The sequence below is a fragment of the Anolis carolinensis genome, chromosome 6, assembly GCF_035594765.1.
Source record: "Anolis carolinensis isolate JA03-04 chromosome 6, rAnoCar3.1.pri, whole genome shotgun sequence".
Taxonomy (NCBI): Eukaryota; Metazoa; Chordata; class Lepidosauria; order Squamata; family Dactyloidae; genus Anolis; species Anolis carolinensis.
Genome location: NC_085846.1, coordinates 66,942,921 through 67,231,278, shown reverse-complemented (window position 1 = coordinate 67,231,278; position 288,358 = coordinate 66,942,921). Strand labels below are relative to the sequence as shown.

Here is a 288,358-nt window from a genome sequence, read left to right as displayed (position 1 = left end):
AATCTCTAATTTTCTGTGAGGAAATCGCTTTACTAATCCAGTTAAACCTTTGGCACTGGGGGAGTGGCAATCCATTGCAATATTTGGGTCTGTTCACACACATACACACCATCGGATTATACTCTATTTCCTTCATCTTGGATTCTTCGAAGGCTGTCTGAAAGTGATAACATTAATTTCAAAGCCATTTGGCTTACATCGAAATGGTTCTTTTAATCATTGCTTTGGGGGGGAGGGAATCAAAATTACAAAATTAATACAAACAACATGGGAGAACTCAAACATACTGTAGCTGAAAACAGAAAGAAGGTTGTTTAAAAGGCAACTTGTGCTGAGGAGAGTTGGGGATTAGGGATGCACAGTTCTCTCTGAAGTGGTTGCAAGGACATGATGTTGATAGTATGCCGGACTATTTTGCCTTTCAAGATTTGAATTCTGCAGACAGTCTGATTATATTTTTACTTTAATATATAGTGGACTCTTTGCATGCACTGTGTTTGGTTCCAGAACACACACACACACACACAAACCACCACCACCACGGAACCCAAAATCCATGGATACTCAAGTCCCATTATATACAGTGGCATAGTAAAGTTATATCTCTTAGTAATGGCAAAATCAAGGTTGGCTTTTTGAATTTTTAAAACAACATTTTCAAGCCACGGATCGTTGAATCTGTGACTTTAAAAACTGTAGATATAGGAGTATAACAATGAGAAATAATGATTTTAACAGAAAAATGAATCAAGTTGATCTAGTAATTTCAAGAAAGACTGTTCTGTACTCCATTTATGCTTTCTTTTATCTCTTTTAGCCATCTCTCTACATAGTTATCTGGGAATACAGTGTTCCCTCACTTATCGCTGGGGTTAGGTTCCAGGACCACCCGCAATAAGTGAAAATCCGCGAAGTAGGAACGCTATATTTATTTTAATATTTATGCATTATTTTAGTAGCTATACACTTTATTTATGTATTTATTTATTTATTTATTTATTTACAGTATTTATATTCTGCCCTTCTCACCCCAAAGGGGTCTCAGGGCGGATCACATTACACATATAAGGCAAACATTCAATGCCTTAACATAGAACAAAGACAAAGACAAACACGGGCTCCGAGCTGGCCTCGAACTCATGACCTGTTGGTCAGAGTGATTTGTTGCAGCTGGCTGCAGCCGGCTGCTCAATAGGCTGCACCACAGCCCGGGCCCGGCTTTTTAAGTCTTTATCAACCAATCGTGTGTTGATAAATCGCCTCCTTCTCATCCTGCTGCCGCTTGGGCTCCTTTTATCTCCCTTTGGCTTCTCCTTCCTCCCTTCCATAGGCTGTAAATTGTATTTTTTAATGATTTATAATAGTCTTTTAGAGTTTATTGAAAAACTGCGAAACAGCGAATCCAAGAAAAGTGAACCGCGAAGTAGTGAGGGAACACTGTAAAGATGTTTGTGTATTTTCCAAATTCATTAATACCATCCTACAATAGTGAACCTATTCTTCCATATACATTGTAGCAAGTGATCTCTTTTTTTCAGATTTGGCACTCTTGTGCTCATTTATTTATTTATTTATTTTAATGACCCACTTCACTAAACTATAAATCCCAGGATTCTGTATGATGGAAACATGGCTGTTAACGTAGTAATAAATTTCTAGAGCTGTACAGTGTAAGATAGGCACACTCTAACACTGGGGACAGATGTCATCCCTAGCAAAAGGATATACAGTAGAGTCTCACTTATCCAACATTCGCTTATCCAACGTTCTGGATTATCCAACGCATATTTGTAGTCAATGTTTTCAATACATCATGATATTTTGGTGCTAAATTCGTAAATACAGTAATTACTATGTACCATTACTGCATATTGAACTACTTTTTCTGTCAAATTTGTTGTATAACATGATGTTTTGGTGCTTAATTTGTAAAATCATAACCTAATTTGGTGTTTAATAGGTTTCTCCTTAATCTCGCCTTATTATCCAACATATTTGCTTATCCAATGTTCTGCCGGCCTGTTTATGTTGGATAATTGAGACTCTACTGTACTATGTTCCCTTGCTACTTCGCAGTTCACTTTTCACTCCCTCACTGTTTTGCGGGTTTCCAATAAATATTAATGTAACCATTTATCACAGTATTTTCATTGTTTCACGGGTTTTTGCAGTGTGCAAAGGGTTTTGGAAGGGGGGAAGGGGAGAAATAAAGGGAAGAGGGGGAGGGTAGGGAAGGGTTTAAAATTAAAAAAGGATTATTTAGCTTCCATTCTTCTTCTCTGCCAATGTACTGTATATTGTAACTGCTAAAATACAGACTGTATTGTAGTAAGTGGTCTGTGGTTTGCTCTCCTCCACACGTAGAATAAATATAGTGTCACTACTTTGGGGATTTTCACTTGTTGCGGGTGGTCCTGGAACGTAACCCCTGAAATAAGTGAGAGAACACTGTACGCTTATTTGTGGCTCTTTTCTATCAGAAGCCTAAAGCAATGCCCTGACTAGTTAAATAGGAATATAAATCTTTGACTATCTTGGTCTCACATGTTAGAATGTTATGGCCTTTTTCCCCCTTGCTGCAGGAGGAAACAAGCATTCAACTGCAGTATTTTTCCTGCAGTGAACACTCCAAAGTGTTGCAGAGGAATCATTTTGTTGCACAACCCTCCTGTTTTCTGTGCAGAAAACTTCTGCAGCAACCTTCTTCTTTTTTTTTTACACAAAATTGGAGTGAGGGGGTGTTAGACAAAATGCTTTTCTCTGCAGAATTATTTGCCAACAGTACTTTGGTGTAGTCAAATACTAAGAGAAAATTGCACAAAAATTATTCTTCCCAACAGAGTTTGACAGCTGTTGGGAAACATATTTACAATCTGAGAATGAATATGTGTTGTTGAAGACTTTCATGGCCGGGATCACAGGGTTGTTGTATGTCTTTCGGGCTGTGTGGCCATGTTCCAGAAGTATTCTCTCCTGACGTTTCGCCCACATCTATGGCAGGCATCCTCAGAGGTTGTGAGGCATGGAGAGACTAGGCAAGGAAGGTAAATATATATCTGTGGAGAATCCAGGGTGTGACAAGAGTCCTTTGTCAGTTGGAAGCCAGTTAATGTTGCAGTTAATCACCCTAATTAGCATTGGAAAGGTTTGTCTCTTGCCTGGGGGGCATCCTTTGTTCAGAGTCATTAGCCGTCCCTGGGGCTCCTCTGCCCTCAGAGTGTTGCTTCCAAGCTACTGTTCTGATTTTTGAGTTTTTTAATACTGGTAGCTAGATTTTGTTCATTTTCATGGTTTCCTCCTTTCTGTTGAAATTGTCCACATGCTTGTGGATTTCAATGGCTTCTCTGTGTAGTCTGACATGATAGTTGTTGGAGTGGTCAAGCATTTCTGTGTTCTCAAATAATATACTATGTCCAGGTTGGTTCATCAAGTGCCACTCCAACAACTAACTTTCTTTCCTTATGATTATTTTATGTGAGAACTAAGTACACTATCCATTCTACAGCTATTCCACTGCAAACCTTTTGTTGTATGTCAGGAAGACAAGGCAAATTCTAATGACTGTACTGGGTTAACTTCTCTTCTGTTTAATAGTAGTATTTTGTGTTAAAACAGAAGTCTCAGTTTGCCTAAGTTCAAGCACAAATTAGTAATAAATATGTGGATATGACTGTTGATCCATTAGATACCAAGAAGAAAGCACTAGATGAATCAGATATGTATGATTTAATAGAAGCTATTCATCAAATTAATTGGCCTTTCCCATGAGCATGTTAGAAATAAGGAATGGATCAACATTTCTACAACAAAAATCAAATGCAAATATATACATGGATTTATAAAATACAGACTTTTATAGATGGTAAAGCTTCTATTGTCATCTGAACAGAACCTATTTTTTTTTTAAAAAAACTCAAAATATTTATAGTCTATTTTTTTAAACCAGTACTTTGTTATTTGTGTAACTGGGCTGAATGAAGCAGATACAGACTGCCTTTCTTCACATTTACATGAGGATGCTAAAAAAAATCTCGGTGTGCATCTGTAGGTGAGAGTTTAGGACTTTCCTTATTTCTTTTACTGCTTGAAACTCAGCAGTTTACTTTTATTCTTCCCCAGAGAACATCTTTTTTGAATTTTATTTGATTTCAGTTTGAAGGTAGCAATAAACTGATTTTATATTCCAGTGCCATTTCTTCTGTGCCAGAAACATTTTTATCCCTTGTTGGTTTTAAAAAATGTTTTGGATATCTTTTGGAAAGATAACTAAAGTGTCATGCTCCTACAATGAACTTATTCTCAGTGTCTGCCACAACTCTTTGCAAATTTAAATATCAAGGTAAGCCATAGTTACTGAAAAGTGCCAGTGCCAGGTATGAGATTCTTCATTATTCTGTCTTTGCAGCTTTTCAAAGCAAAAAAGCAACCATAGAGGTAGCTCTGTAATAAAAAAAGGGAAAAGGGGGGAAAAAGGAAGAGGGGTCTTCTGGAATTTGAAATTTGATGTAATGGTGTCGAGACTAGTGACCATCACATAAGGTCCTTAAGCTGTGGATAAAGGTAAAGGTAAAGGTTTCTCCTGATGTTAAGTCCAGTTGTGACTGACTCTGGAGATTGGTGCTCATCTCCATTTCTAAGCCGAAGAGACAGCGTTGTCCATAGACACCTCCAAGGTCATGTGGCCGGCATGACTGCATGGAGCGCCGTTACCTTCCCGCCGGAGCGGTACCTATTGATCTACTCACATTGGCATGTTTTCGAACTGCTAGGTTGGCAGAAGCTGGAGCAGCAGCAGGCGCTCACTCTGCTCCCGGGATTTGAACCTGGGACCTTTCGGTCTGCAAGTTCAGCAGCTCAGTGCTTTAACACACTTTGGCACCGGGGCTCCTTTAAGCTGTGGAACATCTGTTGGGCAGCGAAGCAAATCTGTTGGGCAGCAGGGCAAACCGGCATTAAGTACCCCATATAGCCTACATCACCCCTGCCTGGTTTCCCCAAGCTCTGCCCCTGGCTTAGGTAATGAGAACCTGGGCAGCCACCCATGTTCTCAGGGCTCTGTCCTACGATGTTGCCAGGACAGAGCCATGCCAGAAGTAACCTTGCATCATGTGATGGGCTCCGTTCTGGAATTATCATAGGATGGGACAAAACCCCCATGTTATGAGGTTGTAGGACACTGGAGATCAGGGTTTGAATTTCCTCTTGGCCGTAGAAACTCACTGGTTGACCTTGGGGAAGTCACACATTCTCAGCCTCAGAGAACGGCAATGGCAAACTTCTTCTGAATAAATCTTGCCAAGGAAATCCTATGATGGGTTGGTTTTAGGATTGCCATAGCTCAGGAATTATTTGAAGGTACCCAACAACAATAAAGAGGAAGGGTTGCCCAACATTTCTGCTTTGTGTTGTCGAAGGCTTTCATGGCCAGGATCACAGGGTTGTTGTATGTCTTTTGGGCTGTGTGGCCATGTTCCAGAAGTATTCTCTCCTGACGTTTACCTCACAACCTCTGAGGATGCTTGCCATAGATGTGGGCGAAACGTCAGGGGAGAATACTTCTGGAACATGGCCACACAGCCCGAAAGACATACAACAACCCTATTTCTGCTTTGGTTTTTCACAATAACTGTTTCAGCTTAAACTGTTAGAAGAAAAACATCACAATTGTTCTTGTGTCCTCACACTACTGTTATCACTGCTGGCCTTTCATCTATCTCAAACATCTGAGAGTGAGATGGGGAGAAGGACATGGAATTACATATAACAAAGTGCTATAAAATGGAAAGACTAATGACTTGGGTTGGTGGAAGGTGCAGTCTGAAGAGATACACATTTTTCGCAATGTTTCCCCATGGATCATGTGTCACATGGCATGTGAGCCCTAGCTGGAATTTGAAAAATTGTTGTAGCTCTTAGGTGTATTTTGCCAACCACAAAACACTGTCCTGTTTGCTCTCCTGTGTCTGGGTTGCCATAGTATATGGTTGTGTGGGCTCGGGCTGTGGTGCAGGCTGGAGAGCAGCTGCAATGAATCACTGCAATGAATCACTCTGACCAGGCGGTCATGAGTTCGAGGCCCACTCGGAGCCTATGTTTGTTTGTCTTTGTTCTATGTTAAAAAGGCATTGAATGTTTGCCTATATGTGTAATGTGATCCGCCCTGAGTCCCCTTCGGGGTGAGAAGGGCGGAATATAAATGCTGTAAATAAATAAATAAATAAATTTCATCTAGATCATTTAATGCCGTTCTCACAATCGGCTGGCCTCTAAACAATCTGAAGTCTCTCTCAATCATTACCTGCATGGCCTTCAAACTATAGGAAAGAAGGTTCCACCTGAACATCAGGAAGAACTTCCTCACTGTGAGAGCTGTTCAGCAGTGGAACTCGCTCCCCCAGACTGTGGTGGAGGCTCCTTCTTTGGAGGCTTTTAAACAGAGGCTGGATGGCCATCTGTCGGGGGTGCTTTGAATGCAATTTCCTGCTTCTTGGCAGGGGGTTGGACTGGATGGCCCATGAGGTCTCTTCAAACTCTACTATTCTATGATTCTATGATTTTATTTCTAGAAAGAAAATAAATTCCTAAAAATCTGGGGATGACCCAAACATTATGAAACTTGGTGCACCAACTGTGATAGATGTGTCCTCCAAGCATGGCCATTTTCATCCCAATAGCCCTAAAAATAACGGGAAGGGGAGCCTGGGAAGCCCCCCTCATTGCCAATGGGCTGGATCTTCAGTTTCTTGCCACTATGGACCAAAAACGGCTATTCACATGACTGCCCTTTTTAGGAGGCATGCAAAAATGGATCCGCAAGTCCCTCAAAATTTGGATAGCAGAAACAGATTGAGGTTCAGCTGAAATTCACAAACCTAGTATGTTATCAAAAATTAGACCCCAAACTATGAATTATGATCTGCACTTTTATTGGGACATACAGCAAGCCCATATTGCCTTCTCCACTGGTCCTGTAGTAACCTTTCATGAATTTCCCCACAAATCTTGCCCCATCACACTTCAGAACTCAGAGAGTAATCTCATAATTATATAATAATCCTCTCACAATGCCACGAGAAGACTCAGGAAAGACACAATGGATTTACACAAGAGCCTCTGGGTCTTTTCCTGTTTCTCCCTGATCGGATCGGATCTATTCCTGGGAACACTTCCTCACCTCGTCACCAAAATGAACTCTTCGCCAGGGCTCCCATTAAAATGGCCAACATCCAAAGCATCCTTATGTTTCCCTGGACTGGTACCCATTTTATTATCCAAAGCTGAGATATCAAAATCCATTTCAGCTCATTATTGCTTGCCCCACCACATTCCTTTCCGATCGTGCTCCTCTCAGGGATGAAGCAAAATACCGACACAATCTTCAAAATAATCCAATGATGATGACAGTTTATTTAACTTTTCTGCCACAGCAGGTACCAACCAGCAATGATGTCAAACAATGCCCTAGACCAGGGATCCTCAAACTTTTAACGCAGAGGGCCAGTCCACAATCCTTCAGACTGTGGAGGGGCCAAATTATCATTTGGAGGAAAAAAACGAACAAATTCCTATGTACACTGCACATGTTTTATTTGTAGTGCAAAACAACAACAATGAAAGAACAATTCAATATTTAAAGATGAAAACAATTGTAACCAGCATAAACCTATCAGGATTTCAATGGGAAGTATGGGCCTGCTTCTGGCCAATGAGACAGTCAAGTGAATTAGGATTGTTGTCCTTGTTTGCCTTCAAGTCATTTCAGACTTTGGGCGAGCCTAAGTCTAAAATTATTTATTTATTAATTTACTACATTTATTTATTACATTTATATCCCGCCCTTCTCACCCTGAAGGGGACTCAGCGCAGCTGTATATACATACAATATATTATATTATTAGCATAGCACAACATTAGCATTATTTATTTATTTTATTTATTTACAGCATTTATATTCCGCCCTTCTCACCCTGAAGGGGACTCAGGGCGGATCACATTACACATATAGGCAAACATTCAATGCCTTTTAACATAGAACAAAGACAAGACAAACATAGGCTCTGAGCGGGCCTTGAACTCATGACCTCCTGGTCAGAGTGATTCATTGCAGCTGGTTGCAGCTGGCTTGTTCTCCAACCTGCGCCACAGCCCCGGGCCTAATATATATTATATATTACTATATTGAATTGAACTATACCACTATACTGTAATATTATATGCAATATATAACATATTATTATCAATATTATATGTATATCTATATATATAAAAGGGCAATGAAATTTCGGCCTAGGACAAAACAACAAAACTACACATCCCAGAAACACTAAACTTGGCAGCACAACCCCTCATCCATGCCTCTATGTGCATACAAAAAGAAAACAAAAATAAAGTCCTAATTAGAGGAAGAGGAATAATTGTTTTTATCCAATGCTGCCAGTTAGAAGGCTAAGCTCCGCCCACTTGGTCTCCTAGCAAGCCACTCAGCACAGGGGACAGGCAGAGTTAGGCCTCACTTAGGCCTCTTCCACACTGCCTATAAAATACAGATGATCTGATTTTAACTGGATTATATGGCAGTGTAGATTCAAGGCCCTTCCACACAGCTATATAACCCATTTATAATGGACTTAATGTCAGGAGAAAACCTTTACCCTTTACCTTAACTACCACCAATTCCTCAATACTTTATTTCCCATACCACCATACTTCGCCACAGCAATGTATGGCCAGGCACAGCTAGTCCAATATATTATATTATTAAAAATGATATAAAATTATTATATTATAAAACTGAGGGCGGGGGCCAGGTAAATGACCTTGGAGGGCCGCATCTGGCCCCCGGGCCTTAGTTTGGGGACCCCTGCCCTAGACCAACCAGAGAGCAGATCCTAGCTGGACACTTTTTAGACAAATATGGAGCCAGCGCAGCAGCCTTGAATTACTGTCAAAGTGCTACAAATGAAATGTATGTTCACAATTGCAGCATGTCAGTTCTTTGGAGTGCTGTCTCCGCTGACATCTGCTCTATCCATTGAGAATAAAGCCTCTGATTTTGCCTCCAACCCATTTGTATCTCATCTGGCCTTTTGGGAAGCTTGACACGCCAGACTCTGAACCCACAGTTCTTATGGAAGCTGAAATCACATATCATAGATACACCTTTAAGCCCCATTGCTCTAATTCAGTCCATTCTAACTAGGACAAGGCCATTTATTCATGCATTTGTTATCAAAAGAGATGGTCCCTTTGCTAGCTTTGAACTTCTTTCTCATTCTCTCCAAATCATATAGAAAAGTCAGTAAAGGTCACACATATAAAAATGTGACATTTATAAAATCAGACAAGTTAAAAGGGATTTGCCATTTAAACAAACCCAATTAATATTGCCCCTAGTCCATACAATTTTCTGGGCTTCATCAGAAGAGACAGGAAAGAGGATAGTATTACTTTGATTTAAAAAACCTGAACAATTATGTTTTTATCACAGCCTTTAATAAAAAAGAGCCCAAGGCAGTTGCTCTACTAACTTTGCAGTTGTTTCCAATGCAACGTATGGCAGTAATCATATGGCACCATTGTGTGTGTACAACTTCACAGATTTTGTTCTGCAAGCAGAGAAGTACTTCTATTAGGAATAACAGTGCACCAGAGATTAGTCTGCTTCGCAAATCAAAACAGGAGAGGTCCATTTGTCTTAAACTGTGTTCAGTACATTTGTGAGTTGCACTGTGGTCTAGAACTGAGAAGAGAGGGTTGAAATTGCAGGGACTTGTGTACATCTATGAGGGTTGAATGAAAAGTAATGCCTCCACCTTCGTTACTTCGGTTTGGATGGGAATATTTTAATAAATCAAACACAGAAATAATTTTTAGAATGTGCTCTTTAACTACCACTATTCACTTTTCCACATAATTACCAGACAATTGGATACATTTCTGCCAACGATGAACAAGTTTTCTGAAGCTGTCACAAAAGAAGTCGACACTCTGTTTCCACAACCAGTATCTCACAGTTCGCTCTACATCTTCATCAGAAGCATAATGATGTCCCTGCAGATCTTCTTTCATTATCGGGAACAGATGGAAGTCAGATGATCATCCTGAATCAATCTATCTACCTTTTGCTTGTGAATCTCGGTGGTTGCTGTCATAGGATGTCCAACTCTTTCTTTGTCACGCAAGTCAGATGTTCCCACCTCAACAGTTTTAAACTTACTCGCCCAATGACGCACAGTACTCACATCAACACAATCACCATAAATAGCTTGCATTCTCTGATGAATTTCCTTTGGGGTGACACCTTCTGCTGTCAAGAATTCAGTGACTGCATGTTGCTTAAGTCACATTGACCGACTGTCTGCGCAACTGCCATCTGTTGAGGAGTTACGAAGGTGGAGGCATTACTTTTCATTCAACCCTCGTATACTTACCCCTTAGGTCTATGTGGAAAGTGATCAGCCCCATGGTGGCTAAATAGTAATACTACAGTAGAGTCTCACTTATCCAAGCTAAACGGGCCGCCAGAAGCTTGGATAAGCGAATATCTTGGATAATAAGGAGGGTTTAAGGAAAAGCCTATTAAACATCAAATTAGGTTATGATTTTACAAATTAAGCACCAAAACTTCATGTTATACAACAAATTTAACAGAAAAAGTAGTTCAATACACAGTAATGTTATGCTGTAATTACTGTATTTATGAATTTAGCACCAAAATATCACAATATATTGAAAACATTGACTACAAAAACGGCTTGGATTATCCAGAGGCTTGGATAAGCGAGACTTGGATAAGTGAGACTCTACTGTATATGGAGAAGATTCACATTAACCCAGGACAAAACCACTTAATTTAGCTTTTCCCCAGGAGAAACTCTGACTCTTGAAGCAAAAGTCAGATTTTCCCCGGAGTTGGGAGCAGTCCAGATGGCTGCATCTGGATCCTAAGCAGAACCTCAAATATCCCAGATATCAGTGAAGGAAGTAGGGAGAAGGGAGAAAGGGACTTTCCCCCTTCCCTCCTCCCAGTCTCCTTTTTCACGTCACCCAGTCGAAGGAAGGAAGTCCTTTAAGGATAATGTATGTGGTCATGTTACAACACAGGATGAGAGGAGGTGGCAGTTGGGCAGTAGGGACTTCCTGCTGCTACCAAGGAGTCCCTTTCGCATCTGAGATGCCAGTTTGAGTTTGCTTGAGTTGTCAGTGTAAAACCACCCTTAGTTGTCTGGAAGTAGGCCTGAGGCCTGACTATGTTGTATCTGTTATTGTCTTTCAATTGGTTTTGACAATACATTGCAAAACTGATGAATTTGAAATGAAATTACTGTATGATATAATTTTTAAAAAATCTAAGTCTGAAATCTCCCAAGGATCTTAAATGACTAAAATGAAGCTAATACTTTGGACATATTACGAGTCCACATGACTCACTAGGAAAGCCAAAACAGGTTTCTCTCACTTTTTGAAACCTTACTTTTTGACATCTTGCTTTTTTAACACTTGCAAATTACATACAAATTCCATTAATTTGATGATGAGTCTGCCCTTTAATCAGTTCATTTGCTTATGAATCTCATCAGATAAGGGGGCTTACTGTGATTCTATATAAAGTGGAGGATGGAAGAAAGGAGAATCTCCACAGTAAAGATGGCTAGATTTAAATCAAGGAAGCCACAGCCCTGAATTTTTAGGACCTTAGTAGATTTGTTGATGTAGAAAATCCCCTAGTGGCTGTGTCGTCGCGCCTGGGGCTATAACTCTTAACGAAAGAGGCAGGGACGTGACATCTTTCCCCAGGGGATCGCTTCTTGCCCTCCTTTAGGGAAACTGGAACTCCCAAGGACCAAAACACTGTAGATAACTCAAAAACCGGTTTTATTGTTCACAAAGGGTTATCCCAATAAGCTGGAAGTTTCAAAGGGGTAAAGGAAAATATACATTGCAGTCTTTGGTTGTTTTAAGTCCAAGGAGCTCTGTAGCTGAGAAGCTTTTCCAGGTCCCTCTTTCTCAATGGCTGTGAATGCCGGAGCAAATCTCAGCCTCAGTCCAAACGGCCTATGTTTGAAGACACAGTCTTCCTCTGTTGCCAAAGGACTGATTTGAAGGTGCTTGAGACTCCTCAATGTCGTTCAGGTTGGCCCTGAACATGAAGCGTAAGTCTCAAGGGTAAGAACCTTAGAATTGGTGCTGAAAGGTAACTTAACCAAGGGCTTTTAGAGCCAAGTCTCTCTCTCACGTCCATCTGGTACAAAGCTTGATGGTGGAATGAAAAAGGAAACACTGTCCTATTCCAGGAAGAGGTGGAGCCAAACAATTGAGCTGAGGGAGCAAATAACTGGTGCAAACAACATTGATTGACAGCTATAAATAACCAATCAGTCCAACTACATTCAAAGGGTAAAAAGGCAAAATCAGGCATGATACAACAATTCAAATCTTGCAACTTACAGTTCCACATATAGATGACGGCACTTACGCTGTCACAGTGGTGCAGTGGGTCAAACCGCTGAGCTGCTGAACTTGCTGACCAAAAGGCTGGCGGTTCAAATCTGGGGAGTGGGGTGAGCTCCCGTTGTTAGGGCCAGCTTCTGCCAACCTGGCAGTTCAAAAACATACAAATGTGAGTAGATCAATAGGTGTCATTCCAGCAAGAAAGTAACGGCGCTCCATGCAGTCATACCAGCCACATGACCTTGGAGGCTTCTACAGACAACACTGGCTCTTCTGCTTAGAAATGGAGATGAGCACCAACCCCCATAGTTGGACATGACTAGACTTAATGTCAGGGGAAACCTTTGCCTTTTTAGATCTGTTGATGGCAGGGTATCCTGGAGGTCTCTTATTCATGGGGTTACTATAAGCAACTTGATTGCAGTTAGAAACATGAAAACATTGCTTTTGAGTATTCTTCAATCAAAGATGGGAATCAATCTGTGAATCAGCAACATGTTTTGGGAAATGGGGAGAGGCACATGGTTGACTGGCAGCTATCATATTGTTTGCAGGATGTCTAGGATACATTAAAAACTGGCATTATAGGCTGAAATTACATGCTGCTTGTGAAAAACAGCTTTTCAATTCTACTCCTCTGCAGAAGAGCACCCCAATGGAATTGTACTTTTTGCTGATTAATTTGCCCTTGCTTGTTCTTTTACATGAATGCTGGCTCAGACACATTATCCCCTTTGACAGTTTGGATGAAGGCTGGGGTGTTGGTGTCTGGCTCTGTAAGATTTATACTTCTGGTAGAACCAGAGTAGCAGAACACTTCATTAAATATTTATCCCATTGTCTGCTTCTGAGGCTTCATTGGAGTCCAAAATGTTGCTGTGACTTTGGAATATTCTTCTACAGAAGGTCATTTTTTCCAGTTGTTCTTTATGGGGTGCTGCTTACATTTTGTCTATTATGTATAAAAGGAGTCTCTTGAGTTTTTCTCTTGTCTGTAGGTACCGTCAGAACATCTTATTGTGAAGACAGTACATTAGCCTTGTCAAGATGGGCCAAACCAGACACAACTGCTGGTATTTTCTTTGCAGGTCTGTTCTGTTCATATAGAGGGGAGGTCTCCTCTTTTTATGCAAAAGAGAGTGTTTGGGGAAGGATCTGCAAGCCCTCTGGAATTCCTCTATAGCTGGAATTGTGCTTCATTGCTTCAAGCATTTCCCCCCTGCTTCTTGTATAAGAGCTGGATTGGGTGACAGTTGCTTGAAGCAAAAAAGCACAGCGAGATGAGGATGATGTGGCATCCCATCAACAGATATCTTCTGGGAAGCCAAGATAAACACAAGTCAAGATAAACACAATAAAATGTCGGTTTATGTGGGTGTATGTATATGGCAAACATTTCTTTTGTTGCTAGTCGTTTTTATTGATAGAAAAGAAAAACCATAATACAGCACATTCTAAAGTTAGACTTTTTTTAAAAAAAATCACCCTATTTATTTATTTTCTGATTAGTACAAAAAGATCTACATATGACAACACGAAAAATATAAACAGAAAACATAAAACACACCAACACACAAACATACACACTTAACATACTAAAACAAGACTAACTAATAAACCTAGGGCCCATCCAGACAGACCCATAATGCAAGATCTGTCTCACATTTAGCAGAGGCTTCCAGACAATGGTTCCAGTAAAACCAAATTAATTCAGAACAAAGCAGGGTTTCTCTGGTTTTTTCCGAATTAACTAAACACCTGGTAAAATCCAGATCTTACCAGGTTTGGCCCTGTGTGGCTTGGGCCCAGGGACCAAATTGCACAATTCGGGGGCCAATCCACACAGCCATCTCGGTTTTTTTGGGTTTCAGGAGCCCAAGAACTGAGAGAACACTCAGAATAGCCCAGTCATGAATTTGCTGTCTTACAAAATTATCCCTCACTTTTCTATGCACATTTTTCTCTTTGCCCTCAAGACCAACCTGTTGATAAATCTTGTTGAACTCCTAGCTGAAGACTTTATTTAAAGCTTCCAGAAGAGTTTTCTCCAATATTGCTGTGGCAGCAATATTGGAGAAAACTCTTCTGGAAGCTTTAAATGCTGCCTGTTTCTGAATTCTGGTTTCACCAAGAACTGGCTTGCCTGAATTGGCTTCCCAGTCAGCTTTGCCAAAGAGCTGTGGGCCGTATTTCATTGCATAATAGTCACATTTTTCCCCTTCAAAAAAGGAGTGGTGAAAAATTGGCAGCTTATGGGGCCTCCCCTGGCTGTTGCACCCCAAGACAACGTGAACCAATAATCATATAATATCTTTATTAAAGCAAATATAAATTCAGAAATGCATAAGCAGAAGGGATTAGTGGGAAATAGTCCTTTGTGAAAAGGTATGAATAAATCCAGAAAGATGAAGGAAAATGTCCAATATTATTGTCCAAAGTCCAAAACTGAAACATGCTCAAACTGTTGGGAAGTTTGAGCGGGGAACAATAAGGAAGCAAGGCTGAATAACAAGGTCCCCAGTCACTAAGAGATTGTGGATATCAAAGCAGGAACAAGACGAAGCGAAGATCAAACTTGATTCAGGAACAAGGCAAGAAAGTGATTTTACTCCGGTTTAAATCGGGAGTCACGGCTCAGCTTGGCCGCCAGAAACAGGAGGCTTGGCTTGGTGAAATCAGGGAACTGGAGTCGGTGAAGTGTTCTCAGGAAAACTCTACGTTGACACCGCAAATTGTCTGCAGTGCAAGGCACTTTTATGGAACGAAGATCAGATCCCAACGAAGGGAGACCAAACTCCCCAAAGGTTCCCAAGGGAATCTTCTTATCCACAATCCCCTCGAGATGCCAAGTGGTTACTCCTTCTAAACCAGGGGTCTCCAAACTAAGGCCCGGGGGCCGGATGCGGCCCTCCAAAGTCATTTACCTGGCCCCCGCCCTCATTTATAATATAATATTTTAATATCAGTTTTAATAATATAATATATTGTATATACATATGATATTGATAATAATATTATCATTTTATACAATATAATACTAATAATAATACCATATAATAATATTAATTATATGTTATATATTACATATAATATTACAGTATAGTGGTATAGTTCAATATAGTAATATATAATGCTAATATTGTGCTATGCTAATAATATAATATATTGTATGTACCTACAGCTGCTCTGAGTTCCCTTTGGGGTGAGAAGGGTGGGATATAAATGTAGTAAATAAATGTAGTAAATGAATAAATAAATAATTTTGGACTTAGGCTTGCCCAAAGTCTGAAATGACTTGAAGACACACAACAACAATCCTAATTAGCCTGACTATCTCATTGGCCAGAAGCAGGCTCACACTTCCTATTGAAATCCTGATAGGTTTGGGTTGGTTAAAATTATTTTCATTTTTAAATATTGTATTGGTCTTTCATTGTTATTGTTGTTGTTTTGCACTACAAATAAGATATGTGCAGTGTGCATAGGAATTTGTTCGGGTTTTTTTTTCAAATGATAATTCGGCCCCTCAACAGTCTGAAGGATTGTGGACCGGCCCTCTGCTTTAAAAGTTTGAGGACCCCTGTTCTAAACCCTTGTTTTTCTGATCTCTGGTGATGCAAAAACTCCTTTCGGTTTAAGGGCACGTTCTCTGGGGAACTCTGGACATCTGGTTCAGCCATGGGAGTAACATCTCCAGTATCTCTCCCGATTAAGGAAGCATCTGAACTATCAACAGCCGACAGCTGTAACTGAAAGGAGCTGGGATAACTGGGCAAAAGGTCAGAATATGCTTCATCCTGGTCAAAGTTCATTCCTGGATCAGGTTCAGAAGTCAAAGGTGGCTGGGGTATGACACTGGCTGACAGTTGACCCCATAAGCCTCCTCTGCTGGCATGCATAGGTGAGTGAGACTTATGTGGTCTGCTTCAGCTTCCAGAAGTCAAAGGAGGCCATGTAGGCCTCCCTCACCCACATGTGGTGGCAGGCCAGAGCTACAGAGACTCATTTGGATGCCAGCAGGTGAGGGAGGCATCTTAGCTCTCAAGCCTTTACCCACTCGCACACCTACCCCTCAGAGCTATGGGGGCCGCTCCAAGGGTCAGGCACATGGGCAGGGTGTGAGACTATTATACAAAGAATTCTTAAATTCCCATTTCGGGACCCCCAAAAGGGGGTGTGACTGTTGTAATGTAATGGCAACAGTTATGCAAAGAAATATAGTATTTCTTTCATTTTCATTGTTAATTCTTTTCTCAGCAATTTCAATTCACCCAAAATTTGGGTTAATCCAATTGCATCCAATTTTGGCAAGTCCATGATTGTTATTTATTTATTTATTTATTTATTTACAGTATTTATATTCCGCCCATCTCACCCCGAAGGGGACTCAGGGCGGATTACAATGAACACATATATGGCAAACATTCAATGCCAACAGACGAACAACATACAGTATAGACACACACAGAGGCATTTTAACATTTTTCCAGCTTCACGATTCCGGCCACAGGGGGAGCTGTTGCTTCACCATCCACTAGTGGCTGTACTTCCTCATTCCTTTCCTCGTGTTTTGCTGGCAGTTTTATGGTGTTATAAATTAGTTAAATTAGCCTCCCGCATAAAGCGTACCTAAATTTCCCTACTTGACAGGTGCAACTGTCTTTCGGGGCTGCATAGGTCAACAGCAAGCTGGGCTATTTAATGGTCAGGGGCTTAACCCGACCCGGGCTTCGAACTCATGACCTCTCGGTCAGTTTTCAGATTGGTCTCATTTTTAATTGTTAAATTATTATAGCTAAACACAAGGTGGCAGTAAAATTCACATTCTTTCTTCAGCTGTTTTTTGTTCTTGCTAAGTTATTAATTTCTCCTAGAAAGGAGTGACATTCTCCAAGATGTTTAAATATTTAATTCTGGTATCTGTCCTGGGAACTTTCTTTTGTTTTGGTTCTTCCTCCCACCCTGGACATTCCATATTCCACACACTCTACTTGCTTCACTGCCAACAGAACCTCTGAAGATGCCAACTGCAGATGCAGGTGAAACATCCGGAGAAAATGCTACTGGAACATGGCCATACAGCCCAAAAAACTCACAGCAACTAAACTTTAAGCATTTGATGGGCATGTATACTATTAGCTATTACAACACAAAATATATTACTTTCTTAACAGTCTTTCTTTAAAATCTGTCAGCATTATAGGGAAGTTAGCACTGTCTGTATCTAGTTGCATTCCGGTTTCTTTTTTGCTGTGGGTTTAATATAGCAGCCATGCTGTGATTGGTATTATTTCTTGGCAGATATCTCCTCTCACTCTTGAGGCAAAAACAAATGCCTTGGCAAGCTATCACAGGCAGAGACTGGGTTTTCATGAAAAACCTCCACTTCTTCCTTGCTTGGAAGAATGCCACCACCAGATCAAAATATCTCGGAACTGGTGATAACTTACTTACTTACTTAATACAGTATTTATATTCCGCCCTTCTCACCCCGAAGGGGACTCAGGGCGGATCACATTATATACATATAGGGCAAACATTCAATGCCCATATACACATAGAACCGAGACAGACACAAACACAGAGGTAATTTAACCTTCTCCTGAGGGGATATTCGATTCTGGCCACAGGGGGAGCAGCTGCTTCATCATCCACTGTGACGGTACTTCCTCATTCCATGTCGTAAATTAGTTAAATTTGCCTCCCCACTTTATAAGTGGTACCTTATTTCCTACTTGATAGATGCAACTATCTTTCAGGTTGCTAGGTCAGCAACGAGCAGGGGCCATTTTTTTTTAATTGATGGGTGCTCACGGGCTGGCCTCGAACTCATGACCTCATGGTCAGAGTGATTTATTGCAGCAGGCTGCTCACCAGCCTGCGCCACAGCCCGGCCCCAATAATCCAGTGGTGGTGAGTTCTCTCCAAGGAGGTTATCAGGGAAGAAGTCTGCAATCTGCCAGCTTTGCCTAGTCTACATGACTTGCCATCCCTGAGTATTTCTTAGATACACAAACACTAGGAAATTCATATGGGTGTCATAGGTTGACAGGTAATTAGAAGCACATACTTTTCTCTTTGGCTAAATTCAGCATAAAAGCTAATAAAGAGACAGTATAAAACAATGAGCAGTTCATAATTTTATTTCTCATATCAGGAGCGACTCAAGAAACTGCTGATCGCTTCTGGCGTGAGAGAATTGGCCATCTGTAAGGGACGCTCGGATGTTTTGCCATCCTTGTGGGAGGCTTCTCTCATTTCCCTGCATGGGAGCTGGAGCTGACAGAGGGAGCTCATCTGCACTCTCCCCAGATTTGAAGTGGCAACCTTCAAGTCAGCAACCCAACCTTCTATATTGTCTATTGTGTTTGCTACTGTCTCTGTATGTTGTGTGCTCTATTTGTAAATGTATATCACTGTTTTTCCTTTCTTTTAACTAATAATTTTTTAAAAAATTAAAAGAAAAAAATCTCAAAAACCTCTTTCTTCATAGCTTCCCATGGAAACAGAATATTTGAAAAGGATTTTAGGATTCGTTTCAATACTATATAAGAGGAAGAAGGGGGATGCTCCATTTGCTGCTCTTTTCATTTGGTGAAAAGATTAAACCATCACACTGTGTTTGATATGCAAAAAACGTGAATAAGTACACGTGTTTGCCTTGTCAAATCTATATTGGTCCTAATTCCATAAAGATTACTACCCCTTCCATACAGTTGAATAAAATCCCATATTTTCTGCTTTTAACTGGAATATATGGCAGTGTGGACTCAGACAACGGCGCTCCATGCAGTCATGCCGGCCACATGACCTTGGAGGTGTCTACGGACAACGCCGGCTCTTCAGCTTAGAAATGGAGATGAGCACCAACCCCCAGAGTCGGTCACGACTGGACTTAACGTCAGGGGGAAACCTTTACTTTTACCTGGACTCAGATAACACAGTTCAAAGCTGATATTGTGGGATTTTCTGCTTTGATATTCTGGGTTATATGGCTGTGTGGAAGGGCCCTGAGTCTACACTGCCAGATAATCTGGGATAAACAGATAATCTGGGATCAGATCCTGGGATATAGGGCTGTGTAGATCTAGCCTCAGTCTCATCGCACATAGCTATAATTTTGGGTGAGAGTTTCATCCAGCTTGCTTTTGATCATAATTGATCAAAATTTCTGTATTATATTTGTGATATCAAGAACTGGAGGTTGAAAATTTTGAATACAAGAAAAATCAATATGGATTTCCCACACAGCTAGTGTGTTTGGAGGATAGAGCCATTAAAGTCTGAGTTTGAGTCCCCGTATAAACAAACATCTGCTGAATTAGAATTAACTTTCCTCTATTGGTCCCCCATTTTTAACAGCTACTTGGCAGGCCAGTACAACGTGATCATTTCCATACTGAAAAGAACTGTGCCTACAGAATTTGCTTTAATAAGGATTATGTTCTGTTCTTTATTACAAGAACTGCTGGTTAACCGGTAAGGTGTAATTTGTAAACATTACAATTGTCTTCATAAACGGAATGGGGAGAGCTTGAGATCTAACAAGTTCAAAAGAAGAATAAAGGAATACTGAGAAATCCAGCCATTCCTGTGAGAGTCATTTGTTAAATGCTGATAATTATTCCCCCTTTTAACCAATTAATGCTACTTGACTGTCTCTTGAGTATGTAACTGTTGTTGAATATAATTTTACATGTCTCATGCTGACGTGTTTCATGTTTCTCCAGATATCTTCTGCTTTATGGATCATGTGTTTGCCCAGAAGGCACAATGTTTCAAAATAACTCAAGAGATTCATTTCTAACAATTAAGTACTGCTAGACTGCAACGGAAGGAGGAAAGACCTGGTGGTCCACATCTCTCCCACCTGCTCTTCGATGATTTCTAGTTCATTGGAACAAGAATGTCTTTTCTGCAGGGAGACAAATTGCATGTCTCCTACGTCAACCCTCATTTAGGGTTAGGTCATTAAAATGTAACAGATTGTTTGACAGGCGAGACACATTGATCTCAAATTTGTGTATCCTAGTAGTGAAGCAACAGCATGTGCAGATTACTGGGAATTTTGCCAAAATATTATTAGCAATATTGGTCTGGGAAATTAAAGTTAATAGGCTGTGATGATGGGTGCAAAAATAAGCCAAAGTGTGATAAACGAGAATTATGTCACCAAAATTGTGTTACTCTAACATATTTCTCTGACTGAAGTTGTGCTTTATTGATAACTAAGCATGGAGAATGTACACATATAAAGCCCATTTCAGAAATATGCAGCAGCTGAAAAGTGAAGTCAGGCAACTTCCTTACAAGGAGGCTAATTCATAAGAACCTGCCATTTTGTTTGAAGTGGAAGTGGGCATCCTGTCATACATTAATAGGACTTTCACATGTCAGCCTAGCACAGCAGAATAAGGCTTTCATTGTTCCCAGGCTGCTGATACAGTACCGGGAATGGCTAATTGCCATAGCCAATCGGGATGCTCCCCATTCTCCACCATAGATGAGGGATATTATTATGGGTTAAATGTATTTTCCCGGGATCAACTTTGATGCAAAACATTTTGGAGCCTTAGATAGACTTGCTCTAACCTTAAGATTTGCATCCCATTCAAATAAATGCCTGCAATGATGATGTGAGGAAGCTTTAGAGAGGGCAGTGGGTTTCCCTCTCCAGTCTCCATCACATCAGTACTATTGATAAGACAAGAAAACAGACAGACTTCAAGAACAATAAGGAGGCTTTCAATATGGTTTTTTTTGGGGGGGGGGAGACAGGGAGGGTACTAACCCGGTGACGGCACGGCTGAGCTGTACGGCCACTCCACTGACAGTAAGGCAGGATTTTCAACAGGTGTGGCCAAAATGCAGTGCCAAACTGGTATTTTTAATGACAGTTTATCCTGCATTTTGTGCCAGTATGGAAGAGCCCTCAGAAACTGTTTATTACCCAGGTAATTGGTGGTTTGTTCGGGGAGATGGAGACATGATACAAAAATAAAGTTCTTCTTCTTCTTCATCTCTAAGGTGCAACATACATCCCTTTGTATGTTCACAAGTGTATGCAGAGTAGTTATAGAAGCAATACTGAGTTAGGTCCAGATATAATCAGGTAATTTAGTTTTGTAAGCGAACCTAGTGGCCGTGTCCCCCACCCTGAAATTGCGCCCCCCACCCCCAAGGCCCCGCACATAACTCCTTCGGTGGCAGCAGCTTCGGCAGCGGCGGCGGCTTTGGTGGCGGCTTCAGCGGTGGCGGCAGGGAGGACCATCACCTCCCAGGCGAAGACCTTCTGCGTCCGCTGAGGAGGGAGGCAATGGTCCCTGCTGCCTCCTTCCTTAGCAAACAGGGAAGGCCTACTGCGGCCTAGCTATTCTCACGAGTCCTCGCGAGACCTCACAAGAATAGCGAGGCTGCAGTAAGCCTTTCCCGTTCACTGAGGGCGGAGGCGACGGCGGGACTATTGCCTCCCTCCTAGGCAAAAGTTGAGGCCTTCACTGAGGAGGGAGGCGATGGTCCTCACCGCCGCCTCCGCCCTCGGTAAACAGGGAAGGCCTATCTGAGGCCTAGCTTTTCTCGCAAGGTCTCATTAGTCCTCGCGATAATAGCTAGGCCCCAGATAGGCCTTCCGCGTTCGCCGAGGAGTGAAGCGGCGGCGGCAGCGGGGACCATCGCCTCTCTCCTCTGCGATGGCCTCATCTGAGGCCGAGCTCTTCGCCGAGGAGGGAGGCAATGGTCCCCGCTGCCGCCTCCGCCTCCTTCCTCAGTAAATTTACACGGGGCACTGTCAAGGCCTCGACAGCGCCCCCCTTGACGTGCGCCTGACGTGGCCGCTTCAACGGCCTCCACGTTGGACCGGGCCTGTATATAATCATACTTATAGCATCCCCATTGACATGATTTCTGTTGTTAATCATAATTAGATATATTGATTGAATCAAGAGTCAATATGTAGATAATACCTGTCTTCATTTTTTCTTCCTATTATGCCATACATGGAGGCAAAAGCAGATCTAACTCATCTAATGATCACTTAGCTTTAGAAATGCTCTGTTTTATTATTACTACTAGCTATGTTGGCTGAGACAAGATTCAGAGAATTCCGATCCTTCCAAACCAGAAAAGTAAGTGTTCCAAGGTCTAGTCAAAAATTTCTGACTTCAAGGCATTCTAATTTAAGCACAAAATGGCTTTGTATTATGTGTTTTGAGAATCATTAAAATATAAGCAGCTGATGTAGGAAATGAATTGTTCTGTAAAGTGACATAGGTTGAAACCATATAAATATGTCCCGGTAGCGAAGTGCATTAAAGCGCTGAGCTGCTGAACTTGCAGACCGAAAGGTCCCAGGTTCAAGTCCTGGGAGCGGCTTGAGCGCCCGCTGTTAGCTCCAGCTCCTGCCAACCTAGCAGTTCAAAAACATGCAAATGTGAGTAGATCAATAACAGCGCTCCATGCAGTCATGCCGGCCACATGACCTTGGAGGTGTCTATGGACAACGCTGGCTCTTCGGCTTAGAAATGGAGATGAGCACCAACCCCCAGAGTCAGACATGACTGGACTTAACATCAGGGGAAACCTTTACCTTTGTATCTCAGTGACTAATGTAAACTGCAAACAGCATTGTGCCGAAAGCATAGGGAGCTGTTGTAAAGGAAACATAATCCAAGTAGTAAAAGAATTTGCACATTGAAAGTATTACACAAAAAACACCACTACCACTAGATATTCTTTTATTACATTGCTTTCCTTTGGAAGAAACTTGCTTTTCAATATAAATAGTGTTGTCCTCTTCCCACATACTTTCATCCCTGACCTCATTTCAGACTTGTAGATTTCTTGGCTCAGATGAAGGAATACTGTAGTAGCAGTTTTAAATGACAGGTGTGTGTATATGTTTGAATATGACACATGCTGGGAATAGAGCTGGAAGAGACAATAAAAGCACTACTCAAAGATAAATCCTAGCCTTTGATGCAAACCATCCTTGATAATGTTTTTGGCTTCCATATTTATCGAAGGTACTTGAAGTGATAGTGTACACAGCTGGAATCAGAGGGTTCCTGCTGCAAGAAAACAAAACACCAGTGTCACCACACAGTACTGAGCCAGGCTGCAGATGGAGTCATCCACCTGGGTCTCATGTATAGCAGCAATATGTAGTGTAGAATATTGAAAGGAAGAAACCAATCCATGGAGTGATTTCTTTCAATCAATAGCTTCTGCTTCTGCTTCAGAAACATTTTTTTACATGCTCATTAAGATACCAAAAGAAAAATAACGTTAGAAAAAATACCCAACTGCTTGCTTTGATGATCTATGGTGATGGTAAAACTCTTCTGAAGACTAGCTTCTGGTATATTTATATGCTGGTGAACATGTGTGTATGTGCCCTTAAGAGATCCCACAGGGTTTTCTTAGGCAAGAAAGTAGGTACAGTAGAGTCTCACTTATCCAACATAAACGGGCCGGCAAAATGTTGGATAAGTGAATATGTTGGATAATAAGGAGGCATTAAGGAAAAGCCTATTAAACATCAAATTAGGTTATGATTTTACAAATTAAGCACCAAAACATCGTGTTATACAACAAATTTGACAGAAAAAGTAGTTCAATACGCAGTAATGCTGTGTAGTAATTACTGTATTTACGAATTTAGCACCAAAATATCATGATGTATTGAAAACATTGACTACAAAAATGTGTTGGATAATCCAGAATGTTGGATAAGCGAGTGTTGGATAAGTGAGACTCTACTGTATGTGCAAAATCTCATTTTTAATTCATTTTTTGGATCAAATTTGTTAGATTTGTGCATACAAATTGATATTAGAAACATGCAGGAAAGATGTGTGTGTGTGTGGGGGGGGGGATTAAAGAACCAAAATACTCACCAATCATTTTTGTTTAGATTCTGTAACATTCATATGCCTCCCAATGTTAGTTTAATTTTCAGTATAAGCATTCAGCAACTTTGCTAAAGCCAAGAGAACATAAAGTGTTTTAAAAACCAATCCTGTTTTTCTTTGGTCCAGTCGCCATAAGGAAAGCACTGTGGGTGGGACTAGCAAAGTTAATGGGTGGAAAATTGAGAACACAGCATTCTTAGAAATGTAATTTGGGAAGGCAAGGCCCTTTGTGGCAGAGAATACAAAAGGCCCTGCCCTAAACTACATTTTCCAGAATGCAGTGCTCAGCATCAGAAGCCCCAATCACACTATCCATTTAGAGTTGGTCTAATAGTAATAAATAACATTATTGAATCTGCAAAGAGGACTAAAGTAAGTAAATAATAGTATAAATCTGCACTAAATTGAAGTTATGCGGTTGTATGTCATAAAGACAGACAGACATTCAAGGGAATTGCTGCTGTTGCTTTCGGAGATGGGATAAATTGTTTTTGTCTACACTTTTAAAAATCCCCAAATATCTGTAGATGTTTCTGTAACTAATGGGGATTTATGTCCTGGTTATCTTGTGCATTGCATATAAAATTCAAGTAGATTGCTCTTGTAGTTTTTAAAATGTTATTTATAAAAACTTTAAAAGTTCCCTAAAAATTAGTTGATACGTGAAATGTTCTAAAATTTGGTGGGCTAACAGTGGTCAATGTGTTCTACCATTGTAGCAAGTTTCATTCCAATAGCTTTAAAAATGAGGGAGAAAAGAGGCCCTGAAGTTTCCCATATTATAGTACAGTAGAGTCTCACTAATCCAAGCTAAACGGGCCGGCAGAAGCTTGGATAAGCGAATATCTTGGATTATAAGGACTGATCAAGGAAAAGCCTATTAAACATCAAATTAGGTTATGATTTTACAAATTAAGCACCAAAACTTCATGTTCTACAACAAATTTGACAGAAAAAGTAGTTCAATACGCAGTAATGTTATGTTGTAATTACTGTATTTATGAATTTAGCACCAAAATATCACAATATATTGGAAACATTGACTACAAAAATGGCTTGGATTATCCAGAGGCTTGGATAAGCGAGGCTTGGATTAGTGAGACTCTACTGTAATTATGTGCACCTACTGTATATACTCAAGTATAAGCCTAGTTTTTCAGCCCTTTTTTTAAGACTGAAAAGCCCCCCTCGGCTTATACTCGGGTGAGGGTCCTGGTTGGCTTATATTTGGGTCAGCTTATACTCGAGAATATATGGTACATTTATTATTTTTCTCTATTATTATTGGTATTATTACATTTATTATTTTTCTCTATTATTGTTGCTACTACTGTATTACATTTATTTTACTCTATTTTTATTATTATTATTAATCCATTTATTATTTCACTCTGATCTTATTATTATTACATTTATTATTTTACTCTATTTATGATTACATGTATTATTTTCCTGTATTTATTATTATTATTATTATTACATGTATTATTTTACTCTATTATTATTAAAAGGATACATAAGCACATTTACATTGAAGAAGATGAGAATAATGATTTGATCAGAGTTGGACAGTCTTATCTTAAATTTGAGGTTTATGTAAATATTCAAAAACATTTAACCTACTGATGCCTCAATTAATGTAATTTTATTAATATCTATTTTTATTTCTGAAATTCACCACCTTCGGCTTATACTGGAGTCAATGTTTTCCCAGTTTTTTTGTGGTAAAATTAGGTGTCTCGGCTTATATTCCGGTCGGCTTATACTCGAGTATATACGGTACTATAATGAAATGGTAATGAAATTTTGTTACTCTCATTATAGTAACAAATTTTTTGCAAACTATTCTTTAGAAACACTTTAGAAATAAAATGCCCTCCAGTTTTGTAATGACTTTTGAACCATTTTTTAAATTGATTGCACATCCCTATAATAAACGCTCATCATTACTTTCTCCGAAATTTGGCATATGGCTAATGTAGCATATGAAATTTAGCATATTCAAGGTATTTCCTAGCTTCCAGCATTAAATGTGTATATGCCTTCAAGTTGCTGTTGACTTATGGCGACACCATGAATTTCATTGGGTTTTCTTAGGCAAGGAATATTCAGAGATGGTCTTGCCAATCCCTTTCGCTGAAAAATAGCCTACACAGCATCTGGTTGACTGATAGTCTCCCATCCAGGTTCAAGTGATGGGGATGCAAGACATGGGTTTTTTTTTTTACAATAGCATCTTGAACATGGAATTCCTTTTAAAAAATACTATACTAACTACAAATTATAGATTGCATGTGGCCTCACAGTTGTTTTGTGGTCTTTGCCCTCTCCAGACATCTTTATGCCTAGCCAAAAAAACCCCATGCAATTTGACTTTTTAGAAATGCTGCAAGGATCTCCTGCATGCTTGAATTTTCAATAGCTTTTATAAAACAGAACTAGCTGTGCCCGGCCGGCCACGCGTTGCTGTGGCGAAGTATGGTGGTATGGGAAATAAAGTATTGAAAAATTGGTGGTAGTTAAGGTAAAGGGTAAAGGTTTTACCTTACATTAAGTCCATTATAAATGGGTTATATAGCTGTGTGGAAGGGCCTTGAGTCTACACTGCCATATAATCCAGTTAAAATCAGATAATCTGTATTTTATAGGCAGTGTGGAAGAGGCCCAACTCTGCCTGTCCCCTGGGCTGAGTGGGTTACTAGGAGACCAAATGGGCGGAGCTTAGCCTTCTAACTGGCAGCAATTGGATATAAACAATTGTTCCTCTCCCTCTAATTAGGACTTTATTTTTGTTTTCTTTTTGTTGTATGAACGTAGAGGCATGGATGACGGGTTGTGCTGCCAAATTTAGTGTTTCTGGGATGTGTAGTTTTGTTGTTTTGTCCTAGGACGAAATTTCATTACCCTTATATATATATAGACTAGCTGTGCCCGGCCACGCGTTGCTGTGGCTTAGTCTGGTGGTGTTGGTCAGTCTACATTAGGTTGTATTTATGCGGTGACCTCCACCCTTCTTTTTACTCACATTAGTAGTAGTATTTGAAGTCTGTTACCTTCTTCAATTTTTGTGTTGATTGATAATTGCTTGAGATCCCTGTCGTCTTTGGTTTGTTGTTAGTTGTAATGTTTGATTCTGCTGAGTGTGGTTTATATTTTTATTGTGGTACAATAGTCTTTTTTTGTTTTGCCTGTGTAGCTGTTTATTATTATTGTTGTTGTAGTGGTCATGAAGGTTGGATAAGTTAGATGCTACTGTATTGTTTTTTGGAGGCCCAGTGTAGCACTGACTGGCCTCTCAGCCTCAGTGCCTGGCTGTTTCTTGCCTGTGATGGTGTTGATTCTTACTGTTGTTGTTGTTGTCATTGTTATTATTGTAATTGTTTTTTGGAGGCCAAGTGTGAATGTAGGATTGGGGAGGTGGATGAGTTGTGTTGTCAAATTTTGTATTTGTTATAGTCACAATGCGTTGTTGTGAGTTTTGTGGGTCCGGATTGTGGTTTTGTGGTGTGGTTGTGTTGTTACAACTGAGAGGCAAGGCTTTTGTGTTGTGTTGCCAAGTTTTGTATTTCTGGGGCGTTTAGTTGTATGCCAAGTTTTGTATTTCTGGGGCGTTTAGTTGTGTTGTTATAGTCACCAGGCCTGTAGCGAGGGGGGGGGGGGGGGGTTAGGGGTTCAAACCCCCCCCCCCCGAAATTTTTCAGGTTATAAAAAAACCTGGTTTACTCATGAATTTTAACTGGTTAACCAAATCCCCATGCTAAGTCTATGAGACGCAAAACATGAAGAGTCCCTCCAGGCACTATTTCAAGCAGATATTGACAGGTTTGTAGCGGGGAGGGGTGTGTGCTAGGGGTTAACCCCCCCCCCCCCCGAAATTTTCAAAACCCCTCCTGAAATTTTTTTCTGGCTACGGCCCTGATAGTCACGATGCACTGTTGTGAGTTTTGTGGGTCCAGATTGTGGTTTTGTGGTGTGATTGTGTTGTTACAATCGGGAGGGAATGCTTTTGTGTTGTGTTGCCAAGTTTCGTATTTCTGGGGCGTTTAGTTGTGTTGTTATAGTCACGATGCACTGTTGTGAGTTTTGTGGGTCCAGTGTGGTTTTGTGGTGTGGTTATGTTGTTACAATTGGGAGGCAAGGCTTTTGCATTGTTTTGCCAAGTTTTGTATTTCTGGGGCGTTTAGTTGTGTTGTTATAGTCATGATGCGTTGTTGTGAGTTTTGTGGGTCCGGATTGTGGTTTTGTGTTGTGGTTGTGTTCTTACAACTGGGAGGCAAGGCTTTTGCATTGTGTTGTCAAATTTTGTATTTCTGGGGCGTTTAGTTGTGTTATAGTCACGATGCGTTGTTGCGAATTTTGTGGGTCCGGATTGTGGTTTTGTGGTGTAGTTGTGTTGTTACAACAGGGAGAAAGGGCTTTTGTGTTGTGTTGTCAAGTTTTGTATTTCTGGGGCGTTTAGTTGTGTGCCAAGTTTCGTATTTCTGGGGCGTTTAGTTGTGTTGTTATAGTCACGATGCATTGTTGTGAGTTTTGTGGGTCCAGATTGTGGTTTTGTGGTGTGGTTGTATTGTTACAACTGGGAGGCAAGGCTTTTGCGTTGTGTTGTCAAGTTTTATATTTCTGGGGCGTTTAGTTGTGTGCCAAGTTTCGTATTTCTGGGGCATTTAGTTATGTTGTTATAGTCACGATGTGTTGTTGTGAGTTTTATGGGTCCGGATTGTGGTTTTGTGGTGTGGTTGTGTTGTTACAACCTGGAGTGAAGGCTTTTGCGTTGTGTTGCCAAGTTTCGTAATTCTGGGGCGTTTAGTTGTGTTGTTATAGTCACAATGCATTGTTGTGAGTTTTGTGGGTCCTGTGTGGTTTTGTGGTGTGGTTGTGTTGTTACAACTGGGAGGCAAGGCTTTTGCATTGTGTTGCCAAGTTTTGTATTTCTGGGGCGTTTAGTTGTGTTGTTATCACATGATGCGTTGTTGTGAGTTTTGCGGGTCTGGATTGTGGTTTTGTGGTGTGGTTGTGTTGTTGTAACCTGGAGGCAAGCCTTTTGCATTGTGTTGCCAAATTTCGTATTTCTGGGATGTTTATTTTTGTTGTTATAGTCACTGCGCAAACAACTTTATCATTTTATATATATAGAAGATAGGCATTTTTTTTCTACCTATTTGATTTTGAACTTTTTAGTTTGGTTACTCAAGGATGTTTTATTTGCCATTTTATACAAACTGTTTTGGGATATTGTTAGAATGACAATGTGGCATAACAATACGTTTATAAATAAAAATAAATGAAATGAAAATGCTTGGGTGTAACAAAAATGAAACTGCTACTTCATGTGTATAAAACTCTAGCAGATCTACATTGCTTCAGTACCTCCTTATACAATACATGCATGTATCACTAGAAGTCCTCAAACAATTAAGCTTGGATTTGTGATGAGGTCTCTTGCCATCATGTGACTAATTGAGCTAAAACCTTGTAAAATGCCAGCGTATTGAGAAAGATTAATGTGAATATGATTACAGTAACAATCATGTCAACTTGTCTGCGATTTTCCTGTGAATTACTGGGGCATGTGATCCAGAAATCCTGCAAGGTATGTGTCCTTGGCAGTACTGGGCAAACTTGTTTTGTTACAAATAGAAAAAATTAACAGAATATATTTTTGCAGGGAATGTGATGTGGGAATGGGATGCTTTCTCATTTCATTAATAGACCAGTAGAGGGAGAAAGAAATTCCTGAGACCAATAAATTGTAATTTTTCAGGCAACATTAAATTGGTTTTCTCAGAAAACAAATTTTCTTTTACTCTCCTTCAAAAGCATTGCAGTGTTTCCTGCTAATTCATTTTATCTGAGGTCATGTGTAAGAATATTTTTAGGATGCAATTTCTGCCTTGAGCTTTCTGCTGAAAAATATTTGGGGGTTTTTTGTTACAGTTTTCTTAAATTTCTGTAGAACAGTAGTTCCCAACCTATAATCTGGGGCCTCACCATTACTACACCATTGCAATGGGAACAACTGGTCTTGCAAAATCCTTTTATATGGACCGAGGCAACGGGGATGTCAAGAGGGGAGAGGCTGACTACCCACAAAAGGTGCAATGAGCCTCCTGACGGCTGCTTCTCCTCCTCCCTCCTCCCCCTGAGCGGAACCATTCCATGTGGCACCTGGAAGCTGGGGTGTCTTGGTGTCTTCATTTTCAGGCCTGTTCCTAGGGTTATTTGGGGTGCTGATTCAGAAAATTGGATAGACCACTTCAGCTCTAGATTGTTAAATATGGTTTTCTGTGGGCGAGCAGATGGAAACTACTGGGTGGCATATGTTCTGTATCAAAAACTAGAGCTGATGTGGTCTATCCAATGCAGTTTTCTGAATCAGCACCCCAGATAACAAACTAAATCTAAAGTTGACCAAAAACTGATTTGTAACCTTTTTGGTACTGATGTTGGAGAGTGGTCCCTGATCAAAGTGAAACCTGGTCAAGTGGATCCTGGTGAAAGTGGTCCCTGCCCAAAAAAATGTTGGGAACCACTGTTGTAAATCCATGAACTATAAAGGAAGGAAGGAAGAATCTGTGGCTCTCCAGATGTTGTTAGACTCCAACATCATCAGCAAAATGGTGATAATGATGAGAACTGGAGTCAAACAAGATCCAAAATCATCGTGAGGTCATGATAAGTCAGAAATGACTGAGTGAATGAAGAAAAAGAGAGAAAGTCACCTAATGCATTTCATGATTCATTCTGGACTACAGTTATTAGCCCAAGTCCTAATCTGTCATTTTAACTACTATAGCATACTGGCTGTTCAGTAGATTCAACTGCTGTTGCTTTGAGTTCTCTAACATGTCATGTCAGGTTTGCATCTACTGTTTGAAGAAACAGATGCACATGTATGTTTTGAGAGCAAAGAAACATACACCATGGAGATCTTTTGACTAGGAGCCCTTCCACACAGTCATATAACCCAGAATATCAAGGCAGAAAATCCTACAATATCTGCTTTGAACTGGGTTATCTGAGTCCACACTATCACACATCCCAGTTCAAAGCAGAAAATGTGGGATTTTATTCAGCTGTGTATAAGGGGCCTAGGAAAGAAAACAACTTAGGTTTTTATGAGTTCTCACTACTCTGCTTCACTGCCTTGCTGCCATAAACCACAAAAGAAGCTACTGCTTGCCTGAGGCTTTGCTTCTTCTAGAAAATATTGTCTGACGAGTACTCAAACCACCCTTGTGGAAAATTAATAATAGATAAAGAACCCCATGTAAATATTAACACGCAAGACAGTTCTGCAAAATGAGAACAATCCCTGGAGAATCTATGTTTCTTAAACTGACATTTATTTCTGCATCCATCATGAAAAATAATTTTATCAATACCATGCAATGCAGGGTAAGCAATTTGGTTTATTTATTTATTTATTTATTTGCTTGCTTGCTTGCTTGCTTGATCGTTTGTCATTTGTTTGAACAGAGGAGTTGAACTGAGTATAGAAATATCAAGAAAGAATTGAGTGGGTTTGTGGCATCTCTCAGGAATAACCAAAACGTCTTTTGAAATGTTTGCATAGTGCCTAGTACAATGGAGTCCGGATTCTAATTAAAACCTCTGGGAGTTGGTGCACAGACATTTTAAAGAGAATTGCCAGCAAACCTAAAGGCATCTCTTCCCTCTTTCTCTTTCCAGTATTGCGGGATATCTGAGCATTTCTAAAAGACAAGGAAGAGGAAAGATTCCTTTAAGTCACAGGAACAACTATTTTATAGGGACATTCTTCTCCCAACAGAAGCCAGTTAAGCTGATAAAAGATTTGCAATTTGAGTGATCATCTTTTGAAGTCCAATATTAACTGGGAAAATGTGCAATTACTTTTTTTTTTTAGGACAAAGCAGGGGATACTTCCAAATGCCTGAAAAGGGGGTAATCTCAACATGTGTAGTGGACCTCAATGGAAGTAAAAAACCATAAATAAAAAAGCTGTTTCGTTACTTGAGAGAACACCTCTCTAGGAATGACTAGGTCTTGCAGCATGACTTTCAATGGAAACGGACCATAGAAACACATTGAAGGATCTAGCAAGATTCCTAGAGGAGTGTTTTTTTTTTTCAAGAAACCTCCAGGTCCTCCAGCATGCCTGGAGGAAGTTGACCATAGAGTCACACTGGTGGATCTAGAACTTCCTAAATATAATATTTTAATTGAATTCATGAATAATCAAACTCACAAAAGTTTAACAGAGATAAGGTAAAGGTAAAGGTTTACCCTGACGTTAAGTCCAGTCGTGGTCGACTCTGGGGGTTGGTGCTCATCTCTATTTCTAAGCCGAAGAGCCGGTGTTGTCCATAGACATCTCCAGGTCATGTGGCCGGCATGACAGCATGGAGCGCCGTTAACAGAGATAAGACACTATTAAAAGACATACAACACACACAGTTAAAATACAAGTTAAAATCCACAGATAAAATGAAGATTAAAATAGGCTAGAATCCAAAAAACCTTGAATATGGGCAGAAAGCACTTCCACATTTGTAAAGCAGTTTATGGGCAGGAGGCACTTCCATATTTGTAAAGATAGCCATGAAGGTGTGAGATTTAAGAAATGCCGTCCCCAAAAATCCATTAGGTGCATAGGATGAGGTCCACTGGATCCTTAGATAATAATATATTTCATAGATATCTAATAGGTTTGTACACACATTTATTCCAAAGTAAAATTAACTGATCTAATATATAAGTTCCTCTGATGGAGCTCTAGTAATTCTTTCTGAAACAGAATGAGAAGATGTTCGAAAGGGAGGCAAATAATTGATTTTATACTTTGTTTGCAGATTTCCAAGTCTTATTTGTTACTGGGTTAGGTTTCGTGAGAAAATATTGTAGATGGAGGTGACAAAGAAAATTATAAAAACCAGTTGTTATATTTTTGTAACAGGGTTAATAATACATGAAAAATGTCTCCAGATAATAAGAGTTCAACATACCGTACTTATGCCATCTGTCTATAACACACAGATCAACCCATAGTCACTAGTCTTGAAAGAGCAAGCAAAATTCACATGAAAAACTTTCCTCACATCTTACAGCAAGCAGAGAAAATAGCCATTGCAAACTTGGCAATTCATTGTTCCACAAAGATGTCCTTGATAGAGAGAAACTTGGAAAAGATCCTGCAACAGGGCTCCTGAAACATTCTGTGAAGCTCAGTGAATTGTCTGTCCAAGAAACTCTGCTGTCTCAAGTGACAAAGGGAGGAGACATAAGGTCTGTCATGTCAACATCAGACAGGAGAAGACAAAACTTTCAGGGAGAGGAAGGACATGAATTGTCACATTTATGCTGACCATTATGCTTCAGACTAGCCTTTGATTGACCATGATGGTGGCTTCATACACTAAGCCTAATCCTGTGTGATATTGGTGCTGTTACAACCACTTCCTCACCAGGTTAGTAATTTGATTGAAAGCCTGCCTGCTGCGTCATCACTTTTGCTGAGGTCAGAAATGGATGTCTGAAGATGTGATCAGCAAGGAGGCGATCTGTGTAGATCATATGGGGAAGAGAATTGGCATGGCTTCTACCATGTGGATGACTGATCAGACAGTCCAGATGTTCATGTGGCAGTAGAATCCATGCCATACTCTCAAGTTTCTGGGAATCACTGGACTTTCCCCCGACTTTGCTTAGATCAGAGTAAAGTTGAATTAAGGCCAAAAGCAAAGAGAGATCCTTCCTAGAAGTATGCTTCTTTTAAACATAATTTCTTAAAAGGAAAAATATCAAAACAGATTTGGACAATTTGTTTTGTTGTAGATATATCTCTTAAAAATCATAGATTGTTTAGGTAAAGGTAAAGTTTTCCCCTGACGTTAAGTCCAGTCATGTCCGACTTGGGGGGTTGGTGCTCATCTCCATTTCTAAGCTGAAGAGCCGGCGTTGACACTTCCAAGGTCATGTGGCCAGCATGACTGCATGGAGCGCCGTTACCTTCCCGCAGGAGCAGTACCTATTGATCTACTCACATTGGCATGTTTTCGAACTGCTTGGTTGGCAGGAGCTAGGGCTAATAGCGGGCGCTCATTCCTCTCCTGGGATTTGAACCTGGGACCTTTCGGTCTGCAAGTTCAGCAGCTCAGCGCTTTAACACACTGTGCCACCAGAGGCCCAGTAGAAGTAGCCATATATAATTTGGACTGCCAGTACTTTGGGTGAGTCTATCTTCTTCTTCTTCTTCATCATCATCATCTTCTTCTTCTTCTTCTTCTTTGCTGGTGTAGATATGGCTTAAAAGTTATAGAACACAAACAACACCAATTTCCCCCTTTCCACCCATAATTTGCATAGAGGGTGAAGTCATTGGCAAGGACAATAATTTATATTTATTTTATTTACCGCATTTGTAGCTTGCCTTTCTCCACTCTGAAGAGGACTCAAGGCGGCATACACAGGCACTTGTTCAATGTCTACAGAACACATATCCGACATACATTTAAAATATAGCAAAATTAAAATACATACAATAACATTACAACCTGACAATCAATCCGAGGGACATAGCCTAAGCTGTTTCATGGTCATTGCACAAAATATACATGTACTATTGCATTACGTTCTTATCCAAAAGCTTCATCCCAGAGCCAAGACTTCACTTTCCTTCTGAAGGCTAGGAGCCGAGGGACCACCACCAAGAAGGCTCTGTCTCTCGTCCCTGCCAGCCGCGCTTGCGAAACAGGTGGGATCAAGAGCAGGGCCTCCTCAGATGATCTCAATCTTTGTGGTGGTTCATAAGGAAAGATATGTTTAGACAGGTAAGCTGGACCAGAATCGTTTAGGGCTTTATAGGCTAAAGCCAGCACTTTGAATTGTGCTCGGTAGCAGACTGGTAGCCAGGGAGTTATGTGTTTCCTGTACGTCACTCCCATGATTAATCTGGCTGCCACCCGTTTGATCAATTGAAGCTTCTGAACAGTCTTCAAAGGCAACCCCACATAGAATGCATTGCAGTAATCTATACGGGATGTAACCAACCAGAGCATGGACCACTATGGCCAAGTCAGACAATAAGGCAGGTGAGGATGGATGTGGGCATGTTTGCACAGGGTGATACATTGACAATGATTCACTGCAAAGTCAGGGATGTATAACGGCAACATCAACAGAAAGCCATGCTTATCAGACCATGTTAGTAGAAGATTAGTCAAATTGTGATCCTCCTATGAGCCCAAACACATGTTTGGACCAAATTCACCCTACATAAGAATAGAGTAAAGGATTACCATGTAAGGAAGAACATGCACTTTAATGGGAAGTAGGTGAAGCTTTTACTCCCATAGTACAACTTAAGATAATCCAATGAATTCGACCACCAAAGGTTTAAAATAGACAAATGTACTCTTCCACACAGTAATGAGGTTAATTAACTAATCAACAGTTTTAGTTAGCTAATCACCTCGGTAATTCTTTTTCAAAAAGACTTAATTATTTATCATGTCTGCTGTAGGGGGAAAAGGATGCTAGAGAAGATCAGCCAGCATGGCGTGGTGATTTCCTCTGGAAATTATGAAAGCCAGCATGGTATAGTAGTTTAAATATTGGACTGTGGCTCTGGAGACCAAGGTTAAAATTCTTACTCAGCCACAAAAATCTACTGGGTGACCCAGGGCAAGTCATGCTCTCTCAAGGTTTTTGTGTGTTTTCTGGGCTGTATGACCATGTTCCAGCCTCAGAGGAAGGTGAGGGCAAACTTCTCCAAATAAAACTTGCCAAGAAAACCAGGGTTGCCTTAGGGTTGCCATAAGTCAGAAACAACCTAAAGATACACAACAACAACACATAAGATCAAAGCTTGGAATGACTTTTTGGATTATAACTCCCCAAATCTCTCAGCCAGGAACTGTCAGAAACAATATAAAACAACATGACAATTTAGAATAAATAAATAAATAAATGCACAATTCTTTCTGAAAAAAAGTTAAGCTTCTGTAGCAAAATGTAGTCATGATACCTCTCAGGTACAAATTCAGAAATATAGCTTTTTAAATTTACTAGCTATGCCTCAATTTCATTAACTCAGTACACATTATGATAAGTTTTGGCAACCTCTTCCCCAAAGACTGACCACGATGCCCAATTACTCGATGATGTTTAATCATAAGGATACAAATCACATTGCCAGGAATAAATCTGAATAAGCTTCAGTTTGTGCCAGGGAATCTGGGAAATAAAAAACTAGAAATTATGCATGTGTTCAATCTAACAAGAAGAATAACTGTTCTCAATAAACGTACAAAGTTTTTTCACAGTCTTGCCATCATACCATGATCTACACACTCTTGAGTGATCTAGAATGCTTCAAAATTGAAAGGTAAAAAAATGGGAGTTGGACGAGAAACATGGAATTCAAAAAGTTTGTCTAGATGAAGCTTTAACAGTGAAGTCGGCTGTTAAATTATCTCAAAACCAGAGAATGCAGGCTAGACAAGTCACATGAAACATAGAATTGGTTGCTGAGTTGTCCCACACAAAAGAAAATTTAAGAAAACCCAAGGCTGCTTTTAGCTGAATTGCAATATGCTTTCTCTTTCCTACAGAAAACACGCAAGACCCCTGCAGTGAAATACAGCAGAAACATAAGGAAACAATAGAAGTCCTTATAAGGAAAGCTGAAGATTACATTTTACATAGTGTGCTAAGTGAATTCATTACCTACTCATAAGTGCTATTTCTCTGACTCTCACATTTATTGTTTTACATTTAATGTTCATACAACCACATCAATGTAGAATTATATCATCCATGTTCTAGTTCATATAATTACAGTTTTCCAAGCTCTGCCTCCATCTACTCCCAGTGGATGACCCGTTGATGGATCACTTCTTCCTGCATAGACTTCTTGTAAAATCATATCCTCAAATGCACTCTTTCTCAAGTTCCCATAGGTATTATGCTTTTTTTTTATCCATAACTGCTTTGTGTTGTAGATCAGTCACCAGAGGCTGATCGCTTAACTGATGATTTAGAGAGGATTGTGAGCTTTCCTGTGGATGATTCAAAGAGAACTGTGAGCTTTCCTGTGGCACAAAGTGATGGGCCCTCAAGTCTGGGGAATGATGGTTCTCTCTGTGAGAAAACCATCTCAGAATGTGCAGGGTCTCAAGGTGTTGCACCCCAAGGCAGCGCAAACACTGGAAACTAGATAGAGACCAAGAATCATATAATATCTTTATTAAAGCAAATATAAATTCAGGAATGCATAAGCAGAAGGGATTAGTGGGAAATAGTCCTTTGTGAAAAGGTATGAATAAGTTCAAAAAGATGAAGGAAAATGTCCAATATTATAGTCCAAAGTCCAAAACCAAAACACGCTCAAACTGTTGGGAAGTTTGAGCGGGGAACAACAAGGAAGCAAGGCTGAATAACAAGGTCCTCAGTCACTAGGAGATTGTGGATATCAAAGCAGGAACAAGACGAAGCGAAGATCAAACTTGATTCAGGAACAAGGCAAGGAAGTGGATTTACTCCAATTTAAATCGGGAGTCGCGGCTCGGCTTGGTCGCCAGAAACAGGAGGCTTGGCTTGGTGAAACCAGGGAACTGGAGTCGGTGAAGTGTTCTCAGGAAAACGCTACGTTGACACTGCAAATTGTCTGCAGTGCAAGGCACTTTTATGGAACGAAGATCAGATCCCAACGAAGGGAGACCAAACTCCCCAAAGGTTCCCAAGGGAATCTTCTTATCCACAATCCCCTCGAGATGCCAAGTAGTTACTCCTTCTAAGCCCTTGTTTTTCTGATCTCTGGCGATGCAAAAACTCCTTTCGGTTGAAGGGCACGTTCTCTGGGGAACTCTGGACATCTGGTTCAGCCATGGGAGTAACATCTCCAGTATCTCTCCCAATTAAGGAAGCATCTGAACTATCAACAGCCGGCAGGTGTAACTGAAAGGAGCTCGGAGAACTGGGCAACAGGTCAGAATAAGCTTCATGCTGGTCAAAGTTCATTCCTGGATCAGGTTCAGAAGCCAAAGGTGACTGGGGTATGATACAAGGGCATTCAGGGGAGCCAGAAGTAGCAACAGCAGATAAGGAATTGAGCAGATAAGGAAGAGCTGAGTGATAAGGAGGGTTCCCATGGGAGAGCAAGGGGAGCTCCCATCTGTCAGCTCCAGCTTCCCATGCGGGGACATGAGAGAAGCCTCCCACAGGATGGTAACACATCAAACATCCAGGTGTCCCCTGGACAGTGCTCTTGCAGACAGCCAATTCTCTCACACCAGAAGCAACTTGCAGTTTCTCAAGTTTCCCTTTCATGAAAAAAAAATCACATGATTAATTTACAGAATTAGCTACCACAGGATGTGGTGAAAGCCATTGAGTGACATGGTTTAAGAAGGGTTATATGAATTCATGGAGGATAGACTATGGGAAAAACTAAAAGGAACTTCCATGTTCGGAGGTAGAATTCAAGAGGCAATAATCGCTCTTCCTGGATGTTGGGACAATAGGGTTGGGACAAAGTTTGACTTCATGCCCTTCTTGTGGCCTTCCTTTAGGCTTTTGGCTTACCAATGTTGTGGGTGGGATGTCAGATTCACTCTTGGTTTGATTCAGAATGTATAATTCTTATGAGTCCTTTACTACTGAAGAGTTATATCCTGTCCATCCATCAACCATATTATTTACTGCATAATGATCAGAACTGTACAGAAAAAAGGAATTAAGTGGAAATTTGACTTTAGTTCTCCAGAACACAATATACAACCGTAAATAGTGTCTGTATTTTTAGGACAGCACAGTAAATATTTTAAGCCCTTTAAATATTTATAGATATGTCTGTTGTATCACCATGTGCTTAGTGGTGCAGCAAATTAGCTTTGACCTTTGCTGTTTACATCATAGTAATACCACTTGGTACCACCATTTTTTACAGATCTCTTTTATAAATAGCACATATAACTGTGCCTTCTGAGTAAGAAAACCAAAGATTAACTTGAAGAACAATTTTACTTTGAAATCACCATCTAGCCTGTGGAGGTTACAACTGAAAAATATTGCCCCATCTACCCTGGTGGTCATTGTAACTGACAAATATTATGATTGTTGTCATCTCAAGATGGTAGAGAGCTATGCTGACAAACTACAAAAGAATTCTGAGAAGATGGAAAATTCCTATTTAACAAGAACAGCTACTGAAAAGATGTGTAGAAGGCAGGGTTGAGAGAGTTCACACTTATTTGGAAGGATGTCAAAACAAAGACATCTAATACATACAAGGAACAATGGGCTAAAATTACATGAAAGCAGAAGGATCAGCAGCAGGGGAGCAATTTGGAATACATTTTATGGTTGAAAACCACTTGTATTCACACAGAATTGGATACCATAACTGATAACCGAAACCCCGGCTTTTAAATTAATTTAAAAACGCAGCGGAGAGTTCCGTAGATCACTCACCAAAGGAACGAAGCGGGACCGCAGCAGACTATTATTAAAAGACTTTTTTCTTTCTTCATTTTCCCCTTCCCTGATCTATGTAACAAAACCCTCCAATAAAAGTAGCATTCATTTTAACAATAACACTCTCTATCTGGTTATTTTGTGTCTTTCTCTGACTCCTTCCTCCGCATGCAATTTCTCTCTCTCTCTCGTCCCTTTAACTCCGGCTGAGGTTTTCTCCGCCATAGATTAACATGGCGGACGATATAAATTGGCTCATATCTCTATCAAAATTACCCCTAGAACGCTCCTCTTTTAGTCCTAACCCTTTCTAGGGCTCCTGACTCGAAGACAACCAGCGGAACCGGAATCGGTCCAGTTTTCGGCACCTCAACAGCTGACTGTCAAACGGGACCGACGGCTCCTTTCAAGCTAAACTGCTGCCTTATCCCGGACTTTCCTCTCCCCGCAGCCCGCGGAATGGTTTTAAGAGATCCTTAGCCCCTTTTCTGTGAACTGGGGATGGGGGGGGATCGCTCTCTCGCTGGGGAAACATAGTTCTCCAAGAACCCTTACCCTCTCTACAGCTGCCAGGGGGTGCCCGGACGGGTGCCCTCCACATGTCACTCATACTTTCATGATTTTATGAAGGAGAAGAACACTCTTCCCCAGACCTACCCCTGGACTTATGAAATCCTATACTTCCAAAGACTGCAACCCACATGTGCCCCTTTCCCCATGCCATCTCTACGAATTCCTCCCATCACAGATGAACTCTTTTTCCTCATGTATCCATGAATTTTCATATTCTATGTACTTGGACACTCTCATGACTCGCTGTTGTATGAACTTCTAACCATTGGGCTAACTTCATGAATTGTGAAATCATGCTGCCAGAACTCCACTTCTCCCCAGATGTTGTATCAAATGTTTTCTATTGTTTATATCATTCATGATTCCCCTTTATGCAATGTCACCCACCTTTATGGATTCTCCTTTATTTCCTTGAAATCTATCTATCTGCCTATATGTATTTGTACTCTTTGGGATCCCCGGAAAATATGTATTCTTCCCAGCAGGGTTTATGTTCCAACTTTATTTTAATTTTCATTCTATCCCATATAATTGTCAAATCATGAAATCAAATGGGAAATATTATGACCCCAACGTGAACCTTAGCCCCATGTCCCAGACCTCCCTTCCCAAAAACAAAAGGATAATCTGCCACAGTTTAATCCAATCTCATTCCGATCGCATGGACAATATAGGGTTTGAGTCACCAGATTCCTAAAAGTGACTCGCCCCCAAGGCAAACATTGTCATATCCCAGGCCAGGACGCCTCAGGAAGGCACCTCCTGTGGAGCCCGTCAATGACGGCTCATCACCACCCTTCTTCACTTCCCGTCTGACACCCCAAGACATATCTAAAATCTGTGAACGTGACAGGACCCCGGACATCCTTGATGGGTGCCATTAATTCCTTTAGAAATCGGCCGGGCCAGGATTAATCTGATATTTCCTGTCCGGTCACCTCATTGTTTCAATAGCTCCCGCCTCCTCCTCTCTGATTGGCCCGAGTGGGGACAAAAAAACGGCTCCCCATTGGGCCAGCAGAGCAAGGCGGGAAACGAAAGCCCGCCTCGTTCAACCTCTCAGCCTATCCACGATCAGATGGGCGGGGGAGCGGGGCGGGAAATTCAAAGGGCTGTCAGACCGAAACATTGTATAAATATGGCTTTATTTGAAACATATGTTACGCTAGTAGATTGAATGATCGCTACTAGTGTCCATTCAGCTGAATCGCTCAATAAAGACTCCTTGGCGGATTTTCCTTCACCCTTGGCGGACCTTCTTCATTTCAGGCTTCAGGTTGTATTGCGGCTTATATTCTCCTTTTGGCTTCGCCAAGGTCCGTTCCCTCAGGACCGGGTCGGGTCTCTCCTTAAGGGCCCGATCCCCTAAAAGGCACTCGACAACATAACCAAAGACAGATGTAGCTAGCACACCACCCAGTCAAACTATAATGGATATTTTTCATCTTGTTCTAAGGGACCCACCACCTGTTCTCTGGATTTGTGCCCATCATGCTCATTAAAACATGTAAAATGGGATTGAATAATATATTATTCAATATTATTATTTTATTTTATGACACAGCAAACAAGATAGATATGCTGGATTTCGTATCACAAAATCACAAGTCGAACACTTCTCAAGTGTCTAGGACTGTGTGATGTATTTTCGGATGATGCACGCAGATCCCAGCAGGGTGGCCTTTTGCATTTGGCAGATCGTAATTTTGGCTATGCCTATTGTTTCCAAAATGCCGGCTGAGATCTTTTGGCACGGCACCCAATGTGCCGATCACCACCGGGACCACCTGCACTGGTTTCTGCCAGTCTTTGAAGTTCAATCTTGAGGTCCTGCTAGCGGCTGAGTTTTTCCTGTTGTTTTTCATCATTGCGACTGTCCCCTGGGATGGCAACATCTTTTTCACAACTGTGATGTCTGGTATGTTGTGTTCCAGAACTTTGCCAGTCTGGATTCGGAAGTCCCACAGTATCTTTGCATGTTCATTTTCCAATACTTTTGCAGGTTTGTGATCCCACCAGTTCTTTACTGCTGGCAGGTGGTACTTGAGGCATACATTACAATCTTAAATGTCTCTCATTAAGATTGGTTGACTGGGCATCGGGAGCCCCCGATGGCATAGTGGGTTAAAGCCTTGTGACTTGAAGGTTGGGTTGCTGACCCGAAGGCTGCCAGGTTCGAATCCCACCCAGGGAGAGTGCGGATGAGCTCCCTCTATCAGGCTCCAGCTCCATGCGGGGACATGAGAGAAGCCTCCCACAAGGATGGTAAAAACTTCAAAAAACATCCGGGCATCCCCTGGGCAATGTCCTTGCAGACGGCCAATTCTCTCACACCAGAAGCAACTCAGGTTGCTCCTGACACGAAAAAGCCAAAACAAAAACTGGGCATGGATAAAATGCTTTGAGAAAGGTGAGGTCTTCCATGTGTTGTTGAATTCCATATTCCATCATCCCCCAACACTGATTATGCTGGTTGTTTGATCAGTACTGCATATCAATATCTAGAGAGTCACATGTTTATGAACCATTCATGGGCTCTTCTTAATGCGGGGGAGGGAGGACTGGCTTCCTATACATTTGCCTGAACAGGTGTTTAGACAGGATCTGTGAATGCTCTTCTGCAGCTTTGATCTGAAATTATAATTAGCTCTTCCATTTGTGAGCAGCTTCACAGAGTATCCTGTATGTTTTTCCGATATGTTATTTTTCCTCTTTATTTCTTGTCTTTTTGAATAAAAAGGTGAACTGAAGTACTACACAACTACCTACCTATTATACCTACCTCCTGCAACACTGGGCAAAAAAAATGGGGTATGTGTGAAAATAGTAGTGTTGTGCTTTTGTATGTGATTGCTGTTCGTTTTGTGTAGCTTCATTCATTTCCATCTCATTTTCATATTTGTTCCTGCTAACAAAAATGGGGCACCTATATGAACAGAATTTTCTGTCAGGCTTACTTCAAAGGACCAGTCTGAACGCAGATCAAAGACAGCTGCTCTCAAACACAATCTTTATTGAAGAATACATGACTTTGGAAAAGTCGAGAATGACCTAATGTTTACATACATCTAATTTTATCACTTCTGATGCAACGTAATATCACACGCAAATATCATCATCAAACCCCACCTTCTGGATCACATTTCCACCAAGGTTTCTATCCCCCCCACACTACGGCAATTATAATTGTTTATACTTTCACCCCTGAGTTCCCAGGCTCATTTTATCTTCTCCCGCCAGGTGCTCGCATGTTTATGTTATGAAGTCAGATTCAGGGCTTGGAAATTCAGCCCTGGGATCTGGCTGCATGACATGGCGCCCCCGTTTTCTTCGTCCTCCTCTTCGGTTCTTCTTTCACCATAGTCCTGAAACAAATCAAACAATAACTCTATGGGTCCATTTTGTCTAAAGTCCCCATATATTTTTTCAGCAAGCTGCGATGGAAGACTGGGTGTATTTTCCCTAAACTTTTTGGCAACGCCAATTGGAAAGTCACTTCATTGATAACACCCTGTATTCTGAATGGTCCAATATATTTGGGGCCCAGTTTTCTTGAAGGTAACCCCAATTTGATGTTTTGGGTACTTAACCACACTAGATCTCCTTTATCTAATTTATCGCCTTCCACCCTCTTTCTGTCTGCGAACGTTTTATACTTTTTGTGTGCTTCTTTTAACGAAGCAGTCACTTGATTCCAACATTCCATCATTTGCGTTTTCCATTTCCCTGCCTCTGTTCCTTCATTTTCTGTCCACCTCGGCAATTGGGGTAAAGGTTGTATTTCATACCCGTAAACTACTTCAAAGGGGGTTTTGTTTGTTGCTGAATGTATAGTTGAATTAAAGGCTAGTTCCGCAAACGCCAACCACCTAGACCAGTCATTTTGTCTCATGTTAGAGTACATTCGAAGGAACTGCCCAAGCGTTTGCTGAGTACGTTCTACCGCCCCGTTTGTCATGGGGTGAAAAGCAGAACTTAAACTCCTTTCTGCTCCTAGCATTTCCAAGAATTTTTCCCAAAATTTTGCTGTGAATTGTACTCCTCTGTCACTGACTACTCTACTTGGACATCCATGTAATTTGTAAATATGGTTTATGTACAATTCAGCTAGTTTTTCAGCCGATGGTAGCTTCGTCAGTGCTATAAAGTGGGCCTGTTTAGAAAACAGGTCTAATACTGTCCAAATATAACGATGTCCTTTGCTGACTGGCAGTTCTCCCACAAAGTCCATAGCTACACATTCCCAAGGCCTGGTAGGTTCCGCTACTGTCTGTAACAATCCCATAGGCTTCCCTCCTCCCGATTTATTCCTGGCACAATCATCACATTGGACAACATGATTCTTTATGTCCTTCCTCATTCCTGGCCACCAACAATGTTTTGCTATTGCCTTTGTTGTTTTGGTAATTCCTGTATGACCAGCGCTCTGGTTGTTGTGAAAACGATGCAGAATCTTAATCCTTAATATTGCTGGGATATACAGTTTCTTGTTTACAAACCAAAATCCCCCCTTCTGGTCCCCCTTTTCTGCGTTGGACGCGATCCATTGATCTCCTTTATAAGACTGTTTTAGTTCATTTCCCCAGTTATCTTCCCCGCCGAGTTCGACAAAAGCCGTGTCCTCCTTTTGGGTTTGTGCTCTTGTCCTGACAGCTAAGCCCCATTGTTTGTCAGAGAATATTGTCCCCTCCTTTGCTGTGGTTAGGCCTTCGTGTTGAGGCATGCGTGAAAGAGCATCTGCCAAGACATTCTGTTTCCCTTGAAAAAACTTTAATTGGAAATCGAATCTGCTGAAGTATTGCGCCCATCTGATTTGTTTGGGGGACAATTTTCTAGGAGACTTTAAATACTGGAGATTCTTATGGTCAGACCAAATTTCGAATGGGATTCCGCTTCCTTCGAGGAAGTGTCGCCAGCATTCTAAGGCTTTTAATATGGCTAATGCCTCTTTTTCCCATATTGGCCAACTTTTTTCAGTTTCGCTGAACTTCCGTGACAAATATCCACAGGGTTTTAAGTTCCCATTTTGATCCTTTTGCAATAGCACTGCCCCGTACGCACAGTCTGAGGCATCGCAATGGATTATGAAAGGGCTCCTGATATCAGGGTGTTTTAGGATGGGTCCTTCAGTGAAGCATTCTTTTAAGGTCTCGAATGCCTTTTGGCATTCTGGCGTCCAACTCAGTTTGGCGCCGGGAGCTTTCACTTTTGCTGTCTCCCCTTTCCCTTTTGTTTTTAAAAGTTCTGTAAGGGGTGCGGTTATTTGTGCAAAGCCTTTTATGAAGGGTCTGTAAAAATTTGCAAACCCCAGAAACGATTGTAATTGCCTCCTTGTTTGAGGCACTCCCCATTCTTTCACATCTGCTACTTTAGCTGGATCCATAGCTAACCCTTCTGGAGACATCCGATATCCCAGAAAGTCAATTTGAGTTTTATTAAATTCACATTTGGACAGTTTTGCGTACAGCTTTGCTTCTCTTAGTCTCTGCAAAACTTCCCGGACCAATTTTACGTGCTTCTCCTTATCTTCAGAAATGATCAAGATATCATCAAGGAATATGAACACCCCTCTGTACAATAACGGGTGTAGTATTTCATTTATAAGCTGCATAAAGCAGCCGCTTCCATTTTTTAACCCGAAAGGCAAAATTTCGTATTCAAAATGGCCGAATGCGCAGGAAAATGCGGTTTTCCAAGTATCCTCCGGTTTGATCCTTAATTTATGATACGCTTCAATTAAATCCAGTTTAGTAAATATGCTCCCTTTCTTCAAGACGGTAATTAAATCCTTGACTAAGGGCATAGGGTATTTATTGTCCTTGGTAATTGCGTTTAAATTTCGATAATCAATGCACAATCTTAGGGAATTGTCTTTCTTTCTCCTAAATAACACTGGAGCCCCGAGAGGAGAATTAGATGGCTTAATGAAGCCTCGAGCCAGGTTTTTATCAATGTATTTTCTCAATTCCTCCTTCTCTTGCACAGACATGGGATACACTTTTGGTTTTGGTAAGTCTGCTCCTGGGGTTATTTCAATCCCTACTTCTATATTTCTTTTGGGAGGCAATTTACTGGCCTCTTTCTGATTGAAAACATCCGCAAAGTCTCTGTATTCAGGTGGCAATAGCTGTGGGTCTATTTCCCCTGCTTCGTCTTCCTCGTCCTCCTCTTCTGCAATTTTGCTTATCTCCCATTGCATCTGCTGTTCTTTAAATGCTAAGCTTTTTCCTCTCCAATCTACTTCAGGATTTGCTTGTTCGAGCCATGGTATCCCCAATATTACATGGTATGTGGCAATAGGGGCTATCACAAAGGATATTCTTCCTCCCCATTTGCCTATTTTGCATGGAACTCCCCGTAATTCCTTTGTAGATACTTCCCCAGCAGCGACTGATCCATCTAGCTGCGAAAATGCAATTGGGGAGTCAAGTGCCATCTGCTGGCATTTCAGCGCTCCTGCTAATTCTGGGGTTATAATGTTCCTAGAACACCCGCAGTCTACAAACGCCTTGCAGGTGGCCCGATTTTCTAGCCCCGAGAGGCAAATTGGTACTACTATCATGCGTTTGTCCCGACTCACCAATCTTTCCGAAGATTCTGGGGCCTGCACCTCCTCCTCCGCACGCCTCCCGGTTGCTGGCTTGGGCTTTGGGGCTTTTGGCGGCTCCCCCTTCCGGGCCCAGCATTCCGCTGCTCGGTGGCCCGTCTTCCCACATACAAAGCATCCCGGTTTAGGTTTGTTGTCGTCTCCTCTGGAGGGAATCCCCGGCCTCCCTCCGGGTCTTTCTTGCTTCCTCGTTTCTCCTCGACCTCTCGCCACCGGTCTTTGCTGGCCGCTGCTGCTCCTGAAGCGCTTTACTTGTGCCAGGGTAGATTCGACGCGCCCCGCTAGTTGAATCCATCCCTGTAGCGTCTCGGGGTCGTCTCTGTGCGCTGCCCAGCTGAAAATCTCGGGGCGTAGTCCCTCTTTAAATAGTTCCACTTTGGTTACTTCAGACCACTCCGGTACCCTTTCCGCGAGGTGGAGGAATTCCTCTGCGTACTCGGGCACCGTTTTGTCCCTCTGTTTTATTCCTTTCAGCTGGTCTCGAGCCCTCAATTGCTCTAGCCGGTCTCTGAACCGGTTCTCCAGTGCGGCGAGGAAGCGGGGCACTGACCTCAGGCATGGGTCGCGTCTGGCATGCAATTGCACATACCAGCTGGCTGCTCCTCGCTTTAGTGTGTTGCCGATGGCTCGAACCCTGCTTGCTTCGGAGGGAAATGTGTGTGCGTTGTCTTCCATGTATCCTCTAATGCTAATTAGAAAAAAGTTCAGTTCCTCTGATTCCCCTCCGTATTCCAGCTTGAGATCTTCCCTTCTAGGCATCCATTCTGCAGCCCTTTGATATTGTCTGGGCGGCATGGGGAAGGGTTGCATCAGGTTTCCTCGGGTGGCTCCTTGGAACACGCCGCGCCCCACTCCGGTGGTCATTCTGCGCGGCTCCTGGAAGTCTGCCGCCGCTGTTGGCTCTTCCGCCCATCCGCATACTGGCCCAGCTGTAGCCCCCTCATCTCGCCTTTCCTCGTCGTACGGCACATCCTCCTCCTCTTCCTGGACCCCCCGCTCCTCTCCGCCTTCGTCTGCGAATCCACTGGACCCGATCCCTGGCCCCAGTGGCCTTTCCACCCCGACGCCCATTCGGGGGGTTGGGAGCTCTGTTGGAGACGGCGGCCTCAGGGTCCCCAGGGCTCGCTGACGCTCCACTTCTCGCGCCATGCTGTCCCGGAACTGCAGCTCCTGCCAGTATTCCTCATCTCCCTCGTCCCTTGCCGCCACGGGGCTCTGCGTTGACGCCCGCTGGCCCCTCTGGCTCCAATCTCCTTCTTTGCTTGGTTCTCTCTCGGCGCCATATCGGCTGGCCTCCTTCTGGAGATTCTCTTCCAATAATGGCACCAATCTCCCCACGGTTTCCGACAGCCTGGATAAATTAGTTTCCAGGATGGATAACCGCAGGGCCACGGTCTCCGGCATACTTCCTCCAGATCCCCAACTGGTTTCTGCAGCTGCAGAGACGCCTCTTCCGAGCCTGGGAATTCTCTGGGTCACGCCGTTCGGCTTGGGGTACCCCGTAGAGGAAGCTATGGCTTGCAGCGTCTCTTCTCTCTTCGGCTGGGCCCCTTGCAAAGGCCTCTCTGCCTCATTTGGGCTTTGATCTTCTTCCTCGCTCATTATCACTTCACTGCGAATTCCGCAGGAGGGTGAGAAATGGGATTCTCGACTTTAGTGTCAGGCTTACTTCAAAGGACCAGTCTGAACGCAGATCAAAGACAGCTGCTCTCAAACACAATCTTTATTGAAGAATACATGACTTTGGAAAAGTCGAGAATGACCTAATGTTTACATACATCTAATTTTATCACTTCTGATGCAATGTAATATCACACGCAAATATCATCATCAAACCCCACCTTCTGGATCACATTTCCACCAAGGTTTCTATCCCCCCCACACTACGGCAATTATAATTGTTTATACTTTCACCCCTGAGTTCCCAGGCTCATTTTATCTTCTCCCGCCAGGTGCTCGCATGTTTATGTTATGAAGTCAGATTCAGGGCTTGGAAATTCAGCCCTGGGATCTGGCTGCATGACAATTTTCATCTGGCTTATGAAAAAAACAAAAAATTTCGAACCATTGGCTGCAATTGGAGGACTTCCGAAGTTCATTAATATTATTATTAAGACCCATTGGCACACATACAATGTAATGGGGAGGCACTCCTCTTCCAAACTCAGCTTAGGGTCCCAGAATAGCTATCGTTATTTATATTAATATTATTATTAATACCTATTGGTACACATCAGCTGTAATAGGAAAGCAACTCTCTGTCAATACTTGCTTATTGTTTTGGGGCCGAAACGAAAGGAAAACGAAAGCAAACACGATGACTGTGCAGCTTTCATTTTCATGTCGCTTCTCGTCTCCTACGAAAATGTCGTCATTCGTTTTGTGTAGACAAATGGTCGAAACAAAATGATAGCACAAAGGAAATGAAGGAAAAATTTTTGCGCACATCTCTAGAAAATAGCTTTGGGTGGAAGAAGCTTTATTTTGATCATTAATCATTATTTCATATTTTTTGCTATTAAAACAATTAAACTCCAGATAATAGTTATTGTGTTCACATTGTTCACACTGCAGCAGCAAATAAAACATACATGTTTCCTGTCATGTAATCTGTTCACGTGTCAAGGAAATCCAAAAACTGTTAAAAAGAGCCTTCAAAATATTTAACTCCTCTAATGAAAAGAGCAAGATGTTTAGCAAATAGCTAAAAGTTATGTTTCTTTCAGATTTCAGTTACATTCAGAACCTAATGAAGGCAAGCATTTTTGGATTCAAATTGTTTCCTGCATTAAAGAAAGAAAGTGCTAGTTTTCTTGCTCAAATGGTACTTACACATTCATTTATGCATCCCAAAACATATAAGATATAGCTTTTGGAAGCAGCAATCAATTTTCAAGTTTTAAAAAATCCAGTTTCTTTGATCTCTCTTTCATAGAGAGAGAGGTGGCCTAGTGGAGGGAAACTCATTTAGCAAGATCATTTTGAACTCCCACCATGAAATAAAGAGCCAGACACAAGAAAATGGATCTAAAGGGCCATTCTCTGACCTATTTATTGAAAGAACTGGTAATAACCTGTAGAGGGAAAATCTGTAAAAACACACAAAGTGTAAATCAGGGGTCCCCAAACTAAGGCCCGGGGGCCGGATGCGGCCCTCCAAGCTCATTTACCTGGCCCCCGCCCTCAGTTTTATAATATAATATATTGTGTATACATATAATATTGATAATAATATTATAATGTAATACAATATAACACTAATAATAATACCATATAATAATATTAATTATATATTCTATATTACATATAATATGACAGTATAGTGGTATAGTTCAATATAGTAATATATAATGCTAATATTGTGCTAGGCTAATAATATAATATATTGTATGTACATATAATTTGTAAGCCACTCTGAGTCCCATTTGGGGTGAGAAGGGCGGGAAATAAATGTAGTAAATAAATGCAGTAAATAAATAAATAATAAATAGACTTAGGATCGCCGAAAGTCTGAAATGACTTGAAGGCACACAACAACAACAACAACAACAACAATCCTAATTAACTTGACTATCTCATTAGCCAGAAGCAGGACCACACTTCCCATTGAAATCCTGATAAATGTATGTTGGTTAAAATTGTTTTTATTTTTAAATATTGTATTGTTCTTTCATTGGTCTTGTTGTTGTTGTTGTTTTTGCACTACAAATAAGACATGTGCAGTGTGCATCGGAATTTATTTGCATTTTTTTTTCAAATGATAATCTGGCCCCTCAACAGTCTGAAGGATTGTGGACCGGCCCTCGGCTTAAAAAGTTTGAGGACCCCTGGTGTAAATCATGGGTGAATGGCCACCTAGTGAGCCTCGTCCCGGGTCCAGGTGTCACTCCCTCTGACCACCTCCAAGGACATGCGTGCACCAAGGATCCCGAAGGCCGACCAAAAATTCTTAGTCTGCACCCTCGGCCGATCATAGTTGGAAGGCCATCCTGAGGGCGCTCTCTCCCAAACCACAGAGTCTTTCAAGAGTGAGAACCCTCAATCCAGCCCCAAGGGTAGCTCCCATTTTATGAAAACTTATGGGGACTTTTGGGGAATCCACTCTTCACCCCTAAAGGGGGGGGGGTGCCACGGTGCCTACCATACCTATTTAACCTTAAACATGCCACTAAAAGGGTCAGGCGTCTGCCTCATCCCTTTTTCCCACTAGGCTGGCCAACATATCTTTTCTTCCCTCTTTCAAATCGCTCACAAACACAACATTCCCCTCCTCTGAGAGGTGATTTCCATCGGCCCTAACACTGGCCGTTTCTGTGAGTGACTCAATAGCCCCCACTCTGCCCCATGGCAGTTTTCATCTCTCGATTGACCTTCCTCCTGGCCACATCGAGCTTCTTGGGATCACAATCCCTTAGCCACTGCCATCGTGGCAACAGTGCCGACCAGGCAATCAGAACTCCAGGCCACCGTTGCCTGATGAGATTGAAATCTTTTAGGGCTTGAGGAAGAGACCCAAATCATTGCCGCCCAAATGTACAATTACCATATCGAGAGGAGGTCCCCACCTCTCCTCAACCTGGTTACTCAAACCCAACTGGGTCCCAAAGTAACTTAGTCGGGCATTTCTCTCCTCCCAGAACACCAAACTATGGCCACAGATGAGGACACGCCTGCAAAGTGGTCTGCATCTGTAAATAAGAGGGTCAATGACTACTGATTTGTTGTTGTGAACGCCGATATGCGTTTGAGCGCCATCTCCCACTGTGCTGAACATCTTGGTCTTTACATCCCATGACTGCCCTGATTCAAAAGGAATGAGTTCCAAAATTGACATCACCCAAACCCGAAAATTGAAGGGCCTTTGATGTAACCCTCCAAAATTGAGATTTTGCAAGTGGGAGGAAGTTTGCATGCCTAAAAAGAATGCCTGGGTCTCTTCCTCTTACCACTATGTATGGATGCAGGGCTCTCACTGGGCACAAGGTCTCATCTGCACAGGCAAGTAACTGTACTTTAGTCTCCTTACCCTTTTGATCCATTTTGGAATAGCGTATGTGCAAAATTGCCTGTTTTGCCCCTAACTCCAGGTCTTGCCTCATCAGCGCCCGGCCCAAGCCATCTCTGTGTGATCTTACAACTACCGTAGAGTCTCACTCATCCAACAAAAACGGGCCGGCAGAACCCTGGATAAGCGAAAATGTTGGACAATAAGGAGGGATCAAGGAAAAGCTTATCAAACATCAAATTATGTTATGATTTTACAAATTAAGCACCAAAACATCATGCTTTATAACAACTGGACAGAAAAAGCAGTTCAGTACACAATAACATTATGTAATATTTATAAATTTAGCACCAAAATTTTGCAATTTATTGAAAAATTGACTACAAAAACATTGACTACTAAAAGGCAAACTGCCTTGAATAATACAGAACCTTGGATAAGCAGAGCTTGGATAAGCGAGACTCTACCGCAATTCGCTTACCTCTAGGGCCCCAAAGAAAGCTGTCAGAACTGTAGCCTGGAAAAGCAGGGCCTCGAAGTGAGAATGACAAATTCCAGGCCAAACATTTTGCCACACCCCTTAGGGTTGCTGGCCCCCAGTGGTGCCTGAGTATCTTTTACTGTGCCACATTTACGAACCCTGAAGTTCTTGGGTGAGTTTGGGTACTCTTGAGTTTGGGAGGCAAATGCCAATGCAGAAAATTTATTCCCAATTGTGGAATAAATCTTTTATTCCCTCTTTCAAATTGCTCTCATACAAAACATTGCCCTCATCTGAGAGGTGAACTCCATTAGCCCTAAACAACTCTGGCCATTTGAAGAGTTTCTCTGTGTGGGACTAAACAGCCCTCACTCTGCCTCCTAGCAGTTTTCATTTCCCGATTGACCTTCCTTCTGGCCACATCAGGTTTTTTGGGTTCACAATCTCTTAGCCACAGTAATCGCGGCAACAGTGCCAACCAGGCAATCAGAACTTCAGACCAACATTGCCTGATGGCCACATTGTCAAACCAAAAGTGAACTACATTGTTGGCCATAGCCAAACAGCGACCACTATAGGGAGGAACTCCAAACAGTTAAATCAGATAACATTCCTGTGGAGGACCACTGAACTGGCCATTAAAGTAAACTCCAAAACCCACAGATCCGATGCGATCTTCAGCGTCACGCAACTACAAGTCGTGTCTCCAGAAAGAGATACAGTTGTGAGAGTTTAAGAACTCTGCCCAAGTAATAGGTTGTCCCGGATGCCCCGAGATATAGCTATTCTGTGGTGGGGCTTGGTGACACCACACGTAGCCTCACATAAACGAGGCAAAAAGGACCTACCTGGAGCAACTACTCGACAGGCAAAATTAAGATGCCCCATGAGATTTTGAAATATTTGAGTGATGCTTTACGGTGACCTAAAAAACTACTTAACTTACCTTTCAGGTATCCAATGGCAGTTGACAGCTCTGAGCCACTGTATCAATTTCAGTCCCTCAAAATTGCTGGCCCTTCTGTTTACTCGCATGACAGAGGTACGCCAAAGTGATCAGCCAGTTGGTGAAATTGCTACATTAGGTATCTGCACTGTACTGCTCCTGCTTTGCCGATGATAGTGTGCCACCCTTGGCTGGCCAGATTTCTAATAGCCCAATCCAAGAATGAACTGAACTGCTCAAAGGCATTACAGGACACAGAACAACCCATGGGCCGGGCTCTGTCCCTATAGCATGCCTGTTCAAAACAGAAACCAATAACTCAAAATCCTGAGGGTGCACTGGGAGCAGACAGAGAGCTAACTTAATGTCACATTTGCTAGTTCTGCTCCGGGTTCCTGCCTTTTAACTCTCAAGGCAGCATCATCGAATGGTGTGTACCACACTGAGCATAATTCAGCCAGGATGGCATCATTCACAAACTCACCTTTGGGAAATGAGAGGTGATGTATGAGGCGAAACTCTCCAGGGGCCTTCTTTGGGACAATTCCCAATGGCGAGACCCTCAAATTCAGAAGGGGGGGGGGTTCACAAAGGGACTCACTACATGTCCTTCCCAAACCTCTTTTTGATCTTGTGGTGAACTGCATCCCCCATTCCAACAATGGACGGGAGGTTACCTGACCTGAAAGGCCACCTATCCCCATGAAATGGAATTTGAAAAACCTTCAGAAAAAATTCCCATAGCAAATAACTGGCAGGAATACGATCTGGTACTCCATCAACCAACCCATCATGTTTTTCAATTTAATTGGGCTGGGGCCCTTTAGCAGGCAATTGGGGTGTCCCCTGATATCAATGGGCATCACTTTGGTTTCTTGCCTGACTGATCCACACTTGTGCTTTGCTGCGTTCTTTTGAACAGTTACGAAAGGAATGTGGTCTTTTGCACAATGAACACTCGTGCTTAAATCGGCACACCTTAGTATTGCAACTACCTTGAATCTCAAATTTCCAGCAGCATTTATTCTGTTTCCCTTGTTTGAAGCTAGCATTGTTAGGGAAAAAACTAGTGTTTGCCAACAAATGGCCACTGTGTGACATGTCCTTTAGCATGGGCCGTGCCAGGTTCATGATCCTCATCCACATCTCAGAAAATGGTATATCCCATGGCAAAGTAGGAAAGGAGGTTGCCTTCATACGGAAAGCCTCTTCATAGGAGAGCCATGCGGGGCCTTGATAGCCTGTGTAAGCTTTCTGTATAATGTCTAAGTATTTGGTCAGGGTGTAAGCCCGGCATGGCTGAACCCTAACACTGACTCCCATGTAGATAACATAACCTGCTAGCCAGTTATTCCAGGTTCTATCCACTTTTCATTTCTTCACCGTTAGCCTTTCTTAGTCATCCAGTAGTTCCCGATCCTTTTTTATTATTATTATTTCCCTATGAAATAATGAGAATATATTGACACACTCACCCATCAAGATTTTATCAATGGTTCCCTGAGTAAGGTGATCTCCTAGCTCCATAGTCAGGTCATCTGGTGGGATGGCCGAGTAGGCTTGCAAGGTGGGCTATTGTCCCACCAAGCTTTGCCCATAAACAAATTGTCGTGGCTGAGGGACTCCTGGTGGCTTGGTGTGTACAGTGGTGCCACCTAATGAAACTGTTGATGTCGGAGCTGCCAAAGCATTTCTGACAGAAAGTGACTCAGGTCCTACCACTAAGCTTGGTTGCATGCCTATTGCTGTAGAAACCGAGGGCGTAACACCTACGTAAGGAGGGGCCTGGGGCATAGACGATGCCATCTGAGAATATGTAGGGGCCTGGGGAGCTGATAATGCTGCTGCATTGTAACCATGAAGGCAGGCACGTAGGGCACCGCTGGTGCAACCTAAGGCATTGGAGAAACTCCTGCGGGGGCCACTGCTCTAGGAAGGGCAGGTGCCTGAGGCCCCCTTGGTGCTACCTGAGAATAGATAGAAGTCTGGAGCACTGTAGAAGCCATAGTGCTGGAAATGGCAGGAGCCTGGGTCACCAATGGCGCTACCTGAAAATAGGAAGGAGGCTGGTGCGGTGCTGGTAGTACTGTAGGGGAGAAGACAGGAACCTGAGGCACTGCAGGGGCCACCTAAGAATAAGCAGAGCCTGAGGTAACTGTGATAGCACTGAAGGGGCCACAGGGGCCTGCACACATCCCCGAGGCCAAGCCCCTGCTACAGCTCTTGGGGGGGGGAATGCTGAGAGGGCAATGGAAGACTTAATATTGCTGACCCTGCCAGGGACTGTGGCTGAGAAAGTGTGGCTGCACCCATACTCTGCTGAGTGCCAGGCTGGGCCATCTATGCAGACGGCGGGGGTACCGGTACAGCCCCCATTGCAGCCTCCTGCTGAACCTGTGGTGTCCCCTGCTGCCCAGCCATTGCTCGAGAGGCAGTAGTAGCTACTTGCTGTGCAACAGGGCTTCCCTTGGAAGCTGCTCCCATCGCAACGTTGCTCAGCTGCTGGAGCACAGGAGCCTCCTGTCGTTCAGAAACTATTGCAGTTCCTGAGGGGGCCTCTCGCTGGATCAGAGGTTCCCCCTCTAGGTAAAGGAGATAAAGCTGTCAGTTCCTAAATGATGGCCTATGCCCTAATGGCACTGTCTGCCAAATGCAATGGAAAAGGTTAAATTCAATGGTACAAAATGGCTGCCATAAAACCAGACTTAAAAAAATACAACAAAATGGCCACCCTACTATCAAACAGGGTCTCTGCTGACCATGAGGTAGGCCCAAAATCAAAATGGCTGCCTTACCAAACAAAGGTATGGGCAAAATGGCCACTGTATTCCTAGGCAGGCTTCTTGCTGGCCATGTGGTTAGGCCCAAAATCAAAAGGGGCCGCCCTGTTAAAGGTATGAAGGACAAAATGGCCACCACACTCCTAGGCAGGCTTCATGCTGGCCATGTGGTTAGGCCCAAAATCAAAAGGTATGAAGGACAAAATGGCCACCACACTCCTAGGCAGGCTTCATGCTGGCCATGTGGTTAGGCCCAAAATCAAAAGGTATGAAGGACAAAATGGCCACCACACTCCTAGGCAGGCTTCATGCTGGCCATGTGGTTAGGCCCAAAATCAAAAGGTATGAAGGACAAAATGGCTGCCATACTCCTAGTCAGGCTGGCCTGTGCTTAGGCCCAAAATCAAAATGGCCACCCTGCCAAGCAAAGGTAGGGAGGACAAAATGGCCACCATACTCCTAGGCAGGCTTCTTGCTGGCCATGTGGTTAGGCCCAAAATCAAAATTGGCCACCCTGCTAAAGGGGAGGGCACTCCCCAGGGAGTTAGGCTCCTGCCAAGCAAGCCTTCATTCAGGAGGAGTTGGCACTGTGCAAAAAGGCCCTTCTGAGGGGACTCGAGGCCCAGGGAGCCTCCAAAGGGACAAGAGAAAGACCAGGGTTCAAACTGCAGTCCTGCTAGAAAGGTCCCTCCCCTCCCTGAGTATGGGCAGAACAGGCCCCTCCAAGGGGGCAAAGGGCCAAGGGGACCCTCAGTGGCACCACAGGATGCGCACCCAAAGGCCCCTCCCTGCCAGAGGGTGAATGAAGGGATCAAGCAGAGGGGAGGGCTGGCACTGCTGGCTCCACTGCAGGAGAGGGCAGGCCAAAAGGGGGCAACGAGGGGAGGCAAAGAGCCCCTTAAGGGCACCCAAAAGGCTCCTGATGGGGCCAAGGCCAAAGGTGCTGGAGCAAGGGGCAGCCAGAACTGCTGCTTGCCTAGCTCATCCCTCCCCACTCCATAGTTACCAGCCTGGACAGAGGAAGGAAGCTTCATCAGGCCTGAAGGAGGGCAGATCACCAGCTGCCTGCTTCAGGACAACCTCTTCTCACGCCATCAGGAGGAAACTGAAAGAGGGGAACAGTTCCGCTACAGAGCCTCCTCCCACTTGTTGCTCCGCCCCCTCACATGGATGGGCCAGCAAACCAGCCGGCCTTAGCAAGTCTGACTCATTCATGGGGTCTTTCAAACTGCCCTCCCGCGCCTTAAGCTTGCTTGGCCGCGGGTGGGGCTTTTGTCTACACACTGTGTCACTTGTTTTTTCCACCTTCAACAGCAATTTTACTGTTTGCTCCATCAAATCCCTTCTCCTTCTTTTGTCCATCCATGTACTTGGCCTGACCCACACAATTTTCCAACTAGTTATTTATCTTTTAAATTGTGGTTTTTGAAATCTCAAGCAATTGGTAATACACAATAGATTTTCTTCAACCCATTGAAGGACAAATAATGCACTAGCTTTCACATTTTGCCATAGTTTCAGTAGGCACACAGAGATGCTCCTTAAACTAGGGTTTTTGACATTGGGTTGCTGTGAGTTTTTTGGGCTGCATGGCCATGTTCCAGAATCTCTCTCCTGACATTATTCCCACATCTTTGGCAGGCATCCTCAGAGGAGTGAGGTCTGTTGAAAACTAGGCAAGTGGGGTTTATATATCTGTGGAAAGTCCAGGTTGGAAGAAAGAATGCTTGTCTGTTTGAGGCAAGTGTGAATGTTGCAATTGATCACCCTGATTAGCATTTAATGACCTTGCAGATTCAAAGCCTGGCTGCTTCCTGCCTGAGGGAATCCTTTGTTGGGAGGTGCTAACTAGCCCTGATTGTTTCATGTCTGGAATTCCCCTATTTTCAGAGTGTTGTTCTTTATTTACTGTCCTGATTTTAGAATTTTTTTTAAACTGGTAGCCAGATTTTGTTCATATTCATGGTTTCCTCCTTTCTGTTGAAATTATCTGAATGCTTATGGATTTCAGTGGTTTCTTTGCGTAGTCTGACATGGTAGTTGTTAAGAGTGGTTGATCATTTCTGTGTACTCAAATAATATGCTGTGTCCAGGTTGGTTTATCAAGTGCTCTGCTATGGCTGACTTCTCTGGTTGAATTAGTCTGCAGTGCCTTTCATGTTCCTTGATTCGTGCTTGGCTGCTGTGTTTGGTGGTCCCTATGTTTTTGACATTATTTACAAGTTATGTGCATCACACTTGTTCTTGATGCAGCAGGAAGCTGTTAAACAAACCACAGATCTTCCACTCTTGGTTTTGTTAGCAATAATATGCAAACTACAAATTCTAATAAGCCAGACTCATAAAGCAGCAACAGATCGTGCCTTGTGACTTTGGCTTTTCAGAGAAATGATAAACCAAAGTTTCTGGTTCATATACACTGAAAAGCTAACTATGGACTTGTGGTCCATGATTTGTATAAGTATTTGCAAGAGGAGCATAGCAGGAACAAAGGAGCATAGTGTAACACTTTAATAAATGTTGATTTGATCATTCATAATGAATTACTTTTTAAGAATTCTTGATTGTGACATGTGCATGTGGCCAGAGATTATTAAGGTTTGGGGCAGAACAGAAAAATGTGTTCAGCAATGAGACCTGTATAAATTCAAGCAAGCATTCTAGATTAATGAAGCATGGTGGCTGAAACCTAATTTCTGATCAAACTAGATTACCAGTATATCTACGGAATCAATTATCGAACTATAAACTAACATTTATGTAGTTTCCATTGTTTTGATGAGCCTAACTCTAGTTAAGGCTAGTACAGCTTGAGTATCCCTTATCAAAAATGCCTGGGACCAGAAGGTTTTTAGATTTTGAAGTATCTGTATGCACATAATGAGATATCTTGGAGATGGGACCAAAGGCTAAACACAACATGCATTTGTGTTTCATATACAACTTGTACACATAGACAGAAGATAACTTTATATGCAATAGCTGAAATAATTTTGGGCATGAATCAAAGTTTGTGTATACTGGCCCATCAGAAAACAAAGTAGTCATTATCTTAGCCATCCACATGAACAATTTGAGTATTTTGGATTTCAGAATTCCAGATAAGGAATACTCAACTTGTTTTCTGACCAAGGCCTGAGACATTTCCATCTCCAGTCAGCTTATTACGTAGACGTAATAACAAATTTCATAATATGGCATATTTTGATGATGAATCAAATGTTAGTTATACTGTACAGTAAAGTCTTGCTTATCCAACCTTCCCTTATCCAATGTTCTGTATTATCCAACACAGTTTGCCTCCCGCCCAGATCCACAGCTGTTTCTCTAGGCAGCAAGGACTGAACTTTTTACAGATTTAAGTACCGGCAGTATTGTCACTCTAAGTTCATTTTATGCAATTCTACCTTTATTTGTAGTCAATTTTTACTAGTCAATGTTTTCAATACATTACGATGTTTTGGTGCTAAATTCGTAAATACAGTAATTACTAAATAACATTACTGTGTATTGAACTGCTTTTTCTGTTGTAAAACATGATGTTATGGTGCTTAATTTGTAAAATCATAATGTAATTTGATGTTTAATAATCATATATAATATAATAATAACTTAATAATAACTTTAATAGGCTTTCCTTAATATTATCCAACATTTTTGCTTATCCAATGTTCTGCCAGCCCGTTTAGTCGGATAAGCGAGACTCTACTGTGCTTCACTTTGTTCTTTATAATGCTACAGTACTAGAGGGAAAGGTACCGCAAATTGTGGAGTTGTTACAGTAGTGCCATACAATGTCTCAGGTATAAGTATTAGGACTTGTTTAAATTCCATCATGCTAATGTCTTAGATGTGTGTCATATATTACAGGCAAACCTGAGAGTAAGCCCCAATGAGAAGAATTAGAAATGCAGAGCAGACATACATAGGATAATGCTACCAATAGACAATTTGTAAATATTTCTACAAGTGTCAATTCAAATTTTGTTCTATCACTTGTATTTCAGCTGTTAATGGTTTCCCATTTCAAAAATATATTAGAAAGAGCAGAATATATTGGATAAAATATTTTAACAAAAGTTGCAACAATTAAGAAAAATCTGGCTATTTCTGTTTTTTTCCATTTTAGATCATTTGGTCAGATATGATATAGGAGACAAAACTTTTTATCCCTAGAAACATGTTCTCCTTCCAATTCTGTCACAACCTTTTCCGGATAACAAAACACTTGACTTTCTCATAAATCATTCTGTTGCTTTGTCCTGCTTCTGTTCTCCATCCCTGTTCATAATAAAAAGTAAGCATAATAAAGGAGAAGAGGCTCTGGAAAATTTCATAACACTACCTTATCGCTGGCTGTTGTGCAAATGCAAGAAAGAGGGCAGAAGAGTCCTAAGTTACTGTTGGCTTCACTCCACAAAATATTATCTTTTCACTTTCCATTTGGCATCAGCTTTTTGCATGCTCTCTGTCCAGCTATGACTCAGTATTCAATGATACAATAGATAGAGCTTTTGACCAGTTGAAGAATAATTGAAAGTTCTCATTCTAAAAGCTTAATTTAATTAATATGCCTAAAAACATTTATCTGCATATTTCAAAACCCTTAGGTAAACGCATTTGCCATCCCTTTATTCACAAATGTAAGCATCCATCTGAAGCTGCTTCCTGGGAGTGAAGTCTGTGAGTCACCTTCCCTGGCATATAATATCAATATTTTTTCATGAATATATTTTGACTGAAATTTGTAACCCTAAACAAATAAGCAAAACCCTTTACATCCATTATGCTCTCCAGTCTAAGGAGGCTATCAGTGTGCATGTGCCCAGGATCAGACCCATTGTTTTCCTGTCATCCAAAATGAAATCAACACAGGGAAATCTTAAAGAAATACTACAAAATCCAAAATCCACAAAATAGCAATACCTTTATTTAACTTAAAAACACAAATTACATCAAGCAAGCTTTCAAGGCTACACTGGTTTCTTCATCAGGCAAATATTATACACAACATACAGGAGAAGGAAAGTAATGGTCTACATTTTGTCTCAGATTTTCTCAGTTAATATGTTCTTGAAGGACTTCAAAGCAGACACTGCCCTTTTTGGCCATGTGGGGACTTGGGGCAAAAAGCCGTAAATGAATGTCAGGTAATAAAAGGCCAAGTCTATTAGCAGCAGCAAAGTAACTTCCCTTGAGATCCAGGCTATCTCTGTTCTGAGTGAGGCTACTGGTATCTTTCTTAGGAAGAAAACACTCAAAATGCCTCCATACTGTTAGCAACTGAAAACACATTTAGGTGCTATACAGGTAAAACTCACCGATTGTAGTGCAAATGAACATGTACCTTTCCTGGAGGTAGAAACTTCAAAAATTAAGCCCCAACTCCTTGGCTTCCTCTTGTTTAGGATTACTACACTGGCTAAGTTATTCCAACCAAGAGAAGTTGATTTTCAGTGTTTGAGAGCTATGGGTTCTGCCAGCTCCACTGAACAGATGTTTGACCACAATGTGCTATACATTTGGGGAGTGAAGGTAAATGTTAGTGACAAGAAAAGCAGGTTCATCCAGTGCACATAGACAGGAGTTTTTAAATCTAAGGTGGCTTGAGTGCTCCAGTCTACAAAGGATGAGTTTTGTGGCCTTAGACAACTTCTTCTTTCTCCTCTTCATTTGGTTCACATATTTGGTGCGACATCAAACACAAAAATGATCAAACATTTTGGAAATGAGAAGTAGTATATAAATTAGAAAGGGATGCTCACTTGTTTTTCTAATTTACAACCCCCATAATCTATCACTTCAGTTATGGGATATGATAATTTGCAAGCTCAGAAGGTCTGGAAGGCCACATGATCGCTTACTTTGAAATACAACATGAGCCTCCTAGGATATGTTCTTCAAGTTATAGTGGAAACAGGAAATGGTAAATAATAGCGATCCCTATCAAAATGAATGACTCCTGCAGGAAGTTATCAAAGGGAGGGCGTAGGAAATTCTAAGAGAAGACATATATTGTTGGATGCAGGTATAGGGATCACATTGTGCATGACAGTTGGCTCCAGAAAAAAATTCATGCCCAGTTTCTGTAACTACAGTACTTGTACATTATAGAAGAATATCCTTTCAATAATACCACCAGAAATACTCCACCTTTTCTTTTACTTTGCAAAAAGTCTATCTTCTACTTTTTGGAGCTAGCAGTCTTACCAGTTCTTCTGAAGATGGACTTGCCCATAGAATCATAGAATCGTAGAGTTGGAAGAAACCTCATGGGCCATCCAGTCCAACTCCCTGCCAAGAAGCAGGAAATCGCATTCAAAGCACCCCCGACAGATGGCCATCCAGCCTCTGCTTAAAAGCCTCCAAAGAAGGAGCCTCCACCACAGTCCGGGGCAGAGAGTTCCACTGCTGAACAGCTCTCACAGTCAGGAAGTTCTTCCTGATGTTCAGGTGGAATCTCCTTTCCTGTAGTTTGAAGCCATTGTTCTGCGTCCTAGTCTCCAGGGCAGCAGCAAACAAGCTTGCTCCCTCCTCCCTATGACTTCCCCTCACATATTTGTGCATGGCTATCATGTCTCCTCTCAGCCTTCTCTTCTGCAGGCTAAACATACACAGCTCTATAAGCCGCTCCTCATAGGGCTTGTTCTCCAGACCCTTAATCATTTTAGTCGCCCTCCTCTGGACGCTTTCCAGCTTGTCAACATCTCCCTTCAACTGTGGTGCCCAGAATTGGACACAGTATTCCAGGTGTGGCCTGACCAAAACAGAATAGAGGGGTAGCATGACTTCCCTGGATCTAGACGCTATATCCCTATTGATGCAGGCCAGAATCCCATTGGCTTTTTTCACCGCTGCATCACATTGTAGGCTCATGTTTAACTTGTTGTCCACGAGGACTCCAAGGTCTTTTTCACATGTACTGCTATCGAGCCATGCATCGTCCCCCATTCTGTATCTTTACATTCCATTTTTTCTGCCGAAGTGAAGTATCTTGCATTTGTCCCTGTTGAACTTCATTTTGTTAGTTTCGGCCCATCTCTCTAATCTGTTAAGATTGTTTTGGATTCTGCTCCTGTCTTCTGGAGTGTTAACTATCCCTCCCAGTTTGGTGTCATCTGCAAACTTGATGATCGTGCCTTCTAACCCTTTGTCTAAGACGTTAATAAAGATGTTGAACAGAACCGGGCCCAGGACGGAACCCTGCGGCACTCCACTCGTGACTTCTTTCCATGATGAAGACAACACATTGGTGAGCACCCTTTGGGTTCGTTCGCTTAGCCATTTACAGATCCACCTAACCGTAGTTTTGTCTAGCCCACATTTGACTAACTTGTTTGCCAGAAGGTCATGGGGGACTTTGTCGAAGGCCTTACTGAAAACCAGATACACTACAGATGCATTCCCTGCATCTACCCAGCATGTAACTTTATCAAAAAAAGAGATCAGATTAGTCTGGCATGATTTGTTTTTGGTAAATACGTGTTGACTATTAGCAATGACCGCATTTGTTTCTAAGTGTTTGCAGACCACTTCTTTAATTATCTTTTCCAGAATCTTGCCTGGTATCGATGTGAGGCTGACCGGACAGTAATTATTTGGGTCGTCCTTTTTTTCCCTTCTTGAAGATAGGGACCACTAAAGCTGTGCCCTCTGTCCATGCTCTGCAGCACTCTCGCCCTGTGTTGAGCCTTGTGAAGCCTCAGAAGATGATGTTGGGATTTTCTGTCTTGAGCCTGGGGATTCTGTGGGGGAATTGGAGTCAATGTCCAGTGGGGAGATCAACATTGGATTTCCATGTGTCAAGTTTCCTGTCCTGGAGCTCCACATTGGAGTTCTGTTCTTGGGTCTGTATCTTGTTTTCCTGTTTAAGTTCATGTTTGGATTATAAATCTTGTTTCAAGTTCCCAGCCTTTGGGATTATAGTCAAGTTCAAGTATCAAGCCTTGGATTATGGTCATGTTCATGTTTTCAAGCTTTTGGACAGAATTCTAGTTTAAGTATAACAACAATTTCTTCCTTTTGCCTTTGGTGATTTTTGGAGTTCATATGCAGAGTTGGTCATTGCTTTTTGTTAAGCTCCTGAAACTCTAGCTCATGGCTATAACTTGGAAATTGCTTTTGCATGCTGGGTTTTGCTGGTACTTTAGTGAATGCTTAGTCTGCTTATGTTGAACTTTTTTATATTAGATACTCTTTTCTTAATAAACTTATTATTGTTGATCTTTGTGGTGTTTGGGTGAAAAAAGGGATCAAGCAGATGGCTGGGCTGCAACACCCTTGATGCAACCAGGCCCATAGCCAGAAAAAATTCGGGAGGGGTTGAAACTTTTTCCCCCAGAGATGACTTTTCAGGTCAGTGTCTCCTGATTGGGCATGGGATCTCAACAAGGCCCTGAAATCATTATGTATCATTATGCAAAGATTCTTCACAGTAATAGGTCCTGAATTATTGTTCCCTCTTTAAGTCTGTTCCTGTCGGCCACAAAGGACAATAGTTTTCACAATTGGTAGAAGTTTTTTTCTGTTTTCTTTGGCTTTCTTATTTCCTTTATCATGATGACGGATTACATCAAGGCATTTTCCACTGTGAATTAGCAAGAAGTTTTCAGCCAAGCACAAGTTGTTCTGATGATACTCTGTTTTTTTGGTGTTTGTTGAAGACCTCTATTGCATATTCCATCACACAAATGGTTTAGCACCCAATGCACCAAGCTCCGATTACCACCTTTACCCCCAACTTCTCCTCCAAACACCACACCGTACTTACAGAGTACACCTTGTACATGACATGAGTAAGCTAACCAGGGAAATCTGCTGAACTATTTGGATTGGAAACATAGATGCCTCTTCTTATCCACAGGAAATACATATCCTGACAATGGAGTCTTTGAATTTTGCAGTAAATGAGCTTTCACTTGGTCATCAGAAACAGTTTTGTTGGATTGTTGTGAGTTTTCTGGGCTGTATGGCCATGTTCCAGAAGCATTCTCTCCTGATATTTTGCTCACATCTATAACAGGCATCCTCAGAGATTGAGAGGTATATGGGAACTAGGCAAGGGTAGTTTATATATCTGTGGAAGGACCAGGGTGGGAGAAAGAACTCTTGTCTGTTGGAGGCATGTGAATGTTGAAATTAATCACCTTGATTAGCATTGAATAGCCTTGCAACTTCAAGGCCTGGCTGATTCCTGCCTGGGGGAATCCTTTGTTGGGAGGTGTTAGCTGCCCCTGATTGTTCCATCTTGCCCTTGGTTGATCCTTCTTTCTTTTCCCTTCCATTTCCCCCAGCATCACTCTCTTCTCCAAGCTTTACTGTCTTCTCATTATGTGGCTAAAGTACTTTGCCTCTAATATCCTTCCCTACAGTGAGCAGCTGGACATTATTTCCTGGAGGATGGACTGGTTAGATCTTTTTGCGGTCCAAGGTATTGTCAGAATTTTCCTCCAACACCACAGTTCAAAAGTGTCTATCTTCCTTCCTTATGATCCAGCTCTCACATCCATAGGGAATACCAGTGCTTTAACTATGTGGACCTTCGTTGCCAGTGTGATGTCTCTACTCTTCACTATTTTATCGAGGTTGGTCAGTGCTCTCCTCCAAAGATATAAATGATAGTGTAAATCAGGGGTCCTTAAACTTTTTCATTGGAGGGCCAATTCACAGTCCCTCAGATGTTGGAGGGCTGGACTATAATGAAATACAGTAGAGTCTCGCTTATCCGAGTCCCACTTATCCGACACTCCGTATTATCTGAGGCAAATGTCCTCTCCTTTTCACTCTCTCTCTCACTCATTCACCCCGCTGGGTCCCTGTGCTGCCGGGTACCGGCATGGCGAAGGAGTTGAGGGACAGAGGGTGGGCAAGCGAAGGACGGTGGCAAAGGCCCCCCTTGCTCGCTCGTTCCTTCGCCAGGCTGGGCCCTGTGCTGCCAGGCACCTGCATGGCGAAGGAGTTGACGGACAGAGGGTGGGCAAGCGAAGGAGGGTGGCAAAGGCCCTCCCTCGCTCGCTCTCTCACTTACTCACACCACCAGGTCCTGGTGCTGCCGTTGCCACTGCTGGGACCTGGCCTGGTAAGTGAGTGAGGGAGGGAGGGTGGGCGAGCGAGCACCCACCCTATTATCCGTCAGTTTCACTTATCCGTCATTCTGCCTGCCAGTTTATGACGGATAAGCAAGACTATATAAAGGTAAAGGTTCCCCCTGATGTTAAGTCCAGTCATGTCTGACTCTGGGGGTTGGTGCTCATCTCCATTTCTAAGCCGAAGAGCCGGCGTTGTCCGTAGACACCTCCAAGGTCATGTGGCCGGTATGACTGCATGGAGCACCGTTAGCTTCCCCCCGGAGCGGTGCCTATTGATCTACTTACATTTGCATGTTTTCGAACTGCTAGGTTGGCAGGAGCTGGAGCGAACAGCGGGCGCTCAAGCTGCTCCCGTGATTTGAACCTGGGACCTTTCAGTCTGCAAGTTCACCAGCTCAGCGCTTTAACACACTGAGCCACCGGAGGCTCCAAGCGAGGCTATACTGTAGTCCAAAATTAGGATTGTTGTTGTTGTGTGCCTTCAAGTCATTTCAGGCTTAGGTCAACCCTAAGTCTAAAGTTTAGGACAGGGGCCAGGTAAATGACCTTGGAGGGCTGCATTCAGCCCACGGGCCTTAATTTGTTGTAAATAATCCAAATTTGTGCTTGCAGTTCTGGAGGGACTCTAATTTCTGCTTCCCATAGACCTGGCATGGGGATTCGGTTAACCAGTTAAATTCATGAGCAAACTAAGTTTTGTTTTGAACCTGAAAAATTTCGGGGGTGGTTTGAACCTCTAAACTGTCCCCTTAGCTAAGGGCAGGGATGCAACTCCCTACATTCCTGAGCATTCCAATGCGATTTCTAGTCAGCCCTTAGCTCAGTGGTTCTCAATTTAGCGAAACCTCTGGATTAAACGAAGACCCACCCATCCTGCCTGCTTTCCTTCCTTCCCCTTGCTTAAGGACACTGCGTGCCCTTTTCATGCCCAGACCCAGAGGTACAACAGCCAACGCATTTCCCGCTGCTCCTGAACTACGCTTTTCCCCCTCAAGCAACGTCAGGGAGGGAGGGAAGGAGGGGGCGCGCGCGCGAGGGAAGCAAGGAGCGCGTGCCCCCACGGCCTAGCCTTACTAGCGCGCGCGCGAGCAGCTTTCAGCGCGTGGGCCCTGCCTTTATTATTAAGGCGGGCAAAGGAAACGATAATAATAATAAAAAAAGAAGAAGACGAGGAGGAGGAGAACGGAGAGGGCTTGAGGGCTGCGAAGACGGCGCTTTGCTGGAGAGCTCCGGGCCAAGGGCGCGCGCGTGCGTGCGTGCGCGCGGGTGCATTCCGCCGCGTGCCATCCCCCTTTCCCTTCATCTCCTTCATCCCGCGCTTGCCCCCTCCTCCTCCTCCTCCTCCAGGACCCGCTGCTTCGTTCTGATTGGCCGTTTGGGGTCCCGGCCAGGTGTCGGCAGCAGCGAGAAGAGGGCAGAGAGTGCGGAAAAGGGGAGAAGCAGGAGCAGCAGCAGCCTCTTCCAGAGCCAGAAAGCGTTTGGCGACCGCTCCCTCCTACCGAAGGAGAACCCCTTTTTCCTTCAGTCTGGGAAGGCTGCTCGCTTCCTCTGTCCAAGGAGGGAAGCCAGGCGTTGGGACGCTGTTCACCTCCTCGGCTGCAAAGGTGAGAGGTGGCTTCTCCCCTTCTGCGCCTCTCCCTCCCTTTTTCCCTCATGACTTTGGAGGCGCCTGACAGGAACTCCCGACCTCCAGGCGCGAGGTGGGTTTCTGAGGGGCAAGAGAGAGATTTGAAGGACTTGTTGACCCAGCTGCTCCCCACTGAAGGCGGGAGGGAGACCTCCCATTTCGGCCTCCTCCTGAGTCTGACAATTGTCCACCTCTTTTGCCTCTGCTTCCTGTCAGTCTCCTTATTTCTCCCTTCCTTTTTATCGCAGTGCCTGCTGCAGCGGGGGAAGGGGAAATGTGCCTGGAGGGTGGTTTTGATGCAATTTGGTTCCACTGAGTGCTGAGCTAGGAGCCACTCTCCTGCTTCAGGTTTTCCTTCGCAGATCTGCCTGTGCCTCAGGATGGAAAGGAATGCGAGGGGATTATTAACACAATCCATAGCTCCCCAGTGCAAGGCTACTCCCTTTTGCCCCTGGAGTTTGGCTTGGCTCTTCCCTTCCACCCAGTTGCCTTTGCAGGTAAATCCTGTGCTCAATGCTAAGCGCTGGGTTGAGATGATGGGAGATGATCACTTGAAAGGGCAGATGGATGGGATGAAAGTTTTTATTTGGGGTTGAAATTGCTTTAAAGTTCAGCAGCCTATGAATGGGGCCCCTTCTACACAGCCATGTATCCCAGAAGATCGAGGCAGAAAATCCCACATTACAGTAGAGTCTCGCTTATCCAAGCTTATGGATTATCCAAGACATTTTTGTAGTCAATGTTTTCAATATATCGTGATATTTTGGTGCTAAATTCGTAAATACAGTAATTACAACATAACATTACTGCGTATTGAACTACTTTTTCTGTCAAATTTGTTGTATAACATGATGTTTTGGTGCTTAAAAGGTAAAAGGTAAGGTAAAGGTTTCCCCTGACGTTAAGTCCAGTCATGTCTGACTCTGGGGGTTGGTGCTCATCTCCATTTCTAACCCGAAGAGCCGGCGTTGTCCGTAGACACTTCCAAGATCATGTGGCGGACATGACTGCATGGAGCGCTGTTAATTTGTAAAATCATAACCTAATTTGATGTTTAATAGGCTTTTCCTTAATCCCTCCTTATTATCCAAGATATTTGCTTATCCAAGCTTCTGCCGGCCTGTTTAGCTTGGATAAGTGAGACTCTACTGTATCTGAGTGTGGACTCAGATAACCCAGTTCAAAGCAGACATAGTGGGATTTTCTGCCTTGATATTCTGGGATATAGGGCTGTGCCTTGGGTTGCTGTGTGTTTTCCAGTCTGTATGGCCATGTTCCAGAAGCATTCTCTCCTGACATCTTTCCCAGGCATCCTCAGAGGTTGTGAGGTATATTGGAAATTAGTCAAGTTTCTATATCTGTGGAATGTCCAGGGTGGGAGAAAGAACTCTTGACTGTTGGAGGCAGGTGAGAATGTTGCAATTAATCACCTTGATTAGCATTGAAAGGCCTAGCAGCTTCAAGGCCTGGCAGAATCCTGCCTGGGGGAATCCTTTCTCGGGAGGTATTAGCTGGCCCTGATTGTTTCGTGTCTGGAATTCCCCTGTTTTCTGAGTGTTGTTCTTTATTTACTTTCCTAATTTTATAACTTTATTATTATAACCCACCTCCATCTTTTTGAAGGGACTCGGGGCTGCTCACATGGGGACCAAGCCCAGAAAAAACAGAGGATTCAAAATACAAATTAAAACACATAACAATACAATTAAAAACAATTAATCAAAGGAAATAAAAAATATTATACACACACACACACACACACCATTGAGTTTTTTAAAATACTGGTAGCCAGATTTTGTTCATTTTCATGGTTTCCTCCTTTCTGTTGAAATTGTCCACCTGCTTGTGGATTTAAATGGCTTCTCTGTGTAGTTTGACATGGTAGCTCTTAGAGTGGTCCAGCATTTCTATATGCTGTGTCCAGGTTGGTTCATCAATTGCTCTGCTATAGCTGACTTCTCTGGTTGAATTAGTCTGCAGTGCCTTTCATGTTCCTTGATTCATGTTTGGGCAATGCTGTGTTTGGTAGTCCCTATGTAGACTTGTCCACAGCTGCATGGTATAGAGTAGACTCCTGCAGAGGTGAGAGGATCCTTCTTGTCCTTTGCTGAATGTAGCATTTGTTGGACAGTTTATAGTTTATAGGTTGTGTTACTTCATCAGCTTCACTATGCGCACAGTGGTGCACTTGATGTATGGTAAGAACACTTTTCCTCTGGGTGTATCTTTGTCTTTACTCTCGTAGTTTGTTCTTGGTCTTGCAGCTCTTCTGAGATTTGCCAGGGTTTGCTCAGATGGTTAGGAAGGAAAGGAAGGAGAATTGATTGACACAATCCATAGCTCCACAATGCAAGGCTACCCCTTTTGCCTGTGGAATTTGGCTTGGCTCTTCCCTTCCACTCAGCTGCCTTTGCAGGTAAATCCTGTGCTGACACTTTGGTTGGGTTGAGATGAAGGGACATAATCACTTAAAAGGGCAGATGGATGGGATGAAAATTTTTATTTGGAGTTGGAATTTCTTTAAAGTTCTGCAGCCAAATTCTATGAATGTTTGCAGTTCCATTGAGGTTATTCTGTGGCAAGAGGAGCCCTACTAGCTCTACTACTCCAAAGGTCAAGGCAGTGAGCCATTCTTTCAAATTATATTTATGTTGGCTGGCTGTGAGTTTTCCAGGCTGTATGGCCATGTTCCAGAAGCATTCTCCCACATCTATGGTAGACATTAAAAACTATTAAATATGGACAGTAAATAAAGAGAAACACTAAAAAGAAAAAAAGGAGGAATTCCAGACAAGAAACAATCAGGGCCAGCTAACACCTCTCAACAAAGGATCCCCCAGGCAAGAAGGCCAGATTTTGAAGCTGAAAGGCCATTTAATCCTAATCAAGATGGCCAATTTGCAACATTCACACTTGCCTCGGGCAGTCAAGAGTTTTTTCTCTCAACCTAAACATTCTACTGATATATAAATCTCACTTGCCTAGATTCCAACAGACCTCACAACCTCTAAGGATGTCTGCCATAGATGTGGGTGAAATGTCAGGACAGGATGCTTCTTGAACTTGGTCATACAACCCAGAAAACCCACAGCAATCCAGTGATTCCGGCCATGAAAGCCTTCAACAACATATATTTATAGTGTTAGCATCCCCCCTCCCGTTTTTGCCTGTCTCCACACTCATCCAGGGTCCCTTCTACAGAACTGTATAAAATCCAGAATATCCACTATATCTGCTTTGGGCTATCTGAGTCTGCACTGCCATATAATCCAGTTCAATGTGGATTTTATACATCTGTGTATAAGGAGCCTCAGATAATCCCTAATTTCAGTATCACCTACAGCAACAAAAAATATGTGAGATACACCTGCCATTCCAAGATGCACCACATTTTTAGAGATGTTTATATAGGAGGGAAAGTGTGTCTTGGAGTGGAAGAAATGCTGTACTTATGTGTTTGATAATGTGTCAATTTTGTGTTTCATGCATCAAAAGGGTAGTTTTATGACACATGGCAAAAATTGCAATTCTAGAACACTTAAGCTTCGCCCTTTTTAATTATGTAAAAAGCTGCCAGCGAAGTTCCGCTTTTCTGTGTGTAAAAAGAAACCCTAATAAGTGTTAGGGGCTTGGAGTTGCTATCTTTTCCTGATTTATTTGCACGAATGTGTTAATCAGGCTTGAATTAACGGCCAGCTGCTAGAATAGTTTGTCAGATTTATTAAAGCAACGGATCTGAGCACAAACGATTCCATGTATCATTTCTTATTACAAAGCAGACACTATTTTGCTTCATCCAGCGGGTGCTGGTAAATGTAGCGTAAGCACAATATGATGTCCCTGATACTGTGGCACTGCATTGCTAGTGTATACAGCAGCATTCTTCAAAAACACTGGAGGAGTGTGTGTTTCTGTAACATTAGCTTAAGGACAGCACATTTTCATTATGGAAGAAAATACCATCTGGTAGAAGTTAACTTGTCTCAGGCAAATTAATTAAAGAGAATAGTGTCCTTGTGCTGAGGTGTATTTTAAAAATTATAATAAGCAGACTTGAATACAAAATGAAGTAAAATGCTTTAAAATGCAGCTGGGCTCTTCAGTATATCCTAGGGAATAAAGCAGTGCCTAAGAGAATTGTATTGATGAATATGCTGTATATTAATTCACAAACTCATTTATGTTTCCCTTTCTAAACTGGCAGTTGATTTTGCAATGGAGTCACTCAAATTCTTTAGTTTCAACAGAAATAATCATCAAGGCTGCAATCCAACAGAAATATGTTTAAAAGGTTGCAATCCACCGACAGCAATATCAGTGGGAGAGATTTGTGTACCTATCAAATTCTCATTGAAATAATAGTGGCTTCACTGTTGTTGTGTGCCCTCAAGTCTTTTCTGACTTATGGTGACCTTAAGACAAACCTATCACAGGGTTTTCTTGACAAGTTTTATTCAGAAGGGATTTTGCCCTTATCTTTTTCTGAGGCTAAGAGAGCATGATTTGCCCAAGGTCACCGAATGAGTTTACCTGACTAAGCAGGGATTCTGTCCCTGGTCTCCAGGGTCATAGTCCAGTGCTCAAACCTCTGCACCAAGATGGCTCCTAATCATAACTTAAACATAGTTAGTTGGGTTGGAGTGTGCTAATGATTCCATTTAGAGAATCTGCAAAAATTCAGTTGCTGCAGCTGCAGAGGTGTTTGAGAGTCTCTTAGCTGTCAGAAAATAGAATTTGCTCATCATTCATTATTAAGGTATATAGGCAGTCCCCAAGTTACTAACACCTGACTTACAAACTACTCATAGTTAAGAACAGGTGTGAGACAACAGGAAGTGAGATAAATCTACCTCTAGGAAGGGAAATTCTCTCCTGGAAGAGTTACCATCATGCGGAAAAAGTGTCTCCACTGAAGCTTTATCATCAATCTTTGTTTCCACAACAAGCCAATTTTTTCAAAATCCAATTATCACAAGAACAGAAAGTGAGGTGAAATCTTTTGAACTGGGGTAAAGACAGCAGAAAAAAATGCCATAGAGATGTTAACCATTCCCTATGCTATCCAAATGCATGCGTGTGTGTGTACCTCTTATGACTTACATACAAATTCAACTTAAGAACAAACCTGCAGAACTAGATCATTTGCTAGAGTTTCATAGGCCTATGTGCTGCACAAAATGTGAAAACCCAACTGCACTGGTGCAATATGTCACCAGATATGCCAGTGCATTGCCTCAGTTACAGCAGAGACTGCAAGTGTCATAACTATTGATAAAACAAGTTGTGGGCAAGATGGTTGTAAGAAGACCCACCATACTCACACTCTCATTGATCGTACAGCTATCTTTATAGTAGATCCAGAGATGGTACAACTTCCCTTCAGTTGGTGTTCGTAGTAAAGTGAAAATGTAAAAATCATCTTTCTTGCATTGATTACATCCTCACTTGCATTGTTGGGTGAGAGGAGAGGTCATCAAAGAAGGAACCTCTTCATTAATTGAATTCACTTGTCCTTAAAATTGTAGTAATTCACCTCTTAAATAGGTTGCGAGGCTACCTGGACTGTTTAACATGACAAAACATCAATTTTTAAAAGATTTCCCCCCCTGCTCAACCTCTAATCCCTTCTGCTCCTACTTTGTGGTAGTCTGTGTGACTACTAGAAGGTCTTAGCAGGAAATTGGCCCACGAAAACACCACAATTGGCCATGTGGCTTAAAATCACACACTAAAGCAATACATATAAATTAACACCATGAATCACATTATGTTATAAAAAAACAAACACACAATAGATTACATGATGTTTCATAGCTCTCTTCCCTGAAGTCTATTGGTTCTTGATGTGTATTTTATTTGCTGTCAATACAAAAATGTTGTAACTTGGAGCCCATGTGCAGTCTATAGCCACCAATATCACACAATTCACTCTCACAAAAAGAGGATCTTTGTGATTTAGAACAATGAGGAACAGGTATTTTGTACTCAAAGGCTCCTATTTTGCACAAATAGCCTCCTAGGATTTTCTGCCTAGGTTTCTCTGCCTAGAGCCCTAACAGAGATGAGAAACTATGCCCCCCCCCCCCGATATTTTTGACTCTATAATCCAACAAGCATGGGTAATGGTGAGAAATTCTAGGAATTGCAATTAAAAACATCTGAAGAACCAAAGATTCCTCACCCTTAGCCTATCATGGTCTTTTTGGAGTCCAGACATAAACTCTTTACAGTAGCATCTACTTAATAAAAATAAGGGTACAAATATAATGGCCGTATGCATATAAGCAAGGAAAGGAAAATACAGGGTGTTTGAAAAAAGAACTCCCTATTCACCATTTAATTTAAATGGTGAATAGGGAGTTCTTTTTCAAACACCGTGTACTTGCTGCCAAGGGTGACTACTATAAATGTTTCCTCTGCCCCCTACCCCATTTGCCTCCACCACATTTTTATATATAAAATCTGGATCTTGTGTGAGCTACATTACTGGCAGGGACCCTAGAAAAATTTTAGGAGTGAGGTGGGGCTCAAGACTGTGCAACAGTGAAAACATGGAATGCATTGCGTTAGAGTAATAATTCACAACAAAAAATAGTATACAAACAAAAGCAGTTAATCTGTTTATCATAAAAATTGCACACGGTGAATGAAATGTTTTAGAAATTAAAACATAAAAGCAGTATATCAAGCAAAGGGGAAGACTGGGTTCTCTGCCAGGAGAACAGTGGAATGGGATCCTGTTCAGTAATACAAACATCTCTTCCTCTTCAGAAAACTACTTAAGATGTGTTATCATGTGCCAGGGAAAAAATCAGAAGAAAAAGAAAACATGTATATCTCACAAGCTGGAGGTTTAGAGAATCATGATTCAAGACCTGAAACTAGGAGGGGAGAGTTTCGTTATGTCCCTTAATTATTTACAGTGCTGAGAACCAAAATGGACTGTGAAGAGAACAAAAGAAATCTATCCAAACTGCAGGAATGGGCATTAAAATGGCAAATTGAAACTTGTATAGTGAAATAATATCTCCTACAGCTTGCAGTTTCATGTATATATACTGACAGTGACTGACCAAGAAACAGGACTTGATTCTGTAGTAGATAGCTTGATGAAAATGGTGAGCTAGTATATAGCTGTTGGGAAAAGGGGAAGGGGCAGAAAAGTGATCAAATATAAAATTTCCAATAATAAACTGCCTGTATTAAAATCCACGATATGATCACATCTGTAATAGAGAGGTTTATCAAAATGTTGAGCCATTTCTGGTTAGCATCGCTAAAAGGGATTTTGTTTTTAGTAGAGCTGGAAGGGAACAGGAAAGGGCAACTTGCTAATGAGCATAGGTTGTGATGTTAGAGGCTGTTTAGCTTAGGAAAGAAAAGTAATTAAGGAGAAACATAATAGAGATGCATAAAATGATACACTCTTTATAAAACTAAAATGTAGGATTATCCACTGAACATGAATGGTAGAAGATTCATGTAAAAGCAAGTACCATATTTCTTCACATGGCATATTGATGGCCTCAAAATGCAGTGATATTTGCTAGTTTGGGCAGCTTTAAAAACAGAATTAGATCATTTAATGACTCTTATTGCCATTAGTGACTACTAGGGAGGCTAGATTGTGTTTCTTTTATAAGATGTAATATGCTTCTATATATCAGTTGGGGAATGCAAGACTGAGAGTGCAGTTGCAATAATAGTTCTTATGATACACTTTCTATAGCAACATTTTGGCTACTATGTGAATGGAATTTTGGATCTGATAGGTCTGATTTGGCAATGCTTCTTTGTGTTTTTCAATCAACCAAAAGATTTAAGTAGCTAAAAGAAGTTGGCAAGAGACTGGTGGTTCACGAGGAAATATCAAAACTACATCAAACTGTGTGTGTGTGGGGGGGGGGGGATCAAGAACAAGCTGGTCTAGCAAATAACAACAAAAGACGGTGTTCCCTTTTTGCTCTGGGAGAAGTCCATCTCCTAACAACAACAACAACAACAACAGAAACAACGCAAAATAAAATGTGGAAGTGGACCAAAAAAAGGGGAAGAATGCACTGCTAAAGTTGGGTTCCATCTTATTATGAAACCTGTATACAATATGAATGTTGTCTGCAATCCTTTTAAATCTTTGTCATGGTTAGGACTTTATCCAATTAAATACTGTTTTTGCATTCCTTGTGCTGTCACCATGACAAAGCACATCAGCAACAGAAGATTTTTAAAAGCTTATGCTTACTGTATTAATATAAAGATACTGCATTCACATTTCTAAATCTATGGTTTCCATGCTCTCTCCATCATCATCAGGAAGTAAAAAGTTGTGGTGTAAGCACTGGCTGAGCACTTACACAGACCTACTCTTCCACAAGCTCTTCGTCAATTTTAAGGCTCTATGAATGTACTTGGGTGTGATTTTCTCTCCTTATCATTTTTTTCCTTCTATCTTTTTGCTTTCTACATGCCTTTCTCCACACATGTTTTATGTGTGTTTGGAGGGGGACATTATTAACAGCAGTGATTAGGGAGGAGGGAACAAACTTGTGTTCTGCTGCCCTGGAGACTAGGACTTGGAACAATGACTTTAAACTGCAGGAGAGGAGATTCCACCTGAGCATTAGGAAAAACTTCCTAACTGTGAGAGCTGTTCGGCAGTGGAACTCTCTGCCCTGGAGTGTGGTGGAGGCTCCTTCTTTGGAGGCTTTTAAGCAAAGGCTGGATCTGTCAGGGATGTGTTGAATGCGATTGTCCTGCTTCTTGGCAGAAAGTTGAACTGGATGGCCCATGAGGTCTCTTCCAACTCTATGATTCTATGCTCATGTATGTATGTGTGTAAGATTGCAATTGCTAATATCCCTGCTTCAACTCCTGTACACCTGCAGACTCATGATGGATGGTTTTGCAACCAGTGATAGAGTAAATAATGTGGAATTGGTGTCATTGCGGCATTGCACCTAATATCTTGCTGTCTGTAGAAATGTTTGTCAGGGTGCTTTGTGTCTGTAACGGAGACTAACTGAAAATACTATATTTATGTCTTTCCCTTTAAAGTGACTTCCATTCCCATGTACATCCAGTAGAGTCTTTGTCAGAGGTGTTGTTTCTTTCTTGCTCCCCCACCCCCAATCTGAGTAGGTTCTAATTTCCTTTGACTGCAGGGTGGGAATCTTGGGAGCAGAGCAGTTGCATGATCTTGGAGACTTTACATCACCCTGGTTTTCCACTTTGTGAAAGAAGACCTATAAGAATTTAAAGATGGAACTGATGTAGTTTAACAATTTCTGGCAATTGAAGCAGAATTCACAATCCAACAAAGGAAGGGATTGTGAGGTTGTAAATGCTAAGCCTTAAATGATCAGATAAATAGCCAAGTTTTATTTGTGCTAAAAGGAAGCCATTAACAATGCAACAATTCCTTTAAAGGGAAAGCATCCCATAGCCAGGATACCATAGCTTAGAACAGTGGTTCCCAACCCTTTTTTGACCAGGCACCACTTTGACCAGGGACTATTTACTTTGAACAGGGACCACTCTTCAGCATTAGTACCAAAGGGGTTGCAAATCAGTTTTTGGTCAACTTCAGATTCGGGTTGATTATTTGTGGTGCTCATTCAGAAAACTGCATTGGATAGACCACATCAGCTCTAATTTCTGATATAGAACATATGCCATCCAGTAGTCACCATCTGCTTGCCCACAGAAAACCATATTTAATAATCTAGAACTAATGTGGTCTATCCAATGCAATGGTCAGCTCTGTGGAAAGGAGTGGAAATAAAATTAATAAATAAAGAGAAAGGAGGTTTGTGGATCTGATTTTTGTTCTCCTGGGTTGCGGCCCACAAGTTGAGAAACACTGGCTTAGAAAGTTGTCTCCCATGCCTACATATCATCATCATCATCATCATTTAATCACTTATTAATCGCCCTCCATCCACGATGCTCTAGGCGATTTACAAGATAAAGTTGTAAAGGATAAAAATACATACATACAAATATTGATTAAAAAATATTAAAATAGATTAAAAGCTCTAGTAAAGAGCCATGTCTTGAGCGCTAGGGTAAAAGGCCCCAACTCACGCATGGCTCTCATATAGGGCGGTAAGGCATTCCATAAGGCAGGGGCAGAAACAGAAAAAGCTCTGCGCCTGGTCCTATCCAAGTGCACTTCTCTAGGACCCGGTACATAGAGTAAGTCTCGTTGGGATGGTCGTTGCGACCTCCGATGATGGGAGAAGGAGAGACGGTCCCTAAGGTATGATGGGCCTTGGCCGTAAAGAGTTTTAAAAGTCAGGACTAGCATTTTATATAGACCACGGTAATCAGTTGGAAGCCAATGCAGATGCTGCAGCACTGGTGTTATGTGGCATTTCATGGGTGTTCTTGTAAGTACATATAGCATAATGCTTTCCCCAGAATTTCTACTATACTAAATAGTGCTGATTTCCAGTTGAATATGTGAAGGACTGAAACTAAGGTAAAATAAAGCAATTAAGTCTTGTTTTATGTGTGCTGGTCTCAGATTCTGCAGCAAAGATCTTTATAACAGTGATGGGCACAATGGTGGAAATGCTGTTTAAAGGTATCAGCCTGTCATTCTCAGGGCAGTGGTTTCCATTTTATGCTGGATTGCTTGCTAAATCTGTTTGCTAAAATTTGGAGTGGGGAGAATAAAGAAACAGAAGCACTTAATCTACTCTTTGTGTGTGCTTTTCTCTTCTTGATGGTCCAGTAACGCACAAATGGGTATTGATGTGGACTTGTTTTGGCAATAATGTTGAAAGCCCTGTTTTGTAAGGAAATAGATGTAAGGAAAACAGTTTCCAGATCCTGATGAAGTATGAATAAATCAGGACGTTTTAAGGGAACTATTTTCTTTACAAAAGGAAAAAACGAAAAAAGACAGGGCATGTTTAGTAAACTGGGCCAAAAGTATCCAACAAGGTTAGTAATACACATTAACTCTTTGAACTCCTTGTTAGCATCACAGCCAAATATTAACAGTTGTCTAGTGGTGTGAAAGAGTTAATGAGTATCGCTGACCATGTAGGATGCCTTTTGCATTTGCTTTGCAGTTTGCCTCTGGGAAAAACTATGAAGGCTGAGAACTAACAGGCTGAAACAGTTTTTTCTCTTTTGCTAACCAGGTTGCACAGTTCTCATTGCTGTCTCAGGGGGTGAAGGTGGGTGAGTTGTGATTGTAAAGCTTGATTTTCTTTGTTTCTGCACTAGGTAACATTTGGGAATCCATCTTCAATTTGCCTCACCTGGGAGAAAATTCACCCCAAACAAAATGCTTTGAATGTCCAATTATTGGGATTTGATTTGATCTCTGGGTAGAATTTGTGTGGTGGCCCAATTCTAGTATTAGCTGTGGGGAGTGTTGGACTCCATCAGTGAAAGGGATGGAATATTTCTCTGCTGTGTATCATAACCTGCATTTTGCCATCAATAGAACTTATGCTATAGTAGCAGCAATTCTTGTCAGTAATTAGCACTCAAATAACTCTGAAGTGAAATAAAGTTTTACTGGTGTTAGGTGGGTGGTTGAAGTCAAAGGTGGAACATAAGATTTAAAGAAATTATTTGCTTGGACAACCAAATATGTCTTCATATAGTATGTCATGACCTTTTTATGTGAATAAATAACATTTCTTAGTAGCAGCTGTTAATGTATCTTTCAGGGAGAGTCAGACTTCACTAAAAGGGCTCTTTGTAAGGAAAACTTCTGTCCCATTCAAATAGAACCTGAACAGCTGAGTGCAAAAGGGATTTTTTTTGAGGGATTCTCAAACCTTTTCAGCCACTGAGCCCTTTTTGAAGCAAAGGTTTCTTTGTGGAGCCCCAAGAAATATCTGTATCAGGCATGGGCAAACCTTTAGATGCCTTGCGTTTTAAAATTTGAAAGATGGGCTGGGCCAGTGGCAGATGGATAGAGAGTGTTTGTGTGAACTAATATATATAAAAGAAACAAATTCCTATGCATACTGTACATATTTCATTTGTAGTGCAAAAAAAGGAAAAAGAAAAATACAATATTTTAAATGAAGAACCATTTTAACAAACAAATTTAAGAGTATTTCAGTGGAAGATTCCAAGGGCCATCCAGTCCAACCCCCTTTCTGCCATGCAGGAAAAGCACAATCAAAGCACTCCCAAACAGATGGCCATCCAGCATTTTTAATAACAACAACAACAACAACAGACACACCAGGTGCCATCCACTTCAACTCCCTTCTGCTATGCAGGAAAAGCACAATCAAAGCATCCTCTGAGTGGTGGGAAGGAAATAGGGTTTTGGAAGCAAGGAAGGTGAGGGAAGGAGCAGGAAAGAGGAGGGAAAGCTTGGAGGGAGAGGGGGAGGAGGGAACCTCGATGCCTTCCAGTATGCTTCGCAAAGCCCCAAGGGCTCCATGGAGCAGACTTGAGAACCGCTGAGTTAGATAGTTCTCAGTATTTTGACATTTTAGGAAACAGAATTTTCCTTAAGAGATAGATATTCTTTTTTCTTTCTTTTAGTCTAATTTGACTTCTTACAGTTGCTTTTTAAATCCCTGTTTCTGAAATAAGTTAACAGTTTTGGCTTCCAGTTAGAGTAGAAAAATATTTGGTAATACAAGCCAATGCTGTGACTTTGTTATTCAATTAAATGCAAAATTATAGACCTTTTTTTCTTTTGTTGTATGGAAGTATTTGGTTTTTCAGTTGCTTTTATTCAAATTATATTCGCTTCTCCAAAATTATTTGAAAAGCTTCCATACACAAGGAAAAAATAAATATAGGTTTAAGAGTTTAAACTTTAGTTCCAGCCTCTTACTGTTCATTGCACCTGTTCTTTTTTGGTGATTCATAAGAGCTTTTCATTATTATATCATGGCATGCTTTCATTTTTAACAGGCACTGTTCCATTTTGTCTGAGGGTGTTCCCTTAACTATGTACAGGACTGAAATTCTTTAGAAACGTATTATAGTCTGAAAGTGACATCCAGACCCTTTGTAATGGAGCTAGATTATCAGCTTGTGATACCAATGTAATTCTACAGAAATTCTGACATTGGTTTGCTTTTTTGATGCTTACTTGATCTAAAAATGTGAGTGCTTATGCAGAAAGTCCTTTGCCAGAATGTATGAAATATCCATCCTTATGAAGAAAAATAGTTTGCACTTTCTGAAATCATAGGACACATTTTAAAATATGACTTTTGGCCATCTGCTTATATTAGCAGAGCTTCAATAGCTAATCAATTTGGCTTTACAAATATAGCACATTTTCAGCTTTACCTTTTTCTTGCTATTTTATAACTAATAATTGCAAATAATTACTGTTTAGCAACATTATTTTTTACTGATACTAGATATGCAAAATTATCTATATAAAACTTAAATTGTAAAGATAATTTTCGGACACCCCATACATTTATTCACTTTCTGTACCAAGACTCAAGAGCGCAAGAAGTCATTCTGCACTCTCAAGGTATGGTCAGATACTGAATGAAGAATCAGAATTTGTAGAAGTGTAACAGGAAAAGATAGGATTTCCTTGGGTTTTTCCTTAAGTTTCATACCTAACATTCACTAGATTTGGACTGTGGTTATACTTTGAAAACTGCTATTAGCACCATGTGTATAAGATTATTTCCTATGAAGAAGAAATATATATATAAATTTCACTGTAGTATTCGTATGCATGTTTATTTTTGCTTTTGGAATCTGATCACCAGAACCATGTTGACAAGCTGGAATGTGTCCAGAGGAGGGTGACTAAAATGATCAAGGGTCTGGAGAACAAGCCCTATGAGAAGCGACTTAAAGAGGTGGGCATGTTTAGCCTAAAGAAGAGAAGGCTGAGAGGAGACAACAATATGTGAGGGGAAGTCATAGGGAGGAGGGAGGAATCTTGTTTTCTGCTGCCCTGGAGGCTAGGACGCAGAACAATGGCTTCAAAGTACAGGAAAGGAGATTCCACCTGAACACTAGGAAGAACTTCCTCACCGTGAGAGCTGTTCAGCATTGGAATTCTCTGCTCCGGAGTGTGGTGGAGGCTCCTTCTTTGGAAGCTTTTAAGCAGAGACTGGATGGCCATCTGTTGGAGGTGCTTTGAATGCGATTTTCCTGCTTCTTGGCAGGGGGCTGGACTGGATGGCCTACGAGGTCTCTTTCAACTCTATGATTCTAATAAAATAGCAAATAGATGGTATACAGTACTGGGAAGTTTTAAACGATGATAAATTATTGGGGGGGGGATCCTACAGTACAATATTCGGTTTCATAATTAGCTTGAGTTCCAATTGCTTTTGGGCATAATTGTGTGAACTTTACGGGTGTTTTAAACTCAATTATTACAATTCCAAGTAGATGTTAGATAATATTGTTGTATTTCTTTGGGTAAGACTTTCACTGTGTGGTTTATTTTAATACAGTAGTTGGTCAGAACTTTTAATCTTACAGATCATGTTGTCATCTTATGTATTGCAGCAAAACTGACACAAAAAATCCTGTAGCACTTTGAAGGTTAAGACCCAAACTGTGGAATAGATACATAGAGCCAGTGGAATAAGTGCTGAGAGGAGACATGATAGCCATGTACAAATACGTGAAGGGAAGTCATAGGGAGGAGGGAGCAAGCTTTTTTTCTGCTGCCCTGCAGACTAGGACACGGAACAATGGCTTCAAACTACAGGAAAGGAGATTCCACCTGAACATCAGGAAGAACTTCCTCACAGTGAGGGGTGTTCGACAGTGGAACTCTCTCCCCCGGGCCGTGGTGGAGGCTCCTTCTTTGGAGGCTTTTAAGCAGAGGCTGGATGGCCATCTGTCGGGGGTGCTTTGAATGCGATTTCCTGCTTCTTAGCAGGGGGTTGGATTGGATGGCCCATGAGGTCTCTTCCAACTCTACTATTCTATGAATCTATGAATCTGTGATTTTCTGAGTTACCATCAATTTAATTGATCTGTTCAGGTTGGAAATATCAATTGGATTTCAGCCTCACAAAATTTTAGTTAATCAAACTTCATGGTGTAAAATAATGATATAAATAAAAAGTAACACAGCTTTTGTTTATTGTTTGTTTAAAAATTGAACTTGATTCACCTGTAATATTCAGTTGACAAGTTTCCATTCAAGCTACTGTCTTGATTCTTAGAAGAGTGTTTCTTCTTACTGAGTTATTAGGTAGTACTTTGAATTAAAAAAACGTTCAGAAAAGGTAGGAGTCCATGGAAACTGTAGTTTTAAATTGGGAGTAAGACGGATTGGGAATGATGCAAATTTGGGACTCAGCTGATTTTCAGGCCCCTCATTTATGTTGCTGTGGAATCATTTTGAGATGTGTGTTGCTACCCTCTGGAGATCTGAGTGTCTATTTCGTTACCAAATCACGACTAGAGTAGATCCAATGAATCACATGCTTAATGGTAAGCCAACAGTTATCCAAACTGCAGTGATTCAACAGGTCTATTTAGGTCAGGTGGTGGGCAGTAGAATTCACTGTTGTAATTTTGAAACTATGTATTTTCATCTATTCTTAACCTGCACATTTAATATTACAAAATATATAAAAATAAAATAAATGAAAACCAACCCAAACCAAAAATCTTCCAGTAGCATCATCTTCCACAAGAAGCCAAAATAAGCATTATTTGCCTGGAATATTTCACTGGATTAAGGAAGCAGTCTGCTCATAATGGTACAGGTGTCACTTAATCTTCTTGGATAGACCAAGGGAATTTGTCACAGGTGTCCAAACAGTGGTGGCACCTACACATAGTGAACACATAAATGATTTGACAAATTTGAGTACCTGAAGGTCAATCATGCTTTGGCAGTCCTTAAAAAACCCTAATATAACAAGAGTCTAGTTTAGTGTAAACATGGATATGTGTCAAAGTACAGTACAATTTCTGTTTGTACAAGATCCATATGTATGATTTCACATATCCTCATTTGACAAAATATACCCTCTTTAGGAATTGCATAGGTCTTCCAGGATTCCGAGTCCCTTTGGGTAGAGAAAGCGGGATATAAATAAAGCTTTATTATTATTGTCCCCTGGTGGTGGCACAGTATGTTAAAGCGCTGAAGCTGCTGAATTTGCAGACTGAAAGGTCCCAGGTTCAAATCCCGGGAGCGGAATGAGCGCCCGCTGTTAGCCCCAGCTCCTGCCAACCTAGCAGTTCGAAAACATGCAAAGGTGAATAGAGCAATAGGTACCGTAATGGCGCTCCATGCAGTCATACCGGCCACATGACCTTGGAGGTGTCTACCGACAACACCGGCTCTTCGGCTTAGAAATGGAGAAGAGCACCAACCCCCAGAGTCGGTCACGACTGGACTTAATGTCAGGGGAAAACCTTTACCTTTAACATTATTATTCTGTAGCATGTTACTTCTAGAAGGTGTTATAGTTTTCCTAAATTATATATCCAATTCCTAGATAGGATAACCCAATAAAATGCATCTGGAAGCACCCTAGTCTGTTGCCACCGCTTCTTGCCTTCTTTACTTGTGTTATATCTGGCAAAGTCTTGGCTTTTTACTATTCTTCTAGTCAGTTAACAAATCTAGTTCTTCTGAATAGTTAACAAATCTCATTTTATCTTGTCTTTTCTCCATTGGTCCTTGTGTAATATACATTGCTGAAGACCAAGCTATGCCTATGAAGGACCTTATCTCCTTCCTCTATTTCTTTTATGTCCCTTTCTGTGGAAGAAAGTAGATTGTAATTATTGGTGCTTTACCTTGCCAGAGTGACGGTCTAATTTAAATTTATTTCATCTTAAATGTGATTTGCACCCTGAAGCTTGTATTTAAATTGTATGGAGAAATGAAGCTTTTCAGGTTTGCTTTCGGGGCTTTTTTTTTGCTTCCAAATCTTTTTCCTGATAGGATTGTTCCACTACTTGTCTGTTGTCTTTCATGTCTCTTTCCCCTCCTTTCTCCTACATATTTATGTGGTATTCAAAATATCTGCATTATCAAAAGATCAAGGATAGAATTTGTGGTTTTATTTCTTGCATTCACAACGGTCTCTCTGTGAGTTTTGTTTTGTTTTAATGCTTGTCATTTTCTTTTGTTGCATGGTTTTTGATGTATTGGTGATAGGAAATTCAGGCTCTGAGAAGGGAATGAGAAAATCCAAAGGTAGTAAAGCAATTTTTGTTTTAGAAAGATGCTTGGGAGAGTTGTAGTTTAGATTTTGTTTTCGTGTCAGGAGCGACTTCAGAAACTGTAGTTTAGATGAGATCATATAATTAAGGATATAAGGAGACCCTTTGGGTGGTCTGTATTGTTAAAATGGTGAATACATAGATTTGGGAAAGTGAAAAGCTGCAATTCTACCCCTTTCTTCTCACATCTAATATCTAGAAGATTTATTTATTTATTTCGTGTCAAAAGCATTGTACAACAAATACATATCTAGATGATAAAGACAGCATATGTGGTAGAAAGTGAATTTATAACAAGACGAACTACTCCTGTATTGCTGTCTGACTTTTATTCTTCTGAGATGACTTCTAAACAAAGTTCAGATCTGATGCTAGAAAGGAATTTTCCAATGACATAGAATGCATCAATGCAATATTAGGCAATATGGTGTAATATGGTAGCAAGACTTTGAATGACACAGAGTTTCACTTTTGTTTCTTGGCTGTTTCAGATTCCCCGTCCTTCATAGCATGTGAAAGCAACTGGTCTATATTTGGAATTATTCCAAATCTTAAAGTAGTGGCTCAGAAAATGAAACAGATTAAACTAAGTGTATAGAAGAAAAATTAATATTCAGTTAATCTTAAAATGGCTCCCATTTATCTAGCTTTAACTTCCTTTCCATCTCAACAGTATGGAACAGAGTTGGTTGGTTGGGAAGGAGGTTAAAACTTAGTTCAACTTTGCTCCCAAAGACTTTGACTTTAGCCTCATCCCCATTCCAGCAGTATTGAAAGAAGGGGAATCAGAGTCATAAACTCCGCTTTTAGAAAGGGAGTGGAGAGAAATCGCAAGGGGGCGGGGGGCGGGGAAGAATGAATGGAGAAAACCAGACATTTGCAAGAAAATGGGAAACAGACATAAACAGAGACTGGGAACAAAAATTTGGAATGAAGAAAGGAGAAATTACATGTAGGAAAATTAGCATTTTGAGGAGGGACTCCAGAAGCTCAAGAAATGGATATAACTGGTTGACTTTCTCCACCTTAGACTAGAATAATAGAGATTGATGGAACCTAGTAGGCCCCTATGAGGAGCAGCTTAAAGAACTAGGCATGTTTAGCCTGCAGAAGAGAAGGCTGAGAGGAGACATGATAGCTATGTATAAATATGTGAGGGGAAGCTATAGGGAGGAGGGAGCAAGATTGTTTTCTGGTGCCCTGGAGACTAGGACGCGGAACAATGGCTTCAAACTACAGGAAAGGAGATTCCACCTGAACATCAGGAAGAACTTCCTGACTGTGAGAGCTGTTCGGCAGTGGAACTCTCTGCCTCGGAGTATGGTGGAGGCCCCTTCTTTGGAGGCTTTTAAGCAGAGACTGGATGGCCATCTGTTGGGGGTGCTTTGAATGCGATTTCCTGCTTCTTGGCAGGGGGTTGGACTGGATGGTCCATGAGGTCTCTTCCAACTCTACTATTCTATGATTCTATGAGAGAGAGACTTCTCCACCTCTCTAGGTAACTGGTTCCAGTATTGAACTGCTGTTACTATCAAGAACTTGTTTCTAATGTTCTATCCTCAACATAGCTTAAAACTATTCAACCTTGTCCTACCTACTGGGACAGCAGAAAACAAACCTGCTGCTTCCTCTTCATGGTAACTCTTGAGATATTTAAAATTTCTCTTCACAAAGCTGAACATGCCCAATTCCATCAAGCCTTCCTTATATGTTTTGTTCTATATGCCTCTTATCATCCTTGTTGTGTTTCTCTGAAGCTGCTCTAACATATCTATATCCTCAAAATGAGGTGTCAGAACTAGAGATTAAGCTCTACTTGCATCCCATTAAAAAGACATACATGTGGGGCCAATATCTTCCCCATTACAGCTGTGTTGCCTTTTAATGAACTAGTGTGTGATCTTGGCTTCCCCACTTTCCCTTCCTGTTGCAAAGATCAATTCACTCAGTCCCATCTTTTCTTAAAGGATCCATGCTGCAAAAACAAAACAAGATATTTTTGTAAGGAAACAAGGCAGAAATCTGTTTTTTTTTCCTGGAACAAGCATTGGACTAGGAAGACCTGGATTTCCCATGGCATCCCTGTGAAAAATGAGGTTATTGAAGGGTATGTTTTAAGACGTTTACATCATAGGATGTAAATTCAGTTCACGTGGGATGCTGCTGGTGTTACTGTCTTCTGTGTGTGAACCAATAATGCACCAAGCCTAGAAACATCCTCTGTCTTCTCCTGTGGCTAGACAGGGAAAGAAATCAACAGCATAGAGCAAATGATAGAGAAGAAATTGGCTATCATTAACTGGTGTTGTCACAGAGACCCACAAATAAAATTTCCAAGATCCCTAGGGTTCCATAGATAACAGCCTAAAAAACCCATTCCGTACAAAGACTTGTATGCTATTATTTAAAGAGAACTAATGGTTATGTGAAAATTAGTCCAATGTTGGGGAATGTATTTGGCAATTTAAGGTTCTTATCTGAAGAAACGGAAAGAAAGTGAAAAAAACCAAACTTTTTACATTAAGTAAGATCAAAACAAGGTATTATTTGTTGCTTTCTCACTAAGCACTTCTTAGTGGGAACACTGCCCTATGTTTGGTTCATGTGACCATATCAACAGACAGGCTTTCCGTGGTGTAGCTGGAAAGTTAGATATTGAATCTTCTTTTAAAAATAATGTTTTCTCCTTCTTTTCGGAACCTGCATTTCTAAAGAGGACAACTATTGTATGTTCTGTAGATTGTATGGCTAGATCATACTTGCATGATGATGAAAATGCGTTCACAGAATAATTTTTTTCTTTGATTGTACATGGAGTTTTGCAAAATCTGTAATGAAATGTTTGAATATTTTATTTTCATCTTTAGATCATTTGGGCATTAAAATACTGTAATGCAGACTTTTACTTTTGATGGTAACAACTAATCCCTTTACCCCAATCAAGTAATGGTAAATTGAAGTAGGAAATGGGGTAAATTTCAGGGATGGGAAGCACTTACTGGTACCAGATCTCTCATTACATCATCCAGATATATATTCTCAATCTGGCATACATATAATACAAGGGTGAGAAAAATTAATGACCTTTGAAATACTCTGTAAGTTCCAAGAGTTTCTCAACCATCCCATTTTAAGAGGGGAAAAGTGATTTGAAGTTTCACTCCATATGCTTGGAAAAATTCATTGTACTTTTGTTTTTATTATGAACTGGCAGGAGAAAGAAGTATGTCATATAGTAACTTCTGGTTGCCATTCTGAGGAAAAACAAAATATTTTGTTATATTGGTTAGAGTTGGAAAAGATTGTTCCTGTGCAGTTGCCCATCCCAGTCTAATGAATGTCAAAAAGTTACTGTAGTGATTATGAAATATAATATTACATTATTATCTTGTGGCACAGGCGAGATTACTCTGTTGAGATTATAAGATTGTTCCTGAAGTTTTATCATCTGCTTTGCAAAACATATGTGCTCCAGATACTACAATTAAACTGTTCATGTGCATGAGGGATGCCAAAGAGCATATTTCCTTTGAGGAGGGGCCAGAACAAAGTTGCCTAAAGATTTATTTTTTTGGGGGCTGGGAGAACAGAAATAGAAAATAATTTTGTGACCTTGATTCCAGTCTTTTGGACTGTCTATGGGCCTTGAAAAGGAGCAATGAAACTTTAGCAAGAAAAACCTCCCTGTTTCGTTAATCTTTCTGGAATTGTTTCAAAATTAATTGATTCTTTGTTAATTTTGTATTTTGCTTGGCAGGTTGCGATTCAGACTCTGCATCACCACATTAAATGTTATTGCTGTAGCTTCTGTTACAGCTGTAGCTTCTGTTCTGTTACAGTGTTCATCCAGACTGGCTGAAAAGTCTTAATATTTTGTTTCTGTTCTTCCTGATTTCATACTGGGTTGGGATAAAAAGTTTCTGTGCCTGACAAAAAATTTCAAAGATAAATAAAACATGTATGAGTCTTCAAAATAAAATTGGAAAGAAGGGGAGCAAAATTTTGGGGTTTCCGGTCTTTTTAATCAGTCTGCATACATATTCAGGAACCTTAACAAGTTCCTTCTAGATAAATACATAAACAACCTGATTGAAAAAGAGCATTTGAGTAACATTGAGCAAGTGTTGATTATAGCAAAGTTGTTCTGTTCTACTCAGAAGACCCCAAGAAATCACCTGCTTCTTAATCTGCTTCTAGTAAACTTGCCATTGCATTCTGTAAAGTCAAAGCATAATTAATACCTTGAAACTGTTTTGGCATCTTTGGATCAAAGTCTATAAAAGTACAGACCTCCGTTGTTCTCTGGGAAAGCTGCAATTTCTTTCTTTCTCTGGCAGATCATGATGTAGGTGGAGCCATGTAAGCCATTTAAGTACAGCAGCAGTCCATGAAGTGATTCTCTCAGGGGACTAAATTGCTGTCACTACATGGCAAGAGAAAATCAAGCCTTACCTGAAGAAGTTCTCAAAAAATGGTGGTAATCAAAGAGTGGAAGGTCTCTATCCCATTTTTAGTTCCAATTACAATAGACTCATTAAATCAAGAGTGAGAATGTTGTGGCCCTTCAGAGGTTTATGGATTGCAACTACTGCTGACTAGGGTAGTTATAGTGTAGTTAGGAGTTTCTGTTCAAAAACATCTGGATTTGATACGCAGTAGGATTTTGATCTGTGAAAGCATGTGGCTATCTGCATCCAACTTTGATGCCATTGGTCTATACTTGTGCTGAGAGTTTCTGCTGTTGCTGTTATTTTCCTGCTTTTTCTCACTTTAGGATTCAAAGTGGCTTATAACAGTTTCAATAACCATAGTATAAAAGTTCACAAGCAAGTTGAAAAGCAATTAAGCGATCATAAAATTAAAACCAATTAAAAACACAGATCATTTAAAAATAACAATAGATATCCAGCAAGGCCTGTCTCCCCTTTAAAAATCTGCTTTCTAAGGCCCACCAAACTAAAACAATTGGCTGCTGTGGAATAATTGTAAGGAAGATACTAGTATAATTTTTCTGAGCAGGGAGTTTCAAAGCTTAGGGAACAGCTACTGAGAAGGCTGTTTCCCGAGAGCCCATCAAATATATTGCTGAGGGTGAGAAAGGCCTCCTGAGAAGATCTCAAAAAATGGACAGGTTTGTAAGAGAGAATACAACCCTTAAATAACATGGATGAGCTATAAAATAAAGTTGGGTGTCCACCCACACACTGATGAAACTGGATCCCAGAATCTCACACAGCATAAGCCAGCAGTTCCATCTTTATATGTACATCATCCCCACTTAATTTCATTTGCTATGTATTACTTCCCTGCCAGTTGTTTTAGTGCTTAGTGCTATTTCAAATATGTGTCCTCTCCTTTACAATAAGAATATGGGAAGCTTATGTTTGATAGCATTTTAACACTGCTTTTTCTAAAGCTGTGACTGTTTTCCATCTAGTCTACTATTATCACAAATGTTTAGCGATAACGATGGCTAATTGTTGACCTCATTGTATGGCCTTTAGATCATTGCTTAGGTTTGTAGTCTATGAGACTTAAATAGAATTTCTAGAGAGTATTTCCTGGGATAGCACTGACTGGTGGGCACTGGGTTATTGGTATAAAGCAGCCAGACTCCAAGGCAGTAAGTAGCATCTGGTTGGTAGAGAGGGGGAGATAAAAAGAAGAAGGTGTGAGTGGGTTCTAAAGTTGTTAGGGTACCAGCCACAATGCATTCCTTACTTCCAGTGTGTGTGGCAGCCAGAAATGACATCACTGACAGGCATGGCTCATTTCCATTGCCAGCTGAGGCTCTGAAGAAAATGCAGCTGCAGCCATTGTAAAGAGGAAGGGAGGAAGCTCAAGGAAAAGTGAGGCATGAAGGTGAGTTAGCAAAAGCAAGGTGAAAAAGATGGAGGAAGCATAGAAGGGTATGGTGAGGACAGTGCAGAAAGAAAGGAAGGAACCTGAGATTGTCTGGCAAAGAGAAAAGTCTTAAAAGCAACAGTCTCAATAGCAAAAGGAAGAACAGAGGAGAGGCATGGAGGGGGTACAAAGAGCATGATAGTAACCATATTCTTTGTGGTTGAAGAGGCAGCTGCCCTTGCTGACAGGTCTGGAGGATTGTGGTGTAGCGGAACCTTTGTGCTACGGTCCTTGCGAGCGCAGTGGGAGGGATTGGAGACGGACAACTGGAGTATTTCCAAGAAAGCAGTTTTATTGGCAAGTGGCCACTAGGGTTCCCCCTCGCACAAAATAGGTGCTTTCCCAGGGAGAACCCCCAGCGGCGGGCTGAGTAAATATTTATACACACTACAGGGTTCGGGTTATGCCCGCCCACAAGCAAATTCATTGGCTTAGAGTTGTGACGCTGCTTGACTTGCATCCAATCAGCGCTGACCAGCGGCCCGGGCGCACTCTTTCTGTGCCGTGTTCACAATCATTCAGAGCGCCTGCGTGCGCATGCGCAGTTTGTTTATCTTTAGCTTTCATTTCTTCAGAAACACATGATTTCCCAGAAACCACATGTTTCTGTGAGTTTATGCACCCGGGTCGCTAGCCGTCGCCATCTCTGCCCATATATGGTATTTCCTGGGGTTCTTTAACCTCCCGCCTCACTCCCCCATTTTCTTTTTGCGAAGCACGTGTACAAAAGCTGAAGCAAAGCATTATGGTTCCATCCAATCCCGCTTGGCTTGGAGTATGGCTATCTTTTCTCCAGGTAAAGATTGTGTGACACACCTAGTACACATTTGTATCATTATTGGAGTGCAGCACATAACTATGAGAACAATGAACAATCCTAAAATCCCTACCAACAATATGTCCTTCAACCATTCTACTGAGGGTAACCAGCTAGTCACCCAGGAGAAGGGAGACCAACCTTCTACCTCCTGGACATTATTGTAAATTAACTTTTGCAATGACTCGATGTCATCTTCAATAGTACTATTCAAGTTATGAAATTTCACTACACAACGCTCTCTAACTATGGTGCATAAACCCCCCCTGGCCGCCAGTAGGTAGTCAAGGGCCAGCTTATGCTGTAGGGCCATCTGGCTGATTTCTTCTACTTCAGACTGGATTTCCCGGAAAATTTTACCAGTGGCATTTATGGACTTTTCAAGACGGCAAGTCAGGCCTAGAACACTTCTACGATTTGCTTGAGCTACAATCCCTGGGTAGGCACACAGGGTCAACAAGCCTGTGATCAGGCCTCCTCCTACACGGGAGGCTTCTGAACCTGACAGGGCCTTGTTAATTATGACCTCATCCGAACATTCTGGTCCTAGAGGGCCTGTTTGCACAATGTCCCGTTTCAGGCGCTGATGCCTTTTGTGTAAGACCTGAACTGGGAATGTCAAATAACCCACACCGACACACTGGTAGTTGCCGGGGTGATAATTTGTGGCCCATTTATCAAAGAAAAACCATAGATTTGGATCCCTAATTTGCCATAACGGACAGAGGCTTTGACCTAGGCTCATTTGGGTTAATTGTTGCAGTATGTTCATATAAGATTTTAGGCCCTCAATAGAATCATTCACACTAAATGTAGGATAATCTGGATACATGCTAGCCCACTCGGTTGCGGTTAGATTTAATCGTGAGACATAAGATGTATTAAATCGTCCATGTAGATAGAACCGGTCTCGACAATGGGAGTAATTGCCTAATCGGGAAAAGAACGCCTGCCTAGTTCCCCAGTGTCTCCACTCAGAATTCCATATTCCCGATCCTCCACAACAGAAGCACAAACCCCTGGTGGAGGTATGGTATCTAAGCCGTCGAAACCGAGTTTGATTTATTTTTTGCAGTATGCTAGAAAACACGGTAGGTGGACCCTCCTGAGCCTTGGACAATCCCTCCAACACAATCTGTGGTTCATCAATTAAATCGGGAAGAAATGAAAAATCTCCTATGGTGAGGGGGTGTTCATATATTAATGCTACCTCTTTCCCGTGCTGCTCAAACATATAATTGGCATGTTCTTTTATCCAATTCCCATATGCTCTTTTTCCAAAAGAGAGAATAAAACTCAGCACAAATAATATACCAAACACAGTACGCTTTCCTCCCCTCCTCATAACTTGTCTCCCACTTTTTCCTCTCAAAATGTCTAGCCACCATCCCCCGGAGAGCGCCTTTGTTGGGCCATGCTGCGACATACTTGACCACCGACGCTCCGTTGCACCCGAAGGGATCAGCTTCATGGCCTTGTTGACCCCTCAGGGAGTTGCCGGATGATCCTGAGTCTCAGGTCCTCACCAGGAACTCGCTCCGTCCGCCACTCCTCAGGTGCTAGTTTTACACGGGTGTAATGTATCCACGGCTTAATCTCCTTCACCTTCACTGCAGTGGGGGTAGACAGGAGCACAACATAGGGTCCTCGCCACTTGGGTCCCAATGGCTCAATCTTCCAATCCTTGACCAAAACCTCGTCACCTGGTGAAAAACAATGTAGAGGTGTGGTAGGGAATGGTGGGTTCAATTCAGAAATGTATTTTTCTAACTGCTGCACTTGTCTGCCCAAAGCCTGAACCTGGGCCAATGTCTGTTTCTCTCCTATGAGGTGTTGCTCAGCTCCTGTCTCTAAGGCTCCCTTCAAGTTCAAAGGGGGTCGTCCATAGAGTCTTTCAAAAGGGGAGAGTCCTGTCCGTTTGTGTGGTGTACATCTGATTCCTAATAATGCCATGGGCAAAACCACCGTCCACGGCAATCCTGTCTCCTGGCAAAGTTTCCCAAGCTGAGCCTTTAATGTCCTATTCATTCTTTCCACTTTTCCAGAAGATTGGGGTCTATATGCACAATGTAACTTCCATTTTATGCCCAAAATTCTACATAATCCTTGCACGGCCTGTTGAATATATGCGGGGCCATTATCTGATCCAATTTCTAAGGGTATGCCAAATCTGGGAATAACATCTTTCATTAGAGCTCTTGAAACCTCCACAGCCTTCTCAGTCTTTGTAGGGTAAGCCTCCACCCATCCTGTGTATGTGTCCACGAACACCAGTAAATATTTGTATCCTTTGTATGGGGGCATTTCTGTAAAGTCAGTGACTAAAGCTTCAAAGGGTACCCCACCCATATGTTGGACCCCTGGTGGCTTGAGGGGTCCTTCTCTGGGGTTATTTTTGATACATGTCCAGCATCTTTGGGCTGCTGCTGCCGTTAGGCTATGTAATCCATCGATATACAACTGTCGTCCTAGCAGATTTGCCAATGCCATTTTTCCTAAATGTGTGTTTTGGTGTATGTGTTGGACTAAGTGCCATGCCAAGTCCTTAGGGACGTAGACACGGGCGTCTGGCATCACTATGAGTTCTCCTGACCACTGACCCTTCTCCTTTAAGGCCCATTCTTCTTCCTCTGGTGTATATGTAACGTTATGTTCAGTTAATTCTACCTGTAGGGCCATTACCTGATGTTCAATATGGGGCAGCCTAGCTGCCTCTTTGGCTGCCAGATCAGCCTGCCTATTTCCTTGCACTACGGGATCGTCTCCACGTTGGTGCCCTTTACAATGCATCACAGCCACCTGCCTTGGCTTCCAAACCGCCTCCAGGAGATCCACAATCTCTCCGGCATGTTTCACGCACTTTCCTCCAGACGTGAGGAGCCCGCGCTCCTTGTACAGTGCTCCGTGTGCGTGGAGGGTAGTGAAGGCATATTTTGAGTCTGTGTAGATGTTAACCCGCTTTCCGCTTGACAATTCCAACGCTCGGGTCAGGGCAATCAATTCGGCCTTCTGGGCAGAAGTCCCCGGGGGCAGTGACCCTGCTTCCAGCGTCTCTCCCCCCCACCGGACAACCGCATAACCTGAGTGTCTTTGATTATTTTCCATAAAGGAGCTTCCATCTGTGAACAGAGTGTCGTCCACCTTAGTCAGTGGCACATCCTTCAAATCCGGTCGACTGGAGAATACCTCGTCCATCACCTGGGCACACTGATGGATCGTGGTGTCTCCTGGAGTCGGGAGCAGGGTGGCCGGATTCAGAGTGGAGCAAGTCTCCAGGGTCACCAGTGGGTTGTCACACAACAATCCCTCGTATTTCATTAACCTCTCACTTGTGAGCCAGCGCGGTCCCTTAGTGTCTAACAGTGCCTTAACGCTATGGGGCACCTTAACTGTCAGTGGCTGTCCTAGGGTCAATTTATTCGCTTCTTTGATTAAATCTACTGATGCTGCCACAGCCCTCAGGCAAGGTGGCAATCCACGAGCCACTGTGTCCAATTGCTTTGACAAGTAGGCAATCGGCCTTTGCCATGAACCTAGTGGTTGGGTCAATACTCCAACCGCTGTTCCTTCCCGCTCTGCAGCGAACAGAGTGAATGGTTTTTCCAAATCGGGCAGTCCTAATGCTGGAGATGACATCAATGCTTCTTTTAATGCCTTAAACGCCTATTGACATTCTTCTGTCCACTCAAACGGATCTTCTCTTCCACCTCTCGTAGCCTGGTACAGCGGCTTAGCCAACACGGCGTAGTTGGGGATCCACTGTCTGCAATATCCTGCTGATCCCAAAAATTCCCGCACCTGTCGCCGGGTACTGGGAGTGGGAATGGCACAAACAACTTCCTTTCTTTCAGCTCCTAACATCTTCTTTCCTTCGGTCAGATGGAACCCCAAATATTTCACCGTGGGACAGCACAACTGGGCCTTTTTCCTTGACACTTTGTAACCCTTCTCTTCCAATTCCTTGAGTAACCTCAAAGTATGCTCTCTACTGCCCCCTAGTGTCCGACAAGCGATAAGCAGATCATCTACGTACTGAAGCCAAATTCCCTCTTCTTTAGGTATTACAAAATCCTGTAAGTCTTTGGCCAGGGCTTGACCAAAAATGGTCGGGCTGTCCCGGAACCCCTGAGGAAGGCGTGTCCAAACATACTGGGTCCTTTGCCCTGACTGCTGAGATTCCCATTGGAAAGCAAAGATCGGTTGGGATACAGGGGCCAATCGAATGCAAAAGAATGCATCCTTTAAATCCAATACAGTAAACCATTTGGCAAATGCTGGTACTAGACTCATCATGATGTATGGATTAGGCACTACTGGGGTTAGGGGAACGGTGACTTGATTCACAGCCCGCAAATCTTGAACTGGGCGATATTCTCCTTGTCCTCCAGGTTTCTTGACTGGGAGCAGGGGCGTGTTCCACGGGGAACTGCATGGTACCAATATCCCATGCTGCAGAAGTCGCTCTAGATGCTTTCTGATCCCCTGCACCGCCTCTCGACTGACGGGATACTGTGGCTTACATATGGGTCCCATTCCTCTTTTCACTTCCACCACCACCGGTGGAACATATTTAGCTAATCCTGGAGGATTATCTTCTGCCCATACTAAAAGAGTCTCATGCCATGGCCATTGTATTTCTTCAGTAAAAATCCTAACTTGAAACAGTCTCCATTCCTCTTCCATGGGAAATGATATTTCCATTTGTCCATTCTTCATGAACTGGAGTTGTGCTTGTAATTTTGATAAAATGTCCCTTCCCAACAAAGGGACTGGGCAGTCTGGAAGATATAACATCTTATGCTTGACCTGATGTCCGGCCAGATTGCAGGTGCGTTCCTTGAGGAAGGGGCACTTCTGGGTCTTCCCAGACACCCCTATCACTTTCGTAGTTTCCCGAGTTGGTGGACTAATTTTTGTATTTACTACTGATTTTTTGGCACCTGTGTCCACTAAAAAGTCCAATTGTTGGTCCCCGATTTCAAGTGTGACCATTGGCTCCCCGGGGTCCAACAAAACAAGAGCCTGGCTTCCTCATTCCTCTCCTTCATCCATATCTTCCCATTCTTCTTCCATCACAGCTGCTGCAGCTATCACCTCTCTCGCAGGAAAAGGTACGTAGTTTCCACGTCCTCTTCCCCTTCCTGGGTTTCTTCCTCTCTCAGGCCTTCCTCTTCCTCTCAGTCCTTCCTGACTTCCTTCTTTTCCTTCTGGGCATTCACCTTTCCAGTGTCCAAACTTCTTACATTTAGCACATTGGTCTCGACCTAACCTCCGAGGGGGCCCTCTTCTTCCTCCTTGTCCCCCTCTGGCATATCCTCCTCTTCCTCTCTGTCCACTTGCACTCTGTTCCATCATGGTAACTAATGCTTGGTATTCCTGCTTCTTCTTCCTGTCCTTCTTCTCCTGTTCTACCTGGTCCCTTGCCATATAAACCTGATCTGCGAGTGCCAACAATTCATTCATAGTCTTTCCTAGAAATCCTGGTTGCTTTTGAATCTTTCTCCGGATGTCAGGAGCCGCTTGACTGATAAAAGACTGTTGAATCGCCCTCCTACCGTTTTCATCCTCCAAATTATACGGGCTATACTTTCTATATGCTGCCTCCAGCCTTTCCAAAAAGGCTGTTGGTGACTCAGATTTTTCCTGTACCACTCCCTGAATTTTTATAATGTTGACGGGTCGCGGCGGGCCCCTCTTTACCGCTTCTACCAATATACGCTGGAATCCTTTCAGTCTCTGCATATGTCCTTCTTGCTTGGTGTCCCATTGGGGATCTATTTCCACAGGAAACCTCTGTGCTCCCCACTCGGCTGCATCACCATCTTGTGGGGCCCCAACCTGGGCTATGGCTACCCCATTATTCAACACTGCTCTTCTCTCTTCTGATGTGAACAACATATTCAACAATTGTCTGCAATCTTGCCAGGTGGGATTATGGGTTGCCATAATCCCTTCCAATAGCCTAGCCATAGCTTGGGGTTCTTCACTATAAGGTGGAGTATTATTCTTACAATTCAGAATATCACTACTACTGAAAGGCACTACCTGGTATGCTTGAACTATCTCATTCCTGTTGTTTATCACAGGCACCGTTCTCAGAGGCATCTGGAGGGCCGGTCCAGTCGGTGAATCACTAGGCCATACCGGAGCTCCATGTCTCCGAGTTTGTGCCGGAGAAGCATCACTGGGCATCCGTTGTGACTTCTTTTCCTTTGTTTCCTCCTGATATTTTTCTAGGCTAGGATAGTGTTTCTTGGCTGCTTCGGTTGACTCTGGAGAGTAGGGTGGGGGTCTCGTTCCTAGTGTAGGTGCACCGGGGGCTGTTCCCTGGGGTGGGGGCGGTGGCAAGGGTGGCGGCAATAATTCCTGTTGTCTGGCCTGTACACTCAACTGTAAATCTGGGTAGTCCTCCTCATTGGATTGGAAAACTTTTTCCCTTCCTTCTTCACCACCATACATTTGCCATTCCTGCACTGTCGAACCCAACCTGGATCTTCTCTAACTACCCGTTCCCAGGTAGCAATATAGACCCACTGGTTCGGATGATTCACAGCACAATATTCTTCCACTGTTCGGATCAGTTTCAGATCCCACGTCCCTTCTACTTGCCAACCTAACCCAAACTCTGGCCATTCTCCCTGACACAAATTCCTCAGTCTATAATCTCTCAGGTCCCTTGGATTGCCTGCTACGGCTCGGGTAGCAAAAGAGCCAAAATTATCTAAGATGCATTGTAAGGGAGTGGAGCTCTTTGAATTTTTCCCTCCCATCCTGCCTAATAGAGGGGACTGCCTTGGCCTGGGCACCCGGACACTCAACGGCATGCGTCAGGAAACACAAGACAGAGCCCCTTTCTACCTCCCTGGGAACCTTTTTGTGTCCCTCCCGGCGCCGGTGTTCCCTTAATGTCTCATTTAACCACTATACTTGCCAGATTTCTGTAGACGTCGGACCAACCTTCGCCCCTGGGCTTTTCCCTGGATCCTTTTCCCTCCTGGCTGGTTTCTATGGAACCTCGCTGGTGTTGCAGCTCCCACCGTCAGTCGGCGTTGGCATCAGAGGCAAGCACCGCAGCCGGTCTTGCAATATTCAGGGGCCCCTTCTCGTCTCACGGTAGTTGCCTCCAGTCCCCACCGCTGAGTTGGGACCGTCCCGCCAACGGGATCCGTCTCCGACCTCCTGGCCCGTCTTATAGGAAATCACGTCGGGGTCACCAGAAAATGTAGCGGAACCTTTGTGCTACGGTCCTTGCGAGCGCAGTGGGAGGGATTGGAGACGGACAACTGGAGTATTTCCAAGAAAGCAGTTTTATTGGCAAGTGGCCACTAGGGTTCCCCCTCGCACAAAATAGGTGCTTTCCCAGGGAGAACCCCCAGCGGCGGGCTGAGTAAATATTTATACACACTACAGGGTTCGGGTTATGCCCGCCCACAAGCAAATTCATTGGCTTAGAGTTGTGACGCTGCTTGACTTGCATCCAATCAGCGCTGACCAGCGGCCCGGGCGCACTCTTTCTGTGCCGTGTTCACAATCATTCAGAGCGCCTGCGTGCGCATGCGCAGTTTGTTTATCTTTAGCTTTCATTTCTTCAGAAACACATGATTTCCCAGAAACCACATTTTTCTGTGAGTTTATGCACCCGGGCCGCTAGCCGTCGCCATCTCTGCCCATATATGGTATTTCCTGGGGTTCTTTAACCTCCCGCCTCAGTGGGGCCACATCTAATTATTACTCACACTTCATATATCTGTAGAAAGAGACAGTCCCTGAAAAGACACTTCCCAGACCTTGCAGAATCCAAAACATACTCATTCCGTCTCTGTGTTTCATAGGCTTTCTCCCACCCAAATGCATCTGCATTTACCAAAACGTGCTTCTACTTGAATCTTCTTCTCTAGGTATTCTTGGACCATTTGCTTGCAATTAACTTGACATTTTTGCCACTGATTAAGAGAGGCATCAGAATTTCTTCAGCCTTTGACTCTTTCATACTCCTGTCTCTGTGTTCTCACTTTATGTAGGCAGCCATTATTCAAAATTGAAAGAGATCTGTGGTCATAATCACTTCAACATTCAGATTGCACTCACTTCTTTGTCTCATTGCCATTCGACATAGGTCCAGACATATTGATCCATGAACTTGATCTAACTATGAAGTCAAATGAAACAGAATAGTAATAGTTGGCAAGGCTGTTGACCTATCTGGATTAAATATTCCTGTTTTCTTTATCTAAGAAGTTGTGTTATATATATTTATTGCATTTGTGTGCTGCCTTTCTCCTAGAGTGGGACCCAAGGTGACTCCCCAAAACAATCATATTTTTTTAAAAATAGCACACACACAAAGTAAGATTTAAAACAATTAAAACCACATAAAACAGTACAAAATAAATCCAAAATGTAAACTATTGATAAAATATCCCCATTAGAACAGTCTTTTGTATGTTATATCTTCATATGAAAAATACAGTGGATCTCCAGGGCAGCAGAAAACAAGTTTGCTCCCTCCTCCCTATGACTTCTTCTCACATATTTATACATGGCTATCATGTCTCCTCTCAGCCTTCTCTTCTGCAGGCTAAACATACCCAGCTCTTTAAGTCACTCCTCATAGGACTTGTTCTCCAGATTCTTGATGATTTTAGTCACCCTCCTCTGGACACATTCCAGCTTGTCAACGTCTCCCTTCAACTGCGGTGCTCAGAATTGGACACAGTATTCCAGGTGTGGTCTGACCAAGGCAGAATAGAGGGGGAGCATGACTTCCCTGGATCTAGACACTATTATTGATGTAGGTCAAAATCCCATTGGCTTTTTAAGCTGCCGCATCACATTGTTGGCTCATGTTTAACTTGTTGTCCACAAGGACTCCAAGATCTTTTTCACACATTCTGCTTTCGAGCCAGGCGTCTCCCATTTTGTATCTTTGCATTCCATTTTTTTCTGCCTAAAGTGAAGTATCTTGCATTTGTCCCTGTTGAACTTCATTTTGTTAGTTTCAGCCCATCTCTCTAGTCTGTTAAGATCGTTTTGAATGCTACTCCTGTCTTCTGGAGTGTTAGCTATCCCTCCCAGTTTGGTGTCGTCTGCTAACTTGATGATCATGCCTTCTAACCCTTCATCTAAGTCGTTAATAAAGATGTTGAACAGAACTGGGCCCAGGACGGAACCCTGTGGCACTCCACTCGTCACTTCTTTCCAAGATGAACAAGATATATTGGTGAGCACCCTTTGGGTTCGTTTGCTTAGCCAATTACAGATCCACCTAACTGTAGTTTTGTCTAGCCCACATTATACTAGTTCAAATTACAAGAAAGGAGATTCCATCTGAACATTAAGAAGAACTTCCTGATCGTAAAAGCTATTCAACAGTGGAACTCTCTGCCTTGGACTGTGGTGGAAGCTCCTTCTTCGGAGGCTTTTAAAGAGAGACTGGATGACCAACTGCCGGGGTGTTTTGGTTGTACTTTTCCTGCATGGCAGGGGGTTGGACTGGATGGCCCATGAGGTTTCTTCCAACTCTATGAATCTGTGATGTTACCTGGGACGACCATATCTTATTTCAGCTTTTTTCTCCTACATCTTTACTACAGACATGATGGGCATCTATATTCCATTGGTTTGTTCTCTTTTTATCAGACAGTTTATTAATGGATGATTTTGGGAATCAAAGGACACAACACTACTCACACTACTTACTGTTGAGCTGTCCCAATTATTCTAACAGAGTTGAGTAATTAGGGACAGAGCTAGGTTTCATTTGTTGTCCTTGTAATACCATGTATTCAATCTGTGGAATCTGAAATTAGGAAAATCTTAGGTTATTTTAAGACTAAAGCATTGCATGTTGTCTGATTCTAAGTAAGTCTAAAATGAAAGTTGCTCCTAAATTCATGTCACTGTCCTGTCAATGGTACAAGTTTGTTGTTTTGGCTCTCTAACTGTACAGAGAATATTACTTCAGTTTAAAAGTGTTTTATGTTAAAAAGCTTGCTTAGGTCCTGCCATATATTTAGTTTCACATTTATGACCTTGTGGTTTTAGGTTCTTCAGCTATTGATTGCACTGAGGATAGAACTGCTTAATCATGGGGAGGAAGCTGGACTTATCTGGCTTGACAGAAGATGAAGCTGAACATGTTCTTCAGGTAGTCCAACGAGATTTCACCCTCCGCAAAAAGGAAGAAGATAGACTGAGGTAAGAACTGTGGTATATATAGAAATGTAGGTGGTGAATTCTGCAATATGTATTCTGTATCATCATACTCCATAGTCTGAAAACATATCAGATGATCACAAGTTGCATTTTCCAACTGTGACATAAGGACAATCATGTTCTTATGAGCTTTGATATTTACAACATAGGCAGTCCCTGAGTTACAAACATTCGACTTATAGATAACTCATAGTTAAGAATGGGGGTGAGACAGCAAGAAGTGAGAGAAATCTACCCCTAGGAATGGAAATGTACTCCTGAAAGAATTACTATGGGGAAAAGCTATTTCCACTGAAGCTTTGTCACCAATTTTAGTTTCCAACAAACCAAATTTTTCAAGATCCATCACAGGAACAGAAAGTTAGGTGAAATTTTCTGAATAAGGGCACAGACAGCAAAACAAACACCATGGTATATTAACCCTTCCCTATGCTATCAACTTAAAATGCACTTTTAAAATATATCTCTTCTAACTTACATACAAATTCAACTTAAGAACAAACCAACATAATCTATCTTGTTTGTAACTTGGAAACTGCCAGTATTCCTATTTCTTAATGTTTTCAGAAATCTAGATTTTGAATATAGATGCAATTAAAACATTAACAATATTGATATTGTTGTTTCTTTTTGTTTCTTTTGTTACATGTAGCACATGAAATAATAACACAAGCCACAGAAGACACTAACAAGCACTAGACTTCTCACAGTCTTTTTTTCAATGCTGTTTTTGGTTAGATGTAATGAATTGGGGCATAGGAAGGTATCTTATATTGAGTCAGAACATTGTTTCATTTAACCCAGTACTGTTGACACTGACTGACAAGAGCTCTGCAAGATTTCAGGCAGGATTTTTTTCCAGCCTTCCCTGGAGATGCCAGGGATTAATCCTGGATCTTTTGTATGTGAAGGATGAGTCCTGCTACTGATTTATTGACCTTTTTTTTTTTTTAGATACAACTTATTCATCATTTTTTCTTCAGGGCCTATGAATCTCTTTTGTGGTAATATTAGTTTAGAAAACATGAATTCACAGATTGAAATAGAGAAGTTACTGGATTTCGCTAAGCTTTCTTAAGTGTCATTTACATTCCCTTCTTTGTCTAGCTGTATCATGCCAATAGGCACTGAATTAGTAGAAGACTCTAATGTTTGCAGCCCAGATGGTAACATTCCAATTTAAAAATATTATCATTTAGTCTTTGTAAAAGGTGTATGTGAACAAATGCCATATTAGTTCAATATGCCATAGCACTCTTAGCTCTTTGGGCTGAGTGTATTACATTCATTCTTATTTGTGCATACCAATGTAGGTCAGGAATATGTCTGCTTTGAATATGACAGAATTGGACCCCCTTCAAATTTCATAATTATTGTCTTTCAAAGAACTGTATAAATGTTTATTACTTCTGGAGAATACAGTATATATTATAGTGTGTATATATTTTTTCTTTTAACATGAACCTGACTCTATTGCAAAATATTATAGTAGAACAGGATGTCCAGAATTGTTGTTAAAAGAAACTGGTAGAATAATAGATTAATTTTCAAATTGTGGTGATGCTGCAATGTAAATTTGGGTGAATCAACTGTGATCTAAGAATGGCATCAGCAAGTTCTTCTGACAAAAACAGGGCTGTTTATGAATCTGTTTATTTCATTTTTAAAAATTCCAGACAGTTTCTCGTTTGGGAAAAATGTTGTGCATTTGTTCAGTAATAACAATAAATGTTTATCAAGTTGTCTGCCATTACAAAGACAATACATTTGTCATGGGTGGTTTTTTTTAATTAAGCAAGATATTTGTCTCTTGCATGTAAAATGTAAGAGTGTTTGCATCCTTCTTTGGAATTTGATAAATTATCTGTAAATGATTTGAGAGTAGGAGGATCAGAAGGAATTGCATAAAATTCATAAATTGACTTTCTGCCTCCATCAAAGCATATTAAGTTTTACTTGAGACACATAGGGAATTTGTGGGCTGTGTGGTGCTGTGTTTTTTTTCCATTTTGAGTGGAAGGAGAATTAAAGGATGTTCAAAAAGTATGTGGAGCCTTATCCACTAAGACCAATTTTTTTAAAAATTCATTGTGACTAGATGTCTGTTTATTGATATACACTAGTAATCAGTATATTCAGAAATAAGAATAAATACAAATAAAGCTCTAATGTCTCTGCTGTCCAACAAGAAAGATGTATATGTGTGTGTGTGTGGGGGGGGGGGAGCAGTCCCAGTCTTTTTACTAGGTAATGATCAAGGTGTCCATTATCAAAGGAGGCTGGCATAGCAAGTAGCTACAGGAATGTTTACATGTGAGCTGCTCTTGGCTGGTACAGCTTATGAGGCCCTTGAGGGTAACTAATGACATAAAGGGGCCTGCTATATGAAACTGCAAATGATGAGATTTTTTGTGCTCCATACCATTCTTCTTGGACCATATCCACTACAAGGAGGCATGTACTCTATATGTAAACCAGAATAATATAGGATGTTGAGTTTTGAGCTGAGACTAAGGAGATTGATGCTCAAAACTCTATTCAGCCCTACATTTTTGTGTGGTCTTGAGCCAGTCACTCAGGTATCTCAGGTTAATATACCTCAAAGGGGCAATATCTAGGCCATTCTGGGTTTCTTGGAGAAAGAGCAGAATAAAAATATAATAAATAACAACATGTAGCTTATTTTAAATGAATTAATATTTAACAAATTTGGGTATTTACAAGTCTGGAACCTGTAATTGAAACACTGTCTGATGCAGTAGCAAATTTTTCCTGTTGCCTTAAATGACCTCATAACACTTTCATTGCATAATGTAGCAGAGTGGTTATGGACATAATAGAAATTGCCCATTGGCAGACTAACAGTGATAAAGATCAAGACGGCTTCAGAAATATATTAACAGTCAGAATAAAATATGTGGAATACATTTTTGATATCTTTCTGTGATTATGTCTTTCTGGAATAACATTTTTCTGAGGCTAAAGATGCAGGGATGAGAAACAGTACCCAGCTCTTAATGTTACAATTTGCATTAGTGAAACAGCAACGTTCTTTGAGCTCAGTTTGCATTCTAGTCAAGTTGTGACTTAATTCAACAACTTGTTCCTCTACATAGGGCTGTGTTTTGAGTTTTCTGCTTTACACTTTACACACTTATGATTGCACCTCCGTCCACCATAATAATATCATTACCAAATTTGCAGATGATACAGCCATGGTGAGACTTATCTCTGAAGGGGATGAATCTGCCTATCGGAATGAGGTGGATTGGCTGCTCTTGTGGTGTAGGGACAATAATCTGGTTTTTAACATCAATAAGACCAAGAAGCTAATAATGGACTACAGAAGAAACAGACTGAAAATCCTACCCCTAGTCATAAATGGAGACCAAGTGAAGCAGGTGGCGAGTTTTATATTCCTGCGTATCACTGTTAAGGAGGATCTGACCCGGAGTGTTCATATGGCAGCATTGGTTAAGAGGGCCCAACAAAGACTGTACTACCTGAGGCTTCTGAGGAACCCACAACTGAATAAAAAACTGCTGGTGACTTTCTACTGCTGTGCTATAGAGAGTATTCTAAAGGATGGGAATAATCTTGAATACTTAGTGAAAAAATTTATTAGGAACATGTTTTCTTAGGATACTTCTGGCTATGATTTCCTAATGGTTTGGAAAGTTACATTTTAAATGTAGTGTGTTATATAAAGTATTAGAACTGAATCACCAACCAAGAAGGGTAACTGGTTAACATTTTTTAAACAAAAGGAAGCACCACTATATATTATATGCTAATTTATTTGTTATTTCTCCATGGATGAATGGAAAACATCCAAAAAGTTATTTAAAATTCTATATATTTCAAGATAACATTTTAGTTCCACAAGTTATCAGAAAAAGTAACAAGAAAACAGACAAAGAAGAAATTATATTACCAGTTGTGTCCTTACAAAAGGAATGAAATTTTGCCTTCAATATGCTTGTTAATGTAACATTATTACAGTAGAGCCTCACTTATCCAACATAAACGGGCCGGCAGAATGTTGGATAAGCGAATATGTTGGATAATAAGGAGGCATTAAGGAAAGGCCTATTAAACATCAAATTAGGTTATGATTTTACAAATGAAGCACCAAAACATCATGTTAGACAACAAATTTGACAGAAAAAGTAGTTCAATACGCAGTAATGCTATGTAGTAATTACTGTATTTATGAATTTAGCACCAAAATATCATGATATATTGAAAACATTGACTACAAAAATGCGTTGGATAATCCAGAACATTGGATAAGCGAGTGTTGGATAAGTGAGACTCTACTGTACTTGTACCTTGTTGCTTCTTAGCTTTGGAAACACTTACAAGGTCCTGAAATACTATTTTATAACACTTGCTGTCCTTAGTAAAAGATTATATCATTCAGATCTGTGAAAAGAAAAAAGAAACTGCAGTGTCAGTCAGTTAGAAAGACATGTTCTCAGAATTGAGGACCTGTCTTTCAAACAGCTGCTACTGTATGGAAATCTCCTGTGAAACAGTGAATTTGGCTGTCTGTTAGTGTTAACCTGCATCCCTATACCTGTGTTTACTCCTTATATTTGTAAAGAATAAGTCTTCCTTCCAAAGGATATAGGGTGAACACAACAAGATGTATTTGAGTATATCTTGAGAACAACGATATATTTGCAGACATTGAGAAGATACTAGAAAGTCTTTGGAGAACATGTACTAAACATAGCATTTGTATCCTGCAGTTACTTAGGAATGTAAAAGATGGTAGATATTTAAGTGTGATCCCTGTGTTGCTATGGTATACTCATTGTTAGCAGCTGATTTGAAAGGGAAATAGGCTGTTCATATGTCAGGACTGCTTTAGCTGTTGGAAGGTGGTTGGATTAGAGCCCCTTCCAATTCCACAGTTACATGAGTCTAGAAACAGCTTCCAATGGTTTGGTCCATTGCTGTACTGCTTTCATGTGTAAACAACAGTCCTGTTAGGGGGGAAATTAAAAGCTTGTTTGACATATTATTATTATTATTATTCTGTTAGTGTACCCATCTAGTATTGTATGAACCTGTCATAGATTTAAGATTGTGACCATTTAGAAATTATTGCCACACTGCACTAGCAATCTCATTTGCATTAGATAGTAGAACTTCAGAATGAATATAAAATTATTTGCATACTGATTTCCATAGCATCATATGCAGTCTTTTTCAGAGCTTTCAAATCTTTCAGATTCCTAAGGCAAATATAGTAGGGGGGGGGGGGGAGAGAGAGAAAGAGAGCACGTAAGGTTCTTTTGCATGCTTTCTGAGAACAATTCATTCTTAAAAAGTTCATTTTGTGAAATGTACAATCTTTTCAGTGTAGTAGATGGGTAAAAATAGTATATTTATAGGGTTTTTAATTTTTGGTAATATCCTAATAAAGCAGAAAATAACATTAGCTGATATAGTCATAACTACATTATCAGCAATAACAAAAATACTCAAGGCTGTAAATCTGTGGTTCTCAATCTGTGGGTCCCCAGATGTTTTTGGCCTACAACTCCCAGAAATCCCAGCCAGTTTACCAGCTGTTAGGATTTCTGGGAGTTGAAGGCCAAAACATCTGGGGACTCACAGGTTGAGGACCACTGCTGTAAATGAAGTTTAAATCTTCTGTAACTCGTTACAATTTATAGCCACTTTTTGCAAAATGTTTAGGTTGCTTCATTTATACTTTAGTGAAAACTGTAATGACATTTGTGTTTATATGTGTGTTTCAGGGGCAGGAGTGTGTCCATTCACATATCAGAGTATAAAACAGCAGCTCCTTAATTTAAAACTGAATTAATTACCATGTTACTGCCATGTGTATTTCAATTAACATAGCGATATTTATTGCAAAACCATCCATCTGGATATTGGAGACTGTCAGTGAAATGACGCTGCAAGTATATGCAGTTGATGTATTTGGTTAGTGGTGTAGAACTATGTTGAAAGGACAAAACCTGTCATTGTAACTGATATTCCTCTAGGGCTTTTTTTTGACAGCAATATGAAAGTGGAGTTACTATTATAATTGAATTCTGTTCTATGACAGGAAATATTGATAATTATAGCCTTTTATCACAATATAAGGTTGGCCAACTTTAGAGTAATTTTGCGAACTGTCAATAATTTTGGCTATACATTATTAATTAGTTGCTATTAATTAATGCAGAATTGAGTTTAGAACTTACGATAGTTCACAGTTGACATGAATTACACCTACATGCCTCCCATATCATACTGTAAGGAGCTTGAAATGCTTCCTTTTAAGTATTCCTGCCAGAAAAGGGGTGGGAGTATACCTGTGCTTCTGTGTCTACCAAATGACTCATTACTGCATCCATACGTAATGTTCTTAATAGGCAAAGGTGGGCTTAGCAGCTCTCAAAAAGACGCTAGAGAAAAATTGAGCTCTACTTTGATAGTTTACTTTGTAATCTAGAGCAATATGTTAGGATTTTGGGCGACTTAACAATTTGATATTGAAGGATTGGAAATGGTGGCTGGTAATTATAGTTGAACATAATTGCAATTTTCAGCATAATTTGTTGGCTAATTGTTTGCCAACAATTAAGCAATGCTTAAGGATTTGCACATGAAAACTTCTTTGACTTTTAAAGTAGCCATCTGGTCCCAGGCTTTTCATTCTTTGAATGCAGTGATTTTTGCTCATTAGTTTTGGAGATAACTTTGGCATTTAGTTTTCAGTTTGATTCTTAAATGTGGTTATTCAAAAAGTAAGTCCCATTGATATCATACAATAGGCAAACCTTTGTGGCTGAGTAGGATTGTCTTCCAAGGATGATGCTGAAAATTGGAGGTTTTTTAAAACCCTGCAGATACCGAGAGATGCCTGGCATGTCACAGCTGTTTCAAGGTTGGGATCAGGATCTCACCAGGTTGAAGGCAAAAGACAGAAGCATTTGTTCAATCTGCACAGAAGGGACACTTGTACAGCAACAGGTGTTCAAAGGGCACAAGCACCCCACATAAAGCAGGCATTTTTATACACAAGGAGTTTTCATGCATCAACATTACTACTTTTTGAAACTCCCTTCCTTCCCCTTGATTGGCCAGTGCCGAGGAGCCAACAGCCATTTCCGAGGCCTCTGCTTAGCTGGTGCACCCCTTGATTGGTGTCGGCAATGATGCGGCTGGGGATCTCCTCCCAGCTGGGCAGAGAGGCCCTGGGGCTTCCAATGAGCCAGGGGAGGTGGTCCCGGGGGTGGAGAGGTCACCATGGGGTGATGCTCATCCTTAGTGTGTAGCAAGAAAATGTTGAATACAAAGAAAGTCTGAAAAAATGATTGTTAGGATTATGCAGATACCGAGTTCTAGCTGCAAAGACAATGAGTGCTAGATTCTCAGAAATGTTCTCATACTCGGAAGACAAAGAAAATGTCCTAGAAAGGTGTGTTAGTGATGGTAGTGCAGTCAAAGTTTCATCCTAAATCTTTGTCCAGTGGATAGCTGAGATTACGACATGGAGGAAGAGTCTTTGTCCAACAGATTATGTCTCATCTCTGGTTCCCATAGGGAGTGTGGGAAGCATATCTGGAATAGCTCAAGAGGTTGCTCAAGCGGTTATGACAGTTCATAAGTTTGTGTACGTTTGCCTTCTATTTCATATAAAACAAGGTGGAATGATGACGACAACGATGATAATACAATAGAGAAATATAAAAGAGTTAATGTAGTGTCTCAATATAGGTTCTTAGGGAGAAAGAGGGATGAAAGGAGAGGGGCCTCGCCGGGACTGCATGCAGGGCATGAAAGGTTTTTTGCCTTATTTGTTTTAATTCATTCTCTGCGCTCATGTGTACTTTCGCATAAGGAAAAAAAGGGAAAATAAAAGAAACATAGAAAGATACTTTGTACAGCAGAGGGTCTGGAAATGGAAGTACATGATAAATTGTAGCAGTTTTGGGTTGCAACTTAGTTGGGAGAGAGTGGGACCATAAGGCGATCTCCAGCAGAGCTCTGGAGGTGCGATGTTATGGATCGACTCAGGCTGGACAGCTGAGCTGGGGTGCGTACGTGAGTTCCCGGGGAGTTGGGCGCTAGGGAGTCAGGGTTGCTGCTGGTCCTGGGAGACTTGAGGGAAGCTGCAGGGATGATTGCCATTGTCATTCATTTGGCCCTTCATCCTTGGGAAACTATATCTTCCTTGAGGATAGAACTATGCCTCTCTTTTATTAGGAATGAGGGCGGTTGTGTCTGATAACAAGGGTAGAGTGTTGGTTGTGGATCTATTAGTGACTGTGGAGACCTATTCTGGATACGCATAGTTTTTCAAAAGAAGGACATGCCCACTGATGTCAATAAAACTATTGTTCAGAACAAGAGCCTCTTATTATTTAAGGTTAAAGCATAGTTTACATTATGGATAAACATTATTTAGATCAAAACAACATACTTTGAAAGAAGAAAATGTTTAAGACTGAGTCGGGGTGTTCTGTGGTGTTGTGTATACTTTAAATTGGTTTCAATGGCTTTAAGGAGTACAGTACTCGGTTTGATTCTGTTTTAATGTTTCCGTTTTAATGTTTTAAATTGTACGTTGTAGTGTTTTTTACTGCTGTTCACTGCTTTGAGTCTTTTTAAGAGAGTAAAAGCAGGATACAAATACTGTACATATAATAATACTTTTGTAGCATTTTGAAGACTTTTAGATTTGCTTGAAGCCAAATCCCACATCATCACCGAGTTGTGAATTATCAGCCATTATACATACACTTTCTCAGCGGTTTGGGTACAGAAAGCAAAAGCGGAAAAACCATAAATAAAAAAATCAATAATTTGTTTACCTGACAGAACACCTCTCTAGGAATCTCTATGCTCTGCAGTATGATTCTATGGCCAACCTCCATGAGAAGCTGATCATAGAGTTGTCTCGGAGGATCTAGAAATCTACAGGGAGTACATATTAATTAAATCCATGAACAATCAAATCTACAAAATGTAAACTCACAGGGTTAGCTGCACATTGAGTACAAACATGGATGATAAAAAAAGAAAGACTAGCTTTATACTTAAATGTTGACTTTAAAGGGTACCTCTGTAAATGTACATAATTCTGTAGAAACTCTGCAGTGTTTGCACAATTGTTTCAAAGTTTGTTCTTAAGTCTCTTGAGTTGACCATGTATTCGTTTGTAGGTCATTTTCCTATCCACTAGGCAAATTAAGAATCACAAGATGTCACATACTTGGGAGATAATGAATAGTTGTAATATAAAATCAATATTTAATTTTGGATATCTTCTATGTGCTGAGTCTGGTCTTCCTGTCCTTACAGCAGCGGCATTATTCATTTTTCTTAGTGGTTAGCACAAATGTGATTATGTAAGAACAGTTCCCAGACTTGAAGCTTCTGAAGACCCTCATAAACCACTGTTTCAAAAGTATTATTCCAGATGTAGGGTTGTCAGATCTATTCAATATAGAGTAGAATCTCTATATAAGAATGTCCCAACATAAGTATGTTTTAACTTATAAATCCTCACTCAGCCTAGAGCAGTGGTTCTCAACCTGTGGGTCCCCAGATGTTTTGACCTTCAACTCCCAGAAATTCCAATAGCTGGTAAACTGTGGGATTTTTGGGAGTTGTAGGCGAAAACATCTGGGGACCCACAGGTTGAGAACCACTGGCCTAGAGTGATGTTTTGACATCCAAATGTTGTTTTGATCTACAAATGGTGCAAAAGAAGCCTCTTATCCCCTTAAACCAGTTCTAACAGAAAAAGAGAGAGAGAGAGAGAGAGAGAGAGAGAGAGAGAGAGAGAGAGAGAGAGAAACAAAACCTGGACTGAATTCCTAGCTGGAGCATCTCTGGCTCTTCTAGCAAGGCAGAAACTCCAACTCCATGTGATTGCTCCCCCTGAACATTCTTGGAGGAATCCAATCTGGAGACTCCACTCCAGAGATTGCAGTCCACTCTGGTGCAGCAGAGCCTTAGCCTAAACAGTAGTACTGAGTACTGTATTTTTCCCTTCAAGAAGAGAGAGAATTGAGAGGGAGTAAGAGAGGGAGGAAGAGATGTTGAAATTACAGTATGAAAAAACGATGCTGTTTTACCTTGCTGTACCAGTACTGGCCAACACATTTTGTTGCCTCAAATGTGCTTCCTTGCCACAGTGGCTGGATGGAACCAAGCATTGCCTATTTTTGAACATTTTATATATTATTTGTTATTTATAAAGTACATTTTCTTATTTAAAAACACATAACAAAAAATTGAGGTGGTTTTCAGGGGGCTGGAATGGATTAATAGCATTCCAGTGCATTTCGATGGGCAAAATTGCTTTGAGATAAGAATATTTTGTCTTAAGAACATGGTCACAGTATCACTGTATTGCTAGGAAAATATGATATATTGACTAGAACCATATTCAGGCACTTAAAATTCAAAGACAGAGTCCCTTGAGCACATACTAAACCTAGGAACGTGTACTAAGTTCCAGAACTGAATCCAGCTCACAAAAGTACTGTCCTAGAGCTTGTCTACACTGATAAAATCACTTCTTTTAAGCTTTAATAAAATTGCTTACTTCACAATTTCCAGGAAAATCTATTTTTTGCTGTGTTTCACTACATTTTTATTGTGTCAGTAGCGACTTGAAAACATGAGTTTTGCTACATGTGTACTAATTATCTAAATCACTGTGACTTCACAAGAAAGGTTGCTGGGATGGCAAGGCCCACTAGTTTTTTTAAATGTCTGTAGTGCTACATGGGCCCTTTCTACACTGACCATTTAATGCAGTAAAGCTGGTATTGAAAGAAGTGAATTCGCTGTGCAGATTATTACATGGGAAAGCCTAGGATCAGTTTGAGGACTGGATGGTAATTACACAAGCCACGAAGCACCAATGCACATAAAGGGCTTTCTTTTGTGTGCATTTGTGGGAGTTTATTGTCTGGCTAGGTAGCTAGTTTCAAACTGCATTAAATGGTCAATGGAGATGGTGCCTGAGTTTGCTATATGCTTTGTAACATTACAGATTCCTATAATTATTTGTGAATACCACAATCCCTGCTCAGAGTGGGAGAAGTGATAGTTTACCTGTCTTTCGGAGGTTGGATGCCTACACACTGCCAAAAATCATGAAGTACATTTGCATAAAATTTGCATGTATGTATCTGTCCAGATTTGGTGGGGAACCTATAATTTCAATAAAATGCAATATATTTCACTATATCAGGGAAGGCCATGGCTAGCTTACCTGTGTGCCTGCTCATTCTGCTGTTCGGGTGCTAAATAGGCAATTTCAGGGCCCGTCACCACCCTCATTTATAGCATATTTGGAGCTGACATTTCTTTAAAGTATGAAACAGAACATATGGGTTCCATATTTCTTTGTGCAAGTTGGTTTGTGATTTTTTTTATTGTGTATGAGATATTTTTCTGTGCCAGGAAAGGGTAAACTAGCAAGACTTTAATATTAGTAAGGGAATGTAGGACTGTATGAGATTCTTATCAAGTCTGAAAGACTTGGGAGAACAGCCTCATATTAAATTTTGATCCTTGTGACAGATGAGAGCTATCTCCTTCTTAGTTTCTATAGCAATAAAGAGCTATTCAGGGGATGGAGGGTAACTTGATGAAGGAAAATTATGAAAATTCTTGGTAATGCATTTTAGAGAGCTTTTATTAACCTTAACATCTCCAGGTAAATAGCATATTGCAGCTGCAGAATAGTTAGACCTCCTTCTGTTTTTATGCTTGTGCTGGATATTTAATAGCATAGTTTAACAAAGCAGTTTCAACAATATACAGTAGAGTCTCACTAATCCAAGCCTCACTTGTCCAAGCCTCTGGATAATCCAAGCCATTTTTGTAGTCAATATTTTCAATATATCGTGATATTTTGGTGCTAAATTCGTAAATACAGTAATTACAACATAACATTACTGCGTATTGAACTACTTTTTCTGTCAAATTTGTTGTATAACATGATGTTGTATAACATGATGTAAAATCCTAACCTAATTTGATGTTTAATAGGCTTTTCCTTAATCCCTCCTTATTATCCAAGATATTCGCTTATCCAAGCTGCTGCCGGCCCGTTTAGCTTGGATAAGTGAGACTCTACTGTAATGTGAGATTAGGGAGCTCTAGATTCCTGCCTATTCTATATTGGCACTCGTTCACTCAGCTGCTTTGCTTTCTTACCCACTTCTCTTTTTCAGCCATCCAAACATATGTCTGGCACGATGAAGCAGGACATTGTTAAAAAGGTAGACAGCATCAGATAGCTGTGAATACTCAGTCATGCTACTAGTCTGAGTTCAGTTCACTATTGGTGTTTATACCATATTAAAATTCAAATGCCAGCAGGGAAATGTACAGTACAAACCTCTCTACATCTGATTCGTGTTCTAGCCTTTCCCCATCTAGAATAGAGTTAGATGTATTGATTGCAGATGTAGAATTTGCCTGATGATGCTCCTTTTAAAGTGGGGCTTTTCTGAATCAGCATCTGCCTCTTAGAATGCAAATCATGTAAGGAAACAAAAGATTTGTCACACATTATTGAGATGGCAATGCATTAAAATTCAACACTAAGTTAACAACCAATCTTGTAAAAAGTAGTCTGGAAATGTGTGTACTGTTTGAGGATATTTCTTTTGTAAAGTTATTATAATATTTACTCTGGTTGAAGAATCTAATAAAAGTATCCTTAAAATACCAGTTTCACATTGTTGGAGGGCTCAGCAGGTATTCCAATAAGATGCATTTATTATGGTAAACCAAGGGGTAATGAATGGGATTCACCTATGTTGGTCCATTTTTCAGATCTGTGTTCTGTGGAGAATACCACACTCCACTGACCAAACTTTAATGTCTCTGCACATTTAAAAAAAAATCTCCCAGAAGTTTATGTGATGGATATTAAATGCATTTATCCAAGCCATTTGTAAAAACTGCAAGGAAATAAGCTGTGAGAGCTAATAGGAAATTAATTTGTGGTACAGACAAGATTGTATATGTTTTCTATTCATAGTTTTCTTGAAGTGACTGTAAAGATAATGTTTTGTATGTAAAGAGAAAACGTCCCAGAGTTTAAACTGTTCAGAGCATGAGAAATATACAAATGGTTGGTTTTCTTGTGTTGGAGAAGAGGCTGTTTTGAATCAAAACATTATCTGCATATATCTGTAAAGAGTTTGTTTATTCCTATCCAAGAGTTCATGGCTGTACCCCCACACTTCTCATTAGTTGCTAACTGTAATGGCTTAGTGTTTTTTCAGTATACAGTGAACCAACCTCCATTACATGTACAAACACACTGAAGTCTTTGATTTATCTTGTATCTTAATCTCACAATACTTGAATTTGTCTTTCCTCATTGCACCTTCCTTCAACATTTCACCTTTTCTGTATACAACATATTTGACTCTAGCTTGTCTTGGCTTCACTGTTGCCTGCCACCATTGTGAGGATGCCTGTAATGGCAGTGGGACTTGTTCATGCCTCAACATCTGGGGCCATCCTGCTTAATAAAATTTATTTCATGCAGAACAAGGGGACTTGTTCATGTGGTTATGAGGGGCATGACAGTTATGTTTCCTATGCTGCAATGGTTCTCAACCTGTGGGTCCCCAGGTGTTTTGGCCTACAATTCCCAGAAATCCTAGCCAGTTTACCAGCTGTTAGGATTTCTGGGAGTTGAAGGCCAAAACATCACTACTATATTGCCTGTCAACATGCACCAAACAAGGTCTGAATATTATTGGTTTTTCACATATTAATTATGCTGTAGCTTTTCAAGCCAATCTGAAACATTTTGCTTCTGGAGCAATAAATGATGCCACTGTCATCCCTTTGATTTGCGTAGTGCCCCAGGCATATGATGAAACAACTTGAGGCTTTTTCATAGCACCCAAATTCATCTGCTTAATGTGGCCATTTTGCTCTTCTAAATGTAGAACAAGGCCTGTCGCACAGATTGATAAGTCTGTAGCAATCTGGAAAAAAAATCAACACAGTCAGACTAAAACTTACCATTGCCATGCAGACTATGCTTTTAATACATGCTATAGCTGTAATGTAGTTGTCTCAGCATACATCCTTCTCTCCACATGTGTTAGCACTATGCACACTGCAGTTCTCTTGAACATGAGCTGAATGGAGTTGTAATGAATGTGTGTAAGAGTATTGGGACAGCACTGTTACATGATTGACTAATCTGTTTTGTCAGGTAAACTGACCTTCCTTTACATGTACAGACTCTCTTATAAAGACAGAGAATGAGAACAAGAGTATATTTTTAGGTTTTTCTCCTTAAGACTGTTAATAAATTCTAAATACATCAGAAATCACCAATATTTTTAGAACTATTAATGTTTAATTCCTAAAGCTTTGCTAGTAGAAATAACTAATGTTCATCTTCAAAAGAATGGATCCTTCCAAAGAAGGCTCCCCGCCCCCCCCCCCCCCCGCCCCCCGTGAAAAGTACTTTATATAAAATGCCTGGACCTCCAAACTGCAATAAAAACCACGTGTCCTAGGAGAAACTGTTGGGGTGAAATGAAGAAAAGTACTAATAATGAACACATACAATGTAGTTTTTGCAGTTGATTACACTGTGAAAGAGCCATTGTTTTCTTTGAACAGTAGTTGCTTTTGGATGATTTTGTGTATTTTGAACTTATAGCATTGTTGCTTTCTTGTGTTTCTAACCCTATTATATATGAATAAGGAATTTCTAGGTATTTCCAACACATTTTATGGTGGATTTCCATCCAGGATTTTTCTTTGGAACTGAGATAACAACCCTTCTATTGTTAACAGAATTATTTTATTAGGAGAGAAAATAAATGAGTCAAGAATTTCTAATCTTGTCAAAGCAGGCTTCCCTCCTCCATCCACTGAAAAGTACTTTATATAAGATGTCTGGATCTGCAAAACTACGTGTTTTAAGAGAACATCTTGGGGTGAAATGAACAAAATATTTGTGTGAGTCCTATTTTTGATATGTGGTACTTCTAGTGTAGTTATAACTTTTCCTCATTTTTAAAATGTCATTTTTAAAAGTAAGCTATTCCTGATGATTCTTACTTCAGATTCCTTCAGATTTGTTCAATTTTCTTTTTCAAAACGCAGTATCCAAACTTGGAAATAGTATTAGTAAGATCTATCATTCTGATTATAAAATGAATGAAGTAGTATTCCATTTTAAAAATTGAAACAAAATTTTCCAAGATGAATATAGTTCTCATAGATTTATACTTCTTGGAAATTGAATTGACAATTTGTTTACCTTTTTATGTATTTCCTTAACACAACATGACAGTGTGGAAATATGTAACACATTTCTTTTCTCACATAGGTGTGAGAAATCCTATATTCAACAAAAATGGAAGTCAGCTATGATATATTAGTTTAATTAGCTGCAAGAGTAAACTAAACATAGCTCAGGAATCAAGATTGGAGCTTAATATAAGTAATATGTGACACAATGGAGTTCCTAAATTAAGAGTGGAAAGTGGATGAGGTGTGGGGGGTTTAACTGGCTGTCAGTGGGACCTTGAAAGTCCATACATTTACCTATCCTATGTAATTTTGAAAAATTATTTTGCCTTCCCATCTGATTCCATTGTGTGCCTTCTTCCCTCTCTAGATATATTGTTTGCATCCCAGACATTGCCCATAATATTCTGAGATGCACCAAATCATGCTAAAATCCCCCCACACACACACACTTCCTATGAACTACATATTTTTTACACTGCTCTAAACAGAGGTCTAGATTCATTGTTGGTTCTATTTAATGATGGAACTTACACAGTTGATTTACCAAGTTCTAATTGATTCAGGTAGTCCACTCTATTTTGAAGTAATGGATAGGCTAGAAGGAATATTATTCCATAAATCTGTAAACTAACAGAAGTAGAAAGCATTTCGGCAGCGCTTCTAACCATTATAGGACACAATCTGTAGATCAGAGATGCCAAACTCTGTCCAAAACAACTATAGAGCCACAAGTTTGACACTACTGTAGACAATCCTTTTTAGTATGAGATCTATGTTTTGTTTTCCCTTTTACTTTGTTTTCATTACAGACGTTGCAGATTTTTGTCTGTGTATGTGAAGCTAAAGATACCATGATCAGCTTCTTACTTGAGGGAGCATAAGTACAATGAGTTGCATTGAGTTGCAGTGAGGAAACAAAGCCTCAAACTTTTCTCTGCTTGTTTCCCAGCCATTCTCCATTCACAATGCAGTAAAGTAAACATCTGAGCTTTTTGAAGTGAAGAGAGAAACTAAATATTTATAAAACAAATAATTGATACAGACATACTCGAAAGTTAACCCATAGCATGTAGAAACTTAGTCAACCCAACTTGTTGCAAAGCACCTCCCACGTCCGTGCTTCAGTCTATACTAAGCCAATTTCTCCCCATTTACTACAACCTAATGTTTTGGCTCATGCTCGAAAAGAATTATTACATTGCCTCACAGCTAGCAGTAAGTTGCACATGTATTTCTTTTTGATCATGTGAGTCCCTGCAATTGATGAATTAAGATTCCCGAACCCCAAGAGGAATGCATGGCCGGCTGCAGCAGAGAAATCAGAATGAAGCTGTCAAATCTATCACATCCTCTGCCAGGAAGAGCAGCCTGAGATTTTTGTCTCAAAATCTCTGTCCTTTTGTTACTTCACATGAAGTCATGTGTTTTCTACCTGTCTGTTTGCAGAGGCTAAATAAATCTGAAAAAGCAAGTTGGGTGGAGAAGAGGTGATTGAGGGTGGAGAAGTCATAGTTAGTATGTGCTTGACTAAGCAAAACAGCTATTATAAAGAAAATAATAGAAAACTAAATACCCAATTGTGTTAAAACTGGAGATTGTTTGATTGATGATAGAGAGTAGAAGATGTTGTAATCCAACAACAATAAAGGATACTTATGAAAATGCCTGAAGAAAGAAGCAGATGCAATGACAATTGGATGGATAAGGGGAGTGGACTTGCAGAGCTTTGTTTTACATTCCACCTCATCTAGTCTGTTGTGTCAGGCACTCAGTTGAGTCAGAAATATTATTTGAAGGGTCTTTTACCTTGGATCTGTATCTAATTTGGCTGACTTATTGAAACTTGCTATGACCTATATATTGCATTGGGATTCCCATTCTCTCTTCATGTTTAAGTACAGCTCAATTGGTCTGAAAGATCTGAGCCTGTTGGCATAAATACTTCAATTGTCTGTTCCAAGTGATTTGGCAAGACTGCAGCATTGAATCCTTAACATTAGCTGTTTAAAATTATTTCACAGCAATCAGTAAAACATTCACATTCTCCTCTTGCAGAGGACAGAAGCAAATAAATAATCAAATATTCTATCCTGTTCAAGCAGAAGAGATGTTAACAGGAAGCCTAAATATAGCAAATATTTTCTTGCAAAGGAATGCATTCTAATTTATTTGTAAATTAGAAGTTATCCACATAAGAGATATAATCTAAAAATAGGAAAATTTCAGTTGCCTTGATATAGGCTGCAAATGCAATTGTCTGTGGATTGTCACTCCCCATATTATTGGTGCCAAAGTGTGCATATTGATGTAGCTATCATTTAGTAATACAGGCATGATCATTCACATTTTTGTTACATCATAGATCTGCCCATATAGTATGCTGGAATAAAACTTGGTTCTGTCCCTTAGGCCATCACTTAGCTATACTCTCTCAAGGCAAATCCTGGGGAAATAGACAAGAGTTCTCAAATGTCAAAAAAGGTATATTTTTCTATTTGAAAAAAGTATGCTATAGCAATTTTCAAGAGTAAATATGGGATCCTCAGTGACATGGCTATGATTATGATGTCATGGTATTTCCATCAGTGTATACAGTTTAGTGCTGGTTAATCTTTTAGTAGTACAAGTTTCATGCAGGGACTATTCCAGTTCAGTTTTCAGAAGAATTGTTTCTCTGAGAACACATGCTGTAAAAACATGCACGAGGAAAATCTCATGAGATCTATATTTTTGATATGACATGATTTTTGAATGAGCGGCTTTTAAGCAAAAAAACATCAATCTGATAACTCGGGTAGTACAATTCCAATGTTAAAGACTATACTTTCTCAGTGTTGCTGCTATAAAGGGGATCTGAAAATGAAGAGATTTTGCTCATTCGTAAAGAGATTTCTCCTTTGCTTTAGGTAAAATGTGCTTGGCTTTCTGACTCCTATTTCAAAATGCAAAATTTGATTGTGAGGTGAAAAGTAGTCTCAGCTTGAACATACAGATACAATCACCACTACAATGTGATCATCAAACAATGTAGTCTTTGTAAGACCATTATAAAAGACTGAATCTGAAATCTATAGTTCCCATTTTGATGGCAAAATCATAGTTATTTCATGCAATCTTTATAGGACTTTCTTATCACAGAACTCTTGTAAGCATGATTGAAAAGTATATTTTTAACATTGAGGTGTGCAAGGAATAAAACTGGGGATTTTAAAAAAGCAAGAATTGCAGGCTAGTCTATTGCATGTGGCCATAAATAGCCTTTTACATGGTAAATATTGAAGAATAAACAATAGCTCTCACAATGAGTCATTTAAAAACATACAAATGATAGTCACTGAATATACAAAATTCTTTTACAGACACAAACCCACATTTCATTGTCAGACAGGCAGTAAACCTAAATTTAGACACCTTTAACATGAAATTGTGAATGCTTTCTAAGGTTATAACCGAAAATACCCTAGTGGTTTTCAACACAGTACTTGTGGACCAGCTTTCCTAAATGGTTGTGAAGGGTTTAGACTAAACTGATGCAGGAGGGAGGGAGGGGGGAGCTCTCTAAATGTTTTATATGTCAGCAATCCAAAGTCCCAGTGAAGATGATTACCAGTAATTGTTACAAACTTTGAGAACTGTAGTTCAAACTTGGAGGGTCAGAGGCTTTCTGTCATGTACACTCAATAGAAGAGAGACAATGGTGAGACCCAATAGGTTCCTTACATGAATTTTAGGAGCACTTTAGTTGGGGTTCCTAGGTAGGATCCTTTTTTGTGATGTTTGAGGCAAGAAATATAAGGGCAACACCACACTTGTATGTGTATATTTTCCGCATGTTAAATTAGTTGGCTTTTTCCCCAAGTGGTATACTTAGCTGATGCTAAATGCATAAAGCTTGTCCTTGAATCTTCAATTTTGTACAAAATTTCTGTAAACACGATTATTAAACAATTAGCAATATGAGGAGCTAGATAGAGAATTTGCCCATTATCATTAACCCTGAACCACTTCAAAATTTTAGTTCTTACTTTTGATCTTATTTTGTTCTAGGGCAATAAAATGAAACATGTCATTGTTTACAAGCTGGCAAGCTCTCCAGTACAGTTCTCAGAACATTTAGGAAATGAGAGTGTGTGCGTGAACAAAAAAAAAAAAACATCAGATTGGTTTCCCCAAACCTATCCTCACCTGACACACCTAAAAGCCAACTCGCAAAATGGCTTAAAAATTCCAGAATGGGATTTTGAATCTCTCACAACACTTGACACCTACCACTGGTTTGGTTTGTAGAAAGACTCACTTCCACAACTCCGTTGTATTATCTGCTGACACATTCTTCTCCTGTTTTTATTAAGTTATAGTCTGCTTTTTAAACTTGGCACATGTTCTGCCTGTGCCCAAATGATTTCCTGTTTGCAGACTTGGAATTATACAAGAAAAAATTTCCTTCCCTTACATTGTTTTGTTTTTATATAACAAGAGTAACCAGGATAAAAGACATGCAAGTGTACATATTCAGGATATTTATACAGTGCAAGAATACACACAAGTGTCGGAGAGAAGGGGAACAAATGTCAACTTGTGAGGCAGATCAGTTCATCATCCATATGAATTTGACTTAAAGCTAGTCCTGTTCTTAATGAACGACTTTAATCAGTACTATTAGCAACAAGCAACACTACCTCTTGAGTATTCCTTGCCTAAGAAAATCCTGTGAAATTCATGAATTCACCACAGATTGATGGACGACTAGAAGTCATACACACACACTATAGCCAAGTGAAAAGAGGTTATCTCCCAGGGAAAAAAATCCTTCATTCCTGAAATTTCTTCAGCCCTGACTATGAAGAAATTTGTAAATGTTAATAAATTATTACCAAAGGCAAAGAATAATTGAATTTTTAATGTTCTGTAATGGTCAGATGAGTTAGAGCTGTTTCTGTTTCCCAGGTAAGCATTAGGGTTGTGTATGTATCTGTTTTTCAAAATGGGCTCTGGCTGTTTTGACTCTTTTGGTCAGCCATAATGACCAGCTGTAATGGCACAATCTCCACTGCCATTTTTTTCCTGGCTGCAACAGACCATGTGGCTGCCAGAAATGACTGCTTTCTGTTTCTTCTGGCTACAGTGGATCACAGAGAGGCATCCATGTGCTTGTACAGGGTTTCCCTATGAGCCCTCTCTATTGAGCCAATCACAAGAGAAGAAAGTCATGATGTGTCTTTTAGCTAAGCTGGGCTTCCATTTTTATGTTGTTCTCAGGGTTCTGAGAAAGACAGATTGGTGATCTATTTCTCAGTGCCGCTCACAGCTCTGCATGGCTTGGCTTGCTTTTTGACTCAAATGGCAATAAATAAGCAGTTTACTTTCTACACACTTAAAAAACTGCCACTAATGGTGCCCTTCACACGAGGCAAGCTTCAAATGTAAGATAGAGGATGTATCTTACCATTTCTAATGCCGCCATAAAATGAGGAGGTAATTTGTATCTTTTTAAAAGAATGGCTAATGTTTCTTAAGGTGGTATGGCTCCCACTGAAATATGGGTTTAAAAAGGGTGCTTCCCTTAGCTTCATTGAAAGGATATTGGGGGCAAACAATCCCAGAAAGGGTGGTTTCTTAAGTCTGATGCCTTTAACCCAGGTCTTATTGAAGAATATAAGAATAAAGGATCCCAGAAAAGATGGGAGGCTTCCCGTCTCTCTATAAGGAAAGATGTGTTGAGCCGGCTTAAAAAGATTTCCACCCATGTGAGGAGGGGGAAGCCAAGATGGTGTGGGCCACCTCTGGCAATGTGAAACCCAGGCTGAGGAAAGATGGGAGAGTGGAAGGAGAAATCGCCAAGGCTCCCTTAAAACCTGAACCCAGCCAGCTTGAGGCTTGAAGGGAGAAATAGCTAGGTCTCCTCTCCCTTAAAACTTGAACCCAGTTGGCTTGAGGCTTGAAGCAGTTTAAGAAAGAAGGGCGAGTGAAGGAGAAATAGCTGGTTCTCCCTTTGTAAAGCCTGAACCCAGTCAGCTTACTGAGGTTTGGCTTCCCTCCATGTGATGAGGAGGAAGCCTGGATGATGCAGGGCATGGAGCAGGTGCCACTGGTGGCATGTGTGAAGAGGTCTAAGTAGAAGGGATCCCAGAAAATGTGGTTTCTTAAGTCTGATGCCTTTAATCCAAGTTTTATTGAAGGATATAAGGAGAAAGGATCCCAGGAAGAGTGGTTTCTTAAGACTGATGCCCTAAAAATGACGGAAAGGGGAGCCTCGCAAGTTCCCCATTGCCACCAATGGGCTGGATCTTCCCGGATTTTTGGTTGCTGGATCAAAAAATGGATTTTTCCCAACTTAATTCAGGAGGCTCCCAAAAAAACAGATCTGGGAGTCCACCAAAATCCAGATGCTGAAACAGAATGGTGTTAAACTGAATTGCACACCCCTAGTAAGCATTGAGGGAGTCTTCCACACACAGTGAATGAAGCAGACTCATGTGTTGGGTGAAACAAGGCTACAACTTGGTTACAGCTCAATTGTTTGGCACACTACTTGGGTCTAAGATTATATCAAATTGTGAGGCTGTCACACTTCCATAAACATGATCCAGTTACAGTTGCTGGCTCTGTCACCTGCATTTTATGAATGATAGTGGTTGCCTGCCCATACCTGGGTGGGCCTTGAGCCACCATCTACTGATTCAGGTGTTCCCCAACTTGGATTACTCCTATGTTTACCTACTGCTCTGGCACAAGTTTAATATCCCAGATCCATCTTACCTGCCACAAAGTTGGCCATGCATGGTCGACTCTTAGCTTCAAACAATATTGTCTGTACCAATTCCACAAACTACAGTTTCTACAAGTGACTATCCACTACATGATTTTCCCACCGTGTGGACTGTAAGCCCTCTGCACCTCCCTCACCTCAACACCCTGTTAGTCCTTTGTAATTCAGTCTGCAATGAATGAGCATGATGCTAAACATACAAAGGTCCAGAATGCTGGTGACCTCCGCCTCCCATCAACCTCAGATCTGTCTGGTGTTGAACTCTCATTAGCCCTAAATCTGGGTGGGTAGAAGTCAAGAGTCTGCTCCTAAATGGTCAGATGTGTCAGCCTTTTGTTGGGGTGTAACTCTCATCATCCCCAGACTTTATAGTGAAGGGGTATGGATATTGAGAGATGCGGGCTGGCAAGTAAGTTGAGCTGTCTGATCAGTCAGGAGAAAAGACACACCTTAAGTCATGGCTCAGATGTGGTTGGAATTGGACTCTCATCATCTATCATCTATCATCATCATCGAGCCCCTGGTGGTGCAATACGTTAAACCCTTGTGCTGGCAGGACTGATGAATTGAAGGTTGGGTTGCTGACCTGAAGGTTGCCAGATCGAATCTAACCCAGGGAGAGCATGGATGAGCTTCCTCTATTAGCTCCAGCTCCATGCGGGGACATGAGAGAAGCCTCCCACAAGGATAGTAAAATCATCCAAAAAAACATCCGGGCATCGCCGAGTAACATCTTTGCAGGCGGCCAATTATCTCACACCAGAAGCGACTTTCAGTTTCTCAAGTCACTCCTGACATGGAAAAAAAATCTATCATGCCCTCTTAACCTCATCAGTATCATGAAGGGTATGTGTACCAAGTGTGCCCCAAATCCATCGTGGGTAGGATATATGGATTTCTTCAGATGTGGGTTGACTGGGTGTATATGTGTGCATATGTTTCATTTTTACACTTGGTTCCATTTCCAAGATATCTCATGATATACAGGGAAATGCAGGTATAAAAAAATCCTAAACATTTCTGGCCCTAAGCATTTTGGATAAGGACTCAATTCGTATATGTAGTCTGCAAGTTAGTCAGAGTACCATTAGCTACCAGGTGATAGTTTATTTTTGATAGATAGTCTCTTCATTTTTGCCTAGCAGCTAGAAACTGCGTTTATGTGACATCGCTCTCCACTGACATTATCTCTTAATTAACCTTGCTAGAGCTTATTAATGAGTCTTGTTTAATACAAAAATTGGGATGTGTGTAAGGGTTGTTTTCTCTTGCCAGTAATAGGTTAGGTCTCCTGACACCTAATTCAATCTCCTTTAATTAAAGTATTGATCTAGCTGTTTGAATTCTTTAAGGCACTTTGGAACCTTTAGATGACATTGGGCTACATTTTAATGAATTTTGTAAGAGAACTTCATACTGGTTTAACAATTCATCACACTGTTAATGTTCAGCCTTTGTCAGCTTGATTTGTTAGAGCCTATTCATGCAAATACTGACGATAGCTCTCTTACTATATGCTGAAGTAGCATGTAAAGCTTTTCCAATAAAGCTGTGTTTAGACACTGCTGTAGAAATTAGGAGTGTAGTCAATACATTTTCTGCCTGAGGCAGAATAGCAAGTGATACCTCTGTCCTCAAGTGGAGTGCTATGGTTTAATCTAGAGTAAGCCAACTGGTTAAGACAGAGAATTCAAAATCAATCGAAACTATGCTGAAATAGAAAGAGAAAATTCCAAGAGTACTTTCCCTTTTGTGGGAGCAAAAGTTCAATAGCAATAAGTTAACCGCATCTTCCCTGTACATTAAGTCAAAAGGAAGTGTCACTGTGTTCTACCTATTCCCAAGTAGTTATAGAACTATATATTAAATAACTTTCATAGCAACCAAATAATGTTTTCTTTTAAGTGGACACAATACCGCATATTCTAGTCTAATTAACTTTATGTGAATCACTAGCAGGCTCTTAATTTTTCTTATTTTTTAAGAGCTGCTTAATTGTTAGTCACTTCTAGTTTGCCATAATATAGACTGTGGAAACTCCTTCAAGGAAGGCCAATCTGGCTGGTAGATAGTCAAGACTTTATTGCTCCACTTGGCATTTGGCTTTTAAAATTCATTTCATTTGTAAAATTGTTCTTTATACTTTTAAAATAAATATTTAAAGTACCTTTCATTTTGCATTATTTGAGAATGTAGAAAAGCAATTAATAAATATTTATAATACATCAGGTAATAAATGAGTGAGGCATATGCTTTTCTCATTCAGTACCTAAACAAGAACCCCACACTCCTTGAACCTTTTCAGGTATCTACTTATCAGTGTGGTACACTTTAATATATGTCATTTTAGTCCCTAAACTAGATAGAGGGGGTAATTACGCAGTTCAGATTTTATAGTTTGCAAGCTCACATTTAGGAGTTTCATGGATTTGTGAGTTTATAGCTACTACCTAACTAGCTTAAGCACCTCACCCTACTTCTGCTGCTGTTCCCACAACTGCACCAGCTCCTGATTTTCCTCCCCCTCCTTCCCACCAGGAAGCCTCATCCAGGTTTTTTCCATTCATTATTTAATGGTGGAAAAGTGGGGAAGAATAAGGTGAAGGAAGAGATTTAAATCTAGATGGGCTTTGTGTTGGGAGGAATTGGAATGAGGAGCAGTCACCTTTGGCAGGACGTCAGAGATGGAGGGTTAACAGATGGAGTGTGGCAAGGAGGTGGATTTTTGGGAAACGAGTTTAAAATCTGGATGCAACACTCAAAATAATAATTCACATATTTGTATATTTTATTTTTAATTTAAATTTGCTGATGTTTTTAGAATGTTTAAATACTAGTCTTGGAATAGGAATTGTTACCACGTAATTTGTCTGACTTGAGGGTGTTTACACAGGTGATTTTATTTAATGCATCTTTCAAAAGCAGTCTCAAATTTCTTTCTTTGAAGAAGAACAAAACCCCATCTTTTCTTCCACTGCTTGTATGTATAGTTTATTTTATTTTTGCCTCATTGTTTGCAATGCTTACTTCAGCCCCCCCCCTCCCCGCTACAAATTGTAGGAATAATTTCATCAGATCTCATAACACAACCACTTTACTGAACTGAGAAAATATGGAGATGTTTTTGAACAATAGTCATTGTATGAAAAAGGAAGGTATAGTATGAACCTCAAATTCATACTCTCAGGGGAAAACAACTGTTCGTAAAAAAAAACAGGAAGCATTTCTGACTTAGTGAAGCAAAATAAAATACCACTTATGGAGAAAAATATAACACTGTCAAAATGCCTGCCAGTAACTCAGGATATGTTTTATTGTCATATTTTTGCAGTGCCTGATGAAAGTCCAAATAACCAGCTCTTTCAATTTAGAGACCAGTTCTTACTAAAAGAAAGGGTGGCCGAAGCCATCCGAAGAGATTATGGGGAAGAAAAATCTGCAGCAGATGAGGCAGTTCATTTATTCTTCTTTGATTGGTTTTTTATTACTAAATTCAGCTTCTCCATATTTGTACTCTGTCACCCTGGATTATTTTTTCACTCAGTTTTGTGAGATTTAAGTCCCACTGAAATCAGTAGGATTTGCTGTTAACTTAAACTGTGTTATGAAAAAAAATCACTGCTGCATTTGTTCTCAATGCTACAGTACAGTACAATATTTACAAATGGTAGAGAATGAGGGAAAGTGAATTATTTAAAGAATTATTTACTAAAAAGTCTAGCTATTTTTTTGCAGTACATGTTGAACGAATTAACTCTTAGTTATGATATTTAAAAGCAGGATCCAGCTTATTTTAAATGTTTGTTATTACTGTTGTCCCCTGACAATTTTGGGGTTTAACTTTTGTGGATATGATTATTTGTGAATTTAATTAATATGGTCTCTCTGGGAATCTCTAGGTCCTCTACTGCAACACTATGATCAATTTCTGCTGAAAGCTAACCATGGAATTGTGCTGAAAGACCTAGAGACTCCTAGAGAGAGCATATCTAGGAATTTCTGGGGATCCATTAGCACTGACCGTTTAATGCAGTTGGAAGCTAGATTCAAACTGCAGTAGTCAGACAGCCAACTCCCACAGAAGCGCATGGAAGAAAACCCTTAATGCACATCAGTGCTCTGTGTAATCACTGGACCTCAAACTGGTTCAAGGTCTTCCTATGTAATAATCTGGACAGCAGAAATACTTCAATGTCATTTTGAAACTATATTAAATGGTAAATATAGATAGGAAATAGGTCATTCAGTAAAACTCTATGGTCACTTTCCAAGGTTAACCATACAAGTACAGTGGAGGGTCTGGAAATTCCTAGGTATACAAAATAGAAGTTTTTATTCATGGGTTTTCTCATTTTCATGGAACTCCTACTCCCCAACTCCTGAGAAAGTAGAGGGCCTTCTGTAATTACTTTGCAATCTAGAGCAGGGATTTTAAAACTTTTCCACTTGCAACCCCTTTCTGCCCGAGAAATGTTTACACAACTCTAAATATATAGGTATATAATGTAGGTATAAAAACCAAACATTTACTGATAATAAATCAACATTTGCAAGCCTTGCTAAACAACCTGGATTTCCTCTTTATTAAGTATAGCTGAAGCATTTTCTTCAGCGACACCACATGTTGTTGCTAACAGATTCATATAAATGTCTAAAACAGCCACTGAGTGGCATTCAAAAACTTTTTACTCTTCCCAAATATTTTACTACTTCCATTTTCGTGTTATAGGAACCAATTTGGGGTTGGGACCCATAGTTTAAAAAGCAGTGAGTGACTTCTTTAAAGCCACTGATGTCCCAATATGCTCCCTATGTAGGCATATCTTGTCATAAGCACAATAATTCTAATAGCTAAGAAAATAATGAGCTGTGCTATCTTTTAAGCTATGATAATTTTAACTCATCAAAAGTGTTGGAAATATAAACACTTAAAACCTCCTAGGCAGGAGTGCAAGGAGATCTTAAACCAGGATTACTAGAAATGTTGTCCTAGTCCAGGAGCTGGTTGGCTGGATTGTCAAACTGTTCTCAAAGTGTTATTATATACATTAATAAAAAATAACATGTAGTAAATAGTAAAATAAATCACACAAATCTATCTACTACTACTACTTTTCTTCTACTACAGATCCAATACTCCTATATTGTAAAACCCTCCCGCATTTCAGTCCCAGACATTATGTGATACTCTTACCAGGCTAATTTCTCAAGTGTTGCATCTTTCTGACATACAGTAAGTAAAAATGTTAAGTAAAAATGTTAAATAGCATGTCTGAATTGCTTCAGGCTGGCATGGATTTCCAAGGAACTCAGATGCTTTGAATTTTCTTTGATGAACTGCAGTGAGTGAGTTGTCATAATTAAATAATCCAAATTAATACTTCAAAGATAATAATCCTTTGCCTCCTGCATACTTATACACAGTGCACCGTGGCCTAAGAACATAACTAGTTTTCTTATCACCGTTGAGCCTTTAAAACTGTGACTCAGATATACTAACACATACATTGTTGGAAGATAGGTTTGGCTATGGTTTGGTGGTCTGCTCATTTCATACCTTTTAAGTGGCAAGGTTTATGTGAACAGTGGATGTAAAGAAATCGTTTCCCCTTGTTAATTTAATGCCAAAAAACAACAACAAACATTGTAAAGACTTTATTTTGCCTAGCATGAAAAAATAAGGCTGTTTTTTTTAGAGATTTGTAGCTAGCAATGCTTTCATTAAAAAAAAAACCTAGATGTTTTTAATCTTTCTGTCTATTTCTGACAGTTTTGGTCATGTTTATTCCTAGGCAGCATTCCACCCTTAAACCTCTTGACCTTATCTTTGCTTGTGGTTCGTAAAGTTCTGCCTAAGCTCTATCACCATTTGACAGTATAAAGGAATGTGATTTTGCTTGAACAAATGGAAGTGGAGATGAGATTTGTGCACTTCAAATAACCTCATTCAACAGTGCAGCATGATGGCTCATGAAGAGACTTATAATGATAGTACATTATAGTTTCAGTGTTTATTGGTTTGGCTGCATGGGTTGCACAACCCATCTTACTCCATTTTAATCCCTACCTTCATTTAGAATTTCCAGTGAATGCTGTAGATTTTGCCATTGCAATTCATATTTTTTTCATTGAAAATACAGACTTTGTTTAGATAATGGCAAAGAAGGAAAGGTTGAATAATTGCTGGCTATATAACCAGTCTCGTAAAAGTAAGTTTTCTGATTTTTTTTGTAAAATCATAAATGAATTGAAAAACAGTCAAAGAGGATTATTAATTTCAACTTCATTAATTTTAACTTTCCAGCAATGGCTACTGCTAGGGGCATACTGAGGCCCCATCTACACTGCCATATACAGAGTCTCACTTATCCAAGCCTCTGGATTATCCAAGCCTCTGGATTATCCAAGCCATTTTTGTAGTCAATATTTTCAATATATCATGATATTTTGGTGCTAAATTCGTAAATACAGTAATTACAACATAACATTACTGAGTATTGAACTACTTTTTCTGTCAAATTTGTTGTATAACATGATGTTTTGGTGCTTAATTTGTATAATCATAACCTAATTTGATGTTTAATAGGCTTTTCCTTAATCCCTCCTTATTATCCAAGATATTCGCTTATCCAAGCTTCTGCTGGCCCGTTTAGCTTGGATAAGTGAGACTCTACTGTAGTTCAGGTTTTTTTTTCCAATATGAGTCTACATAGTTTCAAACTGCATTCTATGACATTGTAGATGGAGCCTGAGTGCCAGCCTCTGACATTGGGCTCATGCATTCTGAAAAGGCCCACCATGTCTATTTCCCTGTGGTTTTGCAATTGCTAACCTCCGCCCATGTTTTGGTTTTCAGATACAGGTAAGAGTGGTTCTGCAGTGAGATAGGAACTAAGTAAATAATGGGCTTTCCTTTCCTTGAGCCCAAAGAGCATTGTATTTTGAATATGAATGTGTGTAAGATAAAAACATAAACAGAAAATCATAAAATGTATACATTCTACCCATAAATCTTTCCAACTCATTTTTTATCTATGACAAAATTTGGACTGTGTGCTCCTGGGAGTAATGTCGCTTTCTTGGATATCTCAAAAATGATCCAAGAATAGTGTCATCTCTGTACTCGGTGTTATCATTATTGGCCAATCAAAACACACAAAATGTGTCATATAAGTTTTCAAAGCTTCACTGGCTTCTTAGTCAGGCAAAAATGTTAAAAATCATGCAACAAAAGGAACGCTTTTTATTGTGTCAGAAGCAACTTGAGAACATACTGCTAGTTGTGTCTGTTGTGAGAGGAAAGTGATGATGTTGGAGTGAGAGGCCTCATTTTTGTTTCAGATGTTATTTTCTCAATTAGGATAGTCTAGTGGGATATCAGTGCAGACGTCACTCTCCTTTCTGGCCATATGGGGACCAAGAACAAAGGGTAATTAAAGGTGGGTAATAAAATTGCAACTCCATTACCAACAGTAAAGAAACTTCTCTTAACATCCAGACTGTTCCTGAAATTCTGAATTTCTCAGGAAGTCTCTGTACTAGAAAAGCCTTTAGGTGTTGTGTATGTAAAGCCTATAATTGTAGTCCAAATGAAAGTGTCTTACATTAATTGTACTTAGAGACCTCTAAGAGTTAAGACCCAGCCCATTAGCTGTCTCTTGTTAAAGTTTTCCCTGTTGTGGAAAAAAATCAGCTTCTTTAAATCCATGGGTAGCTGTGTTTGCCATTTCACAAAATACAAAAGAGCAATACATATTTTCATTGGCTAACCAAAATGCATCCTGCAAGTCTTCAAAGCTTTACCGGCTTCTTCACCAGGCAAAAATGTTAAAGGTGTTTGTAAAGGAAGAAAAAGGAGGCGATAGGGCCACTGCAAGGAGAAGATGGGTTGATGGTGATAGGGGACAGGGAAAAGGCAGAACTGCTTAATGCCTTCTTTGCCTCGGTCTTCTCACAAAAAGAAAGCCATCTTCAACCTCAGAAACATGGAATGGACGAAGGATTGGGGGAAATCCAACCCCAAATAGGGAAACAAGTTGTCCAGGAACACCTGGCCACTCTAAACGAATTCAAGTTGCCAGGACCAGATCAGCTACATCCAAGAGTATTGAAGGAATTAGCTGAAGTTATTTCAGAACCACTGGCAATTATTTTCGAGAGTTCTTGGAGAACGGGAGAAGTCCCAGCAGATTGGAGGAGGGCGAATGTGGTCCCTATCTTCAAGAAGGGAAAAAAGAACGACCCAAACAATTACCGTCCGGTCAGCCTCACATCAATACCAGGCAAGATTCTGGAAAAGATCATTAAGGAAGTGGTCTGCAAACACTTAGAAACAAATGCGGTCATTGCTAATAGTCAACACGGATTTACCAAAAACAAGTCATGCCAGACTAATCTGATCTCATTTTTCGATAGAGTTACGAGTTGGGTCGATACAGGGAATGCCGTGGATGTAGCGTACCTGGATTTCAGTAAGGCCTTCGACAAAGTCCCCCACGAACTTCTGGCAAACAAACTAGTAAAATGTGGGCTAGACAAAACTACGGTTAGGTGGATCTGTAATTGGCTAAGCGAACGAACCCAAAGGGTGCTCACCAATGCGTCGTCTTCATCATGGAAAGAAGTGACAAGTGGAGTGCCGCAGGGCTCCGTCCTGTGCCCAGTTCTGTTCAACATCTTTATTAACGACTTAGACGAAGGGTTAGAAGGCACGATCATCAAGTTTGCAGATGACACCAAACTCGGAGGGATAGCTAACACTCCAGAAGACAGGAGCAGAATTCAAAACGATCTTGACAGACTAGAGAGATGGGCCGAAACTAACAAAATGAAGTTCAACAGGGACAAATGCAAGATACTTCACTTCGGCAGAAAAAATGGAAATCAAAGATACAGAATGGGGGACGCCTGGCTTGACAGCAGTGTGTGCGAAAAAGACCTTGGAGTCCTCGTGGACAACAAGTTAAACATGAGCCTACAATGTGATGCGGCAGCTAAAAAAGCCAATGGGATTTTGGCCTGCATCAATAGAGGAATAGCATCTAGATCCAGGGAAGTTATGCTCCCCCTCTATTCTGCCTTGGTCAGACCACACCTGGAATACTGTGTCCAATTTTGGGCACCGCAGATGAAGGGATATGTTGACAAGCTGGAAAGCGTCCAGAGGAGGGCAACTAAAATGATTAAGGGTCTGGAGAACAAGCCCTGTGAGGAGCGGCTTAAAGAGCTGGGCATGTTTAGCCTGCAGAAGAGAAGGCTGAGAGGAGACATGATAGCCATGTACAAATACGTGAGGGGAAGTCATAGGCAGGAGGGAGCAAGCTTATTTTCTGCTGCCCTGCAGACTAGGACACGGAACAATGGCTTCAAACTACAGGAAAGGAGATTCCTCCTGAACATCAGGAAGAACTTCCTCACTGTGAGAGCTGTTCGGCAGTGGAACTCTCTCCCCCGGACTGTGGTGGAGGCTCCTTCCTTGGAAGCTTTTAAGCAGAGGCTGGATGGCCATCTGTCGGGGGTGCTTTGAATACGATTTCCTGCTTCTTAGCGGGGGGTTGGACTAGATGGCCCATGAGGTCTCTTCCAACTCTACTATTCTATGATTCTATGATTCTATGTTCTCTTTCCTTGTTATCTGCTGAACTGCTTGCATTGAGTACATACATGCTGTAAACATTCAGTGTACTGGCACCACCTGTACACACGCTGACAAAATGTTTAATAAAAATAAAGATTTAAAAAATCTTACAGTAAAAGAAAAGTGATGATGTAGGAATAATAGGCCAAGTTATTTTTTAGAGTTCTGTTTTTAAACTAATGTGTTATAAAACTCATAACAAAGAAAGAAAAGGGTGATCAATTGTTGTAATGTTGTCCCATTCAAACCCCATTGTTGTGCTACTTATTACATTTTATATAGTCCTTTTATATAGTGGGGGAGTTGCCTATTTTTTAAATTAATCCAAATATCCTTAAAAAGCATTTAGCTCCCAAAAGCTAATAAGAAAAATGAATTACTGTTGCTAGTTCCAAATAAGAAACTAATGTTGTTACTTATTATTACTTATACCAAGTCGTTATGCATTTCATATGCTTGAAAAATAATAATTTCTTTTGCTTCTGACGTTGCTGCTTTTTATGTGCTATTTTCAAACTCACTATTTATGTGGCAGAATATATAAGGAGGTGTTCAAACTGACTGCCACTCCATTATGGAATTTAGAGACTTGTTAGATGTAAGTGTCTTCCAGAAACTCTGAAAAATCTTCCTACCTACATTGGATTCAATTGGTACAGTTTCAGCTGAAGCTGAAAGTGGATTTAGCTAGGTTTTGATGAGATTTTTTTGCTATTTCATTTTATGTGGATATAATTAATATTATTGCTTTAGATTTGTTTTAAAAAATACTACAACCTACTCTAAGCCTTCTGCATGCCTTTGAATAGCATTATAATATATATTTAGTGCTAACTGTGCTCATACAGTTTTATGGCTATACCTAGTTAAGTAATGAAAAGCAAATACAACCAGGAACATTTACATTATTAAGTGGATGCACAATCAATTATGCTGTTAAGGGTAATTCAAATGTTCAAATGAATTTCTATTTTATGATCATAATATGAGGGCAGATATTAATGTTTTTGTGTTATTGTTGGGTATGTTCTAAAAAAGCTAAACAGTAGACATGGGCTCGGCTACTGTTTCATCCATTTCATTCATGTTTCCGTACTGTTTTGTTTATTCAGAATGCACAAAACAGTACACCCGCTTTGGTTTGCAAACACCAGTGGAACAAAGTGGGAATGGTAACTGTCATCTGATTTTCATGCCTGCCAGGGCTGCAGGCCTTGGGAGGCACAGGCGCTTCTCTCTTCTCCCCTCTTAACTGTGTAAAGCAAAGGAAAATAAACCCTACTGTAACTCCATCAGCATGTGTGGACACAGCACATTTTCGGGGTCTGGCGCGCGCACGTGTTTTGGGCCTGCTCGCCACTCTCCTTGGAAAAAGACTGCATCTGGCGAGCAGGCCTTCCAGCAGGCTCTGAAGCCGAGCACCGAAATAGCGCATTTTACTTGATGCTCTGCTTCAGACCCTGAAGATGCACTTGGCATTTTGTGCCCTGGCAGGCACGAAAATATTCGTTTTGTTTCTGACCTTTTCCAAAATGCCATTTATATAGGCGTCCATTTTTGGAAGCAGCGCCCAAAAACAAAAATGAGGCCATACAAATGGAACATACAGAAATGGATAGCAATTCCATACATATGCACAATATTACTAAACTGTATCCTACTTTTTTTAGTGGTAAAAAAACCCCATTAGCAGCAGTACAAACACCTCACACAATGTGGTGGCTTATATTTTAGTAAGGGATATAGGGAGATTTTATTGTTTAAATAAGAAAACCTCAAGTCCCCTAATGGCACGAGCTTCTTCTTTTGCTTTACTTCTATAGTGTACCCTAAATAAAGTCCTTTTTTTGTACAGCCAATTTGTGCTACTGTAGTTATTTCAAGCTTAAATAGAAACTTAACTGTATTATGCTATCCATCTTTATTACATGCCATTGTGTCAAATAAAGCTTATTCCGTTTGGAGTGCATCTAATCTATGACTGCAATCTAAATCTTTCTGCCCATGCAGAGACATATTTCCTATCTAAATGAAATTGGCATCATGAAATCCATGAGGTAATCCATCAGTTAATCAGTAATTCTGATTTGAATAGGGTACTGATTTTTAAATAAGTTTCACTGTTTATATTGTACAGGATTTGAAGATCAGGTCAGCCAATCAAGATTTTAAATTAAGTTTTCAAAGATGACCGCTTTGAGCTGCCACATATTTTCATATTCAATTATTAGGAAAAACATAAATACCGTAACTTCAACTCCTGCTATTTAAGTGAGACTGGAAAATATTAAACTCTTGTTTTTCCTATGACACCTGAGATTACAGACTAGGATGCTTTCTAAGTTCCTAACAATGGGTTTAGGAAGTATACATACAATGCTGCCCTCTGGTGGGTGTTTGTTTTGTACACTTTCTCAAGTGACATAGTAAACATTGTCTCATACCTCTTATTGTACTCTCAAATACAGCTAGCCCTCCATATCCATGGATTCTGTATCCATGGATTCAACTATCCATGGTTTGGAAATGTTACTCCTTCTCCTACAAAATAATCCTAAATATAAACCTTGATCTTGGTATATAAGAGACATCGTTTTACTATATCAATGTATAGAATGGGACTTGAGCATTCATGCGTTTTGGTATCCATGCAGGGTCATGGAATAAAATTCCAAAGTTCTGAAACTTTTTACTTTCAACTGCCCTCCTTCGCCTTTGAGATAGTGTCTGCATCACTTCTGTTCTTTCATTCGCTAGACAGAACCAAGTAGCTGGTGGGCTTCTTAAAGAGAGGAGGGAGCCTCAGATATGAGGTTGGAGAGAGACATGAGGATCTGTGAAATGTCGGGAGACATGGATCTGCACAAAGCCCTGTGCTTGGATTACTGCCATGTCACAGACTTCCACGAAGGAAATGAATGGGATGAGTGGCTGAAGAGAGGCACCAGAATCTGAGAAATAGTGAGAGACATTGATATCCAGAACATCTCATTATGTAGATGCATATATTTCAAAATTTTAAAAATCCATAATGTCACTAATCCCAAACATCTCTAGTAAGGAATACTTGGATTTGCTAGACAATAAAGAGGAGCTCTTTTGTATGTGCTAGGCCAAACAGAAAAGGCAGTTGACACTAAGAAGGTGTCAGAGCAGGCAACTAATATACATAGGTTTTCTCCAAAGTGAATAGAAACAATTATCAAAATCCAGAGATTTTCTATGCTTATAGGTACTGCAAATCATATAGTGTACTCAGAGCCGGTCCAACAATGAGGCAAATTAAGCAGTCGCTTGGGGCGCAAAACATACGGGGCGCAGTTGAGACTGCTTTTTCTGTTGATTTTTTGTAAAACATGATGTTTTGGTGCTTAATTTGTAAAATCTTAATTTAATTTGATGTTTAATAGGCTTTTCCTTAATCCCTCCTTATTATCCAACATTTTCACCTATCCAACACTTTTATTTTTCAGCGATTTTTTTTGGGGGGGGCACCAAAATTCTGTTCGCCTACACTTGAAAAATACCTATGGCCGGCTCTGAGTGTACTTCTCATTAGCAGAAGCTTTTAGGATAGTAGTCAGGGCCGGCCCCACTATTGAGGCACCTGACGCCGCCGCCTCGGGCGCAGGCCCGGGGGGGCGCCGTCAGGCTGGGCGGGAGGCGGGGCACCGCCCTGACGGTGCCCCGCCTCCCGCCCAGTGCGCCCTGGCCCGTCTGGCCTTTTCTAGCTGGCCAGAATGCAGCGGAGGTCCCTGCAGGCCGCAATCGCGGCCTACAGGGACCTCCGCTGCAGTCTGGCCTGCTAGGAAAGGCCAGACGGGCGAGCGGGAGTAGCGGAGGCGGAGCCAGCTCTGATGCCGCTCCCCCCCCCGCCCAGCGTGCCTTGGCCCCGCCTCCCACGCAGCGTGGGAGGCGGGGCCAGGGCACGCTGGGCGGGGGGGCGGCGCTAGAGCTGGCCCCGCTTTCACGCTACTCCCGCTCGCCCGTCTGGCCTTTCCTAGCAGGCCAGAAAGCAGCGGAGGTCCCTCCAGGTCGCAATTGCGGCCTGGAGGGACCTCCGCTGCTTTCTGGCCTGCTAGGAAAGGCCAGACGGGCGAGCGGGAGTAGCGGAGGCGGAGCCAGCTCTGACGCCGCTCCCCCCGCCCAGCGTGCCCTGGCCCCGCCTCCCACGCTGCGTGGGAGGCGGGGCCAAGGCACGTTGGGCGGGGGGGGGAGCGGCGTCAGAGCTGGCTCCGCCTCCGCTACTCCCGCTCGCCCGTCTGGCCTTTCCTAGCAGGCCAGAAAGCAGCGGAGGTCCCTCCAGGCCGCGATTGCGGCCTGGAGGGACCTCCGCTGCTTTCTGGCCTGCTAGAAAAGGCCAGACGGGCAAGCGGGAGTAGCGTGGGAGGCGGGGCCAACTGTGGCCCCGCCCCCCCGCCCAGCGTGCCCTGGCCCCGCCTCCCACGCTGCGTGGGAGGCGGGGCCAGGGCACGCTGGGCGGGGGGGCGGGGCCAACTGTGGCCCCGCCCCCTCACTAATCGTCCTGGCCCCGCCTCCCACGCAGCGTGGGAGGCGGGGCCAGGGCACGCTGGGCGGGGCCAGGGCGCGGGAGGCGGGGCCGGTGGCGGGGGCGCTTTTCAGCACCCCCGCTTCCCATTAAAAAATATCTCCGGCCGGCCCTGATAGTAGTACCATTCCATTGCACATGTAATGCTTTCTTTCTGCCAGAGTGAATAAGCCACAGACAGGTCAGTCTGTATGCTGGGTAAGCCTAGCTAAAATTGTCCACTACAACCAAAACTTGAATCCTTTCCAGACTGTAGTACATAAATGCTTCTGCCTCTTTGGTATCATTTAAATGCTGTTTGTAGAAGGACAAATTGCATGATATTAACCTGGAGGAAATGGTGGGAAGAAGCCCCCTGCCTCATTTGGCAAAAATGCCATCTATCATATTCATGTTTTCAAACAGATCCTTCCAGCTTGTTACAGTTAGATTGGAAATCAAAAATAATAGAGTTCATAACACTTCCCAGGATGCACAATGAATCTGTTTGTGAGAAGTTTCATGTGCCTTTTGTGCCAGAGGTGAGTGGGCTAACATACAGGCTATCATACATACCAGCAGAAAAGAAAAGAAAACCCCCCTCCTGAGATTCCTATGCCATATTGCCACATGTTGCATTGGGGCATAGTGGTGATGATGATGATGATGATGATGATGATGATGAAATTTATTGTCGGCCTCTCCCTGCAGCCCAAGGCAAGATACAACAGCATTAAAACAAAAGACAAAACACTATTAAAAGATATACAACAAGATATACAGAGTTAAAATACAAGTTAAAATCGACTGATGAAATGCAGATTAAAGCTCGCAACTTAAAATATAAAGATAGCAAGGACAAGCACACTTCTGCCATGTGGATACAGAACCTATGAATACAGAGGACCGACAGTGCTTTAATGGGGGGGGGGGCATGTTTTCCTGGATTTATCTCAGCTAATGCAGTGCAAAAATGCTTTTTATTCTGATATCTGGAAATTTGGACTATGAGCACAGTGTGATATTCAAAAGATTTTACTGCCATTAATTGCCATTAATGGGTAGAATGTGAAAATGATGTCACTATGGGGCTTTTAAAAATCTAGAGGCTTTTGATAAGGCATTTATTGTTTCATTATTTAAAATATTCAAGACAGAATTGATTAGTTATCATGTGGATCTTTAATGTAGCTGGCTGGTTTTCAGTTGTGCTGAAAACTCTCAACATTTACATTGCAATTTTTCCCTCTGGATAAATGAATTACCAATTAGATCCTACTTAAAGCACTTCAATACTTTGAAGTACTTTAATAAACAGTAGTAAACACATTTGGACTCTGAAATTAAAACATGAGTTTCATGGAGCTGCCGTTGGTAACAACATTAAAAGAAGATGGCTGAATAAATATTTTGGAAATATAGCGGTTACTCTTTCTTTTTCAGTTCCATCCACAAAAGACAGGAATAAAAGATAGGAGGAAATGTTGATTGCTCATTATGTTTCAAATTTGTATCCATGAGGTATGTCAAAAATCATACCACATAGGCAATTTCGATGATCTAAGGAAGCCACTACATTAGAATTTGTGACTATCAGAGAAAAAAATTACAATACTTTACTTAGAAATGTTCAAAGATTATGTGTCATCCAAGTTAGAAAGTATTCAAAAGAAAATGATGACTAATTTGAACATTTAATGGTGTTTAATCAATTGCCTGTGGGCATCATTTTTGGTACACAATAGATATATGATAGGCAGATGTTGAGTTCATGTTTGTCTTTTTTTCTTTTATAGTTTTTTTCCTTTACAATTTGTCTTTTTTTTCTTTATTTCTTTTGGTTGTTTGGTTGTCCTGTATTGTCGTTTTTAATTCAGTGTCTATGGAAATTGGGGTGGCAATGCAAGTTGTGCAGGCAGAGGGAGATATGGTGATGACAGAGTGACATGTCTTTAGAGAGGAAGGAAAGAAAGGTGTTTAATACCTATCTCACATTCCAGTCATCCTGCAGCCTGGGAAATTTGGAAAGTGAGCCAGCCAGCCACCCAGCCAAACCTCACCTTGCTCTTAAATAATGACAGGTCAGTTAAGAATAAGACACATATCATCTATGATCTCCTCAAGGATGGAGAGGCTGACCTGGTATTCTTCACTGAAACTTGGCTGGGGATGACAGTGGGCCAACCTGGGCTCAGGCCCTCCCAGCCAGGTACTGCATCTGAGCAGGTAAGAAAAAGTAGGTGGGTGGGTTGAGGGAGGGGAAGCTATGGTCTATAAAGACCATCTCAACCTGACCAGATTACCTGTTAGGGAGCTGAATCACATTGAGTGTGTGTATCTGAGTCTGAAAACCGGGGATAGATTGGGGATCCTAATAGTGTACTGTCCACTCCGCTGCTTAACAGACTCCTTGGCTGAGCTTACAGAACTGGTCGTGGAGCTGTTGTTGGAGTCACCCAGACCTTTGCTTCTGAGTGACTTCAGCATACCACTGGAGGCCAGTATGTCAGGTGCAAATCGTGAGTTTATGGTATCCATGACAAACATGTGCCTAGCTCAATTGGTCTCTGATCTGATGCACTCAGCAGGTCATAGCCTTATCTGTGGGGGGAGGTGATCAATACCTCCAAGTTGTCATGTACAGATCACTTTTTTGGTCAGGGCTAGTATCACAGCTACAGCCTACGCCTGCAGGGGTGGAGGACCTATTAAAGGGGTCTGCCCTCAAAGGCTAATGGATCCTTTGAGATTCCAGGACTTTAGAGCAGTATATGGAGTTGAGACTATTATTGTCACCTTATTGAATGATCTCCATCTCAACATGACAGGGGGAGTGTGTCTCTGTTGGTGTTTCAAGACCTCTCAGCAGCTTTCGATACCATCGATGACTGTATCCTCCTGGAATGCCTGGAGAGACTGGAAATCAGAAACACTGTATTGCAGTGGTTCCAGTCATACCACTTAGACAGGTTCCGGATGGTGGTGCTTGGGAATAGCTGCTCCTCAAAAATGGAGCTGTTATGTGGCATCCCACAAGGTGCCATTCTATCCCCAATACTTTTTTAATAATTACATGAAGCTGCGGGGAGGGAACATCCAGAGCCATGGGGCAGGGTGTTGTCAGAATGCTGATGACACCCAAATATATTTCTCCATGCCTTCAAAACTAGCTTCAGTTAAGGATAGTGTGTCTCCTCTGAATGAATGCCTGGAGGAAATAATGGTCTGGATGAGGAAAAACAAATTGAAACTAAATTCTACAAAACAGAGGTGCTTGCCATCAAGGGTTCTAATATGGGGATGGGGTTACACTCCTGAAAGACTGTGTCCACAGCTTGGGAGTGCTCCTGGATCCATCTCTTCAAACATCAGCCCAGGTAGAGGCAATGGTCAGGAGTGCTTACTACCAACTTTGTCTGAAATGCCAGCTGCACCCCTTCCTAGATTTGGAGGACCTAAAGATAGTAGTGTATGCACTGGTAACCTCAAAGTTGGATTTCTGTAATGCACTTTACATTCGGCTATTTTTGTACCAAGTTCGGAAACTTCAGCTGGTTCAAAATACGTCAGCCAATTTGACTACAGGAACATTCAGAAGTGAGCATATTACATCAATCCTAAAGTCACTCCACTGGCTGCCAATTAGTTTCTGGGAAAGTACAAGTTGTTGGTTTTGACCTTTAAAGCCCTACATGGTTTGGGTCCAGGTTACCTACATGATCTCTAAAGACCTATCTCTTCCAGCAGGCCTATCCAACCAGTTTTGAACATGATTTCTTTTACTCATGTCCTGTGTTTTAATCTCTGTCCTGTGCATTTAATATGTATTTTATAAAAATACAGTTTAATATGTATCTTTCATAGAACTACATTTTAATATGTGTGGTTATAGAATTTTTGCCATGTTTGTGTGTTTTAACTGTACTGTGACCTGTCTCGAGACATGAGGAGAGGCGGGTACAGAACTGTAGCCAGAAAAAAATTTCAGGGAGGGTTTTGAAAATTTGGAGGGGGGGGGGTTGAGCCCCTACCCCCCCCCCCCCCTTTGCGGCTACAGACCAGTTAATATCTGCTTGAGATAGTGCCTGGAGGGACTCTTATTTTTTTGCATCTCATAGACTTATCAGGCCTGGGTGGGTATGAAATACAATTTTATTACTATTAGGATAGATATATTTCTTAGAGAACCAGCAGAGAATAATATTTAAAGTGCTGGACTTGGAACAAAGAGATGCAAGTTCAAATCCCATCCTGGTCATGGAATTTACGATGATTGTGCTTTTCCTCAAGTGGTCTCTATCAACTCCAATTCAAGCATCTTCTATATATTTTATTCCATGGGCTCCCATGCATGAGGGAAAATAGATATAATGCCTGTGCCATGAGAATTTCCATGGTGCATAATTAAGGCTATTCTTCTTTTATTCTGCAGTGTGTCATGCCATTTGGAGGGATGGTTGATGTTTTCAGACCTTCCATGTTCTATTCCATACTACTTGTATTTATGGTATAAATTATTCCTATTTTGGAATGCATCTTGCAGTGGAGTGAGAGCAACCAAAAGATGAGGAAGCTCCAATACATACCCTATTCATTTAAAGAGGTGTTACTACAATGCATAATTTTGAAACTACTGTATTGACTCAAAATAATGTGAGGAACTATCTAATTTCCAGTAGTATCACTCTCATAGGAACAATCCTAAATGTTTCTTTTAAAATGTATGAGTTATGTAAAGTACATGTGGTTTGGGGAGAGAGTTTTATTCCCTTTGGGGGTCCTCAGTGGAGATTTGTTATTGCCTTGAATGTTACTTTTACACTCAAATGCGAGAGTGGTTATTTCAGTTTGTAGTCAACAGCTTTTTAGCTCAAATCACAGCTGGTATATGCAGCTTATTGGATCAAAATGCAAAACCGAAAAACAAAAATAAAGCTTGCAGAACACATTTCAATCACTTATTGTTGGTAAATTCTTAGTTAATGCATTGATAGTCACAGAGAACGTTGAATCTTCCCCCTTCCCCATTCAAACCAGTTGCACAATAGCAGCATTCCAGCAACAGGGCTAATTATAATCTAATTCATGGCTTTCTGACTGATATTTCCAGTAAATTAGCCAGTGTTTACAAGATTCCAGCTAACCTTTCAAAAGTCAGTGCCAGGCATGTTATGAAACATCAACAGAAATATGCAGCGGATAGGGATTAACTAGCACATGATAAGAATTTAGTAACATAAAAACACAGCTTTTCCTGCTTGGGCAGCCTGCAGACAAATTAGGTCACCCAACAAATGCCGGAGAAGTTAAATTATTCATCATACAAGCAAGGCCAGAAGACAAGCACAGGCAGTCAACCCCACCAAAGAAATCACCACCCAGAGTGGACATTTATGTGCTTTATCAGATGCATAGACCAGAACGTGGTATAGCCACATTTTAAAAAGTGAAAATAACGACATACTTAAAAATGTCTAACCTGCCTTCTTTCCGCATTCCTGGCATTGTACATATTTAATAAAAGAATACTAAAAATACCATAAATTACAGTAATTAATAACATAAATTGAAACATCCATTGGATGGCACTTAGCTTTGTTGTTGTTTGTCACCATAGCTCCAAAGAGCATGTTCTTTCCCCAAAGCACATGGGAATTGTTGCTGACATCAGCAAAGCCCCCCACAAGAGCTAGGAGCTCTTTGGAGCTCTGTAGCCCCTGCCATGGTGACAAGCAAGAAAAAGGCCAAGAGTGACTGTCTGGCAGGACCAAACTGGGTTGGGCCCAACTGGAAGATTGGGGCTGACTTCTACGACTGCAGTGGGACAGAGGTGACGCTGCAGCTGTCTGTGGGACTGGGCTGGAGAATTGGCACACCCAGTTAGCCCCAAATTTTGTGGTCCATGTAACTGTAGTCATGTCTAACAGCGGGATTTCACCCCGCTCCCTGGATTTGAACTGCCAACCTTTGGGTCAGTAAGTTCAGCACCTCAGCGGTTTAACCCCCTGCACCACTAGGGACTCCCACGGTCTATATAGATGGGCCCTAATTCCTCAGAAAACAAATAACTATCCCACTGCATTGACCAAGACCGTAACCTATAAATTCTGATGTTGAAAATGCTGGCTATCTAATCTAATGTATGCTAAAAAAAATCTTCCTTCCACTATATCTATCTCGTGAGGTAATAGCTGGATTCATTTACCTTAAATGCCCTGTTTATCTTAGCCTGTATTGCACTGCTGTTCGTTAATTTGTTGTATAGCTTCCAACATTCCAGAGAAGAAAATAGGGATATGAATACCACCTCCGTTATTCTTGTTTCAAGGATCATTATATAACTTGTGGTTACTGAAAGCAAAAGAAGAGGACACATTTACTGATTGACTATTTTGAATCACTGATCACTATGACAACTCTCCCCTTGAACACTCCTGCTATATAAGCTGTTATAACTGCTACTAGAATATTCCTAAGCTTCACTGTATTAAATAACAAACAACAATTTCTGCATTCTATCCTCTCCACCTCTTTCCAGAGCTTCCTCATCTGCTCCACCAAGCTATTTTGTTGTATCACCTCCACTTGGCTAGAGAGAGATCCTCTAAAGCTGTCTTTTCTAGCTTGCCTTCCCCCTCTTTTTTAATTTTTTATTACAAATGTTAAAAGTCCAACAAAATGAAAAATAATTAAACTCTAAAACTGTGTAATAAAAAATGGAAAAAGGCAACCTGTTAACTTTGAGTTTTACTTATGGTAATTAAATATGCATATATTTATTCATAGCTTCTCTATTTACAAATTTAATTAACTTCTTCTAATAACAAATTATCATTATTTATTAATAACAAATAACACTTACTTCTCCACACACAAATAATCCATAAGGGATTGTGGAGTTTTTTAAAAGAATCATCAAAAAATTAGCTAATCAAATCATATCAAACCCACATGCCCACGTCTGATTAATTTCTCAAATACAAGATCCTTTCCTCTCTTTTGGTTACTTTTAACCTCTTACATAATTCTCTTTAGCTAAAATACTGTGCACCTTACTAAATTATGAAATTACTACCATATGAAAGTTTATAATTCTGGAAGTAAGCCCATATTCTCTAAGGGTGACTAGATAATTCAATAGTAAGTAACATGCTTTTTGTGGTTGGCCAGACTCTACTCTACCCTAATTTGATGAAAAATTCCCAGAACTCTTTAGCAGCTCTCTCATAAGCCCACAAAGTGCTGAATGCAGTGAAGTACTTCCCTATCTTATTGTTCATTCCCCAGGGCTCACCAGCTCCTCTGGAAAAGTGTCTGGCAACAGGTTCACTTTGAGATCTTCTGTTCCTGAATGCAAGATAGGGTATCAACAATAACATTATTTTGTCCTGGAACACTGAATGAAAAGGAAGTGTTAGCATGCAGATATGACAACACAAACTACCCCACCAAGCACATTACCTGCTTGGACCAAGACATTTACCTATTGATGATTTTCACTACAGTTTAGCCGTCACACCAGAAACTTATCTTCTTATTGGTGAAATCCTTAAACCAGACGTGAATGGCAACCAGTATTAGGGGGGAAATCCAAACATTTCAGGTCCCTGGCTACCTCTGACTATAGTCACTGCACAGGTCAATTTTGCATGGATCAGTGATCCTGAAGAGGTCCCTGACATCCATGCTACCAGCCATATACAATTGAATGTGGAAATCAGATCCCACACCATTGAAAACCTTAAACAAAAGCTCCTAGACTCTTAAATCAGCTATTACTCCTTTTGAAATGCTCAATGAGATACTTGTACTCTCTGCTCTGATGTGAATCAAATGGGGTGTATGGTTAAAATTAAAATGCTAAATGTTAATTTGCTTTTATAGTTAGCAAAGAGATTATCCAAGCAATGAAGACTAGTTGTGAAATTAAAAAAATAAAAATAAATCATGAAATGCTTACATTTTAAAAGGTAAAATAAATTTTATGTCAAAATGTGGTAAACAAGGTTCAGTATAAAATATTATGAATTATAACCTACCAGTTTTTTTGTTCTCTTGAGAGTGACCATGCATGAAACACTTTTTTGAACACATAGCTGAGAATGGACTGAGGGCATGGGTTGTAATCATGTAGACTTCCAGATCTTGTTGGACATCATTCTTCACAATTGGCTATGGCTATGCTGGTAAGGGGTGCCAGGATTTGCTAAACAACAGCATCTGGCAGACCATGTGATTCCCAAACTGACATAGGTCAGACTTTCTTCCATGCAGATATGCTTCCCATCCCAGTTGAATTTAGGACCTCATCACAAAGGCCCATGGATTTGCCACACATGGAGTTCTGGCAGGGGGTGGGTAGAACCCATTCCTCCACACTCCTCATTGCCCACCTTACCTTGACTACCATCTCACAGGGGAAAGCGTTACTGCCCGACTTCTTCCAATTGCTCCTGATGCAACACAGGAAGCCTCTTTTAGCATGGAGCCTGATCGGAAATCACTCTGTTGTCTAATGGACTCTGTGTCAAAAGTGGAGCGCAAGCGGTGTACGATGGGCAAATCAGCCCGTCTGATGAGTTGGTAAGTCAAAGTAGCTTATATCACATCCCCTGATCAGTGGGCAATTATTAAAAAGTAGATCAGTTTGTTTAGTCAGCCTCTTCCAACTCAACACTTTCGGGATCTGAAATTCAGTGCTCATTGCTTCACCCAACCTGACCTATGTTGGCTGCATATACCATAGTCCAACACATCTAAAGGCACCTTTGCTTGTATGGTTATGAATCCTGAAAGACTCTGATCAGAAAAGTGAAGAAAGACGTTGTTTGTCTTCCCTGCATCAAGCAGAAACTAAAGACTTGTCTTTCCTTTCTGAGTCCTGCATTAGAGTTAATCTCCCTAGGTATTGAACCGTATGGAATCTGTAGGACCTGGCACTTGCCCAACCAATTTGTTGGTATATTGCACTAGGCTATCAGAAGCATTCAAGATAACTCGTTTCCTTTCTGGTTCTAAGGATGGCACAAAACCCAAAGCTATGTTTGACATGTTCTTGCTTTTACATTTTGTCTCCTGTCTTTATTTTGAATCTTGTAACATTTTTTAATCATTATTATGAGTTTTACATGTTGTCTATATATTACATAATCAGTGCTCTAGTATAATAAAAAACCCGCATCATTTGAAATGTTATGTACCTCATTTAATGCTATTAGCTGTTAAAAGATTCTTGTGTAACATATCTGTTGAGACTCATTTTTACTTTCATTGGATTTTAACTTTGATTACCAAGAAAAAGGAGAGGCAAAGGAATATAAAAAGAAGTACATAAGATAGGAAAATATTTATATATACACTCATATACAAGTTTTGAAATTTTAGCCAAAATTGACCAAAAACCTGGGTTGATGTATTCATGGGCTGATATGATTACTGTACCTTAACTCTTATATAAAGGAACTATTCCCTGAGTAGAGTGGCAAAAGGCAAGAGCATAGTCCATCTTTGACAACCTAAAAGAAGCATTAACCCTGTCTACTCTTTCTACCATAGTACTACTTCTGGCGTTTTTGAATGTCGGACTAGGGAAATGTTGACTGCAATCAGGGGCTGTTGGCCCAGAGTCCGCATTGCTTCTGTTCTCTCTCAGAGAAATTATCTTGGACTTATCCCTTAGACATTTTAAAATCCTTAGTTTTAGCATCAAACCTGCCTTGAGTTATAATGAGATTGACTTATATATGAATATATATGGTAGATTTCCAAAAGTACATTTCCTTGAAATTGGTGTCTATAAAATACACATTCATGTGTAGCAAAAGCAGTAACATCTTCTTTCCATTGAACTATACAAGGTGACTGGTTTGTTTGTTTTTTCCTGTCTTGGTAGTGATAATTACCAAGGCAGAAAAACTATCTACCTTGGTACTATCTTGGTAACTACCTAATTTGAAAGAGCAATACATCTAAATATCACAACAATTTTATTAAAACAAAACAACTTGCAATGCATTCAAACAAAAAGGGTAAAAAAAGTACTGTAGTCTCCATTACATCTGAAACTTCCATTTTTGCTGGGCAAATATAGTTTGATGTCAAATGAGATTTTAGCTAATGAAGCTAGAGCAGTTTTCTTTTGGATTTGCAAAGAAAAACTTAACTTTTTATTCTACTGAACTCTAACTTTGTTAACTGCTTTCCAAGGAACATTTATAAACTAGACTTGTTGATATCTATTTCTCTAGAGAGAGAAATGTTTCCAACACAGGTAGCAGGATCAGTGACATTAACAGCTGATGACACTTATATGGACACCAAAAGGTATTACAATTGGAAATGTTGCCATCATGCAGCCATAGGTAACCAATAAGTACATTTCAGTATTAAGAATGCACTCCATCATGATTTAGTGGTTTGAGTATTGGACTATGACTCTGGAGACCAGGGACTGAATCCTCGAACAACCATGGAAATCCACTGGGTGAACTTGGACAAGATGCAGCCTCAGATGAAGGCAAAGGGAAACACTCTCTGTACAAATCCTCATGATAGCCTTGCCTTAGTTTCAGTGTAAGTCAGGAATGACCTGGAGGCACACAGCAAACTTAGTCCTTTAGTGTCAATTGTTCAAAATACTACAGGTCAGGCCACCATTTTGGTCAAATTCACAGGTTGCATGAACTGTTCTATGTCCATGAGTTGTATTATATAGTAATAGTACAGTAATTTGGAATAATTTACTCCCACATGTGAGGCGAGCAATTGTTCTGTAGCAAAAGAGTTGCAATTTTGTGTGAGTGTATGACTCCCATGTTACTTTGCCTGTGGACCATTCTTGAGAGTTATGCCAAGCTAATTCTTGTAGCCATAGTGACTCATAAATTGCTATAGGCTTTAAGACAGACTGAGCTATATATCTATTTAAATGCTTATACATTACTGTCCCTTGTAGGGCCATAGTAGATAACAACATTTACAAATAAGTACAATTGCTCAAGATATACAGTAATATTTTATGACTTTTTTTGTCTTTTTATGGCACATTATCAATTTCATTTGTAGCTATGTGTGCTATCCCATTGCCAGGGGCCTCAACAAAGAAAAGAAAAGCAAACACCAATTTTGACAGTAAATCACAATGAAATTTTGAAGCCCAGAGAAAAATCCATTAAGAACGATTTTCCTTCTAAAACTGTAGTTCTGCTGGGACATTTTAAATTGGTTTTTGCCTTATATTAGAAATAGCCCAAAGATATGATAGTGTTATTTTCCATTTCATTTAGCATAGCAATGTACTGTACACGTACACAGCGCTCTGTATGTCTACCTTGAAATTCTGAGACTCGATCCACACAAACTGTAGCTGAGTCTCTCTTCCATGTCACACATAGAGAATAATGCTCCTTTACATTTAAAAGTTTACAGTTCTCCACAGACTAAGCAAGGGTTTAAGACCCATTTAATTCTGTTGGATTGGGCTTAGAGTAAACATACTGCAGATGTCAAGCTTGAGATTTCTAATTTAGTCTTCTTTCTCATATGCTTTCTAGTTTTCTAGTTTTGTCTCTTACCCAATTTGCTAGTGTTCTGTTTGTCTTTTTTTCCACAAGGAAAAAACTTACGGGCTTTCCATCTCCAAGAAAAGATCTTGGAGTCCTTGTGGACAAGTTAAACATGAGCCAACAATTTGATGTGGCAGCTTCAAAAGCCAATGGGATTTTGGCCTGCATAAATAGGAGTATAGTGTCTAGATCCAGGGAAGTCATGCTACTCCTCTATTCTACCTTGGTCAGACCACACCTGGAATAATGTCCAGTTCTGGGCACCGCAATTGAAGGGAGATGTTGATAAGCTGGAATGTGTCCAGAGGAGGTTGACTAAAAGGAATTGGAAAATAAGCCCTATGAGAAGCAGCTTAAAGAGCTGGGCATGTTTAACCTGCAGTAGAGAAGGCTAAGAGCAGATGTGATGGCTATGTATAAATACGTGAGGTGAAGTCATAGGAAGGAGGGAGTAAGCTTATTTTCTGCTGCCCTGCAGACTAGGATGCAGAACAATGGCTTCAAATTACAGAAAAGGAGATTTCACCTGAACATTAGGAAGAACTTTCTCACTGTGAGAGCTGTTCAGCACTGGAACTCTCCAGTGACTTGTAAGGAGCTGAACAGACTGCGCGCTGGCATCACGAGATGCAGAGCCAACCTTAAGAAATGGGGCTACAAAGTGGAGTCCACGACATGCGAGTGTAGAGAATAGCAAACCACAGACCACCTATTACAATGCAGTCCCAAGTGGCCAGCTACTGGTCAAAGGACATTTAGTACAATGCAATATTGTTGTTGTTTTTAAAAACTTTGTTTGTGATTTCAAATACATTACAACTTGTATTCTTGGTTCGCTTCTGACACGATAAATAAATACTGTCTTGAATTTTAAGGAGAGCTTTATTTTTGTAAAATAAAATTATATGTTTTTATTCATTCATAAAAACAACCTCAGAACCTGCTGAAGAGAAATATATATAAAGTTGGTATTCCTGAAGAGTGCATTTTTGCACACTCTTTTAAAATTAAACAGTGACAATCACCATGCATAATTTAAAACGTTTGTTCAATTTGCATACATTACATCTCTCCTTAGTGCATTTGTAATTCTTTGAGCATTAACAAACTTCCCCTCTGTTCTGCTGATTAAACCATACATTTGGAGATTTTTAGAGAAAGAATAAATTAATGTTTTATGATTTCAAATGTTAAAAGCTCTCTTTTGTGTAGCAATACATTTTTATCCTATTTTATTTCTGTAGTTTCAACCCTGTACAGCCTAGCCATATTTTCATTAATATGATTAACGCATTCATTTTTATTAGAATTTCATCATTTTCATCAGACATTAGAATAAATCAAAACTTTAATTAGTCTGTGCTTTTTAGGGATGAAGGAAAGCACAGACCGATTTGATTATATACATAGTATGTTACCTTAATTTTTGTTCTACATACACTAACTCATTTTTATGTAATTGGTGTGATTATATTTTGAAGCTGATTGCAATTAATCTTGTATATTCACAAAGAGAAGGATTTCACTCTACAATCATTCAGGATTTCTGAGACATTGCTTTTCCTCAAATATGTGGAATAGAACTAAAAACAAAAAAAATCACACAGGGAATATAGTTCTTTGTTATCTGAATTTTTCCTTCACCTTCTTTTATTAATGCAATAATGAGGCTAAATCCAGTTTTAATCTTTTCTAGAACAGAGTCACTGATATCAATATGACTAAATGTAGTTACTTTCAGTGACTGTGTTTGAGAAAGGACTGTTGGATTAACCCAATAAACATTATTTGTTTCTGCTCAAACAGCCATGAGGGGCAAAAATCAATGTAGAATATGACTATTGAAGATATGCCTAAGTCATGTAAAAATTAGATTTGAATTGCAACAAGACCGGGCATCAGCATTATAAGTGCTATGTCAGAAAAAGACAAATTTAATATTTAAACTGATGAGCACTGGTGCAATTGCTGACAAAGCAATAACATATGATGACTGCATGATGAAACTACCGAAAATAACACTAATTCCACAATACAAAGTGCAGGACACAGAAAACCACAAATGAAGAGTCAGGAAGAATATGAAGGAGGAGGCGATATAATTGTATTTCTGCTTGCTTGGTTTAATGATATCTGCCCAGACATCTGCATTATAAATGATGACATACAAAGTGCTCATAGAGTATTAAAGCCTAATCATCAGCCATTAGAACATTATACAGATATTATAACATAATTTACAAGATACTGAAAAGGAAAACAATGTAAATCATTGGACAGTATTAAAAATCTAGAATATAGACACAAACGGATACAAATCTACCAAAATGTAGTCATGGAACATCACAATAAATTTAAACCTTTTCTCATTCATTTGAAGATGTAGTTCTGCCACTGGGGTTTTCTATTCAGGTTAATCATAATTCATGAAATGAGCTATATGAAAACAGCCACAAACTGGAGGACTTTGAGGCTTTACATAAAGCAATCAAAAAACCATAGATTAGTATCTGAAAATGAATATGAAGCATGAAACATGGAGCTCAGGTCTGTGCTTGGAGATATTTTTTGTGGTTATGTAAGATGTGAAACTTTAAACTTCTCAAATTATCTAATTTCTCTTTTTTTCAATCTAGTAGAGGCAGATATTTTCTTGCAAAAATGTACTGAAGAAATGACTGAGGTAATTGGGTATGTTATGCTTGGAGAAGGGAAGTCTGAGAAACATAACTATCTTTAAATATTTGAAGGGATGGCATGTAGAAGATGGAGCAAGTTAGAAATGAACAAAGGGATTAAATTACAAGGGAAGAGAAAAATTATTTGATGTGAAAACTATTCAACATGGAATGGAATGACTCAGGGCGCTTCCACAGAGTGCCAAAATCCGTGTTTACAATGTGGGGTAAAAAAAATCCTAGGACCTGACTGCTGGTCACCACAGAGACCTGTTAGCCCCAGCTTTGGGTCCCCTGCCGTCCTCACAGGCTTCCTCTGTATCGGAACAAGATGGAGGGTGGACAGGGGACATCCAGTAGAATTTTTTTTAAAAATCCTTTCGTTATGCCCTGGACTGTATCTGCATACATGTGAATAACTTAATATAAATATAAGTAGATTTGCATGTGCACATATGAGATAAAGCACATAATGGAGGGTGTTTTAAAATTAAAAAAACCTTCCACAGGATCTTTCTCTTCTTCTAAATGTTAATTCAACCTCTGTTTAATATTAGAAAGTTTAAAAGAAAGGTTTTTGGAGAGTTCTAATTGCTTTTCACTTGTGCTTCCCTTGAGCCACCCCTGTGTTTGTTTGGCAGCCTGATTAGCTGATCAGCTGTTTTGTGCTTTTAAAAAGTGCATGTCCACTGGAGCAGTCTACATGGGGGGGGGGCATGTGTTTTACGTGATTGCAGGGATACACAGTGATGCGAATGTGCACATTTTAAGCCAAAATCGGGATATAAGTGGATCTTTTTAACACATGTTTTTCATCTGTTACTGCAAAACAGCGTGGATATAGCACTAGTGTCATTTAGCTACTCCCTCCCTTTTTAACCCAGTAACTTCTGCATTTTAGGGCCTGTGTAGAAGGGCCCACAGAGGGTAATGGACCTATCTTCTTTAAAAAGATCAGATTGGCACCTTTCAGGAATGTTTAGTTGTGTATTTCTGCAAGGCAAGGCATGGGATTAAATGACTCTTGTGGTCCTTTCCAGATCTCTGCTTCTATGATAATTCCTCTGTTGGCCATTTTTGCTTGTTTTTTCTACTTTTTGCATAGGCTGGGAGGAAGAGGGGCTTTCCATGTAATACAACTCACCAGCCCTATTCGTGAAACATTAAACTACAGTAATAAGTTTTAGCAAATATTTGGAGAGCAAAGTAAGGTAATGAGAAAGGCTATTCTTTCTATGCAAACACTCATATCTTCTCAAGAAATATTTTCTGTTGTTGAATACACTGCTTCCCTAAATTAAAATTAGAGATATCAAACTAATTATCAAGTCTGACCATGCTCCTGTAGTGTCAACTACCTTTTTTTCCCCCAACACGTGCATTTTATGGCTTCAATCCATCAGAGAAACTAAAGCAGATATGGGAAAAGTGTGGCTTTTGGGTAAAAATAATAATACTTGGGTCTCCTCTGAAGCCAGACATCACTTGAGACCATCATCCCTCCCCCCAATCAAAAAATTCTGGAATACGTTTCCACATGAAATGGCCCCAAAATACCTGAAATGATGTTATGCCATATGCCAAGGACCTCAATACCTTAAAGTGGAAAAAAAAATCTAAATCAGCTGAAAATTTTAAATATTGACAGCTAGAAGTGATGTCACATCTCTCCACTATGCCCAGGAAAGTAGGGTGAAAATAGTCTCCCACCCTGCATACAGTTGCCCCTTCTGCACTACCCCCCCCCCCCCCACACACACTTCAAATAAAAATGTGAAATATATATTTAACTTTTTATAAAAGTTCAAGCACCCAGCAGTTTCTCTCAACCCTTACGATATATGGTCCCTGTATTCAAAATCATAACGATGGTAATATAATATCATAACAATGGTAATTCATGAGTAGAAAAGAGCCATGCCACTGCAGGTACTACATATTCTTTCAGAAAAACACAAAAGAACCAGAGGCAATGAAATGTATGGAAAATGGAAAATCGTAATTACTGAACATGAAGTTTTCAATCTGACCGTGATAGAAATCTTTTTGATATACTAATGGAATTGTGGCCATGAGGCTAGCAATTAAGGATCTAAAAGGCTGGCTAGAACATTGAAATGGAAATCATCCAGGTCTGTGCATCAGAGTGGACTTCACACACATAAATGGGTAATACTACCTTGCAAACACTAAAAAAAAGATGTTTTAAAGTTGCTATCAGACAATCTGTCATTCAGAAAATCCTAATTTAAAAGGTTTGTGCACCTTCTTGCAAACTGTCAACATATTTCTTAAAATGTAAGCAACAATGATTTTTCAGGAAAGTTTTTTTTAATTACTTTGGGAAACTCAGACCTCACACATAATATCAATTCTGACAGTAGGAAAAGTTCAGATTCCTGGAAAATAACACGTAAATGGTTATAGCTGAACCAGGGAAAGATCGCTTAAACCCAGCAGCTTATTGCCCGATTTCCTCAATTGATCAAAGAAATAAGATATGTCCATCACTCTCAGCCAAATACCTTAATCAATACATCACATTATATATGCTTACTGACCAAGCAGATGTTGAGCCTACCAGGCAGATGGCAGATGTGGTGTACTGTGTGTACTCAGTATAATTAATCACAGTGGTAATTGAATATAACAGCTATAATAATTACACATTATTTCTATCCCGACCAGATAGTTTTGTCACTGTCCCTAGATGCTCTCAAATATTTGATAGAATCAGCTGATTATAGCTTTTGTTACACCCTAAGGTTACGGGAGCACCCTGAAAACCAGACAGGAGCCAGTATCACACGCAAGCAGTTTATTAAGGCATATATATATGTGCAGTTAGCGTAAAAAGTCAGTATAAGAAATAGTCTTTAAGGTAGAGTCTTTATCAGTTCAAAACAAGTTCAGCAATGTCCCAATTGTAATCCATAAGTGAAACTCGTTAGTTCCACCAAGAAACCAAAGTTAGTCCAATAACCAGGAAACAGGAATAAAACGCTGCAAATCTGCAAACTGTAATCCACTCAGAGAGTCCCGTTTCAAGAACAGGAATAACATGGTAAACGAGGCAAGGTCTACACAAGAGTCACTGACGCAGTGCGGCTCGGCTGGGGAAGTCTTGACTCAGGAACAAGGAAAGCAAGGTAAACAAGGCAAGGTCTACTCGGAAGTCACGGGCGTGGCGTGGTTTGCCTGGAACTGGAAACCCATCACGGATGCAAGGCTGGAAAAACAAGGCTAAGACCTGGATACTGGAACCTCTTCCGAGGAAAGTAAAGTTGACACTGCAATGAAGAACACAAAGAGGAACACCTTTAAGGAGATCCCAAGGTTGCAAGATTAAGGGAGTACATGACCCACAAAACTTCACATGGGAAAATTAGCCATTATCAAGTCAGAGAGCTAACCTTTTACTTCTTCACACACCCTCCCTCCTGGTCCTATATCTTGTAAAAGCTTCCCTCCGATTGAAAAGCCCATCTTCGCCCAAATCAACACCATCTGGTGTAGGCAAGATTGACGAGGCCTTGGAATGCTCTCCAATTAGCGGATCCTCTGGCGCTACAACATCTGGGAGCTGCAAGGCCAAGGGGCCTCGTTCCGGGTCTGGAATGTCTCCTAGATCAGTAGTATAATCTGTTTCCAAATCCATCTCCTGATGAAATATAGGCCGTGATGGCTGAGCCATAACAGCTTTTCAGAATTTTAGAACATATGGACCTCGGAAAACATTTTCCAAGAGCAGTAATGAAATATATTCCTTATATGTCACAGTTTTCACAAACCACACGGATTCAAAATCTGTCCAATTAAACAGAGACACAAGACAAAGATGTCTTCAGCTCTTCTTACTATTTCCAGTTATCATTGAAAAGAAACCTCTTGTTTAACAGATTAGAAGACATCATGAAATTATAGGGCTAAGAATGAACAACAGAATGATTAGATGTATTTGCAGGCAATATATTTCAGTTACTTACTTATTCAAAAATACTTTGCATTCCTCAAAGCAACTATGTTATGAATTCCAATTGTGTGTAAGTGTATTCATGCCTTTAAGTCATCTGTTGACTTATGGCAGCTCTATGAATTTCATAGTCCTGTGAATTTCTTCAGCAATAAATATTCAAAGGTGGTTTTGCCAGTTCCTTCCTTAAAATTCAGGTCAGATCAGCAGCTTGTACTTAACAGCCTTCCAATACTGGAATACATCATTACATTCATGTTTTACACAGTCAGATTTCAGTAACTTACCTAGTTATCCATATACATTTGCCCTTCCCTATCTGTTGTCTCTGGGTCCATGGTTTCAACTACTCGCTGATCATCATGTTCTGTATTTCAAATGGTAATGATGTGAATATGCACACATTTAATATGATTTTTGCAATCCGTAGGGGCTTTCTTTGTTACATTTTTAAAATGCTTGTGTTTAATTATTTCTTGCATTTCATAAGCAATTTGATTAATCCTAGAAAGTTATCAAATTAATTTTCTATTAATGACATAATGTTAATGTGTTAGCAGTAATGCTGATTTTTCCAGGTGCTGAAAAAATGTGTCATCAGTGACAAATGCAACAGGACACTTTTGCCCCCAAGTGCATTCAATCAGTGTAAACTGGTCTTTGAAATGGCTTTGTACAAGCACATGTCGTATTCATGTCAGTTGAACCCATCAGTGGTCATTACCTTGTTTCTCCAAAAATAATACAGGGTCTTCTATTAATTCTTGCTCCAAAAGATGCATTAGGTCTATTTTCAGTAAATGTTTTATTTTTCCAAATTGACTTTTTAATTAACTGTAACTTATTTTTGAAGTAGGGTTTCTATTTTGAGCATCCTGAAAAATCATGTTAGGGCTTATTTTTGGGTACATCTTATTTTCAAGGAAACAGAGTAGCTATATGAATATTCTTTATAATTCTGAATATTCTGAAACTATACTGCCATTTTATAAATTTTCAAGTTTAGCAGGTGAAGGATACCATTTTGAAATTATATCAGTACATTTTCACTGTATTTTTAAAAGGTGATGATCGAATGGCTGTTTCATCATCTCATTTTAAAAACACAGTATCTAAGAAACATCATAACTCTTTGAAATAAAAACATTTTAAAAACTGGGTTTATACAGAGCAGAGCATGAAGTGTTCCTGTGGTGAACTTGCTTTACCTAGAAATTGAAATAACGTGGGGATGATATGAGACACACTTCTAGTTTTTGATTCAAGTTGAATTTATTTTCTCTCAGAGAAAATAATGTTACACATTTTAAGAAGGCTGTGCAACTTTGGCATGCTGACAGTTGCAACAGCCATCAGTCTTATAATTGGCTCAGCTGTGAATGCATGTAATTTTTGCTTTGTTATCTTGGCTTTGTGACATTTGAAAAGAAATGTACACAAATTGGATGCTGTTTCTTTGGCCTGCTAATGTCAGAAGTCTTTGTTATTGAACATAGTTTTGAATTGCCAGCAGGCATTGAGTTTTTACAGATGCTAGTATGTAACATAGTGGGAGCTGTGGAAAATAATGGACTTGGAGTCTCAAGCAGCAGGCTTGCCTATTTAATTATGGGTCTGCCCCAAATAAAAGCCAACCATCCACTCATTGCTAGCCCTACTGTTAAGCAGAGTGAAGCCACTGCCTCATACAGGAGATGCAAGTAGAAAGAGAGAGCTGAATGTGCCACCGAGCCTATCATCTACCCCTAAAACACCCTGCTGCCCTTGGGTACAGCGGAAGACATTGGGCCAAAAGTATCAAACTTGTGGCCCTTCAGATGTTTGGGCCTCCAGCTCCCAGAAGCCCCAGCTGTCCAATGGCTAGGAATTCTGGGAGGTGAAGATATGGAGGGCCACAAGTTGGACAACACTGCATCGGACCATCACTAGTGCTGAAATGACAATAAGCTGCTGCTTGGTTAGCTTCTGTTCATGTAATGAAAAAGGATGCCATGTTGCCTTTTACAAAATTCTTCAAAAAGTTAAGTTTTTCGTTACTAATCTCCCCCCGCCACACACACACACTCCTCCACACACACACCCCCTTGTCAGCCAGCATAGCCAGTGACTGTCAGGACCCAGGCTGCAGAGCACCAATAACCATGCGCAGAGACCAGATTCTATCTAATATCTTTATTATAGAAATATATAAAGTCAATAAAAACAAGTGAAGAATAAAGTTCAGAAGCAGACCTTCCAGATGAGGTCAAATATAGTCCAGAAATGTATTGTCCAATATAAGATATTAGAGTCCAAAGTTATAATCCATTAACCGAAACACACACTCTGCCAAGCAGAAGTGTGGGGAGATGACAAGGTCTTATAGTCCATTGAAGCTTGACAACAAGGCTGGAACTTAAGCTTGATTCTTGGCTGGATCAAAGACTTGAAACGTGGCAACTTGAAGCATGAAACAAGGTCCGTGGCAAAACGTGAGACAAGGCAAGACTTGAAACTAGATCTGGGAAGCAGGGAACAAGGAATACGAAGTCCACACACGATCTCTCTCTCAAGCTGATGAATTGACTCCGCAAGGTTCCCCTTGCGGCAAAACCCCTATATAGGGTCTTGTTTTCCCGCCAACAGAACACTTTCTCTGGAGAACAAGAAGCGAAACCCAACTCTGTCCAGATGCATGACTCCTTAGAATTTCCCAAGGGAAGCAGACCTAATCAGCTAATTGTTTGGCTGCGATTCTGAGACTCCGGCGATTTGCCTCCCTGGCTCCTCTATCTCTATTATAATTGTCCTTTCGGGAAAACGGGGGAGAATTCTGCCCAAGGCTTGTTTGGTTAACTTCCTGAGGACAAACATCCTCCAGGTGGAGAGGCTCCGATTCAAGCAGAACCGGTGGAAATCCCATGTTTTCCTCCTCGTCTGCCACAATAGCACTAGGAACGGGACTACAAGGCCCATGAGACATCACAGTGACTGTGTTAGCTGTGGGATTTTGGGAGCGACAAACGTTCTGTTGTTGCCTCCACATACATATCTGCAACCTATCGGCTATACCAGAGTTTTCCAAATGTTTTGTAATAATAATAATAATAATAATAATAATAATAATAATAATAATAATAATGAATTTATTATTGTATCCCGCCCCATCTCCCCAAAGGGACTTGGGGACCAAGCCCAGTAATACACAATAAAATACATCAATATAGGTACATTTAACTTATAACATGTAAAAGCAAAAACATCCAATTAAATCAAAAGCAAGTCAACAAGGCACAGTGAACATTATGTGTATATGGGCATTGAATATTTGCCCTATATGTATATAATGTGATCTGCCCTGAGTCCCCTTCGGGGTGAGAAGAGCGGAATATAAATACTGTAAATAAATAAATAAATAAATAATATTCAGAAATTGGAGGCAGGCGGTTAAAATTACATATGTGCAATTACTGGAAGAACACTGATGAGATGGACCAGAGTAAAGTGTAGCAGCTGGGTATAGGAGACACGGATGCTGTCAGATTATACCAAATTAGTCAAAAGCACACTGACACAGCCATGTTTTCAGATTTTTCTGGAATGTGGTCAGGATAGGAGCTAGTCTAATATCAGGTGACATTAAGTTTTTCCCTGACATTAAGTCTAGTCGTGTCCAACTCTGCGGGTTGGTGCTCATTTCCATTTCTAAGATGAAGAGCTGGCACCTCCAAGGTCATGTAGCCAGCATGACTGCATGGAGTGCCGTTACCTTCCCACCAGAGTGGTACTTATTGATCTACTCACATTTGCATGTTGTCAAACTTCTAGGTTGGCAGAAGCTGGGTCTAACAGTGGGAGCTCACCCTACGCCCCAGATTTGAACCACCAACCTTATGGTCACAAGTTCAGCAGCTCAGCAGTTTAATCCACAGTGCCACCAGGAGCTCCTTTTTAAAAAGGGGCACCTTTTTAGACATGCATAATTTTGTGACAAAGACATTCCGTTTTCCAGCAAACCGGAGATCAAATCAACCCCTTGTAAGAGATATGGACACATACATAAACTGTAATAGCAAAGTGTATGGGAACACAACATATCTCATGAAAATCTTTCATTCATATTTTTTTAAAATACATGATTTGTAAAATAACATAATTTTCCATTATGGAAGAGTTTGGAAACTCTGCTCTATACACATTTCTTCTAGGCCAGTTCATTTAGCAGAGACCAAGTGAAGGGAAAATGGCATCATCTTTAGATGGATTTGAGGAACTAAACTGTGACAGGCTGGTTCTTCTCAGAACATGTACGCTTCCTTTTAGAACCAGAACAGCTCTGAATTAGGCTTCCACTATGCTGGATAATACATGATTGGGGGAGATCTGGATTGAAGAGTACAAATTTGTCTCCAAATTGGACCAAACTATCTCACATTGATTTGTTAACTTTTTAAAAGGCATTTTTCAGCTATAATTGCTCAGCAATACCCTATGTGCCAGAATTTTGTTACATTTTGTGGGGTTTTTTTCCATGTCAGGAGCGACTTGAGAAACTGCAAGTCGCTTCTGGTGTGAGAGAATTGGCCGTCTGCAAGGACATTGCCCAGGGGACACGGACATCTTGGACCCAGAAGAGGTATTTTTAAAAAATCTATGAAGTGAAAAAAGTAAACAGACGTAAACAGGACCTACAACTCAGCGGATGGGAAGGAAGGGAGAAAAACACAAAAAAATGGTGTAAGAGTCAGATATGGCTCTGTTCTGGAAGCGTCCCGACGGAGCCCTGAAAAACACGAGAGTCTTCCCGTTTTCATGTTTTTTGATAAAAGGCATAGATAGATGTGGGACGATTAAGGTAGAGTGGATAAGGTCAGCATTCCTGGTCCCATCCGTTAATTCTTCACTAAACAGCCTAAGAAATGTACATTTTATCAAAGTTATATGGAAGGCTGGTCCAGGGAGGAAACAATTGAGTACTCTTTCCTTAGAATAACATTGATTATCTCTTCCTTTTATGCCTTTCTTCTGTGTCTCCAGTGAAATGAAGCAGAAGCTTGATGAAGAAGTTGACAAATGCAGCATCCTTTCCAAGCAACAGAGATTTAATGAGCGCTGCTGCATGCGTTGCTGCTCCCCTTTTACTTTTTTTATCAACACAAAGCGACAGTGCCAAGACTGCAAATACAACATCTGTAAGAACTGCAGCTCCTACCAGAGGAAGGAAAAAACCTGGCTCTGCAATGTATGCCAACAAGCTAGGTAAGTATTGCAAATTCCGATACCAGTAAATGGCAATGTTGATGCCCCCAAGCCTTATATATTGCAAGCCAGTAACACTGATGGAACATGAAAAACATACATACAAGACTTAGGACAATTGGTTTTTCCCTAAGTGGCTTCAAGATCCATTACTTCTCTGGACAGTCATATTAATTCCCCAGTGCATCTTGCTCATAAAACAATGTTGACTTCTTGTACTAGAATAGTTTCTTTGCTTTCTTTTGATTAATTGACTTTGCTTTGATAAATTGGCAAATCCATACCTTAAGATCTGTAGAGAGTTGACAGTCATGTTCAAATATAAATCAGTAAATCACAGGGAATGGACAGAGAAAATGAAATGTTAGCATTCTCCATTTGTTCCTGATTGTTGTTTGAAATATGTGTGACTTAAAGTGATACAGGTGTTCTGCAACATATGAGATTGCTTGAATAAATTGCAATAATTTTATTTCTGTACTTTCTTGGTGTCATATTAAAGCAGAAATGTGATACATCCTTTTTCATTTATTTAATAACATTTTGTGTTGCTTTTCATTAAAAAGGAACCCTCAGTAATGTTTACAATGAAAATAAATAACAATTAAAAACCCATAGTTAAAAATAATAAACAGAAGGAACAATGGTCTAAATCCCATTACTGATCTCAGCTAAACGAGACCCAATGAAACAATGAGATTCGCATAAGTGTTGAATCAGTAATTAATTTGAAGGATCTACTCAGGATGCAATTTGCAGTTGCATTTAAGTCATTAGAAAGGGGTGAGCTGATTAGTCAACAGGTGTATGTCATGTAAATAGTCACACTACAAACCAGCCCAGTTCAACAGTTTCTTTGGCTGTGGCTTGCAATTTCCTCTTTGATTGCATTTTTAAAACCAGCATTGGTATATATTTTTTTATCCTACGTCAGTATATGCTGTCTGGGCAGCATACCTAAGTGGAAATATAATTCAGTACAAGTTTTGCACTACAACATACGCAGTCAAACACAGCCCTTAAAACGGGAGCAGAGATTGGGTGGCCCTGCAAAGGTTGTTTGATTGCCAGCATCGTTCACATAATGGTCAGAGGCTGGTAGATGATGTCCTACAACAAATAGAGAGCCACATGTCCCCATGCAATGTCAAAAGCATTCCTTTTTAAACAGTAACTTTTAAATGCCTAGATAATTTTAAAAAATTCCACATTTCACTGGATAGATTTTAAAGAAAGCACTGCATTAGTCTTTCTGGAAAAGCTTATAACTCTCAGAATCTTATGCAGACTGATATATCAGGGAATTCTGGAAGCTATAGAGACTGATAAGTCTTCCAAATTCTGACCACATCTTTGGGAAGTCCTTTCTCTCTTTGGAGCTCTCCTTGCTTGGCTTAAATCCTGTCCTTTTGCTTACATGAGAGTAGTAAATTGGGTGTGATTGTATTTTTATTTGGGAAAAAAAGAACTAACATCTATCTTGTCACTATTGGAGTTGTATGCATATAAATGAGAAAGAAAAAAGCACCCTGGATTTTTCATGCCTTGCAAATCTTGGAAATATACTGTTAATATTGTTGCCTGCATAAATTACATGGATATTCATTATTCATTTTTATCATCTAGTACAGGTCTGAAAGAATGTTGTGCATGTTCAAAATATCTGTTTAATGCTCTAGCCACACAGATTTAAAAAAAACACAGTTCAAATGAGATCGATTTCAATTGTGATGTTTTTGGACTATGGGAGTAAACCGCTCCGGTTATTAACCTGGCTGCCTCCCGTCGGACTAATTGAAGCTTCTGAACAGTCTTCAAAGGCAGCCCCACGTAGAATAATTGCAGTAGTCTAGACTGGATGTAACAAGAGCATGGACCACAGTGGCCAAGTCCGGCTTCCCAAGGTACAGGCGCAGCTGGCGCACGAGTTTTAACTGTGCAAAGGATCCCCTAGCCACCGCCGAGACCTGGGGCTCCAGGCTCAACGATGAATCTAGGATCACCCCCAGACTGTGAACCTGAGCCTTCAGGGGGAGTGTGATCCCATCCAGCACAGGCTGTAACCCTATTCCCTGTTCGGCCTTCCGACTGACCAGGAGGACCTCTGTCTTGTCTGGATTCAGTTTCAATTTGTTGGCCCTCATCCAGTCCGACACAGCGGCAAAGCACCAGTTCAGACCTGGACAGCCTCCTTAGTGACAGGTGGGAAGGAGTGACAGAGTGACAGATGACACCGCACGCCCGAAACTCCTGATGATCTCTCCCAGTGGCTTCATGTAAAATGGATACAACAATATGCAAAAGATTCCTTTGAGAAGTAAAGCAAAACTTACGACCTCATCACATTGCCCCCCCTCCTGTCCTAGAACAGTTTGCCAATGCAGCTAGCACAGATCCCACCACCGGATCCAGTCACATGACTCACACTACTTCTGGCAGGGCTCCATGCTGGCTGCATCGGCAAACCCTGTTCTATGATGGGGAACTCTGAACACGGGAGATTACCCATGTTCAGATTGAAAATGCTGGGGATAGTGCAGGAACAAGAAAGGTACGCTTCCTGGCATATGATGGGCAAGTGGGTGATATGGCCGATGCAGGGCGCTGGGCAACAGATTCACCCCACTGCCCCACAATTTGCCCTACTGCCCTACGGATTCCCCTGTGTATTCCTCATCAAGTACCTCCATGTGATCAAGTCCTTAGTAGGACAATTCCCCCCTCCCCCACAATCTCTTTCATTTTTTCCTGACTTTTATAAAACCATTTTCAACCAAGACATTTGTTTATACAGAATTCTGCTTGATCTAATTGTATGCTTCTAAGGAGCGGACATATAGATACTAATTGATTTGACATGTGTTAATTTTCATTAGGCGGCAGTAACTCAGTCTTCATTTTCCTTCATGTCTTATTGAGGCATCCACTTACACCTGACAAAATAGTCTGTAAACTGGTTCATCCATTCAGCTGATTTCTGTTATTAACTCTTTGAATGAAGATGACTTGACAGACTAAGAGCTGCTTAAGTTTTCCTGCCACTTACCAACCTCTCTTGCAAAATTCCCACTGGGATTGATGAAAAACAGACATGATGAAATGTCTTCTGGCTACATTCCCAAGATATATCAAAATATTATTGAAGTTGACATTGGTATTTTATCAAGATTTTTAATTTCCTGTCTGATACCAACTCTACCATAAATCACAAGTTTTCTAGTCTGGCCTTGGTAGCAATGAAGTCAGGCATGTTTTATTTCTGACATTTGTTCTTAGTGTTGTAATTTGCTTTCAGTGTATTTTTACCCTGGTCTTTTTATACATATCTATTGATAAATGAGGGCAGGAATTAATAACTATTCCAAATTAAAGATATTATGTATACATAACAAATGCATTGCAGTATAATTAGCTTTTTGCATAAAGTTTTTTTAAATGAAATGCAGGAAATATATGACAGAAGATGCTTTTCATAGTTCAATCTACCATGAATTGTTTACATGTAGCATGGAAGTCTTTACATTAGAAATATATATATACATGGAGAATAATGTTAAGGGAATTTCACCTTCCAAATGTTGGAAACAGTATAATGGGATAGGTTCTAGTCAGAATGACCTCTAATTATATTTTTGATTCCCCTTATTTCTGCAAGGAGATCTACCAGATCTTAAGAGAGGGTTGGTTGATAGCTGATAGCAATTTGAAATATGTTTCAGTGGGATCTAGGATACCTAAACAGGTGTTTGTGACATGGAGAGAAACCAAATAAAGAGGAACCTTTCAATTCTGAAAATAAGACTCAAGAAAAGGGCCGAATTGCTCTCGGCTAAAATTCTATAATCTTGATGGATTCTTCAGGAAATCTAATGGAGAACAGTATCTGCTGGAGTATACAGGGTGTTTCAAAATGATGGACTGCATCAAGTTCAAAGCAGTTACATTTACACAAAAACAGTTTAATGAGTAATCAGCTGTGTGTTGATCTCTTTTAGTTTCAAGGGAATAACAATTATATCCTACTGTAATACTCCCTTCTCTGTTCATGTATGTGTGGGGTTTTTTTTAAAAAAAAAAGATAGAAAATACATACTTGGGAGCACACAGAAGGTTTGCAGATAGATCCTTCATTAGATTCTATGTTTTGCACTACAAAAGGTTCATATGGAAGCACCTTTGAATAAACTAGTAATACCAATTACATTCTTAATAATCAGAGTTTATGGCATAGACTTTATGTCCCTTTATTTGAATGTCAAGGGCAAGAGGAATTTAAAATGAGTATTTTGCAAGTGTGGTGTCAGTACTACTTGCTAATTGAATTACAGCATTTCAGTTCTTTAGTTTTTTTCTTGAACTCTCTTGAAGTTCTGTAGGACTAGGTCAAAATTCTTGATGGAATCTAGACACATTATTTCAATTGCTTGCTTTGTACCTCAGACTGATTACTTTGTAAATGAAGAAAGCTACTCTTAGCACACATAAGGCGTCCTTTATAAAGCAGTATGGCTGACTTGTAATCCTTCAGTTTTTACTTACATAACTCTTTTTGCCTAATATTTAACTGAGTATTGCTGATAAGGTAATCAAATTATAATGATTATAATTATTTTTCTCCTTCCCGTTTTTTATTTTTATTCATCATCTGTGCCATTATATTTTTGCTTCTTCAGAAAACATGTCGTGTGGAGGCTTTTCCCGATTTATGGGTGTTTTAGATTGATTTATTTTAGTTGTAAATGTTAATTTACATTAGATTCTTAAAGCATACATTTTTTCTTTTATATGGGTATATTGAAAGCTGCTGTTTTGCAGTAAATTGCAGTTCCATTCTTAAAAATCCCATAACTTTCAAGATGCTTTCAATAAATTTTCCATTACAGGCAGTCCCCAAGTTACCAACAAGATGGGTTATGTAGGCTTGTTCTTAAAGTTGAATTTGTTTGTAAGTCAGAACAGGTACATTTTTAGGTGTAACTCAATCCATATATATGTATAGCTTTGGATAGCATAGGGAAGGGTTAACACCTCCGTAGAGTTTGTTTTGCTATTTGTGCCCCTGTTCCGAGGATTTCACCTCATTTTCTGTCCCCGTGATAAGTGGACTTTGGAAAATGTAGCTTGTTGTGGATACAAGGATTGGTGATAAAGCTTCAGTAGAAACTCCTTTGCCCCCATGATAGCTCTTCCAGAAGTGAACTTCTGGAAGATTTCTCTCAATTCCTGTTGTCTCACCCCTGTTCTTAACTATGAATCATTTGAAAGTCAGATATTGTCAGGACCCAGGCTGCAGAGCACCAATAACCTTACACAGAGGCCAGTCTCTATCTAATATCTTTATTAAAGAAATATATAAAAACAATAAAAACAAGTGAAGAATATAGTTCAGAAGCAGACCTTTCAGATGAGGTCAAATATAGTCCAGAAATGTATTGACCAATATAAGATATTAAAGTTCAAAGTTTTAATCCACTTGACCGAAACACACACTTTGCCAAGCAATAGTGTGGGGAAATAACGGAGTCTTTAAAGTCCAATGTAGCTTGACAACAAGGCTGGAAAATAAACTTGATTCTTGGCTAGATCCGTGACTAGAAGACGAGGCAAACATGAAACATGAACAGAGTCCGTGGTGAGTCCGTGAGACAAGACAAGGCTGGAAACTTGATCCGGGAAGCAAGGAACTGGGATTACGAAGTCCACACACGATCTCTCTCCTCAAGCTGAACAATTGACTCCGCAAAGTATCCCTGGCGCTAAGCACCTATATTGGGTCTCGTTTTCCCACCAACAGAACTCTTTCCCTAGAGAACGAGAAGCGAAACCCAACTCTGTCCAGATGCATGACTCCTTAGAATTTCCCAAGGGAAGCAGACCTAATCAGCCATTTGTTTGGCAGCGATTCTCATGCTTCTGCGATTAGCCTCTCTGGCTCCTCTATCTTTAGAGTAATTTTCCCTCCGGGAAAACGGGGGGGAGTTCTCCCCAAGGCCTGTTTGGCAGAATTCTTGTGGGCAAACATCAACATCCTGCAGGTGAGGAGGCTCCGGCTCTGGCTGAACCGGCAAAAATCCCATGTTTTCCTCTTCGTCTGCCACAATAGTACTAGGAACAGGACTACAAGGCCCATGAGTCATCACAGATATTTGTAATTCAGGGACTGCCTGTATATCTTATCACATTGTACAAAGAGCATAGGAATTGGAGTTGTCATGATGTGGATAATATTGTAGACAAGTTTCCACGATGGGAAAAGCTTAGCAGCTGGACATTTTAAGTGCTTCAGCATATGGTTTTTTTGAAAAATAAATACCAGTTAATGTGTCTGGATTTCCAAAATATTGCACAGGCTGGGAGATACGTATTTTGCAAAAAACAGCCTGAAACTGACATGTTTTTCACACCACCTCTTCAGCAAGACTAAAGCTGAAAATTTTGTAAGTTAATGTCTCTTCATGAGATGTAACTAAAGCTTGTAGGTTCACTGCACCGCTTGCACCCTTTTCAACAAACTACTTGTATTGATTACAGCTTGACCATCTATATATATAAAAGGGTAATAAAATTTCAGCCTAGGACAAAACAACAAAACTACACATCCCAGAAACACTAAACTTGGCAGCACAACCCCTTATCCATGCCTCTATGTTCATACAACAAAAAGAAAAGAAAAATAAAGTCCTAATTAGAGGGAGAGGAATAATTGTTCTTTATCCAATTGCTGCCAGTTAGAGGGCTAAGCTCCGCCCATTTGGTCTCCTAGCAATCGACTCAGCCCAGGGGACAGGCAGAGTTAGGCCTCACTTAGGCCTCTTCCACAGATTATCTAATTTTCACTGGATTATATGGCAGTGTAGACTCAAGGCCCTTCCACACAGCTATATAACCCATTTATAATCTTATATTATCTGCTTTGCACTGGGTTATCTTGACTCCACACTACCATATAATCCACTTCAGTGTGCATTTTATACAGCTGTGAAGAAGGGGCCTCATATAATCCAGTTCTAAGCAGATAATATAAGATTACCAATATACAGTAGAGTCTCACTTATCCAACATAAACAGGCCGGCAGAACGTTGGATAAGTGAATATGTTGGATAATAAGAAGTGATTCAGGAAAAGCCTATTAAGCATCAAATTAGGTTATGATTTGACAAATTAAGCACCAAAACACCATGTTATACAACAAATTTGACAGAAAAGGTAGTTCAATGCGCAGTAATGCTATGTAGTAATTATACCACCAGACTTTGCCACAGCAACGCGTGGCCGGGCACAGCTAGTATTTATATACATTGTGAATGTGCTTGGTTAAGCATTATAATGGTCAGTGTAAACTCATATAATGCAGAATGAACTGCATTGAACTGGATTATATGAGTCTACACTGCCATATAATCCAGTTCAATGCAGTTAATCTGCATTCTGAACTTGCATTAAATATCAGTGTATATTAGACCTCAGTCCCCTGTCCTATCCCCTATCCCCATACTCAGATAACCACAAAGACAAGACTTGCTTCCATTTTTTATTAATAGCAGTTTAGCGACTTGTCTCAAACTGTGGTACGTCTTACCTCTCCAACTATGATTTTTAATACTGTGTGGTGTACTGAAATTAAAGAGAGTTTATGATACAAAGCCCTTACACAGTAAATTTCTCAATTATGAGTTGAAGAGACATAAGATGTGAGAGAGTAGTTTCAGAAGTGTTATTTGTTTACTTAGTCATTTGCCATAATGATACAGCCTTTTATCTGATTGACACTTGAGAAATTTTTGTGTTAAAGTACTTAGTTTTAACTGTCATTGTATTTATTTTTTAATAATTTGACACTCTGTATTTGTTTTGCACCATGTTTCCCTCTGTCATCACTTTTTTCTTGCTATACACACATGTGTTTATAAACCTGCTAAAGAAATTGGACATTTCAGATATCTAATTAAATGAATCTTATATAGCTTGTGCAATACAAATCAAATTTTTTTAAAAAAACCAAAAAACCACGAGTCCCTAGTTTTTTTTCCTGCAACAGACTGAACACAGTTTCCATCCTGAAAACTGGACAACCCTTTTTGTTGATAGAAAAGATCTGTGTATTGTGTAATGTCCTTTTTCACAACTAGAATTTCCATGTGGAGTATATTTTCAGGTGTAGGAAATGATGCTGTAAGATAGAGCAATTTGGAAGTAGAGGTGGTGAGTTGTTGGTGTCTGTGGCAGAGCTGTATGTCCTTTAGGTAAAGGTAAAAGTTTTCCTTAACATTGAGTCTAGTCATGTCAAACTCTTGAGGTTGGTGCTCATCTCCATTTCTAAGCTGAAGATCCGGCGTTGTCTGTAGATGCCTCCTGTGGCTGGCATGACTCTATGGAGTGCTGTTACCTTCCTGCCGGAGCAGTACCTATTGATCTACTCACATTTGCATGTTTTCAAACTGCTAGGTTGGCAGAAGCTGGGGCAAACAGCAGGAGCTCACCCACTCCCTGAAGTCGAACCACCAACATTTCAGTCAACAAGTTCAACAGCTCAGCAGTTTTATCCGCTGTGCCACTGGGGGTTCCATACCCCCTTTAGGCATGTACAATTCTAAGAACCTTATCCCATGGGGGGAAGCAGGGGGAATCATCTTGTTGACCATATCATTTTGTTCCATTTATAAGGAAAACAAATAATATGTTCACCCCCAACACACATGATAGACTCCAATAATTCTCTATGTTCTGTGCTTTACAAAGGTGAATGTAGTCCCCACCTATGCTTCTTCTTTTTTAAATAAAATTAAAAAGGGGGAAACCTCAGGATTGAGGAAGTCCAAAATCTAGGTCTACATAAGGGAGAAATATAGTGACAGCACACGGCTTATATATCAAAATTGTGCAATTCCTAAAGAATTAAAATTGCCATAAAAGTTTTATGCAAGAAGAGAAAAGGAGCATCGAGACACATTTCAAAACCATCCACAGGAACACCCACATTAGACTAGAACAATCGAACATGGAAAAATCCGACAATTCCCATCACATGTTAAAATAAGCACCTTTAGCCATATCTGTGTGAATTGGGAGCTCTGAAGACAATTGTTCCCTGACACCAAAATCTCCATTTCTATGCACTTTAAAAATAGTTTAAAGATGAAGTCCCATGGTAAACTACCAGAATTTAAACTGTTTTTAAAGTGTGTTGAAATGGGGGGGGGGGGGGGGGCTGTGTCTGATGAGATCCTAAGATCTAGAAGCTGTTGCTAAGTGTTCTCTATGTGTTCTCTATGCTATAGTAAGAAGATGTGAAACATTGGCAAGTCTCACTATTGCCTTGATAATAGAAGGTGCAGCTAGGAAAATGTCTTTTCTATGCCAGTGAAAAAAATATATATGATGTTCCAGAAGGAACATGTTCCTGTACAACTGGCATCACAGCCAGTTGTACAGGATTGTGTAGGTTACAGTCTAAAACATCTGAAGAGCCAACATTTTGCTCTATAGAACTTTTTAAAATATGCCACACAATAACCTTTTGAAGACTAGCCTTGTTGATTCTATCCCTTGCTAAAGATTTTGCTTTTATTACTTGTGCAGGAATTTACCCAGTAATACTGTAAATATTGGTATATTGCAGAGGCAAGTCTCAGGAGGTGAGAAGTCTATAGCCGCTATGAATCCTCTTTGGGATGAGAAGGGCAGGGTAAATAGAGTACATAATAAATACTTTTAAACTCTACACAATTATTTTCCCTCTTTCACTTTAAATCCATAACACGGGTAGGCTGTTTGATTTACATTTTTTCAGAAAACAAGTCATTGCTTGAAAACATCATATGGCAACCTACAATTCAGCATCACACAATTTGAAAAGTATGCCAGTGAAGTAGCGAGACCTTTGTTTTTAATTGTGTACTTACACTCAGCTCAGAAGATGTTTCCATGTAGATGTTTTTAACAAATGAAATTTATTTTGTTTAAAGCTAAAGTGTGATTGAAATTAAGAGTTTCCAGGGCAATATGAATAATAGGTTTTCACATGTTTTACATTGTTTATTTGATATATATTTAAAAGCTTGGCAGCCTGTAATCCCAAACAAAATCACACTGTGTGAGCACCCAAGGAGAGTCTCAGCAGGAAAATACAAAATGTAGAACTGCTGCACAGTGGAATGTTTATGGAAGTATTGCTACTAATAGCTAAAGCAACTTCCTTGGTTTCTGTTTTGACAGAGATCTTTTTAAATTTCTCTGAAGGTAAAGTGCCATTTATAGTGAAGGCATCTTATATGTAATAACTGAAGGGAAACCTATTAATCCCTAAATTGAATATGATCTTTTTTCACAAGGTAATAATTGGTATAACTGAGCAATAGTACTATTTAAATCAATTGATGAGAAACATTAAAGGCCTTAATGTTGTGTCTGATCTTGAAAGTTAAGCAGGACCAGGCCTGGTTAGTAATTCAATGGGGACTACCAAGAAATACCAAGTGCTGCAAGCTGTATTTCAAAGTAAGGCTATGTCCAACTGCCTCTGAGTATCCTTGGTCAGTCTTAAGGCCAAACAGAGCATAAGGTTATAGCTTGAGTTGGAAGGGATTACACTCCCCTTGAAGACATAGGTTTGCAGCTTGGGTGTTCTTCTTGGGTGTTCTTCATTTTTGAGTCTGGAATCCCAGGTCTCGACGGTGACCAGGGGACCATTTGCACAATTAAAACTTGTGTGGCAGTTGTGCCTGTACCCTTGGGAAATCTGACTTAGCCACGGTAATCCACGCTCTCGTTACATCCTGAATAGACTACTGCAACGCGCTCTACATCGGGTTGCCTTTGAAGATTGTTCAGAAGCTCCAAATGGTCCAACGAGCGGCAGCCAGGTAGATCACTGAGGTGGCATACAGGGAACATACAACCCCCCTGTTACATCAATTCCACTGGCTGTTAGTCTGCTACCGAGTAAAATTCAAAGTGCTGGCTTTAGCCTTTAAAGCCCTATACAGTTCTGGCCCAGCTTACTGATTTGAATGTATCTCCCTCTATGAACCACCACAGAGATTAAGATCTTCTGGGGAGGCCCTGCTCTCAGTCCCACTTCCGTCACAGGTGCGATTGGTGAGGACAAGAGATGGCCTTCTCAGTGGTGGCCCCTCGGCTATGGAACTCCTTCCCCAGTGACATTCAATCAGTCCCTTCCCTTTTGGCCTTCAGGAAGAAAGTTAAAACATGGCTTTGGGATCAAGCTTTTGGAGAATCTGCAGTGCAACAAATGAACATTAAATTACGTGCAATAATAACTTGGAAGGGCCCTGGACTACAACTTTGGATGACATGATTTTAATAATGGCTGTAACTGTTTTTAATTGTTTTAATTGTTTGCTTTCAATGTATTTTACCAATCGTCTGTTTTTATGGCATCAAATTGTGCCGATATGTGAAGTTGCCCTAAATCTGCCCCCCCCCCCCCCGGGGTTGAGAAGGGTGGAGAAGAAATATAGTAAAATAAATAAATAATAGATCCCTTAAGAAAATCGTATGTGATTATACAGTCACCATGAGTTGATATGTAACCTGAAAGCACACACATACCGGAAACTTGGACATGGCCCTTGCAGAAGACTGTAATACAAGTACTGCCAAAACATCTCACCAGTGAGGTTAATACACTGTGTTGGGGACATAGAAATGGGCTATCTCAGTTGTGGAATGCCCTCCCCTTGTAGGCCTAGGCCCATTCTACACCGCCATATAATCCAGTATCTGATCCTAGATGATCTGTTTTGAATGGGATTACATAGCAGTGTAGATTTATATAATTCAGGTCAAAGCAGATCATCTGGAATCAGATGCTGGATTATATGGCAGTGTAATCCAGCCCCAATTAACACCAACAGTGATTTCATGTAGGTACTAAGGAAAACCTTGGCCTCATTGATCTCTCTGAGATGCTAATGCACACAGATTTAAACTACAGTATGTTAATCTTTCACATATTTTTAAGATGTTTCATTTTATTTCTAAAGTGCCCTGAAATCTTTTTGATACAAGGTGGGGTAGAAATATCCATAAGAGAAATCCTTCCTGTCTTGCCAATTTCAACTTTTACTATCATATATCCCATAGCTTATACCAGAAGTGAGGAATATGTAATTCTCTAGGTGTTGCTGGAGTACAGCTTTTATTTTTCTTCATCAGTGGGCATACTGGTATGCTTTGTAGTGTAATAAGATCTGAACATCAACATGATATTAAGCCTCCAAGTGCCAGCAATACTCTTAAGCACTTCAGTTTGTCCACATGAATATAAAAGAACAAGTCTAGTGCTAGAAGTATAGCATAACTGACAGAGCAGACTATTGCATGGGAAATCTATTCTATCATCAAATTTTTAGTCTAAAGTGCTTGCATGCATTAGTAATGGTGCATAATGCATGCCATTGTTAGATAAACACTGTAAAGATAAAATGCAGTCATGCAAATGTCTAGCATTCCACTTCAACAAGAATATATGCTTCTCCTCATTACTGGCAATGTATCAGACTTATGGCTGAGTTAAATTCACCCAAACAGATGTGCTATCATGTGAGATGACTGAAATCAGCAGCTGGGCATGTACTAATATTCTTGATCATTCTATAAAAGAAATATAAAATAATATCAGCAGTTACTGAATCAGAAATATATTGTTTAAAGATTTAAAAAGACACCCAAAGGCAGGTGTTTTTTGAGGTCTCTTTGAAAGCTTGCTCCCAGGACTTCCAAGAATGAGTGAGAAATAGTATTGGGCATTCCAATTTCACTTACTCTGTCAAGATCCCTTGAACTTAGGGATGAGGAGGAAATGACACACTCAACCATATTCTTCCACTATCTGGCCAACTCCATTCTTTGACACACATCCAGAGTCTGTTTTCACATTCCCTTGGTAGCCAACCCAAGCCAGCCAGGAGATGTTCAGGAGCTTGCAACAAATTAGGAGAGCTGCTCATTCAGCCATAGAAGGGCTTCTTAATTTCCTCCTTTAACTAGCTGAGGTTACAGTGGACTGTCTCTGAGTTTCTCTTTCTAGCTACCATCACTACTGTTGAGGGTCTGCAGCTTCTTTTGATTCCACCTCTCCATTCCTCTCATATCCTTCCTCCCACTCACTGACACTCCTTGGTCCCTTTGATCACTCTTGGCTTCCCTTTCCTTGGTCCCAATCATTCTTACTTTGGCAGCGAGAGCTGGCCATCCATTAATTATTATTGTATTATCTTCATTTTGTCATCATTATGATTACATTATGCCCCACATTTCCAGAAAAATGGAAATCACAACTTATGTTTTTTTAAAAAAAAAATCCAGTGCAAACATACAAAAAGTGGATAATGAAATAGAATTCAACTGCTGACAACATTAAAAAGATTTAATACTACACTTAAAAAGATATAAAATAATCAAAACAGTTCAGCACCCTCTGCCCAGCTTTTAAAACCTTCCTATTTCAAAGGTCTGTGTGAACACAAAGGTTTTTCCCTTTCAAAGGAAAGTCAATAAGGAGTTCCAACATTTGAGGGCAGCCATAGAGAAGGTCATGTAGTGATTTAGCTAGGACCACAGTTAGAGAGGCTGTGCCTGGTGAGCATATGCTAAATCTGATAGGCTGGGACAGAAAAACCAACTAACCAGGTTGAAGACAAGGCATAGGGGTTTAATATGATTCAGTTAAAAATTATGCAAGTATAAGCTATTTGCTTCAAAATGTACAAGCATAAGGATACAGAGAAACACATAACATCTTATCCATTTCTGGCAGCCATTCAAAGTTCACTCCCCTGATTGACTGAAAAAGAGGTTGGCCAAGATCTGTGCCAGGATTGGCTAAGAGCTCCATTGACATCACTGGGGATTCCCTCGGGGTGGGGGGGGGGTGGGGTTACAGCCAGGGATGCCAAACAATGATATGGAGTTCAAGAGACAAAGGTGCATGACCTAAGGGACAAAGGATCTTGGGTAATCAAGGGCTTGGCTGTCAATAAAGGAGTTAATGAAAGCTTCTATTTCCATGAAGGAGCGACTGACTCTCAGCTTCATGTGAATTGTGCAAACATTTTGAGCTTATCTGGCTGGCAAAGGAAATTTATCTTTACACACACACATAACGGATCTGGTGATTATCTGTCTTGGGAAATAGCCAGAAGGATTTTCCCAACCTTTTCAATTCCCAGGAGATTATTTTAACATGTTCACAGAGGGGTGGCTGTCTCTATTCTACATTTTGATACATATCTATGAAGCAGTTTATATCCATTTCATGTAAAAAGTAGATACAGTGCACAGTTTGAAAGATACAAGTTACACAAAAATCATAAAATGGATATGATTTATTAAAAGGTTAGGAACGATTTCATTCATGAAGGTACAGCTGCTGCTGGGTTCATTCCCAATCTTATAAAGCCTTGAACTTGCATAACTCCAGGCCTCTGGGAAAAGATTTTAATTTTAAGAAACCACATATTTATTTGCGATCTCTTACTGAACAATAAATCTTTTGGGGGTGGGGGGTTACTCTGGCTCGGTAACAATCAGACTAAGAGAATGATGTCTCCTTAGGATCTCAGAACCTAAGGAGGTTCATATAAGAGGTATGTTCTCCCACATAGCCTGGACCTGAACCATATAAATAGAATGGTAGTATTTTTATGTGACATACTTTTCTTTGAGATTTAAAGATTTTACCATGGATGTCAAAAACAATAGACAATAATGTTACTACTGAAAAAGACAAAACATGTTCTAGGCAGCAACACACACCAGGCTTCCCTAAACCAGGTGCTTGCTGAAGGGAAGAGTTTCATCCCTCTGGCAAGCACGTCGGATAATACGGTAGGTCGGATTACCGGAACTCTACTGCAGTATAATGGGCATAATTTATCCACATTTCTTCTACATAGAATCAGAGTTGGAAGAGACCTTGTGGGCCATCCTCCTGCCAAGGAGCAGGAAAACCACATACAAAGCATACATGCTCCAAATTGTGTTGTTGTATGCCTTCAAGTCATTTCCCACCTATGATGACTCGAAATTGAACCTATAATAGATTTTTCTTAGCAATAGGTGGGTTGTAATTGCCTTTCTGTGAGGCTGGGAGAGTATGACCTGCCCAGTGTTACCCAGTGGACTTCCATAGCTGAGCAGGGATTTGAATTCTGTTCTCCTAAAATCCGTGTCCAACACCCAAACTACTATATCATGTTTGCTCCCATCATGCTGTAAATACGGATGCATTCGTTAAGAAATATTAAGACAGAACAATCTCCATAGCTGTCATGTAGTCAAAATTATCATACAAACATTATAAATAATAATAAAAAACTTTATACCCTGCCACCATCTCCCAAAAAGGACTCAGGGCAGCTTACAGAAGCACACACAAGTGTCATAAACACAAAAAATACAGGTAAAATCACATCAGCATATTAGACAATGACAATATCAGTTCACATAAAAACAGCACATGACAAAAATAAAAGACCGATCCTAAAATCAATAAAACATATTACTAATTGGCATTAAAATTAGTTTCCTGGGAGGGAAAGGGAATGGAATCTGATCTTCATATATGCTTCAGAAAGTATGCACACAGTCCTTTTCCATAGATTTCCCTCTTTGGTCTCCCCAATGGCAAATGCAGTTCTGTTTTGAGCCTATTTTGAAGGGCAACCCTTGTTCCAAGAATATACACCATAATAATAAAGACTAAAGTTCCTCTGAGTATTCTTCTACTGGCAACACTGTCCATATCTGGGATTAGACAGAAAAATTTGCAGAACAGGGTTTGTAGGGCAGTCTTTAAAACTTGATGTCTTTTTCATCAGGGAAGGTCACAATTGGAGAACCAGCCCTAAATTTGCTAGTGATATTCTTAGCTATCTTTTTCTTCAGTGATCTTCCACATGTAATTTCATCCCACAGCAAAAAATGCTGTAGAACTGACAACAATGAAAACTTGTATTTTTAAAGCAAATTGTCAGTAATTAGCTCATTTAGTTTTTCTTATATTGTATCTAGGATGCATAGACTTTGAAAAAAATAATATTTTTATAGTAGTTGCTAAATGTTTTCAATAAAATCAAGAAGGTAGTAGCCCTAATTTGTAATTTTGCCTTCAGTCATTTTTGCCCTGACTGGAAAGTAATGAATAGATATTCCCAAAGATAATTTAGTACTTAAAGATTCCATCTAAAATCATATGAAGTTAAATATGAGTCACTCAGAGGATTGGTTCACAAACAGAAAAGGGGAAAGTGCCAGGGCCCTTCCCCACAGCCATATGACCCAGAATATAAAGGCAGAAAATCCCACAATATCTGTTTTAAACTGGCTTATTTGAGTCCACACTGCCACATTTTCCAATTCAAAGTCGATAATGTGGGATTATATTCAGCTGTGTAGAAGGGCCCTTAGACTACTGAATGTCAAAAATATTGTTTTAAGCATTGAAGATTTTCCCCATTCTTAATGGACTTGGAAGTATAGGACCATTTCCCCAACTTATGTATAGTTTAAAATACTGCTGCTGAAACATTTCTAGTCTACTCTAGTTTATTTTGTATTTTAATATGCACAGATAATCTGGGTAACAGTAATGTCAGAATAAGATACAGCATACTTCTATAGGAATTGAGAGGGAGGCAAAGAGGCCATCCTGAAGAGGCCGTGACTGGTGTTTCTAAAACATGGGAGTGCCAAAGGTCCTACTCATTATACCTTCATTCAGATCTACTTACCCAGACCTTCCCCTACCACCTATGTTATTATAGCTCCATACATGAAAATCCCAACTTTTTAATTGCCCTTCACAACTATTTGAAAGTGTCAGGGTCATCATAGTGACCAGAGTCAGCCAAACTATGTTTTGCAGCAATTATAAGTGTTGGCCAGGAAGTCATCTACACAGGAGTATAAATCACATGTGCAAAGGACATGGGCATACATGCAAGCAATGTCTGAACTTTTCAGAGTTCCCAGCTGCCTTGTGAAGATATGCAGAGGATTATGTAAGTACAGTATATTTAATTGGCTATGCTTATTGAATTCCTGTGATCGGAAACAGAGATAAGAAGCATGGTGCATATCCATATCCCAAATTTAAGCTCTCCTCGTTTTTGGAGAAGTGCCTGTTTCATGTCATACTCAAACTTTGATCTCCAGTTGTATAGCTTAATGAAGTTGTTATTTAATAACAATGTATATTATTGAGGCATAATATTTGTATATAAGCATATAGTGTATCTATTTTAAATCTTTAACTGCTGTTGGATGCTACTTTACAAGTTTTATAATTGCCTACATTTTAAAGTTGCAAAATTTATTACCAATATCAACATAAGTAAGTTTAGGTACTGTTAAGTTTAGCTAAGTTAACTTAATTTCACACACTGTCAGTACATCATGAAAAATAATGTTGCTTGTACAGGTTTTGAAATGATTCCAAAATGTTGAACTAAGCTCTGCCAGTATAACACCATGGAAATTGTACTAAATAAGATTACACAATATATAGTAAGTACCTAAGCTTTACATTAGCACTATGCATTCCTCCATGCTAGATTCTGAACCCAACATATGGTAGGAAGAAAATGTTCTGTTATATGTGGCATTTTAAGCCTCTTCTGTAGTTGAACGATGCCTGCGGAGTAACTTACAAAATTCCAGAATAAGGCATGCCCAGGTTTAACATTTTTAAAGGGTTTTTGTAAAAGGAAAAGGGATCGGGGGAGAAGAGGATATAAGCAGACACAGGAAATAGTTTCTAGTTACAAAGTTCTTACAAGTTCTTTCTTGAAATAGAGTGGAAAGCAAGCTTTTTCTAGTCTAGGGGTTTTCAAACTGTGCTCCGTGGAGCCCAAGTGATAGTGAGGGGCTCCATGGTACCATGCTGCTTTCTGCCTCCTCCTCTTTCTTCCGGTCACTCCTCCTTCTGAGAAATGCAGGAAAATTAAAGTTTAGAGCTGCCGGAACAGCAGCAGAAGGATCCTCCCGAGGCACAGATTTTTTTTTCTCCCCTGCCTCCATTGCCACCCAGACGTTTTTCCTTAATAATAAATAATAATAAAACTTTACCCTGCCACCATCTCCCTGCAGGAACTCGGGGCGGCTTACATGGGGCAGAGGCCCAAACAACATAAGGACAAAATATGAGCAACATAATACAAATCACAATATAAAAAAGATAAAACAGTAATACAATATATCAATTAAAACAACAATACAAGGATAAAAAATTGCATTTAAAACACATAAATGGTATGTGTTTTAAATGCCACCCAGACCCTTTTCCCCCCACCTCCCTCACTGCCCAGACTCTTTTTATCACAACCCAGACCCTTCCCTCCCTCCTCTTTGCTTCTATCTGTTGGGGGTGATTTGATTGTTCTTTTTCTGCATGACTGAAGGGGGTTGGACTGGATGACCCCTGGAGTTGCTCCTATTAGTATTACAAAGGCTGGATGGCCATCTGTTGGGGGTTCTTTTATTGTGTTTTTCCTGATTGGCAGAAGGGGTTTGGATTGGATGGCGCCTGAGGTCTTCCACTGAAATACTGTTAAATTGGTTAAAATTGTTTTTCGTTTTAAATATTGTATTGCTCTTGGTCTTGGTCTCCCTCTCTCCTCTGTCTCTCACTAGTGTCACTTCTGATCCATAGCAAAAGCAGATGGGGAGAATCGTGAATTTGATGGATAAGCAAGGCAAACCCTATCTGTGAGGCTTTATGTGGCTTTTTGGAAAAGGGATCATAAAAGGCAGCAGATTGTTACCTAATTAATTGATGTTGGTAAACATGGTGGTGTTGGTGGTGGTGATTTTAAACCAAGGATTTTGTTGCTGTTCCTTTGTTGTTATTGTTCTTTAGTCTCAGATCATTTTTTAATCCCGGGGTAGGGGCTGGGATTCACAAAAATGTTCTAAGGATGGAAGGTAACTGTATTAAGATGGCTTGACCAGACTTAGGCTGTCAAGTGACCAGGTGAAAGCATTTGCTGCTCTGCCTCAAGTAACAAAGGGTGCTTCCATACACCCCAAAAATCTGTGCCAAAGCAAGTTTAAAAAAACCCCTTTGGCACAGATTTTTGTCCCCACTCCCAGCAAAAAAAACCCGGGTTTTCCCAGGGAAGGTGATTACATGCCATACCAATAATAATCCCTACTAGCTCCCCCCTCATCTCCTGGTGCATCATTTCCTAGTGCCAGGCGGGTGCGACAAGGAACATAATGGTATCCAGGTAAGTTTTATTTATAATTTGTGAATAAATTTGGGGTTTGGGGGGAGAGGGTGGATGCTCTCTTGGTTTTTCGGGCTTCTGGAGCCCAAAAAACCAAGGTGGTTGTGTGGATTGGGCTCAGGGATTGTGTGATGCGGTCCCCTGGCCCAATCCATACAGGGCCTACACCTGATGAGACCCAAATCTTGCCATAAGATCCAGATCTTACCAGGTATTTAATTAATTCAGAACAAAGCAGGGAAACTCTTTGTTTCAAATTAATTCAGCTTTACCATAGGCGTCGTTTGGACACGTACAGTAAAACCAAGACAAATCCCGTATTATGGGTCTGTTTGGATGGGCCCAAAATGTCTTGGATCAGCACCTTTGTGTGGGTGTACAGGAAGTAATTCAAGAGCCTTTTTCTTCCCATCCATGCTGTACTTTAAATGCTCCCTGTCTAGGAAATTGTCACACTTGCATGTAACACATGCCTCATATCACCAAAACATCTGTTTGCCCAGTATTTTCAATGAAAAACAAATGGAAGTGTCCATGATAGTGTTTACTGTTATGCCAAATAGTTGACAGCTTACATGGCTCCATTTGCTTTGCAATGTGTTCCAAAGAATGAAGAAATGAATTGCAAATGGAAAATAATTTAATTTAATTGAGTTTAATTTTTCCAAAGCCTCAAATTATTAAAATCATGTTACTCAAGCATCCAAAATTAATTTGTATGTGTGTCCCTACATCTAGCCCCCTTTGGGCAGGACTGCTGACTGAAAGGTCAGTGGTTCGAATCCAGTGAGTGGGATGAGCTCCTGTCTGTCAGCTCCAGCTTCCCATGTGGGGACATGAAAGAAGCCTTCCACACGATGAAAAAACATCTGGGTGTCCCCTGGGCAACGTCCTTGCATACTGCCAATTCTCTCACACCAGAAGTGACTTGCAGTTTCTCAAGTCACTCCTGACATGAAAAAAACTGGGATTATAATGCTTTATACTATTACTTGTAATTGTGTTGGTATGTTGGTTTTTACCTCTTGTTTTTCAATGATAAAGAAGATTCTGCCTTTTTAAAATTTGTATTAAGCTTCTGGGCAATTTAAACAATTAGCATTTCCTAGCATCTTGTTCCCAGGCATGCTGTGTGCTTGCAGTGCTACAGAAAAAAAACATACATTTAAATGCATCACTTTTCCAATTAGTGGCTCATGGTGAGAAGGGATAATAAGCAAAAAATAACCGTTCCCCAGTGATTTCATAGCCCTTCAAATCATATTTTGCCTGCAAAGTGCATAAAACATTGAAGGCATTAAGTGTGCTTTTTGGGAGCAAAACTAGAATTACCATTCCTTTATAGCATGTTTAGATGCTTATTTGCACATAAAATGCGTACTATAAAAGTATAACAGAATACTTAAACTGTATCAGCTTTACCCTTCTCCCGCTCCCTGATTTAAGATGCTCTTTGCATTTGCTGGGAGAAATCTGTTCTTTCCTCCACTAATTTAGGCATGCAAGGACTGAAATGGAATCAAATGTTTTAGGGCACATTTCTGGAGCTACGGCGAGCTCAGCATAGACTGGATTGCACTTGGTGATTCATGCTGGAGTGTAATAGTATGCTGTCATATCATTGGGTTGTGAAACCCGTACACGGTCAGTACTTTAGAGGTTCTTGAATTGTCTTGAACACAGAATGTAGCTTAGGATCGGGGCTTCTATTTGCCATGGCTGAGATTAGCATTTATTGAGCTGCTTGTGTATCAAATGCTCCCCCTCCTCCCAATTTAGACAGTATTTTCTCTTCAACGATTTTGCACATCTCCAAACAATCATAGCATCTCGGAGTGGGAGGATGGAATAGGATGTGCCCGTTTTCTATAAGCAGACTTTGCATCTCTATTTTTGCAAAAGGAGGAAGGAGGAAGCATTTAGAGGTAAAAGTTGAACCTGAGTAGAAGCAAAGGCAGGGGAGTGGGGGCATTTGGTAAGTTAAAACAGCTTGAACTGCATTTTAATCATTCTTACTGTTAGCATTGATGGGAGCTTTCTTTCTCTCCCTAGCTGGGATTATCCATTTCTCTCTCTCTCCCTCTCTCTTGCTCTTTCTTTCTTTCTTTCTTTCTTTCTTTCTTTCTTTCTTTCTTTCTTTCTTTCTTTCTTTCTTTCTTTCTTTCTTAGCAATGCATTTTGTTGTCAGAAGCAGATCATTTATCAGGATATTGTCTTTATACTATTTATAGTTGTGTCTCAAAATTGGGGACATATTTCTAATCAGAATTTGCATCGTTTATCGTGCACTGCTTACTTGTTTTTTTAAATGGAGGTGACCTTGTATTTCTTTTGGAACTAGTTTTGTGCTTCAAGAACTGCAGATTTTTGTTTTGCTATTTTTCAAAAATCATTGGCAGATTTGTACCTTGCAGGAAAAAAACCCCTCCACACTGAGGTAATTGGAACTAATTAATCTGGGATCTGTCTATTGCTTTGCATTTGCCCTGTGTTACAAAACTATTTTTTGTTATTTGTATCCTTTATCAACTGTGGTATTTAGACTATGTTAACCAAGATAAGGTAAAACATTACAATCATTCGTTTCATGGGCATATTTGAAATATGTGAATAGAACAAGAGTTCTTGCCTTTTGTAATAATGTTAGAAAATGTTTCTGAGGAAGTAGAGTTAGTCTACAAAGTTGGTTTTCTCAGTCCTCAAGGTGCTACAAAGCCCTTTGCATACTGATATGCAAACTTTTGTGTATTTTATATGTTTTGTATTGCACTTTTGTTGCCATGTAAGCTTCTCCGAGTGCTTTCTTGGGAGATGGTGGCGGGATATAAATAAAGTTGTTGTTGCTGTTGTTGTTGTTGTTATGTTGTTGTTATTTATTATCATTATTTGAAACACAACAAGATGAGTCCACAGCAGACACTCTGCTGGCTGCCCTATTGGATTACACGTCGGACACTTCCCAAGTGTCTAGGACTATGTGATGTATCGGCGAATAATGCTTGCAGATCCCAGTTAAGGTGGCCTTCTGCAGCTGGCAGATGGTAATTTTGTCAGCGGCGATTGTGTTTAAGTGCAGGCCTAGGTCTTTAGGCACTGCACCCAGTGTGCCGATCACCACTGGGACCACCTTGACTGGCTTGTGCCAGAGTCTTTGCAATTCGATCTTTAAATCCTCATATCGTGTCAGCTTTTCCAGTTGTTTCTCCTCAATCATGCTGTCCCCTGGGATTGCAACATCGACAATCCATACTTTGTCTTTTAACACGATTGTGAGGTCAGGAGTATTGTGCTCCAGAACTCTGTCTGTCTGAATTCGGAAGTCCCAGAGTAGCTTGGCATGTTCATTCTCTGTAACTTTTTTCGGCTTGTGATCCCACCAGTTCTTTGTTGCAGGCAGATGGTATTTGTGGCACAAGTTCCAATGAATCATCTGAGCAATGGTGTTATGGCTCTGCTTGTAGTCTGTCTGTGTGATCTTCTTGCAGCAGCTGAGGATATGATCTATTGTTTCATCTGCTTCCTTGCAGAGTCTACATTTGGGATCTGTTGTCGACTTTTCGATTTTGGCTTTGATGGCATTTGATGATGATGAAGATGATGATTATTATTATATTTCAAAGTAATACGGTTATGTCTTTGAGTTTTAAAATATTGTGAACATTAACTTTACGGCTGATAAACTAAACAATAAAACGTATGTGAGCATTTACCATTCTAAGTGAGAATGATTTACATACTATGTTTCTTTTCAAAATTGTTCCATAATTGTGTGCCACTTTGGGAAAGCTCTTCGTCTTGAAAGATAGCATAACATTGTTTAAATAAATGAAATAAAACATTCCAGTTTGACTAAAATATCCTTTGGATACTTTTACATGTGTTAGATACCTATAGTTCCTCAAGTTTTACCAAGCTTACATGATAATGTGCTGTACAGTGTTAATCATGTTTCAAGAAATAGCCAGAATTAGAGATCTGGATATACATTTATAGAATATTTCTAACAATAGTATAATTTTTTTTCTTGCAACATTGTGTTTTCTGCCAACCTGAAGTGCCTGGCTGAATCAAATGTTGGTACCCTAATACAGAGAGTCAGGAAGTTCTTCCTAATGTTCAAGTTGAATCTCCTTTTCTGTAATTTGAACCCATTGCTCTGAGTCCTAGTTTCCAGGCAGCAAAAAACAAACCTGTTCCATCTTCCTTATGGCAACCTTTCACATATTTATACATAGCTCATGTCTCCTCTCAACCTTGTCTTCTGCAGGCTAGACATACCCAGTTCTTTAAGATGCTCCTCATAGGGCATGGTCTCCAGACCTTTTATTATTTTAGTTGCTCTCCTTTGGACACCTTCCAGCTTGTCAATATCTCTATTGAACTGTGGTGCCCAGAATTGGATAGTTTTCCAGGTGAGGACTAACCGAAGCAGAATACAAAGGCACCATGACTTCCCTCAATCTAGTCACTATACTTCCTTTAAGTAGCCCAAAATCCCATTGGCTTTTTAAACTGCTGCATTACACTGTTGGCTCATGTTCAACTTGTTTTCCACAAATACTGCAAGATTTTTTTTTCACATGTACTGTTGTTGAGCCAGGCATCACCCATCCTGTATCTTTGCATTTCATTTTTTCTGCCTAAGTGTAGCATCTTACATTTCTCCTTGTTGAAATTTATTTTATTAGTTTTGGCCCAGCTCTCTAATCTGTTTGAATTCTAATCCTGTCCTTTGAGTATTAGCTATTCCTCCTAATTTGGTGTCATCTGCAAACTTGATAAGCATGCCCTCTAAACCTTTATCCACATCATTAATATCCCCATGGTTCATAAGATCAATTCAGGGTGAATTTGTTTTAATATTTTTAATTGAAAATTTTAAAATACTGTTTGTATTTATTCCTGTTGTAATGTTCATATATTTGTATATTTTAAATAGTTATGCTGATGGTTTTATATTAAGCTGCTTTGAATCACCTTTGAGGGAGATAAAGTGGGGTATAAATAACAATAACAACAATAACAATTATTATTATTATTATTATTATTATTATTATTATTATTATTATGTTAAACAGAACCGGGCCTAGGACCAAACCCTGTGGCACTCCACTAGTCACTTCTTTCCAGGATGGAACCATTGGTGAGCACCCTTTGGGTTCGGTTGCTTAACCAATTACAGATCCACTTAATAGTAGCATTGCCTAGCCCATATGTGACTAGTTCGCTTGCAAGAAAGTCATGGGGGACTTTGTCAAAGGTCTTACTGAAATCAAGATATACTACTTTTAAGGCATAGAGAGGAGAAAACCTGCAGAATCCTTGCTTAGTTTTGTACTGTATTCACACTGGACATTGTTGATACATTCTTTATCTCTTTGCATCTGTAAGGTTACTATTTATTTAAATCTCACATTTTAGCTTACCTTACTCTCGGGTTATAATTAAAATGCAATTTAAAATGTCATTCTTAATAATGGACTACTATTCTATTGCTTGGTTTGGTTCCATACTGGCAGTTCAGTCTTCCCATCCTTTGTTCATTCATTTAGTTTAGATAGATTCCATACAATATTCTTTCCACTACTTTGAATTCTAGTGTACCTGTGTTTGCCTACCTGGCTTGTGATGCTCGCCAAAATTAGGGATTTGCAGTCATCTTAGTGCTTAGCCAATGCCAAAGGGGAAGTTGCTTCAGGAGCTGCACCTGGAACTTCTCTTTTGGGAACCTCATTTCTCATTTAATGGCCATGTTATGGGATCACGGGATTTGTAGTTTGGTGAGGCATCAGCCTTCTTTGGCAGAGAAGACACAAGACCTTGTAAAACTTACTTAGGTGATCCCTAATTGTCTGAGTATGATGACCTTCCAAGTGTAGTGTCTTGGAGGTGGATACTTAGGTGACTGTAGAGCCCTATTCTTGACCCACATGTTCTTCCACAGTAAGGACATTGCTTTCCAGGTGGAAGATGGTTCTGGTCAGGGTTGGCTTGACGTGCCTTCCTCTTGGCACATTTTTCCCTTTCGCCTTCCATCCGTGCTTCTTCAAATTCCACAGCATTGCTGGTCACAGCTGACCTCCAGTTAGAGCGCTCAAGGGCCAGGGCTTCCCAGTTCTCGGTGCCTATGCCATAGTTTTTAAGGTTAGCTTTAAGCCCATCTTTAAATTTCTTTGCCTGTCCACCAACATTCCATTTTCCGTTCTTGTGTTGGGAATATAGTAACTGCTTTGAGAGACGGTGATTGAGCCATCTGGCCGGTCCAGCGTAGTTGATGGCATAGGATCATCACTTCAGTTCTGGTGGTCTTTGCTTCTTCCAGCACACTGACATTTGTCTGCCTGTCTTCCCAAGAGATTTGTAGCATTTTTCGGTGGCAACATTGGTGGAAACTACAGCCCATAGCATTGAATCAAGGCATACAGCCCATAGCATTGAACCAAGACTCCATAGCATTGAACCAAGGCAATTAAAGGAGATTCATTCAATGACATAGATGCTCCCCAAGGGGTTCTTTTCTATTGCTGAAAGCCTTGATTCTCTAACACTTTTGTTTTTAAAGAAGGAATTCTAAGTGCACCCTTTTTTGTCCAAATTACAAGGAGTGCAGTTTTTGCCACTGCAGCAAATACCTTTTTTTGGTTTCAGGATTTTGAAAATTGAGGTGTGCATTAGACTCAAATAAATACAGTACATGTCTTATGGTTGTGCACTTTAAAATGCTTTAGCTGGTTTTAAATCATCTGGTTGGAATTTTTAACGTTTTCAAAATATTGTTATTATTTACTCTCTGAATTGATTTTACTGTAAGTTGTACTGTGACCTTTGGATATCAGTCAGGATATGAATATTTTAAAATATGTAAAAATATGTATGTAAAATAAATACATATCTGTATTATACCTGAATAATAAATTTGCTGTTTGATTTTTAAACTGTCATTTCCCTCCTCTGCAGTTCTTTGATATGATAATGTTTAGACATAAATGTATTATATAGCATGGATGAAGAATATGCCTTGCTCCCACTATTAGACTTCTGTTGACTCTGACTGTTGACTGTACCGTTTTTGCAGTGCAACAATATTTGGAGGACCACATGTTTCTTGTTCCTGCCAAAGAACATAAGACAAAGGGTGTGTGTTTACATCTTAGTAGAACCCAAGCTTTGCATGCAGAACGTCCCAGTCTGTATTGCTGGTATCTCCATCCAAGAAGAATACCATTGCGACACTCATATCAGTGAAGTGATAGAGCCATTCTGTGTTTTAGCACTTTAAAAGAACTGTCCAGGGTGCTGAATTTATTTGAACGATGAGTAGCTCATTTATGGTTCCAACTGATGCCCAAAGTAGAGCACCTAGATGTAAGCCACCAGTTACCATTGGGAAAAATGAAGAAGGAAGAGTAGTCTAGATGGATCAATGGTCCAGATCAGTTTGTTTGTTTCATATTTGTAGAAATCATTTTAGGATGATGTTCCTGCACTCAAAGCCTAGTGTTCCCCAGCAACAAGAATCTGGTTGATTCTGTGTTTATGTAGTAAAATATGTTAAAATTAAAACCCACAAGATACAGTTCTTACCCACGGGGATGAAAATGTATTCTAAATGGTTGCTTTAATCTTCCCATCACAGTTGTTTTAAGTATAATGGTCTTTGGAGACCTAATTACTACACGAGCATTGCCTTTCAAAGAAGGATTAAAGTAAGGTCTACTTTAAGGAGCACTTTCAGCATATATTGAATAATATGTCAGATGTTTAAACTGAACCATTTGTTTGGTTTGATTTTCTTGTAGGCTTCTCTCCCCTTGCATTAATTTAAAATGCAAATAAAACTAAAAGGAGTAATTTGATAGCAAGTCTATCTAGCCTACCAGCATTAGCAAGAACAGTGTTTTCTTTATTAATTGAATTGTTCAGTATCTAATGCATATTGGTAGCTTTCTGTTTCTGGAAGAGAATATCCTACACACATTTTTCCTGTTTTCCTAGTGGTAAAAATAAGCAAACTGGATCCAAACTTAATCATACATAAAGCAATCCCATTCAAATCAATGATACTTATATTACCATGCTCTGGACTTAACATACTAATATGTTAATAACTGTTTAGTGTCTTTTCATGCAACCACATGTTTTCTTCCTGGAGTCACTCTGTCTAATGGTAGGACTGGCTCAGTCTCCTATGCTTAGGTAGACAAATCACAGAGCATCTTTGATATGTACCTGTATCTGAAGGTGTTTAGCTGCTTCAGATCATCATTCTTGTCACTCAGATGGATCACTGTTGACATACCTTACAACACAGACATGATAGGATGAATTGTGACAGGGAAGTAGTGAAACAAAGTTTACACATAATTCAGTCATTTTATGATTCTTGATGTTTTGAGAAGAGTGAACTGCTTATGGCATACTACCTTTTAATGGTGTTCCAGATCTCAGATAACTCTAACATTTGGCTGTGCTTGTCAACATTCAGCATGTTTAATGTGATCATAGATATGCTACTCAGCTCATATTTATAGCAGTTGTTACACCATAAAAAATGAAGAATAGAGTGAAATAGGAGATATAAAAAGTATACAAAATAGATAAATGTGAATGAGAAAGCATTTACTTGTGTCTTCTAATTTTCAAAGACGAGCAAAAAGAAATAAGATAATACAGGTGAAAATCACTTTGTGGGAATGGGTAGCATGTTGAACCAGAAAATTTGAGCACAAAGTGTTCCTCAGCCATGAAGTTCACCACGGAACATTAATGAGTCAATATCTTTCATTTTGACCTGGAATCATAGAATAACAGAGTTGGAAGAGACCTCATGGGCCATCCAGTCTAACCCCCTGCCAAGAAGCAGGAAATCGCATTCAAAGCACCCCTGACAGATGGCCATCCAGCCTCTGCTTAAAAGCCTCCAAAGAAGGAGCCTCCACCACAGTCCGGGGCAGAGAGTTCCACTGCCAAACAGCCCTCACAGTGAGGAAGTTCTTCCTGATGTTCAGATGGAATCTCCTTTCCTGTAGTTTGAAGCCATTGTTCTGCGTCCTAGTCTCCAGGGCAGTAGAAAACAATCTTGCTCTCTCCTCCCTATGACTTCCCCTCACATATTTATACACGGCTATCGTGTCTCCTCTAAAGGCTAAACATGCCCAGCTCTTTAAGCCACTCCTCATAGGGCTTGTTCTCCAGACCCTTGTTCATTTTAGTCGCCCTCCTCTGGACACATTCCAGCTTGTCAACATCTCCCTTCAATTGCGGTGCCCAGAATTGGACACAGTTTTCCACGTGTGGTCTGATCATGGCAGAATAGAGTGGTAGCATTATTTCTCTGGTTCTAGACACTAAACTCCTATTGATGCAGGCCAAAATTCCATTGGCTTTTTTAGCTGCTGCATCACATTGTAGGCTCATGTTTAACTTGTTGTCCACGAGGACTCCAAGGTCTTTTTCATACGTACTGCTGTCGAGCCAGGCGTCCCCCATTCTGTATCTTTGCATTCCATTTTTTCTGCTGAAGTGAAGTATCTTGCATTTGTCCCTGTTGAACTTCATTTTGTTAGTTTCAGCCCATCTCTCTACATCCATGGCATTCTCTGTATCGACCCAACTTGTAACTCTATCGAAAAAAGAGATCAGATTAGTCTGGCATGACTTGTTTTTGGTAAATCCGTGTTGACTATTAGCAATGACCGCATTTGTTTCTCAGTGTTTGCAGACCACTTCCTTAATGATCTTTTCCAGAATCTTGCCTGGTATTGACGTGAGGCTGACTGGATGGTAATTGTTTGGGTCGTTCTTTTTCCCCTTCTTGAAGATAGGGACCACATTCGCCCTCCTCCAATCTGCTGGGACTTCTCCCGTTTTCCAAGAACTCTCAAAGATTATTGCCAGTGGTTCTGAAATAACTTCAGCTAGTTCCTTCAGTACTCTTGGATGTAGTTGATCTGGCCCTGGTGACTTGAATTCGTTTAGAGAGGCCAGGTGTTCCTGGACAACTTGTTTCCCTATTTGGGGTTGTATTTCCCCTAATCCTTCGTTCATGTTTCTGAGGTTGAAGATGGCTTTCTTTTTGTGAGAAGACTGAGACAAAGAAGGCATTAAATAGTTCTGCCTTTTCCCTATCCCGTGTCAGAATTTCCCCATCTTTTCCTCGCAGAGGCCCTATTGCCTCCTTGTTCTAGGCCTACACTTTGCAGCCTCTGGGGCATGGTCCCAACACCTAAAATTAAGTATCGCAAAAGCTGATAATGCCACGCAGGCAATTCATAAATTATGTAATCATAATTACCCGGGATCTTTACGTCCCTTTTTGAAGGTTCTCAAGGCCAAGGTGTTCCCCATTGCTTTGTATGGAGCTGAAATATGGGGGGATCAAGATCTGGCATTGGTAGAAAGATTCCGACTTCGCCACTTAAAAATTGGCCTAGGTGTGGAGAGATCATCCCTGTCAGCTGCTGTGAGAGCAGAGGTGGGGGTACCCCCAATTTCCACAGTAATCCTGAAGAGACAGATCAATTGGTGGTATAAAATAAGACAAATGCAACCACATAGACTCCCAGCTATATGCCTATTAGAACAAGAAAACCACAAAGAGTGGTCATCATGGTTAAACAGACTTGGTCACACAGTCAGCAAGATAGGTTTTGCCCCACACGAGCTAATAAATTTCGGGGCTAAAGTGAGCTCAATTGTATACCAAAGAGCCCTCGACATTGCTGCACAAAATGATCTTATGATCATAGCGCAAGCTAGAGCCACTCCATACCTGGCCAAATTTAAATGCAATGTGGGCATGGAAACTTACCTCTTCTTGACTCTTCCATTATGTATTAGAAAACTTTTTACCCGGGCTAGATTCGAGCAGCTCGACATTAAGTCCAAGCTAGGTAGACATCAGAATATCCCCTATACGCAGAGAACCTGTGGGTGTCGTGAGGTAGATGCAGAAGTGGAGGACACAGAACATTTTTTCTTAAAATGCCCCTACTACACCAGGATTCGATCTCTCTATTTAGACCCTCTGCTGGAGAATCATACTCACTTAGAGAATAAGGAGAAATTGCATATCCTTCTACAGGGTTCAGATAAAAACTCTATTGTAAAACTGGCCCTTTTTACACAAAAAGCGCTGGCCATTTGTGAGAAGATGGAAGCTGAGAGCTGATACATTATTGTCACTAACAAAATCCAAACTTAAAATTTACTACGGACAAGACACTTGTTTACTTACCCCTGTCCTTGTTCAAACCTTTCCTTAGGAAATTACTAATTTTAACCTTTTTACTCTGTATTTGTCTAGGAGCGGGTTATTAGGCCGCAGGTCGGGATGTTTTGTATCTTTACATGGTTTTATTGTATGTATGCGTAAGTGTGTACGTATTGTATGTTTTACATGTTTTGATATGGTCAAAAGTGACTAATCAATAAAGAATTGTTGTTGTTGTTATATATATGCCTCCTTGTTCTTCCTTTTTCTACCGACGTAAGCAAAAAAGCCTTTTGTTGTTGTTTTTAATGTCCCTAGCAAGCCTGAGTTCATTTTGCGCTTTACCCATCCAAACCTTTTCCCTACAGGAGTTGGCTATTTGTTTGAATTTTTCTTTGGTGATTTCTCCCCTTTTCCACTTCTTGTGCATGTCTCTTTTGAGTCTTAGCCCGGTTAGAAGTTCTTTGGACATCCATTCTGGCTTCTTCGCACTTGTCATATTTTTTTTCTTTGTTGGCACTGTTTGCATTTGCACCTTGAGTATTTCACTTTTAAGAAACTCCCATCCATCCTTAACTTCCTTGTCTTTTAATATTGGCATCCATGGAATGCCGCTCAGTATTTCCTTCATTTTTTGGAAGTCAGCTCTCTTGAAGTCCAAAAGGCGTGTTTGACTTGTCTTAGTTTCAGCCTACCTTTGTATGGTGAACTGCAGGAACACATGGTCACTTGCCCCTAAGGATCCGACCACTTCGACTGCATTGATCAGGTCTTCCACATTTGTTAAGATGAGATCAAGAGTAGCCAATCCCCTTGTTGCCTCTTCTACCTTCTGAACCATAAAATTGTCTGCAAGGCAAGCGAGGAATTTCTTGGACTTTATACTCTTGGCCGAGTTTGTTTTTCAGCAGATATCAGGATAGTTGAAATCGCCCATGACTACTATATCTCTTCTTTGTGCCTGTTTGTTCAACTGTTGACAGAAGGCTTCGTCAAGTCCTTCATCCTGGTTCGGAGGTCTGTAGTAGACACCCACGACGAGATCTTTTTGAGTCCCGGTTCCCTTGATTCTTATCCAGATGCTTTCAAGCTGGTTTCCCGGATTGCAGTCTTGCATTTCTTCTGCAATGTAATTGCTTTTGACATATAAAGCTACTCCCCCTCCTCTCCCCTTTGTTCTATTTCTGTGAAAGAGGTTATAGCCCTCAATGGCTACATTCCAGTGATGGGAGTCATTCCACCAGGTTTCAGTGATGCCTATGACATCATAAGTGTGGTGTTGTGATAAAAGTTGGAGTTCATCTTGCTTATTCCCCATGTTCTGTGCATTAGTGTAAAGACATGTAAGCTCCTGTGACCTTCCCCTGAGCTGTTTATTTGGGATTATTGTGCTTTCGGTACTTGGTCCTTGTTGTGTTTGTGCAGCCCTCCGTTTAGCCTTTTGGTGGTTCCCCATGGTCATGGGTAAAATACTGTTCGCAAGGCTGTTTTTCCCCTCCCCCAGTGGATCTAGTTTAAAGTTTAATCTATTTTAATTTTTATTAATATTTGTATGTATGTATTTTTATCCTTTACAATTTTATCTTGTAAATCGCCTAGAGCATCGTGGATGGAGGGCGATTAATAAGTAATTAAATGATGATGATGATGATGATGATGAAAGTGTGCCTGATGAGGCTTGTGAGTCTGTGCATCTGATGAGGTTTGTGAGTCTGTACCTCATGGGACCATTGGAAGGATAAAATGTGATTATCCCTATTTATATAAAATACTTTTTCTAGATATATATCCAGAATATCACATTTTTGCGTGTAGATATATCCCAAGAAAGGTAAATTATTTCCAAGTACTGAATTAACTCCATTTAACTTGATAAAATCAAATCAGATTACCATAATGCATTTCCAGATTCACAGTGCATTCCTTTAGATATGCATCCTATATATATAATATCATACACATAAGCTTCTTTATTTTGACTCAGAGGTATGTAGATACTTGATTGCCACTTCAGATGCTTTTTTATTTTTCCCCACAGTAATCTTTTTAAAATACTTTCTGAAAGAGAGAAAGGAGAGAGAAGAAGCTAAAGGTATTAGTAAAGACTAAAAGGTGACTTCTTTCTTTCAGAAAGTACTTTTAAAAGATTATTGTTATTAATAATTATAAGAATTCCAGCAAACAGCAGAGCCTAATTATCAGAAAAACCTACCTACCTAAACTGACCACCAATACCTAATAATTTCTTTCCTTTGCAATCTCATCACAAGTTTTCTCTGTTGTTTTATTATATTTCTCTCTGTGCTTTCTGCCTTTTTAATTTCATTTGATAATAATAATTTGGCTGTTGCCTATAACAATAAATATATTGGGCTTTTGTGGAAGCTTTGCCAAGCCAACAGAACCCATTGTCTCTCTCTAACTCCAACCTCCCTCAGGACATAAAAGATTATGGTTATTATTATTTGTACTATTCATAAGAATTGTACTGCAAAATACCACCAACCCAAGTTCTGCCAGCCTTCCTCTACCAATTCTATCCTTTACAATCTCTCTGTCATCTTAATTTCATTTAATAATAATAATTTGGCTGTTACCTATAATAATAAATCTATTGGACTTCTGTGGAAACTTTGTGTTAGGTTCTCATGACACTTTGCCAAGCCAACAGAATCCATTATCTCTCTCTAACTCCAACTTCCACCAGGACACAAAAGATGATTGTTATTATTATTTGTACTATTCATAAGAATTCCCTCTGGAATCTCAAAGCTGAATTTAAGGTGGCAGGAGGGGGTCATTATTAATGTCGCCTACCTGCAGGTACCTTTAAAAAGGTTACTCCTGAAGGTACAATAGCACCTTTTTTATTAGTAAAGGAAGTGTAATAGTGGGATGTGTGATGTCGAAGTGCATCTTTGACATTTTGCAGGAAGGAATGTTGCTCTGCTGCTGCTCCTGGCGAAGTTACAGGGCAGGGCCAGCAGGGATACCTTTTTGGGAAATTTTTAAAGGAGATTTTATTTCTAGAAAGAAAAGAAATTCCTAAAACTCGGGGGATAACCAAAATGTTTGAAACTTGGTGGTAGATGTGTCCTCAAAGTTTGGCCATTTTCACCCTGATAGCCCTAAAAATGACGGGAAGGGGAGCCCGGGGAGCCTTTTCCCCATTGCTGCCAACAGGTCGGGTCTTGGTGCTGCGGACTGAAAACAGCTTTTCGCACATCCGTCCCTTTTGTGATGTCTCATGGGCCTTGTAGTCCCGTTCCTAGTACTATTGTGGCAGACGAAGAGGAAAACATGGGATTTCCACCGGTTCAGCCAGAATCGGAGCCCCTGCACCTGGAGGATGTTTGCCCTCAAGAAGTCAGCCAAACAAGCCTTGGGCAGAATTCTCCCCCGTTTTCCCGGAGAGACAATTATAATAGAGATAGAGGGGCGAGGGAGGCTAATCGCCGGTCTCTCAGAATCGCTGCCAGACAGTTAGCTGATTAAGTCTGCTTCCCTTGGGAAATTCTAAGGAGTCATGCATCTGGACACAGTTTGGGTTTCACTTCTTGTTCTCCAGGGAAAGTGTTCTTTGGCGGGAAAACAAGATCCTATATAGGGGTTTTGCCGCAAGGGGAACCTTGCGGAGTCAACTCGTCAGCTTGAGGAGTGAGATCGTGTGTGGACTACGCAACTCCAGTTCCTTGATTCCAGGACCAAGTTCCAAGCCTGCCTTGTTTCCCCGGACCTTGCCACGGACCTTGTTCTTGCTTCTTGTTGCCTCGTATCAAGTCTTGTTTGCCAAGAATCTAGTTGTTTTCCAGCCTTGTTGTCAAGCTCCTATGGACTAAAGGACCTTGTCATTTCCCCACACTTTGCTCGGCAAAGTGTGTGTTTCGGTTATTGGATTATAACTTTGGACCTTAATATCACTTATTGGACATTATTTTCCTGGACTATATTTGACCTTTCCTGAAAGGTCTATTTCTGAACTTTATTCTTCACTTGTTTTTATTGACTTTATATATGCCTTTAATAAAGATATTAGATAGAATCCGGCCTCTGCGCTTGGTTATTGGTGCTCTGTAGCCTGGGTCCTGACACCTTTTCAGAAGGTGCACAAAAACGGATCCATGGGTCTGCAGAAATTCAGATAGCAGAAACAGATTGCGGTTCAGCCAAACTGCAGAAGCCTAGGACTTATACATCTTGGCTCTAGTGGTTCTACTCCCACTGAAGTGATTTTTCTCTCTTGGTTTGCAGTTTGTTCTGGCTGTCACAGAACCACCAGAATTGATTTCTGACAAGACCTAGCTGTTCTTTGTGAGATTTTGGAGAACTAATCAGAAATAGCACATGTAAAGGAAGAAAAAGTGTCAAGACTGAGAGGACATCTCAAAGATTCCCTATCATCAGAAGAGAAACTGACGTAGAGCAACTTGCAGAGAGTGGGCTGAAGTTGACATTACTAATGACAAGATTTAACACCATCACTTGTTTCAGTTAGCAAAATGATGAAAGGAATTCACCCCTGCTTCTGTATTAATATAATTATTACTACAATTCACCCTCCACATTTGTTAGGTTAGGGCAGTTGTTCTCAACGTGTGAGTCACCAGATATTTTGGCTTTCAACTTCCAGAAATCCTAATAGCTGCTAAACTGACTGGGACTTTTAGGAGTTATAGGCCAAAACACCCAGGGACCCACATAGCATGACACACACTTTCCAAACCTGTATGCTACAGATTCTTATCCCACCACAGTCCCAGACCATTGCTTCCTTTCCCTTCTAGCCACTACAGTGCCCATGCCACATTTTCAGTCTCTGCCCCAATGTTCCACCTCCTCATCCCATTCCTGCTCCACTCTGTATCCTCTCCTACCAACTACAACACCTTTCACCAACATGTCCCAGCTACATTTTCACCAGAGTGATAGGCTTGTGCTGCTGGGAAATCATGGAAAAGTAGTTTACAATCTGGCTGAGGCTTCACGATGAGAAGGTGAAAAAGGGAGTGAGAATGATGTTGGCAGGATATCAGAGAAGAGGCAGAAGGGCAGCAGAAAGTGGAACAAGAGACTGAGCTATTTAAGCAGCAGTTACACATGAATAATCACAATGAATAATTCTGTATTTAAAATTACTCCTGCTTCTTGTTTACATTCCATTTATAAATATGTGTAAATATGTGTTATGAACAAGATGGGTTCTGTAGATTTATTCTTAAGCTGAATTTGTATGTAAGTCAAAACAGGTACGTTTTAAAAGTGTAACCCCAGCCATAAATATCTATTTTTTAGCTTTGTATAACATAGAGAAGGCTTAACACCCCTGTTGAGTTTGTTTTGCTGTCTGTGCCCTTGTTCAGAAGATATCATCTCACTTCTGTCCCTGTGACAATTAGATTTTGAAAAAAAGTCTTGCTGCAGAAATAAGGATTGGTGATAAAGCTTCCATGGAGACTTGTTTTCCCCATGATAACACTTTCAAGAAGTAATTGCCCTTCCTAGGGTTAGATTTCTCTCACCCCCATTCTTAACTATGAGTCATTTGTAAGTCGGATGTTTGTAACTTGGGGACTGGCTGTACTATATATTCATCTGAACTTCCATGATTAGTTGCCATTAATCTTATGCTCTAATAGGCAAAGGTGTCTTTAAAATCTTTTGTGTTTTTGTTCCAACAGACTAGCACAGCTCCTTTGAAATAGTCATCTTAAGATAAAGGCATGTAATAGCATTTCCTGTTCCTTTCAGTGTAAATATATCAGTGCAGCAACTACATTTAAATACAAGGAATTTGGTCTAGAATACATTGGAAAGATAACATATACGGTTTAGGGAGGCATTGCATTGATAATGATGTCAGTTACATGTTCCATAAAAATGAATGAAAAACATGCCAATTGGTGACTGAAAAGCTTGTACTGAAACAACTCTGACTCTTTCAGTCCTCATCTCTTTCAGTATTTCATTCTTATGTGGGTGCCACAGATCCTTTAGTTTTTAGACCCTTTTCGTGCTCTCATTTGTTCAGGATCAGTGCTACAGCTTTTGCATTAATTCATTCATTTAATCATTCAAATGCACAGTCAAATTTTGCAGTACTCTGTTATGGACTGACTCATCGCATGATACATAATCTGAATGCTCAATCACAATATTGTTTTTTTTTTAAAAAAAAAATACTTAGTAATAGGATTTGACTTCATAATTACTTTACATAACACAATCTATGGCCTTGGAATCTAGGGCTATGAAAAATTAACACAGACATTTTTGCAGCACAGGGAGGTGGGGGCTACTTTGCTTTTAAATGAGTGTGACTAATGTTCTTTAAATGAGAATTGTATTTTATAGTGTTAATTAGCATAAACTACAATATAGGTAAGTGGAAGAAAGAGCTGGAAATAGAGATTTTTTTCATTATTCTAAGCACATGGAATGATAGGATTTGCAGAAGGCAGTAACTCATGACTTTTGAAATGCAGGTCAACATTAAAGGATTCTGAAATAAGTAGATAGTGTTCTTATTTTTCTTTTAAACGGACCCTTTATTGTAATATCTTCTACAAGGATAGCTGCTCTTCCTGTCCAAATCCTTTCCACAGAGGAGGACATTGTGACTTATCAGACAGTTAAGAGGCTGAAAAGCTTTTACATTCATTGTAATCTGCTAGGAAATGCACAGAGAATAGGCACATAGATTTAGAATTTATTTTGGAAAATAAAATATAGGCAAAATGCCAGCCAGTTATATTTTTGGTAACTTTTCAAACAAAATGAGTTATAAAATAAAATGTCCAATAATCACAGGAGGGGTAGAAGAGGAGAGATATAATTATAGGCATCAGTTCAAACTAGGTAGACATGTGTGCTATCAGTTGGGTGGCAAATCCATTCAACATCTACTGTGCTGAGTCCCATACACACACACATGATTCACTGACCAAGCTTTGTAACTATCCATTTATTGCTGTACTTTCATGGATTGGTGCCTCTCACAAATAAAATACTTGCATCTCTCACTGACCTTTAACTTCTTACTGACCTTGAAAAACAAGGCATTTGAAGAATGAGTGAAGAGTACATGTTAATGGGAGTGGAAAGAACAGAGATGCAAATGAGTGGTAGACCAGACTGGGATCCCATAATCTGGGATGTTTTTTCTCAACCTGACTGTTCACAGAGGACTCTCACAATTTCCAAGGAACAGCCCTATTATAATATTTGTAGTCCATGTTGGGGGAGGAGGAAATCGAGTGACCTCATCATGGAGGGCTTAAACCGGTGGCATGCACCGGTGAAGTCCTAGGTTATCCACGGAGCCGGCTGGCTCCCATCAAACGATGTCTGTGGGGCTCCATGGGTGATGTAGGGCAGAGCCGGCACAGCAGAACTGGAGGCTTCCCATGTTGCCTTAGGAAGCAATGGAGGGAGGAGTCGCGTGATTGACACTTCCCCCATGGGATCACCTGATTCAGCGGGTTACCTACACCCCCCGAGGGTTGCTGGATTTGCCACAACACGTGGTGATTCTGGTGGCCATGTGCAGGGTAGCAATAAGAAATTTAAAGAACAAAAAAAGCTTTTTGAAGGAGCTAGTTTATAAATGTGTCCCTGTAAGTTCAGATGGGACTACCTTTATGACATTCTCAGTAAATCACATGGTATGATCACACAGACATATTTTAATGTTTGGGTTATTGAATTATAACTTAACACATCAAATGAATTCAATTTGTTTATGCTTGTGAAATAGTTTTTCTAATTGGTAATGTTTAACTTTGTCAAATTTATTTTCACACCTAATATTTCAAGCTGTATCTAAATCTCTTGTCAGCCTCACCTCTACAGTGAAAGGACTTCTTGGTACTTCTTCCAAAGTCAAAGGGACTTTAGTTTCACTACTCTTTTCAGGATTTGTCCACATTTCTCTTTATCTGTTATTCTCTCTCTCTCTCTCTCTCTCTCTCTCTAAAATCATTTGCTTATTGAGAAATCAAGTTATCTCCATCTTCTACTCAGGGATTGAAATTTGGCCTCCATTTTAAGGAGATGGGGAGAGACTGGTTTAGTGGTTTGAGTTTTGGATTATGTCTATAGAGACCAAATTCGAACCATCAATTGTCCATGAAAATCTACTGGGTAACCTTGGGCAAGCCACATTCTCTCAGCTTCAGAAGAATGCAAAGACAAACCTCAACTCCCTCTAAACAAAACTTTCAAAAAATCCTTTTACGATTGCCATAAATTTGAAATGACCTGGAGGCGCATAACAAAATAAGGGAGGTAGGGAGAGAGAGTTCTCTGTGTCTTTGACTTGGTTCTATTTGGCTTTTCTATCTAGATTACCATATTCTCAGCAGAGTAGACAAGCTACTAGAAAAGTAGGATGGATATGTGTTTATATTTCCTATTAAGTAAACATTACTTCTCCTTGATCCAGAATTGGCCCTCTGATACTACATATTTTGAAGGGGAATGCAGCAACCAAAGCAATTGCATGTGCCATTCATAGTTGACAAAAGTGGCCCCAGCCAATGTGATGTAATGATGCTTTGAATGCTGGGCAAGGACAGGAGAAGTCTATTCTTCAGTTTGCCCTGAACCATTAGACTCACTGAATGATCTTTGTCCAGTCGCTATTTCTAAGCTTCACCTTCACAGAATCACTGTGAGGATAGAAATGATAAGGAGAATACTGTATGTTTCCTTGAGATCTTTAGAGTAAAAGTGGGATATTAAAGGAGTAAATACTTCTACAAAAAATCAATTGAATAGTGGTGTGATGTCTCAGACACCTTTGGCCCCTGACCCCGCGGCCATTGCTGACCAAACTGAAGAAGACTTGGTTTTTACCCAGGTCAGCAAGATTCAATTCCTTTCCAGATGTCTCCTGTTGACATTTCCGTGCCAGAGCCAATTACAGATGCCCTTGAGACAGTGCCGGCTCTCCCGGGTTCTCCGGATGGTTTACTGTTTGATTGAAGGGCTTTTCTAAAAACAGACCGTTCTCAGAAGCAAAGTTTGTGAAGAAGCGCCAGATTAGCGGAGCGAGGCGATTATGGCTAAGCCTAGTTCTCTTGGGAAGAATTAGGGAGGCAGGCACCTGGCGCGATGTCTTTGGTGGACCAGTTCTCTTGGGAAGAATTGGGGAGTCGAGCACCTGCTCTGGGGGAGATTATGAACTTCAATAAAAGTTTTGCGCTGAAAACCTTCTACGCAGTGTCAACTTAACTTCTGACTGGGAAGCATCATAATCTCTTGTTCCTGAGTTCCAAGCGGCCTGACGGTGTGCTTACCCTCGAGTAGACCGGGCGTTGCGCCCCTTTCTTGCCTAGTTTGGATTGCGTTTCATTCCATTACGACCAGTCGTAGCCTTGCCCTGAATGCTTGTGTTGGACTTACTTCGGAAAGCTTTTTAGTCGAATCTTGCTCCTTTTTCCCACTCTATACTCCAGCAGAGTTAGTGTGTGTTTCGGTTATTGGATTTTGGACTCTAATACTGGACATAAGACTTTCAATTATTGGACTAAATTTGATCTTTACTGGAAGGTCAAAAGCTTGCCTAACTTTTCTGCTTATTTTTGCTTGGAACTTTATTTGCTTTAATAAAGATATTATATTGTTATTGGCTTCTGTGTTGGTTCCCAGTGTTCGCGCTGCCCAGGAGTGTTACAAGTGGTGCTTAAAAGAAGAGTGTCATAAATGAGAGCAGTAAGATATATTTGTTGAACTTGTGAATTAAATGTAATAGCTTTTCTGTGGTTTGCGTTATTTAAAAAAACAAAGGTTGTTTAGAAAACTTTGCAGGATAAAACAGAAAGAAGCAGTAACAGTTGTAAATATTTGTGCCATGAACATAATTATTTGCAAAACCATACTTAAACAGATTATGTTCTCTATTACGGCTGCAAAATGAGATCCATTTGGAAACTATGCACATTGCAAAAAAGCAAACAGATTGCAGAGTGCTACACAAGGCCCAGTTATACTTAAAAGATGGTAACTTTTTCACTATTTTCCCCCACCAGCTCATTCTTCCTAAAATAAGGATGATTTTGAAGGAAACCTCAATTATGTTAACTTACTACAATATTTTTGCCTTCTCTGAAATCTTCCTTCCTTTCTTTGTTTTCCCTCCAGGCTCTTAAGGGCTCAGTCCCTGGAATGGTATTACAATAATGTGAAAAGTCGTTTCAAGCGTTTTGGAAGTGCTAAAGTCCTGAAGAACTTATACAGAAAACATCGAATGGAGACTGGAGCTTATTCTGATTTACTAGGTAAAGATAAAATAATGGAGAGTTCTCTGCCACCTTGGAGAGACGACTACCGGATTTGGTTGCTGTCCTGAGTGTGCTCTATTGAAGGCCAGAAGTTGTCATGTGTGGAGAAAGCCATTTGCTGGCATCCCTCACTCCCAGAAGGGTGTCTTTTGTTGGATTTTAAAAAAAATTGAAAGTAAAATTCCTTCTGTTGTAAGTAGTGTGAAGAATTTATTTTGACTAGCTTCAGGGTGTTGTGGCATGGTCAGGGACTGAGAGGGTTATAGCTCCCACTTCTTTCTTCTCTTCTATGACTTCTTTCTTCCCTTCAATTCCCCCACCCACACTATACCTCCCCCTAATACCTCCCCCTAACCCAGTAATAGTATGAGCCTGGGTGGAAAGTATAATGAAAATAGTCTCGGTATTATTACACTTTTCATTATTATTATTATTATTATTATTATTTCAGTACCTGGGAGTATCTGGGAAATAACATTGCCTCCTCTCAAATTGGACTAGTTATCTGTAAAAGGGGTTTTTTTTTACTTCTATGTATGGTTAGCTATATGAGTAGAAAGAAAGATTGAAAGAGGCCATATGACATGGTAATGCAAAAAGGACCGTAACTATCTATACCAGAGCTTTCCAAACTGTGTGTTGTGGCACATTAGTATGCTGGCTGCAGTGTTTTGGTGTGCCGTGCAAACATAATAAGTAACCTCTGAGTCTATGTGAAATAAGCAATTAATCATATATTTTTAGAAATATAAATGCTAGGTTTTCATGAAATCTGTTGTGTCCTATACATTATGTTATTACAAAATCTCTTGTAAGGGGTTGATTTAAGCTCTGGTTTGCCAGTAAAACTGAATTACTGTTTCACAAAATTATTCAGGTCTCAAAAGGCATGTCACCAACATGAAATGTTTGGAAAGTTATTATCTATACTGTGTTAGACTCAGGATAAGTAAAGCAACTATTCATGACAAATGTAACTGTAGTAACACAATTCTACCAGTTTAAGTTTGATTAATTTTGTTCCAACAATTACATATGTATAGAAAATAATTTTCAAGTCAGAAATAAAGGAGTTCTGGAATTTTGATTTCTGAAACATCTGAGCTACAGAGCTTCAAAAACCTAACTTTTTTGGACTACACCTCCTTGAATCCCTCAACCATTATGCTAGCAGGTAAATACTAGGATTTGTATTTTTAAAAGAAACTATTTGAAGCACTGTAAATGTGCTTCAGATGTTGTTACTGATCTGTTTTTTTAATCAAATTCCTTGAGTAGATATGCAAACAGAATTGTTTTCTCTGTTGCAGTAACCTTACAAAAGATACGGATATATTTTATAATAACAAAATATTTGGGGCATATTTAAAAACTTATTAAACCATAAAAGCATTTTAAAATACATTATAAATGTTAAAAGTCTAAAACATATGATGTGTGCATATTTGCCTTTAGTGTGATTACTAAAAACCCTTACTGTGCACCAATATTGGTGCCAGAGACTTTCAAGTAATGACATGCTAGAGATTATCCTTTCCCATGTCCTTACATAGAGTATTGTTCCCACTTTTGAGAAACAGAGAAGAGCCCCTCCTTCCATTTTCAGTCATGAGACAGGGATCTATAGAGAGAAACATCCCTTCAAACATAGAAGCCCTGAGCCAGGTGTATGAATTTAGATGTCAGCTGGTGCCATTCTTTTAAAACCAGTGTCAGATAGTACCTTTAAGCTCTTTCAGTCAGTCATCTCTTACTGTAATTTGCACCCACGTAGAATGTATTATAATTACCAAATGTGGGGGTTGGCATTGCCTGAACAATTCTGACCACTTTACATTATGCCCAACAATAGCAGGTTGGAATAAGTTCTTCCCAAGTACTGCAAGCCCTAAGAGGCTATTCCTCTCTCCTTTCAAACCAAAACTTACATGCATAATTCTGAGACTATATGTCTTGAAAATGGCCTCTGCCACTGACAAAAGAGGAAGTCATTCTCAAAATATACCCTATATACTCATGTATAAGTCTAGAGATTTTCATTACAAAACCAACCCCAAAAATATGGATTGGCTTATCTATGGATCAATGCGTGTTGTATCTTAATTCCTATTTTTTTTTAAAATGAATCATTACCTTCTCTGGACAGAGTGGAGAAAAGCAAGAGCGTAGCCCATCTTGGGAAACTTAAAAGGAACACCAACCTACTCTATGGTATCTGCCCTGGTACCACTTCTGACCTTTCTGGGTGGCAAAATGGCAGTAGCAGCTGGGGCAAATGGTCTCCTAAGGCAACATCGCTGTTTACCTTTCTGTGGAACAACCCTCAACTTATCCACGGGTCATATTTATAATTTTGGCCCACAAACCTGTCATACTTATACACAAGGTCAACTTATTTATGCATACATACAGTAATTATTCTGCAGAGATGGGGCAAATTGTGGGATGGTTGAGGAATTCTTGCAGTCTGATCTGATACATTTAAGCAGTCAGTCTCTTGACGATGTATTTTTTTTCAAAGCTCTAAAGTCATCCTTTAAGCCAAACCACTGAGTAAAGGAATAAAAGATAGGGAGAAGAAAATGTTTGAAGAGATGTAGCATTGTTCTTCTCTAAAGTACTTCTCTCCATTTCCCATTAAACATGAAGGCTAGAACATGCTAGTTATTGGTTCAAGCATGTTTTGGCTTTAAATATAATCTATTCCTCCCCCTTCCCCTCCTCCTCCTGTAGCACCTCTTTCTTCCTTTCATCTTGCCGGTTTGACTATAAGATGGTTTTCTTGTTCCATTTGTTATAAGATTAAGCATTATCAATTTGTGAAATGATGTCCTTTAAAATCCAGAATCTATCTCAAGTCCAAATGTCAGATACAAAGCAATTTCATATTTGCTTATTGTGTCCTCTCTATCGTTGCAGCAATTAGCCCACAGAGTGAAAAACTATCTTGTATGAAACATAAAAATGCTGAAGAAAAACATCCTAAAATGAAATTTCAGGAAAATATCTCTATGTTAAGGATATTCCACTGCCATCTGTTTTGAAATTTACTGACATATTCTAAAAAGAACATATTTGCCCTAGTGCTAAATATGATATTCAAGAGCAATGATAACAACAATGATCTTTTTTTTATGTAGAAGTAGGAAGCATATGTGAAGGAACCATAGAAAATGACGGAAGCATATGTGGCAGTGACTCTACTTTCTACAGACAGTCAGAAGGTAATTGTTATAAATGCTATTATGTTTACCAGTGATGTAATGAAGTCGGAGCTCATAAACTCAAAGCCCTAGGACAATGGTTCTCAACTGTGGGTCACCAGGTGTTTTGGCCTATAACTCCCAGAAATCCCAGCCAGTTTACCAGCTCTTTGGATTTCTGGGAGTTGAAGGCCAAAACATCTGGGGACCCACAGGTTGTGAACCACTGCCCTTGGATCTTGTTATTGGAAGGGACTATAATATTTCCTGCCACTCTTCTGTTTCTTTTAAGTTTAGCTGCAGGGGAAAGAAATAGCTGCCTTGGTCAGCAAGATCCATTAGCTTTATTAAAAACATGTTTCAGATAGAGATGGAAAATGAAAGAGAGCTCGACAAAGATGTGCTAGACATGTGCTAGACAATCTGAGGGCTCTGTTTGAGATATTGCTATAATAATTATCACAATGAGGTCTCGTTCAGGCAGTCCACAAGTTACAAACAAGATAAGTTTGAATTTGTATTTAAGTCAGAGCAGGTACATTTTTAAGTGTAACTTCAGTCTTTTTTTTTTTTTTTTGCTTTGGAAAGCATAGGGAAGAGTTAACACCCCTGTAGTTTTTATTTTGCTATCTATACCCTGTTCAGAAGATTCATCTCACTGTCTCTCCCTTTGATAATTGAAAAAAAATGAAAAAAATGGCTTGTTATGGGAACAAGGACTGGCGAGGAAGCTTTAGTGGAGACACCTTTTCCCCATGATAACTCTTTCTGCAATGAATTTCCCTTCCAAGGGGTAGATTGATTCCTCTCACTTCCTGTTGTCTCACCCCCATTCTTAACTATGGGTCATTTGTTTGATGTTTGTTACTCGGGGACTGTCTGTACTTTAAAATTGACCCCCTATACCAGTGGTTCTCAACCTGGGGTCCCTATATGTTTTTGGCCTACAACTCCCAGAAATTCCAGCCCGTTTACCAGCTGTTAGGATTTTTTGGAATTGATGACCAAAAACATCTGGAGACCCCATGTTGAGAACCACGCCCTATACCGTTGGTGTTTACTATAACTATACTGCAAGAAATTGGAAGTGCTTTTTATATTAGTACAGAGTTGGGAAAAGTTACTTTTGGTTTACTATAGCACCCAGGATACCATAGTTGGCGTGATGAATAAACATGAGTTGGGATGTTCTGAGTGCTGTACTACAAAAAATAACTTTCCCAAGCATTAATACAGTCAGCCCTCAGGTTTTACATTCACAGTTTGGAATATCTGTAAGCTTGCACCACCTGCCTGCCTCTCAGAGCTGGTGCTGCTTCTGCTTGCCTCAAAAATGCTCAGCTCCCGAGGACAAGGCTGCCTTGAGAAGGTTCACTTGTGTCTCTGTCCTCAGGAGGTGGCAGCATGGGGGTGATGACTCATCCTCTGCCACTTACGTAAACAAGGGCACTTCTGCCTTGGGAATGTTAACTGGGTGTCCCTGTCTTTGGGAAGCAATGCCATGGTGAAAGATGACTCCTGTTTTGGTCACCGCTTGAGGACAAAGACTCAAGCTTGCCTGCATCGCCATTGTGCAGTATTCATGGTTTTTAACTTTTACACATGTGTGTATGCACCCCCAAAACCCACAAATGTAGAGGGCTGACCATATATTGGTACTTCCATAATAAAAATTTTCTTATATTCCAGGTTTATAAATAGTCCCTTCTGCTGGCCTATTGCAAGTAGATCTGTCTTCAGGCAAACCGATAGGGCTGTTTTAATAAATTGAATCCATTCTCCCACAAGCCACCAGGCAATTAACTTACATTGGAATGGCAGGCATGCAGCAATGGAACCTTTTAAAAAATATGTGTGGCTTGTATTTGTAATGCTGCTACAGCCTCTTCAGTAAATTGTTCAGGGAGTTTAACAGTTAGGTGGAGGCTTGGCTGTGTCTTGCTCTTTCTCTCTGTCTTACAAACTAGCTTTAAGGTGTACTGTTTACTCACAGTTTATTTCTCATTTCCTTGAATGGGTTTTTCTCATTGGTTGATCTGGTCAGCTAACTAGATTTGTAATCTTGCACCACCTACCTGCTTTTAAGAGTATGTATGTAATTATTCATCAACAAAAAAATGCTCCCAGAATAACCACCAAATTCTTATGAAAAGTCCCTTCACATATACATTTATTTATTTATTTATTTATTTATGGGTGATTTAAATCTTTTTATCCTATTTGTCTCTTTGGAAAGCTGATCACAACTACAATTAATGTACATAAAGGCAATCTACACATATAATCATCTTAAAATATTTTCCACACACAAGTGTAAAGCATACCAGAGAAGTTTGTCCCTTTAACTTTTCATTATTGTTATGAGAATAAAACAGGAGCAGAATCAAATGGACCTATTTCTCCTTAAAACGAAAATTACATTGTATGTTTGTTGCATTTTAGCTGTGGCATAATCCTGTCAACATTTCATAAACCGATCTTTTGGATGGGGAAGTGATGAATGGAACAAATTCTTTCCCATTCATCTCAAAAGCCTCCTCCTTTTCACAGTGCTGAACAGACTTTCTTACATACTTTCCTTAGGACACAGCATGATGGATACCCTTGCCGTGGCTTTACGTGTTGCAGAAGAAGCGATAGAAGAAGCTATTTCTAAGGCAGAGATGTTCAGTAACAATAGTTTGGTAAAATATATTTTGATTATATTCATTATTTTGGATGAAGCTCTCCTCCTGTTTTTTAACAGTGCCTGGCTAATTAGCTGGAGCACTGCAGCAGGAGAATATTCTGACCTTAACCATCACTGATTATTTCATTATTTCAAAAGTCCAGTAATGTAGCCTCATTATCGCAGTACAAATTATTGACTGCAAAACATTCAGAAATTACTGTGTCCTGTACTGGCAAAACACTTCCTCATTCACCCTTCAACATCAGCAGCATAGTCATCAGGACATGTTAAGCCTTGTGTCTTGGACATGTCCAAGTTTCCAGCCATGTCACGAGGCATTCAGATTAGAGCATGGAAGCATTGCATTTGACCACATCTCATAAAGTGTGACCATTTTATTGGTTAGTTAAGAGATTCTGTGAGTTATAGACCTTTTTTTTTTTTTTTTTTGCAAGATACGGTCTATCAAGTATGGCTTTGTCAGCAGCAGTCGGCACTTGTGAAATTTTCCTTTATAGAGTGAATATTGAGACATTTTAACTGCACATAAATAAGTGTGTGAATGCCAATCTGTTCAACCTTTTCTACAGGACAAACAAAATGAAGCTCGTTACTTGCGAGACCATAAGGAAGAGCTCATTGAAGAACTTGCTACCACCATCGTCCAGAAGGTATGACTCAAGAGCTTCCCTTCTGGATGAATTTACTGCTTGGAATGATAATGCATAGAAACATTTTAACAATAATTGGTGTTTGTGTAGAACTTGGCATATGGTTTCTCAGTGATCTGTAAAACAATCCCTTCATTTTGATCAACGGTTGCCAGTGAAAGGTACTGTCTTCCTAGACTGAGAGACAAGAGTTGCATTAGGCCGCTTTTGATGAGGGAGGAAATTCTCAGTCCTCAGCTCATTCTCTTGGTTGTTACACAATCCCAGCTTTGTGACCTCATAAAAATTGGCCTTGCTTCCTCTGTAATATACCCGAGCTGAAGCTGCCAAAGCCTAAAGATAAATAATTCTGTAGTAATTCCAAGTCTTTCTGTTTCTGTCTCCTCTAATAAAATTGTCTTTGAACTTATTTTGTTACTTGGAGGACAAACAAGATAGATTCCCTAATTTTCTTTGGGTTTCCTTTTCTCGTATAAAAATTGCTGCATAAGAATCCAATTCCCATGATCTTTGAGCATTCCTGAGTGGCACTAGCTTACAGAGCAAAAATAGGTAATGAGAGATTTGGAAATACAGTGGCAGGTGAAAATCACTGAACCTAGCTACAGAAATTGCATGCCCATGAACAATAGGGGGAAGATTGATTTATGTCAAGATACTGTAAGTTGTGAACAACAATAGTATCGGTAAGAAGAAGAAATAAGATATCATCAGAGGAAGCCAACCCTGCTGCACTCCATGTTTTGGACAACAACTCCCATGTATTTCAGCCAGCCAGCATGCTGCTCCTGTAACTCTTTCCCTAGATGATGGATGAAGTTCATAAAGATTTTTCCACCTCTGTTTCCAAATATCTTCATATACATTTTGGCTGTTTATGGGAACCATTGCAGGTTCATCGTTGTAAAGCAGTGGTTCTCAACCTTTGGGGCTCCATGTATTTTGGACTTCAACTCCCAGACATCTCAGCCAGTTTACCAGCTGTTAGGAACTGTGGGAGTTGAAGTCTAAAACACCTGGAGGTCCAAAGGTTGGGAACCACTGCTATAAAGTGACATACAGTTGAGCTTCAGCAGGCATTACATGCAAAACCCTAAAGGAGATTGTGGGAGTTTTTTCCTCTGCCCTTGGAAGAGGAACAGCAGAAGCATTAGCATGCATGTCGAAAGCTTTTCCTCTGCTGTGTGGTAAGGTAAGCACAGGATAACAATCTTCAAGCAAAAGCAGACAGACTTTTAAGGTACTCACAAGAGTCCTTTTATTGCTGTCCCTTCACAGAAAAGTTCAAGTGTCTTCTTCCTTTCCTCCTTCTTCATGACTTTCCTTTTTATCTTTCTCCAGCCCTACACTTCCTCCACACCCTCACAATCAGTCAGCTAATGTTCATCAACATGTCTTGTATCTATTCAGATATTCCCTTAATTTCATTGGATTAAGGGAGTATGCTTTCTTTTCCCCAGCGGTGGGGCCCTCTGTCTTCCTCACACTCTCACAGAGATGTAAAGTGAAGTATCCAAAAGTGAAATCTCTCTATCATAACATATGAGAATAATTGAGAAGCACGAAGAAAATGATTACCATATCTTGGCTATAGTATGATAAGGCAGATGGTTTAATACCAAACAAAATTACACAACTATATGGATTCTTCCAGAACTGCTACTGCTGTTTTTATTGATGTATGCTTTCAGCTTTTGTCCAATTTTTTCAACCCTAAGATTAACCCATCACAGGGTTTCCTTGGCAAAATTTGTTCAGAGGGGGGTTGTGTGTTCGTTCCTCTGTGGCTGAGAGAGAGTGATTTGCCCAACGTTACCAGTGAGTTTCAATGCTCAAATGGCAATTCCAACCTGGTTCCCTAGAATCATAATCCACCGCTCAAACCCACCCCATCATCCTGGCTGTATTTACCTTGTTATATTAAATTCACAAAGGAAATAGCAGCTTCTTTATTACTTTCATAAAATATTTCTACCATTTTTTCTGAATAAGTCTGTACAATCATAGCATGCCCCAAACAGCTAAAGTTACACCTCTTTTCTTATGTTTCATATAAGACTCGGTGCTCATTTGGTTAATTTTGGGGGATGAGATGCAATATCTTTGCGGACAAAAAAGAAGCCTATCTTTTTCTCCTGAGGCTCTTCATTACGTTTAGCAGATCCAGATAATGAGAGAAATATAAGTGGGCCGCCAAAGCTTTTAGAAGCTAGGATGAAAGTGACAGGCAATACTAATGGTTCAGTTTCCCATCCTGAGGACTCCAAGTCAGACTGGTGTGACTCCAGAGGTAATGATTTACAACTATCTTTTTTTCCTTTTCAATTTGCTGCAGATTATAAGAAAGCAGAAGAACAAAACTGAGCAAGTGGAGGCTGGAACTGACTGGCCACAATCCAGAAGCAGCAGTGGCCCAACATCTGTTACTCTCTCAGATCAGAGCATGTTGACTTTCCCGGGGAGTCGTAGGGGATCATACACATTATGGGTAAGTCATAACATGTGTAATTTTGCCATTCAAGCTGCATGGAGAAAGGGGCATGTAGAGACAAGGGACATATGTGGAAGTTGGAAGTTTGAATGATAATAAAACTGGGTTGCATTCCAGAACCCAAATGTTGTTTTGTTCAAAGGGTGATGAGTTCTATCCCAATTTTTCTCATAAACCAATAATGGGAAACAACCAAATAGTGCAGTAGTGCTTAATGGTGAAGAAATTGAGCAGCAGTGGCAGGTTGTGTATTCATATCTGAGGATAAAGAGTTTGTTACTGACAAGAACTCATTAATCTGACTTCTACAAAAATTAGGGGTTTTTTTTGCAAAATACTTCTTTCAGAACTGATATGTTATTCTTGTTTCACTATTCTTTATTTCACTCTCTTTTCTCAGCTTTTCAGGTGTCAATTGAACATTTGATTTAAAATGTTGACTTTTGAAATTTCTTCTTTGCTTGTTTTCACCACATAAATTTAACACTCATAGAGCACCACTTATATATCATATTTAAGACTATTCTCACATCCTTTGGGTTGTTTTCTAAATATAAAGACTGTAGATGCCGCTAGACAATTTCAGAACTGACAAGCAAGAAGAAAAGGTGACATGCTGTAGGAATAAGGGGGGAAAGGGGGAGGGGGAGTGTGTGTTTTAAAAAAACATTTTGTTGCTTATATAGTTCTTTTGTCAACGTATAGGAAGGCAAGTACAGGATGTTTGAATATTATCTTTACAATATTAACTGTATATAGAATGGAAATTGTAATAATAATTTTCAGAGATCCTGTATATTATCATGATAAACCATGCATTGGGGCTCCTGAGGTCATTTTTCAGAATAGGCTGATAAATTATGAACAAAGTCTTGGAGAACTTAATGATCACATTTCAGTGGGAAGCCATAATAACTTATTCTGACATAAAATAGAGAAAAATCATATGTAGGGATTAGTCCTACTTTGACATATTGTAGAGGAGAGAAAGTAATCAAAACACAGTTTTAAAACTATCATTATTTATAGGCCAATAGAAATCTTTAGTAAGTTGTCAATTTCCCATATTCCAGATTGTACATATATTTATTAGCCTTCTTTCTGTCAAACAATAATTCAACACACTGTCAGATACCTTGAGACTTTAACAGCCTGATTAAAAATCTCTCATACTAGGAGAGTGCTTCGTTGAGGTATTTGGCAAGCTATTTTTAGTTATGTGCTCTTCTGTGTGTCTGTGTGCACAAGAGCATATAAAAGTTTGAACCCTGTAGGGTTTTACTGTCAAAGGGGTGTTTGAAAGGAGTATGCTGTGATTTGCTGTGATGGATGCTATTCTGAGTGCAACACATCAAGAGAAGACAAGGATGGGAACCAAAGAGCTTCATAAAACCAGTGCCAAGAACAAGGACAAAGAAATAAAGCAAGGAAAGTGCTATTAAAATACATTGCTAGTTTAAACTATGCACAAAGCAAACTTGTGAGATCAGATTTTCATTAGTGTACCAGGTCTAGTTTGACTTACTAATAAAGACTATAGACTCTTAGCTGCTGGTATACATTAGAGCAACTCTCTTGAACCTGAGATGGCAACAGCTTCTTTCCCATAAATGTATGACTGAGTCTGTGCAGTATTATTGCAGTAGACTGATACACCTTGACAGTCATCTGTGAAATCCTGTGTAGCTTCATTAGATACTTCGTATCTTTTGCTACAGTTCTGAGGTGCCCTGAACTGAGCCCAAGAACTCTCAACAGAGATCCAAATTTCAAGATACAACTGGTGTTTATCAACACAGTAGAATTAATGCAATTTGACACCACTTTATATGCCATTGCTCTATGCTGTGGAATCCTTTGAGGTTTAGTGAGGTACCAGTGTTCTTTAAAAGAGAAGGCTTAAGACCTTGTGAAACTACAGCTCTTGCAATTCCATAGCACTGAGCCATGTCAGTTAAAGTGATGTCAAAATGCATTAATCCTACAGTGTAAGTGTACCCAGGAAAACACTATGGCAATTAAAGTGGCATCAAACTACTATAACTGTAGAGTTCATGTACAGTCTGAAATAAAAGTATTATACAGTTGTTATATAGTCACATTCTGTATCAAAACACAAAGAAAGGAATATACTAATATTGTCTCCTCTGTCTTTAGTTCTCTTTTCCTCACTCAAAAAGGGATTATCATGAATGGCAGAGCTTTCCAAATGCATTGATGCTCTCCTTACATTTGAAGACCCTTTTGTTGTTCTTGTTGATCATGGGGAAAGTAGCTTTATTAGGGGGAAAAGTATTCTATTCAGTCTTCTGATCAGATGCATTGCTCTTCACATGAGAGTAACAGAACTGAGAACTAGATAGGCAGGACTAGCCCATTCCCTTCTTTATGTGCCTAGATGAATACTGTGTGGGTCATAAGTGATCTTACTATTTAGCTTGCCTGTCATATCTGGCTTGATAACCATGAAGATTTTTTCCATATTGATTGATTCAAGCATTACTCCAGATATTCATTGCCTCATTTACCCCCTGCAAAATAATTTGAATAACACATTTCTTCAGTGTTTTGCAGAACATAACAGGTCACCAATCTAAAGCACTTAAAAGCTTTCAGCTGAGAGAGGTTATGTAGAGAAATATAAAATGTTATGAACTGTTTGCATTTGAGAGGTAAATTCTCTTCAAAATTAACATTGCCAGTGCAAATGTCAACTGTGTTTTTAGGCATGGAAAACATCCCCAAAGCATGCATTTATATTTGCTCTTAGAACACAACCTTTTCTTCCAAACTGCTTAGTTTTAAAGATGATTGACGTCAGCATAGCAGGTGTAAGTATTAGCTCGATTATATTGCAGATTATCCAGATCCATTACAATATCTAATTTATTGGTGTTCGTTATAATATGGTTAACATATGTTTTGTAAATATTTCCAGGTTTTAACTGTAGTCCTCTCTGTGTGAATCTTGCACAAAAGTACTTGTCTACTTGCATTAATGATGGTACTTAGCAGAGCTCAAGTCAAAGCCTGCCCATAAGCAGTGTATTTATTCCACACATTTATTTTCTATTGACTGGCCCATTAGATATTTTATGAATAATTATAGGCTGCAAATAATTACATACTAACTTCATTATAAAAACTTTATTAGTTTTGGATGCTCAAGCTGTATTCATTAGTTGTAACTTCACACAACCTGATATAGCACACTAACTTAGCATAAGATGTTCTGTTGAGTAATAGGTCATTTACATTAATGGACATTTTAATGCCATTGACTGTGAAACAGAAAGAAACATCCAGTTAAGCTTGAATTCAGCAACTTTGGAAGTGTGCACACTATGAATTCAAATGGGAATATCTGTAAATGGATAGGAATATGTCTGTTTTGAATACACATTTTTCTAAAAAATCAATTAGTTGCAGGCCTGCTTGATTTCTGTGAAACTAGGAGTGGAACCATTGAGATTACTAATGGTGTAAGATAAAATACAACAAACATACATTTATGTTTATTTAAACTACAGTATATAGCAGGGGTCCCCAAACTTTTTAAACAGGGGGCCAATTCACGGTCCCTCAGACCGTTGGAGGGCCGAACTATAGTGTTTTTTTTAAACTATGAACAAATTCCTATGCACACTGCACATATCTTATTATGAAGTAAAAAAACAAACAAAAAGGGAACAAATACAGCCTCAATGTTAATCATCATCATCATCATCATCATCATCATCAAAATAATAAAGAGGGTTGGAAGAGACCCCTTGGGCCATCTAGTCCAAACCCCTTTTGCTTTTGTGCAACAAAACATAATCAAAGCACCCCTGACAGTCACTCAATAATAATAATAATAATAATAATGGGATCTGCACACATCATCCGAAAATACATGACACAGTCCTAGACACATGGGAAGTGTTCGACTTGTGATTTTGTGATACGAAATCCAACATATCTATCTTGTTTGCTGTGTCATAATATAATAATAATAATAATAATAATAATAATAATAATAATAATAATAATAATACATCACACAGTCCTAGACACTTGGGAAGTGTTCGACTTGTGATTTTGTGATACGAAATCCAACATATCTATCTTGTTTGCTGTGTCATACAATGATAGTAATGATAGTCGAGGAAGGAGTGCACGGCGGCAGCGGCGGGAAAGGAGCGCGCAGGGCGAGCGAGGAGGCAGGGAAGGTGAGTGGCTTTTTCTCCTCGCTCGCCCCGCGCACTCCTCCCTCGACAGCAGCGGCGGCGGGAAAGGAGTGCGCGGGGCGAGCAGGCAAGAAAGGCACTCGCCTTCCCTGCCTCCTCGCTCGCCCTGCGCGCTCCTTCTTCAGCGGCAGCAGCGGGAAAGGAGCGCACAGGGCGAGCGAGGAGGCAGGGAAGGTGAGTGGCTTTGTCTCCTCGCTCGCCCCGCGCACTCCTCCCTCGACAGCAGCGGCGGCGGGAAAGGAGTGCGCGGGGCGAGCAGGCAAGAAAGGCACTCGCCTTCCCTGCCTCCTCGCTCGCCCTGCGCGCTCCTTCTTCAGCGGCAGCAGCGGGAAAGGAGCGCACAGGGCGAGCGAGGAGGCAGGGAAGGTGAGTGGCTTTGTCTCCTCGCTCGCCCCGCGCACTCCTCCCTCGACAGCAGCGGCGGCGGGAAAGGAGTGCGCGGGGCGAGCGAGGCGAGAAAGGCACTCGCCTTCCCTGCCTCCTTGCTCGCCCTGCGCACTCCTTCTTCAGCGGCAGCGGCGGGAAAGGAGAGCGCAGGGCGAGCGAGGAGGCAGGGAAGGTGAGTGGCTTTCTCTCCTCGCTCGCCCCGCGCACTCCTTCCTCGACAGCGGCGGCGGGAAAGGAGTGCGCAGGGCGAGCGAGGCGAGAAAGACACTCAACTTCCCTGCCTCCTCGCTCGCCCTGCATGCTCCTTCCTCGGCGGCAGTGGCAGCAGAAAAGGTGCACGTGGGGCGAGGGAGAAGGGAAAGGGCTTTTCCTCTTTCTCCTTGCCACACACACCTTAATTGGCAGAGGAGGAGGGAGCTACCGCCCCGCGGGCCGGATAAATAGCTCCGACGGGCCGCATGTGGCCCGCGGGCCGTAGTTTGGGGACCCCTGGTATATAGCCTATTCTTCTCTTGTAATGGTGATGTTTATTTTATAGCAATTATAAATAACATTAGTTCAGAACATTGTTACAGAAGCCTTGGTAACACAGAAAAATGAGAAGCCCAGTGTTCCAGGAATATTAATTGATTTATCTGGGGAATCATAGAGTTAGAAGAGATCATGAGAGCCACCCAGTTCAACCATCTGCCATGCAAATGTATCTTCACATCCCTTTTATGTGGAATCATTATGCTTAAAAGGCTTCTTATTTCTAACAGTTTTGAATATTTTCTTTCTCTAAAAATAAGTATTCTGCAACACTTAAGACTTAGTCTTAAGTGTCTTTTTCGGCTGAGACTCCATGGAGTAGAAAGCATGTGCATGAATCCACAAGCTCATCCATGTAGCCAAGGATAAAGGTATATATTTGCCATTGCTTCTAACATGACATTAATCAGTAAAGACATGCTAATTTTCCCTCTCTCTTAGTTGAAACAAACATAAGTGTTGATTCCTGGGACAGTTGTACAATGGTCAGTAAATTTGGGCCAGTTTGAAGCAGAATTTCTCCCGGTCAGCCACAGAGATGGCCTCAGGCACCCTTCCAAGTCCATATTGGTGTTGGCTCAAAATCTATACTTTCCAGCTGGGTTGGGACCACATCAACTCGACTGGACCATCACCTCACCATCTGTCCTGCCATTGCTGCTGTCAAGCAGCCCCAGAACTCCATTTGATCCCATCTGTCATTGGTGTCCTAGTCTGGCATCAGCAGAGGCCCATGCATGATCAGTAAAGGACAAATGCAAGATACTCTACTTAGGCAGGAAAAATGGAATACAAAGATAAAGAATGGGGGACGCCTGGCTTGACAGCAGTACATGTGAAAAACACCTTGGAGTCTTCCAAGTTTAACATGAGCCAGCAATGTGATGTGGCAGCTAAAAAGGCCAATGGGATTTTGGCCTGCATCAATAGGGGTGTAGCGTCTAGATCCAGGGAAGTCATGCTACCCCTCTATTCTGCCTTGGTCAGACCACACCTGGAATACTGTGTCCAATTCTGGGCACTGCAAGTGAAGGGAGATGTTGACAAGCTGGAATGTGTCCAAGGGAGGGCAACTAAAATGATCAACGATCTGGAGAACAAGCCCTATGAGGAGTGGCTTAAAGAGCTGGGCATGTTTAGCCTGCAGAAGAGAAGGCTGAAAGGAGACATGATAGCCATGTATAAATATGTGAGGGGAAATCATAGGGAGGAGGGAGGGAGCTTGTTTTCTACTGTCCTGGAGACTAGGATGCGGAACAATGGCTTTAAACTACAGGAAAGGAGATTCCACCTGAACATCAGGAAAAACTTCCTCACTGTGAGAGCTGTGGTGGAGGCTCTTTCTTTAGAGGCTTTTTAGCAGAGGCTGGATGGCCATCTGTCGGGGGTGCTTTGAATGTGATTTCCTGCCTCTTGCAGGGGGTTGGACTGGATGGCCCATGAGGTCTCTTCCAACTCTATGATTCTATGATTCTAAGAAGGAGGGTGCTGGTGACAGTGGCAAAAAAGACTCTATCTACCTTCTCCTTTTCCTGCATTAATGAGAACAAGAAAAGAAATGGGTGGTGCCCTGTATATATACTGGAGCTGTCCAAATCGTGCTATCCACACTGCTCAAAAGGCTTGGGGTTACATTGAAGTTTGAAGCAAACTCCAGAACATCCCACAACTTTGACTAACATGGGGCTAAATCAGATCAATCCTGTTTAACACACAGTGCTTATCAAACAGAGAGAAACATCATGGGGACAACCAGAAGTGAATTCAAGATGAGTCCATGTTTTAATGCTGTGTAGACAAGCCCCTGGAGATGTTTCATAGAATATTCGTGCAGTGTCATACCCACCTATATGGGTCTAAAGGCCATGCAAAGAAAAGACCACACTACCTGCATCTTTAGCTGCCATATATATAGTCATGAATACATTGATTTCATGTATAAATGACAAGCTTGTATTTTGAATACATTGATTTCATGTATAAATGATAATGTATTTTGATAAACAGGGCAGAATCTTTGAGGTGACTTGGGTGCTTTTTCACAGAGATAAACACTGCCATCTGCCTTATATGCACAGGCTGATTGTCTGTGGCAGCATCTCCTAAACCAGTGGTTCTCAGCCTGTGGGTCCCCAGGTGTCTTGGCCTACAATTCCAAGAAATCCCAGCCAGTTTAGCAGCTGTTAGGATTTCTGGGAATGGAAGGCCAAAATATCTGGGGACACACAGGATGAGAACCACTGCCTTAAACCAATCTGTTCTCCAAACACCCTTGTTGCTGCTGTCTCAGAGAAAGACACAACAAGAACACATGTTTTCAGTTTTAAGCCTGTTTCATGCTTGTGCATTTTTAAAACCCAGCGGTGTGTTTCATCTTGTTAAAGCACTCCTTTGTAGTATTTTACCTTTTTCATGAGCTAGAGGTACATTGCCTGATTATATTGTCTATTCAGATGGATTACTGTCATGAAAAAACGTTTTATATTCTATTTCATAAGTGCCTGAGATTATCCCTCAGCTTTCCATTCTACACTTAATTGGGCCTTTGCCATGATATAGTTCTTCTCAGTATGAAAGGGCCAAAGGCATTGCCATTTGGAAGGCGGGCAGTGATGATGTAGATATATCTCAGATTTTCTCTTGGAAGTGAGGGTGGTCAGATAGCAAGGCTCAGATACTTATACAGCAACAGGACATGATACTTAAAATGGGAGCTAGTTTCTGTCTTGCCTGTTTCTAGCAGCAGCCAGTTGGGAAGTTTTTTGGCAGAAATAACAACATGTGAAGCAAGAATTACCCTTCCATCTTTTCAGAAGGAATTTTTCTTGATCACAATTTCAGACTCTGCTGGCAATTTCCTAGAAACTTTTAGTTTTAGAAATCATGTCTTCACAATCAGATCAGTCCTAAGCAAAAGAGGTGGCCTAAGAACAGAGAATAAACTTTTGGGAGAAGAGCATTGACATATGTCTTAGAAGGCACACAACAAATTAAGTCCTCTGCAAAGGAATTAGAGCAATAACTCCAGATTGCCAGTTTCCTGCAGATTAACCTGCTTATGTCTTTGGACTTTCACCTTTTTTACATCCAGTACTTCTGACTACCTACTTCCATTGCTTGCTGTATTCTATTTCTGCCAGAATGGCAAATAGTACAGCCCATTCTTTGTTGACTTTTTGTTTTGGAATTCATCTTGACAACATGCACCTTCTCCTTTGTACATAACAAGAAATGTCATCAAGCAAAAGTGTGAGAGACAGAAGAACTTAACTGAAGTTCTTCTTTAATAACATCACCAGTCAGCATGCAACAGCTCATTGCTCACAAGATACTTATGTGGTTGATTCCCCTCCCTTTTGAAATAAGAACACGCTTTGCCCGATGAAACTACCTGTTTTTGCTTCTTCTTTTAATTCTGTTTAGCAATTCCCAAGATAATATTATTTTCTTGATTCAAGCAGGTTTACTATAACACTTTGGCTTAGATTATAAATAATACATACAGGAAACCATGTGCTTGCTTCTGCTGCCACCTGCTGAGGTAGGCTTTTCACTGCAGGAAGCAATGGAAATAAATCAGTTGAGAAGGAAAAGATTGGCAGGGTAGGCCAAAAAAATGGGGGGGGGGGTGTTGCTTTAAATGTATTTATGTTACACATTTTGAAAACTATGCTGCAGTTATAATACTTGCAATACTTTATTTTAAAATTGATTAAATGTAGGCTTTGACCACCTTGGTTGACAGTTTACACTGGGAACTGAACAGGATGAATGTGTTCATGTTGGTTCTTATCGAACACTTGGTGACTATTAATGTCATTGACCATAGGATCCTTCTGGGTGTTAGTATGAGATTTGGAAGAAAACAAGGTTAATCATCATAGTTGGAGAATAAAAGAGACACTCTTCTATTACTCCTGACAAACTGAATAGTTGAAGGAAATGTAATCACGAGACCAAAGGTTCCAGGTAACTCCTGGACAAAACACTGACCAAATGTAGCCTTTTCTACTGAATTGCATTGCCTAATTCTACAAATGCCTCTTAACATTATCTTTCATATTTTCCCTCCTACTATATCAAGCCGTAACTAAATCTGCCCAGTAGTATTTCAATGCTAAGACAACTGAATCATTCTGTTTCATAATGAAATATGCACTTCATACATATTATGAGCATATTTAAAATTAAAATATATAGTGGCAGGTTCATTCTATATAGGCACATGGGAGTAAAATCCAGAGTTGAAAGTTAAACCACAGATAGTTGCCATACAAAACCAAGTATGAAATATAAAACCCTGTTGTGTTTGCCTTATTTGAGTAGTGCCTTTGTTGTGATGGAATTTAAATATAGTAGATAAAATATTTAAAAAGATCAATGTAGTAGTCAATCCAGTGAGTGGTGAGAAATGTAATACCATTTCTAGCCTTTTTAAATGCCTTTTTAAAATTTTTATTTTTGGGGTATGGCTTATATTGCGCAAATGCTTAGAAATCCTTCTACAGCTTATTTTATGGGTATGTCTTATTTCTGGGAAACACTGTATATATGGTAGGCTAAAGATGCAGGTAGTGCAGTCTTGTCCATGGCCTTTAAACCCATACAGACATTCTTCTGGTTGTATTTTAGTACAATGATGAACTTAATTGAGATACTTAGTATTGGTACTCCTACTTAAAAGGTAAAAGGGGAGGCTAAATTCCCAGTCTGTCTTTTTTTGAAGAATCACACAATCCAGTTCTCCTGGAGTTTATTACTTCAGGGTGTTAATGGCATAAAGTGTGTTTGTGTTCTCTTGTGTTTTAGAAGCTTGATGTACAACAAAAACAAATATATCAGTTAAAGATTATATACCATTACTCTCCCTAGAACCTGAAAGAGCATGTGTTTTAAACAGAAAAGAGGTTTTGAAATAGAATGGCTTTCACTTCAGTCATATGGAAATCACTCTCACCTGTCTTTCGAAGTGGTCTCCCAGGAGGTTTGCACAATGGGATTCTTCTGAACATTCAGAAGAGTCCTTAATTGGATACAGTATTTTTATTCTTTCTTCTCCTGGCTGGCAACCTGTTGGCACAACGCTTTTATCTATATATAGCACTTAGAACCTCTTGTGTACTTTTACAAATATTTAATGATGACAATGAAAATTGGTGGTGCCCCTACACTGAATCTGTTAATTACAGTTAACTATGTTAATCAGAAGACATTTTGTTAGAAACCTGTCTTTTTCCTATTATACAAAGCAAAAGATTATTTTAATCAAAATCTAGCAGCCCATATTTTTACTGGGACTAAAACATTATTTAAAAAGGCACAACTAGTGTATATCTGCCGTCTGAAGGCGATGCTCAACTCCGGCCATGGGGAGGTACTCTTGTTCCATGCCGAGGAGCCTGTTGCCAATATACTTTCTCTGATCGTTGCTGGCATGTCTGCATGGAGCGCCCTTTTACCTCTCCACCAAGGCGGTACCTATTGATCTACTCACATTACATGCTTTCGAACTGCTAGGTAGGCAAAAGCTAGGTCTGACAGCTGGGAGCTCACCTTGACCTGCGGCTTCAAACTGCTAACCCTCCAGTCAGCAGAATTCCTGCAGCTTTCAGTTTTAACCACTCTGCTACTGTGGCCCCTTATAAATAAAGTGGGATCAGAGTGTCATAATTGTGTAAGAGGCCCAGGATACTGTTCTTAAAAGGACTATGCATACTGCCTGGAGACTATGCCTTAGGAAAGTAAGGCTGTTTCTCTTAGCTCAGTATAAAGCATCAGGAAAATAAACATGTAGAGCTTGTTAGTCACAATACAATGACAGCAAATACACACAGCTCACTTTTTTATATAGGTAACAGATCCCTTTGTGATGAAATAATGCAGTAATCTGTTTTTCTGACATTCTTAAGTAAGATTGAGAAGATACAATTGGATGTAGATAAAATAAAATTATAGGGAAGACTACTTATATCTATCCATTTTATTGGCATAATTAACTGGTCTTGAGTATTATAGAAATCCTCCAGGGAGTTCAATGGAAGATAAGACAAGAAGAGGATCATGTTGGTATATACTGAGGGGGAAAAGTACACTGTTTTGTTCTATGCAGCTTTATAGTACAGACCTAAGACACAGAGTTTTCTTGATTACCATCTTCTTTCTGTTATCTGGGTAAATATAAATTAATGCGAATCTGACCACAGTGGTATGATTTTTATATAATCATAACATTTTATATAAGTTATGTTTTGTGTAGAAATTTCTGAGGATATGTTGCGAATTGCAGTTCTAGTTGGATTTTCTCCATTTTCCTCAACCCCCATCAATATGCCTGCAGCTTCTTACATCATGTTCATAATTACTTGGTGAATTAATATAGCCAAATAAAAGAACACTGAGGAACTTAGATAATTAACCTCATGCAGTGTGAGAAAATCCTTGATGAGCCTTGAGGAAGAGAGAAGGATGTGTCAGGGTGCTGCATGCTGGTGATCAGGATAAACAACTATGTACTTCATTTGGTTTTTAGAAATACTGGCAGACAGACCCACATACAACCTTAAGGAAATTCCTTATCAGGCTTGAAAAACAAAAAAAGGATGAACCTGGTTTTTGTTAACTCCAAGATCCCCCCCCCCCTTTAATCACTATTATTTATGTCGAGGCTTCTTAAACGTTTCCAAACATGACCTCTTTCTGCCTAATAATTTTTTTCATGACCCTAGGTATATAAATAAGTATAAATCGATCATTTACTGATTAAGGTAAATCAGCATTTGCAAAGCTTGTTAAACAGACTGATTTTCCTTTTTTGAAGTGCAGTTGAAGCAATTTTTGCAGATACTACTGTAAGTATGGCATGTCATTGCTAACAGATTTGTGTAAATATCTAGGTGGTGTTCAACAACTTTTTAGTGTTGCCAATTTTTATGACCCCCAACACTGAGCTAAGTGGATTTCGTTTGGAGTTGGGACCCACGGTTGTCTATGTAACAATCTGATTTTGGTTGCAACTTGCTGTAGAGTGCTACATAGAAGGCAGGGGGAATTGCTGACTCTCCAAAGGTCCTAGCTGCTAGTAGCCAGCATAATCAATGATAACGAAAGTACCGTATAGACCAAAACAACTAGGATCCCTATATGTCCTCCACATATGACTTCCTGCCTTTCTCAATGGGACTGGCAATATGTAGATAACAAAATTCACATTTTAAAATTGGACTAGTGATATTATATTAATAATTCTTCCTATTGAGCGATCTTTACCTCTTTATCAAAGTATTGCTTTTGCAGGTAATTAACCTTGGATATTTCCATTGTTGTCTTCTGCTAATGAAGTTGTTCTCTATGCTTTTCTGTAACAGAGGTCACAGTCGGCATTCTCACTGACTACCGAAGAAGCCTCAAGCAGAGATGTGGACCTTGCCTCTTCTGTGTCTGAGTCTCTCTGGAAACAACCAAAAGCCCCAGTCAGGTCCCAAAAAGACCACAGGCTGTCTGCATTGCCCAGCTGGAAGAGTGTGGATCGATTAAATGAACCAAGTAAAAGATAGTAATACCTCCCCAATACTGCTTAATTCTGTAAAAAATAATCTAGGTCTGTAGAGTGAATCAAGGGAGGGAAAGAAGTTAAGGCATGGTACCATCACAAAGTAATGGAAAATTATCTGGTTTTGAAACATCTGAACTATTTTTGACTGAGCAGAGATGGGGAGCATTTCTGCAAATGATTCTGACTTTCATTTTTGTCAAACTTTGCGTTCAGTGTGCAAATATTTTCTCCAGTACCAACTACCGTACACAATTAAAGTACCTGATTCATACATACAAAGTATAAAGTATTCATAAACCAATTGAAGAAATTGCTGAGATTCTGGTAGTGCCTGACCCTGAGTATAGTGAGGGAGAAAGCATTGCTGCCCAACTTCCCCTGTTCTTCTGAATGAGAACACAGGAAGTTCTCCGGGAAGCATCGTAGCATGATGCCAGAACGCTTCTTCTATGGAGCCTCGCCATAAATAGCCTTACGTCGTGTGATGGTATCCGGCAGGCTCTGTTGAGGAAGCATCCTGAAAGCATCCCTTTCTCCATGTGGTGAAGTGGTACAGCAGAAAATGGGGTTTGAACAGAATATATTTTGTACAAAATTACTGTCTCTGCAAAAGTAGTTTCTGTTTTTCTTTGTAAAGCTAAACACACGCAGGTGCATTCATGCAAGGAGCACAACAGCACAGACTTGATTGATTCCTAAGGTCTAAACCTGTTGTTTATCATGGTTGGAACAGACCCATTCAATCAATGAAAATTACCTAAGTGTTCATTCACCAAGTCCCCATTGATTAAATTTATGTACCACAATTGGATTGTGGTTTTAGCCATGCAATGGCAGTACTTTTACTAGAAGGTGGGAACTATTGCATCTGTCAAATGAACAACAACAACAAACCCTCTCAAAAACAGATAAAGTTTCTCAGAGATCAGACCTTCCTCCAAACAAAATCTTAAAACCATCAATGCTATGGTTTTTTTAGAAGAACAGTTTTAAGATCTCCTTTACCACATAGGAATAAAACAAAATAGGAATTCCATCTCAGTACCAAACAGATTAAGCTCCTTCCCCAAACAAATAATCCTGTTAAACTGGTATCAAATGATCTACTTTGTATGTCGGGAAACCTTATTATTGCTTATAATTAGTTGCAAGAGTTACAGATCCTGTAGAAAGAAAACATGAAAGCATCCATGTGCACACACTAGCCCACATTCAACTCAGGTACACACATGTACACTTACTTCCATGACTATAAAATGTTCCTGGTCTTTTTTCTAATTTACTGATTGTGTTCCATCTGTGTGGGGGTTCTTGGTTGTCAGAACCCTGGCTGCTGGGCACCAAAAACCATACACGGAGGCCAATCTCTATCTAATATCTTTATTAAGGAAATATATAAAAGCAATAAAAACAAGTGAAGAATATAGTTCAGAAGCAGACCTTTCAAATGAGGTCAAATATAGTCCAAAAATGTATTGTCCAATAATTGATATTAGAGTTCAAAGTTTTAATCCACTTGACCGAAACACACACTTTGCCAAGCAATAGTGTGGGGAAATGTCAGAGTCTTAGAGTCCAATGAAGCTTGATAACAAGGCTGGAAATAAACTTGATTCTTGGCTAGGTCCGTGACCAGGAACAGGGCAAAACCTGAAGCGTGGAGCGTCCGTGGAACAGGGCAAAACATGAAACATGAAGCGTCCGTGGTTACACAGCAAGGCCAGGCAAAGGCTTGGAAGCTTGATCCGGGAAGCAAGGAACTGGGGTTACGAAGTCCACACACGATCTCTCTCCTGAAGCTGATCAATTGACTCCGCAAAGAATCTCCCGTGTCAACCACCTATATTGGGTCTCGTTTCCCGCCAACAAATCTCTTTCCCTAGAGAACAAGAAACGAAACCCAACTCTGTCCAGATGCAAGACTCCTTAGATTTTCCCAAGGGAAGCAGGCCTAATCAGTCTGTTGTTTGGCTGCAATCCGCAAACTCCTCCGCTGGGCTTCTCTGACTCCTCTGTCTTTAGAATAAAATTATTTCCTGGGAAACGGAGGGGAGTTCTGCCCAAGGCCTGTTTTACTGAATTCTTGAGGGCAAACATCAATATCCGGCAGGTGAAGAGACTCAAGCTCTTGTTGAACCGGCGAAAACCCCATGTTTTCGTCTTCATCTGTCACAATAGTACTAGGAACAGGACTACAGGGCCCATGAGGCATCACACTGGTAGACACTGATTATCTAGATCCGGCGCAGTTTGACTTTAGGCTGGGACATGGAACTGAAACAGCCTTGGTCACCTTAGTAGATGATCTATGGCAGTAACTAGACAGAGGGAGTGTGTCCCTGTTGGTTCGCCTGGACCTTTCAGTAGCCTTCAATACAGTTGACCACGGTATCCTTCTGGGATGCCTCATGAGAATGGGGCTTGGAGGCACTGTTCTACAATGGCTCCAATCCTTCCTGGAGGGCCGGTCCCAGGAGGTGTTGTTGGGGGACACCTGCTCGGCCTGCAACCATTGTCTTGTGGGGTCATGCAGGGTTCAGTACTGTCCCTCCATGCTGTTTAACATCTACATGAAGCCATTGGGAGAGATCATCTGGAGTACAATGTCATCTGTATGCAGATGATGTCCAACTCATGTCACTCCTTTCCACCTGTTACTAAGAAGGCTATTCAGGTCCTGAACCGGTGCTTAGCAGCTGTGTCGGACTGGATCAGGGCGAACAAATTGAAATTGAATCCAGACAAGACAGAAGTCCTCCTGGTCAGTCGAAAGGCCAAACACGGCATAGGGTTATGGCCTGTGCTGGATGGGGTTACACTCCCCCTGAAGACACAGGTTCGCATCTTGGGAGTGATCCTAGCTTCATTGTTGAGCCTGGAACCCCAGGTCTTGGTGGTGAATAGGGGAGTTTTTGCACAATTAAAACTTGTGTGTCAGTTGCACCCATACCTTGGGAAGTCTGACATTGGGTTACCTTTGAAGATTTTTCGGAAGTTTCAATTAGTTCAACCGGCGGCAGCCAGATTGCTCACCGGAGCGGGGTACAGGGAGCACACAACCCTCCTGTTATGCCAGCTACACTGGCTGCCAGTCTGCTACCGAGCACAATTCAAAGTGCTATATTTAGTCTATAAATCCCTAAACAGTTCTGGCTCAGCTTACTTGTCCAGACATATCTCCCTCTATGATCCACCTTGAAGGATAAGATCATTGGAGGGAGGCCCTGCTCTCAATCCCACCACCCTCGCAAGCACGATTGGTGGGGTCGAGAGACAGGGCCTTCTCAGTGGTGCCCCCCCATCTGTGGAATTGCCTCCCTAATGAAATCAGGTCGGCCCTGTGTAATTTTAAATGGATGTTTTTATAATTGATGTTTTAACTGTAATTGTTATTATAATTGTGTTTGGCATCTAATGGTTACTGGTTGTGAGGCTGCCCTGAGTTATTATCATTAACATCACTTTTATTTACCCAAATGTAATATAAAATGGCTCAATGTAGTGAATGTACACAAGACTATTTAAGGTTTTGACGGGTACAGGTTAATTACTATTCTTTAAGTCTTTTGTCTTTTGTCAATCTAAATTGAAAGGAGACTTAGTCAATATTAGAGAATCAGTAAGACAAGATAATCATGATTAAACTCTGTTTAGAGCCAGGATAATGCAATGGTTTGAGTGTTGGATTAGGAATTCAAAAGACCAGGGTTCAGATATATGTTCGCACCGACTGGATGACATTGGGAAAGCCATACATTCTCATCCTCAGAGGAGGGCAGTGGCATCTTGTTAAGAAAACAACAAATGAAAGTCAGTTCTACAATAGTAGTATGAATTTCACTTGATCCACCAAAGGTGATCCATGATTAGCAACAATTTCACAAGGATCTCTTCTTTGTCAGTGTCCAAGAAGATGGTCCTTGATCCAACTTCATGCAGTGTCAGATGCCAACAGTAGTTTGCCCTACCAGTTGTGGAAACAGCAGAAAATGTGCCTTCACTGCAAGAAGTATAAAACCTAATCATGAATATGTGTATGGCTCCATATCTAGACATTGGGAAATCATGAATGGGCACAGATTCCAACCCATTAACATTGAATATATACAGTGTGATGACAACTCATTACCACCACTATTATCATATAAAACTTGAAAAAAACAGTTCATATAGGATTTGTCACTTACTTCAAAATTTGCTGCCCCATTGTCCTAGAAACATATTATAACTAAAAGAACAACCCAATTTGGGACTTACTGCATCAAACCAGTTAGTCCATGTGCTGGTTATATGATGCATGATGCCAGTTGTATAAATGTCCCTCCTCTGCTAATATTATATAACAAAAGATAGCTAATTCCCTGGGTTTTTGTTTTTGTTTTTTTGCTAAATAAGAAATATATCAGTTTCAAGTATAATAATGAGGTTTTTTTTGGAAATAATAAAATGCACTAATAATGAAAGTGGATTTTTCTTGTTTTTCCTTAGCTTTCCCTCCTGTTTTAGAAAGTACTGATGGAAATTGGGTGGCCTTGCAAAATGTCACGTTGCCTCATCCTCGAATGCTTGCCAAACCAAAGAGCCAAGTATTCAGAGTTTTGGAAAATGAATCTAATGTTGTGTCTGCTTATGATGAGATGGGCTCAGAAAGCGAAGATGACTATGATTGGAATGTGGCTTTGAACAAACTACGCCGGAGGCCCAAGCATCTGTCAAACTCTGCCGATTCCCCGTGCAATACTGAGTGGGCTTATGGAAATGAACTGCACCAGCCAATGACCTCGCCTTCATCAGGACTATTTGCCAATGAGACAATGTGCTCTGATTCCGAAACATCATCCATCAATTCTTCAAGGGAGGCTAGGGGAACTAGCCTTCCTCCTTGGATACAAAGGAGAACTTGTAACAATAAGTCTCGAGAGGATAAAGCACAATTACATGGAGAGCTAGATGTAAACTTCAATCCACAGACTACCAGTTTAGATTATTCAGACAGCAGTGAGAGCGAGGAAGCCTATCACGACTTAGAAAAGAGATCAAAGAGGTGGAAGAAAAGCAAGGCTATCTCTGAAGATTTATGTAGAGGCAAAAATCGCACAAAAACACACAAGAAGACTTTGAGCACAAGTCAGGTAATAAAAGATAAACACAATATAATATCTTCAAAATAGTATCAATTTTCTGGTCTGATGTAGAAGGACAACAGAGTTGTAAGTATGGTCAATGGTGTCCCATCCTATTAATCCACATCACACACATTTTACATGATTGAAGTTGCAATTCCACAGATAGTTTTCCTGAAGGTGCTAAACCAATCTTACCCGAAATCACCATAATCATCACCATCATCATCTTTATTTTTATCCTGCCCCATCTCCCTAAGGGGACTCACAATTTGGAGTCGTAAAAGTTACAGAATCCATACCAAGATGTGCCCTGGGGACAATATGTTGGAAAGAAGGGTGCTAATCTCATATTTTTTGTATAGTAGAATATGCCACTGCAGGGGGAAAAACTGCATTCTAATTTGCATATTATATTTTAGTAATCCTACAAAACAAGTCATACAGTCTGATTTCCTGGTGGTGCTAAGTGGTGCTGGCGAGTCTTAGTGATTTTGCTCTTTACTCACACCCTTAAAATGGGTTGTATGGAAACAGGTCTAGAAACAGAATGCTCTTCCTGCTCTTGGTAACCAAGGTGGCATAGAAGTGGAACAGCTATTCATATTCAGCTGAATAGATAGCTAACAAATAATAAAAACTTAGCTGTGTAAGGGAAAATTGGAATGTCATGTTTTTGAAGAATAGAAGATGTTATTTGTGAGGTAAAGAAAAAATTACATTTGTGTGCTGTGTAGACATTGGCAAAAGCCACATCCTTTTTCAACAAATAATTAATGGAATCAAATTAAATTGGCTTCACAAATATTAAGATATGTTTTGTTTACTTGCATGTCTCCATTATTATTTGTCCCTTCATCAGCCACTTAATTCAGCCACATCAAACAAGGAATATAGATTTCCTTCACTTGGACAGAACTGGGCAAGTTACCCTTAAATGAATAAATGTAATGAGGTCTCTACCATCTGTAACTAAACAATAGTAGGATGTCATTATATTTATTCTTCTTGAAAATCTTTCCATCCTCTGCCTTTGAATTACCACTTTATCACATTCATTAAATACTACTGAGCCACCCACTTAAGAAACGGCAGCCTCCTGTTTTTATCACATGACATAGGTGTCAAATGTAGGGTAGAGATATCTTGGTGTTTTAAAAGCATTGCAAAGAATTATCTTTTCAGATACTTTCTAAGCTGGTTGTCAAGTGACTTTTTTTTTGCAAATTATCCGGATAGAGATGGGCAAAATGGCCAATTTTTTCATGTGATGATTTTCGTCGTTCCCAGCTTTAAAATGATACAGTTACATGATTTGTGAGAGGAGCTGAAATGCCCCTTTGAGGAAAAGCTCCACCATTACGTTTTGCTCACAGAGGAGGGAAGATCAGCAGTATGTTGTCTTCCTTTCTGTCTCATGCACTTCCTGGGGGTCTTCCTTCCTTCCTTCTGTGTGTTGTGTGTGCCATGTGTTCCCTCTTCCTCCTCAACTTTCCCTTCTTCCTTCCTTTCCAACACGAGGAAGGAGAGAGAAAGAGAGGAGGATTGCTGAATAAAATTGATAGTTTGCTAGTGTGTGATGGAATTAGGAAAATGATCCATTTAATTTCAAAACAGAGCATGCCTGAGCTGTATGGTAAACCACTCTTCCAAGCACTTGACATGTTCAGTGGGATGAAGTCTTTAGACAGATATTGGTATCTGATTGGTAGCTGATTATAATGGTTATTTTCTCCAACACTCAATTCAGATACTTCATTCCCCTATCACCAACTCCTTTAAACCAAGTGATCCATGTGCATGCGCATTTGCAGCCACCATATCTTGTCCCTGCACAACCTGATTCTGAAGCAATCTGTAACCGTAAAGACAGACGCCCATGGCCAGGCTTTGCTTTAATCTCCCATGCACTTCCTGACAAGGGCCATTGTGTCCAGAGTCACCTTTTTCCTCCACGCCTGGCTTGAGGTATCCTTGGAGCTAAGGGAGGGACATGTAGATGAAGAAATCAACTGTAGCATTTCTCAAGTCGGCCCACCCATAATGGCTTGGCTGGAAGAGGACCTCAGCCAGCCAAGCTTAGAAGAGTTTGTTGATTCTGGGTGTTGGGAGATCCATACTGGGTGTCACCTTTTTCTCTGGCAGCAATATATGAATATGAAGCAGCCACTGGCTGCTGCTTGTCATCATCAATTTTTTTCTGAATTTCATGGGTGATGTCTGGGGCATTTCTACATGTGAGTAGCCTGACACTCAAACCACTTTCCTTGATTAGTCTGATACTATAGAATTCTACTACCTGTGTGCAATTTGATTCGGTAGCCATTTCTTATACTCTCTCTCTAGCCATGTCTGAAATGAACTTACCATTGCCATGTGCTTGGTCTACACACCAAAGTAGATGAGACCTTAAATATGCTTTTTAAATAGTGCAGGATTTTTTTTTACTGTTACAGTTAATAGACTCACAGCAGATTGTGGAGGGGAAATATAAATCTTTTCTTCCCCAGGAAAATCCCTTCTCTGAAAATCGTACTCACTTCAGAAGGATTTTCTCCGAATCCACAGAAAGGAAGCATAGGCTCAAATAATCCTTCTCATCCTACCATGTTCCAAATACTTTTTGCATTTTAGCTAACCCTATTTGTATTTTTGAGAACTTGCATGTTAGATGCAAATATGCATTTAAGAACATCATGAAGTTTGGCGCCTAAAAACCCTTCCCAGCTAGAAGAAACAGGGGAAGGGGGCAGCACTATAAAGCTAACTACTACATAGAGTAGCTGGCTTGCCACTCAAGCGTTCAGCTGGAGTAATTGCAATTCATCATTGGTGAGCAATTAATACAGTTCTTTTTAAATTATTTAAATACATGTGCATTTCAAATTATTTGCTCTTAGCACTGCAAGTAGGTTACAATATTCAAGCCAGACAGCGTAGTAGTGAAATAAAATAACTTACAGCCATCCACATAGCAAGCTTAGCATGGAATACAGGATTTCCATTGTAAATATCACAGTTTTTCTTAATTGCTTGTACATCTTGGTGAGGTCTGGGTTCATTATGCTGTTATTTTCTAAAGCACTGTGTGTCCAACAGGAAGGTTGAAGGGAATGAGAACATGTTTTCTAATAAAGCTTATCCTAAGTGATGAACTATAGTGGAATTATGTCTTATCAGTTATCTCAAAGTATATTAGTAAAATTGCTAAGATACAAATAGGATTTCTTTCCCCTGCTTCCACTAGGTGGTGTCTTTGCTTAATTTGCTGGCCAGGAAAGAATCCAATTTAAAACTGCAAATCAACTTGCAGCCTATATTTTATAAACAATGATCAGAACACTACCAAGCTCTTTAAAAACTATTGTGTGTGCATAGGAATGCTGTTACTAGAAAATAGAAAATTTCAACAGAAACTGTTTTAATTCAAGTGTACATTTTATTCTGATGCTATTAAAGCTGAATTAAAAGATATGAACAGCTTTAAAACATTATATGAAAATTACTATTGATGGTGCCTGGAATGGGTAGAACTTCTTACCCATGCCAGGTGGGTCCAGGATATGCCATCAATTGACAGAAGGAATCTGTTCATAGAATGTGCCTTAGCTCAATTGAAGGAGAAAGCCCATCCTCCCAGGCTTCAGAAATCATGCCACTAATGTTACCTGTGGTGTCACACTGACTATACACCTTGGATGTTATATTTGGAAATCACTCAACATCTATTTTGCTGCAATTCTTTAAATTCAGCCTTGCTATTACTTCTGTCTTTGTTTCCTCTTGCTTTTGGAGATTGTATTTTACTTCTGCACTGAAATTTGCACTTTCAAATCTCATTGCACAAATTCAAAAATTAGGAACAATGTATCTAAATTATGCAAATTTCATTGGTACTGTTCCACTATCTGGGAGGAGGCCACGAGGGAGCGCTAGAGAGAAGGATAGTCCATTTTACGGGGGGGGGGGGGTGTTGAAGAAAGAAATCGATTTGCCCCGTCTTTGCTGGTAATTGCCCCTCCCCATTTCCCATGTCATCAGCAAGTGTTGTTTCCACTACAGGGACATGGGGGGGGGGGGGGGGAGACAGGAAAATGGAGAAATTGTTGTCCTCCTTCAACCCACCTTCCACCCCCATAAAATGGACTATCCTTCTCTCTCCAGTGCCCCCTTGTGACCTCCTCCCAGTTTATGAAACAGTACTGTTTAATCAATTTACTTTAGCTCTCATCAGAAGTGGAATTTGAGTCCAGGGCCCCATCTACACTGCCATAAATGCATTAAACTGCATTATATGAATCTACACTGCCAGTGCAAAGACCCCAGCTCTTAGCAAGGCCATTGTGACTCTTTTTGGAGGTAGTTTTTTATTAACTTGTTGAAGAAGCAGGGAATGAATTGGCAATTGTTAAAAGAGAAAGCTATTTCCCATTTTGACTTAGAGATAAACTGATGTACAATGCACTCAACATGTCTCAGCGTAGCACACAAGATTTACACAGATAACAACAGTAATGTTCTTGTCATTGAAAATTGGATATGTACCATATCACATAGTGCTCAAAAGCTGCAGTTCAAGATCAAACATGGAGCTGAGGGTTGTTATAATCTGGAGAGAATGGATTTGTCTAAAGCACATACTGTTTAGCAATGGTAATCTATTTCCCCTTATGTATCTGTGCTGGAATCATCAAAGTCATACTTATAATGATCTCCTGCAGTGTAGAGCAGCTTTTCTATGTACAATTTGTTTTTTTTATTGTTTTATCCTGTTTATTTGCTTTATTCTAATCTTTTATTTCTAATTATATAAGGCATCTGAGGATTTATCAGAAACTGACATAAGCAGTGAAGATCAACAGCATCAAACCATGGCAGATCCTTTGGAAGAAAAGCTAAAGTCAAGGTTATATGAATTGGCTGCAAAAATGAGTGACAGCAGGGAAACCTCTTCAGAGGAGCAAGTGTCAGAACCCAGAACAGAATCTGAGAATCAGAAATCCTGTATATCTTCAGAAGATAGTGGTAAACGTGTTCAAGATGAGTTAAAGAAGGTAAGTCTACTTGGTAGACAAACAGTTGGCAAATATCATATTCAGGACCTTTTCCCACATTGTGATTTACATTAAGCCATTTTTGTTATTGAACTTGTAATGTCAGAATGATATAAAAACAAGAGCCACTGCAATATATATCATTTAGAGTGTTGGGAGATCCCAAAAAAGTCATGATATCCACCAAGTGACCTTAGAGCAGTCACCTTCTTTCTGTCTACCTCACAGGGAACTTGGGATGATTAAAAGGAAGAGGTGGAGATCTATGTACACTATTTTCTATCATGAGGGATAGAGTTGGCTGAAAATGTAATTAAAATAGATAGAATAATTAATGACTTCGCAAAAGTTTACATTGGAATAGTCAATCGACATCACCCTCTGTCTCAAATTAGTCACTGGTGATCATCTTTGTCACATATACAAGAAACAACTTGAAACAACAGGAGCAGGTAATTTCAGTACTGTCAAAAGAGATATGAATGGCAGGAACATAGACAAATGGGACAAGGAGAAGGCTGCTTAACTGTAATTTACTTCATCAGATTATGTAGTCACAACTGTGGATGATGAAGACGTTTTGACCAATGCCAAGGACAAGATAACCCAATTACATAATTGACTGGAATGGCAGTTAGATTTACATTTAACACTGGGACATCTTCGCCATATATGGGGACAGCAGTCTAGGTGGTCGACACACAAATCTCTGTCTTTGGAGAGAGGGGAATAGTTGGATAGCTGTCACACTTCACCCTGCCCAATTGAAGGGACAGTTGTGGTCACCTTACAGCAAGATGTAATATGTCTCTATGCTCTCCCTTGCATCTGTCAACAGCATGGAGTTTCAAAGTGTAGTATTGGTAGTCCATACGATGATGAGCATGTAGCTTTTAAAAGCTGAGTTCAAGATAGTCATTCTTTTGTTTGACATCCTCGTGTTAATATGTCCTTCAAGTATCTTGTATGGGAATGTGTGTATTTTATTGATTATTTTAGCTCAATGCCTGCCTTGCTAAAAGTTCATTGAGGACAACAGAGTTTCCATCTCAACAAGCATGTATATAATGCTTAACACCTTAGAATAGAATATGTCAATTCACATTTCCTCTGTGGGGAAAAATCATTTTATATATCTTTACATTGTTGTATCAATTTTATTAAATAACCTTTTAGTATTGTATAGGTAGTTCCCTAGTTACAAACACCTGACTTACAAACGACCCATAGTTAAGAAATAGGGTGAGACAACGAAGTGAGAGAAATCTACTCCTAAGAAGGGAAATTCACTCCTGGAAGGGTTTTCATGGGGAAAAGGTGGTCTCCACTGAAGCTTTCTCGTCATTCCTTGTTTCTACACCAAGCCAAATTTTTCCAAATCCAATTCTCACAGGGACAGAAAGTAAGGTGAAATCTTCTGATCAAGAGCAAAGACAGCAAAAGAAACACTACAATGTTGTTAACTCTTCCCTATGCTATCCAAAGCGTGTGTGTGTGTGTGTGTGTGTGTTTGTGTGTATGGCTGGAGTTACATACAAATTCAACTTAATAACAAACCTGCAGAACTTACCTTGTTCATAACTTAAGGACTGCCTAAGCAGCCAAGTTATGATTAACCTCTCTTCATTTTTCTAAGGAACTCATAGTTCCATGTATATAACTCTTACCTGTTCTGTCTCTAAGACTCGGCACCATTTTTAGCTTGACATTCTGTTTTGTGTACCAAACCTTTGTGATTCTGTGTTCATCAACATTTACTCTTATAACATTTTGACAAGGCTTGCTTCACTTTGCATTTACAAGCCTATAAATACTAAACTCTGTTGAATTAAAAAAATAGCTCTGCATAGTGTATGTAACTGAAGCAGTATTGCAGCAAGTCAGCAAAGCTGGTGACAGAAGTTTGCAGTTAGCAACAGAGATCTTTTATAAAACCGGTGAATTATTTTGCAGGAGTGTCCAAATTCATAATAACAATTAGTATACCTTTCTCCTCCTCATCATGATCCTCGCCATCTTACATTAGGAGTGAGAAACTTCCCAGTGCCAAATGTTTTCATTAGATCTCTCTGTCTCTCATAGGGACTGCCTTGTCACTGGCCAAAATACACAGCCAACACACTTTCCCAACCCTTATACTGTTGCTGCCAAAATTTGATAGCAAATGCAGCAGTTTTTGTTTTTTTTTTTGCTGTAAAATACCTTCTTGTCCAGAAGGGTAGAATCACACAGGGGTTCTTCGAGGTTTTTTAATCAACAGTGATAAAAATATTCATAGCGTACTTCTAGTGATAACAGCAAGCCTATGGGCTACATGTTGTCACCCCCAATCTAAAATATATCTAAGATTCCCTGTAAAGGGATTTAAAACAAGATTACTTCTATTCATGTACTTATAATCTCAAAAAACAAGACATACAAGGAAAGGGGAATGAGTAGAGGGTAGAACAATCCATTTCTTAAATTGCATAGTTCCCATAGCGATCAGCTTGAATGGATGTATACATAAAAAAGAGAAGCTGAATGGCAGCTGGTCTCTGAGCTGAGTTGCCCTTAGTGCTCCATCTCTTCCACTATGGCTATGGCCAGATGGAATGGTGTTAGGTAAGGTATATAGACAGTTAAAGATGGAAAAACTGCTGAATGAGTCAGTGGATTAAGCCTCCTAGCCCAGACTCTCTCTCTCTATATATGTACATTTATGTATAATACAATAACATTATGACTATAGCAACAATATTTCTGGTACTGTGAGAGTTTCCATTTTTCTGGATCACACATAGTATATATATTTATATATAAGTCAACTTTATATTTAAGTTGGGAACATGTTTTTGGGGCAAAAACATGTTCCCAACTTAAAACATGTTCCCAATCAAAATGTTTTTGGGGATTTTGATACCACCCGTAAATAAGTCAAGGGTCATTCCATGGAGTGGGGGAAAGTGGTAACATCACCTCAAAGGGCGACGTTGTCACCACCATTTCACGTAAGCATTCAAAAAGGCATTTCACCACTCTATTCAGATAAGGGAATAGTCCCTTTTTTATATAAAAGCCAAGGTATCAAATAAATTCTATTGGTTCTGCCATTGCACTTCTTCTGGTCGTTTTGAATGACTGGTTGGAGAAAAGGTGATGACAGTCAGACCAACTGGTCTCCTAAGGCAACATTGTTGCTTTCTCCTTTCCATGGAATGTTCCTTGATTTATCCATGGGTCATATCAAAATCCATAATTTTGGCCTTAAAACCTTCACTCAGCTTATATACGGGGTAAATTAAACAATAAACAATGAAAACAATAATTAAAATTGTTGCAATTAGATGAACAGTTAAAAGCACCAGTGATTTAAGGCAGTTAAAGGTATAACAACATAAAAATATAGCACATATATCCCATTTAATTCAGCTGCCTGTTAATGACCACATGCCTTGCTCAAATAAAACAGGCCTTGCTCTCAAAGGCCAGAAAGGGGCAAGGTTAGCAGAAAAATCTCCAAACCACCATGGTAGCTTATGTGGATGAGGATGAGGAGAGGTTTATATTATGCACAACTTGCAGCCTTCCTTCAATATTTAATTCCATTTAGAAACTATAACCTATTTTGCTGTGTGTGTGTGTCTTCTTGCTTTCTTTCACTCCATAGCTCTTTTTCAGTGTATTCTCTCCATTGTCATCTAACTACTATCTCTGTCTTTCTTCTCTACTTTTCTCAACTGCTCTCCAACTATCTAGGAAAAACAAAAGGCATTTGATCTCCATCTAAAACTTCAATTTTTAACTTCAGCACTTCAGCAGGTGAGACTGGTCCATTTTGTTGCTGTTAGTGACCTACTGTAATAGCACCTTTTGCAGAGTCTCATTTTCTGATGGAAGAGAGGTCTCCATGTTTGCACCATGGCACCCCCACTCCCATGTAGCCACTCAGATTCCCTTACCCTCTGTTTTTTGTGTTTTTAAAGCTTAAATGCCTGCAAAGTGATTTACTTGAGCATCATACCATTTTAGGGGCCATTCCCCTTTGAGTACCACAGGGACAATGAAGAAGTCAGGTTCCTCCTTTGACCACGCACAACATCATTTGCCTATATTCTCAGGGTCTTGGAATACATAGTCCCATCACTTCACCAGTTGCCCTATGTGAGGTGTTGTGTATCACACTCAACACAGCAACAGTTTTGGGATCTTTTGTGTTCTTAAAAATCCAAATATGCCAGAGTATTCTTACGGCAGACTATAGGTCATGAGACAGCATCTGAGGTAGCCATGATATTGTCAGATGATTTAATATCTTAACCATCATAATACTATTTTTATTCCCATATATATATATTGGTGGGGAAAACATGAAATGGCTTGACCCCATGTAAGCCGCCCCTAGTCCCCTCAGAGAGATGGGGGGGTATAAAAATAAAATTATTATTATTATTATTATTATTATTATTATTATTATTATTATCTTACATTTGTCCCAAAATTCCCTTGGGCTGCCGAGAGCAGCCAAACTGCTCTTTGAAGCATCACAAGGCCACTTCATATTATTTAGAAATAAAGTCTTCTCTGAAACTTCATAAACTTTGGCAATCTCTCCCTCCTTCCAAGAACAATCCAATATCTAGAGCAGCAGTTCTCAAAGTGTGCTCAGAGGAGCCCTTGGGGCTCCACAAAGCATACTGAAGGGCTCCACAATAGCCCTTTGGGTTTCCACTATTATGATTATGATTATGGCTTGGGGGGCATCTGTTGGGGGTGCTTTGATTGTGCTTTTCCTTCATAGCAGAAGAGGGTTGGACTAGGTGGCCCCTTGAGTCTTCCACTGAAATACTGTTACGTTCATGTTGATAAAAATTTTTGCCCTTGCCTGATATATACACATTATATATAATATAAATATATAATGTAACATATAAACATTTATTGGGACTCCATGAGAAACCTTTGCTTCAAAAAGGGCTCTGTAGCTGAAAATGTTTGAGAACCCCTACTCTAGAGAATCATTTTTATCCTGCCTTCCAGAATCTGTCAACATCAATAAGGTTAAATAGTACTTTGGCCATGCATAACATTTTTTATTTCCTCCTGGTGCTAGGAGTGCCACTGGATAGTACTCCTTTTATTTGTTTGCATAAGTCAATCTGTTAGATTCACTTCTAAAAAAAACCTGGTAGCCATGAGTTCCTACTGGTATATTCTGCATAGTACAAGTAAACTTTTCTTCTGGATGCAAAGGTAAAATGTGCCTCAATTATCAAAATTTGGAACCAAAGCTTAAACAAAAGAGATTAAACCCAGGTGATTGCCTTATCTAAAGTAGACTAATTGAATCAATGGAACGTGGGTGGATTAACAAGTAGTAAGGCTAAAATACAATGTTTTAGCCAGTGTTCTATTTTGTTTTGAGACTGACACTTGGATTTGGCCATGAGGAACTAATTTGTAGTACATCCAATTATTTATCTATCTGCTCTGACAGGCAGTGGCTCTTCAGGTTTCAGACTGAGGTGTTTTTATCTCTTTTTATTTGATCCTTTTTAAAAAGTGAAGATACTAGGGGATAGAATTAAGTGTCTTCTATATTCATAATATGTGCTCTACTGCTATACTGTGTTCCTTCTCAGACTTACCTTTGTACCATCTAATAAAAGTTGAAAATACAGCCCATTAAAGTCAACAGCACTTTAATTAATTTCCGTTAAGCCACCTTGTACTGCTCTCTGTTTTCATTCACAGGCTGATTTGTGCCCATTTTATTTTTGTGTTGCAGTTTAATTTGGTTTTATTCTTTTGTATCAGTTTCAAGTGTCTGGAACCTATATTAATTGGGAAAGTTGGGTAAGATAAGAACTTTCTGACAAGTAGGAAAATTGCTGTCTGGTACATATTTATTAGAGATGTGTGTGGTATTTGTTCCTTTTGTTTCATTTGTGTTTCTGTTTCGTACCATCCATTCAGATGGCAGAAAACAGAAAGTCCCCCCCCCCCTCCTGAAACAAAAACCAACTCAAAATTAAAGGCAGGCAGGAACTGGTATTGGCTCCAAGCCTGCTTTGTGGATCGATCGGCTGCAGGACCTGCAAGGCCTGGGTGCATAGGCCCAAAGCTTGCACCCATAGGGCCAAAGCTCTCGGGCCTAAGGATGCAGATTTTGGGCCTGTGCACTCGGGCCTCGCAGGGCCTGCAGCCAATTGCTGAGTAAGGAGTGCTCCATATTCAGCAATCAGCTGCAGGCCCTGCGAGGCCCGGGCACATAGGCCCAAAACCTACACCTGTAGTTCCGGGTGCTTTGGTCCAAAAAAAACAACAACAGATCTTTTGGCCCGGAAGACAAAACATAACAAATGCCTAATCTTTTGATTTCGGGAGGTCAGACAAAAATGGAACAGGCCCCCACCAAAAGCCGGGACATGAAAGCTGGGACAAGGTAAGTCCCGAATGCATACCACTAATATTTATATCTCCACTAGGGTTAGTAACAGGGATTCGGAACAAATTGTTGTAGTGGAACATGTTATTGTGCAGGATTACAGCTAGCCAAACAGAAATACACATTTGTTTTATGGATACTTCATTCCATTCTGTTTCCCCCTACCATTGTTTTCATTTTCCTCCAACAGCTGATGCCCACTGAGCATGCTCAGTTTGCACCAAACTCTTTTTGTGGCCTAGGAGTTTTTCCTCTAGAGATTTATTCTATTCATCCAAATCTTGAGCAGCAGTTTTGGCAACTGCAAGGTTTCACAGTCATGAGTTTGATACTCATTTATGCCATCAGAAACTAGCTGGCAAATCATTTTATCATGAGCCTAATAGTGTAGTACGAAGAACATAGTAATGTATTATCAGTATTTTTTTGAAGTCTGCAATGGATTGTGTAGCTTCAAGACTCTTTTATCAACATGTAACTTCTTGTCAGTCCTTAGACGAAGACAACATATATTGATTGACAGACAACCACACAGCTCTGAACTGGTGGTGAAGCATCTTAAGAATGGTGCCTGCAATGTTTCCATGGTCTTTTAAAGATAAGGTTAATGAGGCCAAGAGCCATTAGCAATAGAAGCTATTTTCTGTGTAGTTAATATTGATTTGACATTTCATACGTAACAGTTGGATCTAAAGTCTTAGGATTCTAACACTAAGCTAGGTCCAAATTTTAAAGGCAATTTCCAATCAATTTTTTTCATTTCCCTTGATTTAAATGACATGAATGTAACCACAGCTTTAAGTTACCTACTGAAACCAGCAGGAGTTAAAATTGATCTTGTTACTTAGAAAAATTGAAGCCCTCTGTTTCAATTATCTCGCCATGTGGCAACCCATTGCACTGTTTATGCATAAGCAATGAACATCCTAGACGTGTGCATAAGATTGCCACAGAATGCAAATGTTGCCTATTTATCTTGCAGTTGTTTTTAATTAGGATTCACATGCAAATACATATTTTCCCACTCACTCACATTCTAATGCAAGTAGATCTTAATTGGTGCTCAAGAGCATCAGTCCAGTTGTCTTGGCAACAAGAATTCTGTCCACACATTCGTCTTGCCCTTTTGAGCTCTTCCAAAAAACTTTGCTGAAATTTAGAATTGGTGTGTGGGATGTGAAAAATGTGCATTAAAATGGGAACACTTTTGATGCCTCTCTATCGCTCTTAGATTTCTATGCACACAAATACAACATTTGTCCAATTGAACTGTTATCTTGCATATCAGCCACTTAAATCCTCAGCACTGTTACTTTTCATATTTGAATTTGGAAGTTTGTAGTGTGCATCTCTAGGTGTGACAACAGGGAAAGACATCAGCTAACCTGACAACGGGTATGGGTATGTTTCTAGCAGATCTGTTAACTGGAAGCTTGTTGAAAAGCTACTCAACCAGGGCAGCGGGGGAGAGAGAAGAAGAATCTTAATGTGTTACTGAAGCCTTTCATGGCCTGAAATCACTGGGTTTCTGTGAATTTTTCTGGGCTGTATAGTCATGTTCCAGAAGCATTCTCTCCTGACTTTTCACCCATATTTATGGCAGGCATCCTCAGAGGTTGTGAGGTCTATTGGAAACTAGGCAAGTGAGGTTTATATATCTGTGGAATATCCGGGGGGGGGGGGGGGCGTGGTGGGGGGATAACTCTTGTCTGTTTGAGTCCAGACAGTAAATAAAAATGGGAGTTCCAAACAGGAAATAATCAGAGCCAGCGAACACCTCCCAACAAAGGATTCCCCCAGGCAGGAAGCAGCCAGGCTTTGAAGCTGCATAGCCATTCAGCGCTAATCAAGGTGGCCAATTGCACCATTCACACTTGCTTCAAACAGACAAGAGTCACAGCAACCCAGAAGGATCTTACTTTTTCTTTCAGGAAAGCCTCATTTGGTGCTTTGAATGCAATTTCCTGCTTCTTGGCAGGGGGTTGGACTGGATGGCCCATGAGGTCTCTTCTAACTCTCCTATTCTATGATTCTAAGAGAGCAACCAAACTGCCATTCTTACATACTTATCAAGGTACAAGCAGACTTTTTGAGCTCACGGGCCGGCAATGCGCCACAGACACACAAACACACACCATTGAGATGCAGTGCTGTAAGTAAGCTCATCATTGAAACAAAAATAATTAATTTTTCAGTTGGAAAGTAACTAGAATAGATGGAAAACATTAATGTGAAGGAAGAAAGCAGTGAAGGCTTTAAAATGAAGGCAATTTGCTGTGGTGTTACATTTGTTTGTAGCCTTATTAGCATTGGTGGGACTACTGGCTATTCAGAGTGAAGAAACAAAGACTGTGCTGGAAATGGAGACCTATTACTGCAGGGTGGTATTTCAGAAGGAGGAGTATCAACTCTGACAGCAGGACTGCCTGCAAAGATTTTTTTGAAAGGAAAGCTAACTTGTGTTTCCAGAGCAAAATTAATTAGCAGTTTCCACAATTAATGCTGGTAGATCTATGGGGTGATCTGGCTAGAGGTTTGATTCTGTTCAGCTGTCATTGTATCTACAAATTACCTCAACGACTGTCATTCCTCTGATATTTGCTTGACAGACAAACAGAGCAGACCTGGCAGCTGTCTTTTAGAATTATTTGTAGGAGTTAAAATGCCTCTCCTTCAGCAGTAAGAAGATTCAGACATAATAAATTGCAATCAAAGGGGTTTTTGAACACTACTGACTATCCACCTACTAGTCTGACCTTTCTCTGCACATGTGTATGAATACAAAAGAATTTATATCCATCCATCTCAGTCTTACGTCAGAGAGAAAGTGAGCTTTCTTTTGATTCAGGGTTCTGACGTTAATCTTAAGATGTGCTGTTTTCCATTCTCTGGCTGATTGGAATAACAGACAGGGTAATCAAGAAGTTAAGGCAGGGCATGCTGTGAAACATGCTTTGAAGTTCCTAAAACTGCCTAATACAGAATTGCAGAAACTGATCTCCTTCCCATTACCTGTCTCATCATCATAATATGTCTTGCATCCCATCTACACTGTTTGTTCAGGTTTCCTGAAATATCTTTATTAGATAAGGTTAACCAGTTGGATAAGTCCAGGCTAACAAAATAGTCTGAAAAATATTTGTTCACCTAAGAGGAAATAGTAGTTGGAAAATCCACTCTAATGTGCAGGAAAACATTTCTGTTTCCTGAAGTCAAATTGTTTTCAAGGGAAAGATATTCTTCATCCGTATATACAGATGTCATTGATGTTGCATTTCTTCTTTTAAATTAGATTCCTGTAACATTGACTCAGACTAACCGTGAATCTAGTTGGATCCTACATCTTCATGATAGTGCCAAAAAACTTGCACACCAAACCTGGAAAAATAAACATTCTCCATCTGTTGCCTAATTTTCAGAAAATCTCTTTGCTTTAATTATGCATGAATGTGTATTTTATAGACTCCAACTTTAAAAAAAATCTGTTTTGGGAAATATGGGTAGTTTATTACTGCACGTGTCTAGCTCATGTTCATATCCTGTGTACTCCCTCTTTTTTCTAAAAATCCAATGTAATACCCTTTAAAAATGATGTTACATTTCAATTTTCTATGAGGTTGGGATTGCCAAAGGTATTCATCTTTCCTGAAGGACATCCAGAGTTACAACTTGATTTCCTTAAACTTTCAGAAGTATTTGTATGGCCACTAAAATAAAGCCATCATCACTATGTTCCTTTGCAACAAATGGTTTTTGTGAGTATGTAATCTGAATGTTTCATAGCAATGTTATAACCTCTTTATCAAAGATTGTAGCAAGAGCAAGAATTTAATAGATAGCTCCCGAGAATGAGCATTTAAAAAAAAAAAAACCTCAAGGAAAGTGCATCTGAAGACACATATCTTTGAAGATTGAAACATTTGTCAATATGGAAATACTTTGAAGAAAATTAGTTAGCCTTGGGAGGGCCTTTAATTAACTGAATAATAAAACATGAAAAAGAGGAATAGAAAGAACCATCCCCCAAACCCCTAAAACTCTTCATCACAGCATTGATTTCCTCCTTTAATATTATTGATCTCTTTTAGACTAATTGGCATTTTTAGAAGTAAATGCTAAACATAGTGTAATCATAAGTGTGCTACAGAAGCTCTTTATGAGTCAAGTGCTACATCATAGCAACATCCAGCTACTTTAATCATCCTACTGTGCTTGCTTGATATGTTAAAATGTCATTGCCTCTAACCTAATGCCTTTAGTTTTCTTCTTCTCTTTAATCACAATGCTTTTATAGATCTGCCTTACACTGAGTCAGATCATTGATCCATCCAAGTAAAGATATTTTTAAGTTTTGATTGCTACCTAAGATTCTTCTAATTCTCATGTTGACCATATATGGCTCTTGTCCATTACCCGTGAACATTATAAAATCCAAGAGTTCTACATAGTTAATGGCAGGAGAAAGACTCCTATTTTGGCACTTCCAGGACAGCTATCTTGTGCTGAGATTGTTTGGGCATTAGAAAGGCTTTAATCTTGCCTTGCCCCAATTAGTAATCTTGCTCCTGTTGAGATCAGCAGGGAATAATGAAAGCTTTAACCTGCATCTTCCAACTGGTTTTACATCAGTTAGGCTGGTGGGAGATATAATTGCTTGCAGACTCTGGTAGCAATGCACTGACTCTTCTTCGAAGTCTAATCCAGAGGTAACCAACTTGGCACTCCATATATTTTGAACTACACCTCCCATAAGGCTCAGACAGTTAAGCCAGAATTCATTATGGAAATATTACCCATTCCTAATTAACCAGAGGAAAAAGGATATGGTCACCATGGTAGCCCAAGGAAACTCCTTTTTAGAGATTAATTTGTGTATTTTACTAGTGTTCAAGAAAACAATGATGGCAGTTTGAGTAATGACGGTAGAAAACATGGGATCAGCTTTCCAAAGCACAAGTGAAAGGCCATTTGAAGGTCATTCTAAATGCATATATTACACCAGTTGAGTGGTGGCTGTATATTGTAGAACAGATTGTCTGGTTTTTTTTTGGGGGGGGGGGGGCAGTTTGGAGAACCAAGTCAGATAATTAGTTCAAATAGTAATAAATGCTCTGTTACTAGTTTCAGTTGTTATGATGGAAGCAAACATAAGGCTATTATTTTAGGTAGGTTAGGTTTTCCGCTGACGTTAAGTCCAGTCGTGACCGACTGTGGGGGTTGGTACTTATCTCAATTTCTAAGCCAAAGAGCCAGCGTTGTCCGTAGACACCTCCAAGGTCATGTGGCCGGCATGACTGCGTGGAGCGCCATTACCTTCCCGCCAGAGCAGTACCTATTGATCTCACATTTGCATGTTTTCGAACTGCTAGGTTGGCAGGACAGTGGGCGCTCATTCCGCTCCCAGGATTTGAACCTGGCACCTTTTGGTCTGCAAGTTCAGCATAGATGTAGACAAAATAGCTATGTATACATTTGATCACTTGGACTGAGATCAGGAGGGGCATCATGCAGTCCTCCAGACACTATTGGATTGCAATTTCCACTTTTCCTCATCAATGTGCTAGTGACATCCGTTCAAGGACTTCTTCAGACAATTTAGATTCTCCTGACCCATACTACTTCGGACTTAGTTTTATTACTAACATTGCCTTGGTTGCAGTTCTGAATTATTAGGAGAAAGATGATGGTGGTAATGTTTCTCAGTTTTTTTCAGTACACATTTGGCTTGATCATGGCATTTTTTCTGAGCTGTTTGGCAGAATTGAATGTTATGTTTTAATAATTCTTCACTTATCTGATGGATTCCAGAAGTTTGTGCTAAATACTGCTTGCCTGCCTCAGAGAACTGATCCCATGAGATTGTAGATTGCTTTTTATACTTTCTAACATGTATACAAAACTAGTGGGACAGTATCTATTAGGCTTGAGCGATCCATGAAAAAATTGATTCTAAACTCGTTTCAAAAGCTGGGGGCGCCAGCGTTTCGTTTCTGATGTCATTTCCAAATTTTGCCCCCCAAAAAATTCGAAATTAGCGAAAATTCGTTATTTTCGAAATTAATTCGTTAATGGCGGACGCGCATGCGCAGTGGCCAAAAAAAACAGCACAAGGGGAGATTTTACAGGACTCTCCCGCCCTCATTTTTTGAGTGATCTTCTTCAAACTTGGTACAGTGGTAGAACACATTTAACACTGATAGCTCACCAAAATTTGGAACGTTTCCCTTATCCTCTGATTTTTGGCGAATTTTCATAGCTTTTATAATAAACCATTTTTTAATAATTGCAGAAATCTGTTCCTGGTTTGAAAGTCTTATTTCCTGTTAAATTGGGTTGTCTTTACTGTGAAAGTCATTGTTCTACTTCAGAAACTTTGTTTTTGTGGCTGAAACTTTGTTAAATTGGTGTGTGTGTGATATATACTGTAGATATATATATATATATATATATATATATATATATATATATATATAGTCCCTGCATATGTGTGTGTGTGTGTGTGTGTGTATATATATATAGGTTAAGGTAAAGGTATCCCTTGACGTTAAGTTCAGTCATGTCTGACTCTGGGGGTTGGTGCTCATCTCCATTTCTAAGCCCAAGAGCCAGTGTTGTCCATAGACACCTCCAAGGTCATGTGGCCGGCATGACTACATGGAGTGCCATTACCTTCCCGCCAGAGTGGTACCTATTGATCTACTCACATTGGCATGTTTTCAAGCTGCTAGGTTGGCAGAAGCTGGAGCTAACAGCGGGCACTCACTCTGCTCCCGGGATTTGAACCTGGGACCTTTCGGTCTGCAAGTTCAGCAGCTCAGTGCTTTAACACACTTCGCCATCGGGGCTCATGTATATATAATATACATACACATACACACAATGTGGAGAATATGTGGAAAGGTAGATAGATAAGTTGGGAGCCACAGCGAAGGCACCTTCCTGGGAGCAAGGTCTAATAATAATAATAATAATAATAATAATAATAATAATAATAATAATAATAAAAATCCCTTACAATATCCAAGATGGCTCACTGCTACAGAATCTTGGGAGGTTTAGTTTGGTATGGTACCATTATTGGCAGAGAAAGCTAAGCTGTAGGAGTTGAAATCCAATCATTTATCCTCCCTATAGAATCAATTTTATATGCATTTTTAGCTACAGAAAAGCTAAAATCAGGACAGTAAAAGAACAACACCCAGAAAATGGGAATTCCAGACAGGAAACAATCAGGGCCAGCTAATACCTCCCAACAAAGGATTCCCCCAGGTAGGAAGCAGCCAGGCTTTGAAGCTGCAAGGCTATTCAATGCTAATCAAGGTGACCAATTGCAACATTCACACTTGCCTCCCACAGACAAGAGTTCTTTCTCCCACCCTGGACCTTCCACAGATATATAAACCCCACTTGCCTAGCTTCGCACAGACGTCAAAACCTCTGAGTATGTCTGCCACAAATGTGGGTGAAACGTCAGGAGAGAATGCTTCTGGCACATGGCCATAGAGCCCGGAATACATACCACAACAGTGTGATCCCGGCCATGAAAGCTTTCGACAACACAACCACAGTATCCATTCAAGTTCATGTAGCGTCGTATGGAGACCTGTATTGGGGGGAGGGAGGGTGCGAATCTGGGCCCCTGGGAGTCGTAGTCCTCCCTCCCTCCCTCCCCGGGAGCAGCCAAGGACGGGCCTGGCCCACACCCCCTCGCATCCCGGGCCTCTTCCTCCTCACCGCCGGGCCCCGCATCAGCCTCCATCTCTGCGTGTCTCTGTCTCTCTCGGTCTCTCCATCCGCCGCCTTCCCGCCTCACAAAGAGACACCAGGCCTGAGCTGAGGCGAGGCGGCGGCGGCCATTTCCCCCCTCCGTCTTCCTCCTCGGCCGCCTTCCCCCTCGCCCCCTCCCATTGGCTGAGCCCGTGACGCCCCTTTTGCTGAGGGGCAAAAGGAAAGGGCCTGAATGGTGGGAGTTTGGGTGATTTGCAAAAACTTTTTTTCCTAACGAAAAAAACGACGACATAACAAAAAACGGCCTCTCGTGGTTCGAAACTGTGATATCCAGACGTGTGGACAATCAAGGCCGTATATTGCTTCAAAACAAACGAAAGTAACGAATTAATAACGGGTAACGGGGAAATCGAATTATTTGAGCAAGCCTAGTATCTATGTTTTGGACTTTAGAATGAACGGTCATCACTACTCTTTATTTCTCTTGTACCAGAAAGTCAGTTGTTTGAGGATTTGATGAGGATAAAATAACTAGTGATCAACCTAGAGAAAATGGAGGTACTGATGGCAGAAAGTCTGCTGGATCTGAGAGTTAGTGGATCCCCTATTGTGGATGTGGATGCGATTGGGTTTTTTCCAACAATGATTCGGAGCGCTATTTGGAATGTTGCTGGACTTTATATAGGAATTTCAGGTGGTTGCCTTGATCCAGAGAACACCTTAGCAGCAGAAGTGTTTTCATCGGCATCTGCTTTCAGGGAAAAAAAAGACATGGATCTTGTGACACACGCTCTAGTAATCTCCAGACCAGATTACTTTAACATTCTTGAAAAATTTAGCTTGTAAATACAACTTGGAGACTTCACAATGTGACAGCCTACTTGCTAACAGAAAGAAACGATTAGAAAAAGATATTGGCTTCCAGATTGTTTTTATTACCTTTTGAAGTGCTAGTTTTAAACTTCAAAATGCTCAATATAAATTGGTAAGGCTGTCTTCGAACCCCCCTCCCCATTTGAATCTTCCTCCCCCACCTATGCCAAGGTAATTTCAAAATGCCCTGCTTCAGGAACCATAAAGATTTACCACATTTGTTTTGTCTTGTTTCAATTCCCTCTGTTTTGATTTTCTCATACTTTTGAAGGTAAAGTCACTTTGATTGCTGCTGCTTCTCACGTTTCTGCTTTCTGTCCAGGTGGTATTTTCCTACCCTTTTGCACTGGTACCATAACTGCAAAATTTCAGACAGATCGTACAAAGAATTCCCATTTTAGAGTTTCAGAAGAGCTGTACGATGCCTTCTGCTGCTACAAATGCCATTACAAATTAATGTCATGACATTTGCAGGCATCATTCTATTCCCTCAGGACAATATTCTTGCTAAATTTCAAGCATACTAGGTGAGGTGAAAATAAAGCTGAAAATGTGCCCATATTAATTTTTCATACTTAGATTTAGTTTTTTTTCTAATAAAAAAGATATAAAAGGTGATTGGAACCTCTCATGCTGAACTTTCTTCCTAAAGGACTTCTGATCAGTTTCATTTTATTTTCAGGAAGTAGATAAGGTCTTTTTTTTTGTACTCATGGACTTTAGGGGGTTGGCAAAAGGGGGTGTGTTGGCCTGCATTCTTCATATCTGTTGCTGCTTGCTAATGTGTTGTATTTAAAAATTCATAGTGTTTTAATTTAAATGTAAAAATACATTTTAAATCTTTTATTGAGAATTTTTATTATTTATCCTGAAGGCTACATGCAGCTGTATTAATATTCCATGGAGCCAAATTAACTTTCATAAATGAATAAACAAATACTATCAATCAGCAATTTATTACGGTCTATGACCAGAATATGGGCACAGGTGCCCAAAAAAGAGAATCGCAGTTCCCATAAAAGTCAAATAAAAGAGCAAGTTAAAAACATGTTATAATAAAAACAAATTAAAAGCAGACTATTAGCAGGGTCAGCTAATAGTAAACAAATACTAAAAAAAATTGTGAGCCAAAGAATATAAGACAAGTTTTACAATTTTAATGTAGTCTTCAGATTGGCATAGTAACCAGATATATATAAAGAGATAATTTTCTAGAATATCCTGTTTCGTTTGAGAGGTACTGATATTTCTTTTATAACATTGTCATGATTCATATTGCTTGTAATCCTGAAACCTTGAGTATGTCTAAGAGTTGAATATGCTGCCTCAGAAGGTGGTAGATTTCCTTTCTTCAGAAGTTTTTAAACGGATTTTACATAGCCATCTCTCAGGGGTGTTTTAGTTGTGCGTTGCTGCACAAATTACCACACCAGCCTCCTTTAGCTGGCATAAATAATGTGCTTAGTACACTCAGGAGTCAGTGTGCATGATATGATCGTCATGTAGAAATCAACGGCGATAGCAGGAGACTCAAAGACATTATAATTGAGTGCTCCGCAAAGAATAGTGATGGATTTTCAGCCACAAGCAACTTCCCACTGCTGCCCAAAATGCTGGGAAGTAGATATATATATGAACTTATGTCATTTCTGGATGTGTGGATGTCTCCTAATGTGCAACTTTTTTCTCTTTAAAACAGAAATACTCTGCTGTATCTCTTTGCAACATCTCCACTGAAGTTCTAAAAGTCATCAATGCAACAGAGGAGCTCATAGCAGAATCCACAGGACCGTGTGATTTCCCAGCAGATACCCACGACAAAGGAAAAGGGGAGTTTCCATTAGGCACAGACCCTATCAGACTTGATGAGCAACTCACAACACTGGAAGAAAATGTAAGAATGACAGACATTTGTATGCGTGTTGCAGAACACTGGGAAATGGGCACTGTATAGGCCACACATGTGCACTCTATAGGCCACCAGCATTTTGTGTTCCCATTACCAAATCAGAAAACAGCATAGCATAGAATAGAATAGCTTTATTGACATTGTACTATTGCACAATGAAATTGAATGCCTTCCCCAGCACACACCACAACACAATCATCTCTCCATAAGTTTTTAGTCAAAAAGTAGAGAATTGTGCCTCCACAAAGCTTTAAGTGGGACAACTCCTCTGTTAAAAAGCTCCACCCACCCCCATCTTCCCAGCATTTTCATTTTTCAGAAAAGGTTAATGCAGCCTGTGGGGATCAGAAAGGATGGGAAAGGGCGTCCCAGAGATCTTCCTCAGTTTTGCATCTTGCTGTATAAAGCCCTGCTTTCGAAAAAGATAAAGGAAGAGATAGCATTTGGGCTTGAGTGGCCACAGCGTACACTAAAAATACTAGTAAACCTGGGAATTTCAAATTTGCACTCTACTGGCATTTGTAGAAATTAAGAGAAGTATAATCAAATAAGAAATCATAGCCTAGGAGAGTGATAATGTTGTTTCCTAATATATTTCCTGATGTGCTGTTCTGTAACCAAATTTGTAGGTGTTTGGTACTGCAGAGAAGTACCATGCAGAGCCGGTCCTAGGTATTTTTCAAGTGTAGGTGAACAGAATTTTGGCGCCCCCCCTCAAACCAATCACTGAAAAATAAAAGTGTTGGATAAGCAAAAATGTTTGATAATAAGGAGGGATTAAGGAAAAGCCTATTAAACATCAAATTACATTAAGGTTTTACAAATTAAGCACTAAAACATCATGTTTTACAACAAATCAACAGAAAAAGCAGTTCAATACCTTGCGGAGGCAGGCCGCAGGAGACAGGAGTTGCCTCGATGGCGCCCCCAACAAGATGGCGCCACAGGCAACTGCCTAGTTGGCCTGGTGGTTGAACCGCCTCTGGTACCATGCCCCATGTTGGAGAAGAAGTGCCTCCTACTTGCCCTGCAGGCTCTCAGGTCCATGCTCTTGGGTCCAATGCAAACACTGGCATCTTAAATGGAAACATTTTTGCTTATCGGTTTGTCCCCATCTCTCTAAGTTTTCATTTGCAGTGGCCACATGCTTTCTGAATATGCGCAACTGTTAGCATCTTTCCTTCACCTTCTTCAGACTAAATACAACTTATCAGCTCCTGTTTATAAAAAATCCCATACACATTTTTAGCCAATACTGGAAGACTTGGGTTTTTTTCTACCTAAGGTTGTTGTTGTTTTTTTGCTCCTCTGTCCTTTAATCTCGAGCAGTAATATCACTGAGCAGTAATATCACTCAGATGCTAGACTTGTTTCTGAATTTATTTGATCCACTGGTTCAGAAAAATGGTACCAGTTTTCCCTTATCAGTTAGTTTTTGAGATACAGAACATAGGCCATATACGAGTATTAATTTGCTCTTCCATAGAAAATCATGATAGCCATATCTAAGAAATTAGAGCTTATCATAGAATATAGAACTGGAAGAGACCACGTGGGCCACCCAGTCCACACCCCATCCCACAGTCTATCCAATGCAGTTTTCTGAATCAGCTCCCCAAATAACCCTAGAAAAAGGCCTAAAACCCCAGACATCAAGAACTTTTTTTGTTCCGCTGAGCAATCAGTTTAAGATTACACCTCATCCCATGTGATGTTTTGAAGACTTTTACCTAATTTTACAATCCTCATGCCCTTTTCAATAGTACAGGAATGAGGAGGGGAAGAGATGAAGCATCAAACAATTATGAAAAGAAAAAAACAATCTATATATATATAAGAGTGATGGCATCACGGCAATTCACAAAACAACAAAAGTACAGGCCCCCCAACCTCAAAATTTGACAACACAACCCATCATCCACGCCTCAAGGTTGATACAACAAAAAGAAAAGAAAAATAAAGTCCTAATTAGAGAGAGAGCAATAATTTTTTTTATCCAATTGCTGCCAGTTTAGAGGGCTAATCTCTGCCCACTTGGTTGCCTAGCAACCAAGGGACAGCCAGGTTTCAGTTAGTGGACAGGCCGATTTAGGCCTCACTTAGGCTTCTTCCACAGATTATCTAATTTGAACTGGATTATATGGCAGTGTAGACTCAAGGCCCTTCCACACAGCTATATAACCCATTTATAATCTTATATTTTCTGCTTTGCACTGGATTATCTTGACTCCACACTACCATATAATCCACTTCAGTGTGCATTTTATACAGCTGTGAAGAAGGGGCCTCATATAATCCAGTTCTGAGCAGATAATATAAGATTAGAAATATACAGTAGAGTCTCACTTATCCAACGTAAACAGGCCGGCAGGATAAGTGAATATGTTGGATAATAAGAAGGGATTCAGGAAAAGCCAATTAAACATCAAATTAGGTAATCGTTATACAAATTAAGCACCAAAACATCATATTATACAACAAATTTGACAGAAAAAGTAGTTCCATGCGCAGTAATGCTATGTAGTATTTACAGTAGAGTCTCACTTATCCAACACTCGCTTATCCAACGTTCTGGATTATCCAATGCATTTTTGTAGTCAATGCTTTCAATATATCGTGATATTTTGGTGCTAAATTTATAAATACAGTAATTACTATATAGCATTACTGTGTACTGAACTACTTTTTCTGTCAAATTTGTTGTCTAACATGATGTTTTGGTGCTTAATTTGTAAAATCATAACTTAATTTGATGTTTAATAGGGTTATCCTTAATTCCTCATTATCCAACATATTCGCTTATCCAACGTTCTGCCGGCCCGTTTATGTTGGATAAATGAGACTCTACTGTACTGTATTTACAAATTTACCACTAAAATATCACAATGAATTTAAAACACTGACTACAAATACATTGATTATGAAAAGGCAGACTGCGTTGGATAATCCAGAACATTGTATAAGCGAATGTTGGATAAGTGAGATTCTTCTTTAATATGAAATAATTACTGGGATAGAATAATGCAGAACAATATAATCTCTAAAACCAGGACAGTAAATAAACAGGGGAATCCCACACAGGAAACAATCAGGGCCAGCTAACACCTCCCAACAAAGTATTCCCATCATCAAAATCAGGCAAATCCTCTGTTTTCTCAGGGCCACAGACAGTAGAAGCACATAAAATATCGCAAAGAACACCACTCTGAAAACAGGGGAATTCCAGACAGGAAACAATCAGGGCCAACTAACACCTCCCAACAAAGTATTTCCATCATCAAAGTCTGGAAAATCCTCTGTTTTCTCAGGGCCACAGACAGTAGAAGCACATAAAATATCGCAAAGAACACCACTCTGAAAACAGGGGAATTCCAGACAGGAAACAATCAGGGCCAGCTAACACCTCCCAACAAAGTATTCCCATCATCAAAGTCTGGAAAATCTTCTGTTTTCTCAGGGCCACAGACAGTAGAAGCACATAAAATATCGCAAAGAACATCACTCTGAAAACAGGAGAATTCCAGACAGGAAACAATCAGGGCCAGCTAACACCTCCCAACAAAGTATTCCCATCATCAAAGTCTGGAAAATCCTCTGTTTTCTCAGGGCCACAGACAGTAGAAGCACATAAAATATCGCAAGCAACACCACTCTGAAAACAAGGGAATTCCAGACAGGAAACAATCAGGGCCAGCTAACACCTCCCAACAAAAAATTCACTCAGGGAGGAAACAGCCAGGCTTTAAAGCTGCAAGGCCATTACATCCTAATCATTTTTCCTAATTGCAGCATTCATACTTGCCTCCAACAAACAAAAAAAAAACCCAATCAGAAATATTGTATATTCACAACCTTTAGGAAATAATATCCCCTGATGGCGCAGCGTGTTAAAGTGCTGAGCTGCTGAACTTCTGGACCGAAAGGCCACAGGTTTGAATTGGGGGAGCGGAGAGAGCCCCCACTGTTAGCCCCAGCTTCTGCCAACCCAGAAGTTCGAAAACATGCAAATGTGAATGCATCAATAGGTACTGCTCCGGCGGGAAGGTAACGTCGCTCCATGTAGTCATCCCACATGACCTTGGAGGAGTCTACGGACAACGCCGGCTCTTCGGCTTAGAAATGGAGATGAGCACCAACCCCCAGAATTAGACATGACTGGACTTAATGTCAGGGGAAAACCTTTACCCTTGACCTTAACTACCACCAATTCCTCAATACTTTATTTCCCATACCACCATACTTCGCCACAGCAACGCGTGGCCGGGCACAGCTAGTTTCTTATAAAGTTTTGATTGATTACACCACCCAACAACAATATTCTTGGTGTTCTGGTTTTTAGGCCTGTTCCTGGGGTTATTTGGGGCAGAAAATTGTCAGAAAATTGCATTGGATAGACTGCATGAGATCTAGTTTCTTAGATATGGTTATGATTCTTTATGAGTAAGCAGATGGTAAATGGTATGTGGCCTATGTTCTGTAATCTCAAATACTAGAGCGGATAGAAGAAAACCATATTTAGAATCAGCAGAGCAAATATACCCAGAAAGAGATCTAACATTTGCGGCACCAAAATGTGTGTTGGCCAGTGTATCAAATGACAATCATTAACTATATTTTAAATAATAATTCTGAACTAGCATACCAAAGTCATACACTGAACTGAGCATCTTCATATCTGGTTCAAAGACAAAGAAAATATATCAATTCATTGTTCTCATTTATTTGGATTGATCCACCATTTTCACCCTCTTTTTCCCCCTCCCCCTCCCCCTCCCTCTTCTTCTTCTTCTACTTCTTCTACTTCTACTTCTACTACTACTGTGTTTGTTTTGTTTCAACGTTTTTAGAGTATAAGCCTGTTCTGAAAATGGTTACCTTTTGCACAGTACATAGATTGTTTTATTCATGCCATAAATGATTGGTGGTAAGGTCGAAGGCAGTAGCAAAAGAGGAGGACTGCATTTTGGATGGATTGATTCAGTCAAGGAAGCCATGGCCCTGAGTTTGCAAGAACTGAGCAGGACTGTTGATAATAGGATGAGTTGGAGATCTCTCATTCATAAGGTTGCTGCAAGTCAAACTAGTCGACTTGGTGGCAGTTAACAAAGTGCAAAATACTGTCATTGGCTTGCATGATACAGTTCAGAAGAGATGCCACTGAGAAAGACCAAACTCACTGGATATTGGTATTGGTATGTTTAGGTCTATCTGACAGCTGGCAGTGTTTATGGTTTGGAAGGTCAGCTAAATGAGTTAGAGGAAGCGGCACGTGAAATTAACAGCATTACTGCTGAATCCGAACTGGCTGATCTAGAGGATCAAGTGGCAACAGCAGCAGCACAAGTTCACCATGCAGAACGTCAGGTGAGATTAACGGGGTTTCTTATTTTTTACTTCTTTGATGGACCAGGAAAGCTTCAAAGTATTGTGAAAATGCCTCATAGAGGATCCAAAAAATTGTTTTTTCCCCTAGGAGTAGGTGCAGAGAAGAGGTGGCCCTCTCAGGCCTCCGGGTGAGCTAATATGGCCCCTCTAGCTTTCCAAAGTTTTCCATCCCTGCTATAGATACTGTTTCTCAGATAGTCTGGAACTAAGCAGTAGAAGTCTTTAAAGATTATGATCAGCACCCTGAAGTGACCTGTTTCAACAATGGAATTGTATGCTTCTATTTACTATCAGCAGGATTATTTGATATTCTTTGTGTTTGGAAAGACTATGATGTGTATACAGACAAAACTGGAATGCATGTTTCATCTTTATGGAAAATGCTTAGAATAAAGAGGAAACCACAGGAAATTGTATTTTCAATATAAGGTATTTTTTTATTTGGTTAGGTGTGACACCAGTTAAAAATGTATACTTCTTTAACTGTAAATAAAGACATGCATGCCATTTCACAGTCTTTTAAAAATAATAATTCTCTGTTTCTTTCTTTCTCTCTTTCATAAATAAATGGCTTGTTTTTTTTAAAAGATTTCAGATATTGAAAGCAGAATTTCCGCGCTTACAGTAGCAGGCTTGAATGTGGCTCCATGCATTCACCTGAGAAGAAAACGTGAACAACAGCAGACAAACCAGGTGAGACAAAGCAGCCAACAAGGATGTGGGCATAGCTCCAACATGCCTAGGTCCAAAAGCAGATGAGAGGCCCTTCATCCATTCCAATTGGCATGCTACTGCTATAGCTTTGGAAGGAGAAAGGAAAAGGCAGTACTTGCTAGATTTACTCCTCTCCCGCACTGCCATCCCCTTTTGCTTTTGTGTCTTAATTAGATTGTATAGATGAGTGCTGGCTAGATAGATAGATAGATAGATAGATAGATAGATAGATAGATAGATAGATAGATAGATAGATAGATAGAGATAGTAATACAGTTACATAAAAGCATGCCTCCATGTGCAGAACCCTGCTGGCCACATTTCCACTAAAATGAGAGCCCATATCCCTGTCACAATGCTCATCAGAAGATGAGATGCGTGTCCTGATATAAATGATGAAAAACAGCTCCATGTTTGCTTGTTGTTACTTTGACCTGCTTGCTGATACTATCCATGCTGATAAATGTTTCCTCATTAATATGGACTTTTTTTTCTCTCCCATAGATGCACACAATAGACACATCCAGACAACAGAGACGAAAGCTTCCAGCTCCACCAGTGAAAGGTGATGGAAACTGAGGGGAAATACATTGCTTAATTTTAATCATTAGGCCCCACATCTTCAAGACCTGAGCTGAGTTGTTGATAACAGAGCAACTTGGAGGTCTCCTTTTCATAGGATCAGCATAAGTCAATGTCAACTTGATGACAGTTACGAAGTGCAATAGCCCTTCTAATCAAATTAGATAATTTATTAACATTGTCAGCTTTCTAAAGATTTGGAAAGCAGATTAATAACAAATTAACAGAAATATTTTAAGGCTATAATCCCATATACATTTTCCTGGGAGTAAGTACCATTCAATTTGGTGGCATTTGTTTCCAATATGAAATATTGGACTTGCACTGTAGATTAATAAAAATAAACCGAAGCCATTTTTATTTCACAAAAAAGTCGTGATCATTAAAAATATAATTTGTGTTTTCCTATCATTTGTATCCCAAATGTTATATCTTGGTGGGTGAAAACTTTTATTTCATGTCTTCCAGGTTTTTCTGTGCCTTCAAAGCTTTCAAATTGACATTGGTGTTAGTTTGTCCACCTTGGTATATTAGATTGTAATTTCCTTTAAATGCTTAAACAACAGGCCATATATGGTATTGGCTTTAGCTACAGTGGTATGATTTGCACTGATGTTCCTCGGCATGGCGTTTAACTCAGAGGCACTTGCATAAAAGTGGCATTGACAAAGCCCTGCTTAGATCTGGAAAATAAATTCATCCATTTATCTCTCATGGAATGGTATAGGATCAAGAAAACACAAAATCACAATCCTTGTCTAAAATGGGACTTAGGGTGCATCTGCATTGTACAATTATTGAGATTTGATGCCGCTTTAATCACCATGTCTCAGTGCTATGGGATCCTGGGAGCTGTAGTTGGATGAGGCCCCAGCACTCTTTGGCAGAGAAGGCTAAAGACCTAGTAAAGCTGCAATTCCCAGGATTCTGTGTTATTGTGCCATGGCAATTCAGATGGTATCAAACTGCACTAATTCTGCAGTGTAGATGCATTCTAAGTGAAAACTGGAGCTGTGAATATGTAGATGCTTCTATCTGACCTCAGACCTTTATAGAAACAGTGGGAACACCTCTCCATGCTTCAGAATGAGGCATCCTTCCCACTTCTAGATGCAAAATAGATACTATACATCTTGCCCTTTCTGCTTAACATATGTCATGATTGTAAAAAAAAATTGCTGGAAATTCTCTTTTCAGGTGAAAATGTGAATGTCTCTCCAGTTACCCCTGTTAAAACATTTAACAGGAATTTTATACTCCAAGGATCTCTGACACAAAGAACAAAAATGGAGAGAAAAAGCACTGCCAAGGATTTGAAGGTAGGAATTAAATAGGCGATTGTATTCAGTCTTTAGATTCCTTTGTGCAAACGTGAAACTCTAAAATTCACATAACAATAAAATGTGCCAAACTAAAACAGGCTTGATACCTCAGTTTTGTGAGATACACACACATACACATATCAGATTTGTGTAAGCTACCATTCAGATACTATATTGGGGTGTGAGCACATCTTTTCCTTTTACACACGCACACTCAAATCCTTATTACATTTCATAACTTCAAAACTAAATCAGTTTTGGAAATTAATTTAGGTTTTAGATTTATGTGAAAAAAATTATGTCATCCTTTGGAGGAAGGAAGATCTAGGTGAGGAAAGAGGTATTTGGGGTAACTGTTTTTCTTATAATGAATATGAAACATAGTATATTTATTGTGTGAACACCCTGTCTCATAAAATTAATAGGTGGATTGCTATTTCAGTCTGTGGTTATCTTTTAGTAATTTTGCAACATTTATATTGCTTCATATGTTTATTTAAATATTGTATTAATGTTATCTTTTCTGTTTTAGGAACCAACTATAGGGTCTGCTGTAATGTACTAGAATTGCAGAATTTTACTGCCAATAACACACTGCCTAAGGCTGCAAACTAGAGTGCCTTTATATAACAGCCATTGTATACATCCAATTAAAAAACAGACCCTCAAGAACCCATAATGCCTCAGTAATAGGGCTTTGTTTGGATACCTCACTGAGCAAGCTGTTCAAGTCTTCAGCATTGTGGTCTGCTGTTTGAAATTCTGCCTTAAAGTTTTCAAGAGACTCTAGGAAGGACATTGAACTTCATATAAGCAAGATTCCACATTTTACAATGCACTTTTCCTCACATTGTCAATTGTACTAAAGTATGTTGTCTTGAAAATACAGTATGTTTTGTAGTCTTAATTCATCCATTAATGTTGATCAAGGTCTTATGTGGAAGTCAAGAAAAAAGTCAAATCATCCATCCTGTGATCCATATATCCCGGGACCTTATTGTTCACACCGTTAAATCTATATGATGTTGCCAGAGCAATAAGAAGTTTTCCAGGAGTAACTGGTACTTCTGAAACAAATTGTGGAGAGGTATAATAATAATCAAGGAGAAGGTTGAATGCTTTCAGCTGAGAGGGAAAGCAGTTTCCCATTTGGGATTTCTCCTTGCATTTCATTATAGCATCCTCTGCTCGGCAGCACATGAATGTCCCAAGTGCATATGTTTGCTGGTTAAGTACACTTTACCCTAACTACATTTGAAACCGCACCCATTCTCAAGAATTGTCAAAGCCAGTTGGTGATTTAGGTATATTCCCAACTGAAATCAGTCCATGCCTTTCAGTCTTGCAACCTGACTTATCTCAAGAGGGAACATTCAAACTACTGTAACTGGGTTGCTGTGAGTTTTCCGGGCTGCATGGCCATGTTCCAGAAGCATTCTCTCCTGATGTTTTGCCCACATCTATGGCAGGCATCCTCAGAGGTTGTGAGGTCTGTTGGAAACTTGGCAAGTGGGGTTTATATATCTGGAATGTCCAGGGTGGGAGAAAGAACTCTTGTCTGAGGCAAATGAGAATGTTGCAATTGGCCAGCTTGATTAGCATTGAATAGCCTGGCAGCTTCGAAGCCTGGCTGCTTCCTGTCTGGGGGAACCCCTGTTGGGAGCTGTTACCTGGATTACCCAGGCAGGAAGCAGCCAGGCTTTGAAGCTGCAGTGCTATTCAATGCTAATCAAGGTGGTCAATTGCAGCATTCACACTTGCCTCCACCAGACATTCTACAGATATATATAAACCCTACTTGCCTAGTTTCCAGCAAACCTTACAACCTCTGAGGATGCCTGCCATAGATGTGGGTGAAACATCAGGAGAGAATGCTTCTGGAACATGACCATGCAGCCTGGAAAACTCACAGCGACCCAATGATTCTGGCCATGAAAGCCTTTGACAACACATTCAAACTAATTTATCAACTTTACTTCCAAATTTATAAATAATAAATTCTTTAAAAGGAGCTTGACAAATCAAAGTGATCACCCTATTTGTTTTTGAGAAGCATATAATTGTAGTTTAAGGACAATATTAACTGGAAGGCTGATGTTAGGTTTCTTTTCAGAAGGCATAGATTCCCAACTGTTCCCTATGACGGACTGGCAAAAAAACTGGCACTGGGCCAGAATAATTGGCAAAGAGGGGTTGTCAATTGAATATCATGAGCTAAAGTAAGTCAGAAGTGCTGAGCACACTGGAAAGTTTCTAAATTTACTTTAATTGCCGCAACTTTGGAGTAGTCAAGGCCTAGTATTCATAAGTATCAAAGGAAAGGGAGTTATAATTAAACTCCAATTCAGCTCAACACAATCAAAGAAATGGCTCCCTTTTACTAATCTTCCTCTCATATGGTGTTTGCTGCCTGGGACCTCCAGATATAAATTGAGGTCATTGATTCAGACTTTCAATAAGATTCACAATCTCTGCACAAGATTTGCACCTGATGCTCTTTCTTAGATACAGCTAAAATGCCATTTCCTATGCAGATTATCAGTTAACTCATTAGAACGCCACTATATCCATAAGCATGGATTAAAAGTCTAGAAAAGCTCACAATTTCCTCACTCCTCAACTTTACAAATGGAGGGGTGGTCAAAAAAGGAACCTGGGCTATAGTCCAAAGCACACTTCCTAGGGAGCATGTCCCACACAACTTAATGGAACTTACTTCTGAATAAGGAGGCATAGTATTGCAGCACCACCACCAGAAGTATGTACCTGCAGCAATTGAAACACCATTAACTTTGTTTGATTTATTCCTAAGGCTTTATCTAAATTGACATTCACTGATTCTTTTTTACTGCAGACAAGATAATGCCATCATGTCCATGCATGAAGTTCTTATTCATCTTTTATAGACTTGACTAATCAGATGGCAGAATTTTGTCTACAGTGCATAACAGTCCATATAGTATGAAATCTAATAAAAAGCTTGTTTAAAAATTAGGGATTGAATTCAATTGTAAATGACTCACTTCCTATTCACATAACTCTTTCTGCACTTGTCCGGAATACATTCCCAGATTCTTGTTTCTGCAGATCTGCGTGTAACTGAGATGTCAAAAATGACAGATGGTCTACATATTTGTCCAATGATACTATTAGCTAACTCAGTGTATGTAATATTATTGAATCAAGACATCACCACTTTTAATAGATAACTCTTTGGCTTTTGTTCTGTTGGTGTGATATAAAACAAATCAGTTTGAAATAGAATGTTTTCCATAAGAGGCATGAAAAGCAACTATAGTGTTCAAATGTTAAACTATTCAGTCTTCTTTGAGAAAAATGTGTACTGTGTAGGCAATGCAAAAAAAAAAAAGAAAGACAAGAAGTTCCTGCCTGCTGTGTGGCATTTCAATTTTTACAAAGGTTTTACTTGTGCCAAATGTGCAAAGATTTAATTTACAGTTTTAAAGAAACCATAAAAATGTATATGTTATAGCACACAAAAATGATTTTGTCATCTAGTGATTTCAATCAGTATTAATATTTATATTTACAGTATTTTTTTTATAAATGAAAAATATTTTAACGGTGAAAACAATGAAGCCAATATGATTCAATCTGAGTGGAACTTGACACTTGCGTTGTTGTTGTTATCTGCATTCTGAGAAGGTATTATTGTCAAGAAAAATGATATAAGAGTAAAACAAATGATGTATAGGAAAAATTAGTTTGGGGCCCTATGATTGATGACAGAAAATATAACAAATTTGGAAGAGTTGAACTTAGATATACCTGGCTTAAGAGAGTTATCACATTTTAATGCCAGCTGTTTCCAATGTGTTAACACTATACAGGCAGTCTCTGAGTTACAAACATCTGACTTACAAATGACTCATAGTTAAGAATGATTTTTTTCATGTCAGGAGCAACTTGAGAAACTGCAAGTTGCTTTTGGTGTGGAGAATTGGCTGTCTCCAAGGACATTGCCCAGGGGATGCCTGAGTGTTTTGATGTTTTTTACCATTTTTGTGGGAGGCATCTCTCATGTCCCCGCATGCAGCTGGAGCTAATAGAGGGAGCTCATCCATGCTCTTCCTGGGTTGGATTCGAACCGGCAACCTTCAGGTCAGCAACTCAACCTTCAAGTCAGCAGTCCTGCTGGCACAAGGGTTTAACCCCCTGCACCACCAGGGGTTCCTAAGAACAGGGGTGAGGCAACATTAAGTGGGGGAAATCTACCCCCCCAAAGCTAAATTCACTCCTGAAATGCGGAATAAGTGTCTCTACTGAAGGTTTTCAAGATCCAATCACCGGATAGAAAGTGAAGTGAAATCTTCTGAGCTGGAGCACAGACAGCAAAACAAACACTCGTTGGGGTGTTAACCGTTCCCTATGCTATCCAAAACTTTAAAAGATATATTTTTGGCTGGAGTTACATGTGAAAAATATACCTGTTTTGACTTCCATACAAATTCAATTTAAGAGCAATTCTACAGAGTCTATCTTGTCCATAACGTAGGGACTGCCTGTGTACACATTCCTTTCACATGTTGCATTAAATGGGGCATAAAGAAAAAATGCCAAATACATCAAGTATAAGACCTTCACAGTGTGCTTCTCTGTTTATTGCCATCGAGTTTATTTCCATTAAATTCCAGACTCGCTACTAATCCAAGGTTGCCTATTTCACCCATGACATTTAGGTGTTGGAGGAGCCTTCATTTCCCTGTATTTAAGCACGGGACACAGGCTTCTGGGAAGTTCTCTAGCACAGGCTTCCTTAAATGAATGGTAGTGTTCTTTCATAGCTGTATTTCTTGCACATGAAAATATTCTAGTAGATTATGCCCCACCAGCCATATCTTAATTATATCAGAGCACATCTTTCTGAGGGCTCACCCTTCTGTGTATGGCATGGATAACAGACCTAAAAACACTCAAGAGCTAACATTTCACATCTGTTTAATAGTTTGATGCATTGGATTTTATTAATGCTGTTTACATTCATAATAACACACTGAAATAGCACAGCTTTTTTTCAAGCACGCATACTTTTTCCAATGAGCTATCTGTATAGTTTCTGTCATACTGAATTTTTCTCATTGAGCATGAAATGTCACTGTGTCCTGCACATGCAAATAAGATCGCTAGAATGCATTACAATCTTTGAATTGGTAGCCAATGCCATATAATTACCGGTAATGTCACATTTTTTAAAAATGATAGTAATGTGGAGTAAGTTTCACTATTTAGAATGGATAGCTCAATTTTTGCTCTAAATATATGTAATGTGTATGTGAAGACAATGTCAACCAAGGAAAATGAAGCCAGGATGAGCAGAAGGTGGATTTCTTGGTGAGATGTTGTGAATTGGAAAGTGTCTCTGACTACCAAACATATAACAATTGCAACAAGTAAAAGGCTCCCCTTCTCCCAATTAAACTGTTTGTGCAGGGAAGGACATGGAGGTGATTATGTGTTAAAAAGAGCAAATAAGCTTAATTCATATGTTCATTGTATATTCCTGAGCTGACCATATTTGCAGAAGGACTCTGTTACTTCACTCTCAAGAAGGTGCTTGCTTATCTGAACCATTATTTTGCACTTGATTCTTTTTGATTGATTTCAAGTTTCCAGGAAAAACAAAACAAGTAGATTCCACAAATTTGATATCTGCCTGTCCATTAGGGTGTGTGTGTGTGTGTGTGTGTGATGTTAGAATGAAATGTGATGGCACTCAAAACATAGAATACGATATTTTATAGCAAGTATAGCACAGGAACAAAATCACCAGTCATTATCTTCTTCATCCAATGCTTCTTTGTCTTGTAAAGCAGTCAGTAGTAGATCCAGGATGCTGTTCCTAGACCTCTGGCGGTTCTTCAGCTGTCTTTTCCCAAACCGGCCAATAGGTCGAACTCCACGCCCCACATACCAAAATGGATCAATCTCAGGACCTGGGAATCAAAACAGAGAAAAGAAACACGTGAATCCTTTCATCAATTCGGTGTGAAAAGAGTCTTCCTGGCCAGTTAAGGTAAAAGGTAAAGGTTTCCCCTGATGTTAAGTCCAGTCATGTCTGACTCTGGGGGTTGGTGCTCATCTCCATTTCTAAGCCGAAGAGCCAGCGTTGTCCATAGACACCTCCAAGGTCATGTGGCCGGCATGACTGCATGGAGTGCCATTACCTTCCCACTGGAGCGGTACGTATTGATCTACTCACATTGGCATGTTTTCGAACTGCTAGGTTGGCAGGAGCTGGAGCTAACAGCGGCCACTCACGCCGCTCCCGGGGTTTGAACCTGGGACCTTTCAGTCTGCAAGTTCAGCAGCTCAGCGCTTTAACGCACTTTGCCACCGGTCTTCCTGGCCAGTTACCAGACACATATATGTTTCCCCTTAACATTGAGTCTAGTCGAGTCCAACTCTGAGGAGTGGTGCTCCATTTCTTTCTTTTTTCTCCATTTCTGAGTTAAAGAGCTGGCGTTGTCTGTAGACGGCTCCTAGATCATGTGGCCAGCATGACTACATGGAAAGCCGTTATCTTCCTGCCGGAGCGGTACCTATTGATTTACTCATATTTGCATGTTTTTGAACTGCAAGATTGACAGAAGCTGGGGCTAACAATGGGAGCTCACCCTGTCCCGCGGTCAGTAAGTTGCTTTCCGGTCAGGGGTGCTTTGAATGCGATTTCCTGCTTCTTAGCGGGGGGTTGGACTAGATGGCCCATGGGGTCTCTTCCAACTCTACTATTCTATGATTCTATGATTCTAAGTTGACGCAGCTTAGTAGTTTAACCCGCTGTGTCACCACATCTTGTTAAGTAAACACATGCCTTTTTGCTGCAATTGGACACAATAAAAGAGTGACATCATGCATTTCTGAAAGCAAAGGACAGGTAGCATAATGACCATATGGCTTGTCCTCTTTCTGACTAGCAAACATATGCAAGGTTTGTTAACTGGCATATGACCCAGAACAAACCGTTATGTCAGATGAATCAAGTCAACAGCAATAGTAAGTATGCTGTCCTAACTAAGAACTCATGCGACTATTGTTGTTGTGTGCCTACAAGTCATTTCTGACTTATGGTGACCCTATTGTGGTCTAGTCCTGCTATAACTAAATGAACTAAAGTGTTGCCAGCAAAAAAGAAATTTGGCAAATATACTTGAAATGAGTGCACTTGAATCTTTAACACAGTGGCACCCAACCTTTTTTTGACCAGGCACTATTTGACTATGGACACTTTGACCAGGGACCACTCTCCAACATTAATACCAAAAGGATTACGAATCAGTTTTTGGTCAACTTTAGATTTGGTTTGGTTATTTGGGGTGCTGATTCAGAAAACTACTTTGGATAGACCACATCAGCACTACTTTCTGATACAGAACATATGCTATCTGCTCACACACAGAAAACCATATTTAATAATCTAGAGTTGATGTGGTCTATCCAATGCAGTGATCAGCTCTGCGGAAAGGAGCGGAAATACAATTAATATGATAAAATAAATAGGAAGGAGATTCGCAGACCGGTTTTTCGTTCTCGCAGCCCACTGCTGGGTCACAGCCCACAGGTTGAGAACCACTGCTTTAATAGGTAGTTGGCCTAATAAACTCCCAGCTACATGTCTTGTATTCCAAAGAAATACTGGCTTGTTGGGACAAAGAAATAATGCTCAGCATGAAGATGGTTATTTACAGTTTCATCATGATTTAAGAAATAAATATCCTCTTTCTTCAGAAAATATTATCGGGAATACTTGTATGTCACCAAAGAATAAATACGCAATTCAGTCGTTCCATTTCTCTCACACACTCTTCCCACTCCTTCCTCTCTCTATTTGATTCATTTATTCAGGCCTTCAGATTTTAATCTGTAAATTAACCTGAGAATTTAAAAGGAAAAAATACATTCTACCTTTGCCAGTGAAACAATGTGAAGAGGCGTGGATCTGGATCCCCTGCAGCAATACAAAGGGTGTCCAGCTCCATTGTACACAAAATTGTGCAGTACAAGACTTTTTATTCAAGATTCTTATTCAAGACTTTCACGAGGAGGAAAAAGATACAAGACATATTACCATCCTATCCCCCTGTCCTGAAACATCGCCTCTTTGAAGTTTTGAAATGTCAAGAAATGGACATTTGTTCCTTTGCCTTTATAGGCTCCAAGCGGCACTATAAGGCTCCAGATTTAGTCTAGATTAGCATTTCTGACATTTGACGCAGGCTTAAAATGATTTTATGAAATGTGATTATCTAATTTGATTACTGGGTTGTGAAGAAAGATCAAACCAACTAGTCTTCAGCAAAGGAGCAAGCCAGAAATCTAACTTGAAAATCCGACAAGTTGTGACTCACTTCTGTTGTCAATTTGATGATTGAAGACTTTTCTTTGCCCTGAAGCGAAGCTGACTGATAGTAACAACACCAAGATATAGACTGTAATCACTTTTGAAGCTTTTGGCCAAGAGGATCGCTGATGTGGATAAAAGTTCAATGCGGAAGCCAACATGATGAGTCAACTCTGGAAGCGTGAGGCACAAAGAAAAGGGAGATTAGATAGAAATGCATCAACTTTATCCCCATGTGGCAGATAACATATGCATGCAAGGTTTCAAGCAGAACTGAACAGCCCATAATTATGACTGAATCTACTCATTCATTCACAAATAAGTATCATAAGTAGAACAGTGACTAGAGTGTTGGGACTTGGGAGATCCAGATCCTCATGAGCAACACATCTTACTGAGTGATATTGTATTTATGTAGACATAATTTGGCCTCTTCTACACCATCATTATATCCCAGGATCTGATCCCAGATTATCTGCTTATCCCAGATTATATGATAGTGGAGACTCCTATAATCCAGTTCAAAGCAGGTAACCTGGGATCGGATCCTGGGATATAAGGACAGTGTAGAAGGGGCCTTTTGTCACTGCTAAGTACAACAGAGCTTAGAGCCAATTCTAGGCAGCTGATGAATATCTCAAGAGCTTGGCCTGCCCCATCTTCCTAGGCGGGAACTACACTGCCCTATATCCCAGGATCTGATCCCAGATTATCTGCTTTGAACTGGATTATATGAGTCTCCATTGCCAGATAATCCTGGGATATAAGGCTGTGTGGAAGGAGCCTCTCTCTTACTCTTTCAATAGTCTTTAAGAAGCAAATTCACTATCCCTCAATCCAGGAATATATTCCAGAGGGAAAAAAATCATTTCCTGGTTTCCAGAGGCCCCTTCTACTCTGTCATATAACCCAGATTATCACATCAGAGAATTCACATTATGAGTCTACACTGCCATATAATCCAATTCAAAGCAGATAATCTCAATTTTATATGGCAGTTTATCTCAGATTATCTGGCAGTGCGGACTCCTATAATCCAGTTTAAGGCAGAAAACGTGGGATCAGATCCTGAGATATAGGGCCTGGCTGGAAGGACCCTGAGTGTCCAGGATCACAATTTGGAAAAACTATGCACATACACAAGGGCCGCAAGAAAATTTATCTGGCATAGACTTCCATTCATTTCAATGTAGTAAAACTGCCTCTCAAGTATTCCTTGCCTAAGAAAATCCTATGTAATATAAGTAAAGGTAAAGGTTTTCCCCTGACATTAAGTCTAGTCGAGTCCAACTCTGGGGGTTGGTGCTCATCACCATTTCTAAGCCGAAGAGCCGGCGTTGTCTGTAGACACCTCCGAGGTCATGTGGCTGGCATGACTGCATGGATTGCCAGTACCTTCCCACTGGAGCGGTACCTATTGATCTACTCACATTTGCATGTTTTTGAACTGCTAGTTTGGCAGAAGCTGGGGCTAACAGCGGGAGCTCACCCTGCTCCCCGGATTCAAATCATTGACCTTTCGGTCAGCAAGTTCAGCAGCTCAGCGGTTTAACCTGCTGCACTGCCAGGGGCTCCCAAAGCATATGTCAACAGACAATTTAAGATGGATCTACACTGCCAGATAATTCAGATTATCAAACCAGATAACTCACACTGATTTGAACTGGATTATATGAGTCTACATATAATCCAGTTCAAAACAATCAATCTGGATTTCATATAGCAGTGTAGATGGGGCCTGAAAGGCATACACACAAAAATTATTCATAACACAACTTGAAGAAATTATTTTGGAGGCTATCGTTCCCCATGACTATGCCGCTTAGGAAATTCAGAAAACTGCAGTCTTTTTAAAAGTAATGTTCCAGGCTCTGAGGCTGGAACGCTCTGCCTCATGGAGGAGTTTAATTTTGATTTTATATCATTCGTGCTACAGACAGACAGAACAAGTTGGGAATGATGGCAGCCATTCTTCCAGAAGCTTCCTAGCAGATCCCCCGCTCCCCGTCGCAATTCCCTGAACCAAAAGTTTGCCAACTTTTGTTGTAAACCATCCTGAGTCTCTTCCGGGAAATAGGGCGGGATAGAAATAAAGATGATGATGATTATTATTATTATTATTATTGCTGGCCTGAGCTAGTTGGCTATTTTGATTAGTTCCTTTCCACAACACATCACAGGCAATGCCATAGAGAAACACTCCTGAGCAATGGACTCTGACTTCGTTCTTTCTTTGGAAGCCCTGTACAATTTCTACAGTACTATACACCTTGAATTTCTCCTAGCGTGCTCACTCAGAAGTAACTCTGCTAAACATGTACATTAAGAAGTAACTCCCATTATGCCCAGTGATGCTTGCTGTCTAGTAAATGCATAAAAGATCCCTTAGTCCTTTTTCATGGCCAAGCAAGAACACTCTGAACGTTTGAAGGTTAAAATAAAAATCACTTAAAAATGGACAAACAAAAACTGCAATCTTACATACACACATCAAATAAGTAGGACAAACATCTTTGCTTTGCTAAAGAGATGAACATCGATAGAGAGGAGATAGGAGTCCTGTAAAAGAGGTGAACATTTTAAGATCACAAAAGGGCCCCAAATTGTTCACCTACGATCCTAACTATTTTATACTCATTCCTTCCTTTCTATTCCATTCTCTTATCCTCTGATTTCTTTCTTCCATTTGGAGACACCATGAGAAGAGGTGAATAAATGAAAAAGCAAGAGCTTTCCCTTCCCTTGGTGTCCACACGTACCTGCTTCCTCAGGGGCTGCTCAACAGGTGACTGATACTCCAAAATAGCCATAGCAAGACTTTTTATAGTTCTCTGCCTGGAGGGAGAGGAAGGGAGAAAGGGATGTGGAGACATCAGCTGTATTGATGAGTAATATTTAAATAAAGGCATATGTCTTCTAGTGGTGCCATTTCAAAGGCAGATCAAGAGGCAAGCTGGAGTGGCATTGACAAAGCATGTGTTGGGGGGCACCTTGTTAGCTTTGAACAACCAAGACCATTACTCCAGAGAAAAGGACAGCAAGAAAGGAAGAGATGAATTATACTTTAGCTCTATCGATCTATTCAGAGCTGGAATGGAAGCCATATCTCAAGCTGAACTCTGCTCCGAGCTAATGCGCTGGAGAGAGCTTAATTTATGAGGCTCCTTTTGTTTATCTGAGAGATTTATTTGCCACTTTTCTGGGCAAGTTCTCCAAATGACTTGTAAGGGAAAAAAATTAATACACAGAGCACGTGCACACACACACATCAGTTTATTTATTTATGGTGTCGAAGAGATAAACACTATAAAGGTTCAAAACATAAAAAGAGATGTGTATATTAGAGCATCTTGCAAAGGCCACAGAAATAGTCAGGCCTCTCTGAGTATAGAGCTATCTTCCTTCTATGTAAAAAGGATAAGCGAATACTATAAAGTTTCAAAACATGAGTTGCACTATGTCAGGGGTCCCCAAACTAAGGCCCGGGGGCCGGATGCGGCCCTCCAAGGTCATTTACCTGGCCCCCGCCCTCATTTATAATATAATATTTTTATATCAGTTTTAATAATATAATATATTGTATATACATATGATATTGATAATAATATTATCATTTTATACAATACTAATAATAATACCATATAATAATATTAATTATATGTTATATATTACATATAATATTACAGTATAGTTGTATAGTTCAATATAGTAATATATAATGCTAACATTGTGCTATGCTAATAATATAATATATTGTATGTACATACAGCTGCTCTGAGTTCCCTTCGGGGTGAGAAGGGTGGGATATAAATGTAGTAAATAAATGTAGTAAATGAATAAATAAATAAATTTGGACTTAGGCTCGCCCAAAGTCTGAAATGACTTGAAGACACACAACAACAACAGTCCTAATTAACCTGTCTATCTCATTGGCCAGAAACAGGCCCACACTTCCTATTGAAATCCTGATAGGTTTATGCTGGTTAAAAAAAATTTCATTTTTAAATATTGTATTGGTCTTTCATTGTTATTGTTGTTGTTTTGCACTACAAATAAGATATGTGCATAGGAATTTGTTCTTTTTTTTTTTTTTCAAATGATAATTCGGCCCCTCAACAGTCTGAAGGATTGTGGACCGGCCCTCTGCTTGAGTTTGAGGACCCCTGCACTATGTAATTCAGAGCACCATATACATACAATATTACCTGAGAGTTAACAACAATAATGAAAATAATAAGTACAGTCAACTGTTATAATCCACAGTAGTATCTTCCAGACTGTAATAGTCTCCACTATTTAAACATCAATTGAATTTGGCAACCGAAATAATATAAACACATTCAAAATAGACTCCACTATTTAAACCTCAATTGAATTTGGCAACCAAAATAATATAAACATGTCATGGAGCCAGATCCCAGGGCTGAATTTCCAAGCCCTGAATCTGACTTCATAACATAAAACAACCCTGCAAGCACCTGGCGGGAGAAGATAAAATGAGCCTGGGAACTCAGAGTTGAAAGTATAAACAATTATAATTGCTGTAGTGTGTGGGAATAGAAATCATGGTAGAAATGTGATCCCGAAGGTGGGGTTTGATGATGATATTTGCGTGTGATATTACGTTGCATCAGAAGTGATAAAAGTAGATGTATGTAAACATTAGGTCATTCTCGACTTTTCCAAAGTCATGTATTCTTCAATAAAGATTGAATTTGAGAGCAGCTATCTTTGATCTGCGTTCAGACTGGTCCTTTGAAGTGAGCCTGACATTAAAGTCGAGAATCCATTTCTCACCCTCCTGCGGAATTCGCAGTGAAGTGATAATGAGTGAAGAAGGAGATCAAAGCCCAAATGGGGCAGAGAGGCCTTTGCAAGGGGCCCGGCCGAAGAGAGAAGAAACGCTGCAAGCCATAGCTTCCTCTACGGGGTACCCCAGGCCGAACGGCGTGACCCAGAGAATTCCCAGGGGAGGAAGAGGCGTCTCTGCGGCTGCAGAAACCAGTTGGGGATCTGGAGGAAGTATGCCGGAGACCGTGGCCCTGCGGTTATCCATCCTGGAAACTAATTTATCCAGGCTGTCGGAAACCGTGGGGAGATTGGTGCCATTATTGGAAGAGAATCTCCAAAAGGAGCCCAGCCGATATGGCGCCGAGAGAGAACCAAGTAAAGAAGGAGATTGGAGCCAGAGGGGCCAGCGAGCGTCAACGCAGAGTCCCGTGGCGGCAAGGGACGAGGGAGATGAGGAATACTGGCGGGAGCTGGAGTTCCGGGACAGAATGGCGCGAGAAGTGGAGCGTCAGCGAGCCCTGGGAACCCTGAGGCCGCCATCTCCAACAGAGCTCCCAACCCCCCGAATGGGCGTCGGGGTGGAAAGGCCACTGGGGCCAGGGATCGGGTCCAGTGGATTGGCAGACGAAGGCGGAGAGGAGCGGGGGATCCAGGAAGAGGAGGAGGATGTGCCGTACGACGAGGAAAGGCGAGATGAGGGGGCTACAGCAAGGCCAGTATGCGGATGGGCGGAAGAGCCGACAGCGGCGGCAGACTTTCGGGAGCCGCGCAGAATGACCACCGGAGTGGGGCGCGGCGTGTTCCAAGGAGCCGCCCGAGGAAACCTGATGCAACCCTTCCCCATGCCTCCCAGACAGCATCAACGGGCTGCAGAATGGATGCCTAGAAGGGAAGATCTCAAACTAGAATACGGAGGGGAATCAGATGAACTGAACTTTTTTCTAATTAGCATCAGAGGATACATGGAAGACAATGCACACACATTCCCCTCCGAGGCAAGCAGGGTTCGAGCCATCGGCAACACACTAAAGCGAGGAGCAGCCAGCTGGTATGTGCAGCTTCATGCCAGACGTGACCCATGCCTGAGGTCAGTGCCCCGCTTCCTCGCCGCACTGGAAAACCGGTTCAGAGACCGGCTAGAGCAATTGAGGGCTCGAGACCAGCTGAAAGGAATAAAGCAGAGGGACAAAACAGTGCCCGAGTACGCAGAGGAATTCCTTCACCTCGCGGAAAGGGTACCAGAATGGTCTGAAGTGACCAAAGTGGAATTATTTAAAGAGGGACTACGCCCCGAGATTTTCAGCTGGGCAGCGCACAGAGACGACCCCGAAACGCTCCAGGGATGGATTCAACTAGCGGGGCGCGTCGAATCCACCCTGGCCCAAGTAAAGCGCTTCAGGAGCGGCAGCGGCCAGCAAAGACCGGTGGCGAGGGGTCGAGGAGAAACGAGGAAGCAGGAAAGACCCGGAGGGAGGCCGGGGATTCCCTCCAGAGGAGACGACAACAAACCTAAACCGGGATGCTTTGTATGTGGGAAGACGGGCCATCGAGCAGCAGAATGCTGGGCCCGGAAGGGGGAGCCGCCAAAAGCCCCAAAGCCCAAGCCAGCAACCGGGAGGCGCGCGGAAGAGGAGGTGCAGGCCCCAGAATCTTCAGAAAAACTGGTGAGTCGGGACAGCCGCATGATAGTAGTGCCAATCTGCCTCTCAGGGCTAGAAAATCGGGCCACCTGCAAGGCATTTGTGGATTGTGGGTGTTCTAGAAATATTATAACCCCGGAGTTAGCAGGAGCGCTGAAATGCCAGCAGATGGCGCTTGACTCCCCAATTGCATTTTCGCAGCTAGATGGATCAGTCGCTGCTGGGGAAGTATCTACAAAGGAAATACGGGAAATCCCATGTAAAATAGGCAAATGGGAAGGAAGAATATCCTTTGTGATAGCCCCTATTGCCACATACCACGTAATATTAGGGATACCATGGCTCGAACAGGCAAATCCTGAAGTAGATTGGAGAGGAAAAAGCCTAGCATTCAAAGAACAGCAGATGCAATGGGAGATAAGCAAAATTGCAGAAGAGGAGGACGAGGAAGAGGAAGCAGGGGAAATAGACCCACAGCTATTGCCACCTGAATACAGAGACTTTGTGGATGTTTTCAATCAGAAAGAGGCCAGTAAATTGCCTCCCAAAAGGAATATAGAAGTAGAAATTGAAATAACCCCAGGAGCAAACTTACCCAAACCAAAAGTGTATCCCATGTCTGTGCAGGAGAAGGAGGAATTGAGGAAATACATTGATAAAAACCTGGCGCGAGGCTTCATTAAGCCATCCAATTCTCCTCTCGGGGCCCCAGTGTTATTTAGGAGAAAGAAAGACAACTCCCTAAGATTGTGCATTGATTATCGAAATTTAAACGCAATTACTAAGGACAATAAATACCCTATGCCCTTAGTCAAGGATTTAATTACCGTATTGAAGAAAGGGAGCATATTTACTAAACTGGATTTAATTGAAGCGTATCATAAATTAAGGATCAAACCGGAGGATACTTGGAAAACTGCATTTTCCTGCGCATTCGGCCATTTTGAATACGAAATTTTGCCTTTCGGGTTAAAAAACGGAGGCGGCTGCTTTATGCAGCTTATAAATGAAATACTACACCCGTTATTGTACAGAGGGGTATTCATATTTCTTGATGATATCTTGATCGTAACTGAAGATAAGGAAAAGCACGTAAAATTGGTCCGGGAAGTTTTGCAGAGACTAAGAGAAGCAAAGCTGTACGCAAAACTGTCCAAATGTGAATTCAATAAAACTCAAATTGACTTTCTGGGGTATCGGATATCTCCAGAAGGGTTAGCTATGGATCCAGCTAAAGTAGCAGATGTGAAAGAATGGGGAGTGCCTCAAACAAGGAGGCAATTACAATCATTTCTGGGGTTTGCAAATTTTTACAGACCCTTCATAAAAGGTTTCGCGCAAATAACCGCACCCCTTACAGAACTTTTAAAAACAAAAGGGAAAGGGGAGACAGCAAAAGTGAAAGCTCCTGGCGCCAAACTGAGTTGGACGCCAGAATGCCAAAAGGCATTCGAAACCTTAAAAGAATGCTTCACTGAAGGACCCATCCTAAAACACCCCGATATCAGGAGCCCTTTCATAATCCATTGCGATGCCTCAGACTGTGCATATGGGGCAGTGCTATTGCAAAAAGATCAAAATGGGAACTTAAAACCCTGTGGATATTTATCACGGAAGTTCAGCGAAACTGAAAAAAGTTGGCCAACATGGGAAAAAGAGGCATTAGCCATATTAAAAGCCTTAGAATGCTGGCGACACTTCCTCGAAGGAAGCGGAATCCCATTTGAAATTTGGTCTGACCATAAGAACCTACAGTATTTAAAGTCTCCTAGAAAATTGTCCCCCAAACAAATTAGATGGGCGCAATACTTCAGCAGATTCGATTTCCAATTAAAGTTTTTTCAAGGGAAGCAGAACGTCTTGGCAGATGCTCTTTCACGCATGCCTCAACACGAAGGCATAACCACAGCAAAAGAGGGGACAATATTCTCTGACAAACAATGGGGCTTAGCTGTCAGGACAAGAGCACAAACCCAAAAGGAGGACACGGCTTTTGTTGAACTCGGCGGGGAAGAAAACTGGGGAAATGAACTGAAACAGTCTTATGAAGGAGATCAATGGATCGCGTCCAACGCAGAAAAGGGGGAACAGAAGGGGGGATTTTGGTTTGTAAACAAGAAACTGTATATCCCAGCAATATTAAGGATTAAGATTCTGCATCGTTTTCACAACAACCAGAGCGCTGGTCATACAGGAATTACAAAAACAACAAAGGCAATAGTAAAACATTGTTGGTGGCCAGGAATGAGGAAGGACATAAAGAATCATGTTGTTCAATGTGATGATTGTGCCAGAAATAAATCGGGAGGAGGGAAGCCTATGGGATTGTTACAAACAGTAGCGGAACCTACCAGACCTTGGGAATGTGTAGCTATGGACTTTGTGGGAGAACTGCCGGTTAGCAAAGGACATCGTTATATTTGGACAGTATTAGACCTGTTTTCTAAACAGGCCCACTTTATAGCGCTGACGAAACTACCATCGGCTGAGAAACTAGCTGAATTGTACATAAATCATATTTACAAACTACATGGATGTCCCAGTAGAGTAGTCAGTGACAGAGGAGTACAGTTCACAGCAAAATTTTGGGAAAAATTCTTGGAAATGCTAGGAGCAGAAAGGAGTCTAAGTTCCGCTTTTCACCCCATGACGAACGGGGCGGTAGAACGTACTCAACAAACGCTTGGGCAGTTCCTTCGAATGTACTCTAACATGAGACAAAATGACTGGTCTAGGTGGTTGGCTTTTGCGGAACTAGCCTTTAATTCAACTATACATTCAGCAACAAATAAAACCCCCTTTGAAGTAGTTTACGGGTATGAAATACAGCCTTTACCCCAGTTGCCAAGGTGGACAGAAAATGAGGAAACAGAGGCAGGGAAGTGGAAAACGCAAATGCTAGAATGTTGGAGTCAAGTGACTGCATCCTTAAAGGAAGCACACAAAAAGTATAAAGCGTTCGCAGACAGAAAGAGGGTGGAAGGCGATAAATTAAATAAAGGAGATCTAGTGTGGTTAAGTACCCAAAACATCAAATTGGGGCTACCTTCAAGAAAACTGGGCCCCAAATATATTGGACCATTCAGAATACAGGGTGTTATCAATGAAGTGACTTTCCAGTTGGCATTGCCAAAAAGTTTAGGGAAAATACACCCAGTATTCCATCGCAGCTTACTGAAAAAGTATATGGGGACTTTGGACAAAATGGACACATAGAGTTATTGTTTGATTTGTTTCAGAACTATGATGAAAGAAGAACCGAAGAGGAGGACGAAGAAAACGAGGGCGCCATGTCATGGAGCCAGATCCCAGGGCTGAATTTCCAAGCCCTGAATCTGACTTCATAACATAAAACAACCCTGCAAGCACCTGGCGGGAGAAGATAAAATGAGCCTGGGAACTCAGAGTTGAAAGTATAAACAATTATAATTGCTGTAGTGTGTGGGAATAGAAATCATGGTAGAAATGTGATCCCGAAGGTGGGGTTTGATGATGATATTTGCGTGTGATATTACGTTGCATCAGAAGTGATAAAAGTAGATGTATGTAAACATTAGGTCATTCTCGACTTTTCCAAAGTCATGTATTCTTCAATAAAGATTGAATTTGAGAGCAGCTATCTTTGATCTGCGTTCAGACTGGTCCTTTGAAGTGAGCCTGACATAAACACATTCAACCTTTGCAAAATAATATTGGTTAATATATCTTTCAAGACTTCACAGGTATTGAAAAGCTTGTTCCAAAAAAAACCTTGACCCAAAGTTCTTTTGATTCTTTGAGATCCTGTGTTGATGACATCAAATGTATAGCATATCTCTTGAAATTACAGTCTATTGGAAGTACAGTAGAGTCTCACTTATCCAAGCTAAATGGGCTGGCAGAAGCTTGGATAAGGGAATATGTTGGATAATAAGGAGGGATTAAGGAAAAGCCTATTAAACATCAAATTAGGTTATGATTTTACAAATTAAGCACCAAAACATCATGTTCTACAACAAATTTGACAGAAAAAGTAGTTCAATATGCAGTAATGTTATGTTGTAAATACTGTATTTACGAATTTAGCACCAAAATATCACGATATATTGAAAACATTGACTACAAAAATGGCTTGGATAATCCAGAGGCTTGGATAAGCGAGGCTTGGATAAGTGAGACTCTACTGTAAGTTCAGTTTCTCAAAAATAAGATCCCAAGTCTGGGGAACAAACTATGCAGAGAATATACCGTATATACTCGAGTATAAGCCGACCCGAATATAAGCCAAGGTACCTACTTTTACCGCAAAAAACTGGGAAAACATTGACTCCGGTATAAGCCGAGGGTGGTAAATTTCAGAAATAAAAATAGATACAGTAGAATCTCACTTATCCAACATAAATGGGCTGGCAGAACGTTGGATAAGTGAATATGTTGGATAATAAGGAAGGATTAAGGAAAAGCCTATTAAACATCAAATTAGGTTATGATTTTACAAATTAAGCACCAAAACATCATGTTATACAACAAATTTGACAGAAAAAGTAGTTCAATACGCAGTAATGCTATGTAGTAATTACTGTATTTATGAATTTAGCACCAAAATATCACGATGTATTGAAAACATTGACTACAAAAATGTGTTGGATAATCCAGAACATTGGATAAGCAAGTGTTGGATAAGCGAGACTCTACTATACCAATAAAATTACATTAATTGAGGCATCAGTAGGTTAAATGTTTTTGAATATTTACATAAAGCTCAAATTTAAGATGAGACTGCCCAACTCTGATCAAATCATGATTCTCATCTTCTTCAATTATGTATCCTTTTAATAATAATAGAGTAAAATAATACATGTAACAATAATAATAATAAACACAGAAAACGAATGCAAGTAATAATAAATAGAGTAAAATAATAAATGCAATAATAATAAGATCAGAGTGAAATAATAAATGTATTATTAATACAGTAGAGTCTCACTTTTCCAACATAAACGGGCCAGCAGAACGTTGGATAAGCGAATATGTTGGATAATAAGGAGAGATTAAGGAGAAGCCTATTAAACACCAAATTAGGTTATGATTTTACAAATTAAGCACCAAAACATCATGTTATACAACAAATTTGACAGAAAAAGCAGTTCAATACGCAGTAATGCTACATAGTAATTACTGTATTTACGAATTTAGCACCAAAATATCACGATTTATTGAAAACATTGACTACAAAAATGGCTTGGATTATCCAGAGGCTTGGATAAGCGAGGCTTGGATAAGTGAGACTCTACTGTAGTAGCAACAATAATAGAGAAAAATAATAAATGCAATAATACCATATATTTTCGAGTATAAGCCGACCCGAATATAAGCCAACCAGGACTCTCACCCGAGTATAAGCCGAGGGGGGCTTTTTAGTCCTAAAAAAAAAGGGCTGAAAAACTAAGCTTATACTCGAGTATATACAGTAGTTATAATGTACTAGCTTGGGGACCCAGCGGTGCCCGGGTCATTTGAGAATGGCCTTATTTGTCTTTCAGTGTTATGCATTGTGTTTGGAGTGGGTGAACTACAATTCGTAGAAGCGTGGCTCAATCCTCCCCAAACCCTGCCAGTATGAAAAGTTGGGCATTTTGGGTCTGTGTACCAAGTGTGGTCCAGATATGTCGTTGGGTGGTCATTGCCTGGCTTGCCACTAACACCTGCAGTATGTTCAGTTGGTCATGAGGGTTCTCTGTGCGAAGTGTGGTCGTGGTCCATTTCTCTGGATGCAGGTGAACTATAACTTTCTTTTTCCCCAACTTGTCCAATAGGTTGTATTGGTTATGGGGGCTCTGTGTGGAAAGTTTGGTCCTGGTCCATCATCGGTGGGGTTCAAAGTACATATGCATTGCAAGTGACCTGCAAATCCCAGTATATACTATTCCCAAATGTCCAGGGCAATTCCCCTCAAAACCCACCAGTAGCGAGGAGCTTTTGGAAAGAAATACAACAAAAAAAACCAAAAGATGCTACAAATCAAAATTGATCTAGATCCCAAATACTTCCCGCTAGGACTATTTGATATAGAAAAAGACAAAAACAAAAATTCTATTTTATTATTTAATAACAGCGGCAAGAATGGCACACGCAAAAAGCTGGAGGGAAAAAAACAGACCAGAGATAAACAGGTGGTACAGCAAAATCTTAGAGATCATGAATATGGATAAATTAACATACCTATTATCACAAAACCAAGGTAGACCAAAAAATCAAACAGACTGGGAAGAAATTAAAAATTATCTTTAAAAAGAGAACTGTAAAATAATGATAAGATAATCATAAAAGTTAGGAAAGAACATCTAGACTCTTGCCTCAGAAGAAGAAGATACAGAAGCAATATTAAAGATGAAGACTGGAGATTGAAATGCAACTAGAGAATATTTACTATAACACCTTACAATAGGTGGAAGTCATTTTATTTCATTTTGTTTATTTTTCTTTCTTTATTTATCTTTCGCTCTTTTTTTGTATATTCTGTGGATAGCTACATATTCTTCTTCTTTGATTATGTTTCTTGTCTTATGTTATATGTTCAGATTTGGGTGTTAGGGAAATGCTCCATGGGGTACAATATTTAAATGTCTTTGTCTTTTTTGTTTTTGTTTTGTTTTTCTTTCTTCCCCTACCCTCAGACCTATAACCCACATGATATATCTCCCAAAACCCAATCTTTGTTCCTCTGACCCCCACCCCTCATCCTTTTTCTCTCTGCAATTTTGTTTTATTGTCGCCCCCCCCCCCCCGCGCTCGTTTGTTATCCTTAAATGATTTTTCTTTCACCAAAACCAATAAAAATTAAAAGAAATAAGTAGTCAAATCTGGGCATATCAGGTATGGATGGCAAATAGAGGGAGGCTGAGTCGACGGAAGACCTGCGGCCTATCCCCAAGTGCACCTCTGACAGGCGACCAGCTTTCTCCCCTCCTACCCTGGTGTTGGTGAATGCTAGGTCCATAAGGAATAAAACTGCTACTATCAGAGATTTTCTTACTGACCAGGGAGCTGACCTAGTGTGTATCACAGAAACTTGGATGCAAGAGGGGGACGAGATCCTACTCCAGGAAATAACATCTCCAGGTTATGTAATCACCCACCAGATGCGGACTGGGAGGCGGGGGGGTGGGGTGGCTATGCTCTCCCGAGAAAGCTTTTCTCTTAGGGCAGTTCCTGTTGTGGACATCTCTGGCACTGAATGTATTGGTCTGGTGTGGGATTCCCCTGAGAGCATGGCCTTTCTGCTGGTGTACCGTGCGCCTAGTGCACCAGCAGACAGCCTATCCCAGCTGCTCGAGACTGTGTCGGAGTGGTCCTTGAGGTTCCCCAGACTTGTTGTCCTGGGGGACTTCAATGTCCACGCTGATACGGACTCTTGCTCAGCAGCGGCTATGGATCTAGTGTCTACCATGGAGACACTAGGACTCTTGCTCTGCAGTACTGGGCCCACGCATCAGGCAGGACACACGCTAGACTTGATCTTCAGCGCAGGAATTCAAGTGACCCAAGCCTCTATTTTAGAGGTTCCATGGTTGGATCACTGTGCCCTGAGAGTCAGGCTGGAGCATGCCTACCCACCTGGCAAGGGCGCCGAGCCGATTTGGGCTCGCCCAAGAAGACTTATGGAACCTAGTAGGTTCCAGACTGCGCTGAAGGATCTGGAGCCTGTCAGCGACTCAATCGATGTGCAGGTGGACACGTGGAACATCAGGCTGTCCAATGCACTTGACGAGATCGCCCCTAGACGCCCTCTCCAACCCCGCCGAAATCGGTCTCCTTGGTTCACCGAGGAACTTCGATCGATGAAGCAGGAAAAGAGACGGCTAGAGGGCGTGTGGCGAGAACTTCATGACAGAGCTTCAAGATCAGCTTACAGGGCATTTATGGAGTCCTATGAGCATGCTACCATCGAAGCAAAGCGAGTATACTATGCCTCTTTGATAGCGTCCGCCAGCTCACACCCGGCAAAATTGTTCAAAATAATTAGATCTTTAACGACGGTTCCTACCAACCCAAAAAGTGATGATCAGGCCCCTTCAGCCAAGGCTTTTCAAAGCTATTTTGTTGACAAGATCTCACTACTACGCCGGGACCTCCCCGCCACAATTGATACAATGAGAGAACTTGAGACTCCGTGGCCACTTGCTGGGCCCACCCTTGACCAGTTCATCCCACTGGACGCAGAGGCTGTCGATAGGCTCATAGCTGCAGTTAGACCGACCACTTGCTCCCTCGATCCGTGTCCCTCTTGGTTGGTTAAATCCTGCTTGGAGGGATTACGTGACCCGCTGCTGAAGATAATAAACAGCTCCCTTGAGCAAGGAGTCTTTCCAGAGGGATTAAAAGAGGCTGTGGTCTCTCCTCTGCTGAAAAAACCAGATTTAAATCGTTCGGTTCCCTCCAGCTACCGCCTAGTTTCAAATCTTTCATTTCTGGCCAAGGTGATTGAGAGGGCAGTAGCGGTGCAGCTACAGCAGTTTCTAGATGACACAGCCGGACTGGATCCTTTCCAGTCTGGCTTCCGTGCGGGGCATGGGACAGAGACTGTATTGGTTTCTATCACAGATCATCTCCGATGCCAGCTTGATCAGGGCGGGTCGGTGCTGCTTGTGTTATTGGATCTCACAGCAGCATTTGACACAGTTGATCACAATCTTCTGACCCACCGCCTTGCCGTTGCTGGAGTTAGGGGGACAGCTTTAAATTGGCTGGCCTCCTTTCTTCACAACCGTGGACAGCGAGTGGAGAGGGGAGGCCTGGTCTCTGAGAGGTCCCCTCTACATTGTGGGGTTCATCAGGGGGCCATTCTCTCCCCTCTGTTGTTTAACATCTATATACGACCACTTGCTCAGCTGGTCCGAGATTTCGGGCTCGAGTGTTATCAATATGCTGACGACACTCAGCTTGTGTTAAAGATGGAGGGCCGACCGGAGTCTGTACCCGACAGTTTTCATCAGTGCCTCGAGGCCATTATTGGATGGTTGCGTTCCAGTAGGTTGAGGGTGAATCCAGCAAAGACGGAGATCCTATCGCTGGGCCGTCCGGGCAGTGGGGATATCCAGTTGCCAACCCTGGATGGCGAAGTGCTACGCCCCTATCTACTGGTAAAGAGTCTGGGAGTCCTCTTGGACCCTTCATTGACGATGGAGGCCCAGGTCTCCTCCGTTACCAAAACTGCCTTTTTTCATCTTCGGCAGGCTAGACGGCTAGCCCCCTATCTGTCTAGGGACAACCTGGCTACGGTGATCCAGGCTACAGTCATCTCGAGACTGGATTACTGTAACACCCTTTACATTGGCCTTCCTGTGTCGGTGATCCGGAAGCTCAAATTGGTGCAAAATGCAGCTGCCCGGCTCCTTGCCGGAGTCCCGATAAGATGCCACATAACACCAATCTTACGGCAGCTGCACTGGTTACCAATTGAGCACCAGATCACTTTCAAAGTGATGGTGCTTACCTTCAAGGCCTTACATGGTCTAGGGCCGATGTACCTGAGGGACTGCCTCACTCCCTACAAACCCCAGAGATCCCTCCGTTCTGAGGACCAAGACCTACTGGAAGTCCCCAGTTTTAAGACTTTTCCTCTAACTGCAACTAGACGCAGAGCCTTTTCAGTAGTGGCGCCATCGCTCTGGAACACCTTGCCACCTGAAGTTCGTGCCTTGCGGGACTTGTTGGCCTTCCGCAGGGCATGTAAGACACATCTGTTTCGACAGGCTTTTGAGTTCTGTTGTTGATGTTTTAAAAGGTGCTTTTAGGATGTTTTTAAGATGTTTTTAAAGATGTTTTTAAGATGTTTTTTTAAAAAATTGTTGATTTTAGCCGGCTCTTGTAAGCCGCCCCGAGCCCTAGGGGAGTGGCGGCATATAAGTTTGAAAAATAAATAAATAAATAAATAAATAAATAAATAAATAAATAAATAAATGTGGTCCAGACCCATCATTGTTTGGGTTTATAGCATTCTGGGTGTAGGTGAACTATAACTCCTATAAATTCTCCAGTAGGAGTCACAGTGGTCTGACTTGATGCAGGCTAAACTACAACTTAAATCTCCCAAACTCCTGCAGTAAGTTTAGTTGCAGCTCAATTGTGTTGTTTGTTTTGCAGACAGATTTGAAAGGGAAGGGCAGTAGGCGGGGTCATGCAAATTCCACAACAATGGAGAACCCTGGAATGACTGCCTGTGGTGGAAGAAATAGCAAAATGTAGGATGAAATTGTCCCCAAATGAAAGTATTCCTTGGATGGTGATTTGTAGTGTTTGGGGAGGACATTGGCACGGGTTGGGGTACATGTTCATGGTGCTCGCTGTAACCTCAAAGTCAGTGCAAAGTAGTGACTTGCTGGGTTTTGAGCAGTGGGCAATGTAGCTTGTTTGTGGAGGCCAGAGGCTGTCTGTGTGAGCGGACATGCATGCCACATACACACATATGGGTTTTCACATATATTATGGATTTAGATTAGATTAGATTTAGATTAGATTTAGATTAGATTTAGATTAGATTTAGATTAGATTTAGATTAGATTTAGATTAGATTTAGATTAGATTTAGATGTATATTAGATTAGATTAGATTAGATGAAGGACCACAAACAAAGTTACAAACTTGGCATTATGCTAAATTTCCTTTGACCAGAAACTGACCACTTCAAGTGCCTCTGGTGTCGCTGTAAGAAGGTCCTCCATTGTGCATGTGGCGAGGCTAAGACTGCATTGTAGTAAGAGGTCTGTGGTTTGTTCTTCCCCACACTCGCATGGCACGAACTCCACATTATAGCCCCATTTCTTAAGATTGGCTCTGCATCTCATGGTACTAGGGCACAGTCTGTTCAGTGCCTTCCAAGTCGCCCTGTCTTATGTGTGCCCAAGAGGAAGTTTTTCATCTAGTATCAGCCAATGATTGAGGTTCTGGGTTTTAGCCTACTACTTTTGGACTCTTGCTTGCTGATGTGTTCCTGTGAGTACAGTAGAGTCTCACTTATCCAACATAAACGGGCTGGCAGAACGTTGGATAAGTGAATATGTTGGATAATAAGGAGGTATTAAGGAAAAGCCTATTAAACATCAAATTAGGTTATGATTTTACAAATTAAGCACCAAAACATCATGTTTAACAACAAATTTGACAGAAAAAGTAGTTCAATACGCAGTAATGCTATGTAGTAATTACTGTATTTATGAATTTAGCACCAAAATATCACGATGTATTGAAAACACTGACTACAAAAATGCGTTGGATAACCCAGAATGTTGGATAAGTGAGACTCTACTGTATCTCTGTAGATATTAGTGAGCTGTTTCTTGATTTAAGTCATTAGCATGTTGGCTGATATCCGAACTGAGATGTTGTTATCGAGACCGCGATTTAGCAGGAATCTGCCCTATGAGGGAGATCCAATCCGTCTCCCAGAAGAGAGAGAACGAACCTTGGCGAGCCGACCGAAAAGTATGAAATGAACCGGATTATAATTTACCTGAGACCGAAAGGAAAAGCTCTGCCAAGTTGAAGGAAAAAACCGTCAAAGTGTTTATTAAAGCGATTCAGCTGAATGGACATCTAGCAGCGATAGATCGACATGCAAGATGTAACGATACATTGGAAATAAAGCCATTTTATACATTTTTCAAGTTTGAAGTCTATTTGAACTTCCCGCCCCGTCCCTCCGCTCATCTGGCTGCTGATAGGTCGAGGGTGTCACACTAGGCGGGAGCTAGGCTTCCCGCTCTGTGCCTTAGCCAATGAAGAACAACCTTCGCCTCTGCCAGGGCCAATCAGGTTGGGGAAGGCAGGAGTCAGCTAGACAATGGGTTCTGGTGAATGAATCATTGGAGTTATCTTATGCAAAAGCGACCACCTGAGGCTAGCGCCTTCCAAGATAATCTTAAGATTATTGCTGTTTTTGAATAGGGTCATTTGGGATGTCCGGGGTCCTTTACGCACGTACACAGTTCATGAATACCTTGAGGTATGGCGGAGATGTCAGTTTATATTGACACTATTGGGATTACAGAGACAGGACCAGTGGGGAGTCTTCCTTTGGCTCCCCAGGGGTCCAGGATGGGATTGTGGTCAACATTACCATATGAGATACAATCACCCGTAGGGCTGCTCCGATCTAAGGTGACAATCTCTAGCTATGGGTCATGCAGATGCAAATAGATAAGATTTCATGGTGACAGTTTATTCTCTTTTGTGCGAAGCCCAGAATCTAGGGTGAGGAAAGGCAGGGATTTCCGGGTCAGCTAGTGTTCAGACTGTGCCTTCTTTGATTGAAATATACTAGGGAATATAGAAAATCATATCTTATCAATTTCCACCCAAAATTGCCGAAAAATATACTAAATATTAGCGTTTATAGCTTATTTTTCCTTTCCTGCGCTAATAGCGCACGGCGGGAGGCGATTTAGGCAAGGAACGCAGGTTTGACAATCAGCTGATGATTGAAGAAGAAATGGTAAAAAATGATCTCTGTTGGTTGTCTTTTAAAGGTTAGGCGATTTTAGACATAGATATGAATTAGTGTGATTCTTGGTGCGAAATTGAGTGAGTTCTGAGTGGAAATATAGGCTGGGGGGGGGGGGTGGATAAACAATCGCGGTTTGCCTGAGGACCGGGAGGAGATTCAGATTCCCTCCGGTTTTAAAGCGAAGGAAAGAACCCAGGTTTTTTCTGTAATATATTATATATAAAAGGGAAATATGTGGGTTTGGGGGTTTTCCAGGGAACCCATAGACCAAATTACCTTTGCTTAATCAGCTAATAAAGAATTGATCCCAATATTTCATAAACATATAAGCATGCAATTCATGGAAAGTTCATAAGCAGTTCAGGCAATAATAATGCGAAGGGATTCATGTTAATTCCAGTTCTTGGTAGCCCGGCAATTCATAGAACTGAAGGCAAACATATGAATGAGAAGTCCGGTCATTCATAAAAATGAAGATGAATGGATGAACGGAGGAGGATCGCGGCTGGTCCTTGAGGAAACTACATTTCTCTCCCAGGGAATGGCAGTCTGCCACCAGCAGCCTTGGAGAGAAGCCCAAGTCCCCTGGAAACAGCCCGCCAGCCGTGAGAGCCGAGACGCGGCTGTTGCGGAGAAAGAGGCAAACGGAATAGGGTTTTTTTGACAGTCAGCTGATTTGGAGCTTCAAACTGGAACCATTCGGGCGCTGTTGGTGGTGTCAGAACCAGGAGCCTCAAAGAGTGTTAAATATAAGAGATAAGGATACAAAAAACCACTGGAGAGGATTTCAAGTTAAAAGGAAAGGATACTTTTTATTTAAGGATTAGTTACAATGTTAGGACTGGGGAAAGCAATGAAAAGAATTTAATAATAATAATTTGTTGTGGTCTGAACGTTCTCCCACTTTGCAGGCGATCCGGATTTGTGGAACCCCTCGCTGCAGGTCAGATGAATTTAAAAGCGGGGGTCTCAGCTATCAATGTCAGTGTGTTGGATCTTTCATTACTGGCTGCTATTTCCCAGCAGGAAGTGAAATATAGTAAAAGAGTAAGAGCGTATGTTGAGAAAATTCCTGTATAAACATACAAAATAATAGAGGATCTAAAAAAAGAAATAACATCTTGCATCTAGAATGAGAACAGACAAACCATCCCAGAGAAGCAGTTCCAAGGTGTGACACTAGAGTTTGGGATGTCCGGTGTTCATTGAACAGATCCACATTGTGTCTGATCCAAGCAGTCTCAAAAGACAAATTCAAGGAGGTTTGTACTGGAGAACCATCTTTTCTGGATCCCTTTCTTTGACCTTTGCGGCAAGAGGGAGGTGACTCAGGATAAGAGCACTGACTTCAAAAGTATGAGATATATATACTTTATTAAGCTTTTTCTAACATTAAAGCTTTTGTTAACCTTAGACTATGGTTTCTGGATGGTGTGATTTTAATATTGAATGTAATGTTTTAAAATGTTTAATATGTATTAATTTTAATTCAATTCATTTTAAGCTTGTGTTTTGTATGTGTTTAAGGCATTGAATAATTCCATAGGTAAGCCGCCTTGAGTCCCCTTCGGGGTAGAGAAAGACAGGGTATAAATGGGATAAATAAATAGATAGACAAATAAATATCTTTTTTAAAAATTGATTTTGCAAGAGTTCATCCCCTGGAACATCAGCAAGGCCTAATCTTGTGTCACTGCGGGGGCTGCTGCTGGTCTCCGGTTCTGAAACCCCAGAGACAGGGATGTACTAACCTGGAATCAAATTTACATCTGAATTTCTTAGCT

The 288,358-nt window shown here is 40.4% G+C and overlaps 1 protein-coding gene across 4 annotated transcripts; it reads left to right on the top strand.

The window, feature by feature from the left end:
* Positions 1-67,358: 67,358 nt before the first annotated feature.
* On the top strand, positions 67,359-263,904 carry myrip (myosin VIIA and Rab interacting protein). 4 transcript variants are annotated; one of them, XM_008115546.3, is made up of 18 exons: positions 67,359-67,896; positions 101,854-102,006; positions 161,484-161,705; positions 202,309-202,445; positions 205,589-205,672; positions 208,235-208,335; positions 208,913-208,993; positions 211,329-211,481; positions 223,996-224,173; positions 228,672-229,315; positions 234,121-234,360; positions 238,099-238,161; positions 251,088-251,282; positions 256,500-256,661; positions 257,271-257,375; positions 257,901-257,961; positions 259,176-259,297; positions 259,833-263,904. In XM_008115546.3, exons 2-18 carry the CDS (start codon positions 101,897-101,899, stop codon positions 259,863-259,865), a joined length of 2,691 nt encoding a protein of 896 aa, XP_008113753.1. In that variant the 5' UTR covers positions 67,359-67,896; positions 101,854-101,896; the 3' UTR covers positions 259,866-263,904. The 4 variants fall into 4 exon arrangements, with proteins under 4 accessions (XP_008113753.1, XP_008113754.1, XP_062813544.1 ...); XM_062957474.1 differs by lacking the exon at positions 67,359-67,896 and adding an exon at positions 93,237-93,365; XM_008115547.3 differs by lacking the exon at positions 238,099-238,161 and having other exon boundaries at positions 67,364-67,896.
* The last annotated feature ends 24,454 nt before the right edge of the window (positions 263,905-288,358 follow it).

Excerpts from the sequence above, each read along its gene's own strand:
- myrip (XM_008115546.3), top strand. The coding sequence starts at position 101,897 with ATGGGGAGGAAGCTGGACTTATCTGGCTTGACAGAAGATGAAGCTGAA. Across the intron at positions 161,706-202,308 it reads AATGTATGCCAACAAGCTAG|GCTCTTAAGGGCTCAGTCCC; the intron begins GTAAGTATTGCA and ends TTTTCCCTCCAG. Across the intron at positions 257,376-257,900 it reads AACAACAGCAGACAAACCAG|ATGCACACAATAGACACATC; the intron begins GTGAGACAAAGC and ends TCTCTCCCATAG.